Genomic DNA, 226,968 nt, shown 5'->3' with positions numbered 1-226,968 from the left:
AAGTCAAATTTTAAGTGAAATAACTAGGAATGAATTAAGATAAGTAAATAAATGTGTTTGTTTGGGCAAAAATTCTGGGAAAAATAAACTTTTTGAGAGAAAGTTTTACTATTAAAAGAAACATAATAAAACAAAGTAATAACTACAAGTTTTAAGTTTGTAAATCACTTGTTGCATGTTTGATGTATGAAAATTGCTTTATTGATAAAGTTTGAAAAAATCCTAATTTTACAAAAAATAAATGTATATGGATGAATTGATAATGCAAGAATACATTAATATTAGAACTTAACATTTTATAGTTAAATCAGGCAAATAATATCAAAGAACAAAGTTAGTATTTTATTGCCTCATTTATTTAATTAAAAAAACAGTACAATATAATAACCATGCAGCCCCTCAAACAGCAACACTGTTAGGGATTTTGTCAGGTGACATGTTATAATAAGGCAGTTTCTTTCCCTCGTTCCTCGTCTTGATGGCGCTGCTGATCTCTGCCAGATTCTTCCTGAACTTCTCCATGGCTTCCCTCACTGGCTTCTCGATGAAGTGCTCATCGGGGTACATTCCCAAGTACAACTATGGGGGAAGAGAACGTGTTGAAGTACGGGGAAACGCTTAAAGTGACCTTTTTAGCCCCTCACCTCGTTCTCCTGGTACTGACTGAGGGCCCAGACGGCCCCCAGGTGCCAGCTGGAGCGTCCTCGGTCAGGCAGGCTGTCGATGATCAGGGTCACGTTTGCCAAGCCCTTCTTGTGGGGAGGAGGCCTTCTCATGGTGGATGGAGCATTAGGGATCCAGGAACACCAGTCGTACTTCACCATGCCAAAAAGGTGCACGGAATATTAATATCCTATTAAAAATGTCCTCTGTAGTGGCACGCCAAATAATTACTTCATTAAAGTACAGTGTTTTATTTTCCGATATAGAGTGTAATGATACAGTTGCTAAAAATATTAAATAATTTTGAAATAAAACCGCTTACTCTTTTAATGAATACTTAGGCATACTAGGCTACTGTATTATAACGTGGGGTCATTACAAAGTGCCAAGTTTTATCTGAGGTGGTACTTGGTGGAAAAAAGTATTAGATCCACTGCAGTAGCAGTTTAACGTTTGGAGACACTTGCTCATTTAATTTTTGACTATACGGTATATTCATATTTTGTAGCTTTTTTTTCTGGAGCACTTTGAGGTTTTTGAATGAAAAAAAATTCATATTATTGTAATAATTGCATATATTTTCATTTATATCATATTAATATATTAACATAAGTGAAAATGTAATCAAAAAGACTAATCTATAAGAAGAAAATACACTTTCAAGCAGTATAATTTAGTAAATTGTCATGTGCTAGATGAACTACTGCTACATTCAAAATTATTTTCTCCTATTTGAACACATTTCATTAATTAAATTGTGGTAAACTTGAACAATATTCTTCCAAATAATATTTTCAGTATGACGATTAGCATATTAGATTATTAAAAATTATTACGTAAACAAAATTGTTGTGTTGTTGTTGTGTAATGCTCCTAATGTAACTTGTAAAAATAATGACAGATAATAAGGATGAGGATTTGATCATTATTATTATTATTATTAAACACTTTTGGGGATGTTCTCCTATGTAAACAAACTTAATTAATAAATCTAAATTGTGGTTCATTTGAACAATATTTCATCAAATACGTTAGTAGTAAATTTTCATGATTAGTCAATTTAATTATTACAAATTATGTAAAAAAATAAATAAATAAAAAAGTTTTATTGATGTTGTGTAATGTTTTATAATATAACTTAATAATAAAAAAACACCTTGAATGATTTTTTTCCACCTCTGTAAGCGGCTTTCATTAATACATCTAAATTGTGGTTAATTTGAACAATATTTCATCAAATACATTAGTAGTATATTTTCATGATTAGCCAATTTAATTATACCAATTTATGTAAAAAAAACAAAAAAAACGTTTTAGTGCTGTTATGTAATGTTTTGTAATATAACTTGTAAAAATAATAATAATACAAATTAAAAAAAGCCCTGGAATTATTTTTTCCACCTCTGTAAGCGGCTTTCATTGATAAATCTAAATTCTGGTTAACTTGAACAATATTTCACCAAATTGTAGACTTTATTTTACTATGCTAATTAAAGTTTTAATTATTACAAATTATTATATAAAAAAGTTGTATTCGTGTTTTGTAATGCTTTCTAATGTGACTTATAAAAATGATAATACAAATAATGATGTGATTATTAATACACACATGAAACTATTTTCTCCTATGTAATTAATCCTAAATTGTGGTTAATTTGAACAATATTTCATCAAATACATTAGTAGTAAATTTTTCATGATTAGCCAATTTAAATATTACAAATTATGTGGGAAAAAAAAAAAGTTTGAGTGATATTGTGTAATGTTTTGTAATATAACTTATACAAATATTTATGATAATCATTTAATTTGAACACCTTCAATTATTTTTTCCACCTCCGTAAGCGGCTTTCATTGATAAATCTAAATTGTGGTTAACTTGAACAATATTTCATCAAATAGTAGACTTTTTTATTATGCTAATTAAAATTGTAATTATTAAATATTTTATAAAAACGTTTTATTCTTGTTTTGTAATGCTTTCTAATGTGACTGATAAAAATGATAATACAAATAATGATGTGATTATTAATACACACTTGAAACTATTTTCTCCTATGTAGTTAATCTAAATTGTGGTTAATTTGAACAATATTTCATCAAATACATTCGTTGTATTTTTTTCATGATTAGCCTATTTAATTATTACAAATTATGTATAAAAAAAAAAAAGTTTGAGTGATATTGTGTAATGTTTTGTAATATAACATACAAAAATAATATTTATGATAATGATTAAATTATTATTAAACACCTTGAATTATTTTTTTCCACCCCTGTAAGCGGCTTTCATTAATAAATAAATCAAAATGTTGGTTAACTTGAACAATATTTCATCAGTCTTTTTTTATTATGATAATAAAAATTGTAATTATTACAAATTATTATATTAAAAAAAAGTTGTATTCATGTTTTGTAATGCTCTCTAATATTATTTATAACAATGATAATGATGCCATTATTAATAAACACTTGAAATTATTTAATCCTATGTAATTAATCTAAATTAAGTTCAGCAAAAATTAATCAAATAGTCATTTTATTTTGATGATTAGCGAATTAAATGTTATAATATATATATATATATATACAGGTAAAAGCCAGTAAATTAGAATATTTTGAAAAACTTGATTTATTTCAGTAATTGCATTCAAAAGGTGTAACTTGTACATTATATTTATTCATTGCACACAGACTGATGCATTCAAATGTTTATTTCATTTAATTTTGATGATTTGAAGTGGCAACAAATGAAAATCCAAAATTCCGTGTGTCACAAAATTAGAATATTACTTAAGGCTAATACAAAAAAGGGATTTTTAGAAATGTTGGCCAACTGAAAAGTATGAAAATGAAAAATATGAGCATGTACAATACTCAATACTTGGTTGGAGCTCCTTTTGCCTCAATTACTGCGTTAATGCGGCGTGGCATGGAGTCGATGAGTTTCTGGCACTGCTCAGGTGTTATGAGAGCCCAGGTTGCTCTGATAGTGGCCTTCAACTCTTCTGCGTTTTTGGGTCTGGCATTCTGCATCTTCCTTTTCACAATACCCCACAGATTTTCTATGGGGCTAAGGTCAGGGGAGTTGGCGGGCCAATTTAGAACAGAAATACCATGGTCCGTAAACCAGGCACGGGTAGATTTTGCGCTGTGTGCAGGCGCCAAGTCCTGTTGGAACTTGAAATCTCCATCTCCATAGAGCAGGTCAGCAGCAGGAAGCATGAAGTGCTCTAAAACTTGCTGGTAGACGGCTGCGTTGACCCTGGATCTCAGGAAACAGAGTGGACCGACACCAGCAGATGACATGGCACCCCAAACCATCACTGATGGTGGAAACTTTACACTAGACTTCAGGCAACGTGGATCCTGTGCCTCTCCTGTCTTCCTCCAGACTCTGGGACCTCGATTTCCAAAGGAAATGCAAAATTTGCTTTCGTCAGAAAACATGACTTTGGACCACTCAGCAGCAGTCCAGCTGGTGTCGGTCCACTCTGTTTCCTGAGATCCAGGGTCAACGCAGCCGTCTACCAGCAAGTTTTAGAGCACTTCATGCTTCCTGCTGCTGACCTGCTCTATGGAGATGGAGATTTCAAGTTCCAACAGGACTTGGCGCCTGCACACAGCGCAAAATCTACCCGTGCCTGGTTTACGGACCATGGTATTTCTGTTCTAAATTGGCCCGCCAACTCCCCTGACCTTAGCCCCATAGAAAATCTGTGGGGTATTGTGAAAAGGAAGATGCAGAATGCCAGACCCAAAAACGCAGAAGAGTTGAAGGCCACTATCAGAGCAACCTGGGCTCTCATAACACCTGAGCAGTGCCAGAAACTCATCGACTCCATGCCACGCCGCATTAACGCAGTAATTGAGGCAAAAGGAGCTCCAACCAAGTATTGAGTATTGTACATGCTCATATTTTTCATTTTCATACTTTTCAGTTGGCCAACATTTCTAAAAATCCCTTTTTTGTATTAGCCTTAAGTAATATTCTAATTTTGTGACACACGGAATTTTGGATTTTCATTTGTTGCCACTTCAAATCATCAAAATTAAATGAAATAAACATTTGAATGCATCAGTCTGTGTGCAATGAATAAATATAATGTACAAGTTACACCTTTTGAATGCAATTACTGAAATAAATCAAGTTTTTCAAAATATTCTAATTTACTGGCTTTAACCTGTATATATATATATTTGTGAAAAAAAAAATTAATAACTAAAATTCTGCTCAAATCAACCAACATTTGATACCATGATTATGTATGTGCATGTCATGAACAGACAGAAGGTTTCTTTCCTAAGTTATTTTACGTACTTGTCCAAAGTTGACGGCGGCGTGCTGGGCTGAAGCAGTAAACACGATGACAGTCAAGAACTCAATCAGCTCATCGCGTGATTTCAGTGACTTGGGGAACTCTGCAATTTGTCAACAGACAAAATTGACAAACACGCCGGTGTAAAGTTTCCAGACACAGGAAGCGTATTTCCTCACATCTGCGCTTGCATGACTCCATTCTTACCACAGGAATCGAAGCCCTGCATGCCAAAGTTGCAAATATCTTTAACAAAGGCCTGGATTTCCTCGTCTCCTTTCACCGTCTTATCGCTGGCGTAGTAAATGGTGACCACGTCGGACACGAAGCTGGCAGAGCAAAACGCAGGACAGGAGTCAAGTCCTCCTGGTGTAGGAAGGATCAATGGTGCAGGCCTCACCCTTTGGTGGCCTCCCACACTTTGTAGCCATCGTCTCTGTAAAAGTAGGTAGGCAGCTCCTGCTTGTTGTCCACTCCACGAGCTTTGATCATGTCAGGGAAGCAGAGAGACCTGAAAGTCAGAGACTTCATGGCCTTCTGGACCAGCTGAACATGACCTCCTCCACCTGTGGCGTTGGCCTTGACGACAGCAGAAAACACACACGACTCACAAGATGTCAAACTTAGGGATGCAACGATTAGTTAGTTATTTCATCACAAAAAGCTACTCTCTCTATCTAGACGTTATTTTCGGCACGGATGTGCCGTGGAAGATTATCTAATTTCACCTATTTGGGTTAAAAATATCTTTTGCAAACCAGTATTTATAGTCTGCAAATTAAGTGTTGTTGTTGAGTGTCGGTGCTGTCTAGAGCTCGGCGGAGTAACTGTGTAATACTCATCCATATCAGTAGGTGGCAGCCGGTAGCTAATTGCTTTGTAGATGTCGGAAACAGCGGGAGGCAGGGCGCAGGTAAAAAGGTGTCTAATGCTTAAACCAAAAATAAACAAAAGGTGAGTGCCCCTAAGAAAAGGCATTGAAGCTTAGGGAAGGCTATGCAGAACGAAACTAAAACGGAACTGGTTACAAAGTAAACAAAAACAGAATGCTGGACGACAGCAAAGACTTACAGCGTGTGGAGCAGACGGCGTCCACAAAGTACATCCGTACATGACATGACAATCAACACCAAAATAGGAGCGCAAGACAAGAACTAAAACACTACACACAGGAAAACACTGAAAAACTCAAAATAAGTCACAGCGTGATGTGACAGGTGGTGACAGTCCACCTACGTTGAGACAAGAGCTATAGTGATGCATGGTTGGTCATGGTTTGAATTCATATCCAACAACTGCGACAACGACTTTTTACCGTCAACTGAGTTTCGTTTTTTAACGATTTCTGCTAGTGATGTGCCTCCAGATTTTTTCAACGCAAAAAATGTGCCTTGGCTCAAAAAAGGTTTAAAACCACTGACTTAGATAATGGGTTTCACTACGTAAAGCACTTTGAGTCATTAGAGAAAAGCGCTATATAAATATAATTCACTTCATTATGAATATAATTCACTTCTTCCTGTCTGTGTTGAATGTTTAACGCTGACAAAGCTTAACCTATTACTATAACAATCTACAAGGTTAATATAGTTTGCTTCTCTTTCTCCCTCTCAATTTATCTGCTTTCTTTTGTAATTCAAGTTATTACACATATGTATTGTTGCATTTGAAACAATTGTATTGTTGAAAGTAGAGGTAATTATTATTGTTATTATTCATTATCAATAGTGCTATGTCTCTTGTTATTTGTATTGCTCCATTTGTAGTGCACTAATGTTCATTGTCATTTCTGTGTTAATATTTACTTCACTAACTGCTTGTTTGCTATCACTTTTCCTGTCATATTTGTACATATCATATTTGCTGTTGTTGTTGTCTCTCAGTCTTATCCCCCTCTTTCTTCCTTTTCCTTCAAGCACACCTGTGAAGTGAAATCCATTTCAGGTGACTACCCCTTGAAGCTCATCGAGAGAATGCCAAGAGTGTGCAAAGCAGTAATCAGAGCAAAGGGTGGCTATTTTGAAGAAACTAGAATATAAAACATGTTTTCAGTTATTTCACCTTTTTTGTTAAGTACATAACTCCACATGTGTTCATTCATAGTTGTGATGCCTTCAGTGACAATCTACAATGTAAATACCGTATTTTTCGGAGTATAAGTCGCACCGGAGTATAAGTCGCACCTGCCGAAAATGCCTAACAAAGAAGGAAAAAAACATTATGCAACTTTCATAAACTATGAAAAAAACTGCGACTTATAGTCCGAAAAATACGGTAGTCATGAAAATAAAGATAAGGTGTGTCCAAACTTTTGGCCTGTACTGTATATTATTATTATTTATTAATAATTACCTTAGAATGTATTTATTTTAGGACTGCATAATTGTATGTACATTTGTAATTGACTACCTTCTCTTGCAGTAGTAATTATTTCTGTAATCAGCCTGACCTAAGCCTTGATACTAATCTTTTTTATTAACACATGCTTTCATATCATTTGACAAGGTTGTACACTGTAAGTAGGTTAGATATGTTTATTGAATAGAATTAAAAACAAGAGTAAGGTTACTATTTTAGTGTCAATGTACTGGAAAAGTTGGGCCTCGAGGTCAAAAAGGTTATGAATCCCTGGAATAAACTATAGGCAGATAAGTTATTATAGCAAGTGTAAAACACTAACGTAATATCAGGAGCTTGTAGAATATCATCACTATGCCATCGGGTATAAATATGTGCATTTAGTTATTATTAACACGGCATGAAATATATTATTAAAAATGAATAAATGGGCATGGATGACACGAACACTTGACTTTATTACCCACATGACTAACATTTCTCCTGGGATTCAATAAAGTTAGTCCTTATTATTAATACAATCATGTATTTATTTATTATTAATAATACTTGTTTGTGTTTATTATTTTGTACTGTTATTATGATATTATTTGGCTAATGTTGTGTAGGACAGTTATACAGTAAATAATTAAAAAAGGAATGTCTATTGGATTTGTAAATATTTTGCTGTGGAATTAATCAATGCATCATAATCGTGAAACGGGAATTATTACCTGGACTATAGACGTACAGTCAAAATCTATAACTGTTGCATCCCTAGTCAAACCGAGTCTAATGGACTAGTATTGTGGAAAATAAATACAGTAAAAGCTCCAAATTAAAAAAAAAAAGGTGGCACAATTTGGCGTTGTGAGAATTAGATATTTTTAAGTAGAGATGTCCGATAATGGCTTTTTTGCCGATATTGTCCAACTCTTAATTACCGATACCGATATCAACAGATACCAATATATACAGTTGTGGAATTAACACATTTTTCTGCCTAATTTTGTTGTGATGCCCCGCTGGATGCATTAAACAATGTAACAAAGTTTCCAAAATAAATCAACTCAAGTTATGGAAATAAATGCCAACATGGCACTGCCATATTTATTATTGAAGTCACAAAGTGCATTATTATTGGTGGGTGGGGTTGGGGGAGGAGGGCGTATATTGTAGCGTCCCGGAAGAGTTAGTGCTGCAAGGGGTATTTGTTCTGTTGTGTTTATGTTGTGTTACGGTGCCGATGTTCTCCCGAAATGTGTTTGTTCACGGTGTGGCGCATATTTGTAACAGTGTTAAAGTTGTTTATACTGCCACCCTCAGTGTGACCTGTATGGCTGTTGATCAAGTATGCCTTGCATCCACTTGTGTTTGTGAAAAGCTGTAGATATGTGATTGGGCCGGCGCGCAAAGGAAGTGCAAGTAAGGTTTATTGGCGCTCTGTACTTCCAGCTACATCCGTGTACACAGCGGCGTTATAAAAAGTCATACATTTTACTTTTTGAAGCCAATACCGATCATTTTGAAACCGATACCGATCCATCCATCCATCCATTTTCTACCGCTTATTCCCTTTTGGGGTCGCGGGGGGCGCTGGAGCCTATCTCAGCTACAATCGGGCGGAAGGCGGGGTACACCCTGGACAAGTCGCCACCTCATCGCAGGGCCCGATACCGATCATTTCCGATATTACATTTTAAAGCATTTATCGGCCAGTAATATCGTCAGTCCAATATTATCGGACATCCCTATTTTTAAGTGTTCTTTCTTCATCCATAGTCATGTTTGAAGCAGCTAAAATTTTACCATGTGAACACTTTGGGTCTTCATCTTATGTCTGCTAGTAGTTTTACCTTGAAGGCGCCGTACTGTCCGCGTAGGATAGTGGTTCTTAACCTGGGTTCGATCGAACCCTAGGGGTTCGGTGAGTCGGCCTCAGGGATTCGGCAGAGCCTCCGCCGCGTAGGTCAAGACACACCCGACTCATCGTGTAAACACAAACTTCTCCCTGTCGGCGTATTATGGATACCCCCAAACAATGTTCCCTCTAATTTTCCATATGTGTGAGCAAACGCAAAAACTCCTTAAGCATTCGGTGGAGCACATGTGAGCGACGTCAGACCTGCAGCACACCTGTCCCAAACCTGACTAAATAACAAGTTAAATGTTTTATTATTATAATCAAATGAAAACAGTCATTTCCATGAGATTATTTTCTAATATAAGTGTTTGTGCCCACTTACAATGACTATAACATATTGTTTTTCATGAGCTCTGTACTAGTATTATATGTCTGGGTGGGGGGTCCTACTTTGGAAATAATGTGTACCCCTTTCAGATATCGCATTTAGTTCCCACTAAAACATTCACATGTTGCACAATGAGATGTAAACATAGGATCATGTGTACATTCCTGTAACTGTCTGTTTGTAAAATATATCTTTATTAGTATTTCTTTAACGTAATAACATCATTTTATGATTACGGTTCGGGTTCGGTGTATGCGGATATGAAACTGGTGGGGTTCGGTACCTCCAAGGTTAAGAACCACTGGCGTAGAAGTATAACATACTCCGTTTCTGTGGAGAAGGCCTTATCTGTTTGGAACAGTAGTTGTATTTCTTTCTGGACGGGAGAGGCTGTTTGCGCTCTACATAAGCTGACTCTTTTAGTATGGATTTAGACCTCTTCTTGCTGATGCTATTGTCGCGTTGTAAGGGCTGGTCTCGTAAAGCTTTAGTAAAACTTGGCCAAGTACTATTCTGTCTCGGTGGTTCTTCTTACTCAACATATATGTCATCCAAAAGAACTTGGGATTGACCAGTGTGTTTCATTTCTTGAGAGGAAGACTGATCGGATGCAACAATGTTCAACCAGATTTTGTGTTTTTAGAAAAATATGCCTTCTAACAACTTAGTGTAAGTTGATTTTTATGAGGCTCCACTTGAACAGAACTTTACTCACCTTGTCAAAGATACCGCACTCACAGATGAGCTGCTCCCTGGCCTTGGTGTTAATGGCGATGGTGAAGCGGACGTGTGGCATGAGCAGCTGTGGAAGCACCGCATCAATCAACCAATGTCCTGATAAGCCAATCAATAAGAAATATTACTTTATACACAGGGTGGACCGCAGGGAGCTGCCTGAACATGGCGATGGCAAACATCTCTGAGATCAGATGCGTTCTGAGTAAGTGCGTGACCGTCTGGTGGTGCTGGAAGTCGGCCGAGCGCACCCAGACCTTCGCCAGCATCCAGTCGTACTGACTGTCTGTGGGCAGGAAGATGGGGTTGTCCTCGCCGGGAGTCTGAGCCAACTGGAAGGAAAGGAGGACGGTAAGAAACAAAAGTGAAACACAGGCAACAACACCTTACCTGTATGGCGATTGGCAGGATCTTGTTGTGTGTGTTCTTGTACAGAAGACAGAGGGGCGCTGCCAGGTACTGCAGGGTACATGGGTCTGTGCAGTTTGGTTTGATGCCATCCAGCACTTCATAGTCCACTATGTAGATGTTCCCTGCCTGGAACCACATGTAGGCAATATCAGATGAATGTACATTCTTCTGTCTGCAGGGGGCTCCACTGAAACAATCGCAAGATCTGAAATTGTGTAGCTTAGCGATCATCTGTCTAGTGCAGGGGTCGGCAACACGCGGCTCTGGAGCCGCATGCGGCTCTTTGATCACTCTGATGCGGCTCAGCAGCTTACTTGCTGAACCCCCCAATTTTCCCGTGAGACTTCCGGATTTCAGTGCCTCTCGCAGAAAACTCCCAGGATTAAAATTCACAGATTTTCACCCTTACAGCTATAATAAGGGCGTGCCATGATGGTACAACATTTGGCGCTCTCTACCACCTGTATTAACAGCGTGCCAGCCCAACACTTGTTATACAATATACATCTTTTGCTTGCACACGTACGTGACAGCAAGGCATACTTGGTCAACAGCCACACAGGTTACACTGACGGTGACCATATAAAACAACTTTAACACTCTTACTAATAATGCGCCACACTTTGAACCAAAACCAAACAAGAATGACAAACACATTTCGGGAGAACATCTATCAATCAATCAATCTTTATTTATATAGCCCTAAATCACAAGTGTCTCAAAGGGCTGCACAAGCCACAACGACATCCTCGGTACAAAGCCCACATACGGGCAAGGAAAAACTCACCCCAGTGGGACGTCGATGTGAATGACTATGAGAAACCTTGGAGAGGACCGCATATGTGGGTAACCCCCCCCCCTCTAGGGGAGACCGAAAGCAATGGATGTCGAGTGGGTCTGATATAATATTGTGAGAGTCCAGTCCATAGTGGATCCAACATAATAGTAAGAGTCCAGTCCATAGTGGGGCCAGCAGGACACCATCCCGAGCGGAGACGGGTCAGCAGCGCAGAGATGTTCCCAGCCGATGCACAGGCGAGCGGTCCACCCCGGGTCCCGACTCTGGACAGCCAGCACTTCATCCATGGCCACCGGACCTGTGCCCCCCCCCCCCCTCAAGGAAAAGGGGAGCAGAGGAGAAAAGAAAAGAAACGGCAGATCAACTTGTCTAACAGGGGGGCTATTTAAAGGCTAGAGTATACAAATGAGTTTTAAGATGGGACTTAAATGCACCTTAACACAACATAAACACAACAGAACAAACACCCAGAATCCCATGCAGCCCTGACTCTTCCGGGCTACATTATACACCCCTTCTACCACCAAACCCCGCCCCCACCCCAAGCCTGCTCCCTCACACATCAACCCCCCCCCCCCCCCCCCCTCTCTCTCTGTGCGTCGGTTGAGGTGGGCGGGGTTTGGTAGCGGGGGTGTATAATGTATCCCGGAAGAGTTAGGGTTGCATGGGATTCTGGGTATTTGTCCTGTTGTGTTTATGTTGTGTTACGGTGCAGATGTTCTCCAGAAATGTGTTTGTCATTCTTGTTTGGTGTGGCTTCACAGTGTGGCGCATTATTAGTAAGAATGTTAAAGTTTTTTTTCTATACCGCCACCGTCAGTGTAACCTGTGTGGTTGTTGAGCAAGTATGCCTTGCTGTGACCTACGTGAACAAGCGGAAGCCCCATACAAAATGTGGCTGATCAGGCACGCTGGTTGTAGTGAGCGCTAAAAGCTGTACAATCTCGGCACGCATGACGCTGAAAAGCGCTATTCATTAAAAACCTGCGTACCGCACCAGCTTAAAAATTCCATATAAAGGTGTGGGCAGCGTGTCTGAGATCCCTGGTTTATACATAGCACAAAGCAAAAAAAAAACTTTGAATGCAGTGTTATTTCATTCAAAATTTCAAAAATGTTCGCGGCTCCCATTGTTTTCTATAATTTGTGAAACTGGTCAAAATGGCTCTTTGACTGGTAAAGGTTGCCGACCCCTGGTCTAGTGTATCAATAAAAGTCGATAACAAAATCATCCAGTCACGAAATTTGGATATCAGAAGTGTGTGGGTGGGAGCAATATATCAGACTTTGAATGGAGCACATTGCCGTGTGGAGGCCAACTCGCTCTTATCTCGCATCTGAATGTTGATTGGTCAGCTGCTGCGTGCTGTCAATCATTGGCAAGTAGGCACGCCCAGAAAGCCAATCAATGAGCTTATGGCCGGTGTAAAGGAATACTGTAAGCTTTGGCTGACAGTCAACAAAGACTGTCAGCCATCCGTAACCTTAAAGGACTATACGTTACACCTCACCTCCTGTTATTACTGAACCAAAAGCATCGTTCAACCCAGCCTTCTGTACTGTTCCACATGTTTTTTTCACTATGCTTTCTGTAACCAACCGGACCAAACTCACACGCATTATAAACATAGCAGCTAAAATCATCGGCCTACCCACACCCAACATTTCAGATCTAAACAACAGGTCCATCAGGACTGGCAAACACGATAGTCCAGGATATGACACACCCACTACACCAATACATCATCCCACTACCATCAGGGCACAGAACTATCAAATTCCGGAGAGCCCGCCTCGGGAAAAGCCTTATCCCTGCGGCTGTAGCCGCCCTAAACAGCAGGCCCGGCCGACCTGTCTGACAAGCCTGTAAATGTGTCGGTCATGTATTATGTCTTTTTGTTATTTTTGTTCGTGAAGTGTAATGTCTATTGTTTAAATGTACAACAGTGAAAATGAATTTCTCCAACTGGGACCAATAACGGCGTGGCGCAGTGGAAGAATGGCCGTGCGCGGCCCGAGGGTCCCTGGTTCAATCCCCACCTAGTTCCAACCTCGTCATGTCCGTTGTGTCCTGAGCAAGACACTTCACCCTTGCTCCTGATGGGTGCTGGTTAGCGCCTTGCATGGCAGCTCCCTCCATCAGTGTGTGAATGTGTGTGTGAATGGGTAAATGTGGAAGTAGTGTCAAAGCGCTTTGAGTACCTTGAAGGTAGAAAAGCGCTATACAAGTACAACCCATTTATCATTTATTTATTTATAAATCTTTAGCCTGAGCAGCCCTTTTTTCCGCCTGCCACTATTGTTTGACTTGATTCTAGGGCTGCAACTAACGATTAATTTGATCATCGATTAATCTGTCGATTATTGCTTCGATTAATCGATTAATAAATAGGCTAAAAGAGACAAACTACATTTCTATCCTTTCCAGTATTTTATTGGAAATAAAACAGCATACGGGCGCCATGTTCTTTCAACTTGCCAAATAATACAAGGAAAATGTTACAAAAATGCGCACTTTTGACACCCCTGCTAAGAATAATAATAAAAAAATTAAATCTGATAAATCTATGGATAAAAAGCAGAGCCCGGCGACGCATTTATCACGTTTATCACAACTCTCTCACTCGCACGCACAATTTGTTGTGTTTTTAACCTTCTTAACCCTGAACGTACATTGAAAATACACGCAACCCTAACTCAAAATGCCGGACATTTGAGGCATTTAAGAAACTCCGCCCTGACAGCTCCGCAAAAGAGGACATGTCCGGTGAAAAGAGGACGTATGGTCAGGATCGGTTTCACGTTCGGTGAAACCGATCACTGCTAGTCCTCTTTTGCTAACATGCCAACAGCTAACGGGCTATGTATAGACTGACCATACGTCCTCTTTTCACCAGACATGTCATCTTTTGTGGGGCTGTCAGGGCGGAGTTTCATAAATGCCTCAAATGTCCGGCATTTTGAGGATTGTTTACACAACGTGCAGTACGCTACTTAATATGTCCGTGTGGAAACTCGTTCGGTACACTTCCGCACCGAAACGAAACCCCCGTACCGAAACGGTTCAATACAAATACACGTACTGTTACACCCATAATATTTTGATTATTGCTTCTCAGCTGTTTGTAAATGTTGCATATAAATAAAGGTTAAAAAAAAAAGAAAGAAAAAAAGTAGCCTCTGCGCATGCGCATAGCATACATCCAACGAATTGATGACTAAATTAATCACCAACTATTTTTATAATTGATTTTAATCGATTTAATCGATTAGTTGTTGCAGTCCGACTTGACTCCCTTAAATATCTTTGCTCAATTGGGCAGCCCCTCTAATATCTCTCCAAACTATGAAGCCAGAACACTTTGGGCTTTGAAAATGTTGGTATTGTCGAAAGAGATATTGAAACAATTAAAAACATTAAAAAATAACATAAAAAACTGCAGTACTGTATTTGATCAGCCATCAAATGTAAATTGTTTTATATTTTTTTCAGAGCTGTTTTGCCAAAAACATAATAGCATTGTTCAATGACTGTAAACTTAGTGATATTGGACTGATATGTATGTAAATAGACTAATCAATAAAGATCGTACTAGAGAGGCACTATTGTGTAAAACTAGCCAAAATAATTAGCATGGGCTCAATCGGTATGTAATCATTGTTAGTTTACCTCTACTTCCTGTTCCAGTGTCAAGTCTCTCTCCAGGCTGATAGCAACCATCTCATTGGTGACGGGAAACTTCTCAGGAAGTTTGTTACATTTTTGAATGACGACGGGATTGCAGCCATTCAGGAATTGGTAGCCAAACATGAAGTCTTCTTTCCAGTGTTGCATCACATACTCTGTATTAAACAGAAATGTTAGTAATGCTGATATTCTACGCCATATTTCAAGACAAATCAGCAAACTACATCACCAAGCTTTCCCCACACCTTACAGTAATATCTACCAAATGTTTCTATTTATCGCTGGCCATTTGTCAAGATCACATGGTTCCATTTTGGTAGCAAATAACAACTTCAAACCAGAGTAACATAGCTACTTAATTAATTATCCTGTGTCCTGTTATGATTAGCATGCATTTTGGATTTCGTGTTTTATTTTTCACCCTCCGAAGAGCGTCTTTTAAGGCGACTCTGCAAATTCAAAGCCAAGCTCCTCCCACATCTTACAGGAAAACTCACAAATTTCGCAATTTATCAAAAACCATTTGTCTGGTATACAGGGTGCAATTTCAGTGGTGATCAGACAAATTCCCTGGGAGGAGTATTTTCAGGTAGCACCTCTGGAAATGGAACCGTCTAACTGAAATTGACTACCTTTACATTTTAAATCTTTCCGGTGACAGATTCTATTATTTTATAACTCTCTCACTGTCTTTCTCTGGGGTGCGATACTAAGCTAGTTTGAGGAGGGTTGTGTGTAGAACCCCCTAAATTTACATACAAGAGGGTTTTTGAGCAGTTACATTTTCTGAATTAATAAGAACTCAAGAAGTTCCTTGCGCCTCTGTGTTCAGGCCATAATATAAATGCGTAATAAAAGATTTAAGGCTGACCTGAGATGGTGTTTTTGATTCTTAGAAAGATCCTCTCAAAATCTGCAAAGTCATTCCAGGACGACTGGAACATGTGCATGAAGTGGTTCACAAACAGGTTCTCGATTCTGGAAAGTGATGTTTATTATCAGTTGAGTTCAAGTACATCAAAACCTAACACGTGTCTGTTTGTTGTCTTGATTGGATGCTCGAAAACCGAGGTGTTCGAACTTTTTCCACACGGGGACGCATACTTAAAAATTGAAGGACCCTATCTCCAAATTTCCTCCCGGGGATTAAGAAAGTATTTCTGATTCTGATTCTGACTCCCAAAATACCCCTTCACAGGATTCTTCTAGGAACACAGGCAGATGCCATTTCCAGGTCTACTTTGATACATTTTTGCAGTAAATATGCTAGAACCAACCAATCCAATATACTGTAGGTCAATACATGCCAAGGTATCTGAAAAAAACATCCACATCCAAGCAAATACGTATAATATGTCTCATTTATCCATCTATACAACTTTGGCTTATCCAGGGTTTCATTGCACGGACAACAGCCTACTGTATGCAGAGAAGCCCAACACTTCCCAGGCCAATTAAGACGCTCCAACATGTAATGGGTCTTCCTGGAGGCCCCCTGCCCGTCGGATGTGCTCTAATCCTCCCCAGGGACCAGGGACCCCTTGACCACATGCTTTAGGAATCTGGCTCCTTTCCATTTAGAGGAGACACAGATGAGTTCCTATGGATGGCAAGAGTTTCTATACTCTGTTTTGAAATGAGGTACCTCATTTCAGACAGAAATCTTGTCCTTTCGGTCCCTAACCAAAACTCATGACCATAGATAAGGGTAACAACATAGATCGACTGGTAAATTGAGAGCCTTGCCTTTCGGCTCAGCTCACTTTTCATGGACCGATGCAGAGTTCACATCACTGCAGACGCTGCACCAATCAATATCATGATCCATCTTTCCCTCACTTGTGAACAAGACCCCAACGTATGAACTCCTCCACTTGTGGCAGAATCTCACTCCTGACCCGGAGATGGCACTTCAGCCTTTCGTGGTCAAGAACCATTGACTCAGACTTGGAGGAGCTGATTCCCATCCCGGTTGCTTCAACCGATCTACTAAGAACTGAAAGTTACAGTTTGATTAAGCCAGCAGGACCACATCACTAGACCTAACCCTGCAGCCAACAAACCGGAATCTTTCAACGCCATGGCTTCACCAAGAAATTCTAAATCACTAAAGCCCTGGCAGAGTCTAAACCTTGTGGAAACAAATCCAACTTAATGGCAGAAATGTGTACCAAGCTCTGGGTCATACAGGGAACAAACCCGCCTGAATCAGTCAGTGCCATACTCGCAAAGTAACCCCTCACAGGATTCCTCTTGGAACCTGGGTCAATGCTTTCCCCAGGTCCACAAATCACACTGGTCTACAGTTCCACAACCAGGACATAAACCACACTATTCGGAAACTCAGAATAGACCTAACCATTGAGGCTGCACTTTGGACACTGCTATTTTTTTTTCAAATCTTGGCTTCTAAAACAACTTGGGGGTGGAAAAGCTTTTGATTAAATATCCTGCTCCAAGTAAGAAAATGACCTAAAACCGAGAGATCTGGTCTCAGGATGTTGTGTTTTAGCTGTGTTATTGCATGTACCCGGTATTTCTGCCTGTTCTGGCAAGGGCACTCTTGCAAAATGGGATTTAAAAAAAAAATCTCTGCCGATTCAAATCCAGATAAAATAGAGACTGTCTGTCTGTAAACATCCACAAGCAACCCAAGTGATCTTTATCCAGACACACAATGTTATGTCTATTCTACAGGTAACTAGACCCAGACTCTTTCCTCAGGTTATTATTTTCACCCTCTCCAAACCGGTTTAGTCTCACAAACAAGGTTTTTTTTAGAGGCGATACATACGCTTTGCTGTAGTTCAATACGAAATCCACTCCTTTCTCACTGTCAAACTGGATGTCCCGTGGTAAATCCGTATGTCTTTTTGCATCTATGCTCATAGGAAAGCCTGGCTGCCACTCCATCCATCTACAGTGCACATAAAAAAATGTTATAGGGAGCAATCCGCCAATGAGAGCTTGTAAAATCAGACTACCTGTAAGCTTTTTGCCTCATTTCCAGCTCGTTTTGTCTGTGCTGCTTGACCAGGCTAGTCTTATCCCACTGAGGCAGCTGAGCTAAAAGAAATAGCGACTTTGTGACGGAATGTTTCGGATCGTTACTGGGGTTTGTGATTGATTTCTACCCCGTCCATCCCGCAGCACCACTTCCTTGTCGCCCACCAGCCAGCGGTAACACGGGAACTCCATATAGTCTCCACCTGGAGTCTTCACGGCGATGTACCTGCAGTACCAGTCGTCCTGCACCCAGTATTTCCTCTTCTCCAGCTTCACCAACACAAGCTCACCCAGGTTCTCCTCCATGCTCACCAGGTAGGAGTCCACCTGACGACAATTAAATGTTTTTAAATGTACAAAACCCAAAACCAGTGAAGTTGGCACATTGTGTAAATGGTAAATAAAAACAAAATACAATGATTTGCAAATCCTTTTCAACCTATATTCAATTGAATAGACTGCAAAGACAAGATACTTAACGTTCGAACTGGAAAACTTTGTTATTTTTTGCAAATATTAGCTCATTTGGAATTTGATGCCTGCAACATGTTTCAGAAAAGCTGGCACAAGTGGGGGGAAAAAAGACTGAGAAAGTTGAGGAATGCTCATTGTGGAAGTCTCTTGTTTCCGGGTTCTTTGGACCACCAACCACGGACATGACAGCTGCATTCAGGGTTTTGAACAGTCTTTTATTTTTCAATAAGTTGTCCTTTTTGTCCATTTCAGCCATGTCAACTTCTGCACTCGCTCTCGCTCGTGCTCGCTCTCCACCATCAACTCTCTCTCTCCTTCCCGACTGCTGCCTTTAACAGAGCGACAGGTGATCAGACAAACACTCTCAGCTGTGTCATCTACACACCTGCCGCTGATCTCGAAGCCGGTCCTGGCACACCCCGCTTCGCTGCAGGTCCGCAGGCCACGCCCCCCCACTCTCATCAAACATTTATTTGGAACATCCCACAGGTGAACAGGCTAATTGGGAACAGGTGGGTGCCATGATTGGGTATAAAATCAACTTCCATGAAATGCTCAGTCATTCACAAACAAGGATGAGGCGAGGGTCACTACTTTGAGAACAAATGCGTGAGCAAATTGTCAAACAGTTTAAGAACAACATTTTTCAACCAAGGAATTTAGGGATTTCACCATCTACGGTCCGTAATATCATCAAAAGGTTCAGAGAATCTGAAGAAATCACTGCACGAAAGCTAATGTTCGATAATTGATAGCCTGCTAACGTTAGCATGCTACATTTTTTTAAGCTAATTCCGTAGGCATGCACCTTAGAGTCATATTTTGGTACTTTACGCATATGTTAACTCTTAGCATGCTAACATTAGCATGGAAACCTTTTAGCAAATTTGGCAGCTACTCACCTCCGAGTCATATATTTTGTTAATTGACATATTTTAACTGTTAGCATGCTAACATTAGCAGGCACGAATTTTGGCTAATTTTGCCGGTGTACACCTTAAACATGTATTTTGGTCATTGACAAATGCTAACAGATACAAGCTAGCCTTTTCAGTAACTAAGAGTCATATTTTTGACTACCTATTGTTATCTGACTGGCAAGCTGACAATTTGGCTTCAGCTTTTCAGCATTCACATCCATGCTAATATTCAATAATTGATAGCATGCTAATGTGGGCATGTTAGCATGGTAGATTTTTTTTAAGCTAATTCCATAGGCATACACTATAGAGTCATATATTTTGGTACTTTACGCATATGTTAACTCTTAGCATGCTAACATTAGCATGGCAACTTTTTAGCAAATTTGGCAGATATACACCTCCGAGTCATATATTTTGTTAATTGACAAATTTTAACTGTTAGCATGCTAACATTAGCAGGCAAGATTTTTGGCTAATTTTGTTGGTGTACACCTCAAACATACATTTTGGTAATTGACAAATGCTAACAGATACAAGCTAGCCTTTTCAGCTCATTTCGCAGATATGCACCAAAGAGTAATGTTTTTGACTGCCCGTTATCTGACTGTCAAGCTAACAATCCAGCTTTTCGGCATTCACATCATTGCTAATGTTCGATAATTGATAGCATGCTAACATAAGCATGTTACATTTTTTTGAGCTAATTCCGTAGGCACATACCACAAAGTCATATATTTTGGTACCGGTACTAATGTTGCCATACTAACATTAGCATGGCAAAGTTTTAGCAAATTTGGCAGCTACACACCTCCGAGTCATATATTTTGTTAATTGACCTATTTTAACTGTTAGCATGCTAACATTAGCAGGCAAGATTTTTGGCTAATTTTGCCCGTGTACATCTCAAACATGTATTTTGGTCATTGACAAATGCTAACAGATACAAGCTAGCCTTTTCAGTACCTAAGAGTCATATTTTTGACTGCTTATTGTTATCTGACTGGCAAGCTGACAATTTGGCTTCAGCTTTTCAGCATTCACATCCATGCTAATATTCAATAATTGATAGCATGCTAATGTGGGCATGTTAGCATGGTAGATTTTTTTTAAGCTAATTCCATAGGCATACACTATAGCAGTGTTTTTCAACCTTTTTTGAGCCAAGGCACATTTTTTGCATTGAAAAAATTTGGAGACACACCACCAGCAGAAGTCATAAAAAAGCGAAACTCAGTTGACAGTAAAAATTGTTGTCGTAATTGTTGGATATGACTTTAAACCATAACAAACCATGCATCAATACAGCTCTTGTCTCATAGTAGGTGTACTGTCACGACCTGTCACATCAAGCCGTGACTTATTTGGAGTTTTTTTGCTGTTTTCACGTGTGTAGTGTTTTAGTTCTTGTCTTGCGCTCCTATTTTGGTGGCTTTTTCTCTTTTTTTGGTATTTTCCTGTAGCAGTTTCATGTCTTCCTTTGAGCTATATTTCCCGCATTTACTTTGTTTTAGCAATCAAGAATATTTCAGTTGTTTTTATCCTTCTTTGTGGGGACATTGTTGATTGTCATGTCAAGTTCGAAAGTACTTTGTGGACGTCGCCTTTGCTCCACAGTAAGTCTTTGCTGTCGTCCAGCATTCTGTTTTTGTTTACTTTGTAGACAGTTCAGTTTTAGTTTCGTTCTGCATAGCCTTCCCTAAACTTCAATGCCTTTTCTTAGGGGCACTCACCGTTTGTTTATTTTTGGTTTAAGACACCTTTTTACCTTCCCGACATCTACAGAGCAATTAGCTACCGGCTGCCACCTACTGATATGGAAGAGTATTACACGGTTACTCTGCCAAGCTCTAGACAGCACCGACACTCAACAACAACACATCATTTGCAGATTACAATTACTGGTTTGCAAAAAATATTTTTAACCCAAATAGGTGAAATTAGATCATCTCCCACGGCACACCAGACTGGAACTCACGGCACACTAGTGTGCCTCGGCACAGTGGTTGAAAAACACTGTATAGAGTCATATATTTTGGTACTTTACGCATATGTTAACTCTTAGCATGCTAACATTAGCATGGCAACTTTTTAGCAAATTTGGCAGATATACACCTCCGAGTCATATATTTTGTTAATTGACAAATTTTAACTGTTAGCATGCTAACATTAGCAGGCAAGATTTTTGGCAAATTTTGTTGGTGTACACCTCAAACATAAATTTTGGTAATTGACAAATGCTAACAGATACAAGCTAGCCTTTTCAGCTCATTTCGCAGATATGCACCAAAGAGTAATATTTTTGACTGCACGTTATCTGACTGTCAAGCTAACAATCCAGCTTTTCGGCATTCACATCATTGCTAATGTTCGATAATTGATAGCATGCTACCATACGCATGTTACATTTTTTTGAGCTAATTCCGTAGGCATATACCACAAAGTCATATATTTTGGTACTAATGTTGCCTTACTAACATTAGCATTGCAAAGTTTTAGCAAATTTGGCAGCTACACACCTTCGAGTCATATATTTAGTTAACTGACCCATTTTAACTGTTAGCATGCTAAAATTAGCAGGCAAGATTTTTGGCTAATTTTGCCGATGCACACCTCAAACATATGGTAATTGACAAATGCTAACAGATACAAGCTAGCCTTTTCAGCTCATTTCGCAGATATGCACCGAAGAGTAATATTTTAGATTGCCTGTTGCTATCTGACTGTCAAGCTAACAATTCAGCTTTTCAGCCTTCACATCATAGCTAATGTTTGATAATTGATAGCATGCTAACATTAGCATGTTACTTTTTGTTTTTAGCTAATTCCGTAGGCATATACCACAAAGTCAGATATTTTGGTACTAATGTTGCCATGCTAACATTAGCAGTGTTTCCCACAGAAAATTTGTTAGTTAAGGTGGTGTCTCTCCAGGGGGAAGGGGGTGGGTGGGTGTAAGGAACAGCGTAACACGGCCTGTCGCCATCATGTCTCCATCTCATTGCTGCCACCACAGCCAAATATCTCGATATTTTTTCCGTAAAGTAAAAACAATACACAAAACAGTCCTCGTTACCTGAGATACTAAGTATGTCATTATTATGACTTAGTAAGTCAATATTTTGACTTAGTAATTTAATAAGTCAAAAATATGACAAAATATTGACTTACTAAGTCAAAATAATGACACAAAAATGACTTAATAAGTCAAATTAATGACTAATTGTAAGTAAGCGTTTGCAATAAGCGTTTGGGGCCACATGCTGACATATGCTCAACTCATCATGCTTAATTTATTACAGCATTTGGGAAGCCTGTAGTTGATTTTTATTATGTAAATGTTATATTTTTATCAACATGTGATAGCAGGGACCCTGCCATTCAAAACTAGGCTGCTACATTACTAATGATTAATGTAACTATAGCTGAAAAAATAGTACAATAGCAATAGGAGAGACTATTCATCCCTGAACACCATGGAGTTCATGTAGGCTTTATGATGCAGTTACATTATTATATCAACTATCAGAGACAGCTTCAGGAAACTCTTCATTTAACATAATGTCCTTTTTTGCTGTTTCAACACAGCTCAATCAACACAGAAAAAGGTAAATTGAAATAACTTTGTTGTTAACTGGGACGGCGTGGCGCAGTGGAAGAGTGGCCGTGCGCGACCCGAGGGTCCCTGGTTCAATCCCCACCTAGTACCAACCTCGTCATGTACGTTGTGTCCTGAGCAAGACACTTCACCCTTGCTCCTGATGGGTGCTGGTTAGCGCCTTGCATGGCAGCTCCCTCCATCAGTGTGTGAATGTGTGTGTGAATGGGTAAATGTGGAAGTAGTGTCAAAGCGCTTTGAGTACCTTGAAGGTAGAAAAGCGCTATACAAGTACAACCCATTTATCATTTATTTAACTGTAGGTCAATAATGCTTGTCTTTCTCTCAGACAGACAGGGCTTTGCTGTCCGTAACACACGCAAGCCCGCACGCACACACACACCGAACAGTGAGCTAACGTTACACTAAAAGCTAACTAGCCTTCACCTCAAGGACTGTAAGCGAACTGAGCTGCCGCTTATGTTTCTAGAACGTCAACGGGCTCATAGTGATGTTACTAGTAGTTGACTTGGAAGTGTTTATTGTAATTTGGGGAGAGTCCGCTGCCTTACGCTTACCTGCTAAACATCTTTCTGCTCAACCCACCGTCTCTCCTCTCTGCCTGCCTGAGCACTGACTACATGCGCTCTGAATAAGCATTGCTGATTGGCTGTTACATGCGCTCTGAATACGCACTGCTGATTGGCTGTTACCGCTCTGCGTTTAACCAATCAGATGGTTGTGTGGGTGGGACAATGCTGGGTGCTGCAGAGACGTACTGACAGAAACAGAGGCAGAACTAAGCTGAGCAACTGGTTAAGACTTTAGTTTAGGCGGTGGCTCTTTGTTGTTAAGGCGGCCGCCTTAACAACAAAGCGCTGTGGGAAACCCTGATTAGCATGGCAACTTTTTAGCAAATGTGGCAGCTACACACCTCCAAGTCATATATTTAGTTAATTGACCTATTTTAACTGTTAGCATGCTAACATTAGCAGGCAAGATTTTTGGCTAATTTTGCCTGTGTACACCTCAAACATATATTTTGGTCATTGACAAATGCTAACATTCGCAGGCTATTTCGCAAATATATACCAAAGAGTCGTATTTCCGACCTAAGACCTTCACAGTGTGGCAGAGGGACACTTTTTGGTTTGGTAGAAAACATAATGAATTGATTATTAATGAGATAAGTTGTTGGATATTATAATAATTTGCTTTGTGGCATGTAACAACAATATACAATGGTTTTTTTTAGATAGTTTTGCATATATTGACCTACATTGTATTGGTTTTAGCATCTTTGATGCACAAAATGTGTCCAAGCGGCTCTTGCATTTCTCAAATGTTCTGTATTTCTTTTATGTTTGCATGTTCTCCTGGTCACTCACCGCTCCCCTTTCAAAGTCATTGTACAAAGGTTTGTCCAGCAGGGTCCTCTCGCTGCAGCTCTCACTGCCCACCAGTGTGATGTAGATGTAGTCGTCAGTCCCTGCAAACCACTGGCTGCCTGTAGCCACAGTCACCGTGTACTGGCACGGCATTTTTGGTCGTCACGCTGGCTGAAAATAAATATAAATAATAATAATAATAATAATAATAATAGAAACACTTTCGCCAGAATTCTGCAGTCTTGTCACCCATCAACGTGTTGTGGCAGTTTCGTTGCACTTCTCACTTTTTCAGATGTCCTCACTTGTCTTTCACAAGAATGTGTAACCTAAAGCAAAGGTGGGAGGTGCGCGACATCGGCAGTGACACTCCCTTTTTTTTTTTTTTTTTTTTTACAAAGTGTTATGGATTTAGGTTGAATTCACACCGAATAAAATTTCCCAGTCAAATCTGTACACAACAGTGCACAATGCCTGCTAGTGTGCTCCACATTATGTGGCATAAATGCAAATACTTCACGGCACAACCCTCCTTTTTTTTGTGTCTTTTGCTTGGCCGGGCTAGAGACAAGGGTAGTAAAATAGTTTAATGACAGGATTTTCCCCTCCGGGGAAATGCAAACGCATCCATGCGGCGACATAAGAAATGTCAAAATATCACTTGCTTTTCGTGTAAGGTCGGAAATTTGTTTTGGTTTTTTAACATGAAATATTAAATGACCAATGACCAAGTCCAGGTGATCTACCTCATCTGCATATGTGTGTGAATATATATATATATATATATATATATATATACACACATATATACACACACACACACACACACACACATACATATATATATATATATATATATATATATATATATATATATATACACACACATATATATATACACACACATATATAGCAGAATTAATGTATTTACCGTATTTTCTGGATTATAAGGCACACTTAAAATCCTTTTTTCTTCATGTACGGCATAATTCTGGTTTTGCTTACCGACCTTGAATCAATTTTATTTGGTACATGGTGCAAAGATAAGTGTGACCAGTAGATGGCAGTCACACATAAGAGATACGTGTAGACTGCACCATGATGGCAATATGACTCAAGTAAACAACACCAACATTGTATATGTTCCATTGAAAATATAGAACATTACACACGGCGCTCAAAAACCTATCAAAATGTTTTAGTATGACTTTGGTAAGCTATGAAATCCTTTCCCCCCCCCTAAAAACTCAACAGTCAATCAATCAATCAATCAATCAATCAATGTTTATTTATATAGCCCTAAATCACAAGTGTCTCAAAGGGCTGCACAAGCCACAACGACATCCTCGGTACAGAGCCCACATAAGGGCAAGGAAAAACTCACCCCAGTGGGACGTCGATGTGAATGACTATGAGAAACCTTGGAGAGGACCGCATATGTGGGTAACCCCCCCCCCCTCTAGGGGAGACCGAATGTTTCGCAATATTATGCAAAAGAAACTGTAGCTGCTGACAGAAGCACATTGTATATATGTTTTATGATTTCATAGTTGGTTAGAATAAATAAATACAATGTATAAATATAAGTTCATATACTAACCCCTCTGCCACCGTGAAGCCCCCCATATTTACATATAATGTAATAAAAAATGTATTTCATTTGGTTAATTCATGCAAGTATATGTTAACTTTATTTTTGTTACAAAACCCATGTAAATTGGAGGGGAACATATTTTTTGTTCCGGTTTGGTCACATTGTTGAGGGGACAATTAATATGTGACGGAATAAGGGAAGCAGCATGAGACAGCAAGCATTTGATGGAAGACGTTAATAGAGTCTCGGCTTCAAAATAAACGTTATTCCCTGGGAGTTTGATGAGGCCAATGAGGTATGTTTCTTTCTGATAATATATGTGAAATCAATGTGTTTTCTTTTATTTGATGTCAGACTAATTGTAAGTTCTGTTTTTCTTATTTATTAGTTCTGACTGCATTATTTTGGCATCGTTGTTAACGAGAAGAAGGCGTGGCTGAAATAAATGTCTGGGTGAGAAAAACAAACAACTTGAGCCTTGATTAAGACCTCGGAGGGAGTAACAGCAACTTTTCTTACCTTCTGGTACCTGCTGATCTGTATTTGGGATCTGCATACATCCTGAAAAATTGCGCGTGTCCGCCTTTGTGGTCCGTGGCGACACCGTAGTCGATAGGTTTCTTCTTTTTCTCTATCTTCTTGTTATGTGAGATTCATCCTCCGCTGTTGCCCTTTCTAATATAAAGTAGTGTAAAGTTCTTACTTATATATGTCAGTAAACTCGCTATGAAAGCACTAAAACATACCGGTGTGGTGACTTTACATTATTCACCCAAGGAACTTTAGTTATTAGAGAGTTCCGGTCGGACGGTTTTTCACAGGACACATTTCTGGCCTTGTTGTTGTTTCCGGATGAGGAGATGCTGCTCCGTTATTGATTTAAGTAAAGTCTGAATGTCATTAAAACAGTTAGCTCCATCTTTTGACACTTCTTCCACTACCGTCCTTGCACGCTACACCGCTACAACAAAGATGACGGGAAGAAGACGCTGACGAAGGTGAGCCACGTAAATAAGATGATCAGTAAAACATAATCTATGCAACATTTTGAGCAAAGAACCACCATTACATGTTATGTAGACCACAAGGAAGTGTTTTACATTTAAAAAAAACAATAATGATATGACTCCTTTAATGCACCCTATAATCCGGTGCGCCTTATATATGAAAAAAGATCGAAAATAGACCATTCATCGGCAGTGCGCCCTATGGTCCGGAAAATACGGTATATATGTATATATTTATATTTATTTATTTTGACGTGTTTGTTAACATGTTAAAAGGTGTTTAAATGACAATACAAGCATGTTTAACATATATATCTTTCATGAAGACAAACACATAAGTTGGTGTATTACCTGATTCTGATGACTTGCATTGACTGCAATCAAGACAGGATTCACAGTCGTGCTGATAACTTCCATATTTTCGAACTTACATTATGGAGGAGGGAAAAAAAGTCCTTTCTGTCCAATGCCACATGAAATAGGTTGGTTTTTGGCATCTTATTTGTCCAGCTTCCATACTCGTATCCTTGACAAGCAATATATTGACGGCAAACTCCGTAGCCTGCTAGCTTGTGTGCGCTAGCTTTCCGAGACTCTTATTTTCTTAGCGCAGGCAGGATAAAGCAGCACTTTTATTGTGAAGACCGGAACTGTGCGGTCGGTCTTTAGTTTTTTGATGGCAGGTACAGAGTCTATTTATCGCTTTCCTGGCAGTGGTTTTTTTTTGTTTTTTTCGAACACTGAGCTCGCAGCACCCAGCGTCATCTCACAAGATCCACAGGTGCCTTGAATGTCAATCAAGTGACGAAAGTGACGTCGTTAGGTCAATTTTTTTTCAATGCCTGGCTGGCAATCGACTGACACACCCCTGCTGTAAGTAAACCAATGTGGTGTGTTTACAGACGGGAAACAAAGTAGGAAAAGAGCAACTCCTCCGCCCTAATGAGTCTACAGCGCTGAGCAGTATGTGAGTGTTCACTTTGCATCTTACACGTCAGCAACCATGCCATTAAGTGGCAATGCTGTACAGGTGAGGAAACCTGAGAGTAGTCAGTGTGCAGTTTGTATAGATTTACTGGCATTAAAAAAAAAAAAAAGATTAAACACACTAATGGCTAATCACTCAAAAATAAGCAAAGTGGCTATGTTTATTTAATGACACACTAATGGCCAGAGGTGGGACCAAGTCATTGTTTTGCAAGTCACAAGTAAGTCTCAAGTCTTTGCCCTCAAGTCCGAGTCAAGTCCCGAGTCAAGACAGGCAAGCCCCGAGTCAAGTCCAAAGTCAAGACTGGAAAGTCTCAAGTCAAGTCCTAAGTCCTGCATTTTGAGTTTCGAGTCCTTTCAAGTCCTTTTAACCACAGACTAATATATTAACACAGATTGTGTATGCTTTTCAAACGCTGTATTTATTTATTAAAACAAGTGCATTTTAAATTGCAGGAAAGAAAATTGTGCTAACATTGCACTTTATAATAGCACTATTAACCAGTCATTTTAAACATTAACTCATTCCTTTACAGAACAAACACATTGAAAAATAAAGTGCAAATGTACTTATTTGTACAAAAGTGTTAACATTGAAAAAACATGACATATACGTGAACATAACAAAAAAGTTGTACTTTTTATATGTCAGGGCCCTATGCTGCATTGCATTTGCAAAAGACCAAATTAGCCAAGAGTCTGTCAGTCATTTGTGCACGATGGGGGCGTAGTATGATGCCACCATGGCTGAAAACTCGCTCCACTGGAGCACTGGAGGCAGGCACTGCCAAGACTCTCATGGCCACTCGGAACAGTGAAGGAAGAGTCTTCATGTTCAATGCCCAGAACAAAAGGGGGGAGAGAGTTGTTTTGGGTTGGTGCACTACTTGTAAGTGTATCTTGTGTTTTTTATGTTGATTTAATTAAAAAAAGAAAAGAAAAAAAATTATTTCTTGTCTTCCACGGACCAGTACCGGGCCGCGGCCCGGTGGTTGGGGACCACTGAGGTAAACAACCAACAGTATGTCAGAAAGCTAGCTAAAACGGTATACATATTCATAATATAGTATACATTTTAACTGACCTTTATTTTACTATTTTTGTCTTTTTTTAGGTGGCTAAAATACGCGGTGCTGCTGACCGCCGTCTAACGTTACGTGTGATATATTGACTAACGTAACCCTGCTTAAAAAAAATCACTGAACAAAAAGTATGAATAAGGTAGTGAACTGCAACAGATTCCCGTGTTTGCAATAACGTTATAACGTTAGCAGTGAGTTTACAGCCTCACTGATTTAACTACACAGCAAATAAAAGTCACGTTACTTAGCCAATAAACGTTATCTTACATTCAAAACTTACCGTTCTTTGTGCAACTTCAAATGCCGGACGAAGTTGGAAGTTGTTGCCTCTCCATCAGTAATTTTCGAACCGCATGTGTTGCATACTGCAAACCGTTTTGTGTTGACCACCTCGTAATTTTTATACCCAAACAAAATTATTTTAGGTATCATTTTTTGTTCACTGGCGTGTGGTTTGGACATGTCTTCTTCGTTGGTTGTCCTGCAATTTGATTGGATGAATGCTGTGTGATGAAAACAAAGTAGATCTAATTTGATTGGCTGTTGTACTGAGACCACACCAGCTGACACACGCAACGCTGATAGACAAGTACACAATGAAAAATACGGAGCGCTCCCGAATAACTTTTTCATCTTTGGGTTTTGGGGAAAGTAGCAAGTCATGTCAAGTCATGTCAATTCAAAAGGCTCAAGTCCAAGTGAAGTCACAAGTCATTGATGTTAAAGTCTAAGTCGAGTTGCAAGTCTTTTTACATTTTGTCAAGTCGAGTCTAAAGTCATCAAATTCATGACTCGAGTCTGACTCGAGTCCAAGTCATGTGACTCGAGTCCACACCTCTGCTAATGGCTAATCACTCAATAATAAACAAAGTGGCTATGTTTAATAATACGCTAAGCCTAACAAATGGGATATGTCAGCAAGTAAAATTTGTATGAGTGACTCACTATAGCACATTATTTGTAGCCTTTGTTTGTAAGTACACAGCAATGTTTTATATGGCAATATCCAAATAACCTTTCCTAGTCATGGTGCAAATGAAAAGACCAACCAGCACAAAATGACCACACGTAACACGACCTGCTCACTGAACTTTTTTTATTTTATTTTTTTTGTCATAAAGAAATAGTGATCTATATTGATATACAATGTATATATTGTGTTTTTTATGTTGATTTAATAAAAAAATAAAATAAAATAAAAATATCATTTATTTTTTTATTTCTTGTGCGGCCCAGTACCGGGCGCACAAGAATTTAAAAAAAAAGATAATATTTTTTTTTTTGGTTGGGGACCTCTGCTCTAAAACAGGGATTCTCAAACTGTGGTACGTGTACCCCGGGTGGTACGTGGGCTCCATCTAGTGGTACGCCAAAGAATCACCTAGGTAAATATATGTATATATTTTTTTTAATTATTCATTATTTAAGTAGTGTTATATTTTTCCATAAGACAGCTATACTGTTCAAACTATGTGAAATGTTACAAATATTAAATATACTTCTTATATAAAACCTCTGTCTTGTTTTCATGAATATGTAGTCCTACTATGCTACAGAATTTTAATGCTAGTCAGTATGGTGGTACTTGGAGAACCAAGGGTTTTTTGAGTTAGTATTTGGTAAAAAATAAATACAATAAATGAGAACCAATGCTCTAAAAAGAAGAAATGAATTTCCCTTCAACACACATATATATATAAAAAACACACACATATAAATGGACTATTTAAAAACAGGTAAACTTTTTTTTTTTAAGATCAACATGTACACTGACTATTTTCAGGTATATCTAAGTTTCATGTATGTATTGTCCCTCTGGTAAAATAGCTGCTGAAATGTCAGACGTGTACTGACTTTTTTTTTCCGGACACAACAAACCCAAAATAGTCTTCATCTACATAATTTTAAGAGAAAAATAGCACCTCCAATGCAATATCGTCATTTAAGAAAAAAATAATATAGTAAAAAAATTAAACATTTGGTGACCGAAAAAAAAAAACGGAAGAAGAAAAGTTATAATAATCTGATTATTGATCAACAATACATAATCACCTGATATGTAACATTATGCATTGCATTAAATATAATCATTCTTACATGTACTCACAATAATAAACCCACTCCTCATTTCATCAAATATAATTTATATTAATTACACCTTGTCAGGTTCAAACACCGAACTATCTATTAAACAAGACAAGAAGCAAGGAATCCGGCAGAGACACAGTTCAATTTTGCTCATGAGGAGAAATGTTTGGTGCTGCACACTCAGTTACAGTCTCCCACCACGCTCTGAGGGGCAGTCCCACGCGCTCCTCTATTTATTCGGGAGTTCCCTAGTTAACATCACTGAGGCTGCCTCTAAAGGGAGGGGTTGCACATTATGCAAAGCAGCTCCAGTACGCACAATACGTGACGGAATGTGCTGGGGGCCTTGTGATTGCCTTGTCTCTGCTTTGTCTGCGTGCTGTCGCCTTATCTTCGTTGAGGTCCTGGTACGTCCTTGGCTGTTAGTGGGCTAAAACAAAGAAAACATCTGCGGCGAGGCCACCCCTCATATGCAGTGGAAGATAACCAGTTGTGTGCCCTTGCACGAAGCAGAAAAGAGAACAATAGATAATAACTATAGCAACGGCCTTTAAGCATAAGAGTTGTGTGATAACATATATAATTATTCAAACACACGTTTAAGATATTTTATGTTTCTTCCTCCTTGTTGTACCTGTCAAATAAAAGTAAATCTCTTTTGGAATGATGTTATTGCTGTCTCCATCCAGTTGAGTGATGTCAAAAGAAGGCTCTCACTTTTTTATTTGTTGAAATGTGCCGCCCCCCAGTGGCCGCATGTTGCTATGTCAATAAATAACAAGAAAAAAAGGTAAACAGTTTATGCAATTTTCTCCTTTCAGATCAGTCACTTCGGATCTACATTCATCCAGGATCCGATTATGGAACAATCATGACAAGTAAGACTTATAAATATTACAAGTTATTGTTTGATTATGAGTACACGTGAGCAAATGTGAAATGTTCTATACTGCTGAGATTGGCAAAAGTCCACAAGACCTTCTTGCCAAAGACATCACTTTTGAAGGCCTGTTGTTCAGAAACAGACAGTAAATAGTAAACAGCAAAATATGCTGTTACACCAACACTCAAAATGCATAAATCTCTAAAAAAACAAAACATAATGCAAAACATCGAAGACGCTTTCAACAACGCAAATAAATTCATGAGCGGATGTCACTTCTTCATTATGGCGTGAAGATGCACCCTTGAAAGGTGGTGACAGTCCGAGAGGGGTCTGCTTTAAGACGTCGGAAGCGAGTTCCTTGTGGCTTTCAGGCCCTGGCCGCCTGCGAGTTGAGGTGGAGGACCTGCCTCATGAACTCGTAGGTGGTGAAGGCCACAGCCTGAGAGGGCACGCAGCGGATGTAGTTGAGAGACAGGCCTCTGTACAAGCCGTTCTTCACGCCGTACTTCTTGTAGACGTAGGATATGGTCGTCCGCAGGGAGCTGGACAAGACAATAATGTCAAATATTCTTACTTTACACACTTTCAATTCAAACTACAAATGCGTCTAATCCAGGGGTCGGCAACCTGCGGCACCGGAGCCGCATGCGGCTCTTTGATTACTCTGATGCGGCTCAGCTGCATACTTGCCGACACCCCGATTTTCCCGGGAGACTTCCGGATTTAAGTGCCTCTCGCGGAAAACTCCCGAGATTAATATTCTCCGATTGTCACCCTTACAATAATGATATGGGCGTGCCATGATGGTACAGCATTAAGTGCCCTCCACAATCTGTACTAACAGCGTGCCAGCCCAGCCTATTGTTATATGCATCTTCTGCTTGCATAGTAAGTGACAGCAAGGCATACTTGGTCAACAGCCACACAGGTTACACTGACGGTGGCCGTATAAAACAACTTTAACACTCTTACTAATAATGCACCACACTTTGAATCAAAACCAAACAAGAATGACAAACACATTTCGGGAGAACATCTGCACCTTAACACAACATAAACACAACAGAACAAATACCCAGAATCCCATGCAGCCCTGACTCTTCCGGGCTACATTATACACCCCTGCTACCACCAAACCCCAACCCTGCTCCCCCACACCTTAATATGTGAAACTGGTCAAAATGGCTCTTTGACTGGTAAAGGTTGCCGACCCCTGGTCTAATCTAATAGCAGGTGCATGCAAACCCAAGTAGGGAGTAAAGTAGTGTGGCTAAAACGTCAACATGGGCCAAAAATGGTTTATCTGTCGGAAATTAGGATTTTATGACATGTCAAAGGTTCCCTTCCCCACTAAAATTATACTCATTAAAAAAAAAAGAAGTCAAATCCAAGCAAAATTAAATGCCTGAAATCAAGATTTAAAAATATTGTTTTATTCTAATCCAATCCACTTTATTTATATAGCACATTTAAACAACAAAAATGTTTCCAAAGTGGTGCACAACAATATTAAAAACAATATTAAAAACAATATTCAAATATTATCCTTAGCTCCACCAATGACTGAATAAAAACCAATACATAAATAAATGTAAAACCAATATAAAAACATTATAAAAATAAATTTGATTAAAAACGATTTTAAAGGGTAAAACCAATTAAAACAGTAAATAGAAATCTAAATTCATAAAAAACACAGAGGACAGAGGACCACACAACTCACGTAGTGTTAAAAGCCAAAGAATAAAAGTGGGTCTTAAGACGAGACTTAAAACACTCCACTGTGGGAGCAGTTGGAACATGGAGGGGCAGAGTGTTTGGTCTTGGGCACCACGAGCTGGAGCTGGCTCTCGGACCTCAGAGCGCGCGCAGGAGTGTAAATTTGGATGAGGTCCGAGATATACTGAGGTGCCAGTCCATGTAAAGCTTTAAAAACAAACAGCAAGGTTTTAAAATCAATACTAAAATTAACAGGGACCCAGTGCAAACTCTGAAGAATTGGGGTTATATGCTGGCGTCTCCTGGCCCCTGTTAAAAGTCGTGCTGCCGCGTTCTGGACTAACTGCAACCGGGAGAGAGCTTTTTGGCTAATGCCAGCATAACGTGCATTGCAGTAGTCCAGGCGACTTGAAATAAAAGCATGCACGACTTGTTCAAAAAGGTTCAAAGATAAAAACGGTTTTACCTTTACTAAAAGACAAAGATGATAAAAACACGATTTTAAAACGCCATTGACCTGTTTGTCAAGTTTAAAGGGGAACATTATCACAATTTCAGAATGGTTAAAACCATTAAAAATCAGTTCCCAGTGGCTTATTATATTTTTCGAAGTTTTTTTCAAAATTTTACCCATCACGCAATATCCCTAAAAAAAGCTTCAAAGTGCCTGATTTTAACCATCGTTATAAACACCCGTCCATTTTCCTGTGACGTCACACAGTGAAGCCAACACAAACAAACATGGCGGAAAGAACAGCAAGCTATAGCGACATTAGCTCGGATTCAGACTCGGATTTCAGCGGCTTAAGCGATTCAACAGATTACGAATGTATTGAAATGGATGGTTGTAGTGTGGAGGCAGGTAGCGAAAACGAAATTGAAGAAGAAACTGAAGCTATTGAGCCATATCGGTTTGAACCGTATGCAAGCGAAACCGACGAAAACGACACGACAGCCAGCGACACGGGAGAAAGCGAGGACGAATTCGGCGATCGCCTTCTAACCAACGATTGGTATGTGTTTGTTTGGCATTAAAGGAAACTAACAACTATGAACTAGGTTTACAGCATATGAAATACATTTGGCAACAACATGCACTTTGAGAGTGCAGACAGCCCAATTTTCATCAAATATTCTGTAGACATACCCTCATCCGCGCTCTTTTCCTGAAAGCTGATCTGTCCAGTTTTGGAGTTGATGTCAGCAGGCCAGGGAAGCTAGGGTCGATAGGGGGTTTAGCTCGCTCGTCTGCGGGAACAAACTGCCGCCATTTCTTGCCGTGCTACCGAGGTCCTTTGTCCCTGAATTGCTCACACACTCCGGCAGATTCAATGGGGGTCTGGCGGCAGATTTCTTTGACTTTATCGTTGGAAATGCATCTACTTTGAGTGTCGCAGGATATCCACACATTCTTGCCATCTCTGTCGTAGCATAGCTTTCGTCGGTAAAGTGTGCGGAACAAACGTCCAATTTCTTGCCACTTTCGCATCTTTGGGCCACTGGTGCAACTTGAATCCGTCCCTGTTCGTGTTGTTACACCCTCCGACAACACACCAACGAGGCATGATGTCTCCAAGGTACGGAAAACAGTCGAAAAAACGGAAAATAACAGAGCTGATTTGACTCGGTGTTTGAGAAAATGGCGGATTGCTTCCCGATGTGACGCCACGTTGTGACGTCATCGCTCCGAGAGCGAATATTAGAAAGGCGTTTAATTCACCAAAATTCACCCATTTAGAGTTCGGAAATCAGTTAAAAAAAAAAAGGTCTTTTTTCTGCAACATCAAGGTATATATTGACGCTTACATAGGTCTGGTGATAATGTTCCCCTTTAAAATCGCTGTCTATAGTGACGCCAAGGCTGGTGACTTTGGGACGCACATAATTTTGCAATGGTCCCAAGTCAGTGAGGGCCGGACCAAAAACTGAAATTTCCGTTTTTCCCTCATCCATTATTAAAACATTCTGGGCTAACCAAGCCTTGATGTCACATAGACAGTTGAGAAGGGGTGTCAGGGGGCCGTGGCCTTTTGAAATCGGCATATAAATTTGGCAGTCATCTGCATAAAAGTGATAAGACACTCCATGCCTCTTAAAAATCTCTCCAAGAGGGAGAAGGTATAGTGAAAACAGGATGGGGCCTAGAATAGATCCCTGGGGGACTCATCATCATCATACATACAGGAGTCAAGACCAAAATTATGCGACCAATGTGAAATCCTCAGCCATGAGGGCTGTGCTAAATATACTCAGCATAACGTAGCAATACGTTTTGCTTAAAACGCTTTTAATATATGTTTAAAGAATGTGATTCTTTTTTATGCGAAAAGGAGTAAAAAGCGGCAAAACTACTCTTTTCCATTTCTTAGCAATCGCTGACACATTTAATCACTTCCTGTACTCCATAAAACAAACAATCAATTATTATTTATTTATTTATTCACTGTTCTGCCAGAGAACAAATAAATGGGATAAAACTGTTATGATATGAAAAGGGGTAGGATTTAAATGAGCTCTGCTTCTTCCCACTCCTTTTTGAACATGCTGTAATGAAACAACTGGAAAATATGTGATGCATTACACTGTATTGTATGCATGTTCCAAATAAATTGAAACTGAACTATAATTCATTACTTTTTAAAATAGCCCTGACCTACAGTATGTCCGGATGTTTTTTTCTGACATTGTTGTTGTTTTTGTGTAACGAAATAATAATATAGTGCTTTTCTGACTCAAAAATATTGTAGGGTGTTTTTGTAAGAGAAAGGGTTACAATATCCAGCTGTCTGGTGAGATACTACTATGCTGCAATTCCACTTATCTTTTGTAAAAGCAGATTATTTTGCTCCAGCTCTCATAGGGAGTCCCATTACATTGTGAAGGTGTTTGCTAGAAAGCAGTGGTACTTACACACACTTGTCCGAGTCGGGAAGCGCGGATCCCAGCTGCATTCTTCGCCGTGCCACGTCCAAGGGATAGCTAGTCAGACCATAAACAAGATTTAGCCACGTGCATGTCACATGATCAGCTGAAGCGTGTATACTCCCTCTTACGATATTGTCTGCGCGATGGCGCCGGCGACTCCTCCGCAGAGCAGGTTGACTTGGGTTTTAAGAACGAGCACATCTGGGTTGTCGGAGGAGGGACAGCCCAGCGTATCCGGAAAATGTTGCAATCCGAGGCTTTTCAGGGTCCCAAAGGTGAAGAATGACACACCTGCAGAGTCAAAACACACCGTGATGACTCGGAAAACCGCACTGATGATACATTTACATCTGCAAACAATCACCTGCATAAGGCGCCATTCCAATGAGGGTTGGCGTAAGTCCCCTGTAGAACCCGAAGAATCCACCCTCCTTCAACATAACAGAAAACAAGTTTGAAAAGGCATCAACCATCATCACTCATCGAGGTGAGAACCGACAGCTACCTGCGTGTAGATGGTGTGGAAGGCGTTAGCAATGCCAGTGTAGCGATGCTCCCCAGTCACCTGGAAAGCCAGCCTGGCTCGAACCATATCCAGTGGGTAGGTGCAAATCACTGCTGTCATCCCTGACCACATGCAAACATACACAAGCAATTAAAATACTACTGTACATAAGCCGCTTGTTAGTTAACAACAGAGAGACGGGGTTGTGTAAAAAATAGACTTAGACTGAGACAAACTTTATTGATCCACAAGGGAAATTGTTCCACACGGCTCAGTTACAAAGGATAGAAAGTGTAAGGATGGTAAGGATAATGCAGGTACTCTTAAGGCCCAAGCTGTTTGTTTACATGCTTTTTTTTTTTTTCTCTTTGCTATTTGGGCTTATTGGACCCTAATTAGAATAAAAACTAAGAATCATCTTTTGATATGATGTACTTAGTCCATAAGTACACAAATGTGTACTTCATGTTTAGTGACATGCTAATTTTTATTTTTACACTTTTTTTTCCAAATATGTTATACTCTTCTGACACAACCAGATGGCAGTATAAGTGTCCACATAAGCGGCCATAAGACCCCAATTCAGTAGTGTACACAATTTTGGAAATAAGAGCTAAAAGGGGCTGTCCACGCATGTGGCCACTAAGCCTTTAGAGGTTTAAAGTAGACTAAAAATGTACCATAGTAGCTATATAAAATATAACATATGTAATATTTACATATTATATGTACAGTATATAACATATACTGATATATTATATTATTATGTTATATTATATATACAATATATAACAAATCCCAATTACCATGTACAATATTACAGTATATGTAACAACTGTAAATAAATTTAACTATCATTTTTTGCCAAAGTCCGCCAGCCAAACATCTGTATACCTGTGTGCAGCTTATTAAAAAGATCATCATCACAAAATACTCTTTTCTTTTTGATGAAACTGGATAGCCTTGGAGTTGTGTTGTGTTGTTTTTGTTGCTGCTATTTTGACTGTCCTTTGTTTCCATACAAAATTGTTACATTGTTTTTTATTGGCACTTTGCTTGTCCTTTCTTTTAAAATGGACAAAAGTTTAATAGTTATTTTTTAAACAACCCAATGAGCAGCCCAGGTAAAGCATGAATAAATATTTCTGAATGAATTAGTCATCTTAGTTGTTAGTAGTGTTGTCCGGATACCAATATTTTGGTACCGTTACCAAAATGTATTTCGATACTTTGATACTTTTCTAAATAAAGGGCATTATTGGCAAAAAAAAAATGTCATTATTGGCTTTAATTTAACAAAAAATCTTACGGTACATTAGTCATATGTTTCTTATTGCAATTTTGTCCTTAAATAAAATAGAGAACATACAAGACAACTTGTCTTTTAGTAGCAAGTAAACAAACAAAGACTCCTAATTAGTCTGCTAACATATGCAGTAACATATTGTGTCATTTATCATTCTATTATTTTGTCAACATTATAACGGACAAGCTGTAAAAATCGATTGTTAATCTACTTGTTCATTTACTGTTAATATCTGGTTATGTTCTCTTTTAACATGTTCTATCTACACTTCTGTTAAAATGTAATAAACACATATTCTTCTGTTGTTTGGATACTTTACATTAGTTTTGGATGATACCATAAATTTGGGTATCAATCCGATACAAAGTAGTTCCAGGATCATACATTGGTCATATTCAAAGTCCTCATGTGTCCAGGGACATATTTCCTGAGTTTATAAACATAACACGCGGCGCGGACCGTTACTTTTTAGAGGCGGTATAGTACCGAATATGATTCATTAGTATCGCGGTACTATACTAGTACCGATATACCATACAACCCTAGTTGTCAGTTAGCTAAAAATGTCTCGTCGATGACAAGTCGACTATCAAAATAGTTGTTAGTTGCAGCGTTACTCCTTTATTCACTCATCCTTTTCATCCCAATGGTTGAGCTGGACCTTATAATAAATTATACGATTAGAAAATATAGAAATAAATGTGTTCCTCTATATTTTTTATAATAATTTTGCGGTTTTTTGGAGCTATTGTGGGACAGCCTAGTAGCTTTTGCTTTCAAGGTCCTATTATGCAAAAGCAACTTTCCTACCTATTGGTAATAAGTCCCGAAAATGTGAAATCAAAGATATTTTAAAACAATCTTGTCTTTCTTCATCCTTCCTCCAAAAGAGCGGTTTGGAATTTGCCCTAATTGTGACGTTCCAGTCGTTCAGCTCCATCTTTTGGCCGCCCAATCACAGTGCGAACTTAACTTCTTTGTCCCGCCCCTACACGCACTGGGCCGAGCCCATCTTTCCTAAACCTATCACCTGGCTCAGTCCATTTTTCTGTGGCCAATCAAGCAAACGGGTCTCTCTTCCAAACGCCTATCAAATGTCCAGCCACAGCTTTTGGCCGCCCAATCACAACGTGGAAGCAGAGCAATCCCTCGTAAATTGGTAAGGTAAAAACTGTTGTTTCTCAATTTCCTCTTATTTGGCAGTGACCTATTTGTTAGTAGTGCTCCATAGGTATCTAATAAACATATGGTATTGTTATTTTGCCCACAACTTGACTGCAGTAATGTCGCTCAAGCACCCCAAAAAACAAAAAGGGCAATAGATGGCTCTGTGTGGCTTTCGCAGCTGAAGTCTTTTGCCCACACTGGCGTGTGCACCAAGACAACAAAAGTGGTACAATTTGTATCAAAGGGTATATTGGAAGCCTATTTAAATCAATTGTCACTAAAAATCATAAATTACCTAGCTAAAAGTATAGACTACTACAATATATTTATTTAAGTGTGTTGTACAAAGTGTGTTGGTCAAATTCAATTAAAACTACTTTTATATGGGACGTGCGTGTGCTGTGTATCATAACTGATTTTATTGAAAAAATGAGAACTAAATGTCACAAAAATCGATTATTTTCTTAGCCCGCCCACAAATCAGTCAAGCCCCCCCTTAGCCCCGGGAGAGAAAAAATATTGGAGCTGTGCCTGACTTCAGCTGTACAGATGCCACGTCTGTGTGCGGTCTACATTAAGCCGGATAACTCCTTAAACGAATAATTATTTAGCCTAAGCCCTGTGTCAGCCACACTAAACCATCGTTTAAGGACCTCCTCCTTGGATAATTTTTTACACGGGTAAGTGCGCCGTGTATTTCTTGAATCTCCAGCTCTTAGCTTTGTATGGACTCATCGATCGTTTACAAACTGAGTTCGGAAAGGAAGTGACGCCAAAAAGACCGCGCCCCACACAGAAAGTGACGTCAGAAAGAACTCGCCACAGCCAGCTTCATAACAAGCGGTTTCGTAACTCGGAGCTAACCACCGGAAAAATGGAGGCGAGTCATCCAGACATGCCCGTATTTCTTCTTCTTCTACATGTACAGACGCTTGTGGAAATCACACATGAATACCTTAAGAGAAGGAAACGCGCGATTGCAGCTATTTCAGATACAACAGGCAATTCGGCAAGAGAACTTTCGAATGTCCAGGTCAGCTGTGATTCTACTTACCGAAAAACTTTGTCCATTTGTCGAAGGAGAGACAACGAGAATGCGGGCTCCCGTGGATGTGATAAAAAAGGTAGCGTGTGTTTTGTATTACCTGGCCGAAGAGGGAAGGCTACAGAAAACAGCAAATACTCTTGGCCTGGCAAAGAAGACTGTATCAGTTATTGTCCGCCATGTATGTCGCGGACTTAACGTCTAGGTCCAGAGTATATAAAGTCAACAAAAACAAATGGACAATGAAGGTGAGGAGTGTCCTGATCAGATATCTAGATCCCAAGAATGATTGATGCAAAATGTTCTTTATCACATTGTGTACTTTCACATGTCCATTAAAGATTTAATTAATTTATGATGGCTCAGGTGTGATTCACTACAATAGGGCCCCACAGCACACTGGATTCCAGTTAATTGAAATACCATAACACTGGATATTGTTCAGATAAGTTAAAATTTAATTTAAGAACTTGCACACAAAGCAACACTGGAGGTGACTATGACGTGCGCATTTTCCGCACATGTGTACTAGGTCGCGTTGCGCCGTCGGACGGAGGGGGGCAGGGTGTCTTAAACGACTGCATTTTGTATGTGTGTGGACAAGGATAAGGTTAGGTGGGATTTACCCTGGATAACCTTAGCCTTCAGATACTGTAAATATTTTTTTTCTGAGAGGTAAAAATCAGGTTTTCATATGAATTGAAGCATTTTATCAAGCAGACGACCCAACCTACCTGCCATGGATCCGGCCATGAGGCGGTGAATGTGCCCGTTGAGCCAAAGCCGCGTACTTAGCATCTGTTAAGTAAGGAAATGCAAATGTAAGTTTCATCAATACAAAAATAAAAAAAGGTACATCACACATACTGTATATAGGCCTACATATTTTCATAGATTTCATTCACAAAAGAAGAAGCACTTTACCTTTTTATAATTATCAAAGGCCATGAACTGGATTGCCCCATAGGGAAATATCCTCACCATCATTGCCCCATTGCCTTTGTACAAGCCAATGTAGCCTTCCTTTTTTGGCACAGCTTTGAGAGTGGCAAACACTCCTGCACAGTAAAAAGAAACAGTAGTGAGGATTTGAAAAATAAATGGAATTCAACAAGGCGAATATTAGGGCTGCACGATTTTGAGGAAAAACCTAATTGCCATTGCAATTCGTGATTTTTATAATCTATACATAAGAATTAGTAAAACTGCAAAAATAACAGGGAACATGTGTTACTTTTAAAGTGTCAATCGACATTTTCTTGTCTCTAGGTGACACACATTAGAACAATAGGCAATAACTTAATTTTAAAATATTTGGCTTTCTGCAGACAGAATTAAAGCTTTTGGCTCTCAGGACGCATGCGGCTCTTAAGCGCCGCCCTAGTGACTTCCTGGGGCTTTTTCAAAAATGTATGAAAATGGAAAAAGATGGGGGGAAAAATAGATTTATTATATTTTTATTAACGGTATGTAATATTGGCTTATAGTTGTTTGTGTGCCATGTTGTTCCAGACCACAGCAAACGTAACCCAGCTTGCAAAGATTGCAATAAATCCATTACAAGAAGACAGCCTGCCGTTTCCTTTAACTTGGACACACACATCTTTACCTTTGGCCATTCTAAGCCAGTAATTTCCAGGAGTTATCTCACCCTCTGAGAAGCCTCCGTTTTATTAATGTTTTCCAATGTTGTAAAAATGTGTAGAATAAATACTACATTTCAACATTTCTGTCAACGAAGATTTGCGTCAGCCTGCGACACATACTCATTTTGATAGTAGGCTAATATAGTTAATATAGACATTTACTTCATATGTTGCCTACATTATAAGACTTATATAAGGCGTTTAATTTTTTGCGACTCTACACAGATTTGTTTTTTCTATTTTTAGTCCAATATGTCTCAACATTTTGGGTTGCCGACCCCTGGTCTCCATCATGCTATTAAACTGAAGAAATAATCGATAAAAACTGTACAATGTTTATAATGTAATGTAATCATAATAAATTCTGATAATGGAAGTAACCATTTAAAAGGATATACACATTTATTTCCCATTACTGTAGAATGAATAACCATTGCACTGTAATTGGAAGATAAATAACTTTTTTATCCAGAATAAACAAAAATATTAAATGGACTCTCATTTTTGTAGGCAAAAATGAAATTAAAAAAACATTAAACACCTTAAAGTGCTTTTTTTTTCCAATTGGGAAAACGAGGTCGGACTTTATATTTTTGTTTATCGCCATTACGTGATCACGCCATTCTCGCTCGTTTGTCCGCGTTGATGGGCGTATATTACCCATCCAATTTTAAGCTGAAATATTCGCCGCACTGAGGGACAGTGCTGCGAAGACGCAACAAACTCCCTTCTTGTCTCTCATGCACACACACCTGTTGATGTTGACTTTGGAATGCCTGGCAAGAACACCAAGGCCGCGGAACAGAGACACGCGGCAGGCTTAAACACACACATGCATCCACAAAAAATATACGCCACACACACATACCTAACCCCCCATCCAACGCTCACGACACAAATCCCTAAGGGGTGATGGACGGCAGGGCAGCGCCTGAAGAGCTGAAGCCTGCAACCATAGCCCTCACTCCCTCCCCTCTGTTGCAAGTCTCCAGATGTATGTTGTAATATGTGTATGTGCTTTGCTATGGAGGTTTTTCCCCCTCTCCAGAGTGGGCCCCTTTAGGAGCCCAGTCTAGATTGTATTTTTTTACTCATCCTCCCCCAGCATTGACCTTTTTCCCATCTTTTACGGGGCGCCTTGTGGCGACCCATCAGCGTTCCTGTTCTGTAACCCTGTACAGTGTTTGTTTGTTTAATCTTGAACGGGTTTGTGCTGAAAACAAAGTTTTGTTGTACAAACCCCCGTTTCCATATGAGTTGGGAAATTGTGTTAGATGTAAATATAAACGGAATACAATGATTTGCAAATCATTTTCAACCCATATTCAGTTGAATATGCTACAAAGACAACATATTTGATGTTCAAACTGATCTTTTTTTTTTTTTTGCTTTTTAACTTTAGAATTTGATGCCAGCAACATGTGACAAAGAAGTTGGGAAAGGTGGCAATATATACTGATAAAGTTGAGGAATGCTCATCAAACACTTATTTGGAACATCCCACAGGTGTGCAGGCTAATTGGGAACAGGTGGGTGCCATGATTGGGTATAAAAGTAGATTCCATGAAATGCTCAGTCATTCACAAACAAGGATGGGGCGAGGGTCACCACTTTTGTCAACAAATGCGTGAGCAAATTGTTGAACAGTTTAAGAAAAACCTTTCTCAACCAGCTACTGCAAGGAATTTAGGGATTTCACCATCTACGGTCCGTAATATCATCAAAGGGTTCAGAGAATCTGGAGAAATCACTGCACGTAAGCAGCTAAGCCCGTGACCTTCGATCCCTCAGGCTGTACTGCATCAACAAGCGACATCAGTGTGTAAAGGATATCACCATATGGGCTCAGGAACACTTCAGAAACCCACTGTCAGTAACTACAGTTGGTCGCTACATCTGTAAGTGCAAGTTAAAACTCTCCTATGCAAGGCGAAAACCGTTTATCAACAACACCCAGAAACACCGTCGGCTTTGCTGGGCCTGAGCTCATCTAAGATGGATACAAAGTGGAAAAGTGTTCTGTGGTCTGACGAGTCCACATTTCAAATTGTTTTTGGAAATTGTGGACATCGTGTCCTCCGGACCAAAGAGGAAAAGAACCATCCGGATTGTTATAGGCGCAAAGTTGAAAAGCCAGCATCTGTGATGGTATGGGGGTGTATTAGTGCCCAAGACATGGGTAACTTACACATCTGAGAAGGCGCCATTAATGCTGAAAGGTACATACAGGTTTTGGAGCAACATATGTTGTCATCCAAGCAACGTTACCATGGACACCCCTGCTTATTTCAGCAAGACAATGCCAAGCCACATGTTACATCAACGTGGCTTCATAGTAAAAGAGTGCGGGTACTAGACTGGCCTGCCTGTAGTCCAGACCTGTCTCCCATTGAAAATGTGTGGCTCATTATGAAGCCTAAAATAGCACAACGGAGACCCCCGGACTGTTGAACAACTTAAGCTGTACATCAAGCAAGAATGGCAAAGAATTCTACCTGAAAAGCTTAAAAAATGTGTCTCCTCAGTTCCCAAACGTTTACTGAGTGTTGTTAAAAGAAAAGGTGATGTAACACAGTGGTGAACATGCCCTTTCCCAACTACTTTGGCACGTGTTGCAGCCATGAAATTCTAAGTTAATTATTATTTGCAAAAAAAAAAAAAGTTTATGAGTTTGAACATCAAATATCTTGTCGTTGTCGTGCATTCAATTGAATATGGGTTGAAAAGGATTTGCAAATCATTGTATTCCGTTTATATTTACATCCAACACAATTTCCCAACTCATATGGAAACGGGGTTTGTACTTGTGCAATGACAATAAAGACCTACCTACCACAACGCCACATTTCGCATTGTAATCATATGTTTTTCCTCTTAATTTTTGTTATTTTGCATAAGTTCTCACTGCCGACCTGCGAGTAGGGACTTATGTAAAGCTGGCTCCCTGTGCTCCGCCCACCAAGACAAAGATTTTGAGTGACTGACAAGCGGGCTTGACTGTGTTAAGTTAATTCGACCGTCAAATAGATAGTACTTTATTGATTCCTTCAGGAGAGTTCCCTCAGGAAAATTAAAAAATAAAATAAAATAAATGCACTCAGGTGCAGAGAGACGAACAAACGCCAGGCTCTACAGTTCTAATTGGCGAACTTGTCTTTCACTCTAATGCCAGTGACGGCGGGAAAAAAAACCTCAGCCTCTTGCTGTTATTTATCGCACTAATTCAAACCTTCTCCTAAATTTGATGTTGATTACTCGTGCAGCCCTAATGGATATTTAAATATATTTTACCAAGGTGTTTGTAGTGAGGATTCTGGGCCTGGAGGAGAATCTTCACTCTGTCCAGAGGAGCGATTGTAGTCTTTGCACAACATCCTGCAACACCTGTGACAACAAAACACTAAAGTTATCCTGTATCCCTAATACTACAAATCAACGCTTAACATGTCACTGCTGCTGCTAGCTGTACAAACTTCCTCCAGAAACTTTGCTGCAGATAATACAAGGTCTGAAGGTCAGCTCTGCTTATTTCCAAAGCAGGAAGTACATTTTATATGGAAGCCTCCAACTGGAGCAAAGAGGCAGTGCAAATATAGTGACGGTCCTTTACCTCCTGCTACAAAGGAGCGGAGCCAGTAGTAGTCCCTGCTGGCTGGAGGGCTGCTCATGGCTGGAGGTGTGGAGGCAACCGCCACCGATGTCATCCTGGCTGTTCCCACATCCACTGCATTCAGAACTGTTTAACACAAATGAACGTACAAAGTTGGTTGATATCAGCACTTCAGTCATCAACAATTATATCATCTAAGAAATACACATTGAAACAGTGTAGGTCTGACTTCGTAGGATATGTACAGCGAGCAGTGAACATAGTGAGCTCAGAAAGCATAAGAACAAGTATATACATTTGATTATTTACAATCCAGGGAGGTGGGATGTGGAGGGGGAAGGGTATTAGTCAAGGGTTGAAGTTGCCTGGAGGTGTTCTTTTAGTGCGGTTTTGAAGGAGGATAGAGATGCGCTTTCTTTTACACCTGTTGGGAGTGCATTCTATATGGATGTGGCATAGAAGGAAAATTAGTTAAGACCTTTGTTAGATCGGAATCTGGGTTTGACGTGGTTTGTGGAGCTCCCCCTGGTGTTGTGGTTATGGCGGTCATTTACGTTATGGAAGTAGTTTGACATGTACTTCGGTATCAGGGAGGTGTAGCGGATTTTATAGACTAGGCTCAGTGCAAGTTGTTTTACTGTAATGATATCAAGTATCATTTGGCATCACAAGATCTTCTTTGGTTTTAAAATGTATATTATGTTTATAAACTCAGGAAATATGTCCCCGGACACATGAGGACTTTGAATATGACCAATGTATGATCCTGTAACGACTTGGTATCGGATCGATACCCAAATTTGTGGTATCATCCAAAACTAATGTAAAGCATCCAAACAACAGAAGAATAAATGATTATTACATTTTAACATAAGTGTAGATAGATCATGTTAAAAGAGAAAATAAGCAGATATTAACAGTAAATGAACAAGTAGATTAATAATTCATTTTCTACCACTTGTCCTTAATAATGTTGACAAAATAATAAAATGATGAATGACACAATAAGTTAATGCATATGTCAGCAGACTAAATTAGGAGTCTTTGTTTGTTTACTTACTACTTGCCAACCCTCACGGATTTTCCGGGAGACTCCCGAAAATTCAGCGCCTCTCCCGAAAACCTCCCGGGACAAATTTTCTCCCGAAATTCAGGCAGAGCTGGAGGCCCCGCCCCCTCCAGCTCCATGCGGACCTGAGTGACGTGTCGACAGCCTGTTTTCACGTCCGCTTTCCCACTATATAAACAGCGTGCCTGCCCAATCACGTTATAACTGTAGAATGATGGAGGGCGAGTTCTTGGTTTCTTATGTGGGTTTATTGTTAGGCAGTTTCATTAACGTCCTCCCAGCGCGATAACAACACACAACAACAGCAGTCACGTTTTCGTCTACCGTGAAGCAGTTTGTCTGCCGTAAACAGCAATGTTGTGACACTCTTAAACAGGACAATACTGCCATCCACTGTACATGCATATGTGACAATAACATCTAGGGCTTTTAGAGAGTGCAGTGCACAACTGCGCACACAACAAGGAGACGAAGCAGAATGCATCATCAGAGAGGGTGTTCAGCATGGTTAGAAAAATAGTGACAGAGAATAGAACAAGGATGGACAATTCAACCCTTAACTCAACAATGAGTAGATGAGTGTTATGTGTGTGTATACGTGTAAATAAATGAACACTGAAATTCAAGTATTTCTCTTATTTATATATATATATATATATATATATATATATATATAAAATAAAATAAATAAATATATATATATATATATATATATATATATATATATATATATATATAGCTAGAATTCACTGAAAGTCAAGTATTTCTTTTATATATATATATATATATATGAAATACTTCACTTGGTGAATTCTAGCTGTAAATATACTCCTCCCCTCTTAACCACGCCCCCCCCGCCCCCACCACCACCCCCCGAAATCGGAGTTCTCAAGGTTGGCAAGTATGGTTTACTTACTACTAAAAGACAAGTTGTCTAGTATGTTCACTATTTTACTTAAGGACAAACTTGCAATAATAAACATATGTTTAATGTACCGTAATATTTTTTGTTAAAATAAAGCCAATAATGCAATTTTTTGTGGTGCCCTTTATTTAGAAAAGTACCGAAAAGTATCGAAATAATTTTGGTACCGGTAAGAAAATATTTTTATCGGGACAACACTACTAGGTTCAGTCAATTTTTTAAACCTCTTAACAACTACTTCAGGAGTTTATCTAAGAGGTGATAATTACATAATTCAGACGAGATATGAACGCGGAAGGTCGGTAAAACAAGCAAATATATCTCCTCTCCTTTGCATTCCCCTCACCCCAAGACGACCGTAGAACGTTAGCATGGAACCATGTGTCCCAAACATTCCTTATTCTATTCATTTGTTAAGTTGTTTGAGTTACAAACCTGACAAATGTGTGGTCACAACACGCCCAATGTTCAGGTAATGACAGGAGGACGCTGCCCTTCGCTCTTGACGTCTCCCTATGTTTACGGGCGCATGTTGGTGATGTAACGTGACGTCACTCAGACGCGCGCGATAGCTTGCTGATGTTTACATTTGTACATGCCAAGAACATTTTGTAATTGGCTTAATGGTTTACAATCATCAATCAAGTCTTGGAGGATGATTAAGAGTACAAAAGCCCTTAAATTGATACCTTTGTTAAAAACATTTAAAGTGATTTAGGTAGCCCTTTTTGTCTTTTTATTTAATTTTATTTTTTTCATATTTTTATTATTATTATTTATTATTATTTAATACTCTATATGTATTTGATTTTGCATTATAAATGTATGTTTGTTGTTCAATAAAAAAACAATTAAAAAACAAACAAACAATTGTACATGCCAAGATTATTCGTAATACTAATATTGAAATAATGACTTCAATATTAGTATTACGAATAATCTTGGCATGTACAATTTTTTTTTCTTTTAATGTTGTTTTATTGAACAACAAACATACATTTATAATGTAAAAACATTTAAAGTGAGTTCGGTAGCCCTTTTTGTCTTTTTATTTTATTTTATTTTATTTTTTTCATATTTTTATTATTATTATTATTTATTATTATTTAATACTCTCTCTGTATTTGCTTTTGTTTTCTTTCCTTGGCATGTTTCGCTGATGTTGAAAGTGCCTTGACTTTTGTGTGCATTATAAATGTATGTTTGTTGTTCAATAAAAATAAAAATAAATTAAAGAAAAAAAAACAATTGTACATGCCAAGATTATTCGTAATACTAATATTGAAATAATGACTTCAATATTAGTATTACGAATAATCTTGGCATGTACAATTGTTTTTTTTTCTTTTAATTTTGTTTTATTGAACAACAAACAAAAAAATTAAAAGAAAAAAAACCAATTGTACATGCCAAGATTATTCGTAATACTAATATTGAAATAATGACTTCAATTATTTATTATTATTTAATACTCTATATGTATTTGATTTTGCATTATAAATGTATGTTTGTTGTTCAATAAAAAAACAATTAAAAAAAAAAAAAAAAATTGTACATGCCAAGATTATTCGTAATACTAATATTGAAATAATGACTTCAATATTAGTATTACGAATAATCTTGGCATGTACAATTTTTTTTTTCTTTTAATGTTGTTTTATTGAACAACAAACATACATTTATAATGTAAAAACATTTAAAGTGAGTTCGGTAGCCCTTTTTGTCTTTTTATTTTATTTTATTTTATTTTTTTCATATTTTTATTATTATTATTATTTATTATTATTTAATACTCTCTCTGTATTTGCTTTTGTTTTCTTTCCTTGGCATGTTTCGCTGATGTTGAAAGTGCCTTGACTTTTGTGTGCATTATAAATGTATGTTTGTTGTTCAATAAAAATAAAAATAAATTAAAGAAAAAAAAAAAATTGTACATGCCAAGATTATTCGTAATACTAATATTGAAATAATGACTTCAATATTAGTATTACGAATAATCTTGGCATGTACAATTGGTTTTTTTTCTTTTAATTTTGTTTTATTGAACAACAAACAAAAAAATTAAAAGAAAAGAAACCAATTGTACATGCCAAGATTATTCGTAATACTAATATTGAAATAATGACTTCAATTATTTATTATTATTTAATACTCTATATGTATTTGATTTTGCATTATAAATGTATGTTTGTTGTTCAATAAAAAAACAATTAAAAAAAACAAAAAACAATTGTACATGCCAAGATTATTCGTAATACTAATATTGAAATAATGACTTCAATATTAGTATTACGAATAATCTTGGCATGTACAATTTTTTTTTTCTTTTAATGTTGTTTTATTGAACAACAAACATACATTTATAATGTAAAAACATTTAAAGTGAGTTCGGTAGCCCTTCTTGTCTTTTTATTTTATTTTATTTTATTTTTTTCATATTTTTATTATTATTATTATTTATTATTATTTAATACTCTCTCTGTATTTGCTTTTGTTTTCTTTCCTTGGCATGTTTCGCTGATGTTGAAAGTGCCTTGACTTTTGTGTGCATTATAAATGTATGTTTGTTGTTCAATAAAAATAAAAATAAATTAAAGAAAAAAAAACAATTGTACATGCCAAGATTATTCGTAATACTAATATTGAAATAATGACTTCAATATTAGTATTACGAATAATCTTGGCATGTACAATTGGTTTTTTTTCTTTTAATTTTGTTTTATTGAACAACAAACAAAAAAATTAAAAGAAAAGAAACCAATTGTACATGCCAAGATTATTCGTAATACTAATATTGAAATAATGACTTCAATTATTTATTATTATTTAATACTCTATATGTATTTGATTTTGCATTATAAATGTATGTTTGTTGTTCAATAAAAAAACAATTAAAAAAAACAAAAAACAATTGTACATGCCAAGATTATTCGTAATACTAATATTGAAATAATGACTTCAATATTAGTATTACGAATAATCTTGGCATGTACAATTTTTTTTTCTTTTAATGTTGTTTTATTGAACAACAAACATACATTTATAATGTAAAAACATTTAAAGTGAGTTCGGTAGCCCTTTTTGTCTTTTTATTTTATTTTATTTTATTTTTTTCATATTTTTATTATTATTATTATTTATTATTATTTAATACTCTCTCTGTATTTGCTTTTGTTTTCTTTCCTTGGCATGTTTCGCTGATGTTGAAAGTGCCTTGACTTTTGTGTGCATTATAAATGTATGTTTGTTGTTCAATAAAAATAAAAATGAATTAAAGAAAAAAAAACAATTGTACATGCCAAGATTATTCGTAATACTAATATTGAAATAATGACTTCAATATTAGTATTACGAATAATCTTGGCATGTACAATTGGTTTTTTTTCTTTTAATTTTGTTTTATTGAACAACAAACAAAAAAATTAAAAGAAAAGAAACCAATTGTACATGCCAAGATTATTCGTAATACTAATATTGAAATAATGACTTCAATTATTTATTATTATTTAATACTCTATATGTATTTGATTTTGCATTATAAATGTATGTTTGTTGTTCAATAAAAAAACAATTAAAAAAAACAAAAAACAATTGTACATGCCAAGATTATTCGTAATACTAATATTGAAATAATGACTTCAATATTAGTATTACGAATAATCTTGGCATGTACAATTTTTTTTTTCTTTTAATGTTGTTTTATTGAACAACAAACATACATTTATAATGTAAAAACATTTAAAGTGAGTTCGGTAGCCCTTTTTGTCTTTTTATTTTATTTTATTTTATTTTTTTCATATTTTTATTATTATTATTATTTATTATTATTTAATACTCTCTCTGTATTTGCTTTTGTTTTCTTTCCTTGGCATGTTTCGCTGATGTTGAAAGTGCCTTGACTTTTGTGTGCATTATAAATGTATGTTTGTTGTTCAATAAAAATAAAAATAAATTAAAGAAAAAAAAACAATTGTACATGCCAAGATTATTCGTAATACTAATATTGAAATAATGACTTCAATATTAGTATTACGAATAATCTTGGCATGTACAATTGGTTTTTTTTCTTTTAATTTTGTTTTATTGAACAACAAACAAAAAAATTAAAAGAAAAGAAACCAATTGTACATGCCAAGATTATTCGTAATACTAATATTGAAATAATGACTTCAATTATTTATTATTATTTAATACTCTATATGTATTTGATTTTGCATTATAAATGTATGTTTGTTGTTCAATAAAAAAAATTCAAAGAAAAAAAAACAATTGTACATGCCAAGATTATTCGTAATACTAATATTGAAATAACGACTTCAATATTAGTATTACAAATAATCTTGGCATGTACAATTTTTTTTTTCTTTTAATGTTGTTTTATTGAACAACAAACATACATTTATAATGTAAAAACATTTAAAGTGATTTTGGTAGCCCTTTTTGTCTTTTTATTTTATTTTATTTTTTTCATATTTTTATTATTACTATTATTATTTATTATTTAATACGCTCTCTGTATTTGCTTTTGTTTTCTTTCCTTGACATGTTTCGCTGATGTTGAAAGTGTCTTGACTTTTGTGTGCATTATAAATGTATGTTTGTTGTTCAATAAAACAAAATTAAAAGAAGAAAAAAAATTGAACATGCCAAGATTATTCGTAATACTAATATTGAAATAATGACTTCAATTGAACATGCCAAGATTATTCGTAATACTAATATTAAAATAATGACTTCAATATTAGTATTGCGAATAATCTTGGCATGTTAAATTTTTTTTTCTTTTAATTTTGTTTTATTGAACAACAAACATACATTTATAATGTAAAAACATTTAAAGTGATTTCGGTAGCCCTTTTTGTCTTTTTATTTTATTTTATTTTTTTCATATTTTTATTATTACTATTATTATTTATTATTTAATACTCTCTCTGTATTTGCTTTTGTTTTCTTTCCTTGACATGTTTCGCTGATGTTGAAAGTGTTTTGACTTTTGTGTGCATTATAAATGTATGTTTGTTGTTCAATAAAACAAAATTAAAAGAAGAAAAAAAATTGAACATGCCAAGATTATTCGTAATACTAATATTGAAATAATGACTTCAATATTAGTATTGCGAATAATCTTGGCATGTTCAATTTTTTTTTTCTTTTAATTTTGTTTTATTGAACAACAAACATACATTTATAATGCACACAAAAGTCAAGGCACTTTCAACATCAGCGAAACATGTCAAGGAAAGAAAACAAAAGCAAATACAGAAAGAGTATTAAATAATAATAATAATACAAATATGAAAAAAATCAAATAAAATAAAAAGACAAAAAGGGCTACCGAAATCACTTTAAATGTTTTTAACAAATATATAAATTTAAGGGTTTTTGTACTCTTAATCATGTGAATCACTCTTAATCATTGAAATAATGACTTCAATATTAGTATTACGAATAATCTTGGCATGTACAATTTTTTTTTTCTTTTAATTTATTTTTATTGAACAACAAACATATATTTATAATGCACACAAAAGTCAAGGCACTTTCAACATCAGCGGAACATGTCAAGGAAAGAAAACAAAAGCAAATACTAACATTAATATATTGTAATACTAATTTTGAAATAATGACTTCAATATTAGTATTGCTTAACAACGGTTATTTTCATCACAGTGATAGTTTGTTGTTCCTTCGAGACCGTACCTAATTACTATTACTCACTATTTTTTTACGAAAAGTCATTACTTTGAGAGTGTTTCTTAACAGTGGTTACAATAATGTGGAGTATTTCCAGTTTTCTGAAAAATATTGAGTGCTTTTGCTGATTAATTCAAATAAAGACACATTTTTTCAATATTTAAAAACATGATTTTAAAAGGGTAAATAAATAAATGCTTTAAAAGTCAAACTAGGAAAGAGGAAAAGTGTAATGATAACCATAGAACAGAACATTGAAGTTATCGTCTCATAGCAGATCATGTGACTGCTTAGTACAATATAAAAAATACAATTAATTTATAATAACTGCTTGCATGAATGCATTTTACCAAGGAGATGCTATAGTCCCCATCCTCCTCATCCTCTCCCACTTTGACCCCATGAGGGTTTCCCACACATCATCGATGGTTCACCGACCAAGATGCTGACCTGCGACGAAAAGGATAGGTCAAATGCAGCAGACAAATTTCGCTGTGCAACATATGTCAATAAAGATTATCTCTCTTCTTCTTTCTTTAAAAAAGCTTTATTAATTCCAACAACACCTATAAAACGCCACTAGATGACATTATTGCTCTGCAAACACCTCTTCATTTTCCAACAGGCATTTTGAAAAAGTAGTTTATTTTAGGTTTATTATGCAGTGGTTGACTTCTCTTTAGACTAGATATATTTAGTCACTTTACATTTTTGAATTGAGTATGTTTTGCAATTAAAAAAAGAAAGGGACAAGCGGTAGGAAATGGATGGATGGATGGAAAAACTTGGAAGCCATCTAGCAATAAAAGTGTATTTTTGTGTGTTTTTCCATAAACCAAAGTATCCAAACACATATGTCAATAACAAAGCTAAGGGTGTGTTCATGTGCACTCCTGCATACGGTCTTTGCACAGATGAATGTATAAAAAAACAGTACTATAATAAAGTAAAATTACTAATTTGTTGAATATACCTGATGACATATACATGTGCGTGTGTATATAATGTATACACAATAGGGTATGACAAGACTCAGGTTTGAGTGAGTAATTTTACTTTATTGTAGTTGTATTTACGTCTATCAGTGGGTGACAACTCTTTATACCTAAAATATATGTATTAAAGAATAAACTACCTTTACAATATTTCATAAATATTTATTTTAAAGTTAAAGTTAAAGTACCAATGATTGTCACACACACACTCGGTGTGGTGAAATTTGTCCTCTGCATTTGACTCATCCCCTTGTTCACCCCCTGGGAGGTGAGGGGAGCAGTGAGCAGCAGCGGTGGCCGCGCTCGGGAATCATTTTGGTGATTTAACCCCCAATTCCAACCCTTGATTCTGAGTGCCAAGCAGGGAGGTAATGGGTCCCATTTCGGGGTTTGAACTCACAACCTCGCGATCTCAGGGCGGACACTCTAACCACTAGGCCACTGAGTAGAACTAGCATCAAGGAACCAATGGTGTTTGATTTCAGGGTTTCCACTGTTGCATCTTTTATTTATTCATTGACAATATAGAGCTGAAACTCAGAAAAGTAGAATACCGGGCAAAGGTTTGTTTATTTCAGTAATTTCATTTACAAGGTAATATGACCTAGGCTCAAAACATGCAAATCAAGATATTTCAAGCTTTCTTTTGATATAATTTTGATGATAAAACCTCAAATTGAAAATCTCAGAAAAATTTGAGTTTTCAAACACTGTAAGCCATGATCATCAAAATAGTGAATAAATGCTTGACATATCTCACTTTGCATTTAATGAGTTTATACCGCATATTAATTTCGCATTTGAAGTTGACTTGCTAAAATGAATTAACTTTTACACAATATTAAAACATTTTTAGTTTTACCTGTTCACCACTGAAGAAAAGTTATGGATATTTAGCTATCAGATGAAATTTTAAACCTAAAATGCACTACAACGTTTAGGGTGAACATAATGTGACCTTTGTGTGCACATGTCCAAATGCCCATCCATCCATCCATCCATCTTCTTCCGCTTATCCGAGGTCGGGTCGCGGGGGCAGCAGCCTAAGCAGGGAAGCCCAGACTTCCCTCTCCCCAGCCACTTCGTCCAGCTCCTCCCGGGGGATCCCGAGGCGTTCCCAGGCCAGCCGGGAGACATAGTCTTCCCAACGTGTCCTGGGTCTTCCTCGTGGCCTCCTACCGGTCGGACATGCCATAAACACCTCCCTAGGGAGGCACTCGGGTGGCATCCTGACCAGATGCCCGAACCACCTCATCTGGCTCCTCTCGATGTGGAGGAGCAGCGGCTTTACTTTGAGCTCCCCCCGGATGACAGAGCTTCTCACCCTATCTCTAAGGGAGAGCCCCGCCACCCGGCGGAGGAAACTCATTTCGGCCGCTTGTACCCGTGATCTTGTCCTTTCGGTCATAACCCAAAGCTCATGACCATAGGTGAGGATGGGAACGTAGATCGACCGGTAAATTGAGAGCTTTGCCTTCCGGCTCAGCTCCTTCTTCACCACAACGGATCGATACAGCGTCAACATTACTGAAAAAGCCGCACGCATGTCCAAATGTTCAATATTTAATTGTTGAGCTAAACAGCAAAATCCACAAAGGTGTGTGATCCATTAATAATATTGATTAATAATAATTTTGTGTGTAGGGTGAATTGTAATTAGGGTTGCCAACTGTCCCATAAAAAATACAATCGTCCCGTATTAAGAGACAAAAGTATGTGTTTGGTATTGAGTCTAAAAAGTCAACAATCAACACGTGTGTCCATGAAAGACAGAAAAGGAATTTGTAGCGTCTTCGCTGCACTGTCCTCTAGGGGGAGTCTCGAAGCAACGACCTTGCTATGTTGGGAAAACAATCCAGATTAGAATGTTTGAGCAAGCGAAAACAATTTTAAATATTTCACTCTAATTGTCAAATCTATTATTTTCGCCTTGCAGAGCAGAGTAGACAGCTTCTCCAAGATGTTATCCAGTTTGCGATTTAGTCCAGATACCACAAAAGTCTGAGTGACCCCAGCTCTGCCCAGCCTTCAATCATTTGGGGCAGCCAGCATCTTCCAATTTGTCGAAAAACCAGGCAACGCTTACTCTAATCAGCAGATGTCCTATTATCATGATTCCGAATTGGTAGATGTCTTCAATGTCCTGGACTGAAAGAATCACCATGCACGCGGCACTCCCCTTCTCCCAAGAGTCCACCGTGTGTCCAGCAACAAATGTTCCATCAGGACAGGCAGATTTCCCCAAACCCGACCTTCTCGTCGAGAAGATCATGTTAAGTTTTATGTGACGCAAGTTGATCAATACCATTGTTTAGATTTTGGAGAGCAGTGCAAAACGAGGGTCCAAGAAAATGAAGACGACAAGACAAAAAAAGAGATAAGGGGGGAGGGACGAAAAAGCGTCTGCCTATGTTGAGACCGAGAGAGAAATAAGAGAATAAACTAGTATAATTCACCATCTCTTTTGTTTACTGATGGTGTAACGGATAATGGATAATGCATCAGGAAGCATATCAGGTTCTTAATTATTTTTTGTCATGGCAACCAACAGTCCAATCCCAAGACATCATATTTTCACGCCCCTTCTGAATTGAGGACCTGATTAGTTGCTGGCACCAGTATTCAGCCTATAATCACATGACTATCCAAATCCACAATAACCTAAAACAATTTCCACGTTAAGTTAACAGACTGGATTTGCAAAACAGAAGAAAAAAAATGATAACAACTTAATAGGATATGCATTTTTACACTAACACCGTACTAACACTGTCTGAATTGTTTGCATCTCAATTCTAATTGTAATATACAAAACCCAAAACCAGTGAAGTTGGCACGCTGTGTAATTCATAAATAAAAACAGAATACAATGATTTGCAAATTCTTTTCAACTTATATTCAATTGAATGGACTGCAAAGATGAGATGTTTAATGTTCGAACTAAGAAACAACATTTTTGGGGGAAAATAATCATTAACTTAGAATTTAATGGCAGCAACACACTGCAAAAGAAGTTGGCATTTTTACCACTGTGTTACATGGCCTTTCATTTTAACAACACTCAGTAAACTTTTGGGAATTGAGGAGACCAATTTTTGAAGCTTTTCAGCTGGAATTCTTTATTATTTACGATTTACACAACGTGCCAACTTCACTGGTTTTGGGTTTTGTGATTGTAAATTTTTGTACATTGTAACATTTTAAATAGTTTGCCATGACTTTGAGACAAGAAGTTATCCTATGGAAAAAAGTATATCTTAACAATGACTTGGAGAAAAGTCATTATTTTCACCAGGAAGGCGGGAAAGAGACACTTCACGTGCACACCTTGATTACATTATGGCGATCCTGGATTAATAATTAACTCACTATTCTTAACCCAAGATTGCTCTCACCTAGAAAAAAATATCTTATTTCAGTTTTTTCAGGGCTCTAGCGCTCCCTTTAGGAGTGAGATTTAAAGCGTAATGGCTCTCTGTAAATGTGGACCCAAAACAATTTAATTAAGGGGTTGAAATTTAAGCTTTTGCCTTAATCTTTCTTTTTTAATGCATGATGCGGGGAGCAAAACAGAATCAATAGAAATGTGTTAATATTATTACACCAGATGGCCATTATGCTTTAAATCTCACTCCTAAAGGGTGCTAGAGCCCTTAAAAAACGGAAATAAGATATTTTTTTACTATGTTAGAGCAATTTTAAGTTAAGAATAGTGAGTTAATTATTAATCCAGCATCGCCATAATGTAATCAAGGTGTGCATGTGAAGTGTCTCTTTCCCGCCTTCCTGGTGAAAATAATGACTTTTCTCCAAGTCATTGTTAAGATATGTAATAAATATGTAATAAATAAATAAACATTGATTGATGATTGATTGATATGCTTTTTTATTTATTACATATTTACACATTTCTATTGATTATGTTTTGCTCCCCGCGCCAAGCGTTAAAAAAGAAAGATTGAGGCAAAAGCTTAAGTTTTAACCCCTTAAAGGGGAACATTATCACAATTTCAGAAGGGTTAAAACCATTAAAAATCCCAGTGGCTTATTTTATTTTTCGAAGTTTTTTTCAAAATTTTACCCATCACGCAATATCCCTAAAAAAAGCTTCAAAGTGCCTGATTTTAACCATCGTTATATGTGCTTTATAAATAAAGTTGATTTGATTTGATTTGATATACACCCGTCCATTTTCCTGTGACGTCACATGGTGATGCCAATACAAACAAACATGGCAAAAAGAACAGCAAGCTATAGCGACATTAGCTCGGATTCAGACTCGGATTTCAGCGGCTTAAGCGATTCAACAGATTACGCATGTATTGAAACGGATGGTTGTAGTGTGGAGGCAGGTAGCGAAAACGAAATTGAAGAAGAAACTGAAGCTATTGAGCCATATCGCTTTGAACCGTATGTAAGCGAAACCGACGAAAACGACAGCCAGCGACACGGGAGAAAGCGAGGACGAATTCGGCGATCGCCTTCTAACCAACGATTGGTATGTGTTTGTTTGGCATTAAAGGAAACTAACAACTATGAACTAGGTTTACAGCATATGAAATACATTTGGCAACAACATGCACTTTGAGAGTGCAGACAGCCCAGTTTTCATCAATTAATATATTCTGTAGACATACCCTCATCCGCTCTCTTTTCCTGAAAGCTGATCTGTCCAGTCCAGTTGGAAATGCATCTGCTTTGAGTGTCGCAGGATATCCACACATTCTTGCCATCCCTGTCGTAGCATAGCTTTCGTCGGTGAAGTGTGCGTAACAAACGTCCTATTTCTTGCCACTTTCGCAACTTTGGGCCACTGGTGCAACTTGAATCCGTCCCTGTTCGTGTTGTTACACCCTCCGACAACACACCGACGAGGCATGATGTCTCCAAGGTACGGAAAACAGTCGAAAAAACAGAAAATAACAGAGCTGATTTGACTCAGTGTTTGTAATGTGTTTGAGAAAATGGCGGATTGCTTCCCGATCACGTTGTGACGTCATCGCTCCGAGAGCGAATAATAGAAAGGCGTTAAATTCGCCAAAATTCACCCATTTAGAGTTCGGAAATCGGTTAAAAAATATATGGTCTTTTTTCTGCAACATCAAGGTATATATTGACGCTTACATAGGTCTGGTGATAATGTTCCCCTTTAACTCAGTGGTTCTCAACCTTTTTTCAGTGATGTACCCCCTGTGAACATTTTTTTAATTCAAGTACCCCCTAATCAGAGCAAAGCATTTTTGGTTGAAAAAAAGAGATAAAGAAGTAAAATACAGCACTATGTCATCAGTTTCTGATTTATTAAATTGTATAACACTGCAAAATATTGCTCATTTGTAGTGGTCTTTCTTGAACTATTTGGAAAAAAAGATAGGTTTTTATTTATATTTATAAAGGATTTTTGAATTGTTGCTATTTTTAGAATATTTAAAAAAAATATTACGTACCCCTTGGCATACCTTCAAGTACCCCCAGGGGTACACGTACCCCCATTTGAGAACCACTGCCTTAACTAAATAGTTTTGGGTCCACATTTCCAGAGAGCTAAGGACCGTGAGTCCACACTTCCCATTTTGTCTAATTGTGTATATTCCAGAAAACCAGCGTCCTCTACAGTAGACATTTGATATTTGGTCTATCTATTTTGTTTGAGTTACAGGAGCGGTCTGCTGTTTTTCAGGAAACATGTGAGTCCCCCACAAGTTGTTGGAACTGAACCTTGAGGAACACCACTAGTATAAGTAAAGAAATTGAACAAATGGCTACTGACTGCATCTGAGGTAAACAAGCTACATCACATCACATAATGAAAAAAAATGTGTAACTGCCAAAAGGAGAAGACTTGAAGAGGTGTTTTGAGGAACACCTCAGTTATGTAAATCACAAAATTAAATCCTACTGTTGTATTAGGGCTGTGCGGTCCCAATCCCAAGACATCATTTGTTCACGCCCCTTCTGAATTGAGGACCTGATTAGTTGCTGGCACCAGTATTCAGCATATGGTATTTTTTATTTTTTATTTTTTTTGTCATAAAAAATACAATCGTGTGTGCTTACGGCAGGCCCGGCCCTAACCAATCTGGCGCCCTAGGCAAGATTTTAGGTGGCGCCCCCCCCCCACATCGGCAGTGAAGTGTATATACTCACAAGAAACCGAATAGCTTTGTCTTTGACCTTTTTTTTTTACTTACAACTATACCTAATATATAAAGGGGTGGACAAGTGACTATTACCTGCAGGGCAAACATTAGCTAACCAGAAGGCAATAACAATGTAAACAAAAAACACCTGCTTAAAAGATCTAATACAAATGTCCCTGAGGAATGTAAGGTGGGAGTACTGTAATTACCTAACGTTACATTATTATTTTCCATAACAATTTAGCCCACTCCACAATATTAACCCGACGTTAAAACAGAACTAGCTATTTATTGATTAGCAATTGCCGAATCATGTAACATTAGCTTAATGCTAAAAAGCCAGGTTACTATCACATTCTGTAACAGACAAATAATTTCATGTAGGCTAACGTTACTGCTACCTGTCTTTTCTCGTTTCTACTCCTCTTCTTTTCTCTTTTTTCTTCCCTGGGCACCTGACAGTTTTGACCGTTTTGACATCTTGTGTTGATTTTTTGATGTGGTGACGTCCAAAAAGAGTCATGATACGGGAAGGGAGGGGGCGCACCGTGCGGGGGAGGGGGGGGGGGGGGGGGGGGGCCTAATGTTGTAACAAATAATATTTCTATTAAATAGGCTTTACTTTGCATTTTAATTAACGTGGGATTATTTTTTGTATTTAGAAATAATAGTACCAACTTTTTTTTCCTTTTTTTTTTCTCCAACATTTGTGGCACTGGCGTGGCGCCCCCTGATGGACGGCGCCCTTAGCATTTTCCTATACGGCCTATGCCACGGGCCGGCCCTGGCTTACGGACTGTATCCCTGCAGACTGTATTGATCTATATTGATATATAATGTAGGAACCAGAAATAATAATAACAGAAAGAAACAACCCTTTTGTGCGAATGAATGTGAATGAGTGTAAATGGGGGAGGGAGTTTTTTTGGGTTAGTGCACTAATTGTAAGTGTATCTTTTGTTTTTTATGTTGATTTAATTAAAAAAAAAAAAAAAAAAAAAAAAAAAAAAATATATATATATATATATATATATATATATATATATTTTGCAGCCCGGTACCAATCGATCCACGGACCGGTACCGGGTCGCGGCCCGGTGGTTGGGGACCACTGAGCTACATCACATCACATTATGAAAAAAAAAAGTGTAACTGCCAAAAGGAGAGGACTTGAAGGGGTGTTTTGAGGAACACCACAGTTCACAAAATTAGATCCTACTGTTGTATTAGGACTGGGCGGTGTAAATCCCAAGACATAATTTGTTCACGCCCCTTCTGTATTGAGGACCTGATTAGTTGCTGGCACCAGTATTCAGCATATAATCACCTGACTATCCAAATCTACCTATCTCAGCTGCATCCGGGTCGAAGGCGGGGTACACCCTGGACAAGTCGCCACCTCATGGGACAAGCGGTAGAAAATGGATGGATGGTTATCCAAATCTACAACAACCTACAACAATTTCCACGTTTAGTTAACAAACTGGATTTGTAACATTCAAACGACGCGTCTGATTTGCAAAACAGAAAAAAAAATGCAAACAATTGAATAGGATGTGCATTTTTATTTATTTTTTATTTTTTATTAAATCAACATAAAAAAACACAAGATACACTTTCAATTAGTGCATCAAGCCAAAAAAACTCCCTACCCCATTCACACTCATCCACACCCACTCACACAAGTAGGGTTGTTTCTTTCTGTTATTAATATTCTAGTTCCCACAACAGAGACAACACAGTCTGCAAGGGACACAGTCCCTGAAGCACACATGATTGTGTGTGCTGCTGGTCCACTAACATTTTCATTAATTACTATTTTTTATGTAATTGTTTTTATATTGTTTTACTTTCTTTTTTATCCAAGAAAATATTTTTTATATATTTATCTTATTATTATTATTATTTTTTTTTTTTAAAGGACCTTATCTTCACCAGACCACGTTGTCAATGAAATTAGATTGTTTAAAGGGATTTTAAAACCAGGTCCAGTCCAGATCATGTCCAAGTCGGGCTCAGCAACACACACCTTCATCCATGTACACTGAAAAATTAGGGCACACAACAGATTGCATATAATTTATAAACAAAATTACATTTTCAAAATAAGCATTTATGTACAGTCCAGATTATGTCCAGGTCGGACTCAGTAACACACACCTTCATTTTTGTACACTCAAATTAGAGAACACAACAACAGATAGCATATAATCTAAAACAGTGGTTCTCAAATGGGGGTACGTGTACCCCTGGGGGTACTTGAAGGTATGCCAAGGGGTACGTGAATTTTTTTTCAAATATTCTAAAAATAGCAACAATTCAAAAATCCTTTATAAATATATTTATTGAATAATACTTCAACAAAATATGAATGTAAGTTCATAAACTGAACATCAAATAAAGTAGGCTATTCCAATCATTACCATAAACCCAGAGTTTCCCCCATGCCATGATGGTTTGACCCTCACTAAAATATCTGTCAAAAAGAACTTTGAAAAGAAATGCAACAATGCAATATTCAGTGTTGACAGCTAGATTTTTTGTGGACATGTTCCATAAATATTGATGTTAAAGATTTCTCTTTTTGTAAATAAATGTTTAGAATGAAGTTCATGAATCCAGATGGATCTCTATTACAATCCCCAAAGAGGGCACTTTAAGTTGATGATTACTTCTATGTGTAGAAATCTTTATTTATAATTGAATCACTTGTTAATTTTTCAACAAGTTTTTAGTTATTTGTATATATTTTTTTCCAAATAGTTCAAGAAAGACCACTACAAATGAGCAATATTTTGCACTGTTATACAATTTAATAAATCAGAAACTGATGACATAGTGCTGTATTTTACTTCTTTTTCTCTTTTTTTCAACCAAAAATGCTTTGCTCTGATTAGGGGGTACTTGAATTAAAAAAATGTTCACAGGGGGTACATCACTGAAAAAAGGTTGAGAACCACTGATCTAAAACATAATTACATTTTCAAAATAAGCATTTGAGGACTTTTATACTAACACTGTCTGAATTGCTTGCATCTCAATTCTAATTGTAATATAATTGTACACCTTTATATATTGTAACATTTTAAATACTTTGCCATGACTTTGAGACAGCAAGTGTTCCTATGGAAAAAAGTATATCTCAACAATGACTTGGAGAAAAGTAAATATTTTCACCAGGAAGGCGGGAAAGAGCCACTTCACGTGCACACCTTGATTGCATGATGGCGATCCTGGATCCACCCAGAGCGGAGATCCGTGCCTGCTTTTCTAACCTCCTCTCAGCGAGACGACGACGACCAGCTCTCTGCCGGCCGAGCCCGAAGGTTGCGTCTGGCGGAGGGGGAGAGCGAGCGAGGTGAGCGGGGCTACCCTGGCTGGCTTGACAGAAGGAAGAGGGATTGACGTTGTTTTCTCGGGTGTTGTTTGCGCCGCGCCAGGGAGAGAGGCGGTGCAACGGCGGAGGAAGAAGCGAGCGACGTGGCCCCCAGTGCGCCTGTCATGTCCGTGTGGGAGCCAACTTGCCAGCAGCGGTCTAAATTTGCCGAGGAGGGAAACGCATACTGGCTGGAGAGGAGTATTATTAGCAGTTCTCTCTGGTATGTGAAGCATTTCTGCCTCCGACGCGTAAAATAAACGCGCACACGAGCGCGTTAAACCGTGAGAAAGTGCGCTTCTCGTGCGTGTGGATGTTTGTTTTTTTAAATGTCCTCAGCCGGTGCTTTAAAGAGGCGGGCGGGCAAGTGCAGAAATATGACTAAAGGGCGACGGAGGCGGTAATAACCCCCTTCTTCCTACTAAGAGACGGCCCTGAGCGTGCTCGGTTTGCCCTTTAAACCGTTCACTCCAAGGAGGAAGCGGTACTATTTGTTTTTTGAGCAACTTCTTCTGCTCCTATAGTCGCCACTTATTGTGTCTACTTATGCTTGTTAGAGAACATGAGTCAGGCGTGGCCAAATTGTCACAGAAGACAAAAAATATGTTGCTTCAAAATTGCCTTATGCTGTCAATTGATTAATTACACAGTAAATACAGGTACAGGTTGAATTGCATTTATTTTCTTTTTCTATTTATAGGTCATGCACTAAAAAAAAAAGTAGAATATCAGGCAAAGGGGTGGTTATTTCAGTAATTTGATTTACAAGGTTATATGACCTAGGCCCGGGGTGTCAAACGTATGACCCGAGGGCCGGATCAGGCCCGCGAACAGGTTTTATCCGGCCCGCGGGATGAGTTTGCCAAGTATAAATATTAACCTGAAATTTTTAAATGAAAGAAACTGCTGTTCTAAATGTGTCCACTGGATGTCGCAATAGCAAGTCTTTGTATCTTTGTCGATGATGCTACATATTGGCCCTGTGATGTCCAGGGTGTACGCCGCCTTCCGCTTGATTGTAGCTGAGATAGGCTCCAGCACCCCCGTCAGGGGCGCCGCTTGGGATTTTGGGCCCCATGAAAAGAATCTTTACAAGGCCACCAACACATTTTTTCTGTATTATAATTTCATCATCATTAGGGGCCTCTCTGGACCCCCCTACATCATGGGCCCCTAGAATCCGTCTCCTTTACCCCCCCTTTTCGGCGCCCCTGACCCTCGTGACCCCGAAAAGGATAAGCGGTAGAAAATGGATGGATGGATGGATGTTAGTTGATCAGTCAATGAAAATGAGCAAACTACTTAAATATTGGATTTTGATATACTTTTTTTTATCTTGATAGATTAAAAATTAACACCAATGAGTTGACTGATGAACATTATCACATGATTTATTCAAATATAAATAACGACAAATAAAGTATATATACTAGTAACCGCAACAGGTAATTGTAAAAAAAACAACAACATTATGATTTGTACAATTTCAGAATGTGCTTGTTCTATTTTTAAACAAAGAAAACAATTTGAAGTTGTCTTTATTATTAAGTTATCGTGCCGTGATTTTACCATCTACTCCCACTTGGGAGTAGATTTTTCTCCATGTGGGCCCCGATCTAAAATGAGTTTGACACCCCTGACCTAGGCTCAAAACATGCAACTCAGGATATTTCAAGCTTTCTTTTGATATAATTTTGATGATCCATCCATCCATCCATTTTCTACCGCTTATTCCTTTTGGGGTCCCGGGGGGCGCTGGAGCCTATCTCAGCTTCAATCGGGCGGAAGGTGGGGACCTCAAATTGAAAATCTCAAGAAAAATTCAAGTTTTCAAACACTGTAAGCCATGATCATCAAAGTAGTAAATACATGCTTGACATATCTGACTTTGCATGTAATGAGTTTATACCACATATTAGCTTCGCATTTGAAGTTGAATTGCTGAAATGAATGGACCTTTACACGATATTACATTTTTTTCAGTTTTACCTGTTCACCACTGAAGAAAAGTTATGGATATTTGACTATCAGATGAAAATTGGAACCTAAAATGCACTATAACGTTTGGGGTGAACGTAATGTGACCTTTGTGTGCACATGTCCAACTGTTCAATATTTAATTGTTGAGCTAAACAGCACATAAGACAAGAAATATGTTGCTGCAAAATTGCCTTATGTTGTCAATTGATTTATTACACAGTAAATACAGGTACAGGTTCAATTGTATTTCTTTTCATTTTCTATTTATAGGTCATGCACCGCCAACTGCTATACCCAAGTGGACAGGTCAAGAGTAAAACAGTAGATTCGTAGGACCAATTGTGCATCAAGTTCAACAGCAAACCCTGGCTCCCATGCTGGCTGTCGCAAATCCCCCACTCCATACCCTCAGCCATGCCTGCAACCACCAAATCCACCAGGAGAAAGACTGGCCAGAGAGCAGTGAGCAGCAAAAGACAAACCGGCAAATCAAATAAGGCCACAGGGAGAGCTTCAGAGCGTCTCCAGACCAGGTCGACGTCCAAGGCTCAGTCAGGTCGAAGCCCTCGAGGAAGAGCCAGTAGTCGGGTCTTAGGTGGAAGAAGCGTGTCCCCTGTTCGGGTTAACCCTGCCCTCGATGTAACAGGCTCTGTAAGGCTTAGGCGCTTGAGCAATGTGCCTAACCACATTGGCGAGTTCGAAGACCCCCTATGGCGCAGGAAGTCCCCACGGGGTGTACGGGTGTCAGCTGATTCCTGCTTGCCTCCCAAACCATGCAGAGGTGCAAAAAAGACCAGGGGAGGTCGAGGAAGAGGAGCCGCATCACATCGCAGAAACCAGTTGATCACCAGCATAGACGAAACAACTACTGATGTCCATAAACCAGAACCGTGTATTGATGAAGAACATCTTCCAGTTTCTCTGAAAACTGATTTTCAGGTCCCTGCCAATAAAAGTGCTAAAGAGGGAAGCCCCCTTAAAGCGGATTCTCCACCGTATAATGACACCCTGGAGGACTGTGTGCCGTGCGGCTGTGACAGCAACATAGCCGAGCAAGACCACCAGACAAGCATTGAAGGTGATGAAGATGAAGGTAACCTTCAACTGGAACCAAGCAAAGATAGCTCCTCTGAGCTAGGTGCTACCAGGGTTGACTCCCCGGCTTTGCAAGGACCGGCTCAAAAACACGACCTTCTCAAAAATGATATTTTGGACTTGGGAGGGAATAGGACTGAAACCGCTGAGAAAAAGGAGGAGATACATCTTAAGGAAGTTGCTGAGAAAACGCCTCCAAGATCTGATGAAGCTGAGCAAGTGACGGAGGACATCGCTGATGTGCCGGCTCATGATGTTAGCGATGTTCTGACCAATACAGCTGCATCCCACCTAAGCACCCCAGCCTCACAACCTCTGGAATCACCACAGTCCACTGAAGGACCACAGGAAGAGTCGCAAGATATGGTGCTAACTGTCCCAAACACAGCTACCTCAAATTCCACCAAAATCCCCTGCGCGTCAGTGGACCTTCAGAGGCAGAGTGAGACAAAAGTGCAAACTACCATTCATGGTGCTATGCCTCCAGTCCCAATAACTTCTGCTGTCCCAGAGACCTCCAAGGTGACCAATCAAGTGCGAAGTACACCTGTTATTATCTGTAGTGGGTACCTTAAATCAAGGAGCTTCTGGGAACCGCAGCAAAGTCCTCCTCAAGCAAAGACGCACACCAAAGATAGGCAGCCTTTTCCAGAACCATTAGAGGTGGAGACGTCTTTGCCATCATCAAGCATATCTGAGTGTGACCCGGTGCCCGAGCTGGAACCACCGCCAAAGATCTCGACACCCTCTCTGGACGGCAGTTCAGTGTTGTCCTACAGCTCAGAGAGCACACGTTCTTCCTTCTCCTTTGACACAGAATCCGAGCTCGGCTACGGAGACTCCTCAGTTTTGTCTGGACCCTGCGGGCCTGAGGGCGGGCACCTGCCCTCCTGGCGCAAGGAACAACGGAAGGAGCGGAGAAAGCGTAGCAGGTGCGGGAGGTGCGAGCCGTGCCTGATGAAGATCAGTTGCGGCCGGTGCAGCTGCTGCTTAAACCGCAGGACCGGTCACCAGATCTGTAAGATGAGGAAGTGCGTTGAACTGAAGAGGAGAAGGCCGTCAAGTCCACTCGTGCTCCCTGTTGCCCAGGTAAGGCTTCTTAAGTATCCCGTGCAACAACAGCTCGCGCAGCTACAAGTAATGTTATTGTGAGAATTTCCAACAATGGCTTGAAACGTGGCGCCTCCTTTCTGTCAAGCTTTGACTGATAGGGGCGGAGTGTGGTATGAGTATACAGTATGTGACTTGTGTATGTAAGATGATGCCCTTTATTCTTGTCATGTGCGGGTGATAGTGCAAGACCGCTAATCCTTGTGTGTTTTAGCCAAAATAACATTGGAAAGGAGTCAGAATGATTAATACAGCAACTGCATCAAGTGCACTGTAATGTTATGAGAATTACATACATACCGCTTATTAAGATGATTATTTTGGCCTCACTCATAGAAGGGTCTTATTTCTGTACAAATGAGACCTCTGTTACTTGCCAGAAACATGTCTTAATCTGGGTCATGTCCTCTACTTCATGCTCCTCAAGCAAAGATACTTACCACAGAAAGGCGGCCCTATCCAGAACCAATAGAGGTGAAGACATCGTTACCGTTACCGTCATCGTCAACATCTGAGTACGGAATCACAGCTTCTTTTTATAGGCTAACTCTGATATTTTTTAGAGTCTTGGGGACGAGTCAGAAGTGCACTGTAATATTATTAGAATGACATACAGACTAGATTTCGCACACGTGAGACTTCTGTTGCTTGCCAGAAACAGGTTTTTATCTCTGAATCAAGTCCTCTTCTTCATGCTCCTCAATCAAAAGGCACACTACAAATATGTTTTGCCTTTTGCAGAACCATCAAAAACACTTCAACATTATGCAAATGACACACAAACAGTGCATACTACTGATGTATTTTGGTTATTTCGGCCTTCCTTTTGTTGAAGGTTAAGTGAGACCTGTTATAAGCAGAAACATGCTTATCTCTGCATATTTGCCATGCCTCTCGGAATAGTGACATTTACAATGGGGCCTCTTTTGTTGCCTGTTGGCTCAATATTCCAGTATTTCTGTTGTGTTTGTTATGATCAGTTTGTTTCAAATGGCAAAGGAAAGCATTGGAATAGCATCCACGATATGCAATCCTAATGTTGCTTTGTGTTCAGTGTGTCCCACAGCAGCTGTTTGCTAATGTAGCTAATAGTCCAAAAATGGCATTATTTGTGCAACTTATTATGGGAATATTATAGGCCAATCACATTGTGTTTGTCTTTAATATGACGCGTGCAGTTTTGTGACCAGCAGAAATGTCCTCTTTCATTGTTTGCAGCCACGCCATCTCCCATGTGCATCGCTCAATGGTGTCCATGTGGCTGGGGGGGAGGGTTCGGCTCCAACTATGAGTGAGGGTCTATGTGGCGCTGTGTGTGTGTGTGTGTGTGTGTGTGTGCGTGTATTGACCGAGCCCTCGGCGTCAGCATAGGCAGATTAGAAATGATTGTTATATAACACCTGCAGGTTTATTTAAGTTAGACCTCTGTGCACTATTGCCTAGTATAGGAGGGGACAAGGGGAAAAGAATATGCAACCGTATTATTATGAACGTCCTGAAATGTGGGTCAGTGTGGCTCAGAGGCTCATTTGCAGTGCTCAGTTTGTTTGCATACTCACGTTCACACACATTTGCAGATTCCCTCTGATTCAGAGCTGTCTGTTTCCTCTGTCGTCTCACGCGCTCACTTATACATGTACTGCACCTCTAAGGTTGAACACTGTCCCTGCGATTTGTTTGTAAAACAGAAAATAGAAATAGTCTGTTCCGATGTCACTGTCACAGTGTTCATTTTGACAGCAGTTTTTAATTTAGTTTTAGTCATATAGTCTTTTGACGAAAATTTATTTTAGTTTTAGTCTAGTTTTACTCATCTATATTGATTTAGTTTTAGTCAACAAAATTGCACAACATTTTAGTCAACTACAATTGGAGTATATTTAGTTGACTAAATATAAAGTACAAAACCCAAAATCAGTGAAGTTGGCACGTTGTGTAATTCGTAAATAAAAACAGAATACAATGATTTGCAAATCCTTTTCAACTTATATTCAATTGAATAGACTGCAAAGACAAGATATTTAATGTTCAAACTGAGAAACTTGTTTGTTTTTTTGCAAATAACCATGAACTTATAATTTAATTGCAGCAACACATTGCAAACAAGTTGGCACAGGGGCATGTTACCACTGTGTTACATGGCCTTTCCCTTTAACAACACTCAGTAAACATTTGGGAACTGAGGAGACCAATTTTTGAAGCTTTTCAGGTGGAATTCTTTCCCATTCTTGCTTGATGTACAGCTTAAGTTGTTCAACAGCCCGGGGTCTCCATAGTGGTTTTTTAGGCGTCATATTGCGCCACACATTTTCAATGGGAGACAGGTCTGGACTACATGCAGGCCAGTCTATTACCCGCACTCTTTTACTATGAAGCCCCGCTGTTGTAACACGTGGCTTGGCATTGTCTTGCTGAAATAAGCAGGGGCGTCCATGATAATGTTGCTTTGATTGCAACATATGTTGCTCCAAAACCTGTATGTACCTTTCAGCATTAATGGTGCCTTCACAGATGTGTAAGTTACCCATGCCTTGGGCAGTAATACACCCCTATACCATCACAGATGCTGGCTTTTCAACTTTGCGCCTATAACAATCCGGATGGTTATTTTCTTCTTTGTTCCAGAGGACTCGATGTTCACAGTTTCCAAAAACAATTTGAAATGTGGACTCATCAGACCACAGAACACTTTTCCACTTTGTATCAGTACATCTTAGATGAGCTCGGGCCCAGCAAAGCCGGCGGCGTTTCTGGGTGTTGTTGATAAATGGCTTTCGCTTTGCATAATAGAGATTTAACTTGCAATTACTGATGTAGCGACGAACTGTAGTTACTGACAGTGGTTTTCTGAAGTGTTCCTGAGCCCATGTGTTGATATCCTTTACACACTGATGTCGCTTTTTGATGGAGTACTGCCTGAGGGATCGAAGGTCCGTAATATCATCGCTTACGTGCAGTGATTTCTCCAGATTCTCTGAACATTACGGACCGTAGATGGTGAAATCCCTAAATTCCTTGCAATAGCTCGTTGAGAAATGTTGTTCTTAAACTGCTCGACGATTTGCTCAGGTATTTGTTCACAAAGTGGTGACCCTCGCCCCATCCTTGTTTGTGAATGACTGAGCATTTCATGGAAGCTGCTTTTATACCCAATCATGGCACCCACCTGTTCCCAATTAGCCTGTTCACCTGTGGGATGTTCCAAATAAGTGTTTGATGAGCATTCCTCAACTTTCTCAGTCTTTTTTGCCACTTGTGCCAGCTTTTTTTAAACGTGTTGCAGGCATCAAATTCCAAATGAGCTAATATTTGCAAAAAATAACAACGTTTTCCAGTTTGAACATTAAGTATCTTGTCTTTGCAGTCTATTCAATTGAATATAGGTTGAAAAGGATTTGCAAATCATTGTATTTTGTTTTTGTTTACCATTTACACAACGTGCCAACTTCACTGGTTTTTTTACAACATTTAGTGTCTCTTTAAAGCACCTTTATTTAGACTACCTGCAAAGCATTTGTTTTCCACAAAAGTAGCATTATTTTATGGTCAGGTATGATGTATGATGCATACAATGGTCAATGCCAATAAATATCTTTCAAGCACCTTTTTTATTTTTTATGCTATGTCTCTGGCAAAGCAGGCGTGTACAGAATGTGTGTTGTGAAACGGAGTTACGGTGTATGCCTTCATTATGGTTTGTTTATGAACGCAGGAGACCCAAAAGCAGCAAACACACATAGCTTTAACTTACAGTTGTTTAGACGTCACCAAGACTCGCCTGCTGACGGCATTATATAGCGTCAGAAATAAAATGTGTCTTCTTCACTTTCTCCCAGGTGTACATGTTACGATGTGGAACATGTTGAATCCGTAATTGTTTTATTGTAAGGCAAAAGACACGCCTTTTTAAACAGGCTTTTCGGTGATCATCTGTTTTTTATTATTTTATTGTGTTGTTTTTTTAATCTTAATCATTAATATTTCTACTATTATTCTCTGAATGTTTTGTATTTATTAACGCATTAATGTAATATTTATATTATTCATATTTAAATGTTTACATATATTATATCATATGTTTTACATTATATATATATATATATATATATATATATATATATATATATATATATATATATATATATGTATATATATATATATATATATATTACATTAATAGCGTCAAAAATAAAATGTGTCCTCTTCACTTTCTCCCAGGTGTACACATTACGATGTGGAACATGTTGAATCCGTACATTTTTGAATGTAAGGCTAAAAACACATGTTTTTAATCAGGTTTTTCAGTGATCATCTGTTTTTTTAATTTTTTTATTATGTTGTTTTTTTATCCTAATCATTAATATTTGTACTATTATTCTCTGAATGTAATGTTTTTAGTAACGTATTAATGTAATATTTATATTTAAATTTTTGCATATATTTCATCATATGTTTTATATTACAAATATTACATTAATACGTTCATAAAAACATAACATTCAGAGAATAATAGTAGAAATATTAATGTTATGATAAAAAACAACACAATGAACTGATAAAAAACAGATGATCAGTGAAAAGCCTGATTACATTCTTCTCCTCTTCCCTTGTTCAGGCTGTCCTGACTAAAAAGAAAAGAACAAAGAGTTCATTTTGTGATACTTTCTTAACTCATCTGGGCTTCGCTTAGACCTATTTTGACCTACTGGCACCTTCCATGGCGCCATCTTTCGGAATAAGTGTTGCAAAACAGTGATGTGCAGATCGATACTGAAATAACTATACCACTGATACCAGATCTTTATGCTTTAAAATCGATCACCAAATCATAATATAGTTACTTTTAAAACTTTAGTTATTGGAGATAATGTGTATCTTTCAGAGGGACACAATGTAAACTAACTAAATCATTGAGATTATGTGTAAATCAATCAATCAATCAATCAATCAATCAATGTTTATTTATATAGCCCTAAATCACAAGTGTCTCAAAGGGCTGCACAAGCCACAACGACATCCTCGAAACCTGATTTCGCCTTTTTCTTTCGCCTAGGTAAGTATGTAACGTCATTCGGTCTCATTTGTTTATTCAGGAAAATCACTGGCAATTAAAATGAGTCACTTCTAATTATGAAGTAGTTCATGTATATTTATACTTTTATTGTAGGCTATTTGGAGACACTGCACACTGAGTTGAATATGGATAAGATAACGCATTCAGTGCAGAATAACGCCATCGTTTGTTTCGCCCTGGGATTTTGTGTCGCTTGAGGATGATACCCTAAGAGCAGCAACACTTGAAATACACTACTTTTTTAATTGTACCAGACACATTAGGTTTATTTTCATTCGGTACCGGATCGGTATTAGGGCTGGGCGATATGGACGAAAAAGTATATCTCGTTGGCGCGGTTGGGAGAGTGGCCGTGCCAGTAACCTGAGGGTTCCTGGTTCAATCCCCAGCTTCTACCAACCTAGTCATGTTCGTTGTGTCCTTGAGCAAGACACATCACCCTAGCTCCTGATGGGTCGTGGTTAGGGCCTTGCATGGCAGCGCCCGCCATCAGTGTGTGTGTGAATGGGTGAATGTAGAAATAGTGTCAAAGCGCTTTGAGTACCTCGAAGGTAGAAAAGCGCTATACGTAGGGATGTAATGGTACGTGTATTTGTATTGAACAGTTTCGGTACGGGGGTTCCGGTTCGGTTCGGAGGTGTACCGAACGAGTTTCCACACGGACATATTAAGTAGCGTAACGCACATTGTGTAAACAATGCACATCGATGCACAACACACGGCATGCTAGCAGCTAACGGGCTACGATAGCCTGACCATACGTCCTCTTTTCACCGGACATGTCCTCTTTTGCAGAGCTGTCAGGGCGGAGTTTCTTAAATGCCTCAAATGTCCGGCATTTTGAGTTAGGGTTGCGTGTATTTTCAATGTACGTTCAGGGTTAAGAAGGGGTTAAAAACTAAACTAATTGTGCACGCAGCAGCATTGGTGAGGGAGGGGCAGAGACAGAGAGAGCGAGAGAGTTATGATAAACGCGCATGCGTCCCCAGGCTCTGCTTTTTATCCATAGATTTATCAGATTTAATTTTTTATTATCTATAGCAGGGGTGTCAAAAATGTGCCCCAGAGGCCATTTGCGGCCCACAGCTAATGTTTTAAAGGCCCACGGCACATTCTAAAAATACTATTAAAATAAACAAAAACATAACAAAAGTGAAATAAAAAAGCTTAAAGGTGAAATGTAATTTAGAAAAAGTTGCAATGTTGACTAATAACATTTTTCTTTTTTTTTTCTTTCAAACTGTCATTGCTCAAAACAGAAAATTGAATCAAAATCAATGTTATTATGAATTATTGACCTATCCAAGGTTCCCATTACTTCACATCAAATATTCCACTAAGAAAAATATTTTTGGTGGAAGATTTTGCAAATTTGGTAAATAAATAACCCAAAAATTAATATTTTGTTGTTTTCTTACTGTACCGAAAATGAACCAAACCGTGACATCTAAACCGAGGTACGTACCGAACCGAAATTTTTGTGTACCGTTACACCCCTAGCTATACGAGTATAACCCATAACCCACATTCTTACTTAAATTCGATATATATCTCGATATATTTTCCGGTGAAAGTGTACATATAAAGATATTCATTTTTTGAGCGAGATTCACTGAAATTCAAGTGAATGACAACTGTACAGTCGGTAGCACTGTTATTAACCCAGTTAGTCAAGATGTCGGACGATATTTAGATGATATTTACAGCACAGAAAATAAACTGTTTAAGTAGCACAGAATTACATAACATAATTAAAATAGAAAAATATTCTTTCTACGTAAAATAAATAACATATCTGTGTATCAAGCTCAGATAAAAAAAATAATTTGCAGGCAGGCACTTTTTAATTCCCAGTCGATGATGTAATGGACTGGCACACACGTACGGTTCTAGTCAGCGCCAAGTAAGTGACTTGACTTAATTGTGCGGCTATGATCTTCCTCACTTTGGCATACATTTTTGGCAGCATTTCTCATGCGAAATATGCAACAATAACAATAACCCGAGAAAAGTTTTGATTTGGGCTTACATTGTAAACAACTCCAATGAATGTTTTATCCAGACGCATACAGTTGTTCAAATGTGGTCAAGTAGATGCATTGTGGGTTTCCTGGACGTCGTCTACATAGCTAAAAGAAAAATCTAAAGAAGAGAATTCCTCTGCCATCTGCCACTAGTTTTTTAAATATATAAATCGCGCGCTTGAATATTCCCTCTTCTCTTCTACGACTCTCTTGTCATCATTTAGGACTTCTGTTGTGATTTCTCTTCCTGGTTCCATGACCTGCCCAATCTAGCCTCTGATAGGCCTCTCCCTAATGTTTTGCTCTAATCTTAACCAATGGTCGACACGGAGCCAGGTGAGGTGGTTCGGGCATCTGGTCAGGATGCCACCCGAACGCCTCCCTAGGAAGGTGTTTCGGGCACGTCCGACCGGTAGGAGGCCACGGGGAAGACCCAGGACACGCTGGGAAGACTATCTCTCCCGGCTGGCCTGGGAACGCCTCGGGATCCCCCGGGAGGAGCTGGACAAAGTGGCTGGGGAGAGGGAAGTCTGGGCTTCCCTGCTTAAGCTGCTGCCCCCGCGACCCGACCTCGGATAAGCGGAAGAAGATGGATGGATGGATGGATGGATGGACTTAACCAATGGTAACTCATCATAGTAAACAACCAACCAATCATGGATGTTCTTATACGTGCAAGCGCGTCTTGGATGGAGGAAGAGGAAGGCTTGGAGTGTTGAGAGGGAGTGGGAAGCGGGGGAGAAGAAGGAACACAACAAATAAGCGGTATTTGGTCATTTTAACGTTAAATAAATTATATCGATATTGCGATATTTTTAATTCATATTTAGGGATGTCCGATAATATCGGACTACGATAAATGCTTTAAAATGTAATATCGGAAATGATCGGTATCGGTTTCAACAAGTAAAATGTATGACTTTTTAAAACGCTCCTGTGTACACGGATGTAGGAAGAAGTACAGAGCACCAATAAACCTTAAAGGCACTGCCTTTGCGTGCCGGTCCAATCACATAATACCTATGGCTTTTCACACACTCACAAGTGAATGCAAGGCATAGTTGATCAACAGCCATACAGATCACACTGAGGGTGGCCTTATAAACAACTTTAACACTGTTACAAATATGCGCCACACTGTGAACCCACACCAAACAAGAATGACAAACACATTTCGGGAGAACATCCGCACCGTAACACAACATAAACACAACAAGACAAATACCCAGAACCCCTTGCAGCACTAACTCTTCCGGGACGCTACAATATACACCCCCCGCTACCCCCCAGAATCCCCGCCCCACCTCAACCTCCTAATGCTTTCTCAGGGAGAGCATGTCCCAAATTCCAAGCTTCTGTTTTGAGGCATGTTAAAAAAAATTATGCGCTTTGTGACTTCAATAATAAATATGGCAGTGCAAGGTTTCCATAACTTGAGTTGAAGTTGTTCTCTTATTTTGGAAAACCTTGTTACATTGTTTAATGCATCCAGCGGGGCATCACAACAAAATTAGGCATAATAATGTGTTAATTCCACGACTGTATATATCGGTATTGGTTGATATCGGTATCGGTAATTAAGAGTTGGACAATATCGGAATATCGGATATCGGCAAAAAAGCCATTATCGGACATCTCTATTCATATCTTGTTTAAAAATATATCGATATATCTTGCAAACTCGATATATCGCCCAGCCCTTAATTTGACTAAATAAAGTAAAATCCATCCATTTTCTACCGCTTATTCCCTTTTGGGGTCGCGGGGGGCGCTGGAGCCTATCTCAGCTACAATCGGGCGGAAGGCGGGGTACACCCTGGACAAGTCGCCATCTCATCGCAGGGCCAACACAGATAGACAGACAACATTCACACTCACATTCACACACTAGGGCCAATTTAGTGTTGCCAATCAACTTATCCCCAGGTGCATGTCTTTGGAGGTGGGAGGAAACCGGAGTACCCGGAGGGAACCCACGCAGTCACGGGGAGAACATGCAAACTCCACACAGAAAGGTCCCGAGCCCGGGATTGAACCCAAGACTACTCAGGACCTTCGTATTGTGAGGCAGATGCACTAACCCCTCTTCCACCGTGCTGCCCCTTGTCAGACATAAAAGAAGCAAATATCACCCTTATTTGAGATATTTCATCTTACTTAGATTTCAGTTTTTGCAGTGCAGCTTGTTAACAACTTAACACACTGGCAGCTCTCGCAATTGTTGAAATGAGTTGAATTATTATTTTGAATATAATAAACATGACAGTATGGTATTTTTTTAGTTCATGTTTGATGTAGATGCTCAACAAGTGGCGCAGGGAAGGCGAGAGTGTTGTTACTGCAAATGTGCAATTACAGAGCAATAGGGTGATGGCCAGTCTTGCTGATCAAGCTCACACACCCTTCCTGCAAACATCTCTTCCACAGGATTGTGAAAAAGGGCAGAGGCCAAGTCGAGCGCCTCGTGTAGTGGCATGTCGATCGCTGTTCCTGTTTTCAGCACGCCTGCGGTGGTTTGTTTTGGTCACATAAAGTAGATAGCTGCTTCAACGCCCAGCGAGCCCAAAATATGCCCAGGACAATATGGCAAACAAAAAACAGTCCCCGGTTTGCGTGAGTTTATGCTTCAGTCAAGAATGGAGGTTTCCCTTTTTAAAAGATGTCTGGTTTCACTCAAGCTTGATGGCTCCCTCATGGCCTCGTCTTATATTGGGCAGTCAAGACAAGAACCTGGAACCTGGCCCTGAAGGCACATATGCACCAGACACTAAATGCTGCCTTTCATAGTTTTCCCAGCCCCTCTGACTTTATATAGTATATTTGAACAAAGAAGCCCAAACACTCTAACCCTTTTTATTGATGGATGACCAATAGAGACAGGTGTTATCATTACCGTCTTATGCAAACTGATACACATGGACATCATCTGCTTCGAACCAAAGGGGAAATGACCTATTTTGAAAACATTTCGACAGTCCAAGTCAGCCAAAACTGGATCATTTTATCCGAAGCACAAATCCCACCGGACAAATAAGTCACTACTTCAAGTGCATGGTGCATTTTTTTTATTACACATGTCTTTAAATGGAAATATAGCTAGCTATGTCGCGAAATCTCAAGACAGTAGACAATCCCTTTTTTTCTGTGTCGTTCATTGGAAATAATATAACTACAAATAATCAGTTCCAGTGTCAAACTGTCACCGTAAAAAGGGTTATTAACCATAAAGGCACATTTTTAAGTAACATATACATTGGTACTAGAGATGTCCGATAATGGCTTGTTTACCGATATCCCATATTTCGATATTGTCAAACTCTTAATCATCGATTCTGATATCAACCGATACCGATATATACAGTCGTGGAATTAACACATTACTATGCCTAATTTTGTTGTGATGCCCCGCTGGATGCATTAAACAATGTAACAAGGTTTTCCAAAATAAATCAACTCAAGTTATGAAAAAAAAAAGTGCCAACATGGCACTGCCATATTTATTATTGAAGTCACAAAGTGCATTATTTTTTTTAACATGCCTTAAAACAGCAGCTTGGAATTTGGGACATGCTCTCCCTGAGAGAGCATGAGGAGGTTGAGGTGGGCAGTTTGGGTAGCGAGGGGTGTATATTGTAGCGGAAGTTCCCGGAAGAGTTAGTGCTGCAAGGGGTTCTGGGTATATATTCTGTTGTGTTTATGTTGTGTTACGGTGCGGATGCTCTCCCGAAATGTGTTTGTCATTCTTGTTTGGTGTGGGTTCACAGTGTGGCGCATATTTGTAACAGTGTTAAAGTTGTTTATACGGCCACCCTCAGTGTGACCTGTATGGCTGTTGACCAAGTATGCCTTGCATTCACTTGTGTGTGTGAAAAGCCGTAGGTATTATATGATTAGACCGGCACGCAAAGGCAGTGCCTTTAAGGTTTATTGGCGCTCTGTACTTCTCCCTACGTCCGTGTACCACTACGTACAGCGGCGTTTTAAAAAGTCATACATTTTATTTTTTGAAACCGATACCGATAATTTCCGAACCGATACCGATAATTTCCGATATTACATTTTAAGGCATTTATCGGCCGATAACATCGACAGCCCGATATTATCGGCAGCCCAATATTATCGGATATCTCTAATTGGTACCTTACACTGGTCATATTATGATTTTTTTTTTCTACATTTAAAACACTTCCTTGTGGTCTACATAAAATATAATGGTGGTTTTTTGGGCAAAATTGTGCATAGATTATGTTTTACAGACCCTTTTCAAGTGCGCCGTTTTGTGGGCTGGTCTTATTTACGTGACTCTGCTTCGATTGCGTCTTCTCCCCACCATCTTTCTTGTAGTTTTTAACTTTTCCATAGCGAGTCTACCAACAGATAGAAGTTCAAACTATAAGCTACTTTGTATTAGAAATGGCTACAGCAGAAGATGCATGTGCATGTACGAGCCAGTCTGCCCCACAACAAGAGGATAGTGAAAAAGAAGGAGCTTACTGATTACAACGCGGCCTACGACGACAGACAAGTGCAAGGCTCTCTGGGTACATTTATACCATATATGGATAATCCGGTGACGTTTTTCCCAACCGGTGACGTCACAATTTTGTGCAAATTCCAAACAGCTCCTTTGGCGGAAGTATGAAGGTGTCATGTCTGTATTATCATGTTTTGTTTTAAGTCATGTTTTGTTTAGTTTCTGTCTTTTCACTCCCTTGTCTGGTCACCATAGCAACCATTAGTTTTCACCTGTCACGTCACGCACCTGTTTTGAGTCACGCACCTGCTTTCACTAATCATGTCCATAGTATTTAAGTTCATTCATTTTCTGTTGTTCGGCCTGACGACCTCACACCACATTTATGCTCTGTCCATTGTTTCATGGCCATGTTCACGCTGCTCCTTTTTTGTCCAAGCCAAGTAAGTTTTTGATCCATGTTTATAATCTTTTTGTTTTTCATAGTTTATTCTCCGCCACTGTGCGTGCTTTTCATTTGTACTTTTTGCTATAGTCTTTTGGTTTCATAGTTTATTATCCGCCACTGTGCGCGCTTTCATTTATCCCTTTTTTTTGATATATTAAATTGATATATTAAAACCCGCCATGTACCTTAATTCCCGTCTCGCCCGTGCCAACTTTCCGTTGCATCCTGGAAAAGCAAACTCCCAAGATCAAGTCCTGACAGAAGGAAGGCAAGATTTTTCTATAAATATCTCCACGGTTTGATATGAGATTTTCAGGACTTATGCAGATCCCAAATACACAACAGCAGGTAGTAAGAGGTACGGAATGTTGGTTTTGCATAATAGGGCCGCGTTAACTTAAGAGTGTTTTGAGATAAGAGCTGTCTGTCGGTAAATCGTTATGCTTTAAGTTGCAAGCAAAAATTTGAGTTACAAGCATCACTGCCATTTGTTGGCGTAGCAAATGTCACAGTGAATCCCGTAAGATCTGTCCTAAAACGTCTTGTCTTACTCAATTAGCATTAGCCTACAGCTTTTCTTTTCTTTTTTTCAACCATGGGAAGGAAGAACGTGAATGTGAAGAACATTGCTCAGAAGAATAAGCGGATGATATTAATTGAATAAAATAAAATAAAATAAAAAACTGTAACACCATAGTGAAGAAGAATGAGTCGATAACATCAGCCACGAAATTATGTTAAAATAATATCCAAACGGCTGACATTTATACATGTAAATGAAAAAAAGAATGATGGCGTGTTTGATGATAAAATTGCTGCAAGAAGATACCATCGTTGTACATTATTATTACATGACTGAATGGTGGTTGTTAGTAGTGCATTATATTGCATTGTTTTTATGCAACATTTTTTATGTAAAAGTTTATTTTTCTGTTTAAAAGGCATTATACATGTTAAAATTATGCTGTTTTGGGGTTGTGGGGCAAGCACCAATTAATGTTGATTTGATATACAAGTGTTTTGAATTTAGAGCTATTTCAGAGAGGTACTACTCTAGTTGCACATAGGGAAATTGAAAGTGGGAAACTTGCTAAGGTCTAATCGACCTCATTCATTGTGCCTTTTTCTATTTTCAACTGCCATGCAAGTGTAAAAAGAAGTTAAACGCTGCTAAACAATACTAAAATAAAATTTAAAAAACCTCACTCTTGACCGGAGGCATAGCATGCAGCGAAGTAAACACCAGTAGGCGCTAGTCAATGCCGTGCATCAGGTTTTCTTTATTTTCTTAAGTGTCATACATGTGTACGAAGAAGTTAACAATGTATAATAGTAACATTTAAAACCAATCAATATACCCTTTTATACAGAGGGATATGTCTGGCATATTTTATTTTTTAACTTCAGCCGTATTGTACTATGAAGCCACGCTGTTGTAACACGTGGCTTGGCATTGTCTTGCTGAAATAAGCAGGGGCGTCCATGATAACGTTGCTTGGATTTTCGCCGGCTTCGCTGGGCCCGAGCTCATCTAAGATGGACTGATGCAAAGTGGAAAAGTGTTCTGTCTTTTTCATTGATGCGCCTGCTTATTTCAGTGAGACAATGCCAAGCCACGTGTTACAACAGCATGGCTTCATAGTAAAAGCGTGTGGGTCTGCATGTAGTCCAGACCTGTCTCCCATTGAAAATGTGTGGCGCACTGTGAAGACTAAAATACCACAAAGGAGACCCCGGACTGTTGAACAACTTAAGCTGTACATCAAGAATGGGAAAGAATTCCATCTGAAAAGCTTCAAAAATTGGTCTCCTCAGTTCCCAAATGTTTACTGAGTGTTGTTAAAAGGAAAGGCCATGTAACACAGTGGTAAAAATGCCCCTGCTGCCATTACATTCTAAGTTAATGATTATTTGCAAAAGAAAATTAAGTTTCTCAATTCGAACATTTATATATATGTGTGAATGTGAGTGTGAATGTTGTCTGTCTATCTGTGTTGGCCCTGTGATGAGGTGGCGACTTGTCCAGGTTGTACCCCGCCTTTCGCCCGAATGCAGCTGAGATAGGCTCCAGCACCCCCCGCGACCCCGAACGGGACGAGCGGTCGAAAATGGATGAATGGATGGATGGAATTCCAACATTAACTATCTTGTGTTTGCAGTCTATTCAATTGAATATAAGTTGAAAATGATTTGCAAATCATTGTATTCTGTTTTTATTTATGAATTACCGTATTTTTCGGACTAAAAGTCACAGTTTTTTCATAGTTTGGCCGGGCTCCAGTGCGATTTATATATGTTTTTTTTACTTCGTTATCATGCATTTTCGGCAGGTGCGACTTATACTCCGGTGCGACTTATACTCCGAAAAATACGGTACACAACGTGCCAACTTCACTGGTTTTGGGTTTTGAAGAAATCCTTGGTCATTTTTTATTTGCACGACTAAATTATTTGACTTTAGAGCTTTTTTTACATTGTTTATGGATGTTAGTGTGCCTTGAAGACCACTCATACCGTAAGGTATAATTTAGGTAAGTCTGAGCCTCCTATACAGCCTAAATTGGGTATCATTTCTGTAAATAAACTTGCTGGCGTCCTGCTCGCCAGCCGGCAAGCTAATTTAAATCCCCCTTGGTCCAAGCCCAATTTTATTGCTGCGGTGCATTAGCCAGAGTAGTAACCGAGCTGAGATAACACGTGTATCAGGAAAACACTTTCAGATACCGCAGGGAGAGACACAGAGTGTGTGTTTGGCAGCCTTCAGTGACTGCCCGGCGTTACTAAACAACATTAGAGCTGTGCACGTGAATGACTATATTATTTTTACATGGCTGCAGGTTGAACTTTACACCCTCATGTTGCACCCACCCCACCACCAGCATTGTTTGCAAAAGGGACCGTCCGTGTATGTGAAGCAAAAGTGATTTGTTCCAGGCAGACGCTCCTGTCAGGCCACTTCCCCCTCTCTTTGCACACACACATAGCAGTGGAGGTCTTCAGCACTGACAGTTGCCATGGTGACCTCATTGTCTGCCGCTGACCTTTGACCCGCCTACCTACTCCGATAGAGTATTCTCAGGGTCATAATGAGGCTTAGCGGAGATAACCAGTAGAAATGCACCAGCACGGTTAAAGACTTTGAACTGAGTAACCTGCATCCAGGTAATGAGGTTAAACAATTATTCGTATAAAACAACTCAGAAATATTCCAAAAATGTTCACAGCATACAGCAACAAAACAATGCTTCCATATGTTAGCACCATTCTGCAAGCTATAATCTATGACATATGGAGTCTAAATATGAATAATGCCAACATATTTTTCTTAGTGTCTGGACAGTGCAAAGTTTACCCTTTTATAGGGCCTTCATAGAGCTAATTCAGTAATTAGTCATTTCAGTAATTTAAAAAAATCTGCCAAATTTACTATATTTTTGTAGGATTTTCTATTTATTTTCAGTATTATGAATAATATTTGTAAAAAAAAAAAAAAAAGAATATATCCATATATATATATATATATATATATATATATATATATATATATATATATATATATATATATATATATATATATATATATATATATATATATATATATATATATATATATATATATATGTGTCTATGTATATATGTATATTGTGTATATGTGTGTGTACATATGTGTGTATATATATTAGGGCTGCAATTAACAACACATTTGATAATCGATTAATCTGTCGATTATTACTTTGATTAATCGATTAATAATCGGATAAAAGAGACAAACTGCATTTCTATCCTTTCCAGTATTTTATTGAAAAAAAAACCCAGCATACTGGCACCATACTTATTTTGATTATTGTTTCTCAGCTGTTTGTACATGTTGCAGTTTATAGATAAAGGTTTATTTAAAAAAATAAAATAAAAAAATAAAAATAAATAAAAAAATTAAAAAAAGTAGCCTCTGCGCATGCGCATAGCATAGATCCAGCGAATAGATGACTAAATTAATCGCCAACTATTTTTTTAATCGATTTAATCGATTAGTTGTCGTTGTTGCACTAGTGAGCCACGGATGAGGAGACGCTGCTCTGTTGTTAATTTAAGTAAAGTCTGAATGTCATAACAACAGTTAGGTCCATCTTTTGACACTTCTTCCACTCCCGTCCTTGCACGCTACACCGCTACAACAAAGATGACGGCGAAAAAACGCTGTCGAAGGTGAGCTACGTAAATAAGACCGCCCACTAAACGGCGCATCCTGAAGCGACTGTCAGAAAGCGACTTGAAGTTGGTCTGTAAAACATCATCTATGCAACATTTTGACCAAAAAACCACCATCACATGTTATGTAGATCACAAAGAAATGTTTTAAATTTAGAAAAAAATCATAATAAGACTCCTTTAAAGGGGAACATTATCACCAGACCTATGTAAGCGTCAATATATACCTTGATATTGCAGAAAAAATACCTTTTTTTTTTTTAACCGATTTCCGAACTCCAAATGGGTGAATTTTGGCGAATTAAACGCGTTTCTAATATTCGCTCTTGGAGCGATGACGTCACAACGTGACGTCACATCAAGAAGCAATCCGCCATTTTCTCAAACACCGAGTCAAATCAGCTCTGTTATTTTCCGTTTTTTCGACTGTTTTCCGTACTTTGGAGACATCATGCCTCGTCGGTGTGTTGTCGGAGGGTGTAACAACACGAACAGGGACGGATTCAAGTTGCACCAGTGGCCCAAAGATGCGAAAGTGGCAAGAAATTGGACGTTTGTTCCGCACACTTTACCGACGAAAGCTATGCTACGACAGAGATGGCAAGAATGTGTGGATATCCTGCGACACTCAAAGCAGATGCATTTCCAACGATAAAGTCAAAGAAATCTGCCGCCAGACCCCCATTGAATCTGCTGGAGTGTGTGAGCAATTCAGGGACAAAGGACCTCGGTAGCACGGCAAGCAATGTTCCCGCAGACGAGCGAGCTAAACCCCCTGGATGTCTTGGCTCACACCGTCCCTTATGCCACCGAAGATGTTCAAGAGAAGAATATCGACCCTAGCTTCCCTGGCCTGCTGACATCAACTCCAAAACTGGACAGATCAGCTTTCAGGAAAAGAGCGCGGATGAGGGTATGTCTACAGAATATATTAATTGATCAAAATTGGGCTGTCTGCACTCTCAAAGTGCATGTTGTTGCCAAATGTATTTCATATGCTGTAAACCTAGTTCATAGTTGTTAGTTTCCTTTAATGCCAAACAAACACATACCAATCGTTGGTTAGAAGGCGATCGCCGAATTCGTCCTCGCTTTCTCCCGTGTCGCTGGCTGTCGTGTCGTTTTCGTCGATTTCGCTTGCATACGGTTCAAACCGATATGGCTCAATAGCTTCAGTTTCTTCTTCAATTTCGTTTTCGCTACCTGCCTCCACACTACAACCATCCGTTTCAATACATTCGTAATCTGTTGAATCGCTTAAGCCGCTGAAATCCGAGTCTGAATCCGAGCTAATGTCGCTATACCTTGCTGTTCTTTCCACCATGTTTGTTTGTGTTGGCTTCACTATGTGACGTCACAGGAAAATGGACGGGTGTTTATAAAGATGGTTAAAATCAGGCACTTTGAAGCTTTTTTTAGGGATATTGCGTGATGGGTAAAATTTAGAAAAAAACTTCAAAAAATATAATAAGCCACTGGGAACTGATTTTTAATGGTTTTAACCATTCTGAAATTGTGATAATGTTCCCCTTTAATGCGTCTTATAATCCGGTGCTTCTTTTGTATGAAAAAATCCCTAAATAGACCCGCTCATCGGCAGTGCGCCTTAAAATCCGGTACATAACACATAGACTTCTCACTCTGATGAATTAAAAATTACTGATATGACAGTTTGTCGCAATGCAGTCCATGGTCCAGTTCTATGTTTATCATCGCACTTTAACTTTTTGTCTTCACTGGTACTGTCTATGGTGGCATCAGAAGAAAACACAAAAAGACCAAAATTAAGCCCGCGTCTCACGGCACATGATAAAGGTTAAACTTTTTCCAGAAAATCCAAAAAGCATGCCTTCCAGAGAGGTTCTAAGTTTTCTGTTGTGCTCGTATATCCATGTCGTAGTGCTACGAAGGCCACAGACGTGTGTATAAGCTCAGAGTTTGCAACATTGTTTCCTTTCAAAATAAGAGCACAGTTCCAACTACGTACAGGCGATTTATCAACGAGCTGAAGGTTGAACACTTCTGCTATCTCCTTCATTACATACTGTCAATCGTGTGAGACAGAAAGGGAGAGGGGAAGTGGTGTGGGGTTTGTGAAGCTGCCAACATTTCCGCGGAGCCAACCCACACATTTCATTACACAGGCTTGCCTCTGATGCGCGCTACCTTTTTTTGATTTCCGACCTGCCCCTGCCAAGTAGACTGAAATCAGCCTGTAAGGTGCACGTGTGTGCATTAGCCGCATTGCTAGGTCAGTAAGCCCCGATTGCAGTTGAAGAGGATGTGATGTTTCTCTCGCTTGTTTTGTCAGAGCGCAAATATATGTGCTGAGTGTGCATGTTTAAAGGCACGCAGTGATGTAATGATGGCGACACACATGCAGCCATGATGAAACCTATTTGCGAATACTGTATCTTAGCAGATCTATAGACAATGATAAGATAGATGCTTATTTAACGTTCTTCGTCTGTTCCGGCTCGCTTAGTCCCCGGAGAAGCTTCGAAGTCGTGCCACTTGCTTACTAAGACACCCTTACCTTGCCACTTAAGAGAAATGCCGCTCCAGTCTCACCAGTGGCACTCACACTTTAACCTGTTAACCTTTCTGTCGGACCCCCTTCCCCCCCATCTGCACGCTTTCGTATGTTATGTTTGAAGTGCACACGTGCTGACTCACCATGTTGTACACTTAACACAAACTTAAGTGAGCCTTTTTCCTGTCTCATTGTGTGCAGGCATTAGGCCCCCCGGGCGCCTTGCCTGCATAGTGTGTGCAGTGTGTGTGTTTTTGTGTGTCTCTGGGTCAAAGCGGTTCGTTTGCGTAAACTGATGAACTCACGCTCACCTTTAAAAGGGGGGAAGATTTCCTTTCACTTGCAGTTTACGCCTAATTGTGTGAACCTGCAAAAAAGAGCTGTCATAATATAAGGAGCAAAAGACTAGATTTGAAGAAAAAGTACTAAAAACTAGTGAAATTAACCACCTGCATGGACAGATCATTTTACTCGATAAGACATCCTAAATTAAGATTTGTATATCTAGAAATCAGCAGGACTTTTAAGCTAGAAATAAGTATTTTATTATGAAAACAAGCATTATATTCAACTTGCAATTCTTTAATTAAACATCCTCGAGATGTTGCAGAATTCTTGAACACGATTTCTTATATGGGGGAAAACCAAAATGTGTTTTATTTGAATAGTTATTTTCTCAATTTTAAATTTTTTTTAAACCAGAATAAAAAATATAATCATTAATGCTAAAATCAAGATAAGTCAATGACTAAAATAAGTCAATCGCTCTTAAAACGGCCAAATCGTTACAGCAGTATTCAGACACCAGGGGTCGCTACTGAGTGGACACATTTACGCTGGATGTTAGCAGCAGGTTTTAGTTAGTGATGTGCGATACCAATGATTTTCTTTCCTGATCCAATAGTAAAATTTAGGCTGGTATAGGCGATACCGATCTGATACCGAATACCGATACCTAATGTATCTACTAACATTTAAAAAGTTGTGTCTTTTCAAATAATAAAATATTTATCTAAATAAAAACAGTAAAATGTAAGAAAAAAGGCAAAATGTAATTAGAAAAAGCTGACATGTTGAAACTTATAGGTAATTATACCAAAAGTCATATATCACACAAAGTTTTGTCTTTTTAATATATAACTCTGTTTTAGCGGCACTCAAAATAAAATAAAAAAAATACTTGAAATATAAACAAAGTTTAATTAGTTAATTAAAAATAAAATAATTTGAACTTATGAATTAAATTAAAAAATTACAACAACCACAATAAATACTGTTAAATATGTAACTGAACATGAATATTTTATACAGGCAGATTATTTGACACACTAAATTATGCAGTTACACAATCGTTTTATTATTTTTATTCTATTCTTACATGGCAAAAAACAACAGTAAACATGTAAGTAAAAGAGCAAAAAGAACATCGGTATGTAATGACAAAAAGCTGAAATGTTCTAACTAATAATTAATAATAATAAAGTTAGTCACCTATAATACAAATCTGACACAATATCTGTTTTTAAATAAAAAAATGTATGGCCCCCATTTACTTTGACTTTTCAGTATGCGGCCCTTGGTGGAAAAAGTTTAGACACTCCTGAACTAAAGTATCATAAGTATCGATATTTTCATTTGACAATCGATAGTAAAGCATAAAGATCTGGTATAGATATTTCAGTATCGATCCGCACATCTCCAGTTTTAGTGTGTTTGCCAATCGGAAGCGAGTCTCAGCCAGTACAGCTGTATACTTTTTATATTGATTTATTGTGTAAATAACTGGAAGCACAAGTAAGTACCAAGACAATTGTGTCTGGCTGACAGTTGAGCATATTCCCAGCAGGCACAAGACATTAAAACGACGTTGATAATTTGCTGAATTAGGTCCTAACGTTGAGCAACTCAAACCTAACGTTGGAACAACATGCTTTTTGACAACGTTTAATCGACGTTGGGATTTGACGTTGAATTGACCATTGAAATTTGGTCATTTCCCAACCAATATTCTACAACACAAATACAGTGTTGAAACAACATGGTTTATGACAACGTTTATTCAATGTCAGGTTGTGATATTCATTTGACCATTGAATTTTGGTCATTTCCCAACCAACAATGTGGATCCAACGTTAGTCTCAATTTACAAGTACAACTATTTTGCGACGTTGTTTACAAGTCAGTTTTAAAAAACATATATGTATAATCAACGTTGTATCAATGTCCTGTACCTGCTGGTTTGGTGGTAGCATCATGGTCTGGGGCTGCATAAGTGCTGCCCAAACTGGGGAGCTGCGGTTCATTGGGGAAAACATGACTACCAACATGAACTGTGGCATTCTGAGGCAGTGTATGAGCAGTGGTTGTAGCACATCATTGTAGTTTTTTGGGGAGCTGCGGTTCATTGGGGAAAACATGACTACCAACATGAACTGTGGCATTCTGAAGCAGTGTATGAGCAGTGGTTCTAGCACATAATTGTAGTTTTTTGGGGAGCTGCGGTTCATTGGGGAAAACATGACTACCAACATGAACTGTGGCATTCTGAAGCAGTGTATGAGCAGTGGTTCTAGCACATCATTGTAGTTTTTTGGAGTGCAGTGGCTTGTTGTTGGGGTGATACCCCACAAAGGGCTTATCCACCATCTTCATATTGGACACACAAAAGTATTTAAACTTTGATACCAGTCCTTGTATTGATTTCGATAAATGCAGGTGTTTACTAGGTAAACGCTGATTATTTTTACTCCTTTAATGTTAACCGTGAAGGCTAAAATGTGTGATTTCCTGTTTGCTTGTGGTTGTCACCACTGAGAGGCACATTGACATTAGCTTCAGCATTAATGAGAAGTATTGGCAGCATTCTGTTTTGGCTCGCCTACATCCCCGCCGGGCCAGACTCCAGCGGTCCGGGCCCCAGATGTTTAGGCACAGTTGAAGGCGTTTGCTGTGCTGCGAGCTGTAGAGCCACTCGCATTTAAGGTGATTAATGCCCAGACTACTTCTTCCCAACAAGAGCCCGGCTGCGTGTTAAAGAGAAAAACATGTGGCACGCTTAAAACGCTGAAAATGAAGGGTGTGGTGGAATATTGGTTATAGTTAAGGGGTATTTTGGGATGAAGTAATGAAGGAGCTGCCGGAGATGCGATGTAATGCCAATGCAACTCTTAGAACCACTGGGCTGTAACTGTACTATAATGTGGAAAGAAGTGAATGCGTTGATTGTTTAGTTCTGAAGGAATCCTCCATACAGGATAAAAGTTGTAGTTTGGCACTTTCATGTGCTATTAAGTCATGATTGTTCTCACTGTTAGAAGCAGTTGTGTTGAAATACCATTGGGGTTGTGACTGCAGCTTGTAGTAGGAATGTATGTTCCTGCGCTCTTGTTTTACTGTTTGTCTTGGTGTGTAGTTTATAGGTGTTCTGTCATTGTCTAACCTGTTGGACGACCTGTGACAGATCCCTGTCTTGTCAGCGTTAAGCTCTAACTGAAGGAAGTATTTACATATTTTGTGTTCAAATAGATTGTTTCGCTGCACTTGCTGTCCACACATTTAAAAAGGGGCTGCTTGCAACATGCTCAAAGTAACATTTTTCAAACATATAACAAGAACACCACTGGCCTTATTATGTTACCCATTGGTGGTTTAGCTGAACATTGTGTGTTCCTGTGACTCCAGCACCGGCTTGGCCAGCCGGGCGGATATTGCTGCACAGTGGCACCACGGAGATGACCCACCTTTGTGTCACGTATGGCTGCTACCGCAAGAAGCTCTCCTGTGTTGTAATAATAAATTAAGTACTGAAACAAGAGTCAAAAGTATTTGTTTGAATTTCAAAGATTGCATACCAAATATTGCATCATTTTCACATTAACTCTGAACTGGCTGTGAGCAGGGCAGAGCAGTATGAACACATTTTGTTGTAAGATGCGGTCCTTTCCGAGGTTTCTCATAGTCATTCACATCGACGTCCCACTGGGTTGTGAGTTTTTCCTTGCCCTTATGTGGGCTCTGTACCGCGGATGTCGTTGTGGATTTTGCAGCCCTTTGAGACACTTGTGATTTAGGGCTATACAAATAAACATTGATTGATTGATTCAGTGATTCACAGACAGGTTATGAGCAAAGGTGATCAGGTAATTTATTTGTGGCGAGCCACATATGTATGTATAGGAAACACTGCAATATGAACCTCTTTAAAGGGGAACATTATCACAATTTCAGAAGGGTTAAAACCATTACAAATCAGTTCCCAGTGGCTTATTTTATTTTTCGAAGTTTTTTTCAAAATTTTACCCATCACGCAATATCCCTAAAAAAAGCTTCAAAGTGCCTGATTTTAACCATCGTTATATACACCCGTCCATTTTCCTGTGACGTCACACAGTGATGCCAATACAAACAAACATGGCGGAAAGAACAGCAAGGTATAGCGACATTAGCTCGGATTCAGACTCGGATTTCAGCGGCTTAAGCGATTCAACATATTACGCATGTATTGAAACGGATGGTTGTAGTGTGGAGGCAGGTAGCGAAAACGAAATTGAAGAAGAAACTGAAGCTATTGAGCCATATCGGTTTGAACCGCATGCAAGCGAAACCGACGACACGACAGCCAGCGACACGGGAGAAAGCGAGGACGAATTCGGCGATCGCCTTCTAACCAACGATTGGTATGTGTTTGTTTGGCATTAAAGGAAACTAACAACTATGAACTAGGTTTACAGCATATGAAATACATTTGGCAACAACATGCACTTTGAGAGTGCAGACAGCCCAGTTTTCATCAATTAATATATTCTGTAGACATACCCTCATCCGCTCTCTTTTCCTGAAAGCTGATCTGTCCAGTTTTGGAGTTGATGTCAGCAGGCCAGGGAAGCTAGGGTCGATATTCTTCTATGCCATCTCTGTCGTAGCATAGCTTTCGTCGGTAAAGTGTGCGGAACAAACGTCCAATTTCTTGCCACTTTCGCATCTTTGGGCCACTGGTGCAACTTGAATCCATCCCTGTTCGTGTTGTTACACCCTCCGACAACACACCGACGAGGCATGATGTCTCCAAGGTACGGAAAACAGTCGAAAAAACGGAAAATAACAGAGCTGATTTGACTCGGTGTTTGTAATATGTTTGAGAAAATGGCGGATTGCTTCCCGATGTGACGTCACATAGAGGCGTTTAATTCGCCAAAATTCACCCATTTAGAGTTCGGAAATCGGTTTAAAAAATATATGGTCTTTTTTCTGCAACATCAAGGTATATATTGACGCTTACATAGGTCTGGTGATAATGTTCCCCTTTAATATCCATACATACGCATTATTAAGCTATAACATGGTGATACATATTTGAACTTCTGATGCAACTTTCTGCTCAGACTGGACTTTTCACAATGATTTCCTCAATGTGTGTTGCACATTGTTTTCCTCTGAGCTGAGGTGGCCTCACATATCCACATGCTCCAGCTCCTCTCACAATGTCCTGGGGTGACCCTGAATTCTCGCTACCACATGGCTGCTTTTAAACTCACTCACATGTTTTTTTTTTTTTTTTGTGTGTTCTTTGTCTTTCTGTTCGGTGCCTCAAAACCTTCTACAAGAAACGTTAGTGTCCATGTGGGATGAGGATTGCTGCGTGCAGCAAAACATAAAGAGGCGCACAGAAGTTGTCTTTATTATTGTGTCATAGATCACATGCCTTAAGTCAGGAGTAGTGGTTTCTAAGGAGAAGCCAGTGTCACAGTCATGTGAGAGCAAGCGTTTTGCTTAGGAGCATTTAAAGGCCACCACACACTTTCCCTTCCACTTGTGCAAAAAGCCTTTAAAGGGGAACATTATCACCAGACCTATGTAAGCGTCAATATATACCTTGATGTTGCAGAAAAAAGACCATATATTTTTTTAACCGATTTCCTAACTCTAAATGGGTGACTTTTGGCGAATTAAACGCCTTTCTATTATTTGCTCTCGGAGCGATGATGTCACAACGTGACGTCACATCGGGAAGCAATCCGCCATTTTCTCACTTTCGTCGGTGTGTTGTCGGAGGGTGTAACAACACGAACAGGGACGGATTCAAGTTGCACCAGTGGCCCAAAGATGCGAAAGTGGCAAGAAATTCGACGAAATTTGTTCAAAATACGAGGGTGTGGGGAAAGCCAACGAAATGGTCAGTCGTTTGTTCCGCACACTTTACCGACAAAAACCATGCTACGACAGAGATGGCAAGAATGTGTGGATATCCTGCGAAGATGATCAAGAGAAGAATATTGACCCGAGCTTCCCTGGCCTGCTGACATCAACTCCAAATCTGGACAGATCAGCTTTCAGGAAAAGAGAGCGGATGAGGGTATGTCTACAGAATATATTAATTGATGAAAACTTTATTCATTACTCGCGGTTTTACGTAAATTATTATACATAAACTGTGTTTACCAATAATTTAGCTTAAAAACATTAATTTTTTACAATCATTCGAGTACATTCGGGTAGTCTTGTGTAATGCAGTATTTTGTGTCTATTTAGGTATGGTTAACCTGAGTGCTGAAATCGTGGAAAAATATATGTTCTTAGCGCGCCTGAAATGGGCTGTCTGCACTCTCAAAGTGCATGTTGTTGCCAAATGTATTTCATATGCTGTAAACCTAGTTCATAGTTGTTAGTTTCCTTTAATGCCAAACAAACACATACCAATCGTTGGTTAGAAGGCGATCGCCAAATTCGTCCTCGCTTTCTACCGTGTCGCTGGCTGTTGTGTCGTTTTCGTCGGTTTCGCTTGCATACGGTTCAAACCGATATGGCTCAGTAGCTTCAGTTTCTTCTTCAATTTCGTTTTCGCTACCTGCCTCCACACTACAACCATCCGTTTCAATACATGCGTAATCTGTTGAATCGCTTAAGCCGCTGAAATCCGAGTCTGAATCCGAGCTAATGTCGTTATACCTTGCTGTTCTAACCGCCATGTTTGTTTGTATTGGCATCACTGTGTGACGTCACAGGAAAATGGACGGGTGTATATAACGATGGTTAAAATCAGGCACTTTGAAGCTTTTTTTAGGGATATTGCGTGATGGGTAAAATTTTGAAAAAAACTTCGAAAAATAAAATAAGCCACTGGGAACTGATTTTTAATGGTTTTAACCCTTCTGAAATTGTGATAATGTTCCCCTTTAAACATAACTTTTTGCCTCTTTATTAAATGTCAGCTTGACTATACATATGCAGATGATTGTCATGTGTTTCCCTTTTTAAGATGGTGTAATTGTCACATTAGTGTGAAAAGACATTAACCACTCATAATAAAAAAATTATAAAACAATAACAACGTAACATCAAGTAGAATTAGTTGTCAATATCCAGCAGCTTTATTTACTGCTGCATGCGCTATAAAACGTTGGTTGCACTTCTCAGCTGATGGTGGGTAACTCCGGTATAGAAGATGTATGATATAAGTGGGGCCAAAGATGGCCCGCCGTGTCATTTCGTTTGGCCCGCCGAAGGTTGGCTGCCAAATGTAATACATACCGTATTTTCCGGAACATAGGGCGCACCAGATTATAAGGCACACTGCCGATGAGCGGGTCTAGTCAGGTCTATTTTCATACAAAAGGCGCACCGGATTATAGGGCGCATTAAAGGGGTAATATTTATTTAATTTTTTCTAAATGTAAAACACTTCCTTGTGGTCTACCTAACATGTAATGGTGGTTCTATGGTCAAAAGGTTGCATAAATTATGTTTTACAGATCATCTTCAAGCCTCTTTCTGACAGTCGCTTCAGGATGCGCCGTTTTGTGGGCGGTCTTATTTACGTGGCTCACCTTCAACAGCGTCTTTTCTCCGTCATCTTTGTTGTAGCGGTTTAGCGTGCAAGGACGGGAGTGGAAGAAGTGTCAAAAGATGGAGCTAACTGTTTAAATGACATTCAGACTTTACTTAAATCAATAACGGAGCAGCATCTTCTCATCCGTAGCTCACTAGTGCAACAACAACACCGGAAATGTGTCCTGTGTAAAACCGTCCGACCGGAACTCTCTAATAACTAAAGGGTGAATAATGTAAACTCACTACACCGGTATGTTTTAGCGCTTTCATGGTGAGTCTACTGACATATATAAGTAAAAACTTTACACTACTTTATATTAGAAATGGCAACAGCGGAGGATGAATGTCTCATAACAAGATGATAGAGAAAAAGAAGAAGCTTATCGACTACGGTGTCTGCATGGACTACAAAGGCGGACACATTTTCAGGACTTATGCAGATCCAAAATACAGATCAGCAGGTACCAGAAGGTAGGAAAAGTCTCTTTTGCATAATATTGCGAAACGAACACCAGATAATATGTCTTACCTTATACACACACCATAATAATACTTGAATGTTAAAGCACAGTACAATCCATCAAGCGATGCGGCTTCATAGGTTACCAAAGTCGTAGTAAAACATTTTGATAGATTTTTGAGCGCCATGTGTAATGTTCTATATTTTCAATGGACCATATACAATTTGTGTGTTGTTTACTTGAGTCATATTGCAGTCTACACGTATCTCTTATGTGTGACTGCCATCTACTTGTCACACTTATCATTTCACCATGTACCAAATAAAATAGCTTTGAGGTCAGTAAGCACAACCAAAATTATTCCGTACATTAGGCACACCGGGTTATAAAGCGCACGGTCGAGTTTTGAGAAAATTAAATTATTTTAAGTGCGCCTTATAGTCCAAAAAATACGGTAGTCATACTGACCTCTTTCAAGCTGCACAATCGTTGATGGCAAGTCCGCAAGGCTACACAGTAAAAAAAGTCAGTCGATTTTACTTTAAAAACCTGGCAGTTCAGTTGCCTGGAATTTACCGTGAATTCATGTGTTACCATTTTTATCTTTACAGTAATGCACTGTAAAAGAGGAAATGTAGATTTTACGATTAAAAAAAAGAAAAGTAGGCGCTCAGTCGCCAGAATTCTGTGGTAAGAATAACAGTAGTACTGTTTTTCCGTTTATAATATCCTTCCATCCATCCATTTTATACCGCTTGTCCCTCTCAGGGTCGCGGGGGTGACTGGAAGTATATATTTTACGGTAAAAAGAAATGGCAGCTCAGTCACCAGAATTGAACAGTTTTTCAATTTGTATAAAAACTACGGTATATTTTATGGTAAAATTCTGGTGAGTTATCAGTTTTTTTTATCGCAAAATCTATCTAATTTTTTTTACAGGCTAAATAGTTGCGTTTGAATTTGAGACCCCTGCTCTACGGTAAAGTTGTGACTTTTGACGCCTGTGGAAATTTTGGTCACCATGCATTGCTCACGTCCTATAATGATAACTTAAACGCTTCGAAATTTAGCATCCTCCATAAGTCTAATCTGTCTGGTTAAGACTGAAAGCAACCTGATGAAATATCTTGGAGGAACTGGTTACAGAACAACACCTGCAAATGGTGAAAATCTGCAGAAAATTATCTTTTTAAATGTTTTGAGGTTAAAATGTACATACAAGATGCGGGGTTGTATGTTAACTCAATTAGGCATGCAATTTATATTCATATGTGGCAATATGAGGCTACATTTCTGCATGTTAAGAAATCGTTGTGTGGCCCGCAGACCATTGGCACATTTTCACTTTGGCCCTTGGAGGCAAAACATTTGGGCTCCCCTGATATAAACATACTTGCCAACCTTGAGACCTCCGATTTCGGGAGGTGGGGGTGGGGGGCGTGGTCGGGGGCGTGATTGGGGGCGTGGCTAAGAGGGGAGGAGTATATTTACAGCTACAATTCACCAAGTCAAGTATTTCATATATATATACAGTATATATATATATATATATATATATATATATATATATTTATATACATATATATACTTTGTATATATATATATGTATATATTTATATATATATATATATATATTTAATAAAATAAGTATATATATATATATTTATAGCTAGAATTCACTGAAAGTGAAGTATTTTCTTATATATATATATATATATATATATATATATATATATATATATATATATATATATATATATATATATATATATATATATATATATATATCTATTATATATATATATATATATATATATATCTATTATATATATATATATATCTATTATATATATATATATATATATATATATATATATATCTATTATATATATATATATATATATATATATATATATATATATATATATATATATATATATATATATATATATATATATATATATATATATATATATATATATATATATATATATATATCAACATTTCAACAGAAGTGTGGATAGAACCATGTTACAACAGAAAGTAACCAGATATTAACATTAATTCAACAAGTTTATTAATATCAGTTTTGAGAAATTAATACAACTAGAAATAACGCAATATGGTACCGCATATGACAGGAGCCATTGTAACTAGTTTGGCTGCTGTATATATTAAGATTTTGATTTTAGCCTATCCCTACTCATCAGCGGTGTTAATGCTGGCTGTGCAGTTTGCTGTCTTCCGTTATTACCACATTGCTTCTGTGGCTAATGGCTTATGCAATACACATTTATTATAATAATAAATATAAATCAATCAAAAACCGCTATGTTTTTCTTGCCACTTTCCTATGTATGCCAAAATATTATATTATTGCATTGAAGTGTGTGTAATATTACATATATATAATAACAGCCATTCTGTAATTAATTTGAGCAACTTGAGGGTTCCTGGTACTAATCCAGCTTCTGCCATCCTTGTCACTGCTGTTGTGTCGTTGGGCAAGACACTTCACCCACTTTTTGCTTCCAGTGCCACCCACACTGTTATGGAGGACTACATATAAAGTTAAAGTGCCAATGATTGTCACACACACACACTAGGTGTGGCGAAATTATTCTCTGCATTTGACCCATCACCCTTGATCACCCCCTGGGAGGTGAGGGGAGCAGTGGGCAGCAGCGGTGGCCGTGCCCGGGAATCATTTTGGTGATTTAACCCCCAATTCCAACCCTTGATGCTGAGTGCCAAGCAGGGAGGTAATGGGTCCCATTTTCATAGTCTTTGGTATGACTCGATATGGAACTAACTGTGCTACTATGTGGCTCATTCACACTCTGTACAGCAGATTGTTCATTAATGTGCACTGTCCTGTATATCTTTTATTTTTTCATTATCGCCTGTTTCTATTTAACGCCTCTTTACCGTTCAGGTGAATAAACGCCCTGGCAGTAGTTACAGCAGTATTCTGCTGACATATAAACTGGAGTTCACAGTAGGGTTGTACGGTATACCGGTATGAGTATAGTACCGCGATACTAATGAATCATATTCGGTACTATACCGCCTCTGAAAAGTACCAGCCCCACCCTCCCCGTCGTTGTCACGTCATGACATTGCTGATTAACGAGCAGACGAACATGTTTGGCAGCGCACAATCACGGAGTACTTACAAGCAGACACAGTGTGTAGACAGAAAAGGTAGAACGGACGCATTTTGGCTTAAAAACTAAAGATAAAGGTGAAGTTCTAACACTGAAACGCCCTCAGGAAGAGGTGCTGTAAGACATGGCTAGCTAGTTATCGGCTAAAGTCCATCCCCCGTCTGCAGTGTTTTAGCTACTTCTAAATCACTAATCCTCGCTTCCATGGCAACAAATAAAGTATGTTTCTTACAAGTATCATCCTTGTAGGACAAGGAATAGCTAAACATGTTTCACTACACACCGTAGCTCACCGGCGTAACAATGTCAACAAATGCCATTGGTGGATCTACATCTAACATCCACTGTAATGATACCAAGTATAGGAGTGTATAGTCGATACTACTATGATTACATAGTAGTTACATATTTTTTAGCGTCACAAATTTTTTTTAACATTTGTATTATGTTTATAAACTCATGAAATATGTCCCTGGACACATGAGGACTTTGAATATGACCAATGTATGATCCTGTAACTACTTGGTATCGGATCGATACCTAAATTTGTGGTATCATCCAAAACTAATGTAAAGCATCCAAACAACAGAAGAATAAGTGATTATTACATTTTAACAGAAGTGTAGATAGAACATGTTAAAAGAGAAAGTAAGCAGATATTAACAGTAAATGAATAAGTAGATTAATAATTCATTTTTCTACCACTTGTCCTTAATAATGTTGACAAAATAATAGAATGATAAATGACACAATATGTTACTGCATATGTCAGCAGACTAATTAGGAGCCTTTGTTTGTTTACTTACTACTAAAAGACAAGCTGTCTTGTATGTTCACTATTTTAAGGACAAAATTGTTCTTCCATTGCAATAAGAAACATATGTTTCATGTACCGTAAGATTATTTGTTACAATATAGACAATGCAATTTTTTGTGGTTCCCTTTATTTAGAAAAGTACCGGAAAGTATCAAAATACATTCTGTTACCGGGACCAAATTATTGGTATCGGGACAGCACTAGTTCACAGCATTCAGACTTTCAGAGATTTCCAGTCCTGTTAAAATATATCTATTTTTAAAATTGATTGAGGATTCTTTCGACAATCAATCAGCAAAATGAGTGAAATCCCCAATCTGTGCATATGTTCCAGCTGCTACCTCAACTCACTGTGCGGTTCCTCAGTGGTTAATATCGCAGAGTCACAGAGTTGTTTCCCCCTCTAGCCAGATCCAGCGTGTGTGCAGTCTCCATTCCACAGCTTGCGTCCGATCCCTGCGTGCAGTGCTGGAGTAAAAAGCCCACATAGGGGATCCTTTGTTTAGGAGAGTCTAGGCATGGAAGATAATTTACAAGCCGCTAAGGTCCTCACGCCATTGGCTGATGAGCCCCTGTCTGCCCCTGCGAAATGCATCTCATATGTGTGTGTGTCCATACATCAGTGTGCATGTGTGTGTGTGTGTGTGCGTGTGTGTGTGTGTGTGTGCGTGTGTGGGTGCCCTTCAGCTGTAGCAGTGTTTTGCTACGGCCGACCAGAGTCACCCTACTCATGACACCCGGGAGCTTGCCCTGTGCTCGGCTACTGTAGCCTTTCTTTTGAGGCGGAAGGGAGGCAAAGCAAGATGGCCACCAATACTTTTTAGAGGTGGGGTATGCTGCCGAAAGCGGAGGGGCTTCCTCCCGGGACAGACAAGGTAAAAAAAATAAATAAATAAAAAGCCGCTGGAGTGTGTGACTTAGGGGCTGTAGTCTTTCTGCAGTGGAGTAGGGCTCATCCCTCGACTGTACCACCACAGGATTTAGCAGACTAGAGTGCTTTATTTGGGATTATTCTGACCGAGGACCCCGGGCTTGGCTTGGCTTGTCTTTTCCAGGTGGGTTGTAAGGACGTCAATCCACAGTCAGCAACAAGGTGCTTTCGTTGCACATCTTTTTGTACTACTTTGAGCCCCTCTTGTCGCCCCTTTGCAGTATTTTCAAGAGCCATACGTCCGCACCTGCTGTTTTTCTGGCCACCCTTAGCAGAGAGGCAGCGTGCTTTGTAATCCTAACTGATCATTTGGCTGCAGCACCAATGGTAACAGTATTCACCTCCCCTTGTTATTGCAGGTTTTAATCTCTTGCAATGGCCACAGAGCTCAGATTTCGCCACTTCTTGTCTGTTTTCTGCTCTCTGTGGCAGGAAACGCGCACGAGTGAATGAAGGAAATTCTCACGTGCGCAGTGAAACACTCACACACAAACAAACCACTACTACTTTCACTCTTAACCGGGGAGAGGGCACGCTTTCTGTCTGCGAGTGTTATTAGGCGTCGACCGCCATTCATATCCAACTTAAAGAAAACAAAAAGAAACAAAGATCTATGTTTGTGAGTTTGTGCCAGAAAACTCCAAACCTCTCTGGAGACGCATCTTCCAGAGAGGTTTGTTAGGATCCGAGTGTCTGTTCAACTGTTGCTAGGGTTTGGTCTCCAAGTGTTTGTTTGTGCGTCTGAACCACTCCAGTGAGTCTTTTGTCAGTCTTTGAAAGCTTCAACAACCACATTAGCCGCGCAGCTGAGTCCGAGGCAGGACAAGAAGTTATGTTTGCATTTTTTCTTTTAAAAAGCACACACCTTGCAAGCGGCTGTACTCGACCAGAGGCAGACACAAAGACGCGGTTTGATCTTGAATGGTTAAATGGGAGCACATGAGTATGTATAGCATTTAACATCTGACAATAAGAAGATTTTTTTAGCAAGGCCAAAAGGAACTGAATTAAAAACAGAGGGTGTTAGCTTTGCAGCACAATGATATACACGTACTGTACACAAGAGACACACGTGGGCCTGGTGCAGCGCTGGAAGACAGCCAGCAGTGCTTTGTCATTGAAAGCAGTTTGTTGTGACGCGTAGACCCCCTGAACAAAGCACTACTCTCCCTTGTGTCTGTTGCCCGTCTTTCCTCAACAATTTTCTAATGTCAGTCCCGGAGGTCCAACTATCTGTTGGGAGTCTATAAGAGATTAGCTTACGACTATTCTCATTGATTACAGAGGAAAACAATGACATATTAAAACAGATACATTTTATATATGTAATTAAATACATGTGTTTTTATAGGATTTTTATAGTACTTTTTATTGTGTTTTTATTATTTGATGTAATTGTATGTATATACACCATCACATTGATGCTTTTGGAGTATTTTTTTCTTTTATTCTTTTTACATAATTTCATATGCCAATAGAGGTTGCACATTAAATTAACAAAAAAGAGAAGGGAGTTATTCACTCCTCATAAAAGTGTTATGATAATTCAGTGGTGGGCCTAACATAACCAGACATCATGATCATAAATAAAGATAAAAGTCATTTTTAATTTACTTTCCTTAAATATCTGAAAGTATTCCCATTCTCTTCATGTCATATTATGCTCCTTACAGTGATGTTGTTTTTAGGTTAGAGTTTGTATCCAATCAGAATTCAGCTAGCTTATGTTGCCATGCTGTACGGAATCTGCCCGGGGCCTTCAGAATCAACAATGCAGGCACTGTCAGTGAACGGACACATACGGTTGATAGACAATTGCCATAGCCAATCAGATCACGAGTTGTTGTCAGTAAGGCCTTCCAGCTGGCCTTACGATGTGATTGGATACTCACTTGGGAGTCCCAAGTGAGTATCCGATCACAAGTTGCGAAAACAGGAAGTGGCCCCGGAGCCATACGAGCCATAGAAAGCCACAGAAAACTCACCGGTACTCACAAAGAAGGAGAGCAAAATGTTGATTAGGTGGCAGATATATACAATTCTTTTAATTTTGAAAGTACCACGTAAGATATGTTTTAATTGCTGAAGCGGCTTTATTGAATGTTAAATGCGCCAAAAAATAGACCGTTTTGTACACTGTTGAGGGGGTTCAATATGCAGTAGTGTGCAAGTGTGTTTCTGTGACATAAATCACAGTATTTTGAGAGGTGAAGTCGGATTAAGTAGGACATCACTGAAGGCCTAGGTGAGAAACGCACGGCCCGCTACTGTGATAATTATATTATAATTTGATAAAAGTATTTGATAATGTTGTTATCAAATACTGTTTGGTGCCATTTGCTTTAATAAAATTTAAAAAAAAAAGTGGACTGTTTCTTACCTTGTTGTTTTGTATCTGAAGCAGCATTATCCTCCATGAAAATGTACTTTGTATAATCACCCTCATTTTGTCTTAAAGTCCAGTTTAGAAAAAGTATTTGATATTGGATATATAATGCTCAATATTGGCAGACCTATTCATTCATTCAAAGCAGTAAGACGATGTTTTTGCGTCTGACAAAACCCCCACAAACGCTGGCTTCCTATATTACAAATTGTTACAAATGTTATGAATAAAGTTGTTTGAAATAAACTCTAGCTAGGGCTGTGCTTTGACTCCCGCTCGTACTGGGAGACAAATATACTGTACATGCAGTACATACATACATACATACGCTCATACATACACACAAACATCCATACATACAAAAGCACATTCATACATACACACTCACACACACACACACACTGTACATACATACACATGCACATATACATGCATACACTCACGCTTCACCAAACATATATGCATACATACAAGTGTACACATCATATTCATAGTAATGCACACCCACATCACAAAACACGGCACACTGCTAAGGCTTAACGTATTTTCATCATAACAATATAAAAGGTTAATATAGACCCCTCCTCTTTCTTTCCCCCTCTCTTTATCTCCTTTTTTGTAATTCAAGTATTCATTACATTTATTTATCGTTGCATTTGAAGCAATTGTAATTTGGATATTAGAGGTTATTATTGTTATTTATTATCAATATTATTATTTATATTGGTATTTTTTATTGTTCTATTTGTAGTGCACTAATGTTTATTATGATTACTGTGTTTCTGCTATCTACTTCATTACCTGGTTCTTCTTTATAATTTTTAGTATCATATTTGTATATATCGGTATTTGCTGATGTAGTTCTGTTGTTGTTTTTTGGTGTTGTCTTTCTCTGTCTTGTCCCCACAATTTCCCCCTCTGTCTTTTTTTGTTCTTTCTATCTCATCCTGCTCTGGTCCGGCTGCGCCAAACACTAAATATAGCCAAACATATAAATAAAGACAAATACAAATAGGGCAACAAGAGAAATATCCCACACTTCTCTTTTATAAAGTAAATGTGTACAGCAGATATGGACATCAACAATAGGATTTGTCTGAGTGGCTGGAGAGGAAAGATAAAAAAAATAAAATAAAGTAAAAAAAAGCTGGCTTCCGCTGGTTAAACATTGTCGAGGCATGCTTTTGCTAGCTCACTTCTCCCAGTGTGGCGAGTCACAATAATACTTACTACACTTTAAAAAATTACGTAAAAACTACGGCAAGCAATTGTTAAATAGCAAGAGTAAAACACCGTTAAATCAAAAATAGTTTATAGCAGTAGTAAATGCAGTGGGCTCTTGCAAACCAAAAAACTGTAGATAACCTAAATGACTATGGTTATAAAATGTAGAAAAAACAGGAATTTACTGTGAAAATAATGAAAAATTGTACAAAGCATTTGCAAATACTGTAATGTCAAGCAAATGAAATTACTCTAAAATGTACGCTATTATTCTGTCTAAATTAAATATTTTGCAGATTGGACATTTGAATTTACAGCATACCTTAATTGTTTTAGGGGTTTATGTTAAAGCATGAGCCGAGTTAACTTTTGGCTAACAACATGTTTTCTTGTATTTTTGTGGCAAGTCGTTTATGACATTGAGGGATTATGTCTATATGTGCTTCATTGTAAACTGCATCAAAATGAACCACACTGTGTGTTTAAGTTTGTTGGAACTGGTTGCAAGCAGCTATTTAACAGATACAGAGCATTTTAAGTTTTGTTTTTTAAATAGATCACTTGAAGGAACACGTTGCAGAAGGCCGTTTTGTGAGTTGTCCAGTGAAAGGTTGTACAAATACTTTCAAGTTAAACTCCTCATGAACCTCCCCCAAAATACAGGCATTTTGCAGATTCTAGTATTTTTGACAGGACAGCATGGTGATGCTGGTTAATGCTTGTGCCTCTCAGTGAGAAGGTCCTGGGTTCGATTCCCGGGTTATGGGTCTTTCTGTGTGGCGTTTGCATGTTCTCCCCTTGACTGTGTGGGTTCTCTCCGGGTCTTCTCACCTCCAAAGACAATGGTAGCCTGATTGACAACACTAAAATGAGTCCTAATTTGTTGCACATTAAATTCCTGGCAAACACAGCTGCCAGTATTTTACTGTACATTCTATAAGTTTTTTTTTGTAAACAGGTTAACAATATATCATTTTTTTTCATAATAAGCTGCCAACTGTAAAATTAACAGCTTCAACATCAACATACCGTAATGTCCTGTACATCATGCCTGTATTTTTTACGGTGAATTCCTTACAACCACAGCATCTGGTATTTTACCGTAAATTGTACAGATTTTTTTTACAGTGTAGGAGTGCTCAAAATAATCAGATTTTACATCGGTTCATAATTTTTGAGAATCGATTTTAAGAAATATATATATATATATATATATTTTTTTTTGGCACTTTTTTTTTTTTTAATGCGAATATTTTTTTTATTAAACAACTATTATTGTTATTATTGATACGGTTCTTGTTTTTTATAATTGTTTGGTTTTCTTCCTTTTTTAGTATTGTTTTTATTAAGTATTGTATTTGTATGTATTGTAAAGCTGAGACAGGGCTGGAGTTGGGGTAAATGTTATATACATTCTGTATATAACATTTTTTAAATAAATTTTTTAGGCCAACGCTGCGCATATACATCGTACGTCAGCAGCCAAGAGGAGCTTTTGTAACCTGTATTATGTTTTGAAAAGGTCCATCCATCCATCCATTTTCTACCGCTTATCCCTTACAAGAATCATGTTGAATCGAGAATCGATTCTGAATTGAATCGTCACCCCAAAAATCGTAATCCAATCGAATCGAGAGGTAATCGAGGTAGATACTGGAAGATCTAAGCTTCCAGCTTCTCTATTTTAAAGTGCGATTATCAAGAATAATGATGTCACTTTTTCATTAATAACAATAAACTGTAAACTGTTGATATTACAGTGCACAAACTAGAATTTCATGGTGTAAAAATGTGTCTGCAAACAATAATTTAGTGACATTGTGCAAGCAGACCAGCAGTAAGCCACGCCCTCTTTCTCTTCCACACACACAGGAAAGTAGGTAAAGTGGCAACACATGGTGAAGCATCATGATTGATTTGTGTGTAAATTTTGTGAATTTTACTTAAGTAAATGTTAAAAGAAAAGAAATTCATAACACAGTTTAATAGACAAATATTAATATTTATTTTATGTATGTATTATTTGTTTTTCTGTTGCCTGCCTATCCTGCCCACATGTCCCTGATATACTGTACACATATATTTGGGCTATCACAATCACAAGTTAACTCGTGTGATTAATCACATAAAATTATTGCATTTGTCATGTATAAACGCATAAATCACTCGATTTATTTTGACCATACATGCTCCTTTAATGTGGCGCGGGTTGCTTTATTGTCAAAGATCAGGTCAAGGCACACGTTAGTGCAAAGATGATTTTGACTGGTAAATTTCACTTCATAATAAACCCTGACTGGACTTTAGATAAAATTACATGCATTCAAGTGAAACATACAGTAAAAAAAAATCCTGTATGACATTCTCACAGTAGAATTCCAATTGTGTCCAAATAGTGGATTATTATTTTAAGGTAATTTAAATTATGCAAGCGAGTAATAACCTGTTATTGATCATGATTAATCAAAACTCAAAGGTGTTATTAACCTGATGTAAAAAGTCTCTCATTTGACAGTACTAATTAATCATCACATACTTCTTTAGACAGCAAACTAGTTAAAACCGTATAAACAACGCCTCTGCTGGTTGTCGCTATTTTGAGTTAATCGACAATTAATAACACTCATTAAACAATTCTTAATACTAAACTGATTAAATTAGAATGTGTGCATAGTATGTATTTAATCGTTACTGGTGCAATGATTAAATGGTTAAAGTTCCAGCCAATTATGCGTCAAGAAGGGCATCAAGTGTAAACACTAAACCAAAACCACGTATGTGATTAATATGATTTTGAAACTGTTCAGTTTCAGTTTATTTCGAACATGCATACGATACAATGTAATTCATCACATATTTCCAGTTGTTTCATTACAGCACGTCCGAAAAGGAGTAGGAAGAAGCTGAGCTTATTTAATCCTACCTCTTTTCATACCATAGCAATTTTATCCTCTTTCATCTTTCTCTGTAACATAACAGTGAACACATAAATAATATACCGTAGTAAGCGAACAAATATTAAAAACATAAATAATCTTTGTCTCAATAAAAAAAAGGTTCAAGATGTTCATCATAATTCTTGTTCTGTGTACCTTGTGAACACTTGCAGTTTGAACAGTCTCTTAGACTGAATCATATTGGTGCTTTGTTTGATTTTTTTGGTTAATCCATTCCATAATTTAATTCCACATACAAATATGCTAAAGGTTTTAAGTGTTGTACGAGCATACACATGTTTTAAATTAGATTTTCCTCTAAGGTTATATTTCTCCTGTTTTGTTGAGAAGAATTGTTGTACATTCTTGGGTAGCAGGTTATAGTTTGCTTTGCACATAATTTTAGCTGTTTGTGAATGCACCAAATCGTTAAATTTCAATATTTGTGATTCAATAAATATAAAGTTTGTATGTTCTCTGTATCCAACCTTATATAGTATTCTAATTGATCTTTTTTGTAACACCTTTAGTAAATGAAGCGCACATTTGTAGTTGTTTCCCCAATCACTGTGACAATCGATGTAAAATTAACACATTTTGACATCTCGGTTGTGCAATATAGCAAGAGATGAAATTAAGCCGATGGTCACTATCCACACTTTTATGGCTGTCATCACACCAGATAAATTAGTTTCACATAAGGCAACAGCATTATTGGACATGTTCCGCTGTCAAATGAATATACATTACAAATGTATAATACCTATGTTTTATTTTGATATTAAATATAAGTCAATGATTTACAAACCCCGTTTCCATATGAGTTGGGAAATTGTGTTAGATGTAAATATAAACGGAATACAATGATTTTCAATTAATTTTCAACCCATATTCAGTTGAATATGCTACAAAGACAACATATTTGATGTTCAAACTGATAAACTTTTTTTTTTGCAAATAATCATTAACTTTAGAATTTGATGCCTGCAACACGTGACAAACAAGTTGGGAAAGGTGGCAATAAATACTGATAAAGTTGAGGAATGCTCATCAAACACTTATTTAGAACATCCCACAGGTGGGCAGGCTAATTGGGAACAGGTGGGTGCCATGATTGGGTATAAAAACATCTTCCCAAAAAATGCTCTGTCTTTCACAAGAAAGGATGGGGCGAGGTACACCCCTTTGTCCACAACTGCGTGAGCAAATAGTCAAACAGTTTAAGAACAACGTTTCTCAAAGTGCAATTGCAAGAAATTTAGAGATTTCAACATCTATGGTCCGTAATATCATCAAAAGGTTCAGAGAATCTGGAGAAATCACTCCACGTAAGCGGCATGGCCGGAAACCAACATTGAATGACCGTGACCTTCGATCCCTCAGACGGCACTGTATCAAAAATTGACGTCAATCTCTAAAGGATATCACCACATGGGCTCAGGAACACTTCAGAAAACCACTGTCACTAAATACAGTTCGTCGCTACATCTGTAAGTGCAAGTTAAAGTTCTACTATGCAAAGCGAAAGCCATTTATCAACAACATCCAGAAACGCCGCCGGCTTCTCTGGGCCTGAGATCATCTAAGATGGACTCATGCAAAGTGGAAAAGTGTTCTGTGGTCTGACGAGTCCACATTTCAAATTGTTTTTGGAAATATTCGACATCGTGTCATCCGGACCAAAGGGGAAGCGAACCATCCAGACTGTTATCGACGCAAAGTTCAAAAGCCAGCATCTGTGATGGTATGGGGGTGCATTAGTGCACAAGGCATGGGTAACTTACACTTCTGTGAAGGCACCATTAATGCTGAAAGGTACATACAGGTTTTGGAACAACATATGCTGCCATCTAAGCGCCGTCTTTTTCATGGACGCCCCTGCTTATTTCAGCAAGACAATGCCAAGCCACATTCAGCATGTGTTACAACAGCGTGGCTTCGTAAAAAAGAGTCCAGACCTGTCTCCCATCGAAAATGTGTGGCGCATTATGAAGCATAAAATACGACAGCGGAGACCGTGGACAGTTGAGCGATTGAAGCTCTACATAAAACAAGAATGGGAAAGGATTCCATTTTCAAAGCTTCAACAATTAGTTTCCTCAGTTCCCAATTGTTTATTGAGTGTTGTTAAAAGAAAAGGTGATGTAACACAATGGTGAACATGCCCTTTCCCAACTACTTTGGCACGTGTTGCAGCCATGAAATTCTAAGTTAATTATTATTTGCCCAAAAAAAATAAAGTTTATGAGTTTGAACATCAAATATCTTGTCTTTGTAGTGCATTCAATTGAAAATGGGTTGAAAAGGATTTGCAAATCATTGTATTCCGTTTATATTTACATCTAACACAATTTCCCAACTCATATGGAAACGGGGTTTGTAAAAACTAACTAAATTATTCAAGTAGAATGTACCTTCTCAGCACCAAAAGGCCAAAATGCTTTTAAAAATGTGTGTTTTAAAAGTGTCGAACTTAGTGTGGACACTGGGTTTTTGGTGCTACAGTTGCAAGGCTGCAGGGAGCATGCTTGCAGCTGTGTGTGATGGATTCGAGAAGGATCGAAACATTGGGTGATAAAGTGGCTCCAACATTATTCATAATGTTTATCCTGTATTACAAGTTCTATCCCCACTGTTTTCCAACAGCTTATTGCGTTGGCTTTAGAGTCATTTGTCAAACAGCTGAGTTGTGTGCAGTCGCTAGTTTACAAGCTGGTTGCCAGAAAGAAAACCAAGGAGACCTTTACCGCCGTCTACTGTGTGGAATTGCAAGTTATTTTGATTGATTGAGACTTTTATTAGTAGATTGCACAGTACAGTACATATTCCGTACAATTGACCACTAAATGGTAACACCCGAATAAGTTTTTCAACTTGTTTAAGTCGGGGTCTACGTAATCAATTCATGGTAATGGTAGTAAATATTAATAACACATAAATGACAATGAACATTATTACACTACAAATGGAGCAATACAAATACCAATAGAAATAGCACTATTGGTAATGAATAATTACCTCTATTATCAACAATACAATTGTTTCAAATGCAACAATACATGTATGTAATGATAATTGAATTACAAAAGAAAGCAGATAAATGGAGGGGAAGAAAGAGAAGGGAACTGTACTAACCGTGTAGATTGATATAGTAACAATAGGTTAAAGCTAACAGATCGTATTGTTTCAAAAAAATAATATCGTCCCTGAATCGTATCGGCAACCACAAATTCTTAATCAAATCGAATCGTCGGGGTCCACGTTAATCAATTCATGGTACAAATATATGCTATCATCATAATGCAGTCATCACACAAGTTAATCATCAGAGTATATACATTGAATTATTTACATTATTTACAATCCGGGGTGTGGGATGTGGTGGGCGGGGAGGGGTTAGGTTTGGTTGATATCAGCACTGCGGTCATCCACAATTGCATCATCAGAGAAATGGACATTGAAACAGTGTAGGTCTGATTTGGTATGATATGTACAGCAAGTAGTGGACATAGAGAGATCAGAAAGCATAAGAACAAGTATATACATTTGATTATTTACATTTGATTATTTACAATCCGGGGAGGTGGGATGTGGAAGGGGGAGGGTGTTAGTTTAGGGTTGCAGTTGCCTGGAGGTGTTCTTTTAGTGCGGTTTTGAAGGAGGATAGAGATGCACTTTCTTTTACACCTGTTGGGAGTGCATTCCATATTGATGTGGCATTGATGTGGTGTTCCACAATGAAAACAAAATGTGATAGTTTGCAGGTCTGGATTCACTGCTAAAATGTTATAGTGTGTTCCTTCTTAGTCCATGCAAGGTTCAAAGGAAAACCTGAAATATCCTGAAAGGCTTAGGGCAGGGGTCGGCAACCCAAAATGTTGAAAGAGCCATAGTGGACCGAAAAAATAAAATAAAATCTGTCTGGAGCGGAACATTTTTTTAAAGCCTTGTATAAGTGTTATAATGAAGACAACACATTATGTACGTGTCTATATTAGCTATATTAGCCTACTATCAAAATGAGTATGTGTCATAGGCTGACGCAAATCTTTGTTGAAAGAAATGTTGAAATAGTGGGCGGTATAGCTCGGTTGGTTGAGTGGCCGTGCCAGCAACTTAAGGGTTCCAGGTTCGATCCCCGCTTCCGCCATCCTAGTCACTGCCGTTGTGTCCTTGGGCAAGACACTTTACCCACCTGCTCCCAGTGCCACCCACACTGGTTTAAATGTAACTTAGATATTGGGTTTCACTATGTAAAGCAATTTGAGTCACTAGAGAAAAGCGCTATATAAATATAATTCACTTCACTTCACTTCACTTAAAATGTAGTATTTATTCTACACATTTTTACAACATTCAAAATCATTAGTAAATTGGAGGCTTTTCAGAGGGTGAGATAACTCCTGGAAATTACTGGCTTAGAATGGCCAAAGGTATAGATGTGTGTCCAAGTTAAAGGAAAGAGCAGGCTGTCTTCTTCTAGTGGATTTATTACAATCTTTGCAAGCTGGGTAACGTTTGCTGTGGTCTGTAACAACATGGCACACAGCTATCAGAAATGCAGCCAATATTACATACAGATAATGTGTCATGAGACATGCACATATAAATCAAATTAAGAGGATTTAAAGGAAATGAAATGAGCTCATACATACCTACACACGAGGCATAATGATGCAATATATACACACAGCTAGCCTAAATAGCATTTTAGCATCGATTAGCTTGCAGTAATGCAGTGACCAAATATGCCTGATTAGCCCTCCACACAAGTCAATAACATCAACAAAGCTCACCTTTGTGCATTCACGCACAAACTTTAAGGTTTGGTGAGACAAAAAAGGAGTGGCATAAAACAGGTCTTAGAAAGTCGGAGAAAGTTGTACATGTAAACAAACTACGGTGAGTTCAAGGGCGGCCAAAATTAGTAGGACAAAACGGCGCTCGCCAAATAGTCTCTAATCACTGAAGCATGTTTAATATAAACAGTGTGATTTCTAACAACTGGGAAGTTTTGAGTCATGTTTGCCCTCCTACAGAAACCTTATTAGAACAAAACTTTTTTTTTTCCTCATCTTTTTCCATTTTCATACATTTTTCAAAAAGCTCCAGAGAGCCAGCAGGCCAGTACTAAGGAGCCACAGGGTAAAGCAACTGTTAACATTATTATTTGATCCTACTGCTTTGTTCAAAAAGGGTACTTTTATGGTGTATTTATCATCATGCTGCAACAATTGGAGGATGTCTGGTGGTATGCGTCGTGCTCTTTTGAGCCTTGTTAAACGTGTCTTTCAACCTCAGGTTTTTTCGCCCTATCTGAGGTCCAGGTAGTGAACTCACTGAATATCGGATGACAATCCAACTTTAAATTAATTTTCTCAGCTTTGGTTCCTGTCCTGCGTCCTGCTTTTCAAGCCTTTTTCCTTTTAAATGCTTTTTCTCAGCAACAATCACACGTGGGAACTCATTCTTTTCCACTCCAATGACCTCTTCCTCTCTTTAAACTCCGACCTATTGTTTGTCCAGGCCAGGATGTCTCTTAGCGTTTTTTTCTTTGTAGACCAAACTAAGATGAGGTCGTAGTTTGCATTGGGACAAAATTAGGAATTTGTGATGAATGCACTCGTTTCATGTCTGGTCAGTTGGTTTCGTTGGGGTCTGGTGTGGCTGATGCGTGTTCTTGATGGGTCTGTTAAACACTGATTAGAGTTGGATGGGCGTTTCTCCCATGTAAAAAGAGAGCACACTCATGTTTGCTACAGAGTGGGGACAGAAGGACACAAATGTTAGCAACACTAGCTAAAGTGATAACATTATATTAATAACAGCAACTCAATGCAAGGTTAGCCTTTTTGCAGAATATAAACAAAATGGACAAGCTAGTGACAGAGCTTCATTTTAAAATGTGTAGTGGAGCATTAAAAGTGACTGAACATCAGAAGTGAGTGAAGATACACTATATTGCCAAAAGTATTTGGCCACCTGCCTTGACTCACATATAACTTGAAGTGCCATCCCATTCCTAACCCATAGGGTTCAATATGATGTCGGTCCACCTTTTGCAGCTATTACAGCTTCAACTCTTCTGAGAAAACTGTCCACAAGATTGCGGAGTGTGTTTTTAGGGATTTTTGACCATTCTTCCAAAAGCGCATTGGTGAGGTCACACACTGATATTGGTCGAGAATGCCTGGCTCTCAGTCTCCGTTCTAATTCATCCCAAAGGTGTTCTATCGGAGTTCAGGTCAGGACTCTGCGCAGGCCAGTCAAGTTCATCCACACCAGACTCTGTCATCCGTGTCTTTATGGACCTTGCTTTGTGCACTGGTGCACAGTCATGTTGGAAGAGGAAGGGGCCCGCTCCAAATTGTTCCCACAAGGTTGGGAGCATGTAATTGTCGAAAATGTTTTGGTATCCTGGAGCATTCAAAGTTCCTTTCACTGGAACTAAGGGGCAGAGCCCAACTCCTGAAAAACAACCACACACCATAATTCCTCCTCCACCAAATTTCACACTCCTACCACTTTGTGGCTGAGTTGCTGTTGTTCCCAAACTCTTCCATTTTCTTATAATAAAGCCGACAGTTGACAGTGGAATATTTAGGAGCGAGGAAATTTCATGACTGGATTTGTTGCACAGGTGGAATCCTATGACATTCTTTCACAAATGTTTGTAGAAACAGTCTCCATGCCTAAGTGCTTGATTGTATGCACCTGTGGCCGGGCCAAGTGATTAGGACACCTGATTCTGATCATTTGGATGGGTGGCCAAATACTTTTGGCAGTATAGTGTAGGTGGTGCTCATAAGGGACACATAGTACTGATAGAATATCATTAAAAAGTAAATTTTGAATAATAGGGAAGCATTAAAGGGGAACTGCACTTTTTTTGGAATGTTGCCAATCATTCACAATCCTTATGAGAGACAAGTAGACAAAAGGTTGTAGTTTTGTTCGCTTTCTAACATATAAAAATCGGTTTGTTCCAGGTGGCCTGCAATGCAGCTAATGGGAGCAATCACTTCTACCTCTAAACCACTTGTATTCAAAAACCATCAACAATACTTAATTTACGTTCCGTAACCTGTATAATAACCAAGCTGTAGTGATGTTGTTTTTGTAAAAGCGAACACTGAGAACAGCTCGCTTCCACAAGCAGCTGTTCATCCTCCGTATATTCAGCTTCAAAAAGATAAGGTTTTGAATCCTCATATGTCTAAAAATAGTCATCTTTGTTGTCTATTACCAAGTCTGCCATGATTAGAACACACTCGCGTTTTTGTTTGCGGATGTAGGAACACACATTTGTTGCCAGAAGTCAGATGTGTGCTGCTATGGAAACGGAAATAAATGCGCCAGTGAAGGAAGTCCCGTAAATTATTAAAATGACCAAAGTACGGTGCATATTGTAGATATTTCGTATTGTTATGAACGTGTCTATTACTACATTATATATAGGCTTGCAGTGTGTATATAAAACGGTGATGGCGGGTTTTGAAATTGTTTTAGAGGACTTTGAAAGCTACAACATTAGCTGCATCTTACAAGTTTTTTTTATCATCTTTAAAATCCTAATAACAAAAAGACTTGTGTTCTTGTCTCTCATAATGATTGTGAATGATAGGCAAAATTCCCAAAAAAGTGCAGTTCCCCTTTAAGCTTATCAAAACTGCTTACAGAAACATTGCCTATATTCTACTTCAAGTGTACTCTCTGTATATAAGTAAAGAAATCTCAAGTACTACTTGCATCAACACTGTAGAACAGGGCTATTCAGCTACATAATGAAGAGGGCCGCAGTTTCAAGAGCCCAAAGGCTCAGAGGCCGGACATGGAAATGTGGACATTTCGTCAGAAAGGGCCTGCGCAGGTTATATTTCTTTGAGACTGCATTTACTTATTTACAAAGTAAACACATCGGCTTTCACACTGCACTGTCAATAGATTAATTATTCTGCCCTCGCTACTCGTTTCCAGCATGTGCAGCTAGTTAAAAGCATGAATAAACAGAAGCTCTAGAAGTTTTGTTGAAGATTGATGTTCCTTCTTTTGCATTATTTTCCTTCTTCAGTTTTTTTTCTTTACACTCCTTCCTTCATTTAGTTTTGTAAGACTGAAAATATAAACATAAAATAAACATTACAAAAGTGTGTATTTACATGAATAAAACAGCAGGTTTAGTGTTAATATATTCACACAATAAACTACAAATGTTTACACATATAGAAATTACACAACATTCACACACCAAACATTGCACACACAGTATGTGACTTCCATCCTTCCATTTTCTACCGCTTATCACAGTAAACCTAAGGTGTAGCATTGTTGCCCTCTACTGGTCAAATTTAGCGCTACATTAATTACATTAGGTTTGATCGGCATAGTTACTCTCAGACAAAACAACACAACCACAAATACAAAAGACATCACAAAAATCAGCAATGTCAATACAAAAAAAACTAAAAATCTTTATGCACAATACCTACTTACAAATGTTTGACCAAGTTTCGTGATGAAGCTTACTCACTGGAATTTCTACCATTGTTGCTGCTTGTTTGGATCAATGAGTCCGTCGGAGCAGAACGTTAATATTTTGTTGTCCAGTCATTGTTAAAAGTCAGATTTTTGCAATTTATTTAGATTTTTTTTTCAGGGTTGAATGAGTAGTCTTCTTCTACTCACCCCACTACTGCTTCATTGTGATACATTCCTCTCTGTTTCCTCCCACGAGGTGGCGAGAGTACTGCATACATGATCAGCCCTAGTTTTAAAGGTTTCATCGAGGCTATTTGGGCCAAATGAAAAGCTTTGACGGGCCGGATGTGGCCCGTTGGCCGCCAGTTGCATAGACCTGCTGTGGGCCCTGTGAAGGAGTCCTGTGGGTGTGCAGTGTGTTACTATGTACTTGTATACACATGCAATTTTGAACAGCAGTAACCCGCCACTCGTGATGCAATCAAGAAACCCACTAAAGTCTGAATGTGTTGTTGTTATCGGTGGCAGTCATAACTCTGCTGTAACTGGGCTCCAGTGGCAGCCTTGAATCTGATGTATCACAGTGTTCTGTTGTCAGCGTTGCATCACTGGCACATGCCACAATATTTTCCACAACCTGATGGAGGAGGCAGCAGATGCCCTCGCCACGCTGAGAGGCGGTCTGTTGCATTGCTGAATCACACTCCCGACCACACCATGTTGAGTCATCTCCTTGTTTCTCTGTCTTAGGTGGTTGCAGAAAGTGGGTCGTTCAATGGCAAGGGGAAGGTGCCGATGGATGACACCCACACTGCCGCAGAGGAGGACGAGGAGGGGGAAGGCCACATACAACGTACAAAAACTACGCTCATCACCAACTCGCTCCACCACAATCCAGCGTCGGACCTCAGTGGACGGCCTGCACTTATCCAACGAGAGCTCGGGCTGCAGCTGAGCAGCATTGCACTTCAACAACATGTACGCCCTTCTGTAAATTTTCTCAATGGATCCCTGGAGAACCAAACCAAACACAATGGTGCTAATATGACCGACAGGTCTCACTTGGACCCCAAGTCTGAGTATCACAGGGCTATGGTTGCCTCAGAGCCTCAACGGAGCGTAATTGCAGCTATACCTCCTCAGAATGGATCCAAGACTTCAACACATGACACAGTTCCACTGAAAAGAATCAAACTGGAGGAGCCGTGGGTGCGGGATGAAGAACCCACCACCACACAGCTTCGTGAGGCGGATGAGGTCTGTGAAGACCCTCTGTCCACGTTGGCGGCGGTGGTATGTCTCTCTGTCACACAGAGGAGAGGACTAGAGAATAAACTCCTCAGCTCACATTCTTCTTCACTTCGATGCATCAAAACGGAGCCAACAGATCTTCGATTAATCAAGAAGGAGTCAAAGGATTTTAGAAGCGACTTGCTAAGGACTCCCCAGAATATCAAGAGTGAACCTCCTTCAAATGACTTGTTACCAAGCGTGCAGTCTCTGGCAGAGAAGAGGAATCTTAGTTTTGACCAGGCTATTGCCATTGAGGCCTTAACTCAACTGGCAGCTATACCTCAACACAGCCCAGTGTTCATTAAAACTGAAAGGAAGTATGAACTTCCCCCAAGCACGCAAGAAGCCAAACCATCAGCAACCATCCGCTACAACAAAGTGTCGGTCATCAGCTCGCCGATTCACCAGACATCCGTAATACACCCCCCTGTGGCCAGACAAGGGAATGTCATCAAGCGTTGCCAGGGCTTAACCGCTAACACAAAACAGGAAAGCGATGGAGCACCCTGCAGAAGAATCTACCAAAGCTTTGGATCTCGTGTGATCAAGTCAGAATACAACAATGTAGGACCCAATGAAGATCGTGAGCATCAGTTTTGGGAGAGACAGAAAGTGAGGAGAAACCAAGATGAGGAGGAGGTGGCGGCTCAACTGGCGGACTTGGCCTTCATCATCCAGTCCAGACAGGGCCAGCTGTCAGAGAGTCCTCATCTGAAGGGGACTCCTGTGTCAGCCATCAAATACAACTACAACTCACAGTTAACACCCAGTCAGAAGAAGACGCCCGTAAAGAAAGCGAGAACAACTCCTTCAAAGCCCAGGAAGAAAAAGATTAACGGGGGACCACACGAGGGAATTGACCGCAGGACCCCCCTTTCAAAACGCTTGGCAAACGGAGATGCGTCAAACAGAAGCAGAGGAAAGAAGATCCCTCCGCCGGGGAAATCAGGTCTTCCCCATAGGAGGAACCTGTTTCTGCCTCAGGCTCAAATCGACCTGAAGAGATACATGGCTGAAGCTCAAGAGAAAGCAAGGCAACTCATCCACCACACCACACAGACTCACCACTACAGTCCTCTCACAAAGACCAACGTAGGCCTGGAGAACCCACTATTGTCTTATCGTCACCATCCCCTCCACATCCATAATCCTGCTCCAGGAGGACCACCGCAGGAGTGTGAAAGGCGTTTGTTACCTCAGGTAGCTCAGCCCTTTGGAGGGCTGCAGCACGGTGCTGATCCCAACGCCAGCCTAGTCGGCGCTGCCCACCTCAGCCAGACTACCTACCCCGATCTGGCTAACGGCCTCTCGGGGACTCGGCAATCCCCTCCCCCAAGCCAGCAGAGCTACTACAAGCTGGAGAGGTCGGGACCCGTCACTGTCTTGTCTACGTCTACTGATGGAGATGCGGGCCACTCTGCGGAGTCCACTCCATCCAAGAACAGTGTCAACAGCTTTCTGGAGTCACCCATGATGTTTCTGGACACCCCCACAAAGAACCTGCTCAACACACCCTCCAAAAAACTGTCTGATCTTCCTTCTTGTCAATGCATGGGTAAGTTCATGCTGCCAATGATATTTGCGCCTGTAATTATCACCATTGCTAGCACGTTAGATATTATTCAATTCTTAATAATAATAGAGTGAAACTTCTGTTCTTTTGGTGGAACTCCAAATGATTTGACCTCAGGCAAGTTCAACTTTGTCTGTTAACAAGTCTGCCATGATTAGAACATGATTCCCGAGCGTGGCCACCGCTGCTGCTCACTGCTCTCCTCACCTCCCGGGGGTGGAACAAGGGGATAGGTCAAATGCAGAGAGTAATTTCACCACACTTAGTGTGTGTGTGACTAACAGTGGTGCTTTAACTTTAACTTTAACACACACATATATTTTGTATCCGCAAGTAGGAACACACATTAATTGCTGCTATGGAAACAGAAATCAATGCGCGGAAGATCAGTCCCAGAAATTATTAAAATTATCAAAATACGGTAAATATTGTACATATTACATATTGTTATGATCGTGTCTGTTACTACATTATTTATAGACTTTCATTGTGTATATAAAACGTTGATGGAGGGTTTTGAAGTTGTTTTAGAGGGCTTTGAAGGCTACAACGATGACTTCTATTACTCGCAATTTTCAAGCTTTTTTTATCATCTTTAAAATCGCTTAAAAAAAAAAAAGACTGTCTCTCATAATGATTGTGAACGATTGCCAAAATTCCAAAAAAAGTGCAGTTCCTCTTTAAGAATTTAACAATTAAAGCCAGAAATGTTGCTCCTTTTTCACATGTTGATGGTCAAAGTCAACCAAGGTATTATTTTGAGTAAATGCCCTTAAGTGACTTTTGTGAAAATCAATGATATGCTACTGTATTTTTTTAATCTGAATCTCTCTCTGGATGTTCTGAACTCCTGTTTCTATGGGAGAACAATGTTGTAGGGAGGAATTGTGATACTGTACTCTACATTTGCTTAGTTGTAGTTCAACTTTCCATAGCTGATATTGCTTATTTAAACAGCAAAACTTGTGGCAACCCAATCACAGCGCCTCTGCTGGTTGCAAACGAATAATGCACTCCATTTTCACTCAATCAGCACCCCCCACAACCCCAAAAGGGACAAGCGGTAGAAAATGGATGGATGGATGGCTGTTTCAAGACACTGCTAATCAGTACCACACAATAGACAGAATTCTTAATCAATTAATTATGAAACGCATTATACATACATTATGATATGTATACTTGTAGGGCAGGCCTGTGCAATTATTTTGACTTGGGGGGCCAAATTTAGAGAAAAAAATGTGTCTAGGGGCCAGTATATCTATTTTTAGGAACATTAATACAAAACCTCACAATAATGTCTGATTGAATGCTAAAAACGTTATGAAAGACCGCCTTAAAAAACAGAATGGAATTAAATTGTTTTGTACTGAATGAGACACACAGAATTTACATATAAATAAAGAATGTGGGATTTACAATATTAACTATGAACGATAAAACACTGAATATTGACAAAATATGAACGTCACACCCCCCCTTGATCGACATATTTTACAATCAAGCGAAACGCAACAAAAATGCAACAAATACAGCGATATATGAACGCGAAGGGTAAAAAAAAAAACCCACCTACAACCTGATACATCTGATGTATCACTAAGCTTTAGAACTTTCTTGTAAAAGTCTCCTTCCGCGTCTGTCCCAGACACCCGCATTTCAGGCTGGCCGCTCTGGAAACACTCTGTGGAAACGCTCCCCACCCACACTGCTTGGTGCCTCGTCTGAGCTGCGGTGACTTAGATTACCATAGTAACTAATTAGATTACCATATTAACTAGTATATAATGCAAAAGAGCAGATTCCAACCATTGAAATACTTTGTATAGTTCAAGACTTACGGTAATTTGAAAACATCACTGCACATCATAATGGCAGTTACAGTTTCCAACTTAAAGATCTACAAAAATTATTTGGGAATGTCCGGCGAGCCAGATTGAAAAGCTTACGGCCCTCGGGCCTTAAGTTGCCCAGGTCTGTTGTAGAGGATGTGCTTTTCATAAATTGACACCATTATTTTTTTTCCCTTATTTATGCAAATATGACTGCCAATATAGACACTTGTAATAATGAATATTTTTTCCTACAGACCAAATCATTGAAAAAGAGGAAGGCCCTTACTATACGCACCTTGGAGCAGGACCCAGTGTTCCTGCTGTGAGGGAACTGATGGAAAACAGGTAGAGTAACTCCCATCTACACTACTACTACTACTATTGTCATTATTGTTGGTATAGTGGCTAGGAATAGGTGTGGGCGTGTTCAGCACCAAACATGCCGAGCGTCTGCTCGTCAGGCACAGGCTTGGTGGAATGCGGCGGGGTCACAGCCAAGGAGTGTGTCATTAAAAGGAAGCACTGCTGAGCTCGCTCAACATGTGCACCTGCTGCCTCCACTGCACACACACTACACACACACAACATGTCGGGACAGGTCAAGTGAGAGGGCTTCCTTTTAAATAACAACAATATATCGGTGTCGAGACCATTGAAATTCTTTATTTATTGAATCAAAAATATTGAAATTCACTGATATGGTGCATATGCAAACAGCTAAAATGTTGCATAAAGCAAACTATAACCTTCTCAACAAAAAAGTAGACATATAATCTTAGGATTTTCTTTTTTTTACTCAAAACGTTCTTATGTGTGTACAACACTTAAGACCTTCAGCATATCAGTATGTGGAATTCAATTATGGAATAGATTGAGCAAAGAAGTCACACAATGTACTAGTATAATTCAGACTCAAAGTGTTTACTAAGTACAAAAAAAGGAATACTGATAAACATGTTGAACTTTACTAATGAATGACACATAATCTATCACATATTCAGGAAATGATGTGAACTATATAGTAATTTAACTCCCTAATCGTGTGAACTGTAGTGATTTTTATTTATGTATTCATGTATTTCCGGTTGTGTTAAAAATTGAAAAAGGAAGTGAACAATTGTATTAGAAATTACTTCTCGACAGAAAAGGGGCAGGATAAAATAAACTCTGCTTCTTCCTACTCCTTTTTGGACATGTGACGTAAACAGTGTAACTGTATACATTATAGTGTTGTCCTTATTCCAATATTTTGGTACCGATACCGGTACCAAAATGTAATTCGAGACCTTTCGGTACTTTTCGATACTTTTCTAAATAAAGGGGGCCACAAAAAATTGCATTATTGGCTTTATTTTAACAAAAAATCTTAAACATTAAACATATGTTTCTTATTGCAAGTTTGTCCTTAAATAAAATAGTGAACATACAAGACAACTTGTCTTTTAGTAGTAAGTAAGCAAACAAAGACTCCTAATTTAGCTGCTGACATATGCAGTAACATATTGTGTCATTTTGTCAAACGTATTAAGGACGAGCGTTAGATAATTATTTTTTAATCCACTTGTTCATTTACTGTTAATATCTGCTTACTTTTTCTTTTAACATGTTCTATCTACACTTCTGTTAAAATGTAATAATCACTTATTCTTCTGTTGTTTGGATGCTTTACATTAGTTTTGGATGATACCACAAATTTAGGTATCAATCCGATACCAAGTCGTTACAGTTACTTAGGATAGCTGTCAAGGACTAACAGATGTAATGCGTATGTAACTATGACAACATTAGCTTCCCGATTCACTATACTGTAGGATCTATCATAAGAGAAAAAAGGTGCATTTCTAAACATAACAATACCCATCAACTCTCTGCACCATACTGAGCATTAATATCTTTGTAAAGACAACATTTTTTATGCTGCTCTTTTTATTGCATTTAGTGAGTAGTGCAAGTATACCTAATGAAATGTGTTTGTGTGTGTGCATGTATATATCTATGTATATATATATGTATACAGTATATATGTGTGTGTGTATGTGTGTGTGTGTGTGTGTTAGTGTGTGTATACACAGTGTCTCTCTTTTTATTAAAGGCTTGCCTTGTGTGTCACAGATATGGCGCCAAAGGAAATGCAGTGAGGTTGGAAGTTGTTGTTTACACTGGAAAAGAAGGAAAGAGCTCCCAGGGATGTCCGATAGCCAAATGGGTATGTAAAGACTTAGACTTAGACTTAGACTTCCTTTTTATTGTCATTCAAATTTGAACTTTACAGTACAGATAAGAATTACATTTTGTTGCATTAGCTCATGGTAGTGCAGGATAAAAAATCAATAAGGTGCAGATATAAATAAATAGATTACTGCACAGATAAATATATTGCACTTTTGCATATGCATCCACGTTTATGGATGATTGTTATATTGTCTTTATATTCCAGCGAGTTAATCCATTTTTGGGGGAATTGAGGGGATTATTATGATGCGTTCAAGAGTCTTACGGCCTAAGGGAAGAAGCTGTTACAGAACCTGGAGGTTCTTCTGCGGAGGCTGCGGAACCCCTTTCTAGAGTAAATGAACCACATCCCCAAACAATCCCCTTTGTTTCCCTGTGTGTATTTTTTTGTGTTATTTGCATTTTTTTAGTTTTTTTGGTGTGTGTACACCTTTGAAGTGTTTACTGATAATTGTAATGGCAACGATAACTACAGAAAAAAGTCCTTATTGTTGAGAGTGGTACATGATAGTCTATACAGTTGCTCTGATAAAAGATATTTGTACTTCACAAGTACTAATAAGTAGTCATAAAACATTCAACTTTTATGTTTTAACATTCTATAATAAATGTTTCACTTCTTTAACTAATTAATTGTATTATTATTGTTATTATTATCATTTCTTGTGGAGAAAATGTTTAAAAAAATGTCCATAACAACACGTGCGTGGGGGCTACGTAGCTCAGGTGTTTGGGTGTTTGTCTCACATTCTACCACCTGAAGGTTGTCGGTTCGATCCTCCGATGACAGTCTTAAATGTTCAGTCTTTTTTGGGAATTTTGCCTATGGTTCACATTCATTGTGAATGACATGACGACGGATGGATTTTTTTTTAATGCATTCTAAATATTACATAAAACTCAGCTTACAGTGTAGCCAATGGGAGCTCCACTATTTTGCCGATAAATATCTAACAAATAACCATTCAAAAACCGCCAACAATACTCCATTTACAGTACGTGACTTGAATATTTATCAAGTATTAGTAATATTGTTATTATAAGCGCTAACGCAGACAAACTATTTATAGCGGTGCTGTGATCCCTATGTTTACATCATCAAGTGGTCTGTTGTTTCCTCGCTTCCTTGCTCCCTGTAGGTTTATTGTATATCATAAATCATGCATCTCACCTGGACATGGGATGTCGGAGTAGGTATTCCGACAAGTCGGGACACTTAGACAGCCATTTAGCCTCTGGAACTGGTGAGAAAGACACAAAAAACGCTTGTTCCCTCTGTTTCTTCGCCCCACCACCCTGTTCCTTCGTGAGGATTATGAGACTTTTTTCATCTAAATGGGAATATATGAACATCCTAGCAGTCGGCATCTTAATGACAGCAGATGTTGTACAGTAAGTGATGTTTTATTATGTTTGTTGGCTGTCATGAAGTCTGCAGTGAGCAGAAATCAGTGATAAAGAAAAAAAATATGTAAATATTAAATGTTATTATAAATATACCCATTACTACATTACATATATACTTACATCATGTAAATAAAACCCTAATGGAGGTGTTTGGATGTTTTTAACGGGCTCTATAGGCAGACTTGAGCGGCTCATATAGGCTCCATTGTAAGCAGACTTTCGATCGCATTTATTTAATATTTAAAATGAAAAAATAAACAAAAAACATCTATCGTCATGCCTTTCATAATGATTGTGAACTATTGGCAAAATGTCAAAGAAAAATGCAGTTCTCCTTAAAGGCCCTTGAAGGTAGAAGAGTGAACGCCCATTTGCAATCACTTGACAGGTGATCCGACGAGGCAGCGAGGAAGAGAAGCTGCTGTGTTTAGTCCGGCAGAGGCCAGGGCACCACTGTGACACCGCTGTGTTGGTCATCCTCATCCTGGCCTGGGAGGGAATCCCCCGGCCGGTGGCGGACCACCTCTACCAGGAGCTCACAGAGACCCTCTTTAAATACGGCTCCCCCACCAGCCGCCGCTGCGCCCTCAACGAAGAGTGAGTGTTTCCGCATCCTCCTTTCAGTTACACAATCTTTTTTTTTACATCTCACTCTTTTTTTTGTCCTCCACAGTCGTACATGTGCATGTCAGGGGTTGGATCCGGATACCTGCGGAGCGTCATTTTCTTTTGGCTGCTCGTGGAGTATGTACTTTAATGGCTGTAAGTTCGCTCGCAGCAAAGTGCCACGCAAATTCCGCCTGCTTGGAGACTACCGGGATGACGTGAGTGAGGGGTTCGCTGTACTTTGCACTATGGATGAATTCTATTCAATCAATAATCTTAAATGACTTTTAGGAGGAGAAGATCGAGAAAAACCTCCAGGGTCTCGCCACTGACCTTGCACCACTCTATAAGAGCCTCGCCCCCGAAGCCTTCCAGAACCAGGTATGTCTAGAACTGGACAGTTTCTTACGGTAGGTTTACCCTGACTTCCCTGAAATGCAGTAATCACACAACGATCGTGGCAGCCTAAAAGATACACTAAAATAATACACAAAGATATAAACTACGAGGGGTGTAACGATTGATCGATAGATCGATTTATATTACTAAATTTGAAGTATATCAATCTGTGCTTGGCAAGTTTACCATCTGGAAGATAGGTATCGATCCAAGATCGTTTTAAAAGAAAATCAATTGATTTTACTAGAAAAAGAAAAACATTGGATTTATGAACGGAAAACTTTATATGAAGTATAGCACTTTTAATGATAATCAATCAATCAATCAAAGTTTATTTATATAGCCCTTAATCACAAGTGTCTCAAAGGCTCAGATCCCACAACAGGGCAAGAAAAAACTCAACCCAATGGGATACAATGAGAAACCTTGGAGGGGACAACCGGTGCAATGGATGTCGAGTGGATCTAGTTAATAGTGTGAGAATCCAGTCCATAGTGGGGCCAGCAGGGGATCTTCTTGAGTGGAGACAAGTCAGCAGCGCAGAGACATCCCCAACTGATGCACAGAGGAGTGGTCCACCCCGGGTCCCGACTTTGAACAGCTAGCGCAACATCTGTGGTCACTTAATTACCTCTCCACACAGGAGAGGGGGGCAGAGCAGAAAAGAGACGGCAGATCAACTGGTCTAAAAGGGGGGTCTTTTTAAAGGCTAGCGTATACAAATGAGTTTTAAGCTGGGACTTAAAGGCTTCTACTGAGGTAGCATCTCTAACTGTTACCGGGAGGGCATTCCAGAGTACTGGAGCCCCAATAGAAAACACTTTAGGCCACTAAACGTTTTTATCTATCCTAGAAAAAGAAAAACATTGGATTTATGAACGGCAGACTTTATATGAAGTTTAGCACTTTTAATGATAAGGACGTTAAACGTTAAGTCTATTTGCCCTTCTGTGGCGCCATCAAAACAAAAATGGCAATATTATAAATTACAACACATAAACTTTCAGCTACAGCATGATTGCAAAAGCCACAACAAAGACAAACGACACAACACAATAATATGAAGCTGCAACACAACTTTAGGCAACAAAAGACGCGACCAACACAACGGACGTGACAGCGGAGCAAGTTATGACGACCCACCGAATTTCCGTAACACAACAACAGGCACCCAAGGAAAGTTATTTCATCAGAAAGAAAGAAATACAAGAGATGGATGAAGGAGACTATAAAAATTAGTAAGCGAGGGACCAACACTATCAACAGGGATGAGGGGGTATACATGCTTCCGCACACATGGGACACTGTCCTTCGTTGGCGACACCAGGGCGGAGAACCGATACTGTATGACCGGGTCAGAACTTTATTGAGCTGGTAAATCTACTGTTAAAATGTTGGTTACTGTACTTTTATTGAAAAAATGTTGAAAAGGGGAGCAGAAAAGGTTTTCCTCTTGTTCATTCAACATGAAGTGTTGGTTGCACTTTATTCAAATAAGAGGATACAATTTTACACTGAGGGGGACAAGCGGTAGAAAATTGATGGATGGATGGATGGATGGATGGATGGATACAATGTTCAGTATCCACTACTTATTTCACAGTCACACTGGTTGAATTTTGTTTCCTAAAAAGTTACTGAATCGATTTCAACTCACTGAATCGTTACCGATCGTATCGTATCGCTTCTTTTTTTTATTTTCTTTTTTTTTTGACTCAGGCAAATCATATAGTTGATGTAGATGCCGATATTTGCTGTACAGATTTAATTTACAAAGGAGAAGTGTGGGATACTTCTCTTGTTGCCTTATTTGTATTTGAATTTATTAAATGGACATACTTAATGTTTGGCGCAGCCATACCGGAGCAGGAGGGGATAGAAAGAGGGGGGGAAAAGAAGACAGAGGGGGAAATTGCAGGGACAAGAGGAGGATAAGACAGAGACAACAACAACAACCAAAATAACAACAACAGAACAGCATCAGCAAATACAATATGTACAAATATGATGGTAAAAGTGATAGCAAAGAAGCAGTTAGTGAAGTACTGATTGATTGATTGAAACTTTTATTAGTGGATTGCACATTTCAGTACATATTCCGTACAATTGACCACTAAATGGTAACACCCGAATAAGTTTTTCAACTTGTTTAAGTCGGGGTCCACGTAATCAATTCATGGTAATGGTAGTAAATATTAATAACACATAAATGACAATGAACATTATTACACTACAAATGGAGCAATACAAATACCAATAGAAATAGCACTATTGGTAATGAATAATTACCTCTATTATCAACAATACAATTGTTTCAAATGTAACAATACATGTATGTAATGATAATTGAATTACAAAAGAAAGCAGATAAATGGAGGGGAAGAAAGAGAAGGGAACTGTACTAACCGTGTAGATTGATATAGTAACAATAGGTTAAAGCTAACAGATCGTATTGTTTCAAAAAAATAATATCGTCCCTGAATCGTATCGGCAACCACAAATTCTTAATCGAATCGAATCGTTTTAAAAATGAATCGTTACACCTCTGTAAACTGCATTTATATGTATTTATTGTTTAAACTATGTATCACTGTGTAACACAAGGCGTTTTGAATATAAAATGATGATATGAATAGAGCACCAATGCCAAAGACAAATATTTTGTCCGCGCTGCAGATATTAGCTTGCTGTGGGTCGTCGGCCATGTTTCTAGTTAACATTTGAGCAGAACGCTTCAGGGTTGTACCTCGTGAGCTCCAAGTGGGACTAACCCTTTCCGTTTTGGTGCAGTACTGGATAAAAGTACAGATCAATGTGAATGGACCGACCCAAAATCAAAATGGCACCTCAAGTCCATTCATAATGTGTTTAAGCTATTGCCATTAAGCAGGAAGTACCTGCGGGCAGCACGGGGGGTACAGGGGTTAGTACGTGTGCCTCACAATACAAAGGTCCTGGGTTTGATCCTGGGCTCGGGATCTTTCTGTGTGGAGTTTGCATGTTCTCCCCGTGACTGCGAGGGTTCCCTCTGGGTACTCCGGCTTCCTCCCACCTCCAAAGACATGCACCTGGGGATAGGCTGATTGGCAACACTAAAATGGCCCAAATGCAGCTGAGATAGGCTCCAGCACCCTACGGGGAGAAGCAGTAGAAAATGGCTGGATGGATGGAGGAAGTACTTGCTAACTAACAACAGAAGCACAAATACATACAGTATACTGTTTTTGTCCAATACTGGAACACATCTTTTGTAGTTATGTGTACTCTGATTCATTTTGCTGCTTTATTGGGTTTTTGTTTTGCAAATGAATCTCCTAATTATGAGCCCAAACCAATTGTTTCTCAACGTTATCACCTGTGTTAGGTGGAACACGAGGAGGAAGGAGACGGCTGCCGGCTGGGCTGGAGGGAGGGACGTCCTTTTTCAGGAGTCACGGCCTGCGTGGACTTCTGTGCGCACGCTCACAAGGACAACCACAACATGAACAACGGCAGCACTGTGGTAAGCGAGGCCTGTTACCACTGCTTCTCGGTTGGGTTCCCGCTGTCAGTTGAAATTTTTAATGGGTCTACTTTATGACGTTGTTCGCTTTCAGGTTTGCACTTTAACAAAGGAGGACAACCGTGCAGTTCGGAATATACCGGAAGATGAGCAGCTCCACGTTCTTCCACTATACAAGGTCTCTGACAGGGATGAGTTTGGCCGCGTTGAAGGACAGTGGTCCAAGATCCGAACTGGGGCCCTCCAGGTTCTGTCATCCTTTCCAAGAGAGGTGAGTGAATTATTATGATTTTTTTTTTGGTTTTTATTTTGTTATACTTTTTTTTTTTTTTTTTTTGTCCTGTCTTCTCAGGCAAATCATATAGTTGATGTAGATGCCCATATCGGCTGTTCAGATTTACTTTACAAAAGAGAAGTGTAGGATACTTCTCTTGTTGCCTTATTTGTATTTGACTTTATTAAATGTATTTATATTATCATTTGGTGCAGCCGGGCCGGAGCAGGAGGAGATAGAAAGAGAAAAAAAAGAAGACAGAGGGGGAAATTGTGGGGACAAGAGGGAGATTAGACAGAGAGACAAAAACAACAACAGCAAACACAACAATAACAATAGAGCAACATCAGCAAATAGGACATGTACAACAAATATGATGGTAAAAGTGATAGCAAATACGCAGTTAGCGAAAATAAAAAATAATACAGAAATGACAATGAGCATTATTACACTACAAATGGATCAATACAAATACCAATAGAAATAGCGCTATTGATAATGAACAATACCAATAATTTATTTACTTTGTTATACTTAACACATCCACTTTATTTAATGTCTCTTTTTATACTGATATACAGTATATTCCCTTTATTGATGATAATTTTCTCTCATTCAATGTTTACTTTCATTTTTATTTTAACATGAATTTATTACTACCTCTACCTTTAAGGGGCCCTATTATGCAAAACCAACTGTTCTTACCTATGTATACTTGCTGTTCTGTATAAGGGATTTGCATAAGTCCTGAAAATGTGAAATCAAACCATGGAGGCATTGCTGAGAAATGTATTAAATAATCTTGCCGTCCTTTCTACTTCCGCCAAACAAGCTGTTTGGAATGTGCACAATTGGTGACTTCAAATTGAGAAAACAGTCAGCGGATCATCCATATATGTTATAAATGTACCCAGAGTGCCTTGCGCGTGTCCGCCATTGTAGTCCGCACTGAAGTCAATAAGCTCCTTTTTTTTCTCTGTCCTCTTGTTGTGTGGAAGACTGGTTCGTGCATGGACATGCATCCTCTGCTGTTGCCATTTTTAAAACAAAGTAGCGTATAGTTCTCACTAGGGTTGTCCCGATACCAATATTTTCGTACCGGTACCGGTACCAAAATGTATTTCGATACTTTTCTAAATAAAGGGGACCACAAGAATGGCATTATTGGCTTTATTTTAACAAAAAATCTTATGGTACATTAAACATATGTTTCTTATTGCAATTTTGTTCTTAAATAAAATAGTGAACATATGAGGCAACTTTTCTTTTATTAGTAAGTAAGTAAACAAAGGCTTCTAATTTAGCTGCTGGCGTATGCAGTAACATATTGTGTCATTTCTCATTCTATTATTTTGTCAAAATGATTAAGGACAAGTGGTAGTAAATGAATTATTTCTCTACTTGTTCATTTACTGTTAATATCTGCTTAATTTCTCTTTTAACATGTTCTATCTACACTTCTGTTAAAATGTAATAATCACTTATTCTTTTGTTGTTTGGATGCTTTACATTAGTTTTGGATGATACCACAAATTTGAATATCGATCTGATACCAAGTAGTTACAGGATTATACAATGGTCATAATTTAAGTCCTCATGTGTCTAGGGACGTATTTCCTGAGTTTATAAACATAATATAAAAAAAAAGAAAAATGATTTTGTGATGCTTAAAAATATTAATGTAATCATAATAGTATCGACTAGATACGCTCCTGTATTTAGTATCATTACAGTGGATGTCAGGTGTGGATCCACCCATGGCGTTTGTTTACATTGTGACGCCGGTGAGCTACGGTGTGTAGTGAAAGATGTTTAGCTATTCCTCGTCCTGCAGGGATGATACTGGTAAGAAACGTACTTTATTTGTCGCCATGGAGGCGAGGATTAGTGATTTAGAAGTAGCTAAAACACTGCAGACTGCGGATGGGTTTTAGCTGCTAGCTACTGCAGCTAGCCATGTCTTACAGCACCTCTTCCTGAGGGCGTTTCAGTGTTATAGCTTCACCTTTATCATTAGTTTTTAAGCCAAAATGCATCCATTCCACCTTTTCTGTCTACACACATTGTCTGCTTGTAAGTACTCCGTCATTGTGCGCTGCCGAACATGCTCCTCTGCTCGCAAAACCAGCAATGCCACGACGGTGGCAGAGGCGGTATAGGGCCGAATATGATTCATTAGTATCGCGGTACTATACTAGTATCGGTATACTGTACAACCCTAGTTCTCACTTATATCTGTCAGTAGACTCGCTATGGAAGCACTAAAAACTACAACAAAGTGCGCGGGGAGCCACGTAAATAAAACCGCCCAAAAATCGGCGCATACTGAAGCGACTGTCAGAAAGCATCTATAAAATGGTCAGTAAAACATAATCTATGCAAAATTTTGACCAAAGAACTACTGTTAGATGGAAGTGGAAGGAAGTGTTTTAGATGTAGAAAACAAATCATGATATGCCCCCTTTAAAACAGCACAAGTTGGCATTAAGTCACTCAGTTATTTAATGCCCATTTGTTTATTCATATTTTAGATTTTCCAAAGTCTTACTTTCCTTCCTTACACAGGGAGTGAACATAATTTAGATAACAAAGTGTAAGCAAATGTGATATTGTGAGTGTCAACATGTCAAAAAATGTGAATTCTTGAGAAGAGGCAGAATTAAATAAGCTCTGATTTGTCTACTCCCTTCCAGGCATATTGAATTGGGCAAATGTTATGAAATGCACTCATGTCTGAAACAAAAAAAACATACAATACTCGATGAGTTTTAGTTTATTCACCCAGAATAAACCTTGCCGGCTCCATAAGTGTTTGATGGAAGTGAGGTTTGTCCACAGAAAGCCATCCGAGCATGCCTTCATAGACCTTACTTTGTGCACTGGAAACAGCCAAGGGCATTCCTCAACATGCTACCACACAGTCAGACGCATAGAATTGTCCAAAATGTTCAGCTTTGGCTTATTTATTATTTTCTTTTGTCAGGTGCGTCTCTTAGCCGAGCCAGTAAAATCAGCCCGCAAGATGAGGCAAGAAGCTCGTCTCAAAGCTCAAGCTGAGAAACTGGAGAAAAAGCTTGGGTTGACCCCTCTTACTCCTGCTAAAGTGAAGAGTGAAACCCCAACCAAAGGTGGTAAGTCAAGTCATTGGTTGTGTTTATACTAGGTCTGAAAAAGTGATTGTGAATCCTCCCAAAATAATGGATGCAAAAATAACTTGCACCATTATAAACCTTTATTAACTGCATGGGTATTGTTTTAAGAGTATTTTAACATTCAGGGTGGCTTAAGACAAGTCAGCTACACACATTGCGTCTTTTTAACATTCTCAACTGCGTGGTGTGTAAAAATAAGACAACCACTGACTTAAAAAAAATGTTTGATTGCCTACTAGATTGAAACTCAAAACACGGCTGACTCTGAGGTGTGCATGCCATTAGGGCTGGGCAATATATCGAGTTTGTAAGATATATCGATATATTTCTAAACAAGATATGAATTAAGAAAATATCGTAATTATCGATATAATTTATTTCATGTTAAAATGACCAAACATTACTTATTTGTTGTGTTCCTTGTTCTCCCCCGCTTCCCACTCCCTTTCATGAGCTACTAAACCCCTCCCTTTTTTCCTTCCAAGAAGTGCTTGCACTATAAGAACATCCATGATTAGTTGGTTGGTTACTATGATGAGTCACGATTGGTTGAGATTAAGGCAAAACATTAGGGACAGGCCAATCAGAGGCAAGATAGGAACCAGGAAGGGAAATCACAACAGACATCCCAAATTATGACAAGAGAGTCGTAGAAGAGAAGATGGAATATTCAAGCGAGCGATTTATATATTAGAAAAACTAGTGGAAGATGAGAGATTCTCTTCTTTAGATTTTTCTTTTAGCGATGTAAATGATGTCCAGGAAACCCTCAATGCGTCTACTTGGCCACATTTGGACAAATGTATGCGTCTGGATAAAACATTCATTGGAGTTGTTTACCATGTAAGCCCAAATCATAACTGCTCTCGAGTTGCTAATAGAAAAACAGCTGAAGGATGTTAAGTAGATTTTTTAAAGATACATTTAATTTAATATTATAAATATTAGGGCTGTGAATCTTTGGGTGTCCCACGATTCAATTTAATATTGATTCTTGGGGTCACGATTCGATTCAAAATCGATTTTCTTTTTTTTTTTTTCAATTCAACACGATTTTTCGATTCAAAAACGATTTTTCCCCGATTCAAAACGATTCTCTATTCATTCAATACATAGGATTTCAGCAGAATCTACCCCAGTCTGCTGACATGCAAGCAGAGTAGTAGATTTTTGTAAAAAGCTTTTATAATTGTAAAGGACAATGTTTTATCAACTGATTGCAATAATGTACATTTGTTTTAACTATTAAATGAACCAAAAATATGACTTATTTTATCTTTGTGAAAATATTGGACACAGTGTGTTGTCAAGCTTATGAGATGCGATGCAAGTGTAAGCCACTGTGACACTATTGTTCTTTTTTTTTTTTTTATAAATGTCTAATGATAATGTCAATGAGGGTTTTTTAATCACTGCTATGTTGAAATTGTACCTAATATTGATACTGTTGTTGATAATATTCATTTTTGTTTCACTACTTTTGGTTTGTTCTGTGTCGTGTTTGTGTCTCCTCTCAATTGCTCTGTTTATTGCCGTTCTGAGTGTTGCTGGGTCGGGTTTGGTTTTGGAATTGGATTGCATTGTTATGGTATTGCTGCGTATTGTTTTGTTGGATTGATTCATTTAAAAAAAAAATAATTTAAATAAAAATAAGAAAAAAATAGATTTAAAAAAAATAAGAATCATTAATAAAAAAAAATGTTTTTATTATTTTTGTATTAATATTTTTTATTAATGTTTTTAATGATGATATCAATGAGGGTTTTTTAATCACTGCTATTTTGAAATTATTACTAATATTGATGCTGTTGTCGATAATGTTCATTTTTGTTTCACTACATTTGGATTTGTGTGTCCTCAATTGCTTTCAATTGCTCTGTTTATTGTTGTTCTTAATGTTGCTGGGATGGGTTTGGTTTTGGAATTGGATAGCATTGTTGTGGTGTTGTTGTGTATTGTTTTGTTGATTGATTAATAAATTCATAATTAAAAAAAAAAGAAAAAAAGAGAGAATCGATTCTGAATCGCACAACGTGAGAATCGCGATTCGAATTCGAATCGATTTTTTCCCACACCCCTAATAAATATATAAGCATTTCTATTATACTATAGGGATTATACTATTACTATATACCCTATACTATTACTATAGGGTCATGTGTTTTAAGTCAAATGCTGATACATGTAGTACATTTACTATATTTAATGTTGTCTGTTGTGAATACATTAATGCCATGCAGGAACATCAAGGGCTTGAGGCAGGGAGTCTAAGTGAAGGAGAGACAGGAGCAAACCGACAGGTAAAAAAAAAAAAAGAGTAGTGACATGACAGTGGATATTTTACAACAGATATATATTTTTTTTTATGTAAAATGTTGATACTGTAGTGTACATTACTATCTGTAATGTTGTCTTTGGTAAATACGTTAATGCCATGCAGGAACATCAGGGGCTTGAGGCAGGGAGTCAAAGTGAAGGAGAGACAGGAGCAAACCGACAGGTAAAAAGAATAGTAACATGACAGTGGATATTTTACAAGGGTTCACAAAAAAGTGGAACATTTTATTGCTATGATAAAAATGTGAACAGATATATCTATATGTGTTATTGTTAAATGTTACTGTAGATTACTTTCTGTAATGTTGTCTTTGGTAAATACGTTAATGCCATGCAGGAACATCACAGGCTTGAGGCAGGGAGTCAAAGTGAAGGAGAGAAAGGAGCAAACCAACAGGTAAAAAGAGTAACATGTACCAGTGGATATTTTACAAGAGTTCACAAAAAGTGGAAACTGGTGTTGCTTGCTTGTAGTAAGTGCAGTTCATTGGCATTGTGACTTTCCATTTTAGGGTGTTCAGAGCAGGGACAGACAGCAGAGAGACTCTGAAGTCAACAGACAGAGGACAGAGCCATATTAGCCACACCCCAAAACAAGCAAGACACTTCACCCTTGCACCTGATGGGTTTGGGTTAGGGCCTTGCATGCAGCTCCCGCCATCACTGTGTGAATGTGGAAATAGTGTCAAAGCGCTTTAATTACCTTGAAAGTAGAAAAGCGCTATACAAGTATAACCCATTTACCATTATGATGCAGTACAGAAGGGAGGTTTGTGTGTTTTTATTGCAAAGCAATTAACCAGGACAAGCGCACACAATTTTCTGTAAAATTAGAGCCAACATTTATTAGTTCTAGATTTATCAATTGGAAAATAGCTAAAGAAAAATTTAAAGCACACAAAAATACAAATAAATACAAATCGGCACGCTGTCTAAGTGACTGCACAAGAAGATTTCCCTATAAATTTACAGTCGCAGACAGCAGGCACTGTATGGGGAAAACTGTATATACAGGTAAAAGCCAGTAAATTAGAATATTTTGAAAAACTTGATTTATTTCAGTAATTGCATTCAAAAGGTGTAACTTGTACATTATATTTATTCATTGCACACAGACTGATGCATTCAAATGTTTATTTCATTTAATTTTGATGATTTGAAGTGGCAACAAATGAAAATCCAAAATTCCGTGTGTCACAAAATTAGAATATTACTTAAGGCTAATACAAAAAAGGGATTTTTAGAAATGTTGGCCAACTGAAAAGTATGAAAATGAAAAATATGAGCATGTACAATACTCAATACTTGGTTGGAGCTCCTTTTGCCTCAATTACTGCGTTAATACGGCGTGGCATGGAGTCGATGAGTTTCTGGCACTGCTCAGGTGTTATGAGAGCCCAGGTTGCTCTGATAGTGGCCTTCAACTCTTCTGTGTTTTTGGGTCTGGCATTCTGCATCTTCCTTTTCACAATACCCCACAGATTTTCTATGGGGCTAAGGTCAGGGGAGTTGGCGGGCCAATTTAGAACAGAAATACCATGGTCCGTAAACCAGGCACGGGTAGATTTTGCGCTGTGTGCAGGCGCCAAGTCCTGTTGGAACTTGAAATCTCCATGTCCATAGAGCAGGTCAGCAGCAGGAAGCATGAAGTGCTCTAAAACTTGCTGGTAGACGGCTGCGTTGACCCTGGATCTCAGGAAACAGAGTGGACCGACACCAGCAGATGACATGGCACCCCAAACCATCACCCAACCATGCAAATTTTGCATTTCCTTTGGAAATCGAGGTCCCAGAGTCTGGAGGAAGACAGGAGAGGCACAGGATCCACGTTGCCTGAAGTCTAGTGTAAAGTTTCCACCATCAGTGATGGTTTGGGGTGCCATGTCATCTGCTGGTGTCGGTCCACTCTGTTTCCTGAGATCCAGGGTCAACGCAGCCGTCTACCAGCAAGTTTTAGAGCACTTCATGCTTCCTGCTGCTGACCTGCTCTATGGAGATGGAGATTTCAAGTTCCAACAGGACTTGGCGCCTGCACACAGCGCAAAATCTACCCGTGCCTGGTTTACGGACCATGGTATTTCTGTTCTAAATTAGCCCGCCAACTCCCCTGACCTTAGCCCCATAGAAAATCTGTGGGGTATTGTGAAAAGGAAGATGCAGAATGCCAGACCCAAAAACGCAGAAGAGTTGAAGGCCACTATCAGAGCAACCTGAGCTCTCATAACACCTGAGCAGTGCCAGAAACTCATCGACTCCATGCCACGCCGCATTAACGCAGTAATTGAGGCAAAAGGAGCTCCAACCAAGTATTGAGTATTGTACATGCTCATATTTTTTATTTTCATACTTTTCAGTTGGCCAACATTTCTAAAAATCCCTTTTTTGTATTAGCCTTAAGTAATATTCTAATTTTGTGACACACGGAATTTTGGATTTTCATTTGTTGCCACTTCAAATCATCAAAATTAAATGAAATAAACATTTGAATGCATCAGTCTGTGTGCAATGAATAAATATAATGTACAAGTTACACCTTTTGAATGCAATTACTGAAATAAATCAAGTTTTTCAAAATATTCTAATTTACTGGCTTTTACCTGTATATGTATATGTATATATATATATATATATATATATATATATATATATATATATATATATATATATATATATATATGTATGTGTGGGAAAAAAATCACAAGACTATTTCATCTCTACAGGCCTGTTTCATGAGGGGGGGTTCCCTCAATCATCAGGAGATTTTAATGGGAGCATTCACATACCATGGTTTATATAGGGCACAGAGTGGGTGGGTACAGGCTGGCGTAGGGGCGTGGTGATTGGCTCATGTGTTACCTAGGAGGTGTTTCCGTCTGTGGCGGCATGCTGTTACAATTTCGCTGCGCTTGTTGAGGGATGACAGGTCTGGACGGTAAATAATAAACAGTTTCTCTTTCAAGCATAGGTTGCATCTTTTATTACCACTATTGTAAGGTGTGCTGGATGCAATAATTTGCCATGTTATTGAATATTCAACATTATTGTCTTTGAGGTCCCAAATGTGTTTGCTGAGTTCTGTGGTATTCCGCAGGTTTTGGTTCCTGAAAGAAGCCTTGTGATTGTTCCATCTGGTTTTGAACTCTCCCTCGGTTAATCCTACATATGTGTCGGATGTGTTAATGTCCTTGCGTGTTACCTTAGATTGGTAGACAACTGATGTTTGTAAGCACCCCCCGTTGAGAGGGCAATCAGGTTTCTTTCGACAGTTGCAGCCTTTGTTGGTTTTGGAGTCGCTCTGTCCGGGGGCCGACGGCTCATTTGCAATTGTTTTGTTGTGGTTTGAGATAATTTGTCGTATATTGTTCATACAGCTGTAGCTCAATTTAATGTTGTTCTTGTTGAATACTATATATATATATCGGATCGATACCTACATTTGTGGTATCATCCTCAACTAATGTAAAGTATCCAAACAACAGAAGAATAAGTGATTATTACATTTTAACAGAAGTGTAGATAGAACATATTAAAAGAGAAAGTAACCAGATATTAACAGTAAATGAACAAGTGGATTGATAATACATTTTTACAGCTTGTCCTTCATAATTTTGACAAAATAGAATGAGAAATGACACAATATGTTACTGCCTACATCAGCAAACTAATTAGGAGTCTTTGTTTGTTTACTTACTACTAAAAGACACGTTGTCTTGTATGTTCACCATTTTATTTAAGGACAAAATTGTTCTTCAATTGCAATAAGAAGCATATGTTTAATATACTGTAAGATTTATTGTTAAAATAAAGCCAATAATGCCATTTTTTGTGGTCCCCTTTATTTAGAAAAGTACGTAAAGGTATCGAAATACATTTTGGTACCGGTACCGGTACTAAAATATTGGTATCAGGACAACATTAGTGCACACACTTCAATACGTTTGCATTTTTTCTTGCGTACGCTGTTTTCTTGATTTGAACATAAGCCAATTTTTAGTAGAAAATTCACGCAACTCTTAATACGTAAGGCCCCTGCTATTTTTAGATACTCAAGGCATTTTTTTACTGAGCAGCCACGACAAAGACCTGTGACAATATGTTCTATGTCCAGTCATCATAACTTTTTCCTCTTCGCCATCACTGGTACCCATCTCTAGTGGCATCAGAAACAACATAAAAAGTTAAAGAAAGAGCACTTAAAATGCTTGTATTCTCAATTTTTAAGGTGTTATATCTCTGAAGATTTATGATTCGATTCTAATGTTGTCCCGATACCAATATTTTGGTAAAGGTACTGGTACCAAAATTGTTTAGATACTTTTCGGTACTTTTCGATACTTTTCTAAATAAAGGAGACCACAAAAAATTGCATTATTGGCTTTATTTTAACAAAAAATCATACATACATTAAACATATGTTTCTTATTGCAAGTTTGTCCTTAAATAAAATAGTGAACATACAAGACAACTTGTCTTTTAGTAGTAAGTAAGCAAACAAAGGCTCCTAATTTAGTCTGCTGACATATGCAGTAACATATTGTGTCATTTTCCGTTCTATTGTTTTGTCAATATTATTAAGGACAAGTGGTAGTAAATGAATTATTCATCTATTCGTTCATTTACTGTTAATATCTGCTTACATTCTCTTTTAACATGTTCTATCTACACTTCTGTTAAAATGTAATAATCACTTATTCTTCTGTTGTTTGGATACTTTACATTAGTTTTGGATGATACCACAAATTTGGGTATCAATCCGATACCAAGTAGTTACAGGATCATACATTGGTCATATTCAAAGTCCTCATGTGTCCAGGGACATATTTCCTGAGTTTATACACATAATATAAATTTTTTTTAAACGAAAGAAGATGTGACGCCAAAAAATATTGACGTAATCATAGTAGTATATGGACTAGATACGTTCCTGTACTTGGTATCATTACAGTGAATTTTAGGTGTAGATCCACCAATGGCGTTTGTTTACATTTTGACGCCGGTGAATTACGGTGTGTAGTGAAGCATGTTTAGCTATTCCTCGTCCTGCAGGGATGATACTTGTAAGAAACTTACTTTATTTGTCGCCATGGAGGCGAGGATTAGTGATTTAGAAGTAGCTAAAACGCTGCCGACTGCGGATGGACGTTCGCCGCTAGCTAGCTAGCCATGTCTTAAAGCACCTCTTCCTGAGGGCGTCTCAGTGTTATAACTTCACCTTTATCTTTAGTATTTAAGACAAAATGTGTCCGTTCTCCCTTTTCTGTCAACACACTGTGTCTGCTTGTAAGTACTCCGTCATTGTGCGCTACCAAACATGCTCGTCTGCTCGTAAACCAGCAATGTCACGACCATACTTGCCAACCCTCCCGATTTTTCCGTGAGACTCCCGAATTTCAGTGCCCCCGAAAATCTCCCGGGGCAACCATTCTCCCGAATTTCGGCCGATTTTCACCGGAACAACATTATTAAGGGCGTGTCGTGATGGCACTGCCTTTAGCGTCCGCTTTTTCGCCATATAAACGGCTTGCCGGCCAGTCACATGTTGTATGCAGCTTCTACAGACACACGTAAGTGACTGCAAGACATACTCGGTCAACAGCCATACAGGTCACACTGAGGGTGGCCGTACAAACAACTTTAACACTGTTACAAATATGCGCCACACTGTGAACCCACACCAAACAAGAATGACAAACACATTTCGGGAGAACATCCGCACCGTAACACAACATAAACACAACAGAACGAATACCCAGAATCCCTTGCAGTTCTAACTCTTCCAGGCTACATTATACACCCCCGCTACCACCGAACGCCGCCCCCCCAACCTTGCCCACCTCAACCCCGCCCCCCGACACATAACCTCCCCCCCAATCTCCCGAATTCGGAGGTCTAAAGTAGGGATGTCCCGATCCGATATTTGGATCGGATCGGCCGCCGATATTTGCCAAAAAATGCGTATCGGCAAGGAATGGGAAAATGCAGATGCAGATCCAGTTTAAAAAAAAAACTCCGGTCTGTGTTTTCCAACGCACCGATTTAATAATACATTCCACTTTTCTGCTGCTCCCTAATTTCCGCTCCGCATTTTCCAGCACACCTTCAACACATCCACAGGTCTGTGGATTCTCACGCAGTTGCTTTTAGCTGGTGGCATTACACGACAGGCTCTTCTCACTCTTTCCTGTGTCTCCCTCTCACAGACAGCAAATGCACCTTCTTACACACGTCACATACTGTCACGTCATACGTCACATACTGTCACGTCATACGTCACATACGTATACGTCCTCCCCGAGCAGAGAGGTAGCAGCATGGCTAACGTTAGCTGTGATGCTAGCGCAGCCGTGTGACCAACGTTCCCTCTAAGGTGCGCGCCTGTGCAATTGCGCACTGCTCAAGCGTCCTCTGCGCATAGCAATTATATGCCAAGCACAAAATCAAATAAAAAAATAAGCGCATAACAATTTTCGACACACGGACACGACAGAGAAAACAGTTTTCGTCATCATTGTTCAAATATTGTAACGTCTGTCGAGACGCTTATCTCCGTTTGGTGCCACACGCCCACACCATCAAAATGCAGAGGCAAACATTTCCACATCAACACCGTATGAAAAAATTAGTGATCTTTTTAGTTGTGATTTCCTTCTCTGCATGAAAGTTTAAAAGTAGCATATATTAATGCAGTATGAAGAAGAATGTTTTAATGTAGACATGCAAGCCTTGAAAGAACATTTTGAAAATCAAGACTACATTTCCTGCAAATGGGTGCATTTCTACCCTATATTTTAACTTTAGATTTATTCTCATATCAAACTCTTTTGGCTGTCTTTTTGACACTTACATCCGGCGCCCCCCTCCACACCCTGGATTATAAATAATGTAAATAATTCAATGTGATTATCTTGTGTGATGACTGTATTATGATGATAGTATATATCTGATAGTATATATCTGTATCATGTGTCACACGACTTAAACAAGTTGAAAAACTTATTGGGGTGTTACCATTTAGTGGTCAATTGTACGGAATATGTACTTCACTGTGCAACCGACTAATAAAAGTCTCAATCAATCAATCAAAACACATAGAATCATCATACTGATGTGATTATATGCATCAAGTGTTCATTCAAGGCTAAGGCAAAATATCGAGATATATATCGCGTATCGCAATATGGCCTTAAAATATCGCAATATTAAAAAAAGGCCATATCGCCCAGCCCTAGTTTCAATGATGCCATTTCTGTTTGTCATGTATAATTTTTGTCTATTTTGTGTTTATCCTTGAATAAACAGGTCAGTTTCTTGTTACCAACCATTGTGTATCAAATATGATTCATTAGTATCGCGGTACCATACTAATACCGGTATATCGTACAACCCTGTTAGATTCCAAATGGAACTGTTTTAGGAGCATTCAACTTTGGAGTGTCCCCACTGTAAACTGTTCTTTGAGGACTAAATATATTTTTCTGCTTTCAAAACAGTGCAACACGCCCTTTACAACACTTACAAAGTATCGCCTCGACCTGCCAGCGTTGGACGGTGCCAGCCCAGCACTTACAGTCAAAGCACCAGCAACTATCACCAACAGAGGGAGCCAATGTCCCCCAACCACCACGGCCTGCCGGGTGTCCAGTACGGCCACAATGGCTCGGTTCTGGCGTATAAGGCAATGAATGACGCAATGAATGGGTATCCTGCAGGTGACCAGAGGAGCCCGTTCGGATCCCCATCAGAACGTGTAGCTCCGCATAATTACCCCTGTACTTTTAAAACTGAGCCCAGCGAGGTGCAATCTCCTTTGCGGAGACCCTCCCCCAGCGGAAGTGCTCCTCCCCACACCTCCTTCTCCCCGAGACCTACCTCTGAGGGCCTCTTCAGCAGGCTCAACGGACTCCACAGGGCGGCGGGGGACGCCGAGCTCTTGAGCCACGACTTCGCCTCCCTCCCCCTGGATCCGGAGGAGGTGAAGGAGGAAGAGCTGTGGTCGGACAGCGAGCACAACTTCCTGGACCATGACATCGGCGGCGTGGCCGTGGCGCCGTCGCACGGCTCCATCCTCATCGAGTGCGCGCGGCGGGAGCTGCACGCCACCACGCCCATCCTCAAGCCCGACCGCAGCCACCCCACGCGCATCTCCCTGGTCTTCTACCAGCACAAGTCCCTCAACGAGCCGGGCCACGGGATGGCCATGTGGGACGCCAAAATGGCCAAGCGGGAGCGGGAGAGGGAGGAGGAGCTGGAGAGGTTGAGGATGGAGGAGGCGGGCATAGGAGGTGCCGGCAGGGAGCTGGAGGAGCGAGCAGGGGTGGAGGCAGAGGAAGCATGGAAGAGGATGAATGTTCCCACACGGCAAACGTGGACGCTACCAAGGGACGGCGTCATCACTGTGTCCCCTTACGCTCTCACACATGTGACGGGTCCTTACAACAGCTGGACTTAACACACACACACTGTGCTTATTTATGCCTTACCTCAATCAACTTGAGACCGCTTGTCTTTTGTGTTTTTGTTGTTTTTTTTCCACCTGGTTCTCATCGTGCTCTTTTTATCTCTGTTTGCTCACTTTGTGCTCCTTCGTCTCTGACTCACCAGCGACGAGGAAGACCAGAGTTTGTAGGGTTTTTTTTTAAACTGTGAGTTTTGTTTGTAAAAGAGATGGTGCTTTGAAGCATTTTAAATCTGTTTTTAAGGGTTTTAGGATTTGGTTTTGTGTGTGTGTATATATATATACATATATATATACATATAGTACAGGCCAAAAGTTTGGACACACCTTCTCCTCATTCAATGCGTTTTCTTTATTTTCATGACTATTTAAATTGTAGACTGTCACTGAAGGCATCAAAACTATGAATGAACACATGTGGAGTTATGTACTTAACAAAAAAAGGTGAAATAACTGAAAACATGTAATGCGGATGCTGTATCCATCCGTTGTGGTGAAGAAGGATCTGAGCCGGAAGGCAAAGCTCTCAATTTACCAGTCGATCTACGTTCCCATCCTCACCTATGGTCATGAGTAGAGATGTCCGATAATATCGGCCGATAATATCGGCCGATATTATCGGACATCTCTTTAAATGCTTTAAAATGTGATATCGGAAATTATCGGTATCGGTTTCAAAATGATCGGTATCGGTTTCAAAAAGTAAAATTCATGACTTTTTAAAACGCCGCTGTGTACACGGACGTAGGGAGAAGTACAGAGCGCCAATAAACCTTAAAGGCACTGCCTTTGCGTGCCGGCCCAATCACATAATATCTACGGCTTTTCACACACACAAGTGAATGCAAAGCATACTTGGTCAACAGCCATACAGGTCACACTGAGGGTGGCCGTATAAACAACTTTAACACTGTTACAAATATGCGCCACACTGTGAACCCACACCAAACAAGAATGACAAACACATTTCGGGAGAACATCCGCACCGTAACACAACATAAACACAACAGAACAAATACCCAGAAACCCTTGCAGCACTAACTCTTCCAGGACGCTACAATATACACCCCTCGCTTCCCAAACTGCCCACCTCAACCTCCTCATGCTCTCTCAGGGAGAGCATGTCCCAAATTCCAAGCTGCTGTTTTAAGGCATCTTAAAAAAAATAATGCACTTTGTGACTTCAATAATAAATATGGCAGTGCCATGTTGGCACTTTTTTTTTTCATAACTTGAGTTGATTTATTTTGGAAAACCTTGTTACATTGTTTAATGCATCCAGCGGGGCATCACAACAAAATTAGGCATAATAATGTGTTAATTCCACGATGGTATATATCGGTATCGGTTGATATCGGAATCAGTAATTGCGAGTTGGACAATATCGGATATCGGCAAAAAAGGCCATTATCGGACATCTCTAGTCATGAGCTTTGGGTTATGACCGAAAGGACAAGATCACGGGTGCAAGCGACCAAAATGGGTTTCTAGATAGGGTGAGAAGCTCTGTCATCCAGGAGGAGCTCAAAGTAAAGCCGCTGCTCCTCCACATCGAGAGGAGCCAGATGAGGTGATTCGGACATCTGGTCAGGATGCCACCCGACCGCCTCCCTAGGGAGGTGTTTCGGGCACGTCCGACCGGTAGGAAAGACCCAGGACACGTTGGGAAGACTATGTCTCCCGGCCAGCCTGGGAACACTTCGGAATCCCCCGGGAGGACCTGGACGAAGTGACTGGGGGGAGGGAAGTCTGGGCTTCCCTGCTTAGGCTGCTGCCCCCGTGACCCGGCCTTGGGGGCAGCAGTTTCTTGCTTTGCACACTCTTGGCATTCTCTCGGTGATCTTCAAGAGGTAGTCACCTGAAATTGTTTTCACTTCACAGGCGTGCTTGAAGCTGTTTTAACGTGTTTTCAGTTTTTCACCTTTTTTTGTTAGATGCATAACTCCACATGTGTTCATTCATAGTTGTGATGCCTTCAGTGACAATCTACAATGTAAATAGTCATGAAAATAAAGAAAACACATTGAATGAGGAGAAGGTTTGTCCAAACTTTGGGCCTGTACTGTATATTCATGATAAAAACAAAACCATGTGACCATGTGATTATTTATTTCTGATCAAAGTGATTTCTATTTAATTCCTGGTGTTAAGCCTGTTTACTGCAAGAGTTCTATGATAACAGACATTATGTGTTGGCATGCATCACAATTATTCTCTTTGTTTAGTTTCCTTCTCACTGGTGCCATTGTCACTGTACCCTTTTTTTTTTTTTAACTCTATCATACATATATTTACTACTAAATTACTTTTGTAGCATAATGGCTTTCCACATCAGAATATATTGGATGGTAATGAAATGATTTCTTTTGTTTTCTGGAAAGTTGCTAAAAAAAAATAAATAAAAAAAAGCACTTTTTTTTTGTAAAATTTTGCTTCAGAAAATATATATCACAGTTTTATTTTACAGTATATAATGTGATGCATGTTTAAGGAAATTTACTTTAGCATTAGGAGCAGTTATGATTTATCACAACAGTTAAGTGCTTATCATTAGTGGGCACTTACTTCATGTCTGGAAATGGATTTTATCATGTCATTCAGTTGAGATCATAGGACTTACTGTACATTTTATCGGTGCTTGTAAGACCTCTTTTTTTTACAGAAAGCACAAAGTGTTATATATGCCAACAACATTTTTTTTATATACACCCATACAAACATGACCAGCATTTGTAACCCATAGTTTAGCCTCAAAACCACTCCATTCATAACATCATCAGTCATTAGTTATTAACAACCCCTGCAAATATTTTGTTTGAAGCAATCAGGGGATTTTATTTTTACTTTCTATCCAAAACATCCTTTCTTGAAAAGGACGTGTCACACTTGCATTGATATACGCTCCTCTTGGTGCTACAGTAACATCGGTGCTACAGTAACACTCAACCTATGCTCAAATGTGACGGTGCTCTTTAAAAACAAGTCACTACAACGATTGAACATTTTCGTCACTGGTAGCACATTGGAATGCTGTTGTGACCAACATGCAATCATTTTGTTGATATCCTTTTATTGTCCAGGTTAAATGCAAATCACGGTCCACATCTAATGTCTTCCACAGTCATCTCAGCAGGAAAATCACAAGAAAACAACTAAATGAATGTAATCATGTTTAAAAGCAGTTGATTTAATGAAAACCAACAATTATCAACACATTTGGATTTATTGTATTCAGCCCACATGACAAAACTGTACATAAAGTGTTTTTTTTTATCAACCTGAAGCTATCACCAGCATTGCAAAACCTGGAAAAAACATTTTTACTACTTCAAATGTTGTATAAATATGTATGTGAACTATATGGTTTTTACTGTACTGTCTGTAGACAATGGATGCTCTTGCTTATTTTGCAACTGAATTACTGTACGTGGCTAAAAAAAAAAAAAAAAATATTATCCATTTTAGACTTGAGAAGAGACTAAATTTTGCATTCCTTTTACGGATGTCTGATCTCTTTTGGGATTGTGAAATAAAGTCATATTTATATTTTGGACTTTACTGTTTATGGTTTGTCACATTTATACGGTTTCCTCGTGTTTTGTTACGCCTCTTTTGTTTGTGGTAAATAAAATAGTTTACTTTTTTTTTTAACATTTACAGGGTTTTCAGCTCATTTGGCCCTCTGCATATCCTTAAAATAATATGCATTGTGCTTTGCTACCTATAAAATAAAGCTAAAATGTCAATATATGTTTAGATACTGTAGCAAATGCTGACCTATATTGGATTGCTTTCTGCATCTTAAATGCATAAAACATATCTAAGTGCATGTCCCCTGCATCGTCTAATCCAGGGGTCCCCAAACTTTTTGACCCGGGGGCCGCATTGGGTTAAAAAAAATTGGCCTGGGGCCGGGCTATATATAAGTATATATCAGGCCTGGGCAATTATTTTGACTCGGGGGCCACATTTAGAGAAAAAAATGTGTCTGGGGGCCGGTATATCTATTTTTAGTAACACTAATACAAAACCTCACAATAATGTCTGATTGAATGCTAAATCAGACCGCCTTAAAAAAACCTAATGTAATTTTTCATTTTTCTATGAACGATAAAACACTGAATATTGACTAAATATGAACGTCACACCCCCTTTCGATCGACATATTTTACAATTGAGTGAAACGCGACAAAAATGCAGCAAACAGTGAAATATGAACGCGGAGGGTACAAAATAAACCCACCTACAATCTGATACATCTGATATAAGCTTTAGAACTTTGTTGTGAAAATCTCCTTCCGTGTCTGTGGAAACGCTCCCCACCCACACTGCTTGGTGCCTCGTCTGAGCTGCTGTGACGTAGATCACCATAGTAACTAATTAGATGACCATAGTAACTAATTAGATTACCATAGTAACTAATTAGGTTACCATAGTAACTAGTATATCATCCAAAAGCGCAGATTCCAACCATTGAAATACTTTGTATAGTTGAAGACTTACGGCCATTAGAAAACATCACTCCACGTCATAATGGCAGCTACACTTTACATCTTAAAGATCTAAAATAAAATATTTGGGAATGTCCGGCGGGCCAGATTGAAAAGCTTAACGGGCCGCATGTGGCCCCCGGGCCTTAATTTGCCCAGGTCTGGTATATATGTATGTTTATAATATAATACGTACAGTATATACATATATACTGTATATATATGGCAGAGGGGTTAGTGCATCTGCCTCACAATACGAAGGTCCTGAGTAGTCTTGGGTTCAATCCCGGGCTCGGGATCTTTCTGTGTGGAGTTTGCATGTTCTCCCCGTGACTGCGTGGGTTCCCTCCGGGTACTCCGGCTTCCTCCCACTTCCAAAGACATGCACCTGGGGATAAGTTGATTGGCAACACTAAATTGGCCCTAGTGTGTGGATGTGAGTGTGAATGTTGTCTGTCTATCTGTGTTGGCCCTGCGATAAGGTGGCGACTTGTCCAGAGTGTACCCCGCCTTCCGCCCGATTGTAGCTGAGATAGGCTCCAGCGCCCCCCGCGACCCCAAAGGGGAATAAGCGGTAGAAAATGGATGGATGGATGGATATGTATATGTATACATATACAGTATACATATATATATATATATATATATATATATATATATATATATATATATATATATATATATATATATATATATCTCCTCTATGAGCTGGGCCGGGCCTGTCCCCATGGGGCCCGGCCGGGCACAGCCCGAAGAGGCAACGTGGGTCCCCCCTCCAATGGGCTCACCACCCATAGCAGGGGCCATAGAGGTCGGGTGCAGTGTGAGCTGGGCGGCAGCCGAGGGCAGGGCACTTGGCGGTCCGATCCTCGGCTACATAAGCTAGCTCTTGGGACGTGGAACGTCACCTCGCTGGGGGGGAAGGAGCCTGAGCTAGTGCGTGAGGTGGAGAAGTTCCGGCTAGATATAGTCGGACTCACTTCGACGCACAGCAAGGGCTCTGGAACCAGTTCTCTTGACAGGGGCTGGACTCTCTTCCACTCTGGCGTTGCCGGCATTGAGAGGCGACGGGCTGGGGTGGCAATTCTTGTTTCCCCTCGGCTCAAAGCCTGCACGTTGGAGTTCAACCCGGTGGACGAGAGGGTAGCCTACCTCCGCCTTCGGGTGGGGGGACGGGTCCTGACTGTTGTTTGCGCTTACGCGCCCAATGGCAGTTCAGATTACCCACCCTTTTTGGATTCACTCGAGGGAGTACTGGAGAGTGCTCCCCCGGGTGATTCCCTCGTTCTACTGGGGGACTTCAACGCTCATGTTGGCAACGACAGTGAAACCTGGAGAGGCGTGATTGGGAAGAATGGCCGCCCGGATCTGAACCCGAGTGGTGTTTTGTTATTGGACTTTTGTGCTCGTCACGGATTGTCAATAACAAACACCATGTTCAAACATAAGGGTGTCCATATGTGCACTTGGCACCAGGACACCCTAGGCCGCAGTTCCATGATCGACTTTGTAGTTGTGTCATCGGATTTGCGGTCTCATGTTTTCGACACCCGGGTGAAGAGAGGGGCGGAGCTTTCTACCGATCACCACCTGGTGGTGAGTTGGCTGCGATGGTGGGGGAGGATGCCGGACAGACCTGGCAGGCCCAAACGCATTGTGAGGGTTTGCTGGAAACGCCTGGCAGAGTCTCCTGTCAGAGAGAGTTTCAATTCCCACCTCCGGAAGAACTTTGAACATGTCCCGAGGGAGGCGCTGGACATTGAGTCCGAGTGGACGATGTTCCGTACCTCTGTTGTCGAGGCGGCCGATTGGAGCTGTGGCCGCAAGGTAGTTGGTGCCTGTCGTGGCGGTAATCCTAGAACCCGTTGGTGGACACCGGCGGTGAGGGATGCCGTCAAGCTGAAGAAGGAGTCCTATCGGGTTCTTTTGGCTCATAGGACTCCTGAGGCAGCAGACAGGTACCGACAGGCCAAGCGGTGTGCGGCTTCAGCGGTCGCGGAGGCAAAAACTCAGACATGGGAGGAGTTCGGTGAGGCCATGGAAAAAGACTTCCGGACGGCTTCGAAGCAATTCTGGACCACCATCCGCCGCCTCAGGAAGGGGAAGCAGTGCAGTGTCAACACCGTGTATGGTGGGGATGGTGCTCTGTTGACCTCGACTGCGGATGTTGTGGATCGGTGGAGAGAATACTTCGAAGACCTCCTCAATCCTACCAGCACGTCTTCCTATGAGGAAGCAGAGCCTGGGGAATCTGTGGTGGGCTCTCCTATTTCTGGGGCTGAGGTTGCCGAGGTAGTTAAAAAGCTCCTTGGTGGCAAGGCCCCGGGGGTGGATGAGATCCGCCCGGAGTTCCTTAAGGCTCTGGATGTTGTGGGGCTGTCTTGGTTGACAAGACTCTGCAACATCGCGTGGACATCGGGGGCGGTACCTCTGGATTGGCAGACCGGGGTGGTGGTTCCTCTCTTTAAGAAGGGGAACCGGAGGGTGTGTTCCAACTATCGTGGGATCACACTCCTCAGCCTTCCCGGTAAGGTCTATTCAGGTGTACTGGAGAGGAGGCTACGCCGGATAGTCGAACCTCGGATTCAGGAGGAACAGTGTGGTTTTCGTCCTGGTCGTGGAACTGTGGACCAGCTCTATACTCTCGGCAGGGTCCTTGAGGGTGCATGGGAGTTTGCCCAACCAGTCTACATGTGCTTTGTGGACTTGGAGAAGGCATTCGACCGTGTACCCCGGGAAGTCCTGTGGGGAGTGCTCAGAGAGTCTTATTGTGGCGGTTCGCTCCCTGTATAATCGGTGTCAGAGCTTGGTCCGCATTGCCGGCAGTAAGTCGGACACGTTTCCAGTGAGGGTTGGACTCCGCCAGGGCTGCCCTTTGTCACCGATTCTGTTCATAACCTTTATGGACAGAATTTCTAGGCGCAGTCAGGGCGTTGAGGGTATCTGGTTTGGTGGCTGCAGGATTAGGTCTCTGCTTTTTGCAGATGATGTGGTCCTGATGGCTTCATCTGGCCAAGATCTTCAGCTCTCACTGGATCGGTTCGCAGCCGAGTGTGAAGCGACTGGGATGGGAATCAGCACCTCCAAATCCGAGTCCATGGTTCTCGCCCGGAAAAGGGTGGAGTGCCATCTCCGGGTTGGGGAGGAGATCTTGCCCCAAGTGGAGGAGTTCAAGTACCTCGGAGTCTTGTTCACGAGTGAGGGAAGAGTGGATCGTGAGATCGACAGGCGGATCGGTGCGGCATCTTCAGTAATGCGGACGCTGTATCGATCCGTTGTGGTGAAGAAGGAGCTGAGCCAGAAGGCAAAGCTCTCGATTTACCGGTCGATCTACGTTCCCATCCTCACCTATGGTCATGAGCTTTGGGTCATGACCGAAAGGACAAGATCACGGGTACAAGCGGCCGAAATGAGTTTCCTCCGCCGGGTGGCGGGGCTCTCCCTTAGAGATAGGGTGAGAAGCTCTGTCATCCGGGGGGCGCTCAAAGTAAAGCCGCTGCACCTCCATATCGAGAGGAGCCAGATGAGGTGGTTCGGGCATCTGGTCAGGATGCCACCCGAACGCCTCCCTCGGGAGGTGTTTCGGGCATGTCCGACCGGTAGGAGGCCACGGGGAAGACCCAGGACACGCTGGGAAGACTATTTCTCCCGGCTGGCCTGGGAACGCCTCGGGATCCCCCGGGAGGAGCTGGACGAAGTGGCTGGGGAGAGGGAAGTCTGGGCTTCCCTGCTTTGGCTGCTGCCCCCGTGACCCGACCTCGGATAAGCGGAAGAAGATGGATGGATGGATGGATGGATGGATATATATATATATATATATATATATATATATATATATATATATATATATATATATATATATATATATATATATATATATATATATATATATATATATATATACATACATATACATATATATATATATATGTATATATATATATATATATATATATATATATATATATATATATATATATATATATATATATATATATATCTGTCTCTTTGCAGATTAGCTAAACTGCTTTCTCCTTACAACAAAAAAAAAGTCATATGTCCACTGATGTTTAAAAACTCTACACTATTTTACGTTTCCCCAACGATTTCACCATTTTTTTCCCCCTCGTGCACAAATTGACTGAAAGAGCGCACACTTGTCATGCGAGCGCGATGACGTCACGTTATCGATGGGAAAATGCATTTTTAGACAATATGATTTGCCTGAGCGGCTAAGAGACCTCGAGCAACAAGCGGTAGAAAATGGATCGATGGAAGGGCTAGAAAGGACAGATTAAAACAATAATACGGTAATTATTTAAAAAAAAAAAAATATTTTTTACTCGGGACTTCCCATGAGCCAGATTTTGGACGCAGGTGGTCCGTATCTGGCCCGTGGGCCGTAGTTTGGGGACCACTGGTCTAATCTTTGGAACAGGGGGTGTATGGTATTTTTTTTTTGTCCGTGCTTATGGATTGATATATACATTTATATATATTATATATTTATATATATTATACATATAATGTAGGAACCACAAATATTAATAACAGAAAGAAACAACTAGGGATGTCTGATAATGGCTTTTTGTCGATATCCGATATTCCGATATTGACCAAACCCTTAATTACCGATACCGATATCAACCGATTCCAATATATACAGTTGTGGAATTAACACATTATTATGCCTAATTTGGACAACCAGGTATGGTGAAGATAAGGTCCTTTTTTTTTAAATTAATAAAATAAAATAAGATAAATAAATTAAAAACATTTTCTTGAATAAAAAAGAAAGTAAAACAATATAAAAACAGTTACATAGAAACTAGTAATTAATGAAAATGAGTAAAATTAACTGTTAAAGGTTGGTACTATTAGTGGACCAGCAGCACGCACAATCATGTGTGCTTACGGACTGTATCCCTTGCAGACTGTATTGATATATATTGATATATAATGTAGGAACCAGAATATTAATAACAGATAGAAACAACCCTTTTGTGTGAATGGGTTGATGCACTAATTGTAAGTGTATCTTGTGTTTTTTATGTTGAATTAATTTAAAAAAAACTAAAATAAATAACTGACACCGAGAATAAAAAAAAACGATACCGATAATTTCCGATATTACAACTTAAAGCATTTATCGGTCATGGGGGAGGGAGGTTTTTTGGGTTGGTGCACTAATCGTAAGTGTATCTTGTGTTTTTTATGTTGATTTTTTTTATTTTTAAATACAATAAATAAATGACACCGAGAATAAAAAAAAATGATACCAATAATTTCCGATATTACTTTTTAAAGCATTTATTGGCCATGGGGGAGAGAGGTTTTTTGGGTTAGTGCACTAATTGTAAGTGTATCTTGTGTTTTTTTATGTTGATTTAATAAAAAAAAATAAAAATAAAAAAATGAAAAAACGACACCGAGAATAAAAAAAAAACGATACCGATAATTTCCGATATTACATTTTAAAGCATTTATCGGCCATGGGGGAGGGAGGTTTTTTGGGTTGGTGCACTAATTGTAAGTGTATCTTGTGTTTTTTATGTTGATTTAATTAAAAAAAAAATTACAAAAATAAAATAAAGAAACGACACTGAGAATAAAAAAAACAATACCGATAATTTCCGATATTACATTTTAAAGCATTTATCGGCCATGGGGGAGGGAGGTTTTTTGGGTTGGTGCACTAATTGTAAGTGTATCTTGTGTCTTTTATGTTGATTTAATAAAAAAAAATTGAATAAAAATAAAAAAACGACACAGAGAATACAAAAGAAACGATACCGATAATTTCCGATATTACATTTTAAAGCATTTATCGGCCATGGGGGAGGGAGGTTTTTTGGGTTGGTGCACTAATTGTAAGTGTATCTTGTGTTTTTTATGTTGATTTAATTAAAAAAAATTAAAAAAATAATAAAATAAAGAAACGACACTGAGAATAAAAAAAACCCGATACCGATAATTTCCGATATTACATTTTAAAGCATTTATCGGCCATGGGGGAGGGAGGTTTTTTGGGTTGGTGCACTAATTGTAAGTGTATCTTGTGTTTTTTTATGTTGATTTAATTTAAAAAAAAAAAAAAAAAAAAAAAAAAAACGACACCGAGAATTTAAAAAAACGATACCGATAATTTCCGATATTACATTTTAAAGCATTTATCGGCCATGGGGGAGGGAGGTTTTTTGGGTTGGTGCACTAATTGTAAGTGTATATTGTGTTTTTTATGTTGATTTAATTAAAAAAATAAAATAAAAATAAAAATAAAGAAACGACACTGAGAATAAAAAAAACGATACCGATAATTTCCGATATTACATTTTAAAGCATTTATCGGCCATGGGGGAGGGAGGTTTTTTGGGTTGGTGCACTAATTGTAAGTGTATCTTGTGTTTTTTTTATGTTGATTTAATAAAAACAAAAACAAAAAAACAAAAACAAAAAAAACGACACCGAGAATTTAAAAAAACGATACCGATAATTTCCGATATTACATTTTAAAGCATTTATCGGCCATGGGGGAGGGAGGTTTTTTGGGTTGGTGCACTAATTGTAAGTGTATATTGTGTTGTTTATGTTGATTTAATTAAAAAAAATTAAAAAAATTAAAATAAAGAAACGACACTGAGAATAAAAAAAACGATACCGATAATTTCCGATATTACATTTTAAAGCATTTATCGGCCATGGGGGAGGGAGGTTTTTTGGGTTGGTGCACTAATTGTAAGTGTATCTTGTGTTTTTTTTATGTTGATTTAATTAAAAAAAACAACAACAAACAAAAAAAACAAAAAAACGACACCAAGAATTTAAAAAAACGATACCGATAATTTCCGATATTACATTTTAAAGCATTTATCGGCCATGAGGGAGGGAGGTTTTTTGGGTTGGTGCACTAATTGTAAGTGTATCTTGTGTTTTTTATGTTGATTTAATTAAAAAAAAAAATTTTTTTTTTTTAAATAAAGAAACGACACTGAGAATAAAAAAAACAATACCGATAATTTTTCGATATTACATTTTAAAGCATTTATCGGCCATGGGGGATGGAGGTTTTTTGGGTTGGTGCACTAATTGTAAGTGTATCTTGTGTCTTTTATGTTTATTTAATTAAAAAAATAAAAAATAAAATAAAAAAACGACACCGAGAATAAAAAAAACGATACCGATAATTTCCGATATTACATTTTAAAGCATTTATCGGCCATGGGGGAGGGAGGTTTTCTGGGTTGGTGCACTAATTGTAAGTGTATCTTGTGTTTTTTATGTTGATTTAATTAAAAAAAAAAAAAAAAAAATTTAAATAAAAAAAATACAAAAAACGACACCGAGAATAAAAAAAACGATACCGATAATTTCCGATATTACATTTTAAAGCATTTATCAGCCATGGGGGAGGGAGGTTTTTTGGGTTGGTGCACTAATTGTAAGTGTATCTTGTGTTTTTTTATGTTGATTTAATTAAAAAAAAAAAAAACGACACCGAGAATTTAAAAAAACGATACCGATAATTTCCGATATTACATTTTAAAGCATTTATCAGCCATGGGGGAGGGAGGTTTTTGGGTTGGTCCACTAATTGTAAGTGTATCTTGTGTTTTTTATGTTGATTTAATAAAAAAAAAAATTTTTTTTAAATAAAATAAAGAAACGACACTGAGAATAAAAAAACGATACCGATAATTTCCGATATTACATTTTAAAGCATTTATCGGCCATGGGGGAGGGAGGTTTTTTGGGTTGGTGCACTAATTGTAAGTGTATCTTGTGTCTTTTATGTTGATTTAATAAAAAAAATAAAAATAAAAATAAAAAAACGACACAGAGAATACAAAAGAAACGATACCGATAATTTCCGATATTACATTTTAAAGCATTTATCGGCCATGGGGGAGGGAGGTTTTTTGGGTTGGTGCACTAATTGTAAGTGTATCTTGTGTTTTTTATGTTGATTTAATTTTAAAAAAAAATAAATAAAAAAAATAAAGAAACGACACTGAGAATAAAAAAAACAATACCGATAATTTCCGACATTACATTTTAAAGCATTTATCGGCCATGGGGGAGGGAGGTTTTTTGGGTCGGTGCACTAATTGTAAGTGTATCTTGTGTTTTTTATGTTGATTTAATAAAAAAATAATAATAATAAAAAATAAAAAAAACGACACCGAGAATAAAAAAAACGATACCGATAATTTCTGATATTACATTTTAAAGCATTTATCGGCCATGAGGGAGGGAGGTTTTTTGGGTTGGTGCACTAATTGTAAGTGTATCTTGTGTTTTTTATGTTGATTTAATAAAAAAAAAATATATATTTTTTTAAATAAAGAAACGACACTGAGAATAAAAAAAACAATACCGATAATTTCCGATATTACATTTTAAAGCATTTATCGGCCATGGGGGAGGGAGGTTTTTTGGGTTGGTGCACTAATTGTAAGTGTATCTTGAGTCTTTTATGTTGATTTAATAAAAAAAATAAAAATAAAAATAAAAAAACGACACTGAGAATAAAAAAAACAATACCGATAATTTCCGATATTACATTTTAAAGCATTTATCGGCCATGGGGGAGGGAGGTTTTTTGGGTTGGTGCACTAATTGTAAGTGTATCTTGTGTCTTTTATGTTGATTTAATAAAAAAAAATTGAATAAAAATAAAAAAACGACACAGAGAATACAAAAGAAACGATACCGATAATTTCCGATATTACATTTTAAAGCATTTATCGGCCATGGGGGAGGGAGGTTTTTTGGGTTGGTGCACTAATTGTAAGTGTATCTTGTGTTTTTTATGTTGATTTAATTAAAAAAATTAAAAAAATAAAATAAAATAAAGAAACGACACTGAGAATAAAAAAAACCCGATACCGATAATTTCCGATATTACATTTTAAAGCATTTATCGGCCATGGGGGAGGGAGGTTTTTTGGGTTGGTGCACTAATTGTAAGTGTATATTGTGTTTTTTATGTTGATTTAATTAAAAAAAATAAAATAAAATAAAAATAAAGAAACGACACTGAGAATAAAAAAACCGATACCGATAATTTCCGATATTACATTTTAAAGCATTTATCGGCCATGGGGGAGGGAGGTTTTTTGGGTTGGTGCACTAATTGTAAGTGTATCTTGTGTTTTTTTTATGTTGATTTAATTAAAAAAAACAACAACAAACAAAAAAAACAAAAACGACACCGAGAATTTAAAAAAACGATACCGATAATTTCCGATATTACATTTTAAAGCATTTATCGGCCATGGGGGAGAGAGGTTTTTTGGGTTGGTGCACTAATTGTAAGTGTATATTGTGTTTTTTATGTTGATTTAATTAAAAAAAATTTAAAAAAATTAAAATAAAGAAACGACACTGAGAATAAAAAAAACGATACCGATAATTTCCGATATTACATTTTAAAGCATTTATCGGCCATGGGGGAGGGAGGTTTTTTGGGTTGGTGCACTAATTGTAAGTGTATCTTGTGTTTTTTTTATGTTGATTTAATTAAAAAAAACAACAACAAACAAAAAAAAAAAAAAACGACACCAAGAATTTAAAAAAACGATACCGATAATTTCCGATATTACATTTTAAAGCATTTATCGGCCATGAGGGAGGGAGGTTTTTTGGGTTGGTGCACTAATTGTAAGTGTATCTTGTGTTTTTTATGTTGATTTAATTAAAAAAAAAATTATTTTTTTTAAAATAAAGAAACGACACTGAGAATAAAAAAAACAATACCGATCATTTTTCGATATTACATTTTAAAGCATTTATCGGCCATGGGGGATGGAGGTTTTTTGGGTTGGTGCACTAATTGTAAGTGTATCTTGTGTCTTTTATGTTTATTTAATTAAAAAAATAAAAAAAAAAATTAAAAAAACGACACCGAGAATAAAAAAAACGATACCGATAATTTCCGATATTACATTTTAAAGCATTTATCGGCCATGGGGGAGGGAGGTTTTCTGGGTTGGTGCACTAATTGTAAGTGTATCTTGTGTTTTTTATGTTGATTTAATTAAAAAAAAAAAATTTTTTTTTTAAATAAAAAAAATACAAAAAACGACACCGAGAATAAAAAAAACGATACCGATAATTTCTGATATTACATTTTAAAGCATTTATCAGCCATGGGGGAGGGAGGTTTTTTGGGTTGGTGCACTAATTGTAAGTGTATCTTGTGTTTTTTTATGTTGATTTAATAAAAAAAAAAAAAAACGACACCGAGAATTTAAAAAAACGATACCGATAATTTCCGATATTACATTTTAAAGCATTTATCAGCCATGGGGGAGGGAGGTTTTTGGGTTGGTGCACTAATTGTAAGTGTATCTTGTGTTTTTTATGTTGATTTAATAAAAAAAAAAATTTTTTTTAAATAAAATAAAGAAACGACACTGAGAATAAAAAAACGATACCGATAATTTCCGATATTACATTTTAAAGCATTTATCGGCCATGGGGGAGGGAGGTTTTTTGGGTTGGTGCACTAATTGTAAGTGTATCTTGTGTCTTTTATGTTGATTTAATAAAAAAAATAAAAATAAAAATAAAAAAACGACACAGAGAATACAAAAGAAACGATACCGATAATTTCCGATATTACATTTTAAAGCATTTATCGGCCATGGGGGAGGGAGGTTTTTTGGGTTGGTGCACTAATTGTAAGTGTATCTTGTGTTTTTTATGTTGATTTAATTTTAAAAAAAATAAAATAAAAAAAATAAAGAAACGACACTGAGAATAAAAAAAACAATACCGATAATTTCCGACATTACATTTTAAAGCATTTATCGGCCATGGGGGAGGGAGGTTTTTTGGGTCGGTGCACTAATTGTAAGTGTATCTTGTGTTTTTTATGTTGATTTAATAAAAAAATAATAATAATAAAAAAAAAAAAAAAACGACACCGAGAATAAAAAAAACGATACCGATAATTTCTGATATTACATTTTAAAGCATTTATCGGCCATGAGGGAGGGAGGTTTTTTGGGTTGGTGCACTAATTGTAAGTGTATCTTGTGTTTTTTATGTTGATTTAATTAAAAAAAAATATATTTTTTTTAAATAAAGAAACGACACTGAGAATAAAAAAAACAATACCGATAATTTCCGATATTACATTTTAAAGCATTTATCGGCCATGGGGGAGGGAGGTTTTTTGGGTTGGTGCACTAATTGTAAGTGTATCTTGAGTCTTTTATGTTTATTTAATTAAAACAAATAAAAAATAATAAAAAAAACGACACCGAGAACAAAAAAAACGATACCGATAATTTCCGATATTACATTTTAAAGCATTTATCGCCCATGGGGGAGGGAGGTTTTCTGGGTTGATGCACTAATTGTAAGTGTATCTTGTGTTTTTTATGTTGATTTAATAAAAATAAAAAAATAAAAAATTTTAAATAAAAAAAATACAAAAAACGACACCGAGAATAAAAAAAACGATACCGATAATTTCCGATATTACATTTTAAAGCATTTATCAGCCATGGGGGAGGGAGGTTTTTTGGGTTGGTGCACTAATTGTAAGTGTATCTTGTGTTTTTTATGTTGATTTAATTTAAAAAAAAAAAAAAAAAAAAAAAAAAAAAACGACACCGAGAATTTAAAAAAACGATACCGATAATTTCCGATATTACGTTTTAAAGCATTTATCGGCCATGGGGGAGGGAGTTTTTTTGGGTTGGTGCACTAATTGTAAGTGTATCTTGTGTATTTTATGATTTAATTAAAAAAAAATTTTTTTAAATAAAATAAAGAAACGACACTGAGAATAAAAAAAACAATACCGATAATTTCCGATATTACATTTTAAAGCATTTATCGGCCATGGGGGAGGGAGGTTTTTTGGGTTGGTGCACTAATTGTAAGTGTATCTTGTGTATTTTATGTTGATTTAATAAAAAAAAAAAATAAAAAAAAAAAAAAAAAAAAAAACGACACCGAGAATAAAAAAACCGATACCGATAATTTCTGATATTACATTTTAAAGCATTTATCGGCCATGAGGGAGGGAGGTTTTTTGGGTTGGTGCACTAATTGTAAGTGTATCTTGAGTCTTTTATGTTTATTTAATTAAAACAAATAAAAAATAATTAAAAAAACGACACCGAGAATAAAAAAAACGATACCGATAATTTCCGATATTACATTTTAAAGCATTTATCGGCCATGGGGGAGGGAGGTTTTCTGGGTTGATGCACTAATTGTAAGTGTATCTTGTGTTTTTTATGTTGATTTAATAAAAATAAAAAAAATAAAAATTTAAAATAAAAAAAAATACAAAAAACGACACCGAGAATAAAAAAAACGATACCGATAATTTCCGATATTACATTTTAAAGCATTTATCAGCCATGGGGGAGGGAGGTTGTTTGGGTTGGTGCACTAATTGTAAGTGTATCTTGTGTTTTTTATGTTGATTTAATTTAAAAAAAAAAAAAAAAAAAAAAAAAAAAAACGACACCGAGAATTAAAAAAACGATACCGATAATTTCTGATATTACATTTTAAAGCATTTATCGGCCATGAGGGAGGGAGGTTTTTTGGGTTGGTGCACTAATTGTAAGTGTATCTTGTGTTTTTTATGTTGATTTAATTAAAAAAATATATATTTTTTTTAAATAAAGAAACGACACTGAGAATAAAAAAAACAATACCGATAATTTTTCGATATTACATTTTAAAGCATTTATCGGCCATGGGGGATGGAGGTTTTTTGGGTTGGTGCACTAATTGTAAGTGTATCTTGTGTCTTTTATGTTTATTTAATTAAAAAAATAAAAAATAAAATAAAAAAACGACACCGAGAATAAAAAAAACGATACCGATAATTTCCGATATTACATTTTAAAGCATTTATCGGCCATGGGGGAGGGAGGTTTTCTGGGTTGGTGCACTAATTGTAAGTGTATCTTGTGTTTTTTATGTTGATTTAATTAAAAAAAAAAAAAAAAAAATTTAAATAAAAAAAATACAAAAAACGACACCGAGAATAAAAAAAACGATACCGATAATTTCCGATATTACATTTTAAAGCATTTATCAGCCATGGGGGAGGGAGGTTTTTTGGGTTGGTGCACTAATTGTAAGTGTATCTTGTGTTTTTTTATGTTGATTTAATTAAAAAAAAAAAAAACGACACCGAGAATTTAAAAAAACGATACCGATAATTTCCGATATTACATTTTAAAGCATTTATCAGCCATGGGGGAGGGAGGTTTTTGGGTTGGTCCACTAATTGTAAGTGTATCTTGTGTTTTTTATGTTGATTTAATAAAAAAAAAAATTTTTTTTAAATAAAATAAAGAAACGACACTGAGAATAAAAAAACGATACCGATAATTTCCGATATTACATTTTAAAGCATTTATCGGCCATGGGGGAGGGAGGTTTTTTGGGTTGGTGCACTAATTGTAAGTGTATCTTGTGTCTTTTATGTTGATTTAATAAAAAAAATAAAAATAAAAATAAAAAAACGACACAGAGAATACAAAAGAAACGATACCGATAATTTCCGATATTACATTTTAAAGCATTTATCGGCCATGGGGGAGGGAGGTTTTTTGGGTTGGTGCACTAATTGTAAGTGTATCTTGTGTTTTTTATGTTGATTTAATTTAAAAAAAAAATAAATAAAAAAAATAAAGAAACGACACTGAGAATAAAAAAAACAATACCGATAATTTCCGACATTACATTTTAAAGCATTTATCGGCCATGGGGGAGGGAGGTTTTTTGGGTCGGTGCACTAATTGTAAGTGTATCTTGTGTTTTTTATGTTGATTTAATAAAAAAATAATAATAATAAAAAATAAAAAAAACGACACCGAGAATAAAAAAAACGATACCGATAATTTCTGATATTACATTTTAAAGCATTTATCGGCCATGAGGGAGGGAGGTTTTTTGGGTTGGTGCACTAATTGTAAGTGTATCTTGTGTTTTTTATGTTGATTTAATAAAAAAAAAAAATATATTTTTTTAAATAAAGAAACGACACTGAGAATAAAAAAAACAATACCGATAATTTCCGATATTACATTTTAAAGCATTTATCGGCCATGGGGGAGGGAGGTTTTTTGGGTTGGTGCACTAATTGTAAGTGTATCTTGAGTCTTTTATGTTGATTTAATAAAAAAAATAAAAATAAAAATAAAAAAACGACACTGAGAATAAAAAAAACAATACCGATAATTTCCGATATTACATTTTAAAGCATTTATCGGCCATGGGGGAGGGAGGTTTTTTGGGTTGGTGCACTAATTGTAAGTGTATCTTGTGTCTTTTATGTTGATTTAATAAAAAAAAATTGAATAAAAATAAAAAAACGACACAGAGAATACAAAAGAAACGATACCGATAATTTCCGATATTACATTTTAAAGCATTTATCGGCCATGGGGGAGGGAGGTTTTTTGGGTTGGTGCACTAATTGTAAGTGTATCTTGTGTTTTTTATGTTGATTTAATTAAAAAAATTAAAAAAATAAAATAAAATAAAGAAACGACACTGAGAATAAAAAAAACCCGATACCGATAATTTCCGATATTACATTTTAAAGCATTTATCGGCCATGGGGGAGGGAGGTTTTTTGGGTTGGTGCACTAATTGTAAGTGTATATTGTGTTTTTTATGTTGATTTAATTAAAAAAAATAAAATAAAATAAAAATAAAGAAACGACACTGAGAATAAAAAAACCGATACCGATAATTTCCGATATTACATTTTAAAGCATTTATCGGCCATGGGGGAGGGAGGTTTTTTGGGTTGGTGCACTAATTGTAAGTGTATCTTGTGTTTTTTTTATGTTGATTTAATTAAAAAAAACAACAACAAACAAAAAAAACAAAAACGACACCGAGAATTTAAAAAAACGATACCGATAATTTCCGATATTACATTTTAAAGCATTTATCGGCCATGGGGGAGAGAGGTTTTTTGGGTTGGTGCACTAATTGTAAGTGTATATTGTGTTTTTTATGTTGATTTAATTAAAAAAAATTTAAAAAAATTAAAATAAAGAAACGACACTGAGAATAAAAAAAACGATACCGATAATTTCCGATATTACATTTTAAAGCATTTATCGGCCATGGGGGAGGGAGGTTTTTTGGGTTGGTGCACTAATTGTAAGTGTATCTTGTGTTTTTTTTATGTTGATTTAATTAAAAAAAACAACAACAAACAAACAAAAAAAAAAACGACACCAAGAATTTAAAAAAACGATACCGATAATTTCCGATATTACATTTTAAAGCATTTATCGGCCATGAGGGAGGGAGGTTTTTTGGGTTGGTGCACTAATTGTAAGTGTATCTTGTGTTTTTTATGTTGATTTAATTAAAAAAAAAATTATTTTTTTTAAAATAAAGAAACGACACTGAGAATAAAAAAAACAATACCGATCATTTTTCGATATTACATTTTAAAGCATTTATCGGCCATGGGGGATGGAGGTTTTTTGGGTTGGTGCACTAATTGTAAGTGTATCTTGTGTCTTTTATGTTTATTTAATTAAAAAAATAAAAAAAAAAATAAAAAAACGACACCGAGAATAAAAAAAACGATACCGATAATTTCCGATATTACATTTTAAAGCATTTATCGGCCATGGGGGAGGGAGGTTTTCTGGGTTGGTGCACTAATTGTAAGTGTATCTTGTGTTTTTTATGTTGATTTAATTAAAAAAAAAAATTTTTTTTTTAAATAAAAAAAATACAAAAAACGACACCGAGAATAAAAAAAACGATACCGATAATTTCTGATATTACATTTTAAAGCATTTATCAGCCATGGGGGAGGGAGGTTTTTTGGGTTGGTGCACTAATTGTAAGTGTATCTTGTGTTTTTTTATGTTGATTTAATAAAAAAAAAAAAAAACGACACCGAGAATTTAAAAAAACGATACCGATAATTTCCGATATTACATTTTAAAGCATTTATCAGCCATGGGGGAGGGAGGTTTTTGGGTTGGTGCACTAATTGTAAGTGTATCTTGTGTTTTTTATGTTGATTTAATAAAAAAAAAAATTTTTTTTAAATAAAATAAAGAAACGACACTGAGAATAAAAAAACGATACCGATAATTTCCGATATTACATTTTAAAGCATTTATCGGCCATGGGGGAGGGAGGTTTTTTGGGTTGGTGCACTAATTGTAAGTGTATCTTGTGTCTTTTATGTTGATTTAATAAAAAAAATAAAAATAAAAATAAAAAAACGACACAGAGAATACAAAAGAAACGATACCGATAATTTCCGATATTACATTTTAAAGCATTTATCGGCCATGGGGGAGGGAGGTTTTTTGGGTTGGTGCACTAATTGTAAGTGTATCTTGTGTTTTTTATGTTGATTTAATTTTAAAAAAAATAAAATAAAAAAAATAAAGAAACGACACTGAGAATAAAAAAAACAATACCGATAATTTCCGACATTACATTTTAAAGCATTTATCGGCCATGGGGGAGGGAGGTTTTTTGGGTCGGTGCACTAATTGTAAGTGTATCTTGTGTTTTTTATGTTGATTTAATAAAAAAATAATAATAATAAAAAAAAAAAAAAAACGACACCGAGAATAAAAAAAACGATACCGATAATTTCTGATATTACATTTTAAAGCATTTATCGGCCATGAGGGAGGGAGGTTTTTTGGGTTGGTGCACTAATTGTAAGTGTATCTTGTGTTTTTTATGTTGATTTAATTAAAAAAAAATATATTTTTTTTAAATAAAGAAACGACACTGAGAATAAAAAAAACAATACCGATAATTTCCGATATTACATTTTAAAGCATTTATCGGCCATGGGGGAGGGAGGTTTTTTGGGTTGGTGCACTAATTGTAAGTGTATCTTGAGTCTTTTATGTTTATTTAATTAAAACAAATAAAAAATAATAAAAAAAACGACACCGAGAACAAAAAAAACGATACCGATAATTTCCGATATTACATTTTAAAGCATTTATCGCCCATGGGGGAGGGAGGTTTTCTGGGTTGATGCACTAATTGTAAGTGTATCTTGTGTTTTTTATGTTGATTTAATAAAAATAAAAAAATAAAAAATTTTAAATAAAAAAAATACAAAAAACGACACCGAGAATAAAAAAAACGATACCGATAATTTCCGATATTACATTTTAAAGCATTTATCAGCCATGGGGGAGGGAGGTTTTTTGGGTTGGTGCACTAATTGTAAGTGTATCTTGTGTTTTTTATGTTGATTTAATTTAAAAAAAAAAAAAAAAAAAAAAAAAAAAAACGACACCGAGAATTTAAAAAAACGATACCGATAATTTCCGATATTACGTTTTAAAGCATTTATCGGCCATGGGGGAGGGAGTTTTTTTGGGTTGGTGCACTAATTGTAAGTGTATCTTGTGTATTTTATGATTTAATTAAAAAAAATTTTTTTTAAATAAAATAAAGAAACGACACTGAGAATAAAAAAAACAATACCGATAATTTCCGATATTACATTTTAAAGCATTTATCGGCCATGGGGGAGGGAGGTTTTTTGGGTTGGTGCACTAATTGTAAGTGTATCTTGTGTATTTTATGTTGATTTAATAAAAAAAAAAAAAAAAAAAAAAAAAAAAAAAAAAAACGACACCGAGAATAAAAAAACCGATACCGATAATTTCTGATATTACATTTTAAAGCATTTATCGGCCATGAGGGAGGGAGGTTTTTTGGGTTGGTGCACTAATTGTAAGTGTATCTTGAGTCTTTTATGTTTATTTAATTAAAACAAATAAAAAATAATTAAAAAAACGACACCGAGAATAAAAAAAACGATACCGATAATTTCCGATATTACATTTTAAAGCATTTATCGGCCATGGGGGAGGGAGGTTTTCTGGGTTGATGCACTAATTGTAAGTGTATCTTGTGTTTTTTATGTTGATTTAATAAAAATAAAAAAAATAAAAATTTAAAATAAAAAAAAATACAAAAAACGACACCGAGAATAAAAAAAACGATACCGATAATTTCCGATATTACATTTTAAAGCATTTATCAGCCATGGGGGAGGGAGGTTGTTTGGGTTGGTGCACTAATTGTAAGTGTATCTTGTGTTTTTTATGTTGATTTAATTTAAAAAAAAAAAAAAAAAAAAAAAAAAAAAACGACACCGAGAATTAAAAAAACGATACCGATAATTTCTGATATTACATTTTAAAGCATTTATCGGCCATGAGGGAGGGAGGTTTTTTGGGTTGGTGCACTAATTGTAAGTGTATCTTGTGTTTTTTATGTTGATTTAATTAAAAAAATATATATTTTTTTTAAATAAAGAAACGACACTGAGAATAAAAAAAACAATACCGATAATTTCCGATATTACATTTTAAAGCATTTATCGGCCATGGGGGAGGGAGGTTTTTTGGGTTGGTGCACTAATTGTAAGTGTATCTTGTGTATTTTATGATTTAATTAAAAAAAAAATTTTTTAAATAAAATAAAGAAACGACACTGAGAATAAAAAAAACAATACCGATAATTTCCGATATTACATTTTAAAGCATTTATCGGCCATGGGGGAGGGAGGTTTTTTGGGTTGGTGCACTAATTGTAAGTGTATCTTGTGTATTTTATGTTGATTTAATAAAAAAAAAAAAAAAAAAAAAAAAAAAAAAAAAAACGACACCGAGAATAAAAAAACCGATACCGATAATTTCTGATATTACATTTTAAAGCATTTATCGGCCATGAGGGAGGGAGGTTTTTTGGGTTGGTGCACTAATTGTAAGTGTATCTTGAGTCTTTTATGTTTATTTAATTAAAAAAAATAAAAAATAATTAAAAAAACGACACCGAGAATAAAAAAAACGATACCGATAATTTCCGATATTACATTTTAAAGCATTTATCGGCCATGGGGGAGGGAGGTTTTCTGGGTTGATGCACTAATTGTAAGTGTATCTTGTGTTTTTTATGTTGATTTAATAAAAATAAAAAAAATAAAAATTTAAAATAAAAAAAAATACAAAAAACGACACCGAGAATAAAAAAAACGATACCGATAATTTCCGATATTACATTTTAAAGCATTTATCAGCCATGGGGGAGGGAGGTTGTTTGGGTTGGTGCACTAATTGTAAGTGTATCTTGTGTTTTTTATGTTGATTTAATTTAAAAAAAAAAAAAAAAAAAAAAAAAAAAAAAACGACACCGAGAATTTAAAAAAACGATACCGATAATTTCCGATATTACGTTTTAAAGCATTTATCGGCCATGGGGGAGGGAGGTTTTTTGGGTTGGTGCACTAATTGTAAGTGTATCTTGTGTTTTTTATGTTGATTTAATTAAGAAAATTTTTTTTTAAATAAAATAAAGAAACGACACTGAGAATAAAAAAAACAATACCGATAATTTCCGATATTACATTTTAAAGCATTTATCGGCCATGGGGGAGGGAGGTTTTTTGGGTTGGTGCACTAATTGTAAGTGTATCTTGTGTATTTTATGTTGATTTAATAAAAAAAAAATAAAAAAATAAAAAAACGACACAGAGAATACAAAAGAAACGATACCGATAATTTCCGATATTACATTTTAAAGCATTTATCGGCCATGGGGGAGGGAGGTTTTTTGGGTTGGTGCACTAATTGTAAGTGTATCTTGTGTCTTTTATGTTGATTTAATAAAAAAAATAAAATAAAAATAAAAAAACGACACAGAGAATACAAAAGAAACGATACCGAAAATTTCCGATATTACATTTTAAAGCATTTATCGGCCATGGGGGAGGGAGGTTTTTTGGGTTGGTGCACTAATTTTAAGTGTATCTTGTGTTTTTTATGTTGATTTTTTTATTGTGCGGCCCGGTACCAATGGGGACATCTCCACACCCGTGTCTCTCAGCCAATCTCTGATCTCCTCCCAAAACAACATGTAATACATTTTTAAAGGTATGACAAGCTGGTGACATGGTCGGCCATGCTTGAACTGTGTCGGCTCCCGTAGGTAAGAGGCTGGTGTGACGCAGTCGCAGATCGCTTATCGGGCAGATCTGTTCTACTGTCAAGATGGCGACATCGGAACCGGTAAGAGAAGCCCAGAGCCAACCCCAAATCCACCCCATGTAGACCTGAAGGCAACCGTCGCAGCCACGTTATATTCGAGTCATTCGCGACGAAGTAACACGTTGTCAAAAACGCCATCGAGCATTCGCGGGGAATTCCTGCGGTTTCGTCCGCAAGAAGCATCTTTTTAGCGCGGATCGCTGTTAGCATTTAGCACGCATTGCTCGCTTTGACTGGACGGCGTTCATTCAAACTCCCACTTATGTCCGTCTCGTCAAGAAAAAAAATGTGATCGTTGCATTAATTCGTGCGTAATGGCTTCGGTCATTTTTTTGTAAACATTTAAAGTGAACATTAGTCCTTCGTCGGTGTATAAATTAGTGACACGTGTGTAAGCAGCTAGCCCGCAAGCTAACACTTCATGCTAATTTACTCTGGAACGTACAGAACTTAAACGATGCTTTTACTCGCTTTTTCGAGTCAAGGCAACCCAATGTGTATTCGGTCATGTCAAATGGAATACTGTGAATTGATTGATAGCTTTTTTATGCACGTAGTGAGTAGTTAACCACGTATAGTTGTAGTTTTTTACATACAATGGTGACATCAGTATGTTAAGTACATATAGTGTGTCACAGCAGCTACTCGTTTGTTATAGTATATAAATATATTTAGTTTTATTAGCAGTTCAATTTAAAAATTGACTAATATTCTATTACACATGGAGCAAAGTTGATTTTTCTTTTGGGATTGTGAAATAGTCATATTTATATTTTGGACTTTACTGTTTATGGTTTGTCACATTTATACGGTTTCCTCTTATTTTGTTATGCCTCTTTTGTTTGTGGTAAACAAAATTGTTTACTCTTTTTTTAAACATTTACAGGGTTTTCCAAAGTGCGGCCCTTCAGCTCATTTGACCCTCTGTATTTCCTTAAAATAATATGCATTGTGCTTTGTTACCTATAAAATAAAGCTAAAATGTCAATATATGTTTAGATCAGTGGTTCTTAACCTGGGTTCGGTGAGTCGGGCTCAGGGGTTCGGCGGAGGTCAAAACACACCCGACTCATCGTGTAAATAAAAACTTCTCCCTATCGGCGTATTACGGATACGGCAACAGCAGAAGTCACACTGATTTGCAGGTGTGTAATTTGTTGTGAGTTTATGCACTGTGTTGGTTTTGTTGTTTGAACAAGGTGATGTTCATGCACGGTTCATTTTGTGCACCAGTAAAAAAACATGGTAACACTTTAGTATGGGGAACATATTCACCATTAATTAGTTGCTTATTAACATGCAAATTAGTAACATTTTGGCTCTTAACTAGTCATTATTAAGTACTTATTAATGCCTTATTCGGCATGGCCTTATTATAACCCTATCCCTGGCCCTAACCAAATAACTCTAAATTAAGTCTTTGTTACTTAGAATATGTTCCCCATACTAAAGTGTTACCAAAAACATATAACTTTGTCTTGAATTTGAAAAAAAAACATTTTATTTTTCACTAAAGAAGGGTTCGGTGAATGCGCATATGAAACTGGTGGAGTTCGGTACCTCCAACAAGGTTAAGAACCGCTGGTTCAGATGCTGTAGCAAATGCTGACCTACATTGGATTGCTTTCTGCATCTTAAATGCATAAAACATATCTAAGTGCATGTCCCCTGCATCGTCTATTTCAGGGGTCCCCAAAAAATTGTTTACTTTGGAGTTGGTAGAGTTTAGAAGAAAAAAGAAAAATCAACACTGTTTTATTTTTGTTTTGTTATTATTAGTGATTTATAAATTGTGCTCCTGGGTTAATGTTGCTGATCAATTTTGAATGTATTATCCATCCATCCATCCATCTTCTTCCGCTTATCCAAGGTCGGGTCGCGGGGGCAGCAGCCTAAGCAGGGAAGCCCAGACTTCCCTCTCCCCAGCCACTTCGTCCAGCTCCTCCCGGAGGATCCCGAGGCATTCCCAGGCCAGCCGGGAGACATAGTCTTCCCAACGTGTCCTGGGTCTTCCTCGTGGCCTCCTACCGGTCGGACGTGCCCTAAACAACTCCCTAGGGAGGCGCTCGGGTGGCATCCTGACTAGATGCCCGAACCACCTCATCTGGCTCCTCTCGATGTGGAGGAGCAGCGGCTTTACTTTGAGCTCCCCCCGGATGGCAGAGCTTCTCACCCTATCTCTAAGGGAGAGCCCCGCCACCCGGCGGAGGAAACTCATTTCGGCCGCTTGTACCCGTGATCTTGTCCTTTCGGTCATAACCCAAAGCTCATGACCATAGGTGAGGATGGGAACGTAGATCGACCGGTAAATTGAGAGCTTTGCCTTCCGGCTCAGCTCCTTCTTCACCACAACGGATCGATACAGCGTCCGCATTACTGAAGACGCCGCACCGATCCGCCTGTCGATCTCACGATCCACTCTTCCCTCACTCGTGAACAAGACTCCGAGGTACTTGAACTCCTCCACTTGGGGCAAGATCTCCCCAACCCGGAGATGGCACTCCACCCTTTTCCGGGCGAGAACCATGGACTCGGACTTGGAGGTGCTGATTCTCATCCCAGTCGCTTCACACTCAGCTGCGAACCGATCCAGTGGGAGCTGAAGATCCTGGCTAGATGAAGCCATCAGGACCACATCATCTGCAAAAAGCAGACACCTAATCCTGCAGCCACCAAACTCTGTATTATTACAGTTTATTTAATTTTTTTTTTTTAGTATCAAGTGGTTGTTTTCTGTCTATCTGTGTTGGACCTGTGATGATGAGGCGACTTGTCCAGGGTGTACCCCGCCTTCCGCACGAATGCAGCTGAGATAGGCTCCAGCACCCCCCGCGAACCCAAAAGGGACAAGCGGTAGAAAATGGATGGATGGATGGTTAAACAATTTGGATTACATTTGAATTGATGCACAGTAAATATGTTCTGTTATAGACTAAAACAATGTCAATAAAGTTGTTGTAGGTCAATCCATATATTTTTCATAGTATAGGAAATGTTAGGAAAAGTTTTATTAGCAGTTAAATTTAAAAAGAGAGACTGTAATATTGTATTACACATGGAGTAAAGTTTGATTCAATTTGTAGAATAAAAAAAATAATCAACTGTTTTATTTTTGTTTTGTTATTTTTAGTGATTTATAAATTGTGCTCCTGGGTTAATGTTGCTGATCAATTTTGAATTTATTATTACAGTTTATTTAATTTTTTTTTTTTAGTATCAAGTAGTTGTCTATCTGTGTTGGCCCTGTGATGAGGTGGTGACTTGTCCAGGGTGTACCCCGCCTTCCGCCCGAATGCAGCTGAGATAGGCTCCAGCACCCCCCGCGACCGCAAAAGGGACAAGCAGTAGAAAATGGATGGATGGTTAAACAATTTGGATTACATTTTAATTGATGCACAGTAAATGTTTTCTGTTATAGACTAAAACAATGTCAATAAAGTTAACGTTTGTTGTAGGTCAATCTATATATTTTTCATAGTACATACAGCAAATGTTAGGAAAAGTTTTATTAGCAGTTACATTTAAAAAGAGAGACTATAATATTGTATTACACATGGAGTAAAGTTTGATTCAATATGTAGAATTTAAAAAAAAAAAAATCAAAACTGTTATTTTTGTTTTGTAATTTTTTGTGATTTATAAATTGTGCTCTTGGGTTAATGTTGCTGATCAATTTTGAATTCATTATTAGTTTATTTAATAATGTTTTTTAGTATCAAGTGGCTAAACAATTTGGATTACATTTTAATTGATGCACAGTAAATATGTTAAAGTTAAAAGTTAAAGTACCAATGATTGTCACACACACACTAGGTGTGGTGACATGTGTCCTCTGCATTTGACCCATCCCCTTGTTCACCCCCTGGGAGGTGAGGGGAGCAGTGGGCAGCAGCGGTGCCGCGCCCGGGAATCATTTTTGGTGATTCAACCCCCAATTCCAACCCTTGATGCTGAGTGCCAAGGAGGGAGGTAACTGGTCCCATTTTTATAGTCTTTGGTATGACTCGGCCGGGGTTTGAACTCACAACCTACCGATCTGTTCTGTTATAGACAAAAACAATGTCAATAAAGTTAACGTTTGTTGTAGGTCAATCTATATATTTTTCATAGTACATACAGGAAATGTTAGGAAAAGTTTTATTAGCAGTTACATTCAAAAAGAGACTATACTATTGTATTACACATGGAGTAAAGTTTGATTCAATTTGTAGAATTTAAAAAATCAACACTGTTTTATTTTTGTTTTGTAATTTTTAGTGATTTATATATTGTGCTCCTGGGTTAATGTTGCTGATCAATTTTGAATGTATTATCAGTTTATTTAATTTTTTTTTTTTAGTATCAAGTGGTTAAACAATTTGGATTACATTTTAATTGATGCACAGTAAATATGTTCTGTTATAGAATGAAACAATGTCAATAAAGTTAACGTTTGTTGTAGGTCAATCCATATATTTTTCATAGTATATACAGGAAATGTTTGGAACGTTTTATCAGCAGTTAAATTTAAAAAGACTAATATTGTATTACACATGGAGTAAAGTTTGACTTATCAGTATTGATGATAGCCTACGGTTAAATCAATTTTTAGAATAAAAAAAAAATAAACAGTTTTATTTTTGTGTAATTTTTTGTGATGTATACTGTACATTGTGCTCCTGGGTTAATTTTGCTGATTAATTTGAATGCATTTAGAGTTTATTTAATTTAATATTTTAGTATCAAATTGTTCAACTTTTTGGATTAAATTTTAAATGATGCACAGTAAATATTTTCTGTTATAGACTAAAACAATGTCAATAAAGTTAACAAATGTTGTAGGTTAATCTATATTTCATTTTTATTTTTGTTTAATTTTAAGGAAACAATACTATGCACTGTACGTACAATGTTTTTGACAACTGATATTATTTATAGTCACAGTGGAGGGGGTGTGAAATGCCTTTTTTTCTTCCTGGGTGGGCGTAACAGAAAATAATTGAGAAGCACCGGGTTAATTAAAACCCCAAATTGAGTAATTATATAAATTGCCCACTCGGTGGACAGTGCATGTGCCTCACAATACGAAGGTCCTGAGTTCAATCCCGGGTTCGGGTTCTTTCTGTGTGGAGTTTGCATGTTCTCCCCGTGACTGCGTGGTTTCCCTCCGTGTACTCCGGCTTCCTCCCACCTCCAAAGACATGCACCTGGGGATAGGTTGATTGGCAACACTAAATTGGCCCTAGTGTGTGAATGTTGTCTATCTGTGTTGGCCCTGCGATGAGGTGGCGACTTGTCCAGGGTTCACCCCGCCTTACGCCCGAATGCAGCTGAGATAGGCTCCAGCAACCCCCAAAAGGGACAAGCAGTAGTAAATGGATGGATGGAGTATCAAATGGTTAAACTTTTTGGATTACATTTTAATTGATGTCAGTAAAGTTAACATTTGTTATAGGTTAATCTATATTTCATTTTTCTTTAATGTTAAGGAAACAATACAATGCACTGTACGTACAATGTTTTTGACAAACGATATTTATAGTTTGTATTTGTTTATTTGAAGGACAATGTGCAGTTACATTAAGAAGAGGGCTGCACCAGATTTAGCACCATGCTAATTTCCATCTGTAGTCCTTTTATGGTGTATCTAACATCCACACTAAAATTATACAGGATTGAAAATACACAACAATATTAAAATTACATAATGATCAACAATTTAAAATACAGGTACAATACATAGAGGGGATGTGAGTTACAAATCAGTAGGTGGTCGATGTACAGTATTTTAGCAGCTTCATTTAAAGTGCAGCAGTTTTTATTGAAGTCCACATACAGTGCAGTAGCCATCAGATGGTACCCATAAGGGTATCATTCGATAGCCATATACCCCATTGGTATTGCATATGTAAAAAAGTTTGCGATGTTACAAGATTGGAATGGTACTCTGGTGGCCATCAGACTGCTCCTGCCAGGTTATCATCTGATGGGGAACTACCTGTCTGGCATTGCTAATGTGAGCAGGACTGGTGGTCTAAAAGCCAGTCTTTGACTGCTTGTGAGAAGCTGTGAATACTAGAGTCACTCGTCACAGTGGAGGGGGCGTGAAATGCTTTTTTTTCTTCCTGGGTGGGTGTAACAGAAAATAATTGATTCAAATTAATTAAAACCCTGAATTGAGTAATATCATCTTTTTTTTTTACTGTCCAAAGTTCAATATTGTTAACTACTGGTATAAACTGCACAAACCTCCTGGGCCTTTAATTGGCCTCTTTGGTAGCGTAATTGTCATTAACTTGTCGTTGAGTTGTGAAGAAAAAAATGTTATGTTTATGGGAGATCAAGGATAGATTTTTTAAAAACTAATGGATCATATCAATCTAGACATCCAAAAATATGTCACACTCGCTCCCCCCACAGGACTGTGACACATGTAATGACGAGCCCAAAGAAAAGTCAATAAATTAATGTGATTGCTTCTGCTGATGTCCAAGATCAAGAAGTGTTTGGTTGTCATGCTAACAGTGAAGTGTGAGTCCTCTGTGTAAATTGGCAGTGCTTATTTGAAGTAAAATTGCATATTTTTTTTAATCGAAATTCAATTGCGTGTTCATGTGTATTTTTTCCACTTCTGTGCCGCCTTATCCTTGTGTGCTGCTGCTGTCAAATCTGAGTATCCCCACAGTGGTACTAATAAAGGCTTATTGTATTACAATTGTCTCATTGTAAGTTTACAAAGTGAATAATACACTGTCCATTTATGATCATATTTATGTTAACGAATGTGTTCGTCTTTTCTCTGCACAGAAAGCACCCGAAACTGACGAGCCGCAACCACCACCGCAACTGCCCGACAACCCAGAACAATATATCAAACACCCCTTGCAAAACAAGTGAGAATAAAACAGCTGCTTTGTGATTTGGTTATGTAACTCTTCAGGTGCGTGTGTGGCCATACCAGATACAGTTGGTTCACGTGGGGGAGGGAGCTTAAGAGAATATTCTGAAATAAGTGTGACAAAGATGTATACTATAACAATTACAAAGTATCAATTAGTCTACAGCTATCTTGAGACCAGTAAGGCATCAAATACCGGAGAAAAACCTCTCTAAAACTAATGTCCTGTGTAGGGATGTCCCGATCCAGGTTTTTGCACTTCCGATCCGATACCGATACTGTTTTTGCATTTCCGATCCGATACCGATACTGACCGATACTGGCCTATCCGAGCATGTATTAAAGTTTAAAGTTATTTAGGCTACTTAGTTGTCAGAATCATGTTGAAAAGGGTTTTAGTACTCTTGATAACAACTAGCCAGCTGAATTAGGGGAGTTTGAATAATACACAATGGTTGGTAACAAGAAACTGACCTGTTTATTCAAGGATAAACACAAAATAGACAAAATTATACATGACAAACAGAAATGGCATTATTGAACTAGGGCTGGGCGATATGGCCTTTTTTTAATATTGCGATATTTTAAGGCCATATTGCGATACACAATATATATCTCGATATTTTGCCTTAGCCTTGAATGAACACTTGATGCACATAATCACAGCAGTATGATGATTCTATGTGTTTTGATTGATTGATTGAGACTTTTATTAGTAGGTTGCACAGTGAAATAAATATTCCGTACAATTGACCACTAAATGGTAACACCCCAATAAGTTTTTCAACTTGTTTAAGTCGGGGTCCACTTAAATTGATTCATGATACAGATATATACTATCAGATATATACTATCATCATAATACAGTCATCACACAAGATAATCACATTGAATTATTTACATTATTTATAATCCAGGGTGTGGAGGGGGGCGCCGGATGTAAGTGTCAAAAAGACAGCCAAAAGAGTTTGATATGCGAGCACCTTAGAGGGAGCGTTGCTCGCACGGCTGCGCTAGCATCACAGCTAACGTTAGCCATGCTGCTACCTCTCTGCTGGGAGAGGACGTATACGTATGTGACGTATGACGTGACAGTATGTGACGTGTGTAAGAAGGTGCGCTTGTCTGTCTGTGAGGGGGAGACACAGGAAAGTGTGAGAAGAGCCTGTCGTGTAATGCCAGAAGCTAAAAGCAACTGCGTGACAATTGTGGATGTGTTGAAGGTGTGCTGGAAAATGCGGAACGGAACTTACGGAGCAGCAGAAAAGTAGAATGTATTATTTAAATTGATGCGTTGGAAAACACGGACCGGAGTTTTTTTTTTAAACTGGATCTGGATCGGCATTTTCCCATGCCTTGCCGATACGCAATTTTTGGCAAATATCGGCAGCCGATCCGATCCAAATATCGGATCGGGATATCCCTAGTCCTGTGTGTTAGAAGTTGCATTGCTACTTTACATCCATTGGAACCTAACAATTGAAATGCAACAGTAAGCCAAACATTGTGAACACTACCACTGGTCATATCCTAAACATTTCCATTAGGGGAGCAAAAATGAAAAATATAATTTTGACATCAAATTTGTGTGTGATGATTCATACGTGCTCGACTCTTAATGACATTCCCTGGATCCATTTTAAAAGTACAGTGACACTGATAGTGCCCTAAATTTTGTTGTATTGTCCTGCTGTGTTATTTCTGCAGTGTTGGCGAGCTGTTCAGTAATATTGTTTGTTTTGCTAAGCAGTTCTCTTGGTAGGTCACTTCTGGAGCATTCTGCTTGTCCAGTTGGCCAGGTTGTTCCCGTCTACGGCTTTAGATTCAATGCCATGGTTTCAAAATTAAGACTAAGGCCAAGGGAGCAACTGAGGTCTCGGTAAAATGTAAAAGGGCCACGCAATGAGATGAGTTGTGCGTAATGGTACAGATATTATTCAAACATTGCAGTCATCCACCATTAGTCCTTTTCAGTATTGATAAATGTTTTGTGTGGGTTTGATCCGAGAAGCTTTCTCTGTGGTTGAAAAGGATTGAAAGATAATTAAGCAGTAAATAAAGTGTGCAGTATACCAACAAAGTAAATGTCAATAGAAGCACAGAGTATAGTGAGACCATTGAGGTTCAACGCACTTAATGGATACTGGTTAACCTCCAATTTGTTAGCAGTTTGAAGCAACAGCAAACAACCCATAGGAAATAATGGGAGTGTATTTACATTTTAAGTTTAGATGGCTGGTATCTGATAACAGAGTTTAACTGCCTTGAATGTGATGTACCGTTCACATTCTTGAGACTACTCATTCTTTTGGAATCCGTGTGGAAAAACATCTGTTGATGAACTGACAAATGTAAATATAACAGCAAGTTAAATGAGAGTACTGTTCCATTACACTTTGCATATTCCGGTCCGTGTTTATGGGTTGTAGGTGTGGAACAGTGGGTAGCTGGGTAATGCGTTAGTGCGGGTGGGTGGTGGATTGGTAGGGGCCACGGAGTTCAGCCGATGGCCTCACATTGCCCCAAAGCCCTCCCCTGCTGGCCCCGCCTCTCCACAAACAGATGGAAGAATAATGTCAACTGTTGTAAACAAAGGCTGCATTGGTGCTGCACTTTTCTCTCTTCCCTCAAATTCAATGCATGTTGCTAGCATTGTTTTCTTGTGCTATAGCCCTACTAAGCAATTTTGCCCAGGGGGGCGACAGCAGCCTGCCAAATGGTGAATTATTGTACCCTTTGTTCCGAGACATTGTTTTGTCAATACATGTGAATTTTCATTAATCTAAAAGTTGTTTCTTGCGACCCTGCAAAAGCTGACTCTTGTTTGTTTTTCTTTCTCAGATGGGCCCTGTGGTATTACAAAAATGACAAGAGCAAAACCTGGACAGAGAACTTGCGTCTCATTTTCAAATTTGACACAGTGGAAGATTTCTGGGCGTAAGTATTCTCTTCGTCATTTTATTAATAGTCCTCACTGGCGTATGAAAGTGCATCTGCCCATGTATGGGTTTGTCACCCTATTAGTTGGAATGAGGCACATAAGTGTCAATTGAGTTGTCTTTCAGTCTTTGTCAGCTTGTCACACAATAGCAACATGAACTGGAAAAACAGTATCACATCTTCCACCAGTTTCTGAAAATAATTATATTCCTGTAATATTTCTAAATGTTTCCCATGGCGCATAAATTTTAGTACCGTGGAACAATCAAAGTTGACCACATTCTATTCTGGTTGACCTCCGATTTATTCTTGTTGTGAAACAATTGTTTTCATAAAAATGAGTTGAATTGCTCTTTTCCAGTGTCCCAAAAATATAAATGAAACTCTTCTTTTTGCTCCCATTTTTCATGTGCTGAACTCAAAGCTTTAAGACTTTTTCTGTGTGAACAGAAGGCATTTTCTCTCACAAATATTGACACATCTGTCCCAATATGTGTTAGTGAGCGCATTTCCTTTGCCTTGATATGTGCAGCATATCAAGATGCTGATTAGACCGCATGATTATTGTATAGGCCATTGTCAAAGACCACGCCAAAATGTTATGTTCTATTACATATTAGCATACTGACTGCAGGAATGTCCACCATAGCTGTTCCCGGTCAATGTCAATTTCTGAACTATAAGCCGTCTCAAAAGAAATTTCAAATAATTTGGCGCTACATCCAACCGGCCTTACAAGCACACACCACGTGTAACCACACCAGCCTCGCCCTAGCCTCTATATCCAGCTTCTTCCCCTCCAAGATGGTCTGAGGCCAGCGACTCTGTCACCTGCTGCTACAGTTGCTTTGCACAACTAAATCATTTATGCACAAACTGTGAGAAAGCATCTCAAGGAAGCTCATCTGCATGCTTGTCTTATCGGGGTCTTGACCTATTCTGCAGTACATCGTTGTAACCGACTTGAGTGGGCAATTGCTCCCAATCGATGGCGCCTGGCACTTTGGAGAGGCGTTCTCTTCAGTGATGAATCCTGGTTTTGACTGTAGGGTAGATGGCAGACAGCGTGTATACCATTGTGTGCGTGAGCGGTTTGCTAATGTCAGCATTGTGGATGGAATGACCCATGTGATGGGGTTATGGTAAGGATGCACCTGTGTATGTTGTGGACAACATACACAGGTGCATTATTGATGGCCTTTAAAATTTACAGAGATACCGTGATCAGATCGTAAGGTCCATTGTATTGCTATTCATCGACCATCACCTCATGTTGAAGCATGACTAATGCATAGCCCCGTGTTGCAGGGATCTGTACACAATTCCTGAAAGATGAAAACATCCCAGTTCTTGAATGGGTAGCATACTCACTGGATATGTCCCAAGCCTGTTGAGCGTGTTTGTGATGCTCTGGATTGGTGAACACAGTACATGACGAAAAATTGTGATGATGATAGTGGCCGCGCCCTTATCATGCTGCTTAATCGGCACTTTAATACGCTGCACTTGTGAAAAGAAAAGGGCTCAGTCACTACCTTTCCATGCACTAAATTAGTGTATCTCAAATAGTTCAGTTTTTTGTATTTTCACACGCACGTGTGAAGTCCAAGGGTCCATGCACTCTCTCTGTGTGCCTCCTGTACACTGGGGTACGCTTATTTCCTTTTAGCGTGGATAAATATTGCTTTTCCGGTTGACCTATGACGTCACATAGTTAGCAGCCTTGCACTGTTGTGATGTCTGCTGTAATATTGACACAGATTAGAAATATTACGTCTCTAATGGCTATGCTGATGTTAAATAGCAGACAGCATCAAGAAATTATCTTGGATTGCACTATAAACATGACGCTAATACCAAGAATGTATCGAAGCGGATGCAGCAAAGAGAGACCGGAATTTTTTGACAGAGAATCGTGGAAACAAAACTTTTGAATGTCTCGTAGTTCATAAGGCAGCAAAGGCTCTGTGGATTGAAGGAAGGAGTTTTAAGTCCGAAGGAAAATACCGTTCGTCCCCCAACTGATACTGTTCCAGATGAAGGTTGCTATTGCTCTGGACTATCTTGCCAGTTGTGTCGAATACAAAGTTATTGTTAATTAGTTTGAAGTCCAAAAATGCAGCGTGAGGAGGTTTGTGTACTTTATTCGCCTTGTAATATATAGTATGTACTTAATTCTCTTTCGTATTTCGTTCGGGAGGTGGAATTAAGCCGGCAGTCTACATTTCCTTATCTACCTTCTTAAATGTTTCTTTTTTTTTCTCCTATCAATACGCTTAAACGCTTGAAAATGTTGTTCTTTTCATTTGTGAAGCAAATAAACAGTCTCCTCTTCATTACAATTGTTGCTGGTTTTATTGAATGGTATCTGCTTTCGGGTTGTATCCCATGTGTTGAGACTGGTGCATGAGCGACAAGAAGGATCCCTCCGGCGCACACCCCCCCTTGAGAGATTTGATTTCAATCACATAATCCAGGTGTTAGTCTGACTTTTCAAAAACCCAACACAATCAGATTAAGGTGTTTCCAAAGGTTCTAGAATGCTTATTTAGAGACGAACTATTGGAGTAATCGGACTCAATTTGGCTCCTCATGATAAAGATTTAAACAGTTATGTCAATATTTGGAGAGAAATAGGCCTATTGTGTACATAGAAAAAGGTTTGCCTATCATTCACAATCCTTATGAGAGACAAGCACACACGTTTTTGTTTTTATGAAGTCTAACTCGTAAACAAACGCTAGCAAAAGTCAGCTAAAAATGGAGCTAATGGAATTCTCTCTATTTCACCTATAAAGTGCTTTAAAATCATCCAATAACCTCCATTGTTTTATATACCTGCAATACGTATATACGTAATGCAGTAACAGGCACATTCATAACATATATATTATACAAACAAACTACAAATGTAATAAAACACTTACTTACTGTACAATATCTGCTCTCACTGGGGTGCTGACTGATGGGACGTAAATATCTTCCCGTTTATATGAGGAAGTAATCATAATACTCACACTGATGATAAAAAAAAATGACGCAAACAAGTGTTTTCTTGTCTTTCTCACCATCTACAGGTCTAAGTTGAATGTCAAATTTGACCAACTTCTCGATTTATGGCCACAACATTCTATACAAGTCAGAGGCATGATTTATAATATGTAGAATTAATTATTAAAATAACTAACTTTGACCAACTCCGAGGCAATTCTGCAGCTCACCTGCCAAGTATGTCAATAGACCAGTAAAATGGAGTGTTGTTGCCGGTTTTTAGATTTATTTTCTTAAAGGGCTAAATGACTCCCATTAGCTTCGTTGTTAGCCACCTCATACTTGCTATAATATTGAGTTAGAATGCAAAAAGTAAAGAAAAACATGTGTTCTTGTTTTACATAGAGATTGTGAATGATAGGCAAAATTCCCCAAAATAAGTGCATTTTCCCCTTGCCGTTGAGCTAACATTGCATGCTTAATGTTAAGGTGCCCCTTTCAAAGAAGGCAACAGTCTTTGTTCTGAAATCTTAGTTTGAGAGGAAAAAATGCCATTTGTATTAAATGCACAGCAAATGTAACTGTTGTTTTTGGATAACAGTAAATGTAAGTTTGTTTTTGCATAACCAAGTAAAAAAAAAAATTTGAGATGTCCGATAATATCGGCCTGCCGATATTATCGGCCGATAAATGCTTTAAAATGTAATATCGCAATTTATCGGTATCGGTTTCAACCTTCCGATTTTCCTGGGAGACTCCCGAATTTCAGTACCCCTCACGAAAATCTCCCGGGGCAACCATTCTCCCGATTTCCACCCGGACAACATTATTGGGGGCGTGCCTTAAAGGCACTGCCTTTAGCGTCCTCTACAACCTGTCGTCACATTCGCTTTTCCTCCATACAAACAGCGTGGCGGCCCAGTCACATAATATATGCGGCTTTTACACACACATAAGTTAATGCAAGGCATACTTGATCAACAGCCATACAGGTCACACTGAGGGTGGCCGTATAAACAACTTTAACACTGTTTCAAATATGCGCCACACTGTGAACCCACACCAAACAAGAATGACAAACACATTTCGGGAGAACATCCGCACCGTAACAGAACAAATACCCAGAACCCCTTGCAGCACTAACTCTTCCGGAACGCTACAATATACACCCCCGCTACCACCAAACCCCGCCCATCTCCCGAATTTGGAGGTCTCAAGGTTGGCAAGTATGCTCTCGTATACTCTGGACCAGGGGTGCCCATACTTTTTCAGCAGGCGAGCTACTTTTTAAATGACCAAGTCGAGGTGATCTACCTCATATATATATATATATATATATATATATATATATATATATATATATATATATATATATATGATTGGAATCAGAGGAGAAAAAAAGTTCCTCCTTTCTGTCTAATACTACATGAAAGTGGTTGGTTTTTGGCATCTTATTTGTCCAGCTTCCATATTCGTTTTTATACACTTTACAAGAAACACATTGGTGGCAAACTCCGTAGCTTGCTAGCTTGTTTGCGCTGGCTTTCGGAGACTCTTATTTTGTTAGCGCAGGCGCGATGAGCAGCACTTTTATTGTGAAGACAGGAACAGTGCGGTCAGTCTTTAGGCTTTTGACGGGAGGTACGGTTGAAATAAAAAAGTGTATTTTTTCCTTCACACTGAGCTGGCAGCAGCCAGCATCATTTCACAAGATCCTCGGGTGCCTTGAATTTCAATCAAGTGACGAAAGTGACGTCGTAGTGAAGATTTATGATCGCTCATTTTTAGGTCTATTTTTTTTCATGCCTGGCTGGCGGTCGACTGACACATTCTCCGCGATCAACGTAGTGGGCACCTCTGCTCTGGACTGAAGCTGTGTGCCTTCACTGTTTTTGTAGCTGTTGTTTTGAGGCATGTTAAAAAAAAATTAAAATAATGCACTTTGTGAAAGTCAAAGTATAGTATTTCCCATAGTTGTAGTGGGTATTAGGATTATCTCAGGGAGAGCATGTCCCAAATTCCAAGCTGCTGTTTTGAGGCATGTTAAAAAAAAAATCACTTTGTGACTTCAATAATAAATATGGCAGTGCCATGTTGGCACTTTTTTCCATAACTGGAGTTGAAGTTGTTCTCTTATTTTGGAAAACCTTGTTTTTGATTGATTGATTGAAACTTGTATTAGTAGATTGCACAGCACAGTACATATTCCGTACAATTGACCACTAAATGGTAACACCCGAATAAGTTTTTCAACTTGTTTAAGTCGGGGTCCACGTTAATCAATTCATGGTAAAGTTACATTGTTTAATGCATCCAGCGGGGCATCACAACAAAATTAGGCATAATAATGTGTTAATTCCACGACTGTATATATCGATATCGGAATCGGTAATTAAGAGTTGGACAATATCGGAATATCGGCAAAAAAGCCATTATCAGACATCTCTAAAAAAATTCAATTTAACCAGTGTTGAAAGGTCCAGACTGTCATCCAAGGCAAATGTTCTGTTTTTGTCTTACAGATTATACAACCACATACAACAGCCCAGCAAACTTGGTTATGGCTGTGATTATTGCTTATTTAAGGTACGTTTTTTCTTGTTTAATCTCTCACATCAGCTTTTGTTATGTACTGTGGTCCTGTCAAACTTACTGGACCAGTTCATAATGTATCATGCTCCAGGATGGAATCAAGCCCATGTGGGAGGACGACAGGAATAAATTGGGGGGTCGGTGGCTGATGACCCTCAACAAACAGCAGAGGCACAATGACCTTGACCGCTATTGGATGGAAACGGTAAGCTCGGGAACAGCGATGCTTTATCTGATGTTTGTCTAGCATTGTGTAAGTGTGTTCTGGGTTTCGCAGCTCCTGTGTTTAGTCGGCGAGTCGTTCGATGAGGCAAGCGAGGATGTGTGTGGCGCCGTGGTCAACGTTAGACACAAAGGTGATAAAATAGCCATCTGGACGAGTAACTGTCAAAACAGGGACGCCATCATGACGATAGGGTGCGCCGTTGTCCTTTCTTCAACTCATTTACACTGAACAATTATAGAAATGAAGCGACCGCTAGATGGCGCCACCAACTTTTTTTACACTGCTTTTGTTTCTCCAACAGGCAACAATATAAGGACCTTCTGAAGATCCCCACCAAAGCCATGCTGGGTTACCAGTCACATGACGACACGTCCAGCAAGAGCGGCTCCACCACCAAGAACATGTACTCAGTTTGAAACACTCAAATCATTTCAACTGGCTGTAGATTTTAAAACAGTTGCAAGCCCACATCATCACATTTAACATTTTGAGTTGTCAATTACCGTAGTAATGTACCCTCTTTTTTTAACCGCAAAAAAGGTCGGTTTAAACCGCGATGGCTCCAAATCAAGTATTTTTGGCCGTCCCAATATGAATGAGCGAGAGAACACAATTTCCTTTTAACGTTGAAGAGATTAACAGCAGAGTCCTACCCTAGCATAGCTGACTACGTGTTCTGTTTGGTTTGCAGCTGGTTCAAAACAAACAATCTTGCTACCCTGAAAGGTGTTTCTCACACTGTCAAAATTGTTTGCAAAAAAAAATTTGAAGGGCAGTTTTAACTTGATTAATCCTCTGAAGTATTCAAAAAAAAAAAAAAAAAAGTGCCCAACTTTCAGACATGCCAGCTTAAAGAATCTACAGTATTTTAGGAAGTTCTAAAAGCTGTGGCCACACCCAAGTCAGTCAGGGTATCAATTTTAAGGCCACTTATTCTTTCAGCTATGCTGGAATTGTGGATTATTGCTTGTACTTTTTGACGTCCCCCCCCCCTCTCTTACATTTATTTATAATGTATGCTTTGCAGTTGAACTACTTGGTTAAAAGACAATGGTAAAAAGAAATGGGTCCTTTCCCTCCCCTTTTTTGTTAAGGTTAAAAATGTGGACTACTGCATATTGATGACGTTTTTTTTTCTTTTTTACAGTGTACCGTACAGTAAAGATACTGACAGAACGATGTATTCTTTTCACTGTTCTCTTCCTAACAAACTGTAGATAATAACACACTCCTATTGATGCAAGTTACAGATAATACTTACTGTGGAGAAAACATACAATTGCGCATAGTGTATCTTTATCTGTTATCCCAAGATGTATATTACCTTTCAAGTAAAGTTTAAAGTGCTTTGCATTAAATCCACGAGCCCTGTTCTTTTTGTTCTTGATGTGAAAGTAGAAACAAATCCCCACATTCACTTTTTCTGATTAAAACCGAGTCGGCGTGGTCAGAGGAGCAGGCTGCAGAATCAGACTTTCTGCCAAGAGAAGACTGCGGATTTGCCCTGTATGCAACTTGATATTTAGGAAGTAGTTGAGAAACTTACTACATCAGTAACAATTAGGTGACACACTTAACTCATATGGAGTTTTTTTTTACATAAATTCTTGTTTTTTAATCATTGGTAATCCGTAAATAACTGCTGTGAATGGAAACAGTCGTTACATGCCACAAATGAGTCTTTTTCAAATAATTTGGCTCGAATTTAGATTTCTACAAGACATTTAAACTAGAGATGTCCGATAATGGCTTTTTTGCCGATATTGTCCAACTCTTAATTACCAATTCCGATATCAACCGATACCGATATATACAGTCGTGGAATTAACACATTACTATGCCTAATTTTGTTGTGATGCCCCGCTGGATGTATTAAACCAGGGGTAGGGAACCTGTGGCTCTTTTGATGACTGCATCTGGCTCTCAGATAAATCTTAGCTGACATTGCTTAACACGATAAGTAATGAATAATTCCGCTGGTAATCAATCAGTGTTAAAAATAACGTTCAAAATATAAAACATTCTCATGCATTTTAATCCATCCATCCGTTTTCTACCGCACCTGTTCAAGATGTTGCATTAATGGTAAGAAGTATTTTATTTACTATTGGTTAGGGGAACCGGAGGGTGTGTTCTAACTATCGTGGGATCACACTCCTCAGCCTTCCCGGTAAGGTCTATTCAGGTGTACTGGAGAGGAGGATACGCCGGATAGTCGAACCTCGGATTCAGGAGGAACAGTGTGGTTTTCGTCCTGGTCGTGGCACTGTGGACCAGCTCTATACTCTCGGCAGGGTCCTTGAGGGTGCATGGGAGTTTGCCCAACCAGTCTACATGTGTTTTGTGGACTTGGAGAAGGCATTCGACCGTGTCCCTCGAGAAGTCCTGTGGGGAGTGCTCAGAGAGTATGGGGTATCGGACTGTCTGATTTTGGCGGTCCGCTCCCTGTATGATCAGTGTCAGAGCTTGGTCCGCATTGCCGGCAGTAAGTCGGACACGTTTCCAGTGAGGGTTGGACTCCGCCAAGGCTGCCCTTTGTCACCGATTCTGTTCATAACTTTTATGGACAGAATTTCTAGGCGCAGTCAAGGCGTTGAGGGGATCTGGTTTGGTGGCTGCAGGATTAGGTCTCTGCTTTTTGCAGATGATGTGGTCCTGATGGCTTCATCTGGCCAGGATCTTCAGCTCTCGCTGGATCAGTTCGCAGCCGAGTGTGAAGCGACTGGGATGAGAATCAGCACCTCCAAGTCCGAGTCCATGGTTCTCGCCCGGAAAAGGGTGGAATGCCATCTTCGGGTTGGGGAGGAGACCCTGCCCCAAGTGGAGGAGTTCAAGTACCTCGGAGTCTTGTTCACGAGTGAGGGAAGAGTGGATCGTGAGATCGACAGGCGGATCGGTGCGGCATCTTCAGTAATGCGGACGCTGTATCGATCCGTTGTGGTGAAGAAGGAGCTGAGCCGGAAGGCAAAGCTCTCAATTTACCGGTCGATCTATGTTCCCATCCTCACCTATGGTCATGAGCTTTGGGTTATGACCGAAAGGACAAGATCACGGGTACAAGCGGCCGAAATGAGTTTCCTCCGCCGGGTGGCAGGGCTCTCCCTTAGAGATAGAGTGAGAAGCTCTGTCATCCGGGGGGAGCTCAAAGTAAAGCCGCTGCTCCTCCACATCGAGAGGAGCCAGATGAGGTGGTTCGGGCATCTGGTCAGGATGCCACCCGATCGCCTCCCTTGGGAGGTGTTTAGGGCACGTCCGACCGGTAGGAGGCCACGGGGAAGACCCAGGACACGTTGGGAAGACTATGTCTCCCGGCTGGCCTGGGAACGCCTCGGCATCCCCCGGGAGGAGCTGGACGAAGTGGCTGGGGAGAGGGAAGTCTGGGCTTCCCTGCTTAGGCTGCTGCCCCCGCGACCCGACCTCGGATAAGCGGAAGAAGATGGATGGATGGATGGATGGATGGTTAGCTTCATAATAACAATGTTATTAAAAAGAATAAGAGACTTATTATACTCTAAAAATGTTGGTCTTACTTAAAAATGCACACATTTAGTTGTATTCAGTGTTAAACAATATTATATGGCTCTCACGGAAATACATTTTAAAATATTTGACTTTCATGGCTTTCTCAGCCAAAAAGGTTCCCGACCCCTGCATTAAACAATGTAACAAGGTTTTCCAAAATAAATCAACTGAAGTTATGGAAAAAATGCCAACATGGCACTGCCATATTTATTATTGAAGTCACAGAGTGCATTTTTTTTTTAACATGCCTCAAAACAGCAGCTTGGAATTTGGGACATGCTCTCCCTGAGAGAGCATGAGGAGGTTGAGGTGGGCGGGGTTGGGGGGTAAGGGGTAACGGGGGGTGTATATTGTTGCGTCCCAGAAGAGTTAGTGCTGCAAGGGGTTCTGGGTATTTGTTCTGTTGTGTTACAGTGCGGATGTTCTCCCGAAATGTTTGTCATTCTTGTTTGGTGTGGGTTCACAGTGTGGCGCATATTTGTAACAGTGTTAAAGTTGTTTATACGGCCACCCTCAGTGTGACCTGTATGACTGTTGACCAAGTATGCCTTGCATTCACTTGTGTTTGTGAAAAGCCGTGGATATTATGTGATTGGGCCGGCACGCAAAGGCAGTGCCTTTAAGGTTTATTGGCGCTCTGTACTTCTCCCTACGTCCGTGTACCACTCCGTACAGCGGCGTTTTAAAAAGTCATACATTTTACTTTTTGATACCGATCATTTCCGATATTACATTTTAAAGCATTTATCGGCCGATAATATCGGCAGTCCGATATTATCGGACATCTCAAATTTAAACCCCTTAATCTGATTGTTTTTCCTTTTAAAACTCAAATTAGGATACGGTAACTAAATTATGCGATTAAAACCAGTTCTCCAACAGAATACAAGCCGAAAAACGTCTGTTTTTATTTAAAGTATATGTTAAAATGCTAACCGACCTGTCTAATTGTCAGAATGTTCTCAAAGAAGACACTTACAATACATGACATGATGTTCACATGAATACAAATGTTACACTAAATGCTGTATTTTTTTAGTGGAACGATTGTACTTGCGTGAAAGATTCCTTCAATGTGCAATTACAATTCCGTATTCTTCGAATTCATACACATGCGCATATAACCTGTATATATATATATATAACCTGTTGAGGGTGGAGAGAAAACTATAAACATCTACATTTTGACACAAACATTTTTATTTACCTAATGGAATTATTGCAGAATATAAATGTTTTGTTAGTAATAAGTACAGCAACACTAATATTGGTGGATCACAAAGGATTTCTGCCTCTTTCATTCAAAATATTCACATAAGCAACATCGTTTTCATACTTAAGTGAAGTAAGAATTAAACGTCCATATACACAGATTTACATGGCATTGAAATGTAAGCCACCAATTAAAAATAATCCACTGCATAGTTATTTACTGTATATAGACAAGTCTGTCCACCACAATAGTGATATTTTTGCTAACCACAAGAAGCGACACATAAGTTATTTAAACACATTAAAACAATACCTACACCAAATAGCAGTAAAAGTTGTAGTTATTGTCTACACTAGAACTTGAGAACTAGGTCGATCTTATTATCATGCAGCATTTTATTATTACTCTACTTGCGTTCCTTAATAGCTAAACCAGGGATCGGCAAACCAAAATGTTAAGAGCAATATTGAACCAAAAATACAAAAAAAAAATCTGTCTGGAGCCGCAAAAAATTAAAAGCCTTATAGAAGTGTTATAATGAAGGCAACACATGATGTACAGTTGTGTTCAAAATAATAGCAGTCCCACATCACTAGGGGAGGCAGGTGAGGCGGAGCCTCACGTGCCATCATGGAAAGAAAAAAAAAATGATTAAATTGTTATATGTGATTATACTACAAAGTTATTTTCCAATTTAACTTCACCAGTTTTAGATTATTTTAATCAAAATCGCTGAATTTTCACATTTGCCGTTCAAATACTGAGAAGAGACTTGCAGTGAGTCAGCAGCCAGTTGAGCCTCACCATGGATTGCGCAATTACTCGGCTAACTGCTGGCCTGCTGTGCAGTGAGACCGTATTGCTATATGAATTATATTATACATTTCCATAGTTTAGTTAGCTGAGGTATATAATGTAAAGTGTATTTTGTCAACAACTGTATGTGTGTAACGTATTTCTTGTGCTGAGCAATCATAAAACGGCTGCGAAGACGCACTGGGTGAGGCTGGCAGTAATCCCGCCTCCTGGTGGTAGAGGACGCTAGTGATCCCAGAGATCATTTTTGCGACTACTCGGCTGCAGAATAAGTGGCAGCAACAGTTAGCAGCGATTGTTTATTTTTTCCTCTCGCCTGGACTTTTAACATGGAGGATTACATATCTAAAATAAAACAGTTTTCTAAGCTGGACTTTCAATCGAAGCAGGAGGTAATACTTAAAGGAAGATCTCCATCGAGACAGAGAGACTTTTAAAACTGAAGAAAGATAAGGAAGACTTCTATAAACAAGTTATCGATGCTTTTGTTCAGAAGGAGCTGCGCATGGACTTCATTTATAAGTAAAGGTAAGACCATAATAACGTTTTTTTTTAATTAAATGTGCGTTTTTGTGTGCTACAGTTTGTATGTGTAAAGTTAAAGTACCAATGATTGTCATACACACACTAGGTGTGGTGAAATTTGTCCTCTGCATTTGACCCATCCCCTTGATCACCCCCTGGGAGGTGAGGGGAGCAGCGGGCAGCAGTGGCGCCGCGCCCGGGAATCATTTTGGGTGATTTAACCCCCAATTCCAACCCTTGATGCTGAGTGCCAAGCAGGGAAGAATGCTGGTATGAGCTTTTAAACATAACCCGTTAACTGCTGCCAATCAAATGGTGAATAAGATACTCTTTAGGGTTCATATGTTTGTAAATCTGACTGTGATGAAGTCAGTGCCTCACCAGCCATGCACGTCACTGACTAGCAAGGTAAATCACTGTTTTTGTTAGAATTTCAACTTCTACACTGCAAATAAGTTCCTAGAAGGTTTAGTAGAGGTATAGAAAACCAACAGGCATGACGTGCATGCTGCTGATTCTGTGAAACTGAATCATTTACTGAAAGGGGTGTGTTTAAAAAAAAATAGCAGTGCGTAGTTCAATTAGTGAGGTGATTGATTATGTGGAAGAAAAAAAAGGTGTCAAACACGTGGCTTTTATTCAAGGATCAAGGCAACTGACGCTGCATATGCTGGCTGTGCATTTGAGTAAAATGGGTCGTTCAAGACACTGTTCAGAAGAAGAGCGTTCTTTGATTAAGAATTTAATAAAAGAGAGGAAAACCTATAAAGAAGTGCAGAAAATGATAGGCTGTGCAGCTAAAATGATATCAAACGCTTTAAAATGGCAGCCAAAACCAAAAAGGTGAGGAAGAAAAAGAAAAAGGACTATTGGAATGGATGGGAGAATAACCAAAATGGCAAAGGCTCAGCCAATGATCAGCTCCAGGAGGATCAAAGCAGATCTAAGATGGCCTGTGAGTACCGTACTGTAACAATCTATGTGAAGCCAAGCTACCAGCAAGAAGCCCCGCAAAGTCCCATTGTTTAACAAAAAAAAGACCTGTGCTGAAGCGGTTACAATTTGCCAAAGAACACATTGACTGGCCTAAAAAGAAATGGCGTAATATTTTGTGGACTGATGAGAGTAAGATTGTTCTTTTTGGGTCTAAGGGCCACAGACCGTTTGTCAGGCGTCCTGCAAACACTGAATTCAAGCCACAGTGAAGACTGTGAAGCATGGTGGTGCAAGCATCATGATATGGGGATGTTTCTCGTACTATGTTGGTCCTATTTATCGCGTACCAGGGATCATGGATCAGGTTGAGTACATCAGAATGCTGGAAGAAGTCATGTTGCCAAGAGGAAATGCCCTTAAAATGGGTGTTTCAATAAGACAATGACCCCAAACACACCAGCAAGCGAGCAAAATCATGATTCCAGACAAACACAATTCAAGTAATGTAGTGGCCAGCACAATCCCTGAACCTTAATCCCATTGAAAACTTGTGGGCTGACATACAAAATGCTGTTCCTCAGGCAAAACCAAGAAATGCAGAGGTACAATTGTCCTGGGCTGCAATACCTGTTGACCGGTGCCAGAAGTTGGTGGACTCCATGCGCTACAGTTGTGAAGCAGTTATCAGAAACCGTGGTTATGCAACTAAATTATAGTTAATAATTCTAATAATTTCTAGGCGCAGTCAAGGCGTTGAGGGGATCCGGTTTGGTGGCTGCAGGATTAGGTCTCTGCTTTCTGCAGATGATGTGGTCCTGATGGCTTCATCTGGCCAGGATCTTCAGCTCTCGCTGGATCGGTTCGCAGCTGAGTGTGAAGCGACTGGGATGAGAATCAGCACCTCCAAGTCCGAGTCCATGGTTCTCGCCCGGAAAAGGGTGGAGTGCTATCTCCGGGTTGTGGAGGAGACCCTGCCCCAAGTACCTCGGAGTCTTGTTCACGAGTGAGGGAAGAGTGGATCGTGAGATCGACAGGCGGATCGGTGCGGCGTCTTCAGTAATGCGGACGCTGTATCGATCCGTTGTGGTGAAGAAGGAGCTGAGCTGGAAGGCAAAGCTCTCAATTTACCGGTCGATCTACGTTCCCATCCTCACCTATGGTCATGAGCTTAGGGTTATGACTGAAAGGACAAGATCACGGGTACAAGCGGCCGAAATGAGTTTCCTCCGCCGGGTGGCGGGGCTCTCCCTTAGAGATAGGGTGAGAAGCTCTGTCATTAGAGGGGAGCTCAAAGTAAAGCCGCTGCTCCTCCACATCGAGAGGAGCCAGATGAGGTGGTTTGGGCATCTGGTCAGGATGCCACCTGATCGCCTCCCGAGGGAGGTGTTTAGGGCACGTCCGACCAGTAGGAGGCCACGGGGAAGACCCAGGACACGTTGGGAAGACTATGTCTCCCGGCTGGCCTGGGAACGCCTGGGATCCCCCGGGAAGAGCTGGACAAAGTGGTTGGGGAGAGGGAAGTCTGGTTAAGCGGAAGAAGATGGATGGATGGATGGAATTCTAAGGAAAGTTGAATCTGCAAGCCTTTCTTAGTTTATACCAGTGGTTTTTAACCTGGGTTCGATCGAACCCTAGGGGTTCGGTGAGTCGGCCTCAGGGGTCAAGACACACCCGACTCGTGTAAATAAAAACTTCTCCCTATCGGCGTATTACGGATACGGCAACAGCAGAAGTCACACTGATTTGCAGGTGTGTAATTTGTTGTGAGTTTATGCACTGTGTTGGTTTTGTTGTTTGAACAAGGTGATGTTCATGCACGGTTCATTTTGTGCACCAGTAAAAAACCATGGTAACACTTTAGTATGGGGAACATATTCACCATTAATTAGTTGCTTATTAACATGCAAATTAGTAACATATTGGCTCTTAACTAGTCATTATTAAGTACTTATTAATGCCTTATTCGGCATGGCCTTATTATAACCCTAACCCTCTAACCCTGGCCCTAACCCTCTAACCCTAACCAAATAACTCTAAATTAAGTCTTTGTTACTTAGAATATGTTCCCCATACTAAAGTGTTACCAAAAACATATAACTTTGTCTTGAATTTGAAAAAAAAAACATTTTATTTGTCACTAAAGAAGGGTTCGGTGAATGCGCATATGAAACTGGTGGGGTTCGGTACCTCCAGCAAGGTTAAGAACCACTGGTTTATACAGTACATTTGAGTTTTGTAAAGAAAGATCTCAACAAAAATATTACCAAATTAAATTATTTTTTTCCAATTTTCTGGCTTTGAAATAGAACGTGCAGTGTCTCCAATGCATTTGTGTTCATTAAAATACAATTTATTTGAAGAATTTTGAGGTTTACTCACCTTTTTAACACACTGCTATTATTATGAACATAACTGTAAGTGTCTATGTTAACTGTATTAGCCTACTATCAGAAGCTGAAGCAAATCTTCGTTGACAGAAATTTATTTCAATCTTTATTCTACACATTTTTGCAACATTGGAAATCATTAGTAAAATGGAGGCTTCTCACAGGATGAGATAACTTCTGGAAATTACTGTCTCAGAATGGCCAAGTTAAAGGAAACTGCAGGCTGTCTTCTAATGAATTTATTACAATCTTTGCAAGCTGGGTAATGTTTGCTGTGGTCTGGAACAACTATGAGAAATGCAGCTATTAATACATACAGATAATGTGTCATGAGTCATGCAAATATAAATTAAACACACAGAGGACATAAGTAAAGGAAATTGAATGAGCTCAAATATACCTACAAACAAGGCATAATGATGCAATATGTAGCCTATTTAGCATGTTAGCACGCATTGACCAAATATGCCTGATTAACACTCCAACAAGTCAATATTATCAAAGTTCACCTTTGTGCATTCATGCACAGCATAAACGGTTTGGTGGACAAAATGAGACAAATGAGTGGCATAAAACATGTCTTTCTGTGGCACCGCAGGAGAAAGTTGTACATGTAAACAGACCACGGTGAGTTCAAGGACCGCTGAAATTAGTAGGACAAAACGACGCTCGCCAAATACTCTCATCAATAAGGTATGTTTAACATAAACAGTGGGATTTATTTTCACACATCTTTGAAAAAGCTCCAGGGAGCCACTGGGGGGCGCTAAAGACACAGCTTGCTGACCCCCGAGCTAAACAAATGACCATAAGCGCCCCCTGGTGTACAGGAGGCACATTGTGTATCCAACAGTCGCATTACACAGTCCCTCCAGGATGTTGCTGTCTTTTTTGTGATCGTTTTGATTGATTGATTGAGACTTTTGTCAGAAGTGGGATTCGAACCCACGCCTCCAGGGGAGACTGCGACCTGAACGCAGCGCCTTAGACCGCTCGGCCATCCTGACACTGTTGTGGCCTCACATGGCTAAATTCAAGGCAACCCTTTCAGAACGTTGGTTTTATATATTAAACATACCTTGTAACCCTAAATTCAAAAAACAGGATTTCAACAAATATTGTGTCGTTTTACTCGTTTTTATACCACACAATTACAATTAGACACTAGATGGCAGTAAAAAGCTCATTGTCAAATTATCATCCATTCATCTTCTCCCACTTATCAGAGGTGGGGTCGCGGGGGCAGCAGCCCAAACAGAGAAGCCCAGACTTCCCTCTCCCCTGCCACTTTGTCCAGCTCCTCCCAGGCCAGCTGGGAGACACAGTCCCCTCAATGTGTCCGGTGTCTTCCCCATGACATCCTACTGGTCAGACGTGCCCGAAACACCTCCCTAGGGAGGCATTTAGGGGGGCTCATGACCAGATGCCTGAACCACCTCAGCTGTACCCTCGATACGGAGGAGCAGTGGCTTTACTCTGAGCTCCTTCTCATCCTATCTCTAAGGGAGAGCCCGCCACCCGACGGAGGAAACTCATTTCGGCTGCTTGTACCCGTGATCTTGTTCTTTAAAACACCACCCAAAGCTCATGACCATAGGTGAGGATAGGATTGTAGTTCGACCTATAAGTTGCGGACTTTGCCTTCCGGCTCAGCTCCTTATTCACCACGACTGATCGACATGTCGCACTGATCCGCCTGTCGATGCACGATCCACTCTTCCCTCACTCGTGAACAAGACTTCGAGGTACTTGAACTCCTCACCAACACAGAGATGGCACTCCATCCTTTTCCAGGCGAGAACACCGGACTCGGACTCAGATGTGCCGAGTCTCATCCTAATCGCTTCAAAAACTCCTGAGAACTGACCCAAATTACCGGTTTCAAATGACTTCCGTTCTAATAACTCATTATAGTAATATAAATTACAGAAAGAAACGCCATCAAAGGCTCTTTTTATTTTGTCCGAGGTCTTCTCGGTCGTCCACAAGTTGCAGACATTCTTCATGCCGGCCCAGTCACGTTATAACATCTACAGCTTTTGTAAAGTGCACAACTGCACACACAACAAGAAGGAGACGAAGCAGAAGAATGAAAAAGAGACAAGTCATGGCGACGACGAGTGACAGAGAATAGAACGAGGACGGACAATTCAACCCGAAACTCACTCCTGTCCTGCTAATTAAATTTCACAAATGCTGCCCATACCTATGCTCCTTCAAAGGCTGTGGTACTGGCTGCAAAGCATTGCACTTTTAAATACAACAATGAGTAGAGAGGAGTGTTATGTGTGTATATGTGTAAATAAATGAACACTGAAATTCAAGTATTTATGTTATTTATATATATATATATATATATATATATATATATATATATATATATATATAAAATAAATTTTATTTATATATATATATATAAAATAAAATAAATTGTATTTATTTATATATATATATATATATATATAATAAAATAAATGAACACTGAAATTCAAGTATTTATTTATATATATATATATATATATATATAATAAAATAAATTGTATTTTATATATATATATATATATATATATATATATATATATAAATAAATACTTGAATTTCAGTGTTTATTTATTTTATTATATATATATATATACAGTATATACATATATATATATAAATAAAATGTATTTTATTTTATATATATATATATATATATATATATATATATATAAATACAATTTATAGTATTTATTTTATTTATTTTATTTATATATATATCAATCAATGATCAATCAATGTTTATTTATATAACCCTAAATCACAAGTGTCTCAAAGGGCTGCACAAGCCACAACGACATCCTCGGTACAGAGCCCACATAAGGGCAAGGAAAAACTCACCCCAGTGGGACGTCGATGTGAATGACTATGAGAAACCTTGGAGAGGACCGCATATGTGGGTAACCCCCCCTATATAATACAATAAACAAATATATATAGCTAGAATTCACTGAAAGTCAAGTATTTATTTTATTTATATATATATATATATATATATATATATATATATATATATATATATATACATATAAGAAATACTTGAGTTTCAGTGAATTCTAGCTATAAATATACTCCTCCCCCAGCCACAAATGACTTAAATAAAAAAAATATCAGGTAAAAGCCAAATCAAAAAGGAGAACGTTCTCCTATGTCATCACCCTCATGGTGGTTAACGTATGACATCTCTACAAGAATAATGTCGCACTCACATTACAAACATTACACGCGTTATCAGCAGTCATAAATGTTTCTGCAAACATTGTCATACTGACTAAATATTCCTTGTTCTTTAAACAGCTTGTGACAGCAAAGTCATATAGGAGTCACAGGGAGAGTTTCAACAACAACAAAAGATCAGCACATTTACATTATTTAAGCATGTCAGCAGTCTGGGGACAAGTGAGTTCATGAGTGTGTCTGCAGTTTCTTAAAGCAAACTAGATGGACTGGATAGTAATAATAATAATAATAATAATACATTTTATTTATAAGGCGCCTTTCTGGGCACTCGAGGACACCGTACAAAATCACAACAATAAAATCAAATTGGATAAAAAAACAACAACAAAGAGAAAAGAAAAGATGATTACAATGAATAAGCAGTCAGGAATAGGTGTGTTTTGAGTCTTGATTTGAAGAGGGATATTGAATCTAAGTTGCAAGGTCTGGTGGTAAAGATAAGATCCGCTTTGATCAGTTCCTTTGTCTCGGAAGCTGTGAGGAGACAAAACGGTATGTCCTCTTGCGTCATGCACTGTCCACCAGAACTTGCATGATTTGAAATTTGATTTCTAATGACGCAGGTACAAACACTATGTGCTCTGTTATCTGGGTTGCAGATAAGTTGTGTGCTCTCACTCACGCGTAAAGTATGGACTCCTACTGCACAGTCTCGTCTCAGTTGTTACCCTGTATTGGATTCAGAAATGACTGAGCAATTTTCTACCTAAGAAAATGTTTTGGTTGACGAGGTCATCCGCCTGTAACATACATCACATGTATATTAAAGGTGCTGTATTGGCAAATACCTGGGGGAAAAAGGAACACCTTGCAGGGTTGCTTTTCGTGCCTTTAGTGTTAGAGTGAAAAAGCAGCAGGCACAAGACATTAAAACAATTTTGAGAACTTGTTGAATTAGGTCTTAATGTTGAGCAACATTGAAACAACATGCTGCTTGACATTTAACCAATGTTGGGTTCTGGTGTTGATTTGATCATTGATTTTTGGTCATTTTTCCAACCAATATTTTACAACACAAATACAACATTGAAACAACATGCTTTTTGGTATTTAATCAATGTTGGGTTCTGGCATTGATTTGACCGTTGAATTTTGGTCATTTTTCCAACCAATATTTTACAAAACAAATACAACGTTGAAACAACATGCTTTTTGACATTTATTAATGTTAGGTTCTGGCGCTGATTTGACCGTTGAATTTTGATAATTTTTCCAACCAATATTTTACAACACACATACAACTTTGAAACAACATGCTTTCTGACATTTTATCAATGTTGGGTTCTGGCATTGAGTTGACCGTTGAATTTTGGTCATTTTTCCAACCAATATTTTACAACACAAATACAATGTTGAAACAACATGCTTTTTGACATTTTATCAATGTTGGGTTCTGGCGTTGATTTAACCATTGAATTTTGGTCATTCTTCCAACCAACATTTTACAACAAAAATACAACATTGAAACAACATGCTTTTTGATATTTTATCAATATTTGCTTCTGGCATTGATTTGACCATTGAATTTTGGTCATTTTTCCAACCAATATTTTCCAACACAAACACAACGTTGAAATAACATGCTTTTTGATATTTAATCAATGTTGGTTTCTGGTGTTGATTTGACCATTGAATTTTGGTAATGTTTCCAACCAATATTTTACAACAGAAATACAACGTTGAAACAACATGCTTTTTGACATTTAATCCATGTTGGATTCTGGTGTTGATTTGACCGTTGAATTTTGGTCATTTTTACAACCACTATTTTACAACACAAATACAACTTTGAAACAACATGCTTTTTGACATTTAATCAATGTTAGCGTTGATTTGTCCATTGAATTTTGGTAATTTTTCCAACCAATATTTTACAACACAAATACAACGTTGAAACAACATGCTTTTTGACATTTAATCAATGTTGGGTTCTGGTGTTGATTTGACCTTTGAATTTTGGTCATTTTTCCAACTAATATTTTACAACACAAATACAACGTTGAAACAACATGCTTTTTGAATGTTGGTAATTTTTCCAACTGCAATTTTACAACAAAAATACAACGTTAAACCATGATTTTTGACATTGAATTAATGTTGGTTTCTGGTGTTGATTTGACCATTGAATTTTGGTAATGTTTCCAACCAACATTTTACAACACAAATATAACGTTGAAACAACATGCTTTTTGACATTTAATCAATGTTGGGTTCTGGCGTTGATTTGACCGTTGAATTTTGGTCATTTTTCCAACCAATATTTTACAACACAAATACAACGTTGAAACAACATGCTTTTTGAATTTTGGTAATTTTTCCAACCCCTATTTTACAACACAAATACAACTTTGAAACAACATGCTTTTTGACATTTAATCAATGTTAGCGTTGATTTGTCCATTGAATTTTGGTAATTTTTCCAACCAATATTTTACAACACAAATACAACGTTGAAACAACATGCTTTTTGACATTTAATCAATGTTGGGTTCTGGTGTTGATTTGACCTTTGAATTTTGGTAATTTTTCCAACCAATATTTTACAACACAAATACAACGTTGAAACAACAAGCTTTTTGAATGTTGGTAATTTTTCCAACTACAATTTTACAACAAAAATACAACGTTAAACCATGATTTTTGACATTGAATTAATGTTGGTTTCTGGTGTTGATTTGACCATTGAATTTTGGTAATGTTTCCAACCAACATTTTACAACACAAATATAACGTTGAAACAACATGCTTTTTGACATTTAATCAATGTTGGGTTCTGGCGTTGATTTGACCGTTGAATTTTGGTCATTTTTCCAACCAATATTTTACAACACAAATACAACGTTGAAACAACATGCTTTTTGAATTTTGGTAATTTTTCCAACCAATATTTTACAACTCAAATACAACATTGAAACAACATGCTTTTTGACATTTAATCAATGTTGGATTCTGGCGTTGATTTGGCCGTTGAATTTTGGTCATTTTTCCAACCAATATTTTACAACTCAAATACAACGTTGAAACAACATGCTTTTTGACAACGTTTAATCAATGTTGGGTTCTGACGTTGATTTAACCATTGAATTTTGGTCATTCTTCCAACCAACATTTTACAACACAAATACAACGTTGAAACATTATGCTTCTGGTATTAATTTGACCATTGAATTTTGGTCATTTTTCCAACCAATATTTTACAACACAAATACAGCGTTGAAACATGCTTTTTGACATTTAATCAATGTTGGATTCTGGCGTGGATTTGACCGTTGAATTTTGGTCATTTTTCCAACCAATATTTTACAACACAAATACAACATTGAAACAACATGCTTTTTGACATTTTACCAATGTTAGCGTTGATTTGTCCATTGAATTTTGGTCATTTTTCCAACCAATATTTTACAACACAACTACAACATTGAAACAACATGCTTTTTGACATTTTATCAATGTTGGCGTGGATTTGTCCATTGAATTTTGGTCATTTTTCCAACCAATATTTTACAACACAAATACAACGTTGAAACAACATGCTTTTTGACATTTTATCAATGTTTGCTTCTGGCGTTGATTTGACCATTGAATTTTGGTAATTTTTCCAACCAATATTTTACAACACAAATACAACATTGAAACAACATGTTTTTTGACATTTAATCAATGTTGAGTTCTGGCGTTGATTTGACCATTGGATTTTGGTCATTTTTCTAACCAATATTTTACAACACAAATACAACGTTGAAACAACATGCTTTTTGACATTTTATCAATGTTTGCTTCTGGCGTTGATTTGACCATTGAATTTTGGTAATTTTTCCAACCAATATTTTACAACACAAATACAACGTTGAAACAACATGTTTTTTGACATTTAATCAATGTTGGGTTCTGGCGTTGATTTGACCGTTGGATTTTGGTCATTTTTCTAACCAATATTTTACAACACAAATACAACGTTGAAACAACATGCTTTTTGACATTTTACCAATGTTAGCGTTGATTTGTCCATTGAATTTTGGTCATTTTTCCAACCAATATTTTACAACACAAATACAACATTGAAACCACATGCTTTTTGACATTTAATCAATATTGGATTCTGGCGTTGATTTGACCGTTGAATTTTGGTCATTTTTCCAACCAATATTTTACAACACAAATACAACCCGCAGCACCTGCAGTGAGGGAATTCGTCCAGAAGACGGCGCCATAGCACAAACAACACCTTTTCAGTTTCTTTGTCATGTTGAAAACTATTTGTTGAATACAAAACATTACGGCCGTTAGCGAAGAAAAATCCATAAGTTAGCCACACCGTTCTAGAAGCCACAGGGTTCAAAGCGTAGCAACAAGCAGTGGCTTATAGTCCGGAAAAATACAGTACGTGATGGGTCTGTTTTTAAGGGATGGTTGGCAACCCTAGCTGTAGGTCACCGGCTTAAGATTACACTTTTGAAACTCAAAAATATAACACTTCTGTACGAATCCTGAAAGTTAAGGCGCCTGATTAATTACAATAAATGATCACATCCGGAAAGTATTCATAGTGCTTCACTTTTTCCACATTTTGTTATCTTGCAGCCTTTTTCCAAAATAAAATACATTCATTTTTGTCCTCAAAATTCTGAAGACTTGACCCCGAAAGGGACGAGCGGTAGAAAATGGATGGATGCAAATCTGTCTGGAGCCGCAGAAAATGAAATGCCGTATATAAGTCTTTTAATGAAAGCAACACATGATGTAAGTGTCTATATTTGGTATAGCTCGGTTGGTAGAGTAGCCGTGCCAGCAACTTCAGGGTTGCAGGTTCGATCCCAGCTTCCGCCATCCTAGTCACTGCCGTTGTGTCCTTGGGCAAGACACTTTACCCACCTGCTCCCGGTGCCACCCACACTGGTTTAAATATAACTTAGATATTGGGTTTCACTATGTAAAGCGCTTTGAGTCACTTGAGAAAATGGCTATATAAATATAATTCACTTCATATTTCATTTAACGGTAAACCTTGCTTGCCTCACCATCAAGCAGCTGTTAGACTATTGTAGTGAATCACACCTGAGCCATCATACATGAATCATATCTTTAATGGACGTGTGAAAGTAAACAATGTGATAAAGAACATTTTACAACGATCAATCTAGGGATCTAGATATCTGCTCAGGACACTGTGGCTGAAATTGGCGGCCGTACTCGACGGCCGCAACCACTTCATGGCTTCACAATAGTTATGTAGTACAAAACTAGACGTTGAGTAATCGCTCGACATACAAACCCCGTTTCCATATGAGTTGGGAAATTGTGTTAGATGTAAATATAAACGGAATACAATGAATTTCAAATCATTTTCAACCCATATTCAGTTGAATATGCTACAAAAACAACATATTTGATGTTCAAACTGATAAACTTTTTTTTTTTTTGCAAATAATCATTAACTTTAGAATTTGATGCCAGCAACACGTGACACAGAAGTTGGGAAAGGTGGCAATAAATACTGATAAAGTTGAGGAATGCTCATCAAACACTTATTGGAACATCCCACAGGTGAGCAGGCAAATTGGGAACAGGTGGGTGCCATGATTGGGTATAAAAGTAGATTCCATGAAATGCTCAGTCATTCACAAACAAGGATGGGGCGAGGGTCACCACTTTGTCAACAAATGCGTGAGCGAATTGTTGAACAATTTAAGAAAAACCTTTCTCAAGCAGCTATTGCAAGGAATTTAGGGATTTCACCATCTACGGTCCGTAATATCACCAAAGGGTTCAGAGAATCTGGAGAAATCACTGCACGTAAGCAGCTAAGCCCGTGACCTTCGATCCCTCAGGCTGTACTGCATCAACAAGCGACATCAGTGTGTAAAGGATATCACCACATGGGCTCAGGAACACTTCAGAAACCCACTGTCAGTAACTACAGTTGGTCGCTACATCTGTAAGTGCAAGTTAAAACTCTCCTATGCAAGGCGAAAACCGTTTTTCAACAACACCCAGAAACGCCGTCGGCTTCGCTGGGCCTGAGCTCATCTAAGATGGACTGATACAAAGTGGAAAAGTGTTCTGTGGTCTGACGAGTCCACAATTCAAATTGTTTTTGGAAACTGTGGACGTCGTGTCCTCCGGACCAAAGAGGAAAAGAACCATCCGGATTGTTATAGGCGCAAAGTTGAAAAGCCAGCATCTGTGATGGTATGGGGGTGTATTAGTGCCCAAGACATGGGTAACTTACACATCTGTGAAGACGCCATTAATGCTGAAAGGTACATACAGGTTTTGGAGCAACATATGTTGCCATCCAAGCAACGTTACCATGGACGCCCCTGCTTATTTCAGCAAGACAATGCCAAGCCACGTGGCTTCATAGTAAAAGAGTGCAGGTACTAGACTGGCCTGCCTGTAGTCCAGACCTGTCTCCCATTGAAAATGTGTGGCGCATTATGAAGCGTGAAATACGACAATGACAGACCCCGGACTGTTGAACAACTTAAGCTGTACATCAAGCAAGAATGGCAAAGAATTCCACCTGAGAAGCTTAAAAAATGTGTCTCCTTAGTTCCCAAATGTTTACTGAGTGTTGTTAAAAGGAAAGACCATGTAACACAGTGGTGAACATGCCCTTTCCCAACTACTTTGGCACATGTTGCAGCCATGAAATTTTAAGTTAATTATTATTTGCAAAAAAAAAATAAAGTTTATGAGTTTGAACATCAAATATCTTGTCTTTGTAGTGCATTCAATTGAATATGGGTTGAAAAGGATTTGCAAATCATTGTATTCCGTTTATATTTACATCTAACACAATTTCCCAACTCATATGGAAACGGGGTTTGTATTTTTATTTTGTACTTGTCTTAATCTTTTTGTATGTGTTTGTTTTTTTTACTTAACTTTTTTTTAAAAGCCGAACCAGGCATGGGGTTGCAAATTAACAGGCTTCAGAGATATTAAACAGACAGCTTGCTGAAATACCAACATGGCTTCAGAGTAACTGTTTAACCCTAAATCATAACAAAACAGTCTCAGTGTGTTTCTCTCTGAAGAAACAATCATTAAATAAAATCCAGGTCAATTTGAATATTTGGGTGTTATTTTGGACCCTAAGCTAAAATTTGATGGCCATATTATAAAAATGACTAAGACCGTAAAAATAAATATAAATTGTTTCAGGCTTATTAGACCTTATTAGACCTAGAACTGGGTGCAATACGGACAAATGGAGCCAATTATTTGTAATGTATTTTGATTTTGTACTTGCCTTAATCCTTTTGTTTGTGTTTTTCACTTTTCTTAACTTTTTTTTTTTTTTTACGAGGGACGAGGGTTGCAAATTAGCCTGTGACTAGAAGTCTTCTGTACTTTGAAATGGGTTACCTATGGGTAACAATGTTTAATTGTACTGTCCCTGTCAAATGAATACAAAAAGTAATGGGGACGCAAAACAAAATCTTGTTTAGGACCACACAAAGTGACAGAGCAGTAAGGGGCTAGGACGGGGGTCAGCAACCCGCGGCTCTCGAGCCGCATGCGGCTCTTTAGTGCCGCATGCGGCTCTTTAGTGCCGCCCTAGTGGCTCCCTGAAGCATTTTTAAAAAAGGATTGAAAATGGAAAAAGATGGGGGAAAAATATATTTTTGGTTTTCCCAATTGTTAGAAAGCCCACTGTTTAATATGTTTGTGTGTATGCTCCACTGAGGAGAGGATTTGGTGAACATGGTTTTGTCCTACTAATTTTGACGGTTCTTGAACCCACCATAGTGTGGACTGTGACGCGACAGTTTGTTTACATGTAAAATCTTCCACTCCTTCTTCGTCTCATGTTGTCCACCAAACGTTTTATGCTGTGCGTGAATGCACAAAGGTGAGCTTTGTTGATGTTATTGACTCGTTGTAGTGCTAATCAGGCATATTTGGTCAGTGCTTTTTTTTTTTGATTGATTGATTGAAACTTTTATTAGTAGATTGCACAGTACAGTACATATTCCGTACAATTGACCACTAAATGGTAACACCCGAATACGTTTTTCAACTTGTTTAAGTAAATAAATCAATTCATGGCATGACTGCAAGCTAATCAATGCTAACATGCTATTTAGGCTAGCTGTATGTACATATTGCATCATTTTGCCTCATTTGTAGGTATATTTGAGCTCATTTAATATCCTTTACTTTTATCCTCTTTGTTTATAATTTAGTTTTGCATGTCTCATGACACATTATCTGTATGTAATATTGGCTGCATTTCAGATAGTTGTTTGTGTGCCATGTTGTTCCAGACCACAGCAAACATTACCTACCATACCAAAGATTGTAATAAATCTATTAGAAGAAGACAGCCTGCTGTTTTCTTTATCTTGGACACACACATATATACCTTTGGCCATTCTAAGCCAGTAATTTCCAGGAGTTATCTCACCTTCTGAGTAGCCTCTGATTTACTAATGGTTTCTAATGTTGTAAAAATGTGTAGGATAAATATAAAATTTCAACATTTCTGTCAACGAAGATTTGCTTCAGCCTGCGACACATAGTCATTTTGATAGTAGGCTATTATAGCTAATATGTGTTGCCTTCATTATAAGACTTGTATACGGGTTTTAATTTTTTGCGGCTCCAGACAGATTTATTTTTTGTATTTTTTCAACGTTTTGGGTTGCCGACCCCTGGGCTAGGATTACGTTTGTGGTCAAATTTAATTCAAATAGCTGACATCTTACATGGCGCTTCTTCACGCAAAATGGGGACTATGGAGAATGCATATATTTTTAAGAGTTCTTGTTTTTAGTCCATAGTCATGTTTAAATCAGCTAATATTTTCCCATGTGAACACTGTGGGTCTTTATCTTATGTCCGCTAGTAAACTCTGTGTTTTATCTTGAAGGCTCTGGAATGTGTATTGGGAGTATAATGTACTCCCTTTTTTTTACCTTATCAGTTTAGAACATTAAGGCTGTATTTCTTTCTGGGCGAGAGGGGGCTGTTTTCATACTAAATAAGATGACTCTTCCCATTTGATTTTCAGACCGCTTCTTGATGCTGCTATTATAGCATTATAGAATTGATTAACGTGGACCCCGACTTAAACAAGTTGAAAAACGTATTCGGCTGTTACCATTTAGTGGTCAATTGTACGGAATATGTACTGTACTGTGCAATCTACTAATAAAAGTTTCAATCAATCAAACCAAAAGCATTGTGAGGACTGGTTGCCTAAAGCTTTAGTAAAACTTGATAATAATGCTATTCTGTCTTGGTGGTCCTTCTTACTCAACATATATGTCATCCGAAAGAACTTGGGATTGACCACTGCCTTTTATTCCCTGAGAGAAAGACTGGTCCGACGCAACAATTTGGGGGCTTCGTCCGGGATGATACGTTGGGGATTGAACGTCTCTTGCACTCTTCTGGACAGACTCATTTGGCGCCAAAACATAAGTCAAAGTAAGCAGAGCCTTTTGTAAAATCTGCATTGGGATTGACCAGTGTCTTTTATTCCCTGAGAGGAAGACTGGTCCGACGCAACAATTTGGGGGCTTCGTCCGGGATGATACGTTGAGGATTGAACGTCTCTTGCACTCTTCTGGACAGACTCACTTGGCGCCAAAACAAAAGTCAAAGTAAGCAGAGCCTTTTGTAAAATCTGCATTGGGATTGACCAGTGTCTTTTATTCTCTGAGAGGAAGACTGGTCCGACGCAACAGGACCCACGCATATAGGGAAGGGCGGCTGGGAGCCGGTAGTTTCAGTTAGACTAGGTTGAATACCGTTAAAGCCACCGCCCTTGGCAACCATTTGTAGTGTGGTGACCACTTCACTTGTGGAGGTGACGGCACCCTCAATACTCTCCGTAAACAGTCATGTGTTAACAATCCAGTCACACAGGTTTTTAATGACGAGAGGGATTTGACGGAAAGACGTGTGTATTTTTGACACATTCCACGCTGCTGAGTGAGACAGATTGAAACATGTTTATTACGACGTCAACATGATGGATCACACATAGAATACTACAGCAGACAAAAAGAAACTTGAATGTTACTATTGAGCTGATTGTGGTGAAAAAGAAAAAAAAAATCATAACAGTCGCATACATAAATAATCGTCGTCGTGAATCAAATGTGAGCTTCGTTCTCTCCTAAGGCAGAATTGTGGAAGTGCGATTGTGCCTTACGTGGTCGTTCAGTAGAGTTGTTCTGTTGGCGGAGTTTGTACACAGTACAAGATGAACATAAAGAGACCTCAAGAGACTACATCATGTTCATGAAGCTAATAGATGCCAGTAAAGGTTCAGTCAAACATACTATATCATAACGACTCTGTATCAGCCTGGTATCAGGACATGGTCAACACGAAGGGTCTGTCCTCGTCTCGCTGGCTGTACAGATTTGAGATCATGTAGGAGGAGAAGAAGCAGAACTCCACGGCGTAGCTGAGCTCAAACAGCTCCAGGTTGACGCTGAGGATCCACTCGGAGACTGCAGACATGTGGACGTAGTGGTACTCGTGGTGGGCGAAGAAAAACGTGTCTGAGGGGATTCGGGTTAAGGACGCATGGGATGTTTCTTCCTGATGATCTGATAAGTAAGCATGGGAATCCTGAGATAGCATTTAATACGAAGTCATTACTGAACACAGTCATTATCATTCAGTATCGGCCATTTTTTGTGAATAAGTATGTGGTCACACTCGCTGAGGGTGAGGTTCGAAACCGGTTCTCCCGATTGTTCGATAAGAAAAGAACCGATTCCATGGATTCAAACCCCTTTTTGAGAAACGGTTGTCCAGGGTGTACCCCCCGCCTTCCGCCCGATTGTAGCTGAGATAGGCTCCAGCGCCCCCCGCGACCCCAAAGGGAATAAGCGGTAGAAAATGGATGGATGGATGGGTTCCCATTATCGAAGCCACTATAGTAAATAAAAAGATTTGGTTCTTTATTCGAATCCCTGGGAACGAATCCTGTGTCACAGGAAATGACCTGTGGCACGTCACAGGAAATGACGTAGCTCAGTCATTCGGCGGCAGATACAGAAGCAGCAACAACAATGGACCGGAAAAAAACGCTCCAAGGCATGGCTTCACTTTACTAAGAAATTTGACGAGGAAACGGCTATCTGCAATTATTGCCAGGTTTCGCTTTCCTGTAAGGTGAGCAGTACAACAAACACGTTGAAACATGCTCAGGCCGTACATAACCCGAAGGTTAGAGAAAGGTGTGGTGGAGAAGCAGCGACAGAGATGACGAAGCACGCCCCTCTTCCTCTGCTTCAACCTGCAGTCCCAGTGATAGTGCCGGTGAGTAACTAACGTTAACTGTTGCCGGTTCATTTCCATATCTGCTCACTCGTAGCCTTCAGGCTACAATAACGTTACCTCTTATGTCAACCAGGACTGCAGTAATTAATGTTAGCTAGACTAACGTTACCTAAGCGTAGTCAGTGGCTAACGGTAACGTTAACGTTAGCCTTTTTGTATGTGTCTGATAACGTTAACGGTATCTTGTAGCCTCCAGATTTTGCAGGTCTGTCTAATAAACTAGTGCTTGCAAGATTTGAATGAAGATAATGTTAACGTTATCCTATTTCAGATGATGACAGCCAGAGTGACCAGGGCAGTGTTTGTTAACCCATTTACCATAGCGAGGTATAACCATTTACCATAGCGAGGTATAACCATTTACCATGGCGAGGTATAACCATTTACCATGGCGAGGTATAACCATTTACCATGGCGAGGTATAACGCAGAGCGCAGCAAGATGAGTGAGGAGGAGAGTAACAACATTACTCGCAAGCTAACGAGAATGATGGTGAAAAATCTCCTCCCCTTCAACTTGGTGAACACAGATGAATACAAGTAGGTTAATAATTGTATTTTGCTGACATGTAATGGAGCAAAAAGTAAACAACACCATTACTCTGAGATTTGTTTCAAATGTAAAGTGCTGTACAATACAAATGAATGCAGGATTTTCCCTGCATATATTTTTCTTAGGTGGTCCATTTCAAGAGGCATTAACAGTCAAAATGTATTTATTTAATTAAAAAAATGTTTTGGGGGAAGGGGGGGTAACAACAGTCAATATTCATTTATTTATTTTATTTAATTTTTTTCTTAAAAAATAAAAGTGAGCTTTTGTTAAACCAAGTATTGTGGGTTTTTTTTTCCCCATATACAACAACCTATCTGAATTTGATAAGAGAATCGATAAGGAATCGGTTCGATAAGAGAATCGATAAGGAATCGGTTCGATAAGAGGATTCGATAATGGCATCGAAACCAATAATTTCTTAACAAACATCATCCCTACACTCGCCTATTAATGCCTTTTTAATGCACACACGCCAGTCCCCTCTGGCAGGTATTTATTTATTTTTAATCCCCCGGCTGACAAGCGACTAGCAGCTTTTTGTGTGTCTCCATTAGGGTTGTACGGTATACCGGTATTAGTATAGTACCGTGATGCTAATGAATCATACTCAGTACTATACCTCCCTTTTTTTAACAGGCATGACGGCGTGTCGTCGTCGCGTCGGGGCATTGCTGGTTTTACGAGCAGAGGAGCATGTTCGGCAGCGCACAACCACAGAGTACTTACAAGCAGACACAGTGTGTAGACAGAAAAATTTAGCCTTAAAAACGAACGATAAAGGTGACGTTATAACACTGAAACGCCCACCAGAAGAGGTGCTTTAAGACAGTGGTGCCCAACCACAGGGCTGCGGCCCGGTACCGGTCCGTGGATCGATTTGTACCAAGCCGTACAAGAAATTTAAAAAAAAAAAAATTTTTTTTTTTTAATTAAATCAACATAAAAAACACAAGATACACTTACAATTAGTGCACCGGCCCAAAAAACCTGCCTCATTCACACTCATTCGCACAAAAGGGTTGTTTCTTTCTGTTATTAATATTTCTGGTTCCTACATTATATTTAAATATATATCAATACAGTCTGCAGGGATACAGTCTGTAAGCACACATGATTGTATTTCTTTATGACAAAAAAAAAAAAAAAAAATTAAATAGAGATTTTATGAGCGTGCAATTAGCAATGTTTTAAGTGTAGAGCACATGATTCCAACAATAATTACAATATAATACTGTATTGCTTGGGTCCTATTTTTAGGAACACTAATATAAAACCTCACAATAATGTCTGATTGAAAGCTAAAAACGTTATGCCTTAAAAAAAGGAATGGAATTTAAAAAAAAATTTCTTGAATGAGACACAGAGAATGTACATTAAAATAACGAATGTGGGGTTTACAATATTAACTATGAGCGATAAAACACTGAATATTGACAACATATGAACGTCACACCCCCTCTCCATCCACATATTTTACAATCAAGCGAAACGCTACAAAAGCGCAACAAACAAAGCGAAATATGAACGCGAAGGGTAAAAAAAAATACCTACGATCTGATATACTGTATTTTTCGGACTATAAGTCGCAGTTTTTTTCATAGTTTGGCCGGGGGTGCGACTTTTACTCCGGAGCGACTTATGTGTGAAATTATTAACACATTACCGTAAAATATCAAATAATATTATTTAGCTCATTCCCGTAAGAGACTAGACGTATAAGATTTCATGGGATTTAGCGATTAGGAGTGACAGATTGTTTGGTAAACGTATAGCATGTTCTATATGTTATAGTTATTTGAATGACTCTTACCATAATATGTTGCGTTAACATACCAGGCACGTTCTCAGTTGGTTATTTATGCCTCATATAACGTACACTTATTCAGCCTGTTGTTCACTATTCTTTATTTATTTTAAATTGCCTTTCAAATGCCTATTCTTGGTGTTGGGTTTTAGCAAATAAATTTCCCCAAAAAATGCGACTTATACTCCAGTGCGACTTATATATGTTTTTTCCCTTCTTTATTATGCATTTTCGGCCGGTGCGACTTATACTCCGGAGCGACTTATACTCCGAAAAATACGGTATCTAATACATCACTAAGCTTTAGAACTTTGTTGTAAAAATCTCCTTCCGCGTCTGTCCCTGACACCCGCATTTCAGGCTGGCCGGTCTGGAAACACTCTGTGGAAACGCTCCCCATCCACACTGCTAGGTGCCTCGTCTGAGCTGCTGTGACTTAGACATACTTGCCAACCTTGAGACCTCCGATTTCGGGAGGTGGAGGGGTGGGACGGGGGCGTGGTTTAGGGCGGGGTCGTGGTTAAGAGGGGAGGAGTATATTGACAGCTAGAATTCACCAAGTCAAGTATTTCATACATATATATATACATACATATATATATATATATATATATATATATATATATATATATATATATATATATATATATATATATACATCCTGAAAATATGCAAACACACTGTGTTTCGATAATTGATACTTCAAACTTGCATAAATAAATCTTCACCATAACTTGGCTTCTGAGAGCTTCAAAATGTCATGAATAAAATGCTAAAGTTGTTGATACACAAGCAATTATTTTAATAATTAAATATGGTCATTTTAAATGAATTATTATGATAATTTAAAATTAATTATTTCCAATATGTTTATTTTAATGTATAATTCTATGGCTGGATGTAATAAGGAGTCAGAAAAAATACAAATAAAAATACAATTAATTTTGATGTTTTTAGCAAAATATAGTAAAAATGTATTTAGTTGTTTTTTTTAAATTAATAAATATATTTATTTTTAGGTAAGATAAACATAATACAATGTATCTCTAGTCTGGATGATTTAGTTCTTGTCACCCTGTTGTCCTCCCGTCATAAAAAAAGGCTGTTCTCACTCAGGTCCGCATGGAGCTGGAGGGGGCGTGGCCTCCAGCTCCGCCTGAAAATCGGGAGATTTTCGGGAGAATATTTGTCCCGGGAGGTTTTCGGGAGAGGCGCTGAATTTCGGGAGTCTCCCGGAAAATTCGGGAGGGTTGGCAAGTATGGACTTAGATTACCATAGTAACTAATTAGATTACCATAGTAACTAGTATATCATGCAAAAGTGCAGATTCCAACCATTGAAAAACGTTGTATAGTTCAAGACTTACGGTAATTTTAAAACATCACTGCACATCATAATGGCAGCTACAGTTTCCATCTTAAAGATCTACAAAAATTATCAGGGGATGTCCGTCGGGCCAGATTGAAAAGCTTAACATGTGGCCCCCGGGCCTTAATTTGCCCAGGTCTGGTACACGCGGTACTTCATGTCAAGTAGCATGCACTTGGAGAGCAAATGTTAAAGTTCCAGCTTGATAAACAGATTACTGTATGGAAACCCCTTTGCACCATTACGGCTGTTGTAGCCAGGCCCACTTTGTAAACAGGATCAGTACATTCACACCGTAGCAGCAACTCGAGCCTACATCCTGTTCCAACCCAACTACGGCCATAACGAGTCCTCTCCGCTGCACACCTGCCACTGCAAGCTTCCACACGCACACACACTTTGCACAACAACACGATGACGTCATAAGAGGAGAAGGATACAGCAGATGGTGGCAATGGTTTGTAGCACCGTCAGGATGATGCGTGTGGGGTACAGAATCGTTTCATATCCACTCAGGTGACATCGGCTGGTGAGTGCCGTGAGCAGGACGGTGTAGAAGCAGATGCACAGGAAACTGATGGCGGCTCCCACGTAGTGCAGCAGGGGCAGGGAACCAGGCTGATAGGACACACACACACACACACACACACACACACACACACACACACACACACACACACACAAAGTACACTCAGTACATACAGTCACTTTACTAGGACAGCACTCATAGTACAATACTTACTTAGTCACTACATAATGACAGGCATTACAACATTGGTAATGTATTACAACATGAGTACGCAGTAGTCATTCCATTTCATTCCATAATTACTTAAACACCCTAGTAGTTAAATTACACATTTATACAAAGTAGTCAGTAGGGGTGGTAACATCCAAATTGCGTTTTTTATTTATTCCGGTTCTATATGGCAGGGGTCCCCAAACTACGGCCCGATCCGGCCCGCCAGCGTCCAAAATCCGACCAGCAGGAAGTCCCAAGTTAAACTTTTTTTTTTTTTTTTTTTTTAATCTGTCCTTTCTAATCCATTTTCTACCGCTTGTTACTCTCGGTGACTCCTAGCCGCTCAGGCAAATCATATTGTCTAAAAATGCATTTTCCCCCTCGATAACGTGACATCATCGTGCTCGGAATATATATATCCATCCATTTTCTACCGCTTATTCCCTTTGGGGTCGCGGGGGGCGCTGGAGCCTATCTCAGCTACAATCGGGCGGAAGGCGGGGTACACCCTGGACAAGTCGCCACCTCATCGCAGGGCCAACACAGATAGACAGACAACATTCACACTCACATTCACACACTAGGGACCATTTAGTGTTGCCAATCAACTTATCCCCAGGTGCATGTCTTTGGAGGTGGGAGGAAGCCGGAGTACCCGGAGGGAACCCACGCAGTCACGGGGAGAACATGCAAACTCCACACAGAAAGATCCCGAGCCCGGGATTGAACCCAAGACTACTCAGGACCTTCGTATTGTGAGGCAGATGCACTAACCCCTCTGCCACCGTGAAGCCCGGAATATATATATATATATATATATGTTAGGTCAGGAAAAAACACAAGAGGCTATATCATCCCTACAAGCCTGTTTAGCAGGTTTCCCTGCTCGTCAGAGGATAATCCCCTGACGAGCAGGGAAACCTGCGAAACAGGCTTGTAGGGATGGTATAGCCCAGTGACGTGCGGTGAGGTTCATGACTGGTGAGGCACTGACTTCATCACAGTCAGATTTACAAACATATGAACCCTAAAGAGTATCTTATTCACCATTTGATGGGCAGCAGTTAACGGGTTATGTTTAAAAGCTCATACCAGCATTCTTCCCTGCTTGGCACTCAGCATCAAGGGTTGGAATTGGGGGTTGAATCACCAAAAATGATTCCCGGGCGCGGCGCCGCTGCTGCCCACTGCTCCCCTCACCTCCCAGGGGGTGAACAAAGGGATGGGTCAAATGCAGACGACAAATTTCATTACACCTAGTGTGTGTGTGACAATCATTGGTACTTTAACTTAACTTTAACTTTACACATACAAACTGTAGCACACAAAAAAGCACATTTAATAAAAAAAACGTTATTATGGTCTTACCTTTACTTATAAATGAAGTCCACAACTAAAGCCCTCACTTAAACTTTCCACGTGCAAGATTGAATCTATTTAAAAAAGTTTAACCGAGGGTTTATAAATGTCGCCTATACTGTATGAAACTACAAAATAACAAACACGGAGGCTCCAGTTTACACGAGGACCACTTTATTTACCTTCTTTCAAAAACCTACGCTCCACTCCGTGTCATCACTTCCGCTCTTAGCGCCTTCAAAATAAGAGCTCAAGGCATATACTGTATAACAGCGCATAACAGGAACTTAACATCACAAAGAGAAAAGCCCATGAAAATAGGTTACAAAAGTTATTTAATAAGAAGCCAAAAAGTGCAAAAACAATAATGTTCGTGTTGGAGGAGTTGTGAATTAGGTACACCTGCAGTCTGCAGGTGTACCTAATGTTGTGGCCCTGCAGTCATTCACAACTCCTCCAACACGAACATGATTGTTTTTGCACTTTTTGGCTTCTTATGAAATAACTTTTTTAAATAGATTCAATCTTGCACGTGGAAAGTTTAAGTGTGGGCTTTAGTTGATATAACAATTCTACGGCGGGGGTGCAGGAGGCGGGATTACTGGAGCCTCAGCCAGTGCGTCTTTTGCAGCCGTTTTATGATCGCTCAGCACAAGAAATACGTCACACATACAGTTGTTGACAAAATGCACTGTACATTATATACTTCAGCTAACTAAACTATGGAAATATATAATATAGTTCATATAGCAATACGGTCTCACTGCACAGCAGGCCAGCAGTTAGCCGAGTCCGCAATCCATGTTGAGGCACTGAGTGACGTGCCTCAACTGGCTGCTGTTCACCGCACCGTCTCTTCTCAGTATTTGAACGGCAAATGTGAAAATTCAGCGATTGTGAATAAAAAATAATCTAAAACTGGTGAAGTTAAATGGAAAATAACTTTATAGTATAATCACTGGATACATATAACAATTTAATTAATTTTTTTTCTTTTTAAATTTTTTTTCTTTCCATGATGGCAGGTGAGGCCCCGCCTCACCTGCCTCTAGTGACTGCACGTCACTGGTATAGCCTCTTGTGTTTTTTCCTGACCTAACGTATATTCCGCTCTACCCCGGTATTGAGCACTGTATAACGGCTAAACCACAGAAACCTTGACTATAGAGATATATATATATATATATATATATATATATATATATATATATATATATATATATATATATATATATATATATATATATATATATATATATATATATATATACACACACATGTATATGTGTATATATATATGTGTATATATATACACATATATATATATATATACACACATATATATATATATATATATATATATATATATATATATATATATATATATATATATATATATATATATATATATATATATATATATATAGTCAAGGTTTCTGTGGTTTATCCACAAAGATCGCAAAAAGCCGCTGCCTGACCAGGGCTCAGAAAATCTGCAGAGACTCCTCCCATCCCCACCAAGGACTGTTTTCACTGCTGGACTCTAGAAAGAGGTTCCGCAGCCTCCGTAGCAGAACCTCCAGGTTCTGTAAGACTCTTGAACGCATCAAAATAATTCCCTCAATCCCCCCCCAAAAATGGATTAACTGGCTGGAATATAAAGACAATATAACATACATCCATAAACATGGATGCATATACAAAAGTGCAATATATGTATCTGTACAGTAATCTATTTATTTATATCTGCACCTTATTGCTTTTTTATCCTGCACTACCATGAGCTAATGCAACGAAATTTCGTTCTTATCTGTACTGCAAAGTTCAAATTTGAATGACAATAAAAGGAAGTCTAAGTCTAAGTTTAAGTCTAAGTCTACTACTAGTATAACTCAAGAAGTTGCAAAATGACTACTGACCGCATCGGAAGTAAACAAGCTAGAGCAACACCTTAGTTTCAAAAGTCACATTACGAGAAAAATGTGAAACTGCCAAAAGGAGAGGACTCCGGTGCCTGGAGGAACGCCTCAGTTATGTAAATGACAAGTTTGTTTAGCTAGAAAGCTTCAAATGTCAACGCAAGGAACTGCCAACATGTTTACACTGCTGCAAGTGCCTCTAAACAACAGGAGAGCTCTAGTGTTTTTAGGAATTTGCTGCAAAAATGTTTGTCAACCACAGTTTTCAACTGAACTCCGGCGCCGTTGTGGTGTCATCCCCAGGCTGGATTTGGCCCCTGGGCCACCAGTTGAATAACCCTGATCTATATTCTTATATTAATAAATGGTAAATGGGTTATACTTGCATTATTAGCATAGTACTGCGATACTAATGAATTATATTCAGTAGTATACCGCTCTCGAAGAAGTACCCCTCCCTTTTTTAACAGGCATGACGGGCGTTGTCACGTCGTGACATTGCTGGTTTTACAAGCAGAGGAGCATGTTTGGCAGCGCACAATCACGGAGTACTTACAAGCAGACACAATGTGTAGACAGAAAAGGGAGAACAGACGCATTTTGGCTTAAAAACTAACGATAAAGGTGAAGTTATAACACTGAAACACCCTCAGGAAGAGGTTCTTTAAAACATGGCTACCTAGCTAACAGCGAACATCCATCCGCATTCGGCAGTGTTTTAGCTACTTCTAAATCACTAATCCTCGTCTCCATGGCGACAAATAAAGTAAGTTTCTTACAAGTATCATTATCACTGCAGGACGAGGAATAGCTAAACATGCTTCACTCCACACCGTAGCTCACCGGGGTCACAATGTAAACAAATGCCATGGGTGGATCTACACCTGACATCCACTTTAATGATACCAAGGAAAGGAGCGTATCTAGTCAATACTACTATGATTACATTGATATTTTTTTAGCATCACAAAAAAAATTCCTGTTTTTTTAAAATGTATATTATGTTTATAAAATCAGGAAATATGTCCCTGGACACATGAGAACTTAAATTGTGACCATTGTATGATCCTGTAAATACTTGGTATCGGATCGATACCCAAATTTGTGGTATCATCCAAAACTAATGTAAAGTATCAAAACAAAAGAAGAATAAGTGATTATTACATTTTAACAGAAGTGTAGATAGAACATGTTAAAAGAGAAAGTAAGGAGATATTAACAGTAAATGTACAAGTAGATAAATAATTAGGGATGTCCGATAATATCGGCCTGCCGATAAATGAGTTTAAAATGTAATATCGGAAATTATCGGTATCGTTTTTTTTTAATTATCGGAATCGTTTTTTGTATTTTTTTTTTTTTGTATTTTTTTTTTTTTAATTAAATCAACATAAAAAAACACAAGATACACTTACAATTAGTGCACCAACCAAAAAAAACTCCTTCCCCCATTTACACTCATTCACACTCTTTCACACAAAAGGGTTGTTTCTTTCTGTTATTAATATTCTGGTTTCTACATTATATATCAATATATATCAATACAGTCTGCAAGGGATACAGTCCGTAAGCACACATGATTGTGCGTGCTGCTGGTCCACTAATAGTAATGACCTTTAACAGTTAATTAGACTAATTTTCATTAATTACTAGTTTCTATGTAACTGTTTTTATATTGTTTTACTTTCTTTTTTATTCAAGAAAATGTTTTTAATTTATTTATCTTATTTTATAAAAAAATTTAAGAAGTACCTTATCTTCACCATACCTGGTTGTCCAAATTAGGCATAAAAATGTGTTAATTCCATGACTGCATATATGGGTTGATATCGGTATCGGTTGATATCGGTATCGGTAATTAAAGAGTTGGACAATATCGGGATATCGGATATCGGCAAAAAGCCGTTATCGGACATCCCTATTAATAATCCATTTTCTACCACTTGTCCTTAATAATTTTGACAAAACAATAGAATGATAAATGACACAATATGTTACTGCATATGTCAGCAGACTAAATTAGGAGCCTTTGTTTGTTTACTTACTACTAAAGGAAAAGTTGTCTGGTATGTTCACTCTTCTATTTAAGGACAAAATTGCAATAAGAAACATATGTTTAATTTACCCTAAGATTTTATATTCAAATAAAGCCAATAATGCAATTTTCTGTAGTCCCCTTTAATTAGAAAAGTATCGAAAAGTTTGGACTGCATTTCTAGAGGATGAAATTAAAAGCAATTACCACATTTGTAGCAAGGATCACATTAACTGTTATTTAATCCATTAGTTGGAGTACACAAAGTAATTGCTCTGTTGACACAGTGGGTATGATCCCCCCCCCCCCCCCCCAAAAAAAAACGAACAATAGGGTTGCAGTCGTGTGGCGGCCTCGGAGGAAACATGACATACAGGTAAATGCACACCTGGCGAAACAGCAGACACCACAAAACAAGCTGGGTCACATATTTGAAGCGTGTCCTGTTTGCACGGCGTGCTTCATGTGTTACGTCGCCATGTTGCACTGCTACTGTTCATTCAGATGGCAAGTATAGGACAGATAATCAACCAATCAATAAATCAATGTTTGCTTATATAGCCCTAAATCACCAGTGTCTCAAAGGGCTGCACAAGCCACAACGACATCCTCGGCTCCGATCCCACATCAGGGCAAGGAAAAACTCAACCCAATGGGGCAATGAGAAACCTTGGACGGGACCGCAGATGTGGTCTAACATAATAGTGTGAGAGTCCAGTCCATAGTGGATCTAACATAATAGTGTGAGAGTCCAGCCCATAGTGGATCTAACATAATAGTGTGAGAGTCCAGCCCATAGTGGATCTAACATAATAGTGGGAGAGTCCAGTCCATAGTGGATCTAACATAATAGTGAGAGTCCAGTCCATAGTGGATCTAACAAAATAGTGTGAGAGTCCAGTCCATAGTGGATCTAACATAATAGTGTGAGAGTCCAGTCCATAGTGGATCTAACATAATAGTGAGAGTCCAGTCCATAGTGGATCTAACATAATAGTGAGAGTCCAGTCCATAGTGGATCAAACATAATAGTGTGAGAGTCCAGTCCATAGTGGATCTAACATAATAGTGTGAGAGTCCAGTCCATAGTGGATCTAACATAATAGTGAGAGTCCAGTCCATAGTGGATCTAACAAAATAGTGTGAGAGTCCAGTCCATAGTGGATCTAACATAATAGTGTGAGAGTCCAGTCCATAGTGGATCTAACATAATAGTGAGAGTCCAGTCCATAGTGGATCTAACATAATAGTGAGAGTCCAGTCCATAGTGGATCAAACATAATAGTGGGAGAGTCCAGTCCATAGTGGATCTAACGTAATAGTGGGAGAGTCCAGTCCATAATGGATCTAACATAATAGTGAGAGTGCAGTCCATAGTGGATCGAACATAATAGTGAGAGTCTAGTCCATAGTGGATCTAACATAATAGTGAGAGTCCAGTCCATAGTGGATCTAACATAATAGTGAGAGTCCAGTCCATAGTGGATCTAACATAATAGAGACAGTTCTTATTTAAAAAACTCTGAAGTTGAGGTACCGCTGTACTTACGTTGCAGTTCCCAGCGGCGAACGCACCCAACGAGGCCACCACGCCGAAGATCAGCGCCAGCTTGCTCATCATGGAGTAACACGCATGTTTCTCCAGAATGTGCGCATGGTGGAATATCACGAAGAGCAGAACTAGAACCGGGGACAGGTTTTTTTTTTATTAACACACATTACTTTTTTATAGGGGAGATCCACACCAAACCAGCAAGTAAACTCACACAGAAAGGACGAGGCGTTGATGGTGGCAGTAAAAAGCGAATTCTCCGGGGCGTACGTGCCGCTCGTGCTGCAAATGAACATTTACTTGTGTTTAATTGAAATTGAGCTAAATGGCTGACTTTTATTCTCACCTTAGGGTGGGAACCTTGCAGCATCCAGGTGTGAGATTGCCTTTGCAGAAGTGTTCTCCCGTCCTGACAACATATCGAAAAACGAGACATTGTGAAGAATGAAAGGCAGAATCTGAATGTCGGCGACAATGCAGTGTTTCAGTAGTGTGTGTGAGAGAAAAACATTTCAGTTGTTTATGTGAGATAATTTCAGTAGTGTGTATAAGAGTGTTTCAGTAGTGTGTGTGAGAGAAAAACATTTCAGTTGTTTATGTGAGAGCATTTCAGTAGTGTGTATAAGAGTGTTTCAGTAGTGTGTATGAGAGTGTTTGTGTAGTGTTCGTGAGAGAAAAACATTTCAGTTGATTATGTGAGAGCATTTCAGTAGTGTGTATGAGAGTGTTTCAGTAGTGTGTATGAGAGTGTTTCAGTAGTGTGTGAGAGAAAAACATTTCAGTTGTTTATGTGAGAGCATTTCAGTAGTGTGTATAAGAGTGTTTCAGTAGTGTGTATGAGAGTGTTTCAATAGTGTGTGTGAGAGAAAAACATTTCAGTTGTTTATGTGAGAACATTTCAGTAGTGTGCATAAGAGTGTTTCAGTAGTGTGTATGAGAGTGTTTCAGTAGTGTGTGTGAGAGAAAAACATTTCAGTTGTTTATGTGAGAGCATTTCAGTAGTGTGTATAAGAGTGTTTCAGGAGTGTATGAGAGTGTTTCAGTAGTGTGTATGAGAGTGTTTCAGTAGTGTGTGTGAGAGAAAAACATTTCAGTTGTTTATGTGAGAGCATTTCAGTAGTGTGTATAAGAGTGTTTCAGTAGTGTGTATGAGAGTGTTTCAATAGTGTGTGTGAGAGAAAACCATTTCAGTTGTTTATGTGAGAACATTTCAGTAGTGTGCATAAGAGTGTTTCAGTAGTGTGTATGAGAGTGTTTCAGTAGTGTGTATGAGAGAAAAACATTTCAGTTGTTTATGTGAGAGCATTTCAGTAGTGTGTATAAGAGTGTTTCAGGAGTGTATGAGAGTGTTTCAGTAGTGTGTATGAGAGTGTTTCAGTAGTGTGTGTGAGAGAAAAACATTTCAGTTGTTTATGTGAGAGCATTTCAGTAGTGTGTATAAGAGTGTTTCAGTAGTGTGTATGAGAGTGTTTCAATAGTGTGTGTGAGAGAAAACCATTTCAGTTGTTTATGTGAGAACATTTCAGTAGTGTGCATAAGAGTGTTTCAGTAGTGTGTATGAGAGTGTTTCAGTAGTGTGTGTGAGAGAAAAACATTTCAGTTGTTTATGTGAGAGCATTTCAGTAGTGTGTATAAGAGTGTTTCAGGAGTGTATGAGAGTGTTTCAGTAGTGTGTATGAGAGTGTTTCAGTAGTGTGTGTGAGAGAAAAACATTTCAGTTGTTTATGTGAGAGCATTTCAGTAGTGTGTATAAGAGTGTTTCAGTAGTGTGTATGAGAGTGTTTCAATAGTGTGTGTGAGAGAAAAACATTTCAGTTGTTTATGTGAGAACATTTCAGTAGTGTGCATAAGAGTGTTTCAGTAGTGTGTATGAGAGTGTTTCAGTAGTGTGTGTGAGAGAAAAACATTTCAGTTGTTTATGTGAGAGCATTTCAGTAGTGTGTATAAGAGTGTTTCAGGAGTGTATGAGAGTGTTTCAGTAGTGTGTATGAGAGTGTTTCAGTAGTGTGTGTGAGAGAAAAACATTTCAGTTGTTTATGTGAGAGCATTTCAGTAGTGTGTATAAGAGTGTTTCAGTAGTGTGTATGAGAGTGTTTCAATAGTGTGTGTGAGAGAAAACCATTTCAGTTGCTTATGTGAGAACATTTCAGTAGTGTGTATAAGAGTGTTTCAGTAGTGTGTATGAGAGTGTTTCAGTAGTGTGTGTGAGAGAAAAACATTTCAGTTGTTTATGTGAGAGCATTTCAGTAGTGTGTATAAGAGTGTTTCAGGAGTGTATGAGAGTGTTTCAGTAGTGTGTATGAGAGTGTTTCAGTAGTGTGTGAGAGAAAAACATTTCAGTTGTTTATGTGAGAGCATTTCAATAGTGTGTATAAGAGTGTTTTAGTAGTGTGTGTGAGAGTGTTTCAGTAGTGTGTGAGAGAAAAACATTTCAGTTGTTTATGTGAGAGCATTTCAGTAGTGTGTATGAGAGTGTTTCAGTAGTGTGTGAGAGAAAAACATTTCAGTTGTTTATGTGAGAGCATTTCAGTAGTGTGTATGAGAGTGTTTCAGTAGTGTGTGTGAGAGAAAAACATTTCAGTGGTTTATGTGCGAGCATTTCAGTAGTGTGTATAAGAGTGTTTCAGTAGTGCGCATGAGAGTGTTTCAGTAGTGTGTATGAGAGTGTTTCAGTAGTGTGTGTGAGAGAAAAACATTTCAGTTGTTTATGTGAGAGCATTTCAGTAGTGTGTATGAGAGTGTTTCAGTAGTGTGTGTGGGAGAAAAACATTTCAGTTGTTTATGTGAGAGCATTTCAGTAGTGTGTATAAGAGTGTTTCAGTAGTGTGTATGAGAGTGTTTTAGTAGTGTGTGAGAGAAAAACATTTCAGTTGTTCATGTGAGAGCATTTCAGTAGTGTATGTAAGAGGTAATTCTGAATAATGTCCCTAACGGCCCCTCATACAGAACTTACCAGTCGTTGAGTGAGCACACATGTTGGTTGGAGTAGGCCAAGCCATATCTGGAAGGGTAAGTTAAACAGCGTGTTTATTTGTGTACAATATACTCCTTTACAGGAATAATTTAAGAATTTACTGAATTTACCATAATAAATAAATTCCCTATTATTTTTAATCATGCTTACGTAGGTTTGATGTGACTATATTGTACCCGCCTGAGAATTAACGTCCTCTCCAGTGGACGTGCAGAACAGGGCTTTTTCTTTATTTATTTTTATTTTTTTACAGAACTCTGACAAAAGAAATATACCACAAACAAATGTCCACTTAGACGTAGACTTAAACAAACTTTATTGATCCACAAGGGAAATTGTTCCACACAGTAGCTCAGTTACAAAGGATGGAAAGGGTAAGGATGGAAAGGATAATGCAGGTACTAAGTAGACTAAAAATGTACCATAGTAGCAATATAAAATATAACATACATGTAATATTTACTTATTATATATACAGTATATAATATATACTGATATATTACATTATTATATCATATTGTAGTTTTATATAATATATGCAGTATATAACAAATCCCAAAAGACGACACTGGTTTTGAGTAGCTCACCAAAGGGTGAAAGAATGTTTGCTTATATTTCTGTAACAGACAAAAAGCCTCAATTTTTCGTCAAATTAGAACACAGGGGTGTCCAAACTTTTTCCACCAAGGGCAGCGTACTGAAAAGTCAAAGAATGCCACGTTGATATTTTTTAATTCTGTAAAAAAAAAAAACTGCAAAAAACAGATATAATATATATTTAAAGACAAAACTTAGTGTCAGCTTTATTATTAGTTATGAGTATCATAATTTCAGCCTTTTCAGGCAGTTTTTTCCCCCCTCGACAATATGCTGGGGGCCGCAAATGACTCCTGGGGTCGCACTTTGGACACCTCTGATATAGAAAAGGACTTCTCTGAGCTTCCCAAATAAAGTACAATTTAAATGTCGTATCCAACTAAACATCCTTTCTTTTTGTCTATGTAGCTCAAAAAGTGATTAAAAAACCCGCACTAGAAATGAATACCTAATAAAATATAACAAAAAACGTATGGATATCAACATGTTTAATGATGCTCTGGCAAAACAAGCTTATTTCCTTTGTTTGGGTTGAAAAAGCAGATATTACATATATTTAAAGACAAAACGTATTGCCAGCTTTGTGTTATTAGTGACAAAGTATATTAGTATTAGTTATTAGAATAAAAATTTCAGCCTTTTCTTATGACATTAAGTCTTTTTGCTCTTTTTTCTTACATTTTTACCATTTTTACAAAAAATGTAATACCAAATGTGAGCCATAGATACCAACATTTTTAATAATGCTCTGGCGAAACAAGCTTACTTCCTTTGTTTGGGTTGAAAAAACAGATATTATATATATATTTAAAGATACAATTTCGTGTTAGCTTTGTGTTATTAGTGACAAAGTGTATTATTATTAGTTACTAGAATCATAATTTCAGCCTTTTCTTAAGACATTAAGTATTTTTGCTCTTTTTTCTTACATTTTTACCATTTTTACAAAAAATTGAATACCAAATGTGAGCCATAGATACCAACATTTTTAATAATGCTCTGGCGAAACAAGCTTATTTCCTTTGTTTGGGTTGAAAAAACAGATATTATATACATTTAAAGACAAAACGTAATGTCAGCTTTGTGTTATTAGTGACAAAGTGTATTATTATTAGTATCATAATTTCACTCTTTTCTTATTACATTAACTCTTGTTGCTCTTTTTTCTTACATTTTTACTGTTTATTCCCACCCCGACAATATGCTGCGGGCCCCAAATGGCCCCTGGGGTCGCACTTTGGACACCTCTGATATATAAAATGACCTCACTGAGTGGAGATCTGCTTCCCAAATAAATGTAAATGTTGTCAGTCATATACAACTAAAAATCCTTTCTTTTTGTCAATATAGCTCAAATAGTGTTTAAAAAACCTGCACTAGAAATGAATACCTACTAAAACAACTACCAACATTTTGAATATTGCTCTGGCAAAACAAGCTTATGTCCTTTGTTTGGGTTGAAAAAACAGATACCAAATGTGAGCTATGGATACCAACATTTTGAATAATGCTCTGGCAAGACATGCTTATTTCCTTTGTTTGGGTTGAAAAAACAGATATTATATATATTTAAAGCCAAAACTTAGTGTCAGCTTTGTGTTATTACTGACAAAGTGTATTATTATTAGTTATTACAATCATAATGTCAGCCTTTTCTTATGACATTAAAGTATTGTTGCTGTTTTTTCTTACATTTTTACTGTTTTTGCAAAACATTGAATACCAAATGTGAGCTATGGATACCAGCATGTTTAATAATGCTCTGGCAAAACAAGCTTATTTCCTTTGTTTGGGTTGAAAAAGCAGATATTATATATATTTAAAGACACAACTTAGTATTAGCTTTGTGTTATTAGTGACAAAGTATATTATTATTAGTTAGTAGAATAATAATGTCAGTGTTTTCTTATGACATTAAGTCTTTTTGCTCTTTTTTCTTACATTTTTACAAAAAATGTAATACCAAATGTGAGCTATGGATACCAACATTTTTAATAATGCTCTGGTGAAACAAGCTTATTTCCTTTGTTTGGGTTGAAAAAACAGATATTATATATATTTAAAGACAAAACGTAATGTCAGCTTTGTGTTATTAGTGACAAAGTGTATTATTATTAGTATCATAATTTCACTCTTTTCTTATTACATTAACTCTTGTTGCTCTTTTTTCTTACATTTTTACTGTTTATTCCCACCACGACAATATGCTGCGGGCCCCAAATGGCCCCTGGGGTCGCACTTTGGACACCTCTGATATATAAAATGACCTCACTGAGTGGAGATCTGCTTCCCAAATAAATGTAAATGTTGTCAGTCATATACAACTAAAAATCCTTTCTTTTTGTCAATATAGCTCAAATAGTGTTTGAAAAACCTGCATTAGAAATGAATACCTACTAAAACAACTACCAACATTTTGAATATTGCTCTGGCAAAACAAGCTTATGTCCTTTGTTTGGGTTGAAAAAACAGATACCAAATGTGAGCTATGGATACCAACATTTTGAATAATGCTCTGGCCAGACATGCTTATTTCCTTTGTTTGGGTTGAAAAAACAGATATTATATATATTTAAAGCCAAAACTTAGTGTCAGCTTTGTGTTATTACTGACAAAGTGTATTATTATTAGTTATTACAATCATCATGTCAGCCTTTTCTTATGACATTAAAGTATTGTTGCTGTTTTTTCTTACATTTTTACTGTTTTTGCAAAACATTGAATACCAAATGTGAGCTATGGATACCAGCATGTTTAATAATGCTCTGGCAAAACAAGCTTATTTCCTTTGTTTGGGTTGAAAAAGCAGATATTATATATATTTAAAGACACAACTTAGTATTAGCTTTGTGTTATTAGTGACAAAGTATATTATTATTAGTTAGTAGAATAATAATTTCAGCCTTTTCTTATGACATTAAGTCTTTTTGCTCTTTTTTCTTACATTTTTACAAAAAATTGAATACCAAATGTGAGCTATGGATACCAACATTTTTAATAATGCTCTGGTGAAACAAGCTTATTTCCTTTGTTTGGGTTGAAAAAACAGATATTATATATATTTAAAGACAAAACTTATTGCCAGCTTTGTGTTATTAGTGACAAAGTGTATTATTATTAGTTATTAGAATCATAATGTCAGCCTTTTCTCATTACATTAAAGTATGTTTGCTCTTTTTTCTTACATTTTTACCATTTTTACAAAAAATTGAATACCAAATGTGAGCTATGGATACCAACATTTTTAATAATGCTCTGGCGAAACAGGCTTATTTCCTTTGTTTGGGTTGAAAAAACAGATATTATATATTTAAAGACACAACTTAGTGTTAGCTTTGTGTTATTGGTGCCAAAGTGTATTATTATTAGTTATTAGAATCATAATTTCAGCCATTTCTTAAGACATTAAGTCTTTTTGCTCTTTTTTCTTATATTTTTATAAAAAATGTAATACCAAATGTGAGCTATGGATACCAACATTTTTAATAATGCTCTGGCAAAACAAACTTATTTCCTTTGTTTGAGTTGAAAAAACAGATACTATATATATTTAAAGACACAACTTCGTGTTAGCTTTGTGTTATTAGTGACAACGTGTATTATTATTAGTTATTAGAATCATCATTTCAGCTTTTTCTCATTACATTAAGTATTTTTGGTCTTTTTTCTTACATTTTTACTGTTTTTACAAAAAATTTAATACCAAATGTGCTCTAAGGATACCAACATTTTAATAATGCTCTGGCAAAACAAGCTTATTTCCTTTGTTTGGGTTGAAAAAACAGATATTATATATATTTAAAGACAAAACTTATTGCCAGCTTTGTGTTATTAGTGACAAAGTATATTATTATTAGTTATTACAATAATAATTTCAGTCTTTTCTTATGACATTAAGTGTTTTTGCTCTTTTTTCTTAAATTTTTACCGTTTTTACAAAAAATATAATACCAAATGTGAGCTATGGATACCAACATTTTTAATAATGCTCTGGCGAAACAAGCTTATTTCCTTTGTTTGGTTTGAAAAAACAGATATTATATATATATTTAAAGACACAACTTTGTGATAGCTTTGTGTTATTAGTGACAAAGTGTATTATTATTAGATACTAGAATCATAATTTCAGCCTTTTCTTTTGACATTAAGTATTTTTGCTCTTTTTTCTTACATTTTTACTGTTTTTACAAAAAAAATAATACCAAATGTGAGCTATGGATACCAACATTTTTAATAACGCTCTGGCGAAACAAAGTTATTTCCTTTGTTTGGGTTGAAAAAAACAGATATTATATATATTTAAAGACACAACTTAGTGTCAGCTTTGTGTTATTAGTGACAACGTGTATTATTGTTAGTTATTAGAATCAACATTTCAGTCTTTTCTCATTACATTAAGTCTTTTTGCTCTTTTTTTCTTACATTTTTACTGTTTTTACAAAAAATGTAATACCATATGTGAGTTATGGATACCAACATTTTTAATAATGCTCTGATGAAACAAGCTTATTTCCTTTGTTTGGTTTGAAAACGCTCTGATATTAAACGTTAGAAAAATTAGTAGCTCTCTGCCTTTTTTATTTTGTAAATCTCAACAACAACAACAGACAACATTTGGCCTGATATTATCATCAAAATGCTGTAAGCACAGCATGGCCGGTTTCAGTTGTGATACAAGATTGGGTCTTTTTCTGTGTTGACAAAAAGTGAGGTCAGGTGTGTACTTACATAGTCCACGTTCCAATTAAGGACACTAAGGAGAGAGAAATTGGCAGGAGACTCCAGAGGAACATGTCTGTTGGGGGAGAACAGTGTTTTTTTCCCAACAAATTCCTTAAGTCCACGTGTCTTGAAATCAGCATAATACCTACAAGTTTTTTTTTTGTTTTTTTTTTAAAGAAAAGAACAGTAATTTCAAAATGTGCAAAAAAAAAATCCTATACAGATGTGGAGTTATTTCACTTGAGGTTTTTTCTGTCTGGCTGCCACTCCTAAAGATCAGCACCTTGCTGTGACGGAACCCTTGTGAGCACACGGGTTGGCCCGCCTGTTTGCTTTTGTTTTCACAGGAGACATTATCTTCCTTTTAGACACTCCTTCACAATTTTTCAAGTGACACGCGCTGTCATTTAGTACTATTTTAAGTATGGATTTAAATAATATCCTTGAAAATTATTAGCTGTTCCTTTAAAAAAAAAAAAAGTTATGTTATTTTATGTATTATTGCAGTACACATGGATATTTTTCACATTAATACTATTCCATAATATTTTCAACTGATCATCCGCTTGCTATTGGATGTCATT

The 226,968-nt window shown here is 38.2% G+C and overlaps 5 protein-coding genes and 1 non-coding gene across 11 annotated transcripts in view; 2 read left to right on the top strand and 4 right to left on the bottom strand.

Annotated features, from left to right (window-relative positions):
- Positions 1-334: 334 nt before the first annotated feature.
- On the bottom strand, positions 335-27,641 carry alox5a (arachidonate 5-lipoxygenase a). Its single transcript, XM_061943569.1, has 15 exons — positions 27,543-27,641; positions 24,591-24,761; positions 18,339-18,537; positions 18,189-18,270; positions 17,999-18,121; positions 16,076-16,182; positions 15,187-15,359; positions 10,697-10,843; positions 10,435-10,638; positions 10,287-10,373; positions 5,383-5,561; positions 5,190-5,311; positions 4,985-5,085; positions 645-815; positions 335-579 (listed from the first exon to the last, which is right to left on the bottom strand). Exons 2-15 carry the CDS (start codon positions 24,741-24,743, stop codon positions 400-402), a joined length of 2,028 nt encoding a protein of 675 aa, XP_061799553.1. The 5' UTR covers positions 24,744-24,761; positions 27,543-27,641; the 3' UTR covers positions 335-399.
- A 4,396-nt stretch (positions 27,642-32,037) lies between these two features.
- On the bottom strand, positions 32,038-48,701 carry slc25a16 (solute carrier family 25 member 16). The gene is made up of 10 exons (XM_061943470.1): positions 48,587-48,701; positions 46,158-46,283; positions 45,839-45,931; positions 41,826-41,959; positions 41,636-41,699; positions 37,384-37,505; positions 37,243-37,309; positions 37,007-37,169; positions 36,864-36,932; positions 32,038-32,776 (listed from the first exon to the last, which is right to left on the bottom strand). The coding sequence occupies exons 2-10, from the start codon at positions 46,249-46,251 to the stop codon at positions 32,602-32,604; spliced, it is 981 nt and encodes a 326-aa protein (XP_061799454.1). The 5' UTR covers positions 46,252-46,283; positions 48,587-48,701; the 3' UTR covers positions 32,038-32,601.
- A 15,610-nt stretch (positions 48,702-64,311) lies between these two features.
- Positions 64,312-143,204, top strand: tet1 (tet methylcytosine dioxygenase 1). Of its 3 annotated transcripts, XM_072915579.1 has the most exons (13): positions 64,317-64,338; positions 64,421-64,579; positions 66,607-68,520; positions 116,281-118,378; positions 120,486-120,576; positions 122,344-122,437; positions 124,259-124,467; positions 124,544-124,694; positions 124,768-124,857; positions 128,240-128,377; positions 128,472-128,648; positions 131,635-131,782; positions 141,631-143,204. In XM_072915579.1, the coding sequence occupies exons 3-13, from the start codon at positions 66,751-66,753 to the stop codon at positions 142,587-142,589; spliced, it is 5,925 nt and encodes a 1,974-aa protein (XP_072771680.1). In that variant the 5' UTR covers positions 64,317-64,338; positions 64,421-64,579; positions 66,607-66,750; the 3' UTR covers positions 142,590-143,204. The 3 variants fall into 3 exon arrangements, with proteins under 3 accessions (XP_061799344.1, XP_061799273.1, XP_072771680.1); XM_061943360.1 differs by having other exon boundaries at positions 64,312-64,579; positions 131,635-131,779; XM_061943289.1 differs by having other exon boundaries at positions 64,312-64,579.
- A 23,803-nt stretch (positions 143,205-167,007) lies between these two features.
- On the top strand, positions 167,008-184,123 carry eif4e1c (eukaryotic translation initiation factor 4E family member 1c). Its single transcript, XM_061943185.1, has 7 exons — positions 167,008-167,160; positions 173,926-174,011; positions 176,858-176,953; positions 182,470-182,533; positions 182,631-182,744; positions 182,817-182,956; positions 183,067-184,123. The coding sequence occupies exons 1-7, from the start codon at positions 167,143-167,145 to the stop codon at positions 183,179-183,181; spliced, it is 633 nt and encodes a 210-aa protein (XP_061799169.1). The 5' UTR covers positions 167,008-167,142; the 3' UTR covers positions 183,182-184,123.
- An 8,965-nt stretch (positions 184,124-193,088) lies between these two features.
- Positions 193,089-193,171, bottom strand: trnal-cag (transfer RNA leucine (anticodon CAG)). Its single transcript has one exon. It is a non-coding gene; the product is annotated as a tRNA-Leu (tRNA).
- A 12,217-nt stretch (positions 193,172-205,388) lies between these two features.
- LOC133589903 (transmembrane protein 150A) overlaps positions 205,389-226,968 on the bottom strand; it is a 24,655-nt gene continuing 3,075 nt past the window's right edge. For 2 of the 4 annotated variants that reach the window (XM_061942714.1, XM_061942643.1), the window contains exons 2-8: positions 226,391-226,457; positions 221,045-221,092; positions 218,438-218,500; positions 218,306-218,373; positions 218,089-218,219; positions 210,925-211,102; positions 205,389-205,969 (exon numbers count right to left, since the gene is read on the bottom strand). In XM_061942714.1, the coding sequence (XP_061798698.1) occupies positions 205,776-205,969; positions 210,925-211,102; positions 218,089-218,219; positions 218,306-218,373; positions 218,438-218,500; positions 221,045-221,092; positions 226,391-226,455 (747 nt within the window). In that variant the 5' untranslated portion in view covers positions 226,456-226,457 and the 3' untranslated portion in view covers positions 205,389-205,775. Of the gene's footprint in view, positions 205,970-210,924; positions 211,103-218,088; positions 218,220-218,305; positions 218,374-218,437; positions 218,501-221,044; positions 221,093-226,390; positions 226,704-226,968 lie in introns of those variants that run through there. The other 2 variants (XM_061942567.1, XM_061942485.1) reach the window with 2 other exon arrangements.

This window comes from Nerophis lumbriciformis, linkage group LG02 (genome assembly GCF_033978685.3).
Source record: "Nerophis lumbriciformis linkage group LG02, RoL_Nlum_v2.1, whole genome shotgun sequence".
NCBI classification, from domain to species: domain Eukaryota; kingdom Metazoa; phylum Chordata; class Actinopteri; order Syngnathiformes; family Syngnathidae; genus Nerophis; species Nerophis lumbriciformis.
Note: the sequence above shows the minus strand (reverse complement) of the source record. Positions and strands in the feature narration are given on the sequence as shown.

What these genes read in the sequence shown, in the direction of transcription:
- alox5a (XM_061943569.1), bottom strand. Translation starts at nt 24,743, where the DNA reads ATGCCGTGCCAGTACACGGTGACTGTGGCTACAGGCAGCCAGTGGTTT. An exon ending in GGTGCTGCGGGATGGACGGG is followed by an intron (nt 18,271 to 18,338) that starts GTAGAAATCAAT and finishes TATTTCTTTTAG; the next exon opens with CTCAGCTGCCTCAGTGGGAT. An exon ending in CGGTCCACCCTGTGTATAAA is followed by an intron (nt 10,374 to 10,434) that starts GTAATATTTCTT and finishes GTGCTTCCACAG; the next exon opens with CTGCTCATGCCACACGTCCG.
- slc25a16 (XM_061943470.1), bottom strand. Translation starts at nt 46,251, where the DNA reads ATGACATCGGTGGCGGTTGCCTCCACACCTCCAGCCATGAGCAGCCCT. An exon ending in TGGAATGGCGCCTTATGCAG is followed by an intron (nt 37,170 to 37,242) that starts GTGATTGTTTGC and finishes TTGACTCTGCAG; the next exon opens with GTGTGTCATTCTTCACCTTT. An exon ending in CCCGACTCGGACAAGTGTGT is followed by an intron (nt 32,777 to 36,863) that starts GTAAGTACCACT and finishes TGTCTTGTCCAG; the next exon opens with CTCCCTGCGGACGACCATAT.
- tet1 (XM_061943289.1), top strand. Translation starts at nt 66,751, where the DNA reads ATGCCTGCAACCACCAAATCCACCAGGAGAAAGACTGGCCAGAGAGCA. An exon ending in TCCTTCTTGTCAATGCATGG is followed by an intron (nt 118,379 to 120,485) that starts GTAAGTTCATGC and finishes TTTTTCCTACAG; the next exon opens with ACCAAATCATTGAAAAAGAG. An exon ending in TGTCATCCTTTCCAAGAGAG is followed by an intron (nt 128,649 to 131,634) that starts GTGAGTGAATTA and finishes TTCTTTTGTCAG; the next exon opens with GTGCGTCTCTTAGCCGAGCC.
- eif4e1c (XM_061943185.1), top strand. An exon ending in AAACACCCCTTGCAAAACAA is followed by an intron (nt 174,012 to 176,857) that starts GTGAGAATAAAA and finishes TTTCTTTCTCAG; the next exon opens with ATGGGCCCTGTGGTATTACA. An exon ending in GTGATTATTGCTTATTTAAG is followed by an intron (nt 182,534 to 182,630) that starts GTACGTTTTTTC and finishes ATCATGCTCCAG; the next exon opens with GATGGAATCAAGCCCATGTG.